Below are 288,358 nucleotides of genomic sequence, written 5' to 3'. Positions count from 1 at the left end.
ATTTGCTGGTTGTGGTTAAACATATCCAGATGCCCCACAGTCATACACTCCCGAGATGATTTCTTGTTGGTCAAAGGGAACGCCTTTCCCTCTAGAAGCTTCAAGGAAGCCATTAGTATGTCTGAACACTTGGGGGTCCCAGTATTCCCTAAGGTCACAGAAGACCCAGACACTATCGTTACATTCCTGGGCATACAACTTGACTTGGCATCCTTGCCAACAAGTTACCACGTGAGAAACAGTCGCAACAACACCAATTACCAACTCCTGCTTGGTACTCGCAACCGCATGGAACTACAATCCCTGCCAGGTTCCTTAAAAATTGCCATGCGCATCATACCACAGGCTGCGCTTTCATCTCAGACCACTTTGCTTTTTCCACACTCCCGCATGATGATCAGGGGCTGTCCCTAGACAACCAAGCCACGGCAGACCTAACCACACATAATGGTAAACTACTGTGGCAGCTGACATGACAGCCGCCATGGCAGGGGGTCATTTATGGTCAAGGTCATGGATTACATGAACCTTGCCAACATAGCCGGGCTCTGACTAAACTGGCCTTGTCCACCAGCACTCAACATGCTTGCTACAGGGTTTCCACTTATACAATACGTTTCATGTCGGACCATGACAGATAGCTGGTTTGAGGTTTTACCATTTATGGCATTCACTTCTTTTTGCCACCTTAAGTTAAAAATTCTCGCACAACACGGTTAAACTTTATCTCACGGACATTCAACACTATACGTATTTCTCCTTCCCAAACAACAAAGGTTCCTATCCTCCTACCCCATCCATACCTTACTTAGAGACATAGCCAAGCGGACGTTCCCGCTACAACTAAATACTGGCCATAGACATACAATGTTCAAACCATATCAGAACCGCTCGACCATGCACCTTCCGAACCATGCACCAATGCAGTCATCAAAACTGCTACCTATCTAGCCTTTAACTGCTTTCTCAAGGTATAACTCACTATCAGCTGCAAACATCATAAACAAGAGTGCCTGTTGACCTCTTATTGTTCTAAGACGAGTCAGATGTGCGAACCAGTGCATATAACCTACTATCTTACAAGCAATGCTGGGTGCCCGGTTAAGGTACTGGTTACATTCTTGGGCACGCCACCATACGCACCACTGAACCATTACTGTCACTGTACAATACTGTCCTTACCACAGGTAAGTTCATGCACTATATAGCCAAGATATCCCCACACACGTTAAAGACACGGGGCTGCTCGGAATCATAGGCTTATGCGACTTACATACCACAGCTGATTCAGGAATTAGGAAGCTTTCATTAAAATGTCTACCTGATGGTTAACAAATGCACTATGATCCTGTATAATGTTTTGCATTAATATTTCTCTTTTTGCCCACTTTTTACCGGCCTACAGCATACGTCGGTTTCGGCACACCTCAACCGATTATTCCTAAAGCTACATCGCTACAACCATCTTATTCTATATCATATGAGAATGCCCCGAACACAAATTGGAAGGCATGGCCTGAAGTTGTGGGAGGGGCTATAGACCTACAAAAGGGACTCCCCCCTTTCCCTACTTACCTTTGTGGGTCAGACGAATAGCCCCACCCTCCACTCCCATTGTTCATATTTCCTCTATGTAAGCCCACTTTTTACCGGCCTACAGCATACGTCGGTTTCGGCACACCTCAACCGATTATTCCTAAAGCTACATCGCTACAACCATCTTATTCTATATCATATGAGAATGCCCCGAACACAAATATATAATATATATGTCCATATAAGTAAAGACTTTGCCTGGAGTTGTGGTAGGGGCATGTGGGACCTATATAAGGGACCCTTACCTGCTCTACCGTAATTGGCCTAGCGATCTGGATACCACCCATCCACTCCCTTTAATTTAAATTTTTATATATATATATATATATATTTTTTTATTATTCTACTTGAGTGGGACCACTTTATTTACTGGCCTACCGCACACGTCGGTTCCGGAACACATCAACCAACGTTTTCCTCTATACAGGTTACGTCACTACAAAGTATACATTTATCTTAACGATGGTTGCCCGAGCACAAATATATTTGTATGTCTGGGCTGTTTCAACTAATAAGAGAGTCTTATCTCTGGTCCATATTTACGCTAGCCGCATTCCTTTGCTCAGGGTTTGAATGAATAGAGTTACAGAGAAATAAAAATGTGTCTGTCTTTGCATTTTTGTTACAAAATGGAGTCACATCTGATAGCGGTGACTTACAGGATACATTTTCTATTTGTATCTTACCAAAAAATGTCTGCCAGTGGAAATACCCTGACAATTCTGGAGCTAGTTATATTTGTGACAGTTTATAAAAGTGCTCATTTCCAATAGAAATTTGGCATTTTTATAACTGAGGGCAGAAACACCTCCCTCGATGACACTCATACAACCAGGGCCATTTTTTCCGCTTCAGTTAGCTCCATGGAGGGCACCTGCATTCCCTGTGTTACAGGTCAATGATGAGCATAGGAAAGCCGTGATCACAGTTAGGGCTCTAACACAGTGGCTTTTTAATGAGAAGCCAAACCCTTTATATACCTTTATATTTATAAAGATCTTGCAGGACTTGCCCGTCGCTTATTTCCCGCCCCTCTTGTTACTGCGAGACGCTCTTTGCCTGACCAGGTAGAGGATAAATTAAATCCTGTACCTCATTCCGCAATGCCATGCTAGATCTGACCATATCTGTCTATCTATCTATCTATCTATCTATCTATATATCTCTATCTATCAGTATCTATCTATCTATCTATCTTGCTGTATCTATCTATCTATCTATCTATCTATATTTCTATCTATTCATCCATATCTTTCTAACAAGTGTGAAGAGTGAATGGTGTGATAATTTTTTCTTGACTAACACAGTTGCATTAGCCAAATTTGCAGAGAACAAAACTGTGAATAGTTTTCTGATATTCTATTAATTTAAAGCCTAACCTTCTACGTATTTCAATGGCATCATAGTCTGTTTCAGTGATAAGTAATCTTATTCCTAGTGGTACAGGATTGTACAGATTTCCTCATCCCAATGTAACTGTTCCATTTCTGCTTAATTGTGCAATTGTTATAGAAAATTTTGTGCGGTTCCTCCCTGCTCAGCATTTCTTAAAAATCCTCCCTCATTTCACACAAAACAGTTTGTTTCCATCCCAGGTTATTTACAAATGGTGAAATTTCCATTTGAAAACTCAGTTTGATTTCACAATATCATAATATTAAAGAAACACTCTATGCACCAAAACAACATCAGTTTAATGAGGTGATTTTGGTGTATAGATCAATCACATGTACAATTTACAAAGGATAGAACAGATTAGACAGCTCCCCCCACTCTCACTTGCAGAGCCAAGCAAAGGGAGAGAAAGAGCTATCAATCAACCTGGTATGTTGGAGAAAAAATAGAGCAATGTATAATATAGAGATATGCCTATAGTTGAGTCTAAGTGACTAGGTATCTAAAAGTTAAACCCAAAAATATTAGAAACACTAGCAAGATATGTATCCTGGCATAAACAGTAAAAACTGTAACTTTATTTGAGCAGACTAGAGAAAGGATACATTGGGCAGTGTCTAATAAATGTTGGTGAAAACAATTGCGAAATTCCCAGTGGATATGTTTGAACACCAGAGGGTAGGAATTAGAGCATAAAAAATGCTATACTGTGTAAATATCCCTGTTCGGTGTCCACATAGGAGAAACGAAGGGAAAAACGTAGTAGATTAGATACCTTTGAATCTTACAGAGGTTGGACGGTTAGGTAAAGAGGGACAGAGTTGCACAGTGATAAAAAGGACATCAAGTGTCCATTGTACAACGGCTTAACAGGATAGCTGTGGGGTGTAAGAGGTTAATCGGATGTATGATGGTTTGTATGGTAGAGTTAGGTTACAATACCCAGTAATCCTCTAAATCTCATCTCCTATACACTCCCCCCAACACCTTCGTGGGTGTTCTATCGCTAGTAAGCCCTATGGACTGTCCCCTTGAGCTGCCGTTACACTAGTCCAGCTTGTAAGTTCAAATGAACAGACATCAAATTAACGAGAAAAGGAAAAATAATAAAAGTGGTCAAAAGGGGATTCCCACGTGCATAGTGCTCAGTGAGTGCTCAGTGAGTGAGGAATCCACCTGCAACGAAACCCGACGCGCGTTTCGGAGTATGATACTCCTTCGTCAGGGGCTAGAATTTGCCGCCCGGTCTCCCCTCGGTATTTAAATGTAGGCTGGCCAATCCCTGGAGTGAACGTCAATGACGTCATTGATGACGTGTCGCTAGTGCGATCACGTGTAAGAAGGGTGGGCGGAGTGAGCCGCTACGTCAGAATGATTGGCAGCCAAATGTCCCATTGAATTACTTAACTCTCCTGTTAACGAAGAACGTTTGAGAGTTAGGTATAAGCTCCAGGGTAGACAGTGGAGCATAATCAGGCTGGTTGGCAGCTAAATGTGCCATTCAATTACCTGACTCTTCTGTTAACAAGGGACATTGGAGAGTTAGGTCTAAGTTCCATAGTGGGCAGTGGGACATAGAGAATCTCTCTTAACTATCAGGACAGTGTGAATTATCTGTCTTACTACTGATTTCAATTTTGTGTAGATATATGCTACAAATCTGCACACAATTTAAAGTATACTTGGTTAGTAGTTGTAGATATATACAAGATGAGAGTTTTGATTGGGTTTTTTATTCGCCACTATGTTGTCTTAATTATTTAAAGGGGTATATATCCTATTATTTGGTATCTTTTAAGGGGTGCAGAAACCTTTTATCCTTTTCAAGGTATGGGCTCACCTTTTGTGAGGACGAGTACTTATTGCCTTTTACTTTTTGTAGAGACAAAAACAGAGTATTTACTCTTATGTCTCAACATAAGGAAAAGAATGTGGGGTTAAGTACACCAATGTATATTCTTATTGATATTTAGTCCTTCATCTAGCGGTGAGCAAGGTTCATAGGAGATAGAATCGGCCCAAATGGTGACTCTGTCTGTCAAGGTGAAGACAGGGGGGGTAGTAAAGAGAGAGGGGGGGGGGAGGGGGGAGGGGACAGAAAATCCTTTTAGATTAGTGCTTGTGGTGATTAAAAAATTGTATACCTATACGTTAAAGAGTATACATGTTCATAAGTAATTGGACTCGCTAAGATCTGGCAATAACTATATTGCTCTAGATTCAGAGAGATGTTATTTGTAGAGACTTATTAAATAAAGGGGGTATATGAAAACCCTTCGTTGAGTCCTCTAGGGGACAATGTTTTTAGGCGGTATATCCAATAGCATTCGCGTCTTCTCAGACGTTGATCCCAGTTGCCTTTTCTCTGGTCTGGTTTGATCAATTCAATGCCCAGAAATTTGAGGACATTGGAGTCCCCATTGTGGGCTGTTTTGACGTGTCTGGAGACAGGAGTTTCGATATTCCTCGTGGTCTTTACTGAATTAATATGTTCGAGGATCCTCTTCTTGAGGGGTCTAAAAGTCTTCCCTACATACATGAGTTGACATTGGCATGTAATGAGGTAGATCACTCCTTTAGAGTTACAATTGAAGAAGGATGAGGATTCAAAATTTTCTGTACGGGTGCTGTCACTGAAAGTTTTAGAGTTTGTATTTATATGGTTACAGGCTTTACACCTTCCACATTTCCACATCATGCTGTTCTATCCTTTGTAAATTGTATATCCATATCTGGGTTCAAGCCCAATCTAGGTGGAACTGGTACCACCATCCTGGCCCGTCACCCCAGTCTCAGATTCAACAGTTTGCTGGTCAGAGACAGGGGTACTTCGTATCTAATCCTCTCATTTAAGTTCACAAGGGTTCAAGACCCAATTTTGGTCAGAAGAGAGACTTATTATTATATTTTTTCTAAACAAAAGACTAATGGCAGGTTTCCTAGCAGATAAACCCAATGCCACAAAATGGTGTAAAGATGCCGAATTAATTTTTTCTGAATCAGATTTCCAACCGGACGATTTAAATTACTCCTTGACAGCAGGTTTCAATTCCCTCACACATCTATATAAGCAACAAATTAGGATAAGTTGGGAAATAGCCTCATTGGAGAATTATTTGAAAAAAAGTCTAATACCCAGGGGACTAAGAATCCCAACGACTCCTAGCTCACATATAGAGGAGGAGGAATTTACCAAGGAGTGGGAGGAGGCAGCTAGTCAATGTTCCGCACGCTTCATGCAAATAATATGTAAATTCGAGAACAAGAAATTGTCAGAACTTGAAAAAAAGATTGAAAGTGAGGTTGAAAAAATTCAACAACTAAAAACAGACCCAGCCTTTGGCCCTAGTGAAAGCAAACTACAAGCCAACTTAGAGAAATACCAATCTATAATAAAACAAAGAAAACACCAAAAGTTTCTAAGAGATCATAGAGACTTTAAAACGGGTAACGTGTATAAAAGGTTCAATAACAACAAAAAAAGAAGGGTTGACAGTGATCAAATCTCAACCTCTGAGTACGAGTCCAGTGAATCTGAGACAGACCTAACAGCGACCCCCTCCACTTCCAGTGACAGGGGGATTCTCAAAAAAGGGGTTACTTTTTTAGACCATACGCAGGGGGGGGAAAATCGCCCTTTCCTGCGACCAAGGCCCAGAAGACAGTTCAACAGAAGGAACCGGTACTAAATGATAGACAAATAGTCAATTTGTCCGGTTATACTCCAACTCAGTCTGAACTGGACTTATTGGCTAAAGGCCTATCATATATCCCCGTACCACGCTTCGACAAATTCACCTGGGTCAAAGATATCCACCTCTTTGCCCGCAAACTTATTCTGCACAAGAATTATCTCTTGAACGAAGAGAAAAAAGCAAAAAATCTAGGCTTAGAACTTAGGGACTACCGGCTAACCATGATGCTGGCGGAATTACTAGAAGAAAATGACATAACTGATGTAGCCAAATACCCTCAAACAACTCTGAGGAACAAAAGTCGTTATTGCCCGAGATTGGGAGATTCAAAATATGTTGAAACTTTTGTAGAACTCGTATGTGAAGAAATTGAAAAGATCCCACCGAGTGAAATAAGTTACAAACCAAATTCCAACCTAACGACAACAGAGTATAGGGCTTTAAAGGGTTTACAAGATAACCAAGTCATAACAATTAAACCCTCTGATAAAGGGGGCAATATTGTCATCATGGACACCCAAAATTATGTGGAAATGAATAAACGGATCCTGGAAGATCACACCACCTATAAAATCTTAAAACAAGATCCCACACAAATATTCCTAGAAAAATTAAAAAACATTCTAATACAGGGCTTTGAGGACAATATCATTTCAAAAGATGAATTTAATTACATGGCTGTGGGCAGTCCCCGTATCTCAACTTTTTACAGTTTACCCAAAATCCACAAACTGTATAAAGTATTAACAGGTAGACCCATCGTTTCAGGAAATGATAATATGACCCAAAATGTGAGTGTATACCTGGATTATGTTCTGAAACCACTGGTAACGAAACTCCCGTCATACTTGCGGGATACCAAGCAGACTTTATCAGTATTAACCCAGGTCCAGCTACCAACAAATTCCCTAATCTGTAGTCTAGACGTTGAGTCTCTGTACAGCTCAATTCCACACCTACTGGGCATAAAACATACAGAATTTTTCCTGCGAAAGAGAGGAACATACTTGGATAAACACACAGACTTCACATTAAAACTCCTCAATTTTGTGCTAACACACAACTTCTTTTTATTCGATGGAGTGTTCTACCACCAGGTGCAGGGGACTGCTATGGGGACGTCTTGTGCGCCCTCATATGCCAACCTGCACCTGGGTTGGTGGGAGGAACAAATCGTTTTTTCACCTTCCTCCAGAAATCCCCTGACCCAGTACATTCACCTTTGGAAAAGGTATATTGACGATATCATAATTGTCTGGACTGGGTCAGGGGAACAATTCCTCCATTTCGTGCAAGACCTAAACATCAACAACCTAAACCTTAGACTCACTGCTGAGATTGGTACTCCCTCACTGAGCTTTCTGGACCTTTTGGTCTCCCCAGACCAAAAAGGTGGAATCCAAACGAATTTGTTTAGGAAGAGCACAGCAACCAATAGCTTGCTAAATTGGGAAAGTCACCACCCTACTCAACAAAAAAAGGGGATCCCAATTGGCCAATACCTGCGCCTGAGACGCAATTGCTCGAATATAGATGACTTCAAGATAAAAGCAAAAGAATTGCGTCAGATGTTCAGGTCAAAGGGATACCCCAACAAATGCCTAAAGAAGGCTTACCACAGGGCATTAATCACAGAACAGGAAAGTCTCCTTAGGGAACAAACAATCTCACCCTTGAGGTCTAAGGAAACAGAGCAAAAACAATTAAGATGTATAGGCACTTTTGATGCCGGTTGGGATCAGGTCAAGACAATTATGAACCGCTTTTGGCCTCTGTTGAAACAGGATGCACAGTTGAAAGATGTCCTCCCGATATATGCCTCTTTAACAGCTAGAAGAGGCAGGAACTTAAAAGACATGTTGGTACATAGCCATTTTCAAGCAAAAAAAGTTCCAACACATTGGCTGTCGAATAAGATCAAGGGCACTTATAAATGTGGAAGGTGTAAAGCCTGTAACCATATAAATACAAACTCTAAAACTTTCAGTGACAGCACCCGTACAGAAAATTTTGAATCCTCATCCTTCTTCAATTGTAACTCTAAAGGAGTGATCTACCTCATTACATGCCAATGTCAACTCATGTATGTAGGGAAGACTTTTAGACCCCTCAAGAAGAGGATCCTCGAACATATTAATTCAGTAAAGACCACGAGGAATATCGAAACTCCTGTCTCCAGACACGTCAAAACAGCCCACAATGGGGACTCCAATGTCCTCAAATTTCTGGGCATTGAATTGATCAAACCAGACCAGAGAAAAGGCAACTGGGATCAACGTCTGAGAAGACGCGAATGCTATTGGATATACCGCCTAAAAACATTGTCCCCTAGAGGACTCAACGAAGGGTTTTCATATACCCCCTTTATTTAATAAGTCTCTACAAATAACATCTCTCTGAATCTAGAGCAATATAGTTATTGCCAGATCTTAGCGAGTCCAATTACTTATGAACATGTATACTCTTTAACGTATAGGTATACAATTTTTTAATCACCACAAGCACTAATCTAAAAGGATTTTCTGTCCCCTCCCCCCTCCCCCCCCCCTCTCTCTTTACTACCCCCCCTGTCTTCACCTTGACAGACAGAGTCACCATTTGGGCCGATTCTATCTCCTATGAACCTTGCTCACCGCTAGATGAAGGACTAAATATCAATAAGAATATACATTGGTGTACTTAACCCCACATTCTTTTCCTTATGTTGAGACATAAGAGTAAATACTCTGTTTTTGTCTCTACAAAAAGTAAAAGGCAATAAGTACTCGTCCTCACAAAAGGTGAGCCCATACCTTGAAAAGGATAAAAGGTTTCTGCACCCCTTAAAAGATACCAAATAATAGGATATATACCCCTTTAAATAATTAAGACAACATAGTGGCGAATAAAAAACCCAATCAAAACTCTCATCTTGTATATATCTACAACTACTAACCAAGTATACTTTAAATTGTGTGCAGATTTGTAGCATATATCTACACAAAATTGAAATCAGTAGTAAGACAGATAATTCACACTGTCCTGATAGTTAAGAGAGATTCTCTATGTCCCACTGCCCACTATGGAACTTAGACCTAACTCTCCAATGTCCCTTGTTAACAGAAGAGTCAGGTAATTGAATGGCACATTTAGCTGCCAACCAGCCTGATTATGCTCCACTGTCTACCCTGGAGCTTATACCTAACTCTCAAACGTTCTTCGTTAACAGGAGAGTTAAGTAATTCAATGGGACATTTGGCTGCCAATCATTCTGACGTAGCGGCTCACTCCGCCCACCCTTCTTACACGTGATCGCACTAGCGACACGTCATCAATGACGTCATTGACGTTCACTCCAGGGATTGGCCAGCCTACATTTAAATACCGAGGGGAGACCGGGCGGCAAATTCTATCCCCTGACGAAGGAGTATCATACTCCGAAACGCGCGTCGGGTTTCGTTGCAGGTGGATTCCTCACTCACTGAGCACTCACTGAGCACTATGCACGTGGGAATCCCCTTTTGACCACTTTTATTATTTTTCCTTTTCTCGTTAATTTGATGTCTGTTCATTTGAACTTACAAGCTGGACTAGTGTAACGGCAGCTCAAGGGGACAGTCCATAGGGCTTACTAGCGATAGAACACCCACGAAGGTGTTGGGGGGAGTGTATAGGAGATGAGATTTAGAGGATTACTGGGTATTGTAACCTAACTCTACCATACAAACCATCATACATCCGATTAACCTCTTACACCCCACAGCTATCCTGTTAAGCCGTTGTACAATGGACACTTGATGTCCTTTTTATCACTGTGCAACTCTGTCCCTCTTTACCTAACCGTCCAACCTCTGTAAGATTCAAAGGTATCTAATCTACTACGTTTTTCCCTTCGTTTCTCCTATGTGGACACCGAACAGGGATATTTACACAGTATAGCATTTTTTATGCTCTAATTCCTACCCTCTGGTGTTCAAACATATCCACTGGGAATTTCGCAATTGTTTTCACCAACATTTATTAGACACTGCCCAATGTATCCTTTCTCTAGTCTGCTCAAATAAAGTTACAGTTTTTACTGTTTATGCCAGGATACATATCTTGCTAGTGTTTCTAATATTTTTGGGTTTAACTTTTAGATACCTAGTCACTTAGACTCAACTATAGGCATATCTCTATATTATACATTGCTCTATTTTTTCTCCAACATACCAGGTTGATTGATAGCTCTTTCTCTCCCTTTGCTTGGCTCTGCAAGTGAGAGTGGGGGGAGCTGTCTAATCTGTTCTATCCTTTGTAAATTGTATATCCATATCTGGGTTCAAGCCCAATCTAGGTGGAACTGGTACCACCATCCTGGCCCGTCACCCCAGTCTCAGATTCAACAGTTTGCTGGTCAGAGACAGGGGTACTTCGTATCTAATCCTCTCATTTAAGTTCACAAGGGTTCAAGACCCAATTTTGGTCAGAAGAGAGACTTATTATTATATTTTTTCTAAACAAAAGACTAATGGCAGGTTTCCTAGCAGATAAACCCAATGCCACAAAATGGTGTAAAGATGCCGAATTAATTTTTTCTGAATCAGATTTCCAACCGGACGATTTAAATTACTCCTTGACAGCAGGTTTCAATTCCCTCACACATCTATATAAGCAACAAATTAGGATAAGTTGGGAAATAGCCTCATTGGAGAATTATTTGAAAAAAAGTCTAATACCCAGGGGACTAAGAATCCCAACGACTCCTAGCTCACATATAGAGGAGGAGGAATTTACCAAGGAGTGGGAGGAGGCAGCTAGTCAATGTTCCGCACGCTTCATGCAAATAATATGTAAATTCGAGAACAAGAAATTGTCAGAACTTGAAAAAAAGATTGAAAGTGAGGTTGAAAAAATTCAACAACTAAAAACAGACCCAGCCTTTGGCCCTAGTGAAAGCAAACTACAAGCCAACTTAGAGAAATACCAATCTATAATAAAACAAAGAAAACACCAAAAGTTTCTAAGAGATCATAGAGACTTTAAAACGGGTAACGTGTATAAAAGGTTCAATAACAACAAAAAAAGAAGGGTTGACAGTGATCAAATCTCAACCTCTGAGTACGAGTCCAGTGAATCTGAGACAGACCTAACAGCGACCCCCTCCACTTCCAGTGACAGGGGGATTCTCAAAAAAGGGGTTACTTTTTTAGACCATACGCAGGGGGGGGGAAATCGCCCTTTCCTGCGACCAAGGCCCAGAAGACAGTTCAACAGAAGGAACCGGTACTAAATGATAGACAAATAGTCAATTTGTCCGGTTATACTCCAACTCAGTCTGAACTGGACTTATTGGCTAAAGGCCTATCATATATCCCCGTACCACGCTTCGACAAATTCACCTGGGTCAAAGATATCCACCTCTTTGCCCGCAAACTTATTCTGCACAAGAATTATCTCTTGAACGAAGAGAAAAAAGCAAAAAATCTAGGCTTAGAACTTAGGGACTACCGGCTAACCATGATGCTGGCGGAATTACTAGAAGAAAATGACATAACTGATGTAGCCAAATACCCTCAAACAACTCTGAGGAACAAAAGTCGTTATTGCCCGAGATTGGGAGATTCAAAATATGTTGAAACTTTTGTAGAACTCGTATGTGAAGAAATTGAAAAGATCCCACCGAGTGAAATAAGTTACAAACCAAATTCCAACCTAACGACAACAGAGTATAGGGCTTTAAAGGGTTTACAAGATAACCAAGTCATAACAATTAAACCCTCTGATAAAGGGGGCAATATTGTCATCATGGACACCCAAAATTATGTGGAAATGAATAAACGGATCCTGGAAGATCACACCACCTATAAAATCTTAAAACAAGATCCCACACAAATATTCCTAGAAAAATTAAAAAACATTCTAATACAGGGCTTTGAGGACAATATCATTTCAAAAGATGAATTTAATTACATGGCTGTGGGCAGTCCCCGTATCTCAACTTTTTACAGTTTACCCAAAATCCACAAACTGTATAAAGTATTAACAGGTAGACCCATCGTTTCAGGAAATGATAATATGACCCAAAATGTGAGTGTATACCTGGATTATGTTCTGAAACCACTGGTAACGAAACTCCCGTCATACTTGCGGGATACCAAGCAGACTTTATCAGTATTAACCCAGGTCCAGCTACCAACAAATTCCCTAATCTGTAGTCTAGACGTTGAGTCTCTGTACAGCTCAATTCCACACCTACTGGGCATAAAACATACAGAATTTTTCCTGCGAAAGAGAGGAACATACTTGGATAAACACACAGACTTCACATTAAAACTCCTCAATTTTGTGCTAACACACAACTTCTTTTTATTCGATGGAGTGTTCTACCACCAGGTGCAGGGGACTGCTATGGGGACGTCTTGTGCGCCCTCATATGCCAACCTGCACCTGGGTTGGTGGGAGGAACAAATCGTTTTTTCACCTTCCTCCAGAAATCCCCTGACCCAGTACATTCACCTTTGGAAAAGGTATATTGACGATATCATAATTGTCTGGACTGGGTCAGGGGAACAATTCCTCCATTTCGTGCAAGACCTAAACATCAACAACCTAAACCTTAGACTCACTGCTGAGATTGGTACTCCCTCACTGAGCTTTCTGGACCTTTTGGTCTCCCCAGACCAAAAAGGTGGAATCCAAACGAATTTGTTTAGGAAGAGCACAGCAACCAATAGCTTGCTAAATTGGGAAAGTCACCACCCTACTCAACAAAAAAAGGGGATCCCAATTGGCCAATACCTGCGCCTGAGACGCAATTGCTCGAATATAGATGACTTCAAGATAAAAGCAAAAGAATTGCGTCAGATGTTCAGGTCAAAGGGATACCCCAACAAATGCCTAAAGAAGGCTTACCACAGGGCATTAATCACAGAACAGGAAAGTCTCCTTAGGGAACAAACAATCTCACCCTTGAGGTCTAAGGAAACAGAGCAAAAACAATTAAGATGTATAGGCACTTTTGATGCCGGTTGGGATCAGGTCAAGACAATTATGAACCGCTTTTGGCCTCTGTTGAAACAGGATGCACAGTTGAAAGATGTCCTCCCGATATATGCCTCTTTAACAGCTAGAAGAGGCAGGAACTTAAAAGACATGTTGGTACATAGCCATTTTCAAGCAAAAAAAGTTCCAACACATTGGCTGTCGAATAAGATCAAGGGCACTTATAAATGTGGAAGGTGTAAAGCCTGTAACCATATAAATACAAACTCTAAAACTTTCAGTGACAGCACCCGTACAGAAAATTTTGAATCCTCATCCTTCTTCAATTGTAACTCTAAAGGAGTGATCTACCTCATTACATGCCAATGTCAACTCATGTATGTAGGGAAGACTTTTAGACCCCTCAAGAAGAGGATCCTCGAACATATTAATTCAGTAAAGACCACGAGGAATATCGAAACTCCTGTCTCCAGACACGTCAAAACAGCCCACAATGGGGACTCCAATGTCCTCAAATTTCTGGGCATTGAATTGATCAAACCAGACCAGAGAAAAGGCAACTGGGATCAACGTCTGAGAAGACGCGAATGCTATTGGATATACCGCCTAAAAACATTGTCCCCTAGAGGACTCAACGAAGGGTTTTCATATACCCCCTTTATTTAATAAGTCTCTACAAATAACATCTCTCTGAATCTAGAGCAATATAGTTATTGCCAGATCTTAGCGAGTCCAATTACTTATGAACATGTATACTCTTTAACGTATAGGTATACAATTTTTTAATCACCACAAGCACTAATCTAAAAGGATTTTCTGTCCCCTCCCCCCTCCCCCCCTCCTCTCTCTTTACTACCCCCCCTGTCTTCACCTTGACAGACAGAGTCACCATTTGGGCCGATTCTATCTCCTATGAACCTTGCTCACCGCTAGATGAAGGACTAAATATCAATAAGAATATACATTGGTGTACTTAACCCCACATTCTTTTCCTTATGTTGAGACATAAGAGTAAATACTCTGTTTTTGTCTCTACAAAAAGTAAAAGGCAATAAGTACTCGTCCTCACAAAAGGTGAGCCCATACCTTGAAAAGGATAAAAGGTTTCTGCACCCCTTAAAAGATACCAAATAATAGGATATATACCCCTTTAAATAATTAAGACAACATAGTGGCGAATAAAAAACCCAATCAAAACTCTCATCTTGTATATATCTACAACTACTAACCAAGTATACTTTAAATTGTGTGCAGATTTGTAGCATATATCTACACAAAATTGAAATCAGTAGTAAGACAGATAATTCACACTGTCCTGATAGTTAAGAGAGATTCTCTATGTCCCACTGCCCACTATGGAACTTAGACCTAACTCTCCAATGTCCCTTGTTAACAGAAGAGTCAGGTAATTGAATGGCACATTTAGCTGCCAACCAGCCTGATTATGCTCCACTGTCTACCCTGGAGCTCATACCTAACTCTCAAACGTTCTTCGTTAACAGGAGAGTTAAGTAATTCAATGGGACATTTGGCTGCCAATCATTCTGACGTAGCGGCTCACTCCGCCCACCCTTCTTACACGTGATCGCACTAGCGACACGTCATCAATGACGTCATTGACGTTCACTCCAGGGATTGGCCAGCCTACATTTAAATACCGAGGGGAGACCGGGCGGCAAATTCTAGCCCCTGACGAAGGAGTATCATACTCCGAAACGCGCGTCGGGTTTCGTTGCAGGTGGATTCCTCACTCACTGAGCACTCACTGAGCACTATGCACGTGGGAATCCCCTTTTGACCACTTTTATTATTTTTCCTTTTCTCGTTAATTTGATGTCTGTTCATTTGAACTTACAAGCTGGACTAGTGTAACGGCAGCTCAAGGGGACAGTCCATAGGGCTTACTAGCGATAGAACACCCACGAAGGTGTTGGGGGGAGTGTATAGGAGATGAGATTTAGAGGATTACTGGGTATTGTAACCTAACTCTACCATACAAACCATCATACATCCGATTAACCTCTTACACCCCACAGCTATCCTGTTAAGCCGTTGTACAATGGACACTTGATGTCCTTTTTATCACTGTGCAACTCTGTCCCTCTTTACCTAACCGTCCAACCTCTGTAAGATTCAAAGGTATCTAATCTACTACGTTTTTCCCTTCGTTTCTCCTATGTGGACACCGAACAGGGATATTTACACAGTATAGCATTTTTTATGCTCTAATTCCTACCCTCTGGTGTTCAAACATATCCACTGGGAATTTCGCAATTGTTTTCACCAACATTTATTAGACACTGCCCAATGTATCCTTTCTCTAGTCTGCTCAAATAAAGTTACAGTTTTTACTGTTTATGCCAGGATACATATCTTGCTAGTGTTTCTAATATTTTTGGGTTTAACTTTTAGATACCTAGTCACTTAGACTCAACTATAGGCATATCTCTATATTATACATTGCTCTATTTTTTCTCCAACATACCAGGTTGATTGATAGCTCTTTCTCTCCCTTTGCTTGGCTCTGCAAGTGAGAGTGGGGGGAGCTGTCTAATCTGTTCTATCCTTTGTAAATTGTATATCCATATCTGGGTTCAAGCCCAATCTAGGTGGAACTGGTACCACCATCCTGGCCCGTCACCCCAGTCTCAGATTCAACAGTTTGCTGGTCAGAGACAGGGGTACTTCGTATCTAATCCTCTCATCAATCACATGTAGTCTCACGTCTCAATTCTCTACTGTTTAGGTGTTAAATCTTTTTGTTTATGTAGATTTAGTCACACCTCCCCTGGCTTTTTGACACTGGCAGTGAATTTAAACCATACAATCTCTACTCCCATCATGCCTTTCCAATACGTAATACATTGTATTATTTGATATATTATACTGTATGCATACTGATATATTGGTTTTATATGATGTGATTCTTTAGAAAAAAAACTTATTGTAACAACTATAATTCTCATTTTATTTGTATAGAATATTATTTATATAGGTTGGTGATGTATATTCCTGTAATATGTAATGTAATTTATATCAGTGTTAACCATTGATGAGTGGAGTTTATTCACTAAACTCAGATTTGAAGGGAGAGTGGCGGCCATCTTGTCTCCTGAACATGGGCAGCGGTACTTGGTCGTCGAGTGCCTGGTAACTCCTTCCGGCTAGTCACTCGCGTGAACGCCGTTCGGTATATATGAACTATCAAACAGGGGAAGCATTCGTATCCTTAAATGATGAAATTCCCTTGCATGGAACCTCACGAACGGAGACCGGCCAGGGCATCTATTTCCCTGGAACTGTTTTGGGCTAGCGCCTTTTGCCTGGACAGTCAAAACTTTACCTCGATGGCATTTCCTTCCGTTTCACCAAACCAAGTGATTCTTGGATATGTTATACACTCAGATCGGGGCTATCAGAGAATGTACTTTTTGTGGGGTTCCTATGTACGATGGGGGTACTTTTTGGGGTACAGTATATTTTGCAGGATTTTCTGTACCTAAGAGATAATTAAATTAGATGATTTTTCTCACGCAATTATCGCTCAGGCACAGAGGATCTTGGGATTGAAACCCTTGCATTGTTGTGTGGAAAACCCCTTGCATGGGACCGGGCATAAAAGCCATGTGAGTGACAATAAACTTCAGTTGTACTTCCAAAACTGTGTGTCGTCCAGTTGCTGGGGAGGAGGTGGGATATTTCTTTGGTGTTTCTCTTGTTCCTGATTGTACTTTGGTGGATCCAGTGGAGATGAGGCCCTGCTAGGAATTAATGTCATTTACCCGTCAAACTCTGGATTTTAACCCACCCTGTACATATATATATGTATGTAAAATAACAGATGAAATTTGTATTTGGCTGGGGGAGAGGGAATGAGATACATAGAAGGGCTGGGGGAATGATACACATGGAGGGCCTGGGGGAAGGGATTGAGACACATGAAGGAGCTTGGAGGGAAATGAGACACATGAAGGGGCTGTATGAAAGGAATGAGACACATAGAGGGGCTTGGGGGGGGAATGCTACACATGGATGGGCTGTGGGGAGGGAATAAGACACATGGATGGCCTGTGGGGAATGAGACACAAAGAGGGAATTAGGGGTGAGACACTTGGAGGGGCAGGGTGGAAGAGAATGATACACCGGGGGGGGGGGGGGGCCCAGGGCAATTTTCACACCAGTAAGTCCCATAGTTCCACTGTATTTTCCATTCACCTTTTTCAAATCAGACACCAGAACAGAGATTTTGGTTAAATTTAGCAATACCCTCTTTCACAGGAGTTGTGGTTTCTTCAAAATTCTTCCCCTCCCAGTATAGTCTTCAATTAGCCAATGTAAATTACATGTATAATTTAGTAGAATATAAAATTAAATGTTACCATATATACTTGAAACTTAAATAGCATGCATTATAAATATACTTGAAACTTAAAAAGCATGCATTATAAATACTCTTTTTTAATGTGTTTTATTTTTTTTAAGGTCACCTGAACTTTCTGAAAGAACAATGTTCATCAGTTCACTAAGAATTAATCATTGAAAAATTAGACACACTGTTAATTCTTTATTTCTAAAAGAAGATAAAAACTTGTAACAAGTAAATTTATCAAAGTTAAAGGAATACTATAGGCATCAAAACAACTTTAGCTTAATTAAGCATTTTGGGTGTATAGGTAATTCCCCTGCAGTCTCACTTCTTAATTCTGACCGTTTAGGAGTATACCTCTGTCCTACATGATAGGGTTGTACAAACAGTGGCCCATTATTTGAAACAATATTCTCTGAAATGGAAGCACTGCACGTATTTCCTGTGAAGCTTACATGAAAACTATGTCCTATACAAAAAGTATTTTTATAAACAACCGTGTGACACTGCGATAGGATCTAATATAGCCCCATCGTGTCGCAATTTATTTAGATCTAATTTTGAAGAATAATTTGTATATGGACATCCATATTTTGCTGATGTTTTAATTTGTCTGCATTTTATAGATGATATATATTTTTTTTTTTTCGGCAAGGCTACCTAGACTCTCGCTTACCTGTAACGATGATCTTGACCAATGTCTGCTGGCTATTAATGTTACTTTGTAGTACAATCTCACATTGATACGTTTGTTAAAGGACAACGAGAAACTTAATTTTATTGTGTATTTTAAATCAACAGAAATCCATACCTGCATTATACATCTTTTCAACCAACTAAATTAAAAGAGGTGTTGCCGTATTCACATCTACTCTGGGTCCGGAGGATTTTGTCTGAAAAAAAAAAGACTTTTAAAAATTGGGCTGATGAGATGATTAATGCTTGTTGATAGAGATGAAGAATATGATTATGTCCATGGAAGTGGAACATATTAAGACAATGAAAAATAGGCTGACATCTATCAGTGCTTCTTGTGTCAACAACTATTCCACTAAGTTACCACAGATGACACATACTTCATAAGCATTGGTGCATTTTAAGTAAAGATCTTAATATAGGGAACGCTTTTAGGGATTCCCCCTTAAGGCTTTTAAAATATGTACAAATATAAGGAATATGTTTCCATGCTGTAGCACAAGCACTCCTTACTTAGGATACAATTAACAAGTTGCTTACACCTCTAAGAGATATACAAATGTGGTCAGTATATACGTTGTAGCAGTATACACTGGGTATATTTTTTTTTTACACAACTACATTTGGGATATAAATTTAAAGTAAATCCATAAAATGTCAGACCAACTTTAAATCTATCTCCTTAAATATCCCTTCAGGAAAGGTTATGTGGGACAAACGAGTCGTCCATTAACAATAAGAATAAGAGAACACAAAAGTGCCATTTGCAATAGATCCCTGACCTCTTCTGTGCCTGACATTTTAATGAACAAGGGCACAGTTTATCCCTGCTGAGATTTATGGTGACTGCACAGGTAAAGAACCTTAGTAAGGGTGGGGGCAGAGCCAGCTTGTTGAAGAAATGAGAATGAGGGTATACATGTTACTTGTTTCAGTAAATAGTATTATTCCATTTATACAGGGTGCCAACTTGGAATGTTGGTCTATTGTCTCACTCCGTTTTGTTTTTAACATGTTCTGCGTTTATTTTATTTCTTGATACCGGTAATTCCTTTCCAGGTTCAATTTTGATACACATACTATTGCTTCTTTGAGCAATGTGCTTTCCTGTTCGAAGGTCCAAATAATGGCTATAGGAGAATGATTGCATTGTGATATACATGGTTTAAAATTCATTATAACTACCTTTATTGATGATTGTTTACATAGTCGTTTCTGAAGAATTTTTCCATCATAATGATACGTAACTTTCTCTTTCTCATCCTGTCTTGTGTGACTTAATTCTGTGTGTTGGGTGACTACCTATCCTCACAGTTTTTACACTTGTTGTGTCTGTGTTGGAGTGGGAGAAAGCTAGTTATTGATTCTTGTGTGAGACTAGCTTTAACCTTATGCTGTGTCTAGAAGCTGGTGTTGACAGAAGAGAAAACTTTGAGTGAGAGATAAGTGATTGCAATTGGCAGACATTTTGTCATTCAGCCTAGTATGAGTGACAAATAATTTTCCAAAATACAAAACAATCATTTAGCCTAGCCTTGTCGTTGATTCTAGTGTGAGACTTGCTTTAGCTTTATTTTTATGTATCTGTAACTGCCAGGAGCACCAGAGAAATCTTTGAGTGGGAATAAGGTATTGGCACTTGGCTGACATTTTGTCCTTCGTCCTAGTGTGAGACGATTTTACCAATATACTGTTGTTAAATGTTTTTTGTTGTTGTTTAAATGCTGTAGTGTCAGGAATAAAATCCTCCTGCCTATCTTGGGTCATTGATTGTCGCATTAGATTAACTTACCAATATACAGCTGTTGAAAGTGATTTATTCTTTTTTGCTAACTGTTTGGAGGAAATAAAATCCTTATTTTGGGGATTGTGGTGTCAAGAAAAATTTTTTCAATAAACTTGGTTTTTGATCCTAGAGTGAGACTAGCTTAGCAATATACAGGTTATTTTTGTTGTTTCTCACTGTTTGGAGAAATTAAATCCAATTGTATTTATTTATTTTCCTAGCTGTGTTCAGGCCAGCGTGTGTTGTGAAAGTGTACTAGAACAGCTACACAAGTTTAGTTCACATCACAAACTGCATGCCTTCATTCACATCATCGTTTGCTTTCATTCACATCACCCACTAAATACCTGCATTCACCATAACTCACTACATGCCAGCATTCATGTTACACACTATCTTCCAGCTCTCACTTGCTACATGCCAGTTTCCACATGACATACTACATGCTTGTATCAAAGCCACTGCTTTATACCTGCATTCACATCACAAACTGCATACTTGCATTCACATAACACACTACCTCTGTGACCGCTATAATCTTGCATTCACATGGAAAATAGCCATTTCTAACTAGTAGTGCTGTTTTGCAGTGTTGGATATGTACTGTACTTTGTGTATCATTTGGATGATCTCATTTTAAGTGGGTTGTACTGTTTAATTTAATATTTAAGCTTGGGCCTCTAAATCTGAACACATTTTTATAAACTAATGGCACCTACCCAGATTGTTGTTTTGACAGTATTTCCAGACTGTCTAATAATTTCCTCCTTGTTCATTAGGGTTTAACTTCTAGCACTCGTTCATATTAACCACTTAACCAAGCTCCATCACATTCCGCCACACACTATCTTGGTCTAAGAAGCTAAGAAGCTAATCTATATAATTTTTCTTTTAATTTTAAATCGATATATTTTTTGTACTACCTGTATAGATAAGAGGCTATTTCATCCATATCGCAAACACTCTTCTTCTGACATAATTGATTTTGCTGTTACCCTTTTTGATTGTGTATCGAAAGTGTACATGTATGTTCATCGTGAATCTTCCTTTAACTGGAACACAGATAATTCTATCGTATTGAAAAATGCATTCAGAATGGCTATTTCCCAGCAGCTGAAACCACATTTACTATAAACATTACATTTCCATTGCTATACAAGCATAGACCAGTTTCACAGTGATAGATTAATTGGTGGAGTTCAAACATTTAGCACAAATCTTTTGGCAGTATTTTGCATTTCCAGTATATTGATCAATATATGTAATGCAAGCTCCTTATCACACAATGTGAAACACACATTAACATTCGCATTGTCATTTAGTTGTGATGCAGTGCAATGTAAAATCGAGGGAGATAATACATAAGAGGTTAATGCTCTCTAGTCTGCATATTGAAAGGGTTAATAAATTTGAAAAGTTTTGTCAAGCTCATAAAACCCAAAAGCTATTAGCTGTTGAGCCAAGGGAGATTTATTTTTAAGATAAGTTCTTGGAAATAGTGCTGTGTGATGAGAAATCATTTTTTGTGTGATCCCCCAAGGACATCCACACCTAACCCCCACCTCTTGTTTTACTAGTAACTGTAAAAGATAGAAAGTCATTATCCATAATGTGTGTATCAGGTTACATATAGTGGAAACATATTTAAGGAGACAGGATTTACAGCTTGATATATATTTAATTTTGAATGTGTTTTTGTATGCCTTGCTGCACTCATCTTTAGTGGTTTCCTTATTCCTGCTTAAGGGTGTTGCTTAGTGAGTATGTCGATGAGTGAGTATGATGAGTGAGTACGACCAAAGACATCCTTGACATTCCAGGACCATGGTTGAGCTAATTTTGCAGCCCCCCTTGTCCACACAATCACATATTAGATTGATTTATCCATTCACAGAAATCTCAATAGCCACGAGCACATACATACATACATACATACATACATACATAACAAGCCACTCAAACGACAACCTAAGCAACACAATCAAACACATACATAAACAGCACACAAATTAATGAATACACATACTCTCCAACATTGGCATCATATAAAACGGGACAACAGTGGTTGTGGTAAAAGTGTAATGAACTGCATCAGTGATTCCACACAAAGGAATTGACCCACCCACAAAGGGGGCAAGTCCACCTGAAAAATAGGTTTGTAAACCTATTATGAATTTCAGGTTGACTGCCAATATTTCTGGCCAGCCCCATGAAGGGTGCACCTTGCAGAGAGCACTGTTATAGTCACTCACTCACTGCATGATCCTAGTGCCTTAGCGTAGTGCAAATGCATCTAATAATGCTCTTATGTTACACTTTCTAGGGACAGTTACTTGGAGTCCCCACAAACCCAGGGTGGTGGGACAGTATCCTGAAATACGGTTTGTCCTGCCGAGATTAAGACTCTTGCGAAGCCTGTATACATGTAAAAACACTAGGACACATACATAAACACATTAGAATGCATACATTTACACATTAGAACATATTCATAGACACACAGTAGCACAGAGCTTGACAAATTTGTTTGGAATCTAGGAGGTCTTTTTTAAACTAACAAAGTTTCATTTTGAACAAGAAAAATGCAATTCTTAAAGGGACACTATATGTAACGGATCACCTGGCACCCCGACTGGGTACCTCCGTTAAAGGATGCTCCTAGCATTTCCTGAGGACTCCAAGCACTCTGGCAGACACCACAATCACCGAACCGGAGAAACATGCAAGATAGCCCAGTACCGTGATTCTGCTGGACTGCCAAAGTCGACATCTTCCGGCCTTCCACAACAGGCCAGGGCTAGTGTAGTTCTCCCCTTCTGGCTGGATGCCCTCTGCCCTCCACGTCTCTGGCTGGACAGTGCACCACCACAGTGCCCGGTATGAGGCGTCCAGGCTCAGTTCCCTTTCCACGAGGTATTCAAGTTGTCTTACCCGCTCTCCTCCGGGTTGGTCTCCCAGAAGCGGCATCCGCCAGGCCATTTGTTCCTCCAACTGGTATGTGACACCCGGAAGGTGCTGCTGCCGTTGATACTGGTCTTCCTCCAGGGCATCGTACCATAGTTCTTTCTGGGCAATATATCTCCATTCTAATTCACTCTCTTCCTCAGGTGTGTGTGTGTTGCCCAGGGGTCCACGAACCCCATTTTCCCAAATCTTTATGTAGACAGGGACGCTGTATGAACACTAGCGTCGCCCTCACTTTGTAACTCCAAATGAACTGTGTCTCCGAGCTGCTTTACCTCGCACTAGGACGCCATCCCACCGCTGCCACCAATGTAACGGATCACCTGGCACCCCGACTGGGTACCTCCGTTAAAGGATGCTCCTAGCATTTCCTGAGGACTCCAAGCACTCTGGCAGACACCACAATCACCGAACCGGAGAAACATATAAATTCTCTCAAGCATATGAATGCTGTATACAGCCGAATAGGAAAAAACATGCAAATAGGTTTACACTCCTAGCAGTCAAACTGGAACAGCATACAATAAATCTTCCCCCAATAATGAGATGACACTTCACTTTGAGGGTTAAGCAGGAACTCCCTGTACTGGCACATAGAAACCTCTTTTATTCACAATCCACAAAACATACCGCCCACAGGGTTTTGCAGAACAACCAATAAACACATTACAACACATACAATGCAAGTACAGCAGCCAATCAGACACAATGGGACAATAGAAACACACCCAGCATAATCCTCCCCTCTGCTTAGGAGATAATTGAGTCAATTACTGTATCTACTCAATTATCTCCAAGCTGAAAAGTTACACTTTTTATAAATTTTTATAACTTTGTGAGTTAACATCGTACATACATAAAACGTATATTATTTTAACCAGTATAACTTGGGGACAAACATATCCAAAATTCACTTGAATAGGTTAAGGGGTTTAACGGTTAGGTCGAAGTCCTTTGTTTTCACTTGCAAGCATGGCTTTTCCTGCCCAAACCAGTTCCCACTGGTTTGGCAGTGTCCCTGGGACAACACCCTGCTGGAGAACAATGGATCCGGGGGAGGGGAAGAGGAAGTGTCCAAAAAGTTTCAGTATGTCCATACACTGTTTTTAAAAGGCCAGCACAGTACAATAAAAGTCCATTGACTGTGCTTAAAGGGCCAGTAGCCGCACAATAAAATACAATATGCCCAAATATTGCATTCAAAAGTACAACTTTACCAGGGGCCATAGTCAGCAGGTAGGAGGCGGGCAGCCAGGCCTCTCCAATGCCCAGTGGCGAGGCGGGTTCCGCCACACTATAGTCACCAGAACCACTGCAGCTTAATGTAGTTGTTCTGGTGTCTGTAGCATGTTAGGCTTTTTAATGTAAACACTACCTTTTCAGAGAGAAGACAGTGTTTACATTGCTGCCTTGGGACACCTCTAGTGGCAGTCACTCGGACTGCATGGAGGCACTAAATGTTCCCCATAGAGAAGCATTGCTTTAATGTATCTCTATGAGGAGATGCTGATTGGCTCAGCACAGCCTTTTGCTGCACATGCACAAACTCCTCCTAAAGCTTTCCTATGAGAAAGCATTTACTTAGCTCAGATCATAAATATTGATGATCTCAGCCATTAAGGAGGGACCAGCTGTGGCAAAACAGTTGCAGCATGGGAAAAAAGGTAAGTTAAAACACCATTCAATAGGAGGGGGGCAGGTACCTAAACAGACACAGTGACTGACAGACAGACAAACTTACTGACTGACATACAGACACTCTCACAGACTGACAGACAGACAGACAGACAGACACACGCACAAACAGACAGACACACTGACTGACATATACGCTCACTGACTGACACATAGACACACAGAGACAGACAGACACACAGGCAGACACTCATTCACAGTGACACACACACTGGCAGACACGCACACATTCACAATGACACACACACATTTTCACATGAACTCACAAATTCAATTTTTTATTTTCATTTATGTCCACCCAGCCTCCCTACCCTTGGGAGAGCTGAGTGGATCTTTCCCTGTGGTCCAGTGGGGCTGCTCACTAATCTTCCTGCAGTTTGTTCCTCTCTGCTCCCTCACGCTCTCTGTAGTGATGGCGGGGCCAGAGTGATGTCATATTGTGACTCCTTGCATCACTAAACAGCGCAAGGGAGCAGAGAGGAGCTGCAGAAGAACAACTGCTCCCTCGCGCACCGCCTCCCACGCTACTCACGGCTCCCTTGCTGCCCTGTGTGGGTGGCTGGCTGGCTGGCCAGCTCCCATGCTGCCCCGTGCGGGTGGCCAGGACAAAATCCCAGGCGCCAGGACAAAATCTTCTATTCATTATAACCATGGCAGATGAAAAGTAAAAAAAAAAAAGAATGTTTCCCTCGTGGGACCAGATGACCAGGTCTTTTTGACAGCACTCTAAACCACAGGGCTTAAGTTCCTATAGCACACCTGCACTCCAAGAAAAAGGCTTGCTTGTCACAGCCCCTAAACCTTCCTATTAAAAAGGTTTTGCCCCCCCAAAAATAACCAAATAAAACTTGGGGCCACAGTAGAGTACAAGAGTACTTCCTTCATTTAAACTGACATTCGTGAAAGCCGCTTTGCATTAAGAACGTGTTTCATCAGGTCAAGGCTAGTTACAGTTCTCCATGTAACCTTGCCTTCTTTTAAATTGAGCAGTTGTTTCAACAGAAGCCAAACCAGATAGTTATTGACATTTTTAGAATGAAATCAAGATTAATGGGTGCATCGTGTTCTGGTCAAACAAGAAACCCAACCAAATTCCAAGAAACCCTGTCATAACTTCAAGAGCAGAATTGGTTTCAGGAGCAGGTAGGAACTGTGTCTCTCAAAGTAAAAGTAAAGTAAAATGAAGAAGCTCTAAAGTAAGAAACACACAGAAACCAAGAAAAGGTGAAGAGTTTTAGTAGCTGGTTTCACGGGCACAAATCTATTCCAAACACTGGCTGATAAATAGTTATTTGGAGCTAACAATGACCATAATCTGTTGGTAACCACAATTGGCAGCTTACTATGGAGAAGTAAAGGATGTCCATTACTGTGATGGGTTCGCTGGTGGTAGAGCAAGATAACACAGTTAGCTAATAACCTCAGCTTCAACATATCAGGGTCTAATAAAACAGGAGATAAAAACCAAAGAAATAGGTCAAGCGGGCTGCTATATGGGCACTCTGAAGAGTATTTTCTGGATTGTAAACAGATTAGAGGTCTTCTGCACCTCTTATGTCTGTAAACATTATTTTTGTCTGTCAATTACTTGTATAAAGCACTGCAGAAAATGTCTGTACTATTTAAATACTACTAATAATAATAATAATAATAATATTATTAATAACAATAACAAATTCAGTAGTTATAGAAAATTACACCACCGTGTGTTAAGATATTCAATATAAATGTGCCAGCATAACAAGATACCATCTGGACTTAAAATAGCTTGAGGGAATCATGAGAAAAAGTAAGTTGAGCAGATGAACGTGAATATTTGAACATATATTATGCCACAAGGAGCGTGAAAAAATTGTTAATTCTATAAAAACACTTCATTTTGTTCATAAAATGCATATCGAGATTACTGGGAATAAAATATAGATAGTGTCCCGAACGCACCCTACTTCAAGAGTGTGCGTGACGTAGTTGTGGTGGTGAAAGGGTTAAAGTTCACTATTTGTCTGCACTACTGGAAATAATGATAAAATCCCACTTAACACCACCCATACTTAACCATAATAATATAAATATTACTATTTTAACGCTGCCACCACCAAGACAAGATTTAAATGTGGTGCATTGGTCCCCCATATAACTTAATAATAAAAATCCACCAAATACACCTAATCACAATATCTAAGCAATAGCAAAACACTAATTAGTCTCTTCAGGTAACATAATTCTTTACCAGACAAAGGCAGAACTTAATAAAGGAATATTTATTGTGAGGAAAACTAATAGTCACAGTGCATACAAAAATATAGATGATAATCAAATTAGTTACACCAACAACAGATAAAAACAAAAGGAATAAAATAACAGAAGTCCTAATCACTTACTCAGGTTTTCAAAACTTCTGTAAAACTTCTGCCCAAGAGATCTCTGACAAGGAAGATGGTGACTCACTCAAAATTAGATTTTGGCCCTAAGCAAGTACAATACACACTGCAGTATCATTAGCTATGTACCATGTGGATTATCAAGCCCTGCCAAGAAGTGAAGATAAGGCATACCTATAGTAACTATAAGTGACCACCCCATTGTGTTCCAGACCAACATCAATCCAAATGGAAACATTTGGTTCTATCTCCTCTTTTGTTCTTGCCACAGAAATAATAATTGCATCTATTCATTTGTTGCCATTTTTCCATTCCGTAGATATGTCATTCTCCTTACTTGTGACCGAATATAACGAGCATCACAATCCCTCCCCTATGGTTAAGTTATGCAAATCGTATTTAGGCTTGATTAGAAGATTGTGCTTGTCCCATTCTAAATATAATAAAAATAAGGCATAATTAGTAATCTGTGGGTAAGTATTAATGTTTATTTTGGATATGATACTGGAACATAAGGCTACTGGCCATTAATATATCAAATGACCCCCTATCTAAGAGGGAATCTAGACATATGGCAAATTAGAGAGTTAGTTTTTATTCAAACCAGACTTCCACGCCACTTATGTGTGACTTCTTACACCTTACAGAGTAACTCTGTTGGGGTCCCAGCTTCAAAGAGGAGTTTAGGCTGTAAACCTTCTGCCCTCCAGTACAATCAAATTAACCCCTTTTGGAATTGACAATACCACCTCTACCAAGCAGCCAGTTCATCTATGCACTACACAAATTACAATAAATGACAATATTCCATTCCAATGAATTATGCACCCTTGCCGTGACAGATAGCATATACTATTCAAAGTGAAATCCAAAGCTAAAACCCCATGAATTGTCTTAAATTTACAAGTGAATTCCAAATTCTAAGTCTAAATGTCTTAGCTGAAAGAATACCTGTGTTTGAGAATGTGGGCTATTTAAGCCTAAAATAAGAAATGTATGTTTAGTTTAGTGAATAATCCAGAAAATTACCAAATGCTAGATTAAAAACATGTTTAAAGAAATATGTTTTAAATTATTGGTTGTTCATAGTGATTAACCGTGGGTCAAACTATTTTTTTTTTACATTTTCATTATCTTTTATGTTGTCATTTTTTATTATTACTATTATTATTTTTGTATATCTAGCAAAAGTGATGATAATGGCAATTGGATGGTGTGAAAAACACACTGCGTCTGCCACTTCCAGTAGTTATCATGTTAAAAGTACACTCTAGTCACCAAAACAACTTTGTTAGCTTAATGAAGCAGTGTTGGTGTTTAGATCAATGCCCCATTGTCACACTGCTCAATTCTCTGCCATTTAGGAGTTAAATCACTTTGTTTATGCAGCCCTATACACACTGCATGTGACTTAAACAGCCTTCCTAAACACACTTCCAATAAAGAGTCATCTAAAGTTTAATTTAGAATTTCTTATCTCCTGCTCTGTTAATAACTTGCTAGATCCTGCAGGACTCTCCTGTATGTAATTAAAAATTTAATTTACAAAGCAGGAAATAAAAACTTTTAATGTAGGTTACATCTTATTGAAAGTGAAAGCATTTTGTTTTCATGCAGGCTATCAGTCACAGCCAGGGGAGGTGTGGCTAGGGCTGCATAAACTGAAACAAAAGGTATTTAATCCTAAATGGCAGAGAATTGAGCAGTGAAGATTCAGAGGCATGATCTATACACCAAAACTGCTTTCCCTTTAAGCTGACCACTACGCTATAGTACCCCAATATCATTTGAATAGTAGGCATTTAAAACGTTAATGAATTAAGAATATATTAACAATATTAAAAATCACAATGATGGAAAATTAAACATTCGTAAATAGCATGTATTTATTAAATGTATAATCTAAATGCAAGACATTCCACCATTGTAAAAGTTTGGTATTGAATAAAGAAAAGTGGCTTGATCAATTAGAAAACAACAACAAAAAAGTCCCTCCAGTAGAGTAAGATGCACGTATCAATAAAATGTATAATTGAGACAGTGTGGATCCTTGTTTAAGAAAGTGAAATGTATTCTTGAAATGCAGAGGGTAGAGATTTGTATATTAGCTTTTAAATTAAATCTTGCATTTTAGTGCTGATGTTCTGCCTCCTTTTAAAGGCAAGACATTCTACCACTGTAAAAATGTGGTACTGTTTGAAAATGAGGCTTGTTCAGTAATAAAAAGATCTTTGTAAATCTTTGTAAACCTTTGTGGAAAGTTCCTTAGTTTTAGAATAATAAGTACAGAATACTTTTCATAACATTATCTAATGGAACTAACTGGAAGTCCATTCACCTCATTAACCATTTCGTTTATGTACAGTGACATGTTTATGTATTCTGACATTTAAGACATAAATTAACTTCAGAGACATTTTCCTCATCATATTTGTCCTTTGCCATTTGAGATAAAGAATGATTTCAGTTAACTGCTATGTTCTTTACTGTAAATGTTGCCTCTCTGTCTATCAGTCTACAGATTAATGCAGAGTATTAACATGGATAAAAAATGATACACAGTAGACAAAATTTTGAACAACACAAAAGAAAATAGTGTACCGTCGCCTGAACATTGTGTATAGAATTTCAAATCAATAGTGATAGTTAAAATAAAAAATGTTTCCCGACTACTTGTGACAAATAACAAACAAAAGCACTCCTTAACTCCTCAAAATAACAGAAAAATATTATACAATACAACCACTTTTGATAATTGGCTCAATGCATGCATTGCAATAGACTGTATTAATTTATCTTACAGAAAGCAAAAAACAAACAAGAAAACACATATAGTGTAATACTAGTGAATATAATGAGGTTTTAAGGTAGATTAGACCTTACTCAGATGATGTAGAGCCATGACCAGGCGTTATATAAAGTCCCAGGGTTTCTGTGCAGGATCAGATAACTACTTGCAATTCATTCGTAAAAAATCAAAGTTCCAGGATTCCAGAAATGAAAGCTCTTATTTCTAGTTCAAATTGTTGATATTTAAAATCAATTTTGGGATGAACAAAAATATACAAATAATAGTTACCGCTAGTACCAACACAAATAACGGCAGACGCGTTTTGACCCAACCTTATTATTAGGTTGCATGCATTTTGAAAAAGGCCATATGTGCTTTCTTGTGTTTTGTTTTTTCTTTTATTTATCAGAGCTAAATTAATACAGCCTTTTGCAATAAATGCATGGTGTTGATCATAAAAGTAATTGTGTACTATTGTTTGTTTATTTTGGGCATTTAGGAGCAATTTTTGCTTTTAGTTGCGCTATTATATTTTTAACCCCTTAAGGACCAAACTTCTGGAATAAAGGGGAATCATGACATGTCACACATGTCGTGTGTCCTTAAGGGGTTAAATGCTAAACTAGGCAAAAAGTGTTCATCTAAGGAAAACGTAGTTTCAAAAATGCATAAGTCCTGCAACAAACAAATGAGTTAGCTCTAAGCTCTGAATCAATTATACACATAGAAGCCACACGGGAGCTATTTTTTTTAAATGTGTTACCATTTTTAGTATTTGAGTGTTCACCTTTCTAATGTTTATTTAGTAATTTTTTTATAATGTTTAATATTGCAAGGAGCAATCTATAGAAACAAACTACTGCTTGGCATGCTATAGCAGTGTTTACAGTGCCATTATGCTGCAGGGACCTTGCTGTGGGTCACTTTATCAAGTGACCAACTCAGTCCACATATGGCTTTATAAAACATTCCACAGGAGTACCACACCACTTTGTTGTTTTTGGACAATGACCATTCCATCAGCATTTGGTGTTTATGGTGCTAATGTTGTTCCATTTAGAGACAGATACTTACTCTGTTGATATATACCACACATATATTAGTCATCTGGAATTATTTATTCAATATGTGATTAACCATTAACATCACCCTGTCAAAATAACATCACATGGAGCCTTTACAATGTTATATTTGCTTTAGATTTTTACCATTAAACAATTAGAATTTGCAGGAACAAAGTGAGTTCATGTCCTTTGGTTAATACAATGAGATTTTAATGGGGCTTTACAGGTTAAAAGGAGTGCAATCACAGGGTAGATTTGTAGATATAGTTTAATTGTGTGTTTTGTTTTCACACAAACACTGCAACCCGTCATGCACACTGTACCACTACACACACTGCACCCCCACACACAATGCACCCTTACACAAACTACATCATTTATACAAACACCTCTCACACACTGCACCACATAAACACACTAGGCTCGCACTTACGACCAGCTCTCTAGCATAGGGAATGGGATTCAAAACCACGCTGGTCTGTGTTCTGGGAATTTTAAACAAACATAGATTAGAGGGATTACCTGCCTGGTCTATGTTCGTGGAAATTTCCCCAAACATAGATAGGGATTCCCTGCTCTGGTTCGTATGTCTATGTTCGGGGAAACATATGCACCAGAGCAGGGAGTCGCTCTAATTTATGTTCGGGGAAATTTCCCTGAACATAGACCTGCACTGGTGCGCATGCATCGACATGCACAGACCAATTAATTTTACGACCGGGTCATAAGAACAGAACCCAGTCGTTAAGTGAGGATCATCTGTACATCAATGAGTTACTTAACAGGCTTTGATGAAAGTTTGTGGTAAACCAGCAAGTATACATTAAACAGAGAAATTGTAGACAATACTGTAAAACCTTATTATATATTTTAAGGTGCAAAATCTTATCTGGAACACTCACATGGTCCAGAGCTAATCCACCTAGCTCTGGTGTGTATAGCTTTTAAGTCAGTTTGGGCGACCTCTCCGCTGTCCTATATTAGTTCTTTTAATGGATCCCTTTATCCAGCGATGTATCTCAGAGTTAAAGGAAATTTTGTAAATAGTGTAATATTGCTTTAAGAAACTTTTGAGCAATAATAGTTATACAAATGTGGAGCCTAAATCCTGGCTCAGTATTGTAGCTTTGTATGGTTGAGGACTACACCGCCTTCATTTATAAGTGCAGGAACTTAGTCAATGGTATTAAAAAACTATTACTTTATTTTATGTATAAAAACAACAAAGATAGTGCAATCTGAAAAAAAATATACCAATATTATAAATTCTTTTATCCTCCAGATTCACCATTTGTTGGCTTCCTCAGTCTGGTACAATCGATTGTCTTCAAACCCATGCGCATTACACGTTCCTGGCCATTTTCTCCTTGGTATTTCACATATGGATACAACAGAGACAAGTCCCAAACAAACAAGCGCAAGTGTGTCATTACATTTGCGTTTGCTGCGCGAAACAAATACAGGGCCTTTTTCTCATACGAGAGCTCTTCAGCAAGGAGCTGCACATTGGCATGTCCCAGGAGAGCATTAAACCGACATGCTCAGTTTGAGAGGGACGTGCTTATCATTGGTGATCTGGCCCAACCCCATTGTCACTGGGTCCACTGTGATTAAAAAATTACCAGCCAAATTTGTTTCCCAGTCTGGCCCTGGTTATATATCAGATATTTTTATGTTAATTAATTATATTTTCATGATCACCCATTGCAGAAAGGATGTATTGCAGTATTGTTACAGTGGGAAGAAATTCAGAACATATTCTTAGAAAATTCTCTACTGGACTGAACTATGGGAACATTCTTAAACAATGTGTGATTTTTTTTATTGTGGTTACTATAGTGTAACTAATGTTTGTATAAGACCTTAAAAGTAGGTAAAAATACTCTGCTGATAGTATTTGCAACGAGCTTGATGGCATTTCTAGGAAAGTGGTTTCCTTTGTTCAATGTCCAACTGATCTTTCAGAAAACCATATAGACCAAAGTCCTAACTACAAAACAAAGACAGAAGCCTGTTACAGATACTTAAAGTAGATTGGTTTAGATAAGCCTAGTGGAAGGCGAAAAAATTACTGAACATTGAAGAAAATTATATTATCAACATCAAACGTTGAACATCACAGTCAGCAAGAACCACAGAAGGGCTTTCTCTGAGTGATACTGAGTTTGTATATCCGAACATTAATGACCTCCCCAATCAGAGTCAATATCTATGTAACGGATCACCTGGCACCCCGACTGGGTACCTCCGTTAATGGATGCTCCTAGCGCTTCCTGAGGACTCCAAGCACTCTGGCAGACACCACAATCACCGAATCCGAGAAACCTTTAAATTCTCCCAAGCATATGAATGCTGTAGACCATTGAATAGGAACCATACGAATAGGCTTGTACTCCTAGCAGTCAACTGGAACAGCATGCAATAAATCCTTCCCCCCAATAATGAGACGACACATCACTTTAAGGGTAAAACAGGAACTCTGGACTGGCTCATCCAGCCTGGCTTTTATTACACTAATCCACATACAGGCCACACCCAGGGGGAGGCATAAAATAACCAATCACATACATGGTTCAGCCCACACATCCCCTCCCCTCAGATAACATTAAACTCAATTATCCGGTACACTTTTTCAGCCAAGTTCTGGATGTACCCCAAAACCCGGGGGTACACCTTTAAATCCAGCATCGCTGGATAGTCCTTATTCAGGGGGACAACATATCCAAAATTCAAGTAATTCGGATGAATGGTTCGTGAGATATGGGGTTACAAAGATTTGACCGACCGCATGGGTAAAGTATCCGAAAACAGTTCCATGCATTTTGGCCCTGCGGTCGGTCACAAACAAGGGAATGAAAACAGGCGAATTGCCTGTGTTATAGAGCCTGGAGAGGGTTTGAATGAATTCCCTTGTTTATGGGGCTCTTTCTACCGAACGGCAGGTCATTCGGTAGTTTCCATACGAATTTCTGGAAGTATGGAGGTCTCAGCGGTGTTTGCCTAGTCAAGTGTCCGATTTTAGTTCCAGACACTCGACGGCAAAACACAGCTGTTCGGTAGTTTAAGATGGCCGCCGCCACGTGTTTGTTTCCCGAATGGCGGCCACCCAGAGGACAAAGAATACATTACACTGATTGCCAATTACCCGTTTGCAACATTGTTGCAAACTGTAATTGGAGGCACACTTATTCCTGGGTGGTCTGGTTGTTCGGTAGTTTCACTCAATATAATAAATGGAGGGATTCTACCGAACAATCAGATGAATGCTGCATACATATCCCAGGTTAAACTTAATACACATATAATATTACAGGCAGTACACTAGAATATGTATCACAGTCTTAAAGGGACAGTAGTCCCAAAAGTCCCAATATGTCCATAGATGCTGTTAAAAGGGCCAGTAGCAGCAATATACAGTACAATATGCCCCAAATAACCCAGGGGCCATAGTCAGCAGGTAGGAGGCTAGCAAACAGGCTTCTCCAGGGCCCAGTGGCGAGGTTGGTTTCGCCACATTTCTCCCCTTTTCCAAACAGACTAACAGGGTACCTGACCTCTTGCCGGTCAGTGCCCTTGTTAGTCCAGCAGCCCACCCACAAAACAGAAACAGCAGTACAGCCCACCCACAATAAATGGTTACTACACCTGAGTAATGGAAAAACTTGTCCAGGTCCAGGTGCCTCACCCCGGCTGTGTGGGGGACTGGTAGGCTGTTTTGGTGGGTTGCTGAGTGGGCAAAGACCAGCGGTACTCTGCCCTGGTGCCAGCACTACTACAGGAGTAGTCTGGTTGGAGCCTGGTTGCTGGAGATCGACTGTCTCCCCTTTAGCTGCGCAGCTCTGCTGCTGGAGACCGACTGTCTCCCCTTTAGTTACACAGCTCTGCTGCTGGAGACAGACTGTCTCCCCTTTGGCTAAACAGCCCTGTTGTGGGGGGGCAGGACCGACCGTCCCTACCCCCTGTGCTGGAAGTGCAGAGACCACGGTCCCATCTGCACAGGTGTGGGGCTTACAGTCTCCCCCTGGTACATTAAGCTGCCGCTGGGGAGAGGTGGTAACCAGCTCCTCTCCCATTAGAACACTCTGCCCATTGATGATCCGCCGCTGGGGAGAGGTGGTAACAATCCCCTCTCCCATGCCTACTTTCAGTCTTTGTGGAGGGAGACCGACTGTCTCTCCTCCCAATTCAGTGTCCTGCTGCTGGGGAATAGAGACTGGGCTCTCTATTCCCAAAAAATCACGCTGCTGCTGGGGGGTAGGACCAACTACCTCTGCCCCCTGTAACTCAGCCTTCCGCTGGGGAGGGAGGACGCTGCTCTCCTCTCCCTGCACTTCACACTGCCTTCCCGGCATATCACTCTGCTGCTGGGGGGTAGGACCAACTACCTCTGCCCCCTGTAACTCAGCCTGCCGCTGGGGAATGGAGACTGGGCTCCCAATTCCCTGCAATTCACACTGCCGCTGGGGAATGGAGACTGGGCTCCCAATTCCCAACAAATCACACTGCCGCTGGGGAGGGAGGACGGCCCCTTCAGCTCCCTGTAACTTGGGCGCAGAGACCACGGTCCCATCTGCGCTGGTGTGGGGCTTACTGTCTCCCCTTGGTGTGCTAAGCTGCCGCTGGGGAGATGGGGTAACAAACTCCTCTCCCTTACACACTTTCAGCCGCTGGGGAGCAGGGCTGACCCTCTGTACTCCCTGTAGGCAGGGCGCAGAGACCACGGTCCCATCTGCGCTGGTGAGGGGCTTACTGTCTCCCCTTGGTGAGCTGCGCTGCCGCTGGGGAGAGGGAATAACAAACTCCTCTCCCTTACACACCTTCAGCCGCTGGGGAGAGGGGATAACAGGCTCCTCTCCCTGCACCGTAGACTGCCGCTGGGGAGCAAGAACGGCACCTTCAGCTCCCTGTAACGCACACTGCCGCTGGGGATCTGGGCCGACTGCCAGCATCCCTGTAGGGCCGGTAGAGAGACCGCAGTCCCATCTCCACCTGCCATCTGTGGGTCTTCCCAGGACCAATCCGTGAGGCCCCGCAACATTTGTGAGTAAGGGCCCGGTGGAGAGACCTTGGTCCTATCTCTACCTGCCTGTTGTGGTTCCTCACAGGACCAGTCTATGAGGACCCCCACTTCGGGTTCCTCCTGCCGCCTCAGGGAAAGACGGCTAACCTCCTCGGATGCAGCCTCTACTCGGCTGCTGTACCGCTCCTGCTGCTGAGCATACTTCCTCTCTTTTGCCAACCGGAATTCTCGGTCCAGCCTTGTGTTTCGCTCAGCCATGACCTGGTTCCAGATCACCCGGCGTGTCTCCATGGGTATATCATCCCCATACTCGGCCACTCGCTGCCTCACCTCGGCCAGCCAATCATCTCCAGAGCCAGAACCTTCCATACTTGTCTGCTCCCAGGGGCGCTGCACGACTGCTAGCGTTGCCCTCAATTTGTAAATCCAAACAGTGTCTCTGAGCTGCTTTACCTCACACTAGGACGCCATCCCACCGCTGCCACCAATGTAACGGATCACCTGGCACCCCGACTGGGTACCTCCGTTAATGGATGCTCCTAGCGCTTCCTGAGGACTCCAAGCACTCTGGCAGACACCACAATCACCGAATTCGAGAAACCTTTAAATTCTCCCAAGCATATGAATGCTGTAGACCATTGAATAGGAACCATACGAATAGGCTTGTACTCCTAGCAGTCAACTGGAACAGCATGCAATAAATCCTTCCCCCCAATAATGAGACGACACATCACTTTGAGGGTAAAACAGGAACTCTGGACTGGCTCATCCAGCCTGGCTTTTATTACACTAATCCACATACAGGCCACACCCAGGGGGAGGCATAAAATAACCAATCACATACATGGTTCAGCCCACACATCCCCTCCCCTCAGATAACATTAAACTCAATTATCCGGTACACTTTTTCAGCCAAGTTCTGGATGTACCCCAAAACCCGGGGGTACACCTTTAAATCCAGCATCGCTGGATAGTCCTTATTCAGGGGGACAACATATCCAAAATTCAAGTAATTCGGATGAATGGTTCGTGAGATATGGGGTTACAAAGATTTGACCGACCGCATGGGTAAAGTATCCGAAAACAGTTCCATGCATTTTGGCCCTGCGGTCGGTCACAAACAAGGGAATGAAAACAGGCGAATTGCCTGTGTTATAGAGCCTGGAGAGGGTTTGAATGAATTCCCTTGTTTATGGGGCTCTTTCTACCGAACGGCGGGTCATTCGGTAGTTTCCATACGAATTTCTGGAAGTATGGAGGTCTCAGCGGTGTTTGCCTAGTCAAGTGTCCGATTTTAGTTCCAGACACTCGACGGCAAAACACCGCTGTTCGGTAGTTTAAGATGGCCGCCGCCACGTGTTTGTTTCCCGAATGGCGGCCACCCAGAGGACAAAGAATACATTACACTGATTGCCAATTACCCGTTTGCAACATTGTTGCAAACTGTAATTGGAGGCACACTTATTCCTGGGTGGTCTGGTTGTTCGGTAGTTTCACTCAATATAATAAATGGAGGGATTCTACCGAACAATCAGATGAATGCTGCATACATATCCCAGGTTAAACTTAATACACATATAATATTACAGGCAGTACACTAGAATATGTATCACAGTCTTAAAGGGACAGTAGTCCCAAAAGTCCCAATATGTCCATAGATGCTGTTAAAAGGGCCAGTAGCAGCAATATACAGTACAATATGCCCCAAATAACCCAGGGGCCATAGTCAGCAGGTAGGAGGCTAGCAAACAGGCTTCTCCAGGGCCCAGTGGCGAGGTTGGTTTCGCCACATTTCTCCCCTTTTCCAAACAGACTAACAGGGTACCTGACCTCTTGCCGGTCAGTGCCCTTGTTAGTCCAGCAGCCCACCCACAAAACAGAAACAGCAGTACAGCCCACCCACAATAAATGGTTACTACACCTGAGTAATGGAAAAACTTGTCCAGGTCCAGGTGCCTCACCCCGGCTGTGTGGGGGACTGGTAGGCTGTTTTGGTGGGTTGCTGAGTGGGCAAAGACCAGCGGTACTCTGCCCTGGTGCCAGCACTACTACAGGAGTAGTCTGGTTGGAGCCTGGTTGCTGGAGATCGACTGTCTCCCCTTTAGCTGCGCAGCTCTGCTGCTGGAGACCGACTGTCTCCCCTTTAGTTACACAGCTCTGCTGCTGGAGACAGACTGTCTCCCCTTTGGCTAAACAGCCCTGTTGTGGGGGGGCAGGACCGACCGTCCCTACCCCCTGTGCTGGAAGTGCAGAGACCACGGTCCCATCTGCACAGGTGTGGGGCTTACAGTCTCCCCCTGGTACATTAAGCTGCCGCTGGGGAGAGGTGGTAACCAGCTCCTCTCCCATTAGAACACTCTGCCCATTGATGATCCGCCGCTGGGGAGAGGTGGTAACAATCCCCTCTCCCATGCCTACTTTCAGTCTTTGTGGAGGGAGACCGACTGTCTCTCCTCCCAATTCAGTGTCCTGCTGCTGGGGAATAGAGACTGGGCTCTCTATTCCCAAAAAATCACGCTGCTGCTGGGGGGTAGGACCAACTACCTCTGCCCCCTGTAACTCAGCCTTCCGCTGGGGAGGGAGGACGCTGCTCTCCTCTCCCTGCACTTCACACTGCCTTCCCGGCATATCACTCTGCTGCTGGGGGGTAGGACCAACTACCTCTGCCCCCTGTAACTCAGCCTGCCGCTGGGGAATGGAGACTGGGCTCCCAATTCCCTGCAATTCACACTGCCGCTGGGGAATGGAGACTGGGCTCCCAATTCCCAACAAATCACACTGCCGCTGGGGAGGGAGGACGGCCCCTTCAGCTCCCTGTAACTTGGGCGCAGAGACCACGGTCCCATCTGCGCTGGTGTGGGGCTTACTGTCTCCCCTTGGTGTGCTAAGCTGCCGCTGGGGAGATGGGGTAACAAACTCCTCTCCCTTACACACTTTCAGCCGCTGGGGAGCAGGGCTGACCCTCTGTACTCCCTGTAGGCAGGGCGCAGAGACCACGGTCCCATCTGCGCTGGTGAGGGGCTTACTGTCTCCCCTTGGTGAGCTGCGCTGCCGCTGGGGAGAGGGAATAACAAACTCCTCTCCCTTACACACCTTCAGCCGCTGGGGAGAGGGGATAACAGGCTCCTCTCCCTGCACCGTAGACTGCCGCTGGGGAGCAAGAACGGCACCTTCAGCTCCCTGTAACGCACACTGCCGCTGGGGATCTGGGCCGACTGCCAGCATCCCTGTAGGGCCGGTAGAGAGACCGCAGTCCCATCTCCACCTGCCATCTGTGGGTCTTCCCAGGACCAATCCGTGAGGCCCCGCAACATTTGTGAGTAAGGGCCCGGTGGAGAGACCTTGGTCCTATCTCTACCTGCCTGTTGTGGTTCCTCACAGGACCAGTCTATGAGGACCCCCACTTCGGGTTCCTCCTGCCGCCTCAGGGAAAGACGGCTAACCTCCTCGGATGCAGCCTCTACTCGGCTGCTGTACCGCTCCTGCTGCTGAGCATACTTCCTCTCTTTTGCCAACCGGAATTCTCGGTCCAGCCTTGTGTTTCGCTCAGCCATGACCTGGTTCCAGATCACCCGGCGTGTCTCCATGGGTATATCATCCCCATACTCGGCCACTCGCTGCCTCACCTCGGCCAGCCAATCATCTCCAGAGCCAGAACCTTCCATACTTGTCTGCTCCCAGGGGCGCTGCACGACTGCTAGCGTTGCCCTCAATTTGTAAATCCAAACAGTGTCTCTGAGCTGCTTTACCTCACACTAGGACGCCATCCCACCGCTGCCACCAATGTAACGGATCACCTGGCACCCCGACTGGGTACCTCCGTTAATGGATGCTCCTAGCGCTTCCTGAGGACTCCAAGCACTCTGGCAGACACCACAATCACCGAATTCGAGAAACCTTTAAATTCTCCCAAGCATATGAATGCTGTAGACCATTGAATAGGAACCATACGAATAGGCTTGTACTCCTAGCAGTCAACTGGAACAGCATGCAATAAATCCTTCCCCCCAATAATGAGACGACACATCACTTTGAGGGTAAAACAGGAACTCTGGACTGGCTCATCCAGCCTGGCTTTTATTACACTAATCCACATACAGGCCACACCCAGGGGGAGGCATAAAATAACCAATCACATACATGGTTCAGCCCACACATCCCCTCCCCTCAGATAACATTAAACTCAATTATCCGGTACACTTTTTCAGCCAAGTTCTGGATGTACCCCAAAACCCGGGGGTACACCTTTAAATCCAGCATCGCTGGATAGTCCTTATTCAGGGGGACAACATATCCAAAATTCAAGTAATTCGGATGAATGGTTCGTGAGATATGGGGTTACAAAGATTTGACCGACCGCATGGGTAAAGTATCCGAAAACAGTTCCATGCATTTTGGCCCTGCGGTCGGTCACAAACAAGGGAATGAAAACAGGCGAATTGCCTGTGTTATAGAGCCTGGAGAGGGTTTGAATGAATTCCCTTGTTTATGGGGCTCTTTCTACCGAACGGCGGGTCATTCGGTAGTTTCCATACGAATTTCTGGAAGTATGGAGGTCTCAGCGGTGTTTGCCTAGTCAAGTGTCCGATTTTAGTTCCAGACACTCGACGGCAAAACACCGCTGTTCGGTAGTTTAAGATGGCCGCCGCCACGTGTTTGTTTCCCGAATGGCGGCCACCCAGAGGACAAAGAATACATTACACTGATTGCCAATTACCCGTTTGCAACATTGTTGCAAACTGTAATTGGAGGCACACTTATTCCTGGGTGGTCTGGTTGTTCGGTAGTTTCACTCAATATAATAAATGGAGGGATTCTACCGAACAATCAGATGAATGCTGCATACATATCCCAGGTTAAACTTAATACACATATAATATTACAGGCAGTACACTAGAATATGTATCACAGTCTTAAAGGGACAGTAGTCCCAAAAGTCCCAATATGTCCATAGATGCTGTTAAAAGGGCCAGTAGCAGCAATATACAGTACAATATGCCCCAAATAACCCAGGGGCCATAGTCAGCAGGTAGGAGGCTAGCAAACAGGCTTCTCCAGGGCCCAGTGGCGAGGTTGGTTTCGCCACATTTCTCCCCTTTTCCAAACAGACTAACAGGGTACCTGACCTCTTGCCGGTCAGTGCCCTTGTTAGTCCAGCAGCCCACCCACAAAACAGAAACAGCAGTACAGCCCACCCACAATAAATGGTTACTACACCTGAGTAATGGAAAAACTTGTCCAGGTCCAGGTGCCTCACCCCGGCTGTGTGGGGGACTGGTAGGCTGTTTTGGTGGGTTGCTGAGTGGGCAAAGACCAGCGGTACTCTGCCCTGGTGCCAGCACTACTACAGGAGTAGTCTGGTTGGAGCCTGGTTGCTGGAGATCGACTGTCTCCCCTTTAGCTGCGCAGCTCTGCTGCTGGAGACCGACTGTCTCCCCTTTAGTTACACAGCTCTGCTGCTGGAGACAGACTGTCTCCCCTTTGGCTAAACAGCCCTGTTGTGGGGGGGCAGGACCGACCGTCCCTACCCCCTGTGCTGGAAGTGCAGAGACCACGGTCCCATCTGCACAGGTGTGGGGCTTACAGTCTCCCCCTGGTACATTAAGCTGCCGCTGGGGAGAGGTGGTAACCAGCTCCTCTCCCATTAGAACACTCTGCCCATTGATGATCCGCCGCTGGGGAGAGGTGGTAACAATCCCCTCTCCCATGCCTACTTTCAGTCTTTGTGGAGGGAGACCGACTGTCTCTCCTCCCAATTCAGTGTCCTGCTGCTGGGGAATAGAGACTGGGCTCTCTATTCCCAAAAAATCACGCTGCTGCTGGGGGGTAGGACCAACTACCTCTGCCCCCTGTAACTCAGCCTTCCGCTGGGGAGGGAGGACGCTGCTCTCCTCTCCCTGCACTTCACACTGCCTTCCCGGCATATCACTCTGCTGCTGGGGGGTAGGACCAACTACCTCTGCCCCCTGTAACTCAGCCTGCCGCTGGGGAATGGAGACTGGGCTCCCAATTCCCTGCAATTCACACTGCCGCTGGGGAATGGAGACTGGGCTCCCAATTCCCAACAAATCACACTGCCGCTGGGGAGGGAGGACGGCCCCTTCAGCTCCCTGTAACTTGGGCGCAGAGACCACGGTCCCATCTGCGCTGGTGTGGGGCTTACTGTCTCCCCTTGGTGTGCTAAGCTGCCGCTGGGGAGATGGGGTAACAAACTCCTCTCCCTTACACACTTTCAGCCGCTGGGGAGCAGGGCTGACCCTCTGTACTCCCTGTAGGCAGGGCGCAGAGACCACGGTCCCATCTGCGCTGGTGAGGGGCTTACTGTCTCCCCTTGGTGAGCTGCGCTGCCGCTGGGGAGAGGGAATAACAAACTCCTCTCCCTTACACACCTTCAGCCGCTGGGGAGAGGGGATAACAGGCTCCTCTCCCTGCACCGTAGACTGCCGCTGGGGAGCAAGAACGGCACCTTCAGCTCCCTGTAACGCACACTGCCGCTGGGGATCTGGGCCGACTGCCAGCATCCCTGTAGGGCCGGTAGAGAGACCGCAGTCCCATCTCCACCTGCCATCTGTGGGTCTTCCCAGGACCAATCCGTGAGGCCCCGCAACATTTGTGAGTAAGGGCCCGGTGGAGAGACCTTGGTCCTATCTCTACCTGCCTGTTGTGGTTCCTCACAGGACCAGTCTATGAGGACCCCCACTTCGGGTTCCTCCTGCCGCCTCAGGGAAAGACGGCTAACCTCCTCGGATGCAGCCTCTACTCGGCTGCTGTACCGCTCCTGCTGCTGAGCATACTTCCTCTCTTTTGCCAACCGGAATTCTCGGTCCAGCCTTGTGTTTCGCTCAGCCATGACCTGGTTCCAGATCACCCGGCGTGTCTCCATGGGTATATCATCCCCATACTCGGCCACTCGCTGCCTCACCTCGGCCAGCCAATCATCTCCAGAGCCAGAACCTTCCATACTTGTCTGCTCCCAGGGGCGCTGCACGACTGCTAGCGTTGCCCTCAATTTGTAAATCCAAACAGTGTCTCTGAGCTGCTTTACCTCACACTAGGACGCCATCCCACCGCTGCCACCAATGTAACGGATCACCTGGCACCCCGACTGGGTACCTCCGTTAATGGATGCTCCTAGCGCTTCCTGAGGACTCCAAGCACTCTGGCAGACACCACAATCACCGAATCCGAGAAACCTTTAAATTCTCCCAAGCATATGAATGCTGTAGACCATTGAATAGGAACCATACGAATAGGCTTGTACTCCTAGCAGTCAACTGGAACAGCATGCAATAAATCCTTCCCCCCAATAATGAGACGACACATCACTTTGAGGGTAAAACAGGAACTCTGGACTGGCTCATCCAGCCTGGCTTTTATTACACTAATCCACATACAGGCCACACCCAGGGGGAGGCATAAAATAACCAATCACATACATGGTTCAGCCCACACATCCCCTCCCCTCAGATAACATTAAACTCAATTATCCGGTACACTTTTTCAGCCAAGTTCTGGATGTACCCCAAAACCCGGGGGTACACCTTTAAATCCAGCATCGCTGGATAGTCCTTATTCAGGGGGACAACATATCCAAAATTCAAGTAATTCGGATGAATGGTTCGTGAGATATGGGGTTACAAAGATTTGACCGACCGCATGGGTAAAGTATCCGAAAACAGTTCCATGCATTTTGGCCCTGCGGTCGGTCACAAACAAGGGAATGAAAACAGGCGAATTGCCTGTGTTATAGAGCCTGGAGAGGGTTTGAATGAATTCCCTTGTTTATGGGGCTCTTTCTACCGAACGGCGGGTCATTCGGTAGTTTCCATACGAATTTCTGGAAGTATGGAGGTCTCAGCGGTGTTTGCCTAGTCAAGTGTCCGATTTTAGTTCCAGACACTCGACGGCAAAACACCGCTGTTCGGTAGTTTAAGATGGCCGCCGCCACGTGTTTGTTTCCCGAATGGCGGCCACCCAGAGGACAAAGAATACATTACACTGATTGCCAATTACCCGTTTGCAACATTGTTGCAAACTGTAATTGGAGGCACACTTATTCCTGGGTGGTCTGGTTGTTCGGTAGTTTCACTCAATATAATAAATGGAGTGATTCTACCGAACAATCAGATGAATGCTGCATACATATCCCAGGTTAAACTTAATACACATATAATATTACAGGCAGTACACTAGAATATGTATCACAGTCTTAAAGGGACAGTAGTCCCAAAAGTCCCAATATGTCCATAGATGCTGTTAAAAGGGCCAGTAGCAGCAATATACAGTACAATATGCCCCAAATAACCCAGGGGCCATAGTCAGCAGGTAGGAGGCTAGCAAACAGGCTTCTCCAGGGCCCAGTGGCGAGGTTGGTTTCGCCACAATCTATATTTCTAGAATATGCATGTGTATGGCGGAACCTTGTTGTCAATATTGATACAAGGGGAGGGGGTGCTACGGTGAGACAACAAGAAGAATAAATGAGGTAATGTGATTTAACGTAGAGAAATGCAAAGTTATGCACTTTGGGGTTAAGAATGCACAAGCAATTTACACCCTAAATGGTAGTGAACTAGGGATAACCACACACGAGAAGGATTTGGAATTGTTATAGACAATAAATTAGGTAGCAATATGCAATGTCAATCTGCAGTTGCTAAGGCCAGTAAGATTTTGTCATGTATAAATAGGGGCATAAATTCTCTGGATGAAAATATAATTTTGCCTCTTTATAAATCGCTGGTAAGACCACACCTTGAATATGCTGTGCAATTTTGGGCACCTGTTCTAAAGAAAGATATCATGGCACTAGAAAAAGTGCAGAGACGAGCTACAAAATTGATAAAAGGAATGGAGCATTTTAGTTACGAAGAAAGGTTAAAAAATTGAAATCTGTTTAGTTTGGCACCTGAGAGGGGATATGATAGCATTATACAAATATATTCGGGGCCAGTACAAACCTTTATCTGGAAATCTATTCATAAACAGGGCTATACATAGGACACGAGGTCACACATTTAGGCTGGAAGAAAGGAGATTTCATCTAAGGCAAAGAAAAGGTTTTTTTTTACAGTAAGAGCAATAAGGATATGGAATTCTCTGCCTGAAGAGGTAGTTTTGTCAGAGTCTATACAGATGTTTAAACTGCAATTGGATATATACTTGCAAAAACATAACATACAGGGATATAATTTCTGACATCTGACTGCTATTTTGGGGTCAAGAAATAATTTTTTCCTAGTTTGTTGCAAAATTGGAAGTGCTTCAGACTAGGTTTTTTGCCTTCTTATGGATCAACAGCAAAAACATATGTGAGGAAGGCTGAACTTGATGGACGCAAGTCTCTTTTCAGCTATGTAACTATGTAACTATATGATGCATGGAATACCATCCAAATGTGTACTGAATGTCTGAATTGTGCACAGCATGATGTCTTTTTTAGAGATATGAATTTCTTTGTAGCATGAAATCCAGTGCTTTTAAGCCTAGCTTATATTTAGTTCTACAATACTTTGCAATATATGTAAAATGAAAGTTAGCACATATATTCAAGTTTTAGAAGGAGAAGGGGTAAATAGAATGTCATTGTTTCTTAAAGGTTTAATCTCTGGAGAAAAATGCAGGGACTTAATAGGGTGTGATAGTATACTCCATTTCATTTACAGTGGTTTAATGTGAATGTATCAGTTGAAAATAGACATGTTTAACACCTTAAGGACACATGACATGTGTGACATGTCATGATTCCCTTTTATTCCAGAAGTTTGGTCCTTAAAGGGTTAAATAGACAGATTTAAAGAAAGAGTGAAAAATGCAGAATATGTTAACATGTGTAGAAACTAAAAACATATGTTAGAAGAAATATGGTTTTGTTTGGAAGTATACTATCTACTTTATCTTTTACAGTTCTGTAGGAAACTGCTTATTATTTTATCTTAGCTATGATTAGATCATACAGAAACATGTTCTATGGAACACATAGTTCTTGTTTTAAAAGCGATTCCCATAATTAAAGGATTTTGCAATAATTCCCAAAAACTGTAATAAGACCCTTTATAAGACCTCTCATCTTACATTATTAAACAACTGTGCAGTGTGCTTGCTAAAGTTTCTACGGAGGTCAGGGCTTTTGGCATAAAACGAGCAGGGGATTTCCTTCCAGATTTTACAAAGTGGACATTTATTTGTCAGTAAGAATTGCCATATTATTTCAGCCTGTCTGTAAATCACTTCACATCACATGGCATATTTCGGAAATAGCTCACCCTGTACACAGCAGCTTGGAAAGATTGAGGTTGCGTACAAAAAAAAGTCACATTCACCTTCACTTTTGTGCACATAAGCATGGCCGAACTCCTTTCAGATAAAATGAGGCATATAGAGCCTAGAATTCAAAAAGGAACACATTAGGTTTATTTTAAAATCAGGGATATTGCTAGAAACACGCAGCGCTTGATGTGTCCACTAAAAGAGAGCTGGAGATATATCACCAATAAAACCATAACGTGAGGTATATCAAATTGCTTACTCTTGGTCTTCACAAACCAATCATAGCCACGTGGAGCACCACAAGAGTCAGTAGATGATAAAATGTAAAGTCTTCAATCACTCAAAATACATAAATATAAACATAATGTAAAATCATTAAATACAAATATACTGATAATGAATACTATACACTTACAAACATATAGCCAGTACAAGTGGCCAGAAAGGCATGTAAACTGGTCTGAAAGACCTCAAAAACAGCAAAGTATTGTCCCCAATATTCTGGGCACAATATTCATCTCCCGGACGGTGACATTAAAGTGGGCTGATCTAATAGGAATATCGCCTGTGGACAACAAGAATATGACACCAAAAACATTGCTGCCAGGGTCAGTAGCGGTGACTCGAATGTAAAAGCAAAAGCCAAGCCAAGTCCAGACAGAAATTCAGTCTACAATGCAATACAAACAAAATATAGCGATAGATATTCTTCAGAAGAATATGAGAAAAGGGAATATAATTCAGATATGCCAGCATTAAACCATGTGGATACACAAATTAAAAGCATATTGTAACATGGGTTTGAATATTGATCTTGATACTATGGCTTTTATGTAATCGTATTAGTTAAATTTTTTATATTTTCCTTTATCTCCTCTGTTGTCTCTTTGTACATGTTTGGAATGTTTTAACTGGAATATATTGTATGATCGTCTATCAGACAAGAGGATTTCATAACACTTTTTTAATCCCTTCCCAACCAGTGATGGAAATTTTCCGTCAAGCTTGTCATTGCGATAAGGACCCTTGACGGAAAATTTCCATAATTTACTAAAGTTAACCCTGACTGCAGTGATCAATGGGCAGGGACTACATTTTACTGTCTGATTTATTTATTTTTTAACCTCTCAGGGGTATATTTAATTTCAATATTTTAAAATGATATATTTAGCTAGCTGGGGTGGGTGGAAGTTAGTAAGGAATTGGGGAATCTGGTGTTAGGCTAGCTAGGGGTTAACGTTAAAAAAAGTTTAAAAAGTTACACAAAGTTTTAAAAAAGTTTTAATAATGTTTACAAAAATACAAAATCCCACTGTTACTGTTAGTGCTGCTTATTGCTAGTTAGGGGTTAACGGTAAAAAAAGTTTAAAACATTTAATACATTAAAAAAAGTTTAAAAACAAGTTTTAAAAAGTAAAAAAAGTTTAAAAGAGTAAAAAAATACATTAAAAAATGCTCATTACCACTACACCTGGACCCACTACACCTGGAACAAACTAGCGGAAAAATGATCCCACGCTAAGGTTAAAAAAATTATTTTTTAAAAAATGGTATGTTTTTGTGAAGTAGTTTGAATAACCAACCAGCTTAACTACTCCAAAATGGAACATGGACACAGCGTAAAAATTCTAAGTTAGAAAAAAACTGAATGGCTGCGTCTCAAATGTGCCCCTTCACCATCCACATATACTTAGCGAAGGCACATACAGGGATATTGTTGTATTTAGACGATATAGCTGAGCAACATATGAAATATTATACAGCCGTAGCACACATAAGATTTGCTAAATATAATATGCAAACTCACTCTGTGTGTCAAAAAGGCAGAAAAAATGCTTATTACCACTACACATGGTACAAGCTAGCAGAAAAACGATCCCATGCCAAGGTTCAAAATATGCCTTTTGAAATACCCTGGGATGTCTTCTTTAAGAAATGGTATGCCTTTATGGGGTAGTTGGAATATATAGGCTCCTAAAATACTCCTAAATGGCACATGACACAGCGTAAAAATTCAAAGTTTGAAAAAAACTCAAATGTGCCCCTTCAATGTCCACATATACCTAGCAAAGGTACATACTGGGGGTTTGCTGCACTCAGATGACATAGCTGAGCAACATATAAAGTATTATAGAGCTGTAGCACATATAAGGTTTGCAAAATATACTGTGCAAACTCACTTTGTGTGTCAAAAAGGCAGAAAAAATGCTTATTACCACTGCACTTGGTACAAGCTAATGGAAAAATGATCCCATGCTAAGGTTCGAAATATGCCTTTTGAAATACCCTGGGATGTCTTCTTTAAGAAATGGTATGTCTTTATGGTGTAGTTGTAATATGTAGCCTGCTAAAGTGCTTCAAAGTGGGACACGGACACATCAAAACCCTCCATGAAAATGTAAACTTAAAAACCTGAACCTGTCACGTTTCTTTTACAGCACTGTAACTTCACAAAATAGTCATACATTGGGCATATTGTTTTATTCAGAAGATGTAACTGAGCATATTTGGGGGGATTTTAAGACAATGGCACATATCAAGTGTAAGAAATACTCAGCAAAAATGCAACATGGGTGTAAAAATTAAATTCCCCCCCCCCCCCCTCACCACAAACGTTGGCATAAATTGGTGAACAAATTGTGACAAGTTAAGGCCCAATATATGCCATATAAGATACCCTGGGGTGTCTGCTTTATGAAAGCCCTTTGTGGGGTTATTTGAACAGTCAAACTGCTATAACACCCCAAAATGAGACATAGGTCCGTCAAATCCTTCGATAAAAATGCTAACTATAGAAACTAAAATAGCCTTGTCTCTTGTGGATATTTTAATATTTTATTCTGTATTCCAAGTAAAGGTATTTTGGCTTCTTTTAACATACCAGCATCACCATTTGCGGCCCCGGCCCATGTGGCAAACCGCCGGGGCCGCCGTCCAAGGGGTCCATCGGGTGGCCCATGCTGTCAGGGCCACCCAATGGATTTGGATTGTAAGGGGGCCCGGTCAGTGCTGGGCGCTTTAACAGCGCGACAGGGCCCCCTGTGATTACATCACAGAGCTGGGAGGAAGTGACTGCATGTCACTCCTCCCAGCTAACACACAGATCGCGCGGGAGAAAACAGAGGGAGTCAGAGTGCGAACTCTGACACCCATCCACCTGAGCCACCACTGGACCCCAGGGAAAGTCACCCTCCTGCACCTTAAAGGTAGGAAACAGTAGGGTGACTTAAATATAATGTGTGTGTTTGTTTGTGTGTATGTGTCTTTGTATGTATGTCTTGTGTGTGTCTGTCTGTCTGTAAGTATGTGTCTTTGTATGTATGTGTCTGTATGTGTGTGTATGTGTCTTTGTATGTATGTGTGTCTTATGAATGTGTCTTTGTATGTATGTCTTGTGTGTGTGTGTGTGTGTGTGTGTGTCTGTCTGTCTGTATATACGTGTGTATGTATATGTGTCTTGTCTTTGTATGTATGTGTTGTGTGTGTATGTGTCTTTGTATATATGTGTGTCTTATGTATGTGTACCCTCCATTCTAAAAAATATTCTGCACTTGTGCTAAAACTAGTGGGCGGTAAGGAAATTTTTCCATCAAGTTGCATTATTGGGCGGTAGGTAAACAAAGGTTGACTACCACTGATCTAGAGTGATCCGGGGCTCAAAAGCCTTACATCTGGGGATTGAACCCGTAAAGCCCCCTCCCAGCAACCCTACTGTATATAATTATTACAGACTTTTCACAATACCCAATACCAGCACCACATAACACTGAGTTACATACCTGAGTTTTGCTTTCTGAATAAAATGTAATGCATTATCTGCAATAGATAGTGAAAGACTAGCCGTTGTAGATAGAAACTGAAATAAGAAGTTTCCTTTCTCCTCAGCCACTATATATGGTTTTAGTTATTTGTGATAATTCTGGGAATACATTGTTTTTTTTCCCATCCTCCCATTTAAAAATCATATATTTTAATCAATATATGTGCAAACGCAGTACAAATGCAGATTAGAATGTTGACTGTAGATGTTTAACAACTGGTCTTATTGTAAACACTCTGTCAGATTAATTATGGAAAGTATCATCCGCAATCAATTGAACTGTCTGATAACGGATAATTTAAGCACCAAAACACCATTAGTTTAAAAGGATATTCTAAGCAAAAAACATCAACTTTAGTTTAAAGGAATACGCTAAGCAATATTACAACTTAAACGTAATAGAATATTGTAAGTAACACATTAAGCTTAATTAAGTCATATTGGTATATATTATGGGCAGAAATATATGTATACACACGACACACGTGCTCCCCAGTAGGTAAAAAATATATAAAATAAAATTACCAAATGTTAGATTGTAAGAAGAACCTTCAATCTTCTTAATACAAATATACAAAATACAATCTACAGGAAGGAATATAGAAAAATATAGTTTAGTAAAATTAAAACACCATAAATGCGCTTGATAAGATTGCACTCACAAGATAAAAACGAAATATGGGCGTATAAGTAATCTCTCAGGCTTGACGGATAACTGCAAACTTCTTTTGGACCTTATTAGAAAAGGAGAGACACACAGACCATAGTGCACCAATTAAATATAAAGTTAAGTGGTTTTATTAGATTGCACTCACACAAAATCGGTTGAAATCCAGCATATCAGTCACTTAGGGAGTCACAGTGTCGACATCTTTCTTCCCAAAGTATGATGAAAAACGAGAGCCGGATAAAAAACCATAAAAACAATAAAATTACATGAAATAAAAAATAAACAATAAAGTTCAATAAAGTGCTGTTGTGGTCCCTCCGCCCTACGCGTTTCGTCCGAAACCGAACTTCCTCAGGGGCAAAAAATGAAGGTCTATAATTGCAGTGTTCTTCGTCCGTCTTTTAAACCAAATTTTGTAGTTCCCGCTTTCTGGGTGGCCAATCACCTCCAATCACATTGCGTCATGTCGTTTGCGTTCCATTCGTGAGTTTCAAGCCTCTTTCTCATGTCCGTTATGTATGCAAGCATTTCCGGTATTGCGTGGAATGCCACTGCTTAATTCTCTGTCATTTAGGTGTTAAATTACATTGTTTATGCACCCCTAGCCACACAACCCCTGGCTGTGACTCACACAGTCTCTATTAAAATTTTGTCATTTTTATAGCATAGTGTATTTACTTTAGAAGTTGTCTCATAATCCCACATCCCCCATATCTTGTCACTCTGCTTCCATGTAGCCGCTTTTTCCGTATAAATAAACACGCCCCAGAGATGGGAAAGAATCCTCTTCTGGTGAAAATAAAATCTAAACTAAAGAAATTACTTTATCTGCTTACTCTACTAAATATTGCTCTGTAAGTGGTAAACAAGGCTATCAAAAATCTTTATCTTAAAAATAAAAAAACAGGGTAAAAACCTTGTATTAAGTAACAGGAGAAAATATATAGGTAGAATTCTAAAGTAAAAAGAACAAAAATAGCACTAAAGCTGATGGTGTAGTATTAGCAGGGCCGCCATCAGGGGGTGACAACCACTGTTGTCACGGGCCCGGCGGCCCTGGGGGGCCCGGACTGCTCTGGCAGTCCTGGCCCCACTTTCTTTCTCTGCACACATAGATAGCGAATATCGCGATCTATGTGTGCAGCCGCGGGCCCCCGGCTCCCTGTTACCGCAGAGGGGGCCCAGGCAGCACACAGCTTCTCCTCTTCTCCTCCCTGCTATAACTCTCGCGAGACCCGGTTGCCATGGCAACGCTCCGCGGGTCTTGCGAGAGTTATTGGAGGAGAGAAGAGAGGAGAAGCTGTGTGCTGCCTGGGCCCCCTCTGTGGTAGCAGGGAGCCAGGGGCCCCCCACCGGACCACCAGGGATGGAATCTCCCCCCTCCCTGGACAAAGGTAAGCAGGGAGGGGGGAGAAACAATGTAATTAAATTTAAATGTAAAAAAATTTTTTCTGTGAAAATGCCCATTCCTCCCCCTCCCCCTCCCCCTTGCCCCCAGATTTACACACACACACACACACACACACACACTACACACACTGACACAACACACACACACTACATACACTGACACACACACACACACACACACACTACATACACTAACACAACACACACACTACATACACTAACACAACACACACACTACATACACTGACACACTACATACACTAACACAACACACACACTACATACACCGACACAACACACACACTGCATACACCAACACAACACACACTGCATACACTAACACAACACACACTACACACACTAACACAACACACACTGCACACACTAACACAACACACACTGCACACACTAACACAACACACACTACATACACTAACACAACACACACTACATACACTAACACAACACACACACACTACATACACTAACACAATACACACACACACACACTACATACACTAACACAACACACACTGCATACACTAACATAACACACACTACATACACTAACACAACACACACACTACATACATTGACACACTACATACACTAACACAACACACACACTACATACACCGACACAACACACACACTGCATACACTAACACAGCACACACACACTACATACACTAACACAACACACACACACTGCATACACTTACACAACACACACACACACACACTGCATACACTAACACAACACACACACACACTGCATACACTAACACAACACACACACTACATACACTAACACAACACACACACTACATACACTGACACAACACACACACACACACACACTGCATTCACTAACACAACACACACTGCATACACTAACACAACACACACACACTGCATACACTAACACAACACACACACTACATACACTAACACAACACACACACTACATACACTGACACAACACACACACACACTGCATTCGCTAACACAACACACACACTGCATACACTAACACAACACACACTGCATGCACTAACAAACACTGCATACACTAATACAACACACCCACTGCATACACTAACACACACACGCTGCATACACTAATACAACACACACTGCATACACTAATACAACACACACTGCATACACTAATACAACACACACTGCATACACTAATACAATACACACACTGCATTCACTACACTAACATACACTCTGCATCAACTGTACACACAGCATCCACTACACAAACATCCTGTATTAACAGTACACACACATCCTGTATTAACAGTACACACACATCCTGTATTAACAGTACACACACTACATCCACCACAAATTGAAACACTCTGCATACACAGACACTGCGTATAATACACACACTACATCCACTACAGACACTGCATCCACTAAACACATTTCATCTAGTACATACAAACACTACATACACTACACAGACACACACTACATCACTGTACACACACTACATCCACTACTCAAACACTCTCTGCATTCACTACACATTAACACACTGCATTCACTACATTAACACACACTCTGCATCCGCTACACACTAACATACTCTCTGCATACACTGACACAACACACACTGCATACACTGACACAACACACACTGCATACACTGACACAACACACACTGCATACACTGCATTCACTAACACAACACACACACTGCATACACTAACACAACACACACACTGCATACTCTAACAAACACTGCATACACTAATACAACACACACACTGCATACACTAACACAACACACACACTGCATACACTAATACAACACACACACTGCATACACTAATACAACACACACTGCATACACTAATACAATACACACACTGCATTCACTAACACAACATGCACTCTGCATACACTACACACTAACATACTCACTGCATCAACTATACTGACACACACTCTGCATTCGCTACACACTAACACACTCTCTGCATCCGCTACACACTAACACACTCTCTGCATTCACTACAAATGTACACTGACACACTCTGCATTCTCTACACCCTAACACACACTCTGCATTTATTACACACTAACACACTCTGCATTCACTATACTGACACACACTCTGCATTCACTATACTGACACACACTCTGCATTCACTATACTGACACACACTCTGCATTCACTATACTGACACACACTCTGCATTCACTATACTGACACACACTCTGCATCAACTGTACACACAGCATCCACTACACAAACCTCCTGTATTCACAGTACACACACTACATCCACCACAAATTGAAACACTCTGCATTCACTATACACAGACACTGCGTCTAATACACACACTACATCCACTACAGACACTGCATCCACTAAACACATTTCATCTAGTACATACAAACACTACATCCACTACACAAACACACACCACATCCACTACTCAAACACACTCTGCTTTCACTATACACACTGCATCCGCTACACAAACACACACTCTGCATTCACTGCACAAACAGTATCTAATACACACAAACACTACATCCATTACACACATTCTAATTCACTTCCACTATACACACCACATTCAGTCCTGCATCATTGTCAGCGGACTAGGTAGGGCGTGGGCGGGCCCGGGAGGGAGGGGGTGGGGGGGGGCCCCAGACCTTGTGCTTTGTCAGGGGCCCCAAAATTTCTGATGGCAGCCCTGAGTATTAGGTACACAACCCCTTCCTTTCAGAAAACCAAGACCACAGAAAATGGTCAAAGTATGCTAGATGTGATGAAGATTATTTCAAGGTTAATGACAAGGACACACAAAAAGGTGTCCTCTGCATGAGCTGCACATGAATTCTGCTCACAGAATAGTAAGTGCTAGAGCACGGCACATCAGTGCAGCATCGGTTCAGCAATGCTAACGGTACTACTGGAGACTGACTGCAGCATCACTTTACTGCCTGGCAGAAAACTACTGAAATTCTGCAGCAGTGTCAGTACGTTCCTTCAAACAATGGATCTCACTACCATCCTGTAGCCGGCATCAGGAAGGGTCGTGAGCGATTTGTAACCACTAGGGGGGCAGTGCTTCTCGAAAGGTGAGATCTAGCACATACTATTCAGTGAGCAACTCTGATTTATTCTGTTATTCTGCTATGAATATGCAGCTCATGCAGATGATACTTTTCTTGGTGTCCTTGTGTAATAAGTGGGGGAAACGTGGGGGATTAACAGCCAAACTGTATGCCAATTAAGTGTTATTGCCTTCTAATACAGGGATTCAAGCCCTCGTTCTACCCTTAGGCAATAATGGAGTCCTCTGTGAAGCACATGGCTTTTCACCAGGCAAAACCAGTTGGGTTGTTGATAAACTCCTCCTCCATTCCCTCTAGTGCAATCCCCCTACCCCCAGGAGGCACTCTGGTTCTGTTACATCCTAAGGAATTGACTGAGGAGGTTTGTCCAGCAGAAGAAAGGGCTAACCTGTTAAAAGCCCTGTGACTAGCACATTCTCACTCTCTTTGAATTCACCCTCCTTACTCTCTCTCTCTCTCCCCTCTCCCCACTATACACACCCTCTCTCTCTAACTCTCAGCGGACGATCAATGGAGTGGTAACTGTATCACGTGTGTATGCCTGTTTTACCATGTTAGTTTAGTCTGCTTTCCATTCAATCAATGACTGGTTTTGGTAGCAACATACACTAGCCTATTTAAAATGCATATGTATTGTTTATTTGTTTAATTAGCCTCTATTAATAAATATTATTGCATTGCCAAAAGCAAGGAGTGTAGATTCTGACTTTACACTCGTTTTTTAAGTTATTATTTTAAGTTATTAATGTTATTATTAATTCCAAGTTTAAAGATTGGCGTTAGCCTTATTATTTATTTTTCTCACCTCACCACTTGTTTTGCACACTATGGGTATTTAGACCCTCACTGGTTAATGTAATTTCTTTCTACTTTCACAGTGTTGTCCTTACAGCGATTGTGATGGCACATTAGGCAGCATTTTGCTCTATTTTAGAGTCAGTAACAGATTAGAACACCCTCGAAGGTGTTGGGAGGTTATTAGGGACTGTTGTACAGGCTCTCGGTTAGATAAGATACCAGAAGAGTGGGTCACAAGTCGCTATACAAATATTATGGGAACTGGTCTCCAATCTATACCTCCCAAGCAGAATTAGGAAGGAAGGAATTACTTTTAGCTGATCACTTTTTGATCATTGCAACACTGTATTTAGCCAGTATTGTAACTCCTTATCCTATGATTTTTTATTGCTGCCAATGTACCTTTATGGGGATTTTTTTGTTAGCTTTTTGGTAACCAGACCTTAGCCACCGACATTATTGATTTATTGGTCAGGCTATAGCTACAACAAAGGGAGACTGTTTTATCGGCAAACTATTGCTATTAAGGATTTAATAAAGACAGCAGTCAGCTTTTTTGTGCATTAGTACCGATTTCTAGACAGAAAGGAGCTATTTATCTCCAATCTCCCAAGTTTACCCCTCACAATACATTACTGTAAGGCCTAGTAGGCACAGACCTCCAAGTTGTTTAGCATAACCATCTTGCCAGTTAATTGATATTTCTCAATCTTTACATTTAACCGGGTACATGCCCTTTGGTGGCACTGGCAACACCCACTGACCATTACCTTTTGCCTGTCAACACCCCAAATCCTCTTCCGTATGGCTTACTGCAGAGGACTGGGGATTACCAGGCAAACTATTTATGTTTTAATTCCAAGTTTACTCCAACTTGCGAGTTAAAATGTATTACACCTTGTAATGAACTTATTTTGCCAGTGCCCAGGAGGGGGGATTGGGTGGCCCATGCACTGAGGACAACCTGATGGGTATTTCTGAAGGGGCCCAATTAGGCACTTCAGCTCTTTAACAGCGAGATCAGGCCTCTATAATATCTGAATATATAGAGAGCCCATATGGGAGGTAGAAAAAGGTATGTTGGTTAAAAATTATGACATACATGTGTGTGTTAATGTGTGTATCTACATGTGTCAATGTAACAGTGTGTGTGTGTATCTGTGTATGAGTTTATGTGTGTGCGTGTGTCAGTGTGTCTATCTGTGTGTGTCAGTGTGTGTATCTCTATCAGTGTGTATGTGTGTATTACATAGTTACATAGCTGAAAAAGAGACTTGTGTCCATCAAGTTCAGCCTTCCTCACATATGTTTCTGCTGTTGATCCAAAAGAAGGCAAAAAACGCAGTCTGAAGAGCTTCCAATTTTGCAACAAACTAGGAAAAAAAAAATTCTTGACCCCAAAATAGCAGTCAGATGTCTCCTTGGATCAAGCAGCTATTACCCCACTTATTAGAAATTGTATCCCTGTATGTTATGTTTTAGCATGTATTTATCCAATTTCTGTTTAAACATCTGCATGAACTCTGATAAAACCACCTCTTCAGGCAGAGAATTCCATATCCTTAGTGCTCTTGCTGTAAAAAATACATTCTTTAGATGAAATCTCCTTTCTTCAAGCCTAAATGTGTGACCTTGTGCCCTATGTATAGCCCTGTTTATGAATAGATTTCCAGATAATGGTTTGTACTGGCCCTGAATATATTTGTATAATGTTATCATATCCCCTCTAAGGCGCCGTTTTTCCAAACTGAAGAGATTTAAATTTTTTAACCTTTCTTCGTAACCTTCATTCCTTTTATCAATTTTGTAGCTCGTCTCTGCACTTTTTCTATTGCCATGATATCCTTCTTTAGAACCAGTGCCCAAAATTGCACAGCATATTCAAGGTGTGGTCTTACCAGCGATTTATAAAGAGGCAAAATTATATTTTCATCTCGAGAATTTATGCCCCTATTTATACATGACTAGAGTTGAGCGAACCCAAACCGCAAAGTTCAGGTTCGTAACAAACATTAAGTTTTTTTCACCCCGGATCACCCCGGACCCGAACACGGACATTTCAGAATATGTTTGCATTTGACTCGTTTGCCCTTAGAAGCCATCACAGCCATGCCTACTAATGGCATGGCTGTGATTGGCCAGTGCAGCATGTGACCCAGCCTCTATATATAAGCTGGAGTCGCATAGCACCGCACGCACATGAGCTCTTATTAGTGTAGGGAGAGGATGCTGCAGCTGTTAGGGACAGATTAGGAAAGAATTCTGGTGTTGAATCTGTAAACTACAGCGATTATTCAAACTACAGCGATTATTCAAACTACAGCGATTATTCAAACTACAGTGATTATTCAAACTACAGCAATTATTTTAGTGGGTGCTATACTACATTTTTATACCCTGCCCTGAGCCCAGTGCTACAGAGAGTGCAGTGCACTTGCAACTGCATGTGTGCCAGGCACATGACTTTAATTCTGTTCTGGTAGCTCAGTGGGCAACATCTAGGCATGTTTAAATACTGCCATTTTTTGGTGCTAAATAGTACATTTGCGTACTGCATTTCTTGCAGTCTAATAAAGCCATTAACCCCTTAAGGACCAAACTTCTTAAATAAAAGGGAATCATGACATGTCACACATGTCATGTGTCCTTAAGGGGTTAAATACTACTGTTACATTGTTGGTTTAAAAACATCAGACTTTTTTGTGCTAAATAATACATTTGCGTCCTGGGGTGCACTTCATATCTAAGAGTTAAATAGAACTGTTAAATACTGTGCTTACAGCACACTTTGAAAAATTCTAATAGTGTTGGGTGCTAAATAGTACATTTTCGTCCTGCAGTGCACTTCATATTTAAGAGTCAAATAGAACCGTCAAATACTGTGCTTTCAGTGCACTTTGAAAAATTCGAATTGTTTTGGGTGATGAAAAGTAAATTTGGGGTGTGCACTTCATATCTGAGAGTCAAATAGAACCGTCAAATACTGTGCTTACAGCACACTTTTAAAAATTCTAATTGTTTTGGGTGCTAATGCTAAATAGTACATTTGCGTCCTGCGGTGCACTTCATATCTGACAGTCAAATAGAACCGTCAAACACTGTGCTTACAGCGCACTTTGAAAAATTCAAATTGTTTTGGGTGCTAAATAGTAAATTTGCGGCCTGCACTTCATATCTGACAGTCAAATAGAACCATCAAACACTGTGCTTACAGCGCACTTTGAAAAATTCAAATTGTTTTGGGTGATAAAAAGTTAATTTGGGGTGTGCACTTCATATCTGAGAGTCAAATAGAACCGTCAAATACTGTGGTTACATCACACTTTCAAAAATTCATATTTTTTTTATGCTAAATAGTACATTTGCGGCCTGCGGTGCATTTCTTGCAGTCCAATAAACTAAAAAAAAATATTAAAAAAAAAATACAAATAAAAATTGTTGACTATTGGTGGTTATATTGTCGCCTGACATAAACCATCTGTTACTTTAGTGGCTGAACGCAAAGAATGAGGAGAGCATCAAATAAGGAACGTGGCCCTGGTCGTGGTGCTGCTGGTGTTGGTGGAGCTCCTGTTGCAAGGAGAGGACGTGGTCGATCTGTGCCAGCTACACGCACAAGTGAAACACCTTCCTCAGGTGCGAGTACGCGACAGAACCTTCAGCGTTATTTGGCCCAAATGCCGCTCTACGAATGGTGAGGCCAGAACAAGTACAGGCTATAGTAGACAGTGCCTCCAGTTTCTTCACATTGTCTCCCACCCAGTCCCCTGCTAAAAGCTCAGAGTTGGCACCTACAGCCCATGGCCATCTGTCTTTCACCTAACCCCCTTGCAAATCAGTCAAGCAGTCTGAGCCACAAGTCATGCAGCAGTCTCTTATGCTTTTTGATTACTCTGCTGGTGGGGTTTCCATGGGCCATCCACCTAGCCCTGCCCCAGAAGTGGAAGAGATTGATGCACAACCACTTATGTGTCAGGATGTGGACATGCGAGGATCACCACAGCACGTCTCTGATGATGACGAAACACAGGTGCCAACTGCTGTGGCTTTCGGCAGTGTGCAGACCGGCAAGGAGGGCAGGGTTGAGGAGTGGCTGGAAGATGATGTGGAGGATGATGAGGTCCTAGACCCCACATGGAATGAAGGTCATGCTAGTGACGTGTCCAGTTTGGAGGAAGAGGCGGTGGTCGCACAGAGGCACCAGCACAGCATAAGAGGGAGTAGGGTGCAAAAGCGGAACAGCCGTCCCCTAGACAGTACGCCTGCTACTGCCCACCGCACCCAGGGACTGAGCATACCAAAGCCAGCTCCAAGGAGTTCCCTGGCGTGGCAGTTCTTCAGACAATGTGCTGACGACAAGACACAAGTGGCTTGCATGCTGTGCAATCAGAGCCTGAAGTGAGGCATAAACATTCTAAACCTGAGCACAACCTGCATGACCAAGCATCTCCACACTGTCCCATGGAAGCATTCAGCTGTCCATCTCCCAAACACTGGAGAGAAAGAGGATCTTCACTGAAACTGGCAAATCTGTTAGGCTACAAAAGATCAGGACTAGCTAAACCTTTCCTCTTCCCTTTCCCCCTGCTTCTTTGCCCCACTGTTACCCAGCTATGTGCCTGCTCTCCAACTGTCTCATCTCCTCCCACTCCACTACCTGCACCCACTAAACTTTGCCCAGTGAGCAGCAGACTCCTCTCAAGATTGTCAATCTCTCTCAGTGTTGCAATTTTTTTCTCCAGATCTCCAATCTGAGCTTCCGGGAAAAAAGCCACTCGCTTACACCCACCACAGAGTTATGGACCCTGGACAGATTCATCCAGGCATGCATACATGCAGCAGGATGTGCTCTGAGTAAAACTCGCAATCTTGATAGCACTCATATCCAGTTATCAAAAACACAAGTGAGCAAAACAATATTTACCCTCTTGGTTTAAACTCCCTTGTAGTTTAAACTCCTGTTGTTTCAACTCCTACTTAAAAGAGACTACTTTAAATAGCCTACTTTCAAGCAAACTCCAGTGAGTATGTGTCAGTGTGTTTGCATGTGTCGGTGTGTGTGTATGTCTGTGTGTATCTGAGTGTTTATGTGAGTAGGGTGATGATGGAGGAAAAAAGCTTATGAAGGTGACAGAATGATTGAGGCGAAATCAGATGGTGGAGCTTATGAATGAGTAGGATTTATCATTATCATTTATATATGTAATAAATTTATGCAAATTTCCTACAGTGCCTTTCTAAATAATTAAAATGTCATTGATATATCTTCTCCAGAGCACCAAGTCTGTGCCAAATGGAACATTGGACCAAATATTACTAGTTTCCCACTAGTCCATAAAAATATTCACTTAAATTGGCACGAACTTGGTGCCCATAGTTGTTCCTTTTAATTAAAGAAATACATTGTTATAAAAATAAAGATATTGCAAGTTAAGATAAATTCAATTCTTTCTTAAAAAACTGGCTAAAAAGGGTGGAGATATGTACATCCTGTTCTAAAACCTGTTTCACAGCAAAGAGGCTTTTATCATCATCTATTATTGTGTAAAGAGATGTGACGTCAAAGTTTGCCCAAATTACTCCTCCCTCAATTCGATACAATCTCTTGTATAGAATTCTTAGTATCTCTAAGGTAGGATTTTGTGCCTTGTGCATATTTTTGGAGGAAGAATTCTATTCTGGCAACCTTGATGTCAAAGAACCAACACCCCTTTATAATTGCCCTTCCGAGCGGCTGTGTGACTGACTAGTGCACCTTAGGTAAAAAAATAAAAGTGTGTGTGACAGTCTTAGGAAAATCAATAAATAAAAACAACAAAATAATATTTTTGTCATTAACCTCTTTCTCTCTGTATTTTAGCAATAACATTTCAATTCATCAAAATTGATTAAGTTTATCTCAAGCTTAACATAGGTGTAATTATTTCCTAAAAATGTGTTTGCTTCTTTTAGATAATATTGGGTAGACATGATCACTGTGCCTCCTCCCTTATCAGAACTTTAAAAAAATACTTTATCGTGATAAAGAATTGCGAATACAAAAAGAATGAAACATACATCTGTCTGTATACATTATCAAGTGTAAGTGTAAGTGTAACTCATCAAATCATAGGAAGATCAGTACAATCAGTAATCGGTGCTTGAAGATATAACACAGTGTGTTCTTTAAGAGACCTATGTCTTCATTGGTTAATAATGATTGACAGAGGATGTATAGTTATGTTATAGCAAAGACGAAGATGTATATAGCACTGGCCTGAGGGTGATACATGAAATAGTTGTCAGTTTGCTAGCGTAGTGAGGTAGTAAAGTAAGCTATCAGATAGATATATAAATATAAATATATATATATACATAGATCTCATTGATTTGAATATCCATCATATTTCAAACCTTAGAAGAAAGAAGGAATGAAGAGAGATGGGGAAGGGGGAGGAAGAAGGAGAGTGGACAACATAAAGACTCAGTCTGGAGGGAGTGTATTTAGAGTGGATTATGATAATTTAGGATCTGGGTTCGTTCTACATGCTTTCCATCCATGGGTCCCAGGTCTTTTTATAAAGGGAGTACCTGTGTGAAATGGAGAAGCTGAGCTATTCCATGACTCTGATGGAGTAAACTGTTTGGATCCATTCCTGAATTGTGGATGCATCAGGTTTCTTCCAATGCAAGGGAATTAGGAGGTTGGTGGCTGACAGTAGGTGCGTGAGCAACATTGATGTGTGTTTAGCAAGTGGCATTTGGAATAGAAAGAACAGCACAAGCCTTGGGTCAAGTGGGATATGGACCCCGGAAATGGTATCGAGAAGTTTAGTTATGCATTCCCAATATTTAGCAATATTTGGGCATGTCCATCAGATGTGGGTTGTAGTGCCATTATCCCGATAACACCGCCAGCATTTGTCGGACGTTGTCGGGAAGAGGGTGTGTAGACGAGCTGGCGAATAGTGCATGAGTTATTTGTAATTGCCTTTGTGGGCGTTGGAATTGTTAGATGATTTGTGTATTCAGATAAATATTTTCATCCATTCCTCTTGGGATATGTCCGTTGCTAGGTCTTTGGCCCATGATTGGATGTATGATGGAAATGTGTGGTAGAGGTCATGACAAATCAGCACATTGGATATGGAAAAATGTTTACCGGTGGTCTTGTGCGTTGTACAATATGTTTGAAACTTGGTGGCTTGGTGGTGATTAAGTCGGGCGTAGTCGTGAGGAAATGTGTCTGTTGAGTGTATCTAAACTGTTGCAGCACAATTGGTTTTCCATCTGGTAGTAAGGATTTGTAATATATATTAGTTGCTTTGTACAGTGTACATTCTTATCTTTGTGGATCCAAATACATTAATTAACATCCATGAAAAGGTTAAAAGGGTTCACTGAGGCACTCGGGGCATATTTCCACCCTTTTTTTTAATATGAGAGTGGTAAGTTCTATGCTTGATATATTAAAAATCTCTTTTTGTTTAGGTAATTTATTTATTCCACCTCCTCTTTCCCCATTTACTCTTCTCCGTTTCTCTGGGGCATACCAATTCCCTAGTTGGGCGATTCTGATCGTCGATTTTTATTTTTTATATTTTATTTTTAAAATTTCTAGTTTTTATATTTTCTTTGATTTTTTTTTTTTTTGAATTTTTCAAGTGTTTAATTTTCAATTTTGTATGTATGATTATTTTTTGGCCAAAAATTCATATAGATGCTTGGATGCCTCCGATGAAGTCCAGAGCATGAGGAAACGTGTAGGGCGAGAAACGTATATAGTGTTTGTATTTGTTCAATACTTTAAGTGCAACCCATCTCTGTTTATTCACTGTTTCTGTTTCCTGGTGATTTGAGCCAGCTTCCCGGGAGAGAGAATGATGGGCTTTTAACTGCTTTTGATTTTGTAAATGTAATCATTTAATAAAGTTGTAACTACTTTTTAATGGTGCTGCACTATGTGTGTGTTTCTCTTTTCCCTATTATGGATTAATCTGGCGTAAAGACGTAGAAAGGTCCTGCTTTTTCAATTTTATGTTCCACCTGCAATCAATTTTTTAATTTGTGAGTGCAATATATCTCTAGCCAATATATGGTGTCAATTTTTTTCTTCATTTTCTTGTGATTATATATCTGTATCATCATCTTTCCCAACAAGATCCTAACACGATGATGATATAAATCTTACAGAGGAAAAGGAATGATGCAGAATGAATAGCGTTGATATATACTTATGTGTGCATATTCACACTGAACATTGTTATCAATCAATATAGTTGTATATTAAAACTATTTTTCTATTCACACACAGACCTATTTTTATATGCACATTGGTGGTGGTATGACTGTCAATGAGTTTGCATTGTTTTACTGTGTGGCAGTATTTCTGTAATTAGGTGTGCCAATGTGAGTTACTCTGTGTAATGAACTCTGTGCACAAGGGCTGCACATGTGTGTCTTACAGTATGCCAGTATAACTACTACATATCAAAACGTCATTGTGCGTATACACTGATCAGCCACAGTATTAAAACCACTGACTGGTAAAGTGGATAACATTGATTATATTGTTACAATGGTACCTGTCAAGGGGTGGGGTATATTAGACAGCGATTGAATTTCATGTGTTGTAAGCAAGAAAAATGGGCAGTCAAAAAGATCTGACTAACTTTGATAAGGGTAAAATAGTGATGGCTAGATAACTGGGTCAGAGCATCTCCAAAACGGCAAGTCTTTTGAGGTGTTCCTTGCATGCAGTGGTAAGTTGCTACCAATAGTGGTACAAAGAAGGGCAACCAGTGAACTGGCATCAGAGTCATGGGCATGTAAGACTAACTGATACGCAAGGGGAACATAGGCTAGCCCATCTAGTCTAATCGCCCAGAAGAGCTACTGTAGCTGAAATTGCTGAAAAACGTTATGCTAACCATGCAAGAAAGGTGTCAGAACACACAGTGTATCACAGTGTGCTGTATTTCAGGCTGCACAGATTGTCCATGATGACCCTGTCCACCGCCAAAGGCACCTTAAATGGGGTTGTGAGAGTCAGAACTGGACCATGGAGAACTGGAAGAAGGTTACCTGGTCTGATGAGTCACATTTTTTTTAGATCAGGTGGATGGTCAAGTGCATGTGCATCGTTTACCTGGGGAAGAGATGGCAGCAGGAAGAAGGCAGACCAGTGAAGACAGTGTTATGCCCTGGGCAATGTTCTACTAGTAAACCTTGGGTCCTGGTATTCATGTGGATGTTACTTTGACACGTACCCCCTACCTAGCTATTGTTGCAGACCATATACAACCCTTCATGGCAATGGTGTTCCCTGATGGTAGTGGCTTCTTTCAACAGGATAATGGAAAGGTTTGAGGAACATGATAAAAAGTTAAAGGTGTTGCCTTGGTCTCCAAATTCCCCAGATCTCAATCTGATTGAGCATCTGTGGGATTTGACCTTAAACTTGAAATTCCCTTTGAGTGCACTTTTTGAAGTTTCACTTCAATGAATAACTCTGTAAATGTAAAGTTTTACATTTTTCAAAATCCCCTCTCCCCCCCAAAAAAAACACCACAGCAGAGTCTTCCTGTATATATTGATTAATTTAAATGACATGCAGTTTGCTCACATACTTTTTGGTAATCTTATTCCATGAATGATTGAAGGGTCAACCTCCACTAGTACAACCTTTGCAAATCTTTAGTTGTTCGCATGAAAGATCCCATCACACTTTAAGATACACACCCTCCGGTGTTATCTGAGATTAACCTACATTTATAGAAGGTGAATGAGCGTCTAACTGAGTAATATCTGGATTTTAGAGAATATCATTTGGTGGAAATCTAATAGTTTATGTTGGGTGGTATTCTGTATCGGGTTGTTCTCCAAAATAGGCGTTATCAAGTTCATTATATTACATTTCAGTTGTAGATATGCTGTCTTCCAGGAAAATATTTTGTAACACATTTCCCAAACTTGACTTGTGCAAGTAGCTCCATGCTCATTTGTCTTCCTGAAATACTGCACCTGGGGCTCTCCTTTCCTGATGCATGAGATAGAGATTTACTGGGTATTATTTTGCAATCATTATAAACTCACATTTTTATATATTTCATATGGCTTTGTAGCTAACAGTGAAACAAATAAGCAAGTATACGGTTAGATATTTTACTTTAAGTAAGCAAAAGACAGGCTCAGTAGCAAGGTATATAGAGTAGCAAATAAAAACACTAAAGATAAGGGTGTAAATGTCCCTTTTGCTACCAAATAGTAACGTATACACACACACACACACCAACCACACTATAAAAATATAACTTTTCTGCAAGCAAAATATCTCTTCTTTATGGCACTATACATTGAATAACAATATATATATATAAATATATATAAAACAACAAAGCACTCTCTGTTGCAATAATCAAGTATACAAAGAATAAAAAAAATTAATAAAAATAAAAACATTTTAAAAAACCTAAACAAACTGTTGGGCAGAGTTCCCAAATGGCGCTCTCCCAATTGTATTGCATTCACATAGTCGTGCAAATTCAATTGCTTTGGTATATGCTCAGGTTTAACCCCTTAAGGACCAAACTTCTGGAATAAAAGGGAATCATGACATGTCACACATGTCATGTGTCCTTAAGGGGTTAAATGGCCTCCAGTAACCTCTCCACTCCAAATGGTTCAATGACGATTGTTAATTTATTCAAACAGTATAAATAACAACAATAAGGCTTCTGAGACATCTGGTGAATAATAAATGTCAAGGCATGATTAATGGAAATCAACAGCTTACAAGTTAGGCAGATCTCCTGTAGTTCAAAATAACTTCTGTTAATACTCCATCCATTCTTCTCCATTTCTGACGCATTTCACACTCATTATTGGACTTTCCCAATCTCTTTTCCACTAGATATCATATTAATACAATGATTATGGTAGTCGTGTTTTCCAAAAACATTTTAGTTTGATGGTAACACACCAAACATTACTACTATTCAATTTTGGTGTGAGATAATAAATGTATTTTGTAAGGTGATTTATGAAAGTTCTTAATAAGTATCATGTACTTTTTTAAAACTATATTTATTTGATTATTGTTTAAAATAATAAGTGGATTTCCAATATTAATTTAAAACATTTCTATATGATTTAAAAAATAAATCTTCATTTTTGCCATGATGGTCATCAAAAAATATAGGAATAACTGTAAAATTGAGGTACACAGAGTAATTCACGGCATACAGGTCATAATACATGATACATCATACAATGGCTTAAGCAATAAAAAACACCCAATATAATAGACCAAGTTAAGGATCACTAGGACTATTTTGTCTCAGTATTTTTACTGCACTGCTTGACACTGGGAGGAGCTACTGTTGTCAACCAGTGTAATTTCCCGTAGGCCTCACTAGTAACTACTGCAATGAAATTAGATCTATATATGAAGGGTCTTGTTGGATCCTCCATAGACCTCAAGCAATACTCTCATCATGCCCCCCTGGCCACCAAACCCTCAGTGGCACCGTCACCAATGGAGATCTTTCGAAATCATGCAATGTCCCCAGACGGTGACTGTTTCACTTTGGGGTGAACCTGTTAGGACAGATATAAGTCTGCAGTTTTCGAACCATGTGGCTTGACTCATGTTCATACAAGTAAGTGTTTCATCCCTTAATACTGTTAAAAGTTCATATTTTAATTTGCTTCCATTACCCGTCTCCTGCTGAGAGAATCCATCATGTTTTCAGTTCCATTGGGTGTTACATTTCCTTTAAGACACAACTCTTCTGCTTACCCCTGTTTGGGAAGCACAGACATGCTTTCCATAACAGGTTAAAGTCCCCTACAATTTATGTTGGCTTTGTGAAAATAAAACTTATCTGTTCTCTATCTCCATTCTCAGATTTCCTGTTCAAAGCTGTTGCAATAAATCATTCTGGCTGTGTCTCTCCACTCTCTCTGCTGCTCTGACTCAAATCCTGACCCACCCTACTCCCTTGTAGGCAGGAGGCTCATCTAGAGGAGGGTTTCCTTTGTAATAGATATGCAAAACACAGCCTTCTTATCTCTGTGCCGATTGGCACAGACTGGACTGACTGAGAGGACAGGGAAAGGATGTTTTTTAACCTCTAATTTTAGAGAAATCAAGACATTTGCTAGCAATCCTGCTAGCACAATGTATAGATAAAATGTGATTCATTATCATTTAAAATGGAATTATATTGTCATGATATGTACCCTTTAAGCCCTAAAAAAAAATAAAAGGTGAACAGCACTAAAATGCCAAATTACATACGTGGAGGGGGAGAGCAACGTCTGATATATGTATCTTAGAAGGAAACAAAGGGGTCAAATAATAGTGCAGTACAGTAAACAAAAAGCGCAGTTCTTAATAAATAAATGGCAAGGAACACTCACATTCTTTAGAGTTATAAAAGCTCTAATATAACTTGGACGGTATAATCTCCATCTAAGGATAATGTAGTGGAGGTCAGCAAGGCTTGATTACAGGTTGATGGTGGTCACTATATACAAAGAAGATAAAAAGAGAAACATTCAATGGTAAGGTATGTAAAATAACAGTAACTGTAAAAGGATAGTATCCTACTTACATGACCTAGAGCATGGACCTGAATCAGAAGCAGGAATAGAATGTAAGGTAAGTAGTTAATAACCCTCTTAGTCTTGATGTAGTCTTTCAGCTCTTTGACATTTAACAATCTTCACTCAAAATACTTTTAAAGCTGTTGGACCTAATCAGTTAAGTCTTATTCTTGAGCCATGTTCCTACTGAAGCCTTGTGGAGATCAGCTTTTGAGAACTCTAGAACTGACACATGCTTGGAGCTGAAAAAACTGTGAAGTAACTCAGTGCATAAATTAAATTTTTATCAACGGTGCATCTGATTTCTAGAAAGCTTGCTCTTCTACATCTATTTGTGAGTGCCTTGTGGAGATCAGCTTTTGAGAACTCTAGAACTGACACATGCTTGGAGCTGAAAAAACTGTGAAGTAACTCAGTGCATAAATTAAATTTTTATCAACGGTGCATCTGATTTCTAGAAAGCTTGCTCTTCTACATCTATTTGTGAGTGACAGATATCGCCTGTAAACAAATGTTATTCTATATAACATATTTTATGCTTCTCGTAGTAGACACAGTGCCTCCTAGTGGTATAAAACATAATGCAGGTTAAAATGAGTTCTCACGTTTTGATTAATAGTATTATTTTTGCTAGTAACTGGGTGTGTATAATCATGTCATTACTGATACGGTGTAGCAGATGTATTAGATACAGTCTTTAGCAGTTCAGCAGGCAGCAGTTTGCATTATAACAAACCTAGCACACTTTATTAATCGTATTAGTACATAACATGTACAGGAAAAAATGCTGCTGCTGCTTCAGATTTGCACACATGGGGCTACCTACTAGTGTAAAAAGAAAAGCAAAATAAAGTGCTTTTCATATACGAGTTATACCTTCTATGTATTTCATAGTGATTATTAAAGTGTAATATGAAGATCATTTATTAAAAAAAGTAACATGAAAGGGTGAGGGGTTAATAAAGGTGGCTTCACATCAAACCCTCATGTATTTCTCTTTTGTTTAGTCTCTACATCAGGCTTCCCCAAACTCTGGCCCTCCAGATGTTGCTGAACTGAGACACTAGGGGACACTGGGACACATGGGGACGCTGAGACACATGGGGACGCTGAGACACATGGGGACGCTGAGACACATGGGGACGCTGAGACACATGGGGACGCTGAGACACATGGGGACGCTGAGACACATGGGGACGCTGAGACACATGGGGACGCTGAGACACATGGGGACGCTGAGACACATGGGGACGCTGTGAGACATGGGGACGCTGTGAGACATGGGGACGCTGTGAGACATAGGGACATTGAGAGACACTGAGACATTGAGAGACACTGAGACATTGGGACACGGAGACGCTATGTCCCCATTTCTCCCAGTGTCCCCCATCCAGTGTCGCTAGTGTCTCCGTGTCCCCAAGTCTCCAAGTGTCTGTGTCCCATGTCTCTCAGTGTGCGTAGTGTCCCCATGTGTCCCAGTGTCCCTATATGTCCCAGTGTCCCCATGTCTATGTCCACAACTGTCCCCATGTTTCCCAGTGTCCCCAAGTGTATGTCTCCCAGCCAGTGTCCCCCTAGTCTCCCAGTGTCCCCTAGTCTCCCAGTGTCTGTTCCCACGTCTCTGTGTCCCTAGTGTCTTAGTGTCCCCAAATGTTTCAGTGTCCCCATGTCTCCCAGTGTCTGTGTCCCTAGTGTCTCAGTGTCCCCATTTCTCCCAGTTTCCCTAAATGTCTCAGTGTCCCCATGTCTCCCACTGTCCCCATGTCTCTGTGTCCCCGGGTCTCTCACTGTCCCCATGTCTATCAGTGTCCCCATGTCTATCAGTGTCCCCAGTATCCTAGTGACATGGGGACACACTGAGACACTGGGAGAAATGGGGAGACTAGGGGATTGGGCGACATGGGGACACTGACACTGTGATACATAGGGACACTGAGACACTGGGTGACTTGCGAGACTAAGACACTGGGAGCAATCCATCTATACAGCAGAATCAAACTGTGAGTAGTTTGTTGGTGATTTTACAGAATTGTCTCTGATGTCACTCCTTGTGATTATACAAATGATTAAGGCTGGTATTTTTTTCCAAGAAAGGTGGCAACCCTAACTACTCTTCACATACTCTTGCTTAAAGGAGCACTATAGGGTCAGGAACACAATCATGTATTTCTGAACCTATTATGTTAAAACCACCACCCTGGCCCCGTATTGCCTCCCTAAGTATAGTAAAATATAACCAGAGGCGGCTCTCTAATTAGGCGATTTAGGCGGCCGCCTAAGGCCTCGCGCAGTCAGGGGCCTCGCGGCCGCCTAAATCGCCTGAGGGCAGACTGACATGTCGGGTTCTCGGTCTATGACCGAGGACCGACACAGGAGGGGGCCCGGCGCTTGCCCGGTATGCCGCCGGGTGCGAGGCCCCTCCTTTAAGGCCGCCCGGGGAGAGAGCCAGCCTCAGTCTGCAGCTCCGCCGGGTGTGAGCTGCAGACTGAGGTCTCGCGATCTCCAGCCAATCAGAGCGTTGCCGCGGGTTACCACGGCAACACTCTGAATGGAGATCGCGAGACTTTGCCCATGTGGTCTACAGCTCTGCATCCGGCGGAGCTGCAGACCGGAAAGCCCACTGGACCACCAGGGAGCCATCCAGGACAGATTGACCCCACCGGACCACCAGGGAAAAAGGTACATTTTGACCCCCCCTCACCCCGTCACCCCCCCCTCACCCCATCTCATCCCGGTCAACCCCCCTCACCCCATCTCACCCTGTCACCCCATCTCACCCCCCCTCACCCCATCTCACCCTGTCACCCCATCTCACCCCCCCTCACCCTGTCACCCCCCCACCCCATCTCACACCCCTTCACCCCATCTCACCCCCCTCACCCTGTCACCCCCCCCACCCCATCTCACCCCCCCTCACCCCATCTCACCCTGTCACCACCCCCTCACCCCATCTCACCCTGTCACCCCCCCCACCCCATCTCACCCTGTCATCACCCCATCTCACCCCATCTCACCCTGTCACCCCCCCTCACCCCATCTCGCCCTGTCACCCCCCTCACCCCATCTCACCCTGTCACCCCCTCACCCTGTCACCCCCCTCACCCCATCTCACCCTGTCACCCCATCTCACCCTGTCACCCCATCTCACCCTGTCACCCCATCTCACCCTGTCTCACCCTGTCACCCCCCCCTCACCCCATGTCACCCCCTCACCCCATCTCACCCCCTCACCCCATCTCACCCTGTCACCCCCTCTCACCCTGTCACCCCCCCACCCCATCTCACCCTGTCGCCCCCCATCTCACCCTGTCGCCCCCCCCTCAGCCCATCTCACCCTGTCGCCCCCCCCCTCAGCCCATCTCACCCTGTCACCCCATCTCACCCTGTCACCCCCACCCCATCTCACCCTGTCACCCCCCCCACCCCATCTCACCCTGTCACCCCCTCACGCTGTCACCCCCCCTCACCCTGCCACCCCACTTCTCACCACCTTCTCACCCTGCCACCCCACCTCTCACCCTGCCACCCCACCTCTCACCCTGCCACCCCACCTGTCACCCCCTCTCACCCTGTCACCCTGTCACCCCACCTCTTACTCTGTCACCCACCCTGTCACTCCCCACACACTGTCACCCCACCTCATACTGTCACCCCCACCCCATCTCACCCTGTCACCCCCCACCCCATCTCACCCTGTCACCCCCCTCACCCCATCTCACCCTGTCACCCCCCCTCACCCTGCCACCCCACCTGTCACCCCCTCACCCTGCATCCCCACCTGTCACCCCCTCACCCTGCCACTTCACCCTGTCACCCCCCTCACCCTGCCACTTCACCCTGTCACCCCTCTCACACTGCTACCCCACCTGTCACCCCATCTCACCCTGCCACCCCACCTGTCACCCCCTTTCACCCTGTCACCCCCTCTCACGCTGCCACCCCACCTGTCACCCTGCTACCCCACCTGTCACCCCATCTCACCCTGCCACCCCACCTGTCACCCCCTTTCACCATGTCACCCCCCTCTCACGCTGCCACCCCACCTGTCAGTCCCTGTCACCCTGCCACCCCACCTGTCATCCCCCTCTCACCCCATATCTCACCCTGCCACCCCACCTCTCACCCCCTCTCACCCTGTCACCCCACCTCTCACCCTGCCACCCCACCTGTCACCCCCTCTCACCCTGTCACCCTGTCACCCCACCTCTTACTCTGTCACCCAACCTGTGACCCCCACACTGTCACCCCACCTCACACTGTCACCCCCTCTCACCCTGTCACCCCCTCTCACCCTGCCACCCCACCTGTCACCCCCCTCACCCTTCCTCCCCTCTCACCCCACATCTGACCCTGTCACTCACCCTGCCACCCCACCTGTCACCCCCTAATACTGTCGCCCCCTCTCACCCTGTTACCCCCTCTCACCCTGCCACCCCACCTGTCACTCCCCTCACCCTGCCTCCCCTCTCACCCCACATCTGACCCTGTCACTCACCCTGCCACCTCACGTGTCACCCCCTCTCACCCTGCCACCTCACCTGTCACCCCCTCTCACTCTGCCACCTCACCTGTCACCCCCTCTCACTCTGCCACCTCACCTGTCACCCCATCTCTTACTCTGTGACCCACCCTGTGACCTCCCACACTATGTCACCCACCTTACTCTGTCACCTTACCCTGTCACTCCCCACACACAGTCACCCCACCTCACACTGTCACCCTCTCTCACCCCACATCTGACCCTGTCACTGACCCTGCCACCCCACCTGTCGCCCTGCCACCCCACCTGTCACCCCCTCTCACCCTGCCACCTCACCTGTCACCCCCTCTCACTCTGCCACCTCACCTGTCACCCCACCTCTTACTCTGTCACCCACCCTGTGACCCCCCACACTGTCACCCACCTTACTCTGTCACCTTACCCTGTCACTCCCCACACACCGTCACCCCACCTCACTCTGTCACCCTCTCTCACTCTGTCACCCCCTCTCACTCTGTCACCCCCTCTCACTCTGTCACCCCCTCTCACTCTGTCACCCCCTCTCACTCTGTCACCCCCTCTCACCCTGTCACCCCCTCTCACTCTGTCACCCCCTCTAACACTATGCCACCCCCTCTAACACTATGCCACCCCCTCTAACACTATGCCACCCCCTCTAACACTATGCCACCCCCTCTCACACTAGGTCTCCCCCCTCACACACTAGGTCTCCCCCCTCACACACTAGGTCTCCCCCCTCACACACTAGGTCTCCCCCCTCACACACTAGGTCTCCCCCCTCTTACCCTGTCGCCCCCTCTTACCCTGTCGCCCTCCCTCTTACCCTGTCGCCCTCCCTCTTACCCTGTCGCCCTCCCTCTTACCCTGTCGCCCTCCCTCTTACTCTGTCGCCCTCCCTCTTACTCTGTCGCCCTCCCTCTTACTCTGTCGCCCTCCCTCTTACTTTGTCGCCCTCCCTCTTACGCTGTCACCCTCCCTCTTACGCTGTCACCCCCCTCTTACGCTGTCACCCTCCCTCTTACGCTGTCACCCTCCCTCTTACGCTGTCACCCTCCCTCTTACGCTGTCACCCTCCCTCTTACGCTGTCACCCCCCTCTGTCTCTCCCCTCTTACTCTGTTACACCCCTTACACGAATGTAACCCCCTCTTACTCTGTCACACCCCTTACACGAATGTAACACTCACACTAATGCCACCCCCTTCTTACTCTGTCACCTCCTCACACTATGCCACCCCTCACACTATGCCACCCCTCACACTATGCCACCCCCTCACACTATGCCACCCCCTCACACTATGCCACCCCCTCACACTATGCCATCTCCCTACACTATGTCATTTTCCCCACACACTCTGTCACCTCTCTCCACACACACTGTCACCTCTCTCCACACACACTGTCACCTACCTCCATACACACTATCGCTCCCTCTAAACACACGGGCACCACTCTGCGCACTCTGGCACCCTCCTGCTCTTTTACACTTACCCTGCCACAGTTACTCCTTTACTCACCCTGTAACCCCTAAAGGCAATCATTCTACACACTGTCATAAAACATAGCGTCGCCATGAACTTAATGCCAAAGGCCACAGGCAGTACACAAACATACACATGCTCAGGGAAACATACATACATATACAAAGATACTCACTGCCAGACACACACTCTCAGGCACACACAGGTAGACAATGCAACGATGTATACAAAGACTAGTTCTCTATATCCAGTACTGCAAGCTTCCCCTTCAATATATCTACAGCTTCTTATACACACACAAGTCAACTGCAATTTTTTTCCAATAATGGTGTTAGTGGGGGCCTCATGTATGAATTTCGCCTAAGGCCTCGCCAAGTCTAGAGCCGCCACTGAATATAACTTGTATTCAAGTCTGAAGCTGCTGGCTCTGCCTCTGAACTGACTGTCTGCTGACATCATCAGAAGTGGTTGTCTGAGCAAATTATAATACTTCCCCATAGGATTGGCTGAGACTGTCAACTAGGCAGATCAGGGACAGAGCCAGCACAAGTCTAACATAGCCCTGGCCAATCAGCATCTCCTCATAAAGATAAATTGAATCAATGCATCTCTATGAGGAAAGTTCAGTGTCTGCATGCAGGGGGTGGAGACACTGAATGGCAGTGCTGCACACTAGGCAGTACAGCCCAAGGAAGCACCTCTAGCAGCCATCTAAGGAGTGGCCAGTGGAGTTATTTTCTCTGAAAATACAGTGTTTACTGCAAAAGGCCTGAATGGCCTTTTGTTACCAGAACAAATACAATAAGCTGTAGTTGTTCTGGTGACTATAGTGTCCCTTTAAGTTTGGAAGCTTAAGAGGGATGTATGGGAACAAAACTTGTGTGGACTGGCTGACAATAAAATTAGTTTAGGTAATGCAGAGGTTGGTCTCTCTAACACTGTGGCATGTCCCCTTTCTTTTACACTTACTACATACACCTTTTATCTTTCTCAGACTATATACCAGGAACCTCTGCCTGCTAGTAAGAAGGTAAGGAGACAAGTGGACCAGCGAGTGCTAGGGGACAGTCCTTAGAAAGCATGGAGTGAGCGCATCATTAGACGCATTTATGTCACGCTCAGGGTGCTGCCTGCATAGTATGCCCTTAGTTGGACAGCCTGCAGATTTGGCGGGCAGCCTGACATGCATTCATGCCAGGCTGTCCTTCAAATTCTTTGGACAGACATGCCCCCTTTTTGGGCATGTTCTCCCCTTTTGGCAGGTCTGGTCACGTGATTCGTACCAGTGGCCCACCCTTTTACCCCGCCCATTGACTTCCTGCTTCACTGGACACTGCTGTTAGGGGTTATGGATTTACTTGAAAGATGAAAGCAAAAATTAGAGAGAGATTAGCAGAGAGTATGTGTTTTCTTATAGCTGCATCCTATGAGTTTCCCTCCAGTACCATCTCCACCAGATACATGACGCTTGGGAGGTATGGCTGTTTTAGTGTTTTTGGTCGATAAGATTCAGTAATTAGGCCCATCATAATTGTCAGTACCTGGCCCAGTGTGCTCTTAATCCGGCCCTGATTATTAGATCAATTGTTACTGTCTGTAAGTGCATTATTGAGAGATGGGCCTATTTGTTCTAAACTATTTTTATTTTACAAATTGCACTGTGCTCTCCCTACTGACTACAGAAGTTATGGCCAATACATTATTTTACCTTCCCTTTCCCTTACCTTTCCTACCTTCCAATTCCTCCCTTCCTTTCCTCCCTACCTCCTTCCTTCCTTACGAATTTGGGAAATAGGGACTGTCCTTCTTAAATTGGGAACTTGGGAGCACAGGCGTAACTAGAAACCACTGGTTCCTGGTGCGAAAATTGCCCTGGGCTCCCCCATGTGCCTCATTCTCTCTCGCCCCCAAGCCCATCCATGTGTCTCATTCCCATGTTCCAGCCCCTCCATATGTCTCGTTCCCTCCCCCTCCAGCCCCTTCATGTGTGTCATTTCCCCCAGAGCCCCTCTATGTGTCTCTTTCCTCCCCCAGCCCTAGTATGTTTTGTTTCTAATAAATGCATATAAACCTGTTACATGTTATTGAGCTTGTCGTTCTTCCTCCCTTAAATGTGATCGCTTTTTGTGATCTTTGGTCAGAAGCACCTAATATGCGTATTTATAACTAGAGCTCTCTCTCATCAGTCACACTCATAATGTGAAAACTACACTTTTGCTTGAGTAAGAGAAATTCCTGCATATTAAGTTATTATTGTCCTTTTAAAAAGGCTCTGTGGTAATTTCACAGTGTATAATAGTGTCTGGCAAGCTCCCTGACCTCCCTGGCAACCATATCAGGCTTTCATGACCAATGACTAGCTTCCAGGCTTGTACAAGTGCTGCCTGCACTCTAGGGCTGATCTTCATTTTTTCCTCTCCCTCCCTTCCTCTCATTTTTATTATCACTTCACCCACTATCAATACTTGATTCTCTTTGATTTCTCAATTTGAGTTATCTCTACATTTCTCTTTTGTTTCTCTATTGTTTTCTTTATTTGCATGCTTGGCAGTTTTGCTCTTAACTTCTCTCTTCTTGCCTACCCCTTCTTTTATTAGTATACACAAAAAGATCCCACACTCTCGCATACAATCCAGACCCAGGGTTGGCAAATCCCAATTTAGCAGATATGAAGAAAGTTAGGGCAAGGCATTCAGGATATTGCAAAAAACAGATTTGTTGGAATAAAAGAGGAATGTTTCGGCCTGCACAGAGGCCTTTGTCATGCTTGGTGAAACGTTGCTCCTTTATTCCAATAAACCTGCTTTCTGCAATATGCTGAGTACCTGGGCCTGACTTTCTTCATACCCCTACTTTTATAACTTTTCTAGTGTTTTCTGATTCACTAAATGTTCCCTTTGTTTTCTTCATCTTTACATTTTTCTTAATTGGTCACCCATTCCACAAGATGCGGTACTGGTTCTTATTCATTAGAAAATGCTCCTATTCCTGCTAATCCTTAGGTAAAGGTAGGTACAGTTACTTTGATGGCTTTGCTTTGCTACCGTCCGGGTTTGTGTATATGTCAGTGTGTGTATCTATGCGTATGTCAGTGTGTGTGTATGTGTCTGCGTGTATCTGAATGTGTGTGTGTATTTGTCAGTGTGTTTATATGTGTGTATTTGTATGTGTTAATGTGTTTGTATATCTGTGTAAGTTTGTTTGTATGTATGTGGCAGTGTATATGTGTATGTGCATACATTCCAGCAATCAAACACCAACACAACATGCAAGAACACCACTGAAATCAAGCATAAACGTTAAATACAAACATACCCCTGCATTCAAACTCCAAATTTATATACAAACACACCTCTTCATTCAAACACCAATAGTGGACACAAATGCACACCGACATTTAAAAGCCAACTCTACATAAAAACACACCCCTGCAATCAAACGCAAACATTACATCCAAACATCCCTTCAACGCTACACACAAAAGCGCACTTGCATTTAAATGCCAACATTACATAGAAACACACCCCTGCAATCAAACGCAAACATTACATACAAACATCCCTTCAACGCTACACACAAAAGCGCACTTGCATTTAAATGCCAACATTACATAGAAACACACCCCTCCAGTCAAACTTAAATACTACACACAAGTACACCACTGCATTGCAATGGCAACAGTACATATAAATACAACCCTACATGCACACACATAGTCTATACAAAAACATGCTTACATTCAAACATAACACATAAATACTGCTCACAAATACAGCTCTGTAAGGATGGGCATATGGTAAATTCCCAGCTGGCAAAGCACTGTGGGAGTTTGACAAATGTGGATGTACCTTTTGGCCAACCTTGTGCTAGTGGAGGCCAAAAGAAAATCTTGCACCAGGGCCCTCTCTACATTAGTTCTGCCATTGAATGCTATTGCATAAGTACTGTTGAATTTTCAAAGCCTTCTTCTGAATACTATCAGTCATAAGAATGCTCAATAGATAAATCTAGATTGCAGACTCTTAGGTGGGCTTTAGTTATCTAGCTGAACTTAATTTGTTACTAATCCAGTAACTCTGAGAAAAGTGAAGAGAATTCATCCAAGAATTATACAATACACACTCTAACGTGGGCATAAACATAAATAGTTTTCAAACTGCAAATGAAAGTTGAACAGGTAATATATGATGAATGCAACTCAGACCTTAAAAGTCATGGTATAGCTGATAAAAATATTGAGGTCAAAATATTAATCAGGATATTTTTGGGGGGAGAGTTTACATGTTTATGCTAAAGTGCAATTTGCTAGCTCTCGTAGGTAAAAAGAATATAGGAAAACAAATAGCCACCACCTGGACAGGCAATAGAAAAGCAATGAAACTGCAACTCCAAAACCATACATTAGATGGCTCATTTTCTGGTATAAATTCTACAGCTCCAGGCATAATTCCAATCCCAAATGCAATTATTTATATAGTGCCAAAATATTCCACGGCTCTGTACAATAGGTAAACAACACACACAATTCTAACAAAGCATGGTGAAGAGGGACCTGCCCAAATGAGCTAACAACTCACACTAATAAACTGTCACCAGTCAGCCTACCTAGCATTACATTAATGGACAAACAAGCAGTCAAACTTAACCCCCTGGCTATTTTTAGACTTTACACTGACTTTTGTATATTTACCAGCTCCACAATGTACGTTCAGTAGATGGTAGAGTCTGGGATATTGTGAGTCTTATGCTTGCATCTTTTAATTCTCTTTTAATGTTTTGGAAGCAGTTATAGTTGAAAACAATTACAAAGTTTTACTGTATCTAGATTTAACTTCCCACTACTACAATGATTTATTTTCCCCAGTATTGGGCTAACTCAACATTTGCCCCAAGAAATACCATACTGGATGTGATCAGATACACACAAAAGTCACCAGGTAAGTTGTGCTTGCAAATATCAGAGACTTCTTTCTGACTTACTTATCATTAAGCCTCAATTATAAATTAGTCAATCACGTGTCCTTCAGCTCCTGATAAGCCAATGGTTTGGATCAAGTTATTTAATCAGTTATAGGTTTATCAGGAGCAGAAGAATATTGTTTTTAATTATAAATCCAAAGTCGCTTTGGTGATTCATTTCCATCTTACATGCGCATAGCACCCGTTAAATCGGCATATTGGATTCAACAGCTAAAATATTTTGATAAATTATGCAAATCGTTAAATACAAAGCCTATAAGGGTCAATATGACACCATCATTAGTACAAGTGAGGCACTATGCTGCAAGCTATTGCTGCCCAGTCACCAATAATGTACAAGGGGAACCTGGTGGAGGTCCTTCCAGTGCCCTACCTATGGGTATCGGGTTGGGTCTTCAATTTTAAAAATAGGTGTGGACAGTGATCTGCACCTGTAGTGGGGATACTTACTTAAATAATAATGTGGGGGGGATCATAATGTGCCCACTGTGCACCCCATTCATGCCCATGGGTGGGCGCTATAATAATAATAATAATAATAATAATAATAATAAAGGGATGGGTGTTTTATAGTTCTTTCTGGTACCGCCCATAGGTGGTAGTTTGGGGCTCTTAAATTAATACATGGGGGAACCTAATGTCCCTCCCGATGCCCCCATTCATGGGTGGTGGGTGAAACTCTAATAAATATACAAAGGGAAGGGGACATGCCATCATCTAATCCCTACAATTGGCCTCAAGCCCCTCTTGGGTATGGGCATATACCAGGTTTCCCCTGTATGTTACCAGTGACTGGGAAGCAGCTGCCAAGTCACTAGTCTTTAATGTCAGTAAACAGCCACTGGCTACTTATTGCTTAGCCTACATGTGACCACTCATGGTGCTGTATAACATCCCTTTACTAATATGGTGTCATTCTGACCACCTGGTCCTAGGCTGTGTTTTTAATATCTCACAGGCTTAGCCATTAAAAATACCTGATACATGTGCATCGGAAGCACATTTATCAGAATATGTTTTCTAGAGCAGCAGATCTGTTTTGGGGGTTTGTCTTTTAGAATTTCAGCTGGCTTTGAATCCAGTCACAATTTGTTAAAAATATTGAATGAAAAGGGTCGATAATGTTTGATTGTTTTTTTGCCAACAATCTAGAATAAAGACCATAATTCATGTTTTAAGTCCTACAGATTTATTTGCTAACTAGTAAATGTAGAACTTAGTGCAGTAGGAACTCCATTTGTGCGTAATCCAGGTGTTGTGGACTTCATCTCCCATAATGCTCTTACAAATCTAAGGTTAGCAAGGCATCAGAGGAGATGTAGTCCACAACAACTAGAGTATCGAATGTTGCCTTCCCCTGCTAGTTTGTATGCAGAGAATAGAAACTTCTATGACTCCAAACGCATTTTTTTCTGGGGATTATCTGGTATTTATTGAAAGAGGGTAAGCATAGGGGAAAATCACCTCTAGTTTGGGTACCACATGCTAGCCCTCCTGAGTCTAGTTCTTTTTAATGTTAAATGGAATTCAAACTGACAATCTATGGGATACTCAAATCTTTTGGCAAATTGTAAATTCCACAAGTCTCTACACCTGAGCAGGTGCTGTACTCTTGATGCACGGAGCTCAACTAGAATTTTAAAATAATACCTTAACTTGTGGTTTACATTATGAATTGACTTTTTCTTCAGAGATTTTTAGTTTGGCAACACAGCAACTTTATTAATGCAACACATTGTTAAGTCTCAGCACTAAATAGTGAATTACTGTAAGCTAACAAGCAAATTTAAAGGTATACCCCACTGCCCAAATACAAAATATTTTTTTTAATCACTGTTTGGCAGACATACTTCAAATAAAAACATGCATGCATTTAATTATGCATTTCTTTTAATTGGGTCATATCTAAAACAGCAAGCAGCTTGCAAAAGCTGCAGATCTCTTATCTGCAAGCCCTCCCCTTCCAACCCCGCCCAGACTTTCTGTGGCTGACCAATCACAGACTGCCCAATGCAGTTCAATGAGAAGTCTTTGCAAAGCAGGTGCTCTGAGCAATTGTGTGCCTATAGTGTTAAGCTCCACTGAGCAAAACAAACCAGGAAATAACCGGTTGTCTGAAAGCAGGTGGGATGTAACCAGGTTAATTTATAAAGGTGTCAAAATGAAAAATTTGAAGAGACACTCTTCACATAAAGCTTTTCAGCAAGCTAAAGTGCTTTAGGTGTCTGGAGTAGCTCTTCAATAAACTGTGTAAATGTTAAAGAATTAGAAAACCCAGATATTTTTCCAGTTGAGCTACAATTGACTGTCCATTCACTACGATTCACTGTTTAACCATTTGAGTAACACTAAAACCATTGTTTAACTTTAACTAAGCAATACATTTTATGTATAGATATACTCACATTTATTCCTGTTATATATGATATTCAGACAAAAATGTGTTATGAAATAAATACTTTAACGTCAAATTAAAATAACTTTCTGATTTGTTTTAGATTTATTAATTATTAATTTAATAATATAGCTCATATTAATTATAATTATTCACTTTTCACAGGTGAAATCCTTAATATATATATATATATATATATATATATATATATATATATATATATATATATATTCATATAAATCTATTTCTTGTTTCGGGAAATCATCTTTTTATAGTTGTATGAGCATTTACGGAATTTCTTTTAAAAATGAATGATTTTTTTTAAATTAGATGACTAGATCAAGACCTTTGATATTGTAATTTGAATGGATAATATTTTGCCATAACTGAGAGACTGTTAAAATGTATTCCAAGAAATAAATTGATTTAATGGTTGTTTCATGCAGTTCATATAAAGTCCTTCACTGCAGACAATTACGCTGTCTGTTTCTGAGCATTAAAAAAATAAATGACCCTAAGACACAGCAATCATTTGTATTCTTTCATTCTTTAACATTATTTACTTGTTCTCCTTACTTATTATGGGGAAAATTAAGATTATGCCAGTTTTAGTGTACTAATAATCTTTATTTTAGTAATGACAGGAGGCGAGTATTTTGCATAATCTCTCTTTACTAGCTCCACACAGCAGTAAAGAAACACAGAAAAATAGAAGCAATCACAAGAGAGTAGGCTGTACACGAGGAGTAATGATCTAATCACTTCCTCTTTCAGAAAGCGACATCAAGCAGAAGCAAACATGTAACAAGCAGTAACAATAACTCTTAAACCCAACATCCGATGGAGCAAACGTCCCTGTGAAGTCCACACAAACAACCAAAATGTTTTCAGGGACAAATCAAAATCTGTAGGGGCAAACTTCCAGAGAATTTCACATGAACAACACATAGTCATGAACATGGAAATCCAAGCAACGTACCGTATACATCATTCCATAGTAGTAAATTGTAAATTACAATCTGATAATTGAATAACTATGTAATTCCAATGACAATTCCTTACCAATGGAAATAAAATCATCAAAGTAAACACAAAACATTCAGAGCCCAACCTACCTTAGACCAGTGAAAACGAACAGAAGGGTGGGCTAGCGAAGCAAGGAGGGAAAATACTCGCCTCCTGTCATTACTAAAATTAAGATTATTAGTACACTAAAGCTAGCATAATCTTCAATTTTACAACATGACAGGAGGCTTCATATTTTGTATTTTTAATGCTGAGAAAAGAATAGAAAACTAAGGAAAATCCGAAAGTGCGACAAGAGACCAAGCACGTCGGGACTACGGGAGAAACCTCTCCATCGAACGCCTGAACATCCAGTACCTGACGGAAAGTCACCAGACCAAACATAAAAGTGTGTCAGCAGATGCCCTGCCCTAGACCATCGGGAGTCCCCAGACCAGGACAAGGGCCGTTGAGCTGTCCAAACCACCACATAATGGAGCAAGGTACAGTTCCAAACACCAATCAGACCGGGAACACCCAGATGGAGAAGTAGCATTGTCATTTCCCTGGGGCCTCCTAAGAGGTCCCCAGCAGCCTGCGATAGTCTGCCGATCTGCCAAAAACCCCAGAAAGAGTCCAGGCAACCAGGGCAGCCAAGCCTCCATGAAAAGAATATGTGGGTTCCCTTCCGGTCTGGAAATAGTAGGATTGTGAATGTAGGAGGAGGAGATCCTCACCAGTCAGTCCCGTAAGGTCTGGGAAACAAGGTTGACTCTGTCACAGCGGGATGGCAAAAGCGGTGTTATTCACTGAACAACTAGATGATGGAGAATTTTTGCAAACATTGCAAGGAGGGAAAAGCATATGTCCCCCGGGGAGGCCGAGTTGTCCGGAGTGCGATCACCATTGTGCACAGTCGTGCATTGTGGCAATTGAAGAACACCGTATTCTGGCGATCCCTCTCATATGTGTCTCCCCCAGGAGATAGTTCGACCTAGGGGTTCTGTTGCACAGGGTATGAAAACTTAAGTGCTGGCCACGGCCCTGATATAGAGCATAAATCAGTTCTCCACGATGACACACTGTTGAGGGAGATATTAATTTAAGCAGGAAGAGTTGAAAATCTTGTCCAGCGGACAACAGAGGTTTCCACAGCATGTCTTCCCTCAGCAGTACAGTGAGGTGCACACATAGTAGGAGCCTCACCCCGGGTGCACAGGGTATGAACCCTTAAGTGCTGGCCACAGCTCCGATAGGGACGATCAGTCCGTTTTCCAACAATTACATTCGCTGTCGAGGGAGACATTCCTTTAAGCAGGGGGTGCTGAAAATCTTGTCCAGCAGTTAATAGAGTCTGTAACAGCTTGTCTCCATTCAGCAGTGCAGATCTAGTAGGGGCCTCATCCTGGGTGCACTGGGTATGAACCCTTAAGTGCTGGCCATCACGCTGATAAAGAGCCTCCATCAGCTCTTCCAATAAGTAATGCACTGTCATGGGAGATATCCTGCTAAGCCGGAAGTGATGAAAATTCTGTCCAGTAGCTAACAGAGGATGTCATAGCCTGTCTCCATTCAGCAGTATAGAGTAGCGTATACATAGCGGGGTGTTACCACATGTGCACAGGGTATGAACCCTTAAAGTGTGGGACATGGCCGTATTGAGTGCACCAATCTGTGTTCAAACAGTTGTTTAATGGTCATGGTTATATCTCTTTAAGTCGTATTTACTGGAGAACCAGAAGGTATATCTCTTTAAGCCGTATGACCTGGCAATCCTGTTCAGCAGCTGCAATAGCCTGACTCCATACAGTAGGACAAAATAGAACGACCTAGCCAGGTGTTAACCCCAGGTGTACAGCAGTACAGGATGTGATAGAGAGCACTAATCCATACTAATCCAGTTAATCTGAGGTTAATGGGGGGTATCCCTTTAAACATCCCATAACTAAAGTAATTTCACATAACATAATCATACAGCACAGTCCTGATATAGAGCACTGAACCGTTAATCTGAGAGTAAGGGTGATATCCCTTTAAACCTCAAATACAACTGAAGTAATACAACATTAATATGTCATGATAGAACAGATTAGAATACTTACCTGTACCTGGATTTGAACTTGGAACCTTGGGATCCAATGCCTGTGTCAGAGCTGCCTTGTCGCAGAGATAGGCAACCTTCGGCACTACAGATGTTTAGACTACATCTCCCATGATGCTTTTCCAGCATTATGGCTGTAAGAGGATTGTGGGAGATGTAGTCCACAGCATCTGGAGTGCCAAAGGTTGCCTACCCCTGTGCCTAGTGTAATGTACTACTATAACAGCTCCATTGTTTAAAAGGACATACACTTTAGCTGTAGCTTTGAATGAGACAGTTGTCCAACTCTGCAGGATGAGAACAGCAGGTAAATGTGATTTTGTTTCATATTGAACTTATTTTTTATTCTTTCTACATTCACTCCAGGGGAGACACTGATCTAACCAATCAGTGTCCTATCCCTAGGAATGCTGGAAAATTGCATTGAGCATGTCTGACAGATTTACACATGTGCAGTTGGAAGATCTCTTCACCTTGCAACTTCCTGACAGGGGGAGAATAGATGGAGTCTGTTTAGTGTCATCGTACAGAGCAGGCTATGGTTTCTCTCTCCAGCTGATGAACATGGATGCCATGCGTCTATTATTAGTGGACTGGTCTGAAACTGGGTGTGTAAGGGAGGGTGGGGGGTTGCTGAAGAAATTCCCCTAGCTGAGAGGCATGCCGAATAATGCAATCTGGACGAATTTAGAGTAAATTATTAAAAATGTCTTATATTTTCTTGCTTTATTGTTGTTTCTATATTTGTCTAAAAGTGCTTCCTTGCTGGTTTAAAAAAACAAAACAAAACAATTGTCAAGTGATGCATGTCCCTTAAGCAAATAAACTACATATGAACCAGTTACAGCCAATTTCCCTTAACCCCTTAAGGACACATGACGTGTGACATATCATGATTCCTTTTAATTCCAGAAGTTTGGTCCTTAAGGGGTTAAGGTTATAGATATAGAGAACTGATTAGTTTTTCATCATGCAGGCAGTAGGGCTCACCTCTACTTCTTCTCTCTTCTAACAATTTTCCCAGGCTTGTCCATATCGCTACATCTCAATAACAAGTGAACCTTGACTCCAAATACACTCCCTTGAGACTAATTTAAAAAAAATATTTCACTAATGCCAGCACTGAAATACCCACAGATTTTGCAATCTAACAAACACATTTCTCCTGTGTTCACACAATACAACATTATTCTTGTATCTGACCTCAGAGAAAACCATTGTGCAGCTTAATTTATTATAAACAAAGAAGGAAAAAACATGATATCTTAAAGGTACGCTCAGAGCCAGAGGTGTATTGACTGCGAGGCTGACAAGGCATTTGCCTTGGGTGGCACTTTCAAGGGGGCGGCAAAAAAAAGACGCCCTCTCAAACGCCCCGGCAGATGCCATGTCAGCCTCTTGTCCTTGGGGGCACAGGAGCTGCCTGGCTGGCCACCTCGGGGACCCCCAGATGCTGGTATGCGCTGATGTGGGAGGCAGGCAGTGAGGGAGCACTCTCCCCTGAGCTCTTCCCTGCTCAGTTCCTCGCGCGCCCTGCAGTTATGCCAGAGCCGGAATATGACATCATTCCGGCTCCGGCATCACTAAGCGGTGCGCGAGGGAGCTGATCACTAAGATCAGAGCTCCCTCACCGTCGCCTGAACTGTGAGCCTGCCTGAAAAGACAGTGTTTACAGAAAAAAAACAGCAGGGACTGATTATACTCACCAGAACAAATACAATAAGCTGTAGTTGTTCTGGTGACTATAGTCTCCATTTAGCCTTCTTATCCCCACCTCCACCAGCTTTAAGACAACTGGTCCTGTTACTTCCTGGTTGTTTAGCTCAGTGAAGCCAAACACAAGAGGTAGCAATAGATCAGAGCACCTGTCTTCTTCTTCTCATTGAGAAGTCTGTTATTGGACAGCCATAGAAGGTCTGGGCAGGGTTAGAAGGGAAGGTTTGCAAAGGCAGCAGACAAGAAAGGACTACATCTTAAAATCCTCCAGAAGCAGAGTCTAGGCCAGGCATAGGCAACCTTCGGCACTCCAAATGTTTTGGACTACACCCCCCATGATGCTTTGCCAGCATTATGGGTGTAAGAGCATTATGGGGGATGTAGTCCACAACATCTGGAGTGCCGAAGGTTGCCTATGCCTGGTCTAGGCACTGAGAGGCTTCTTCTCAGGCACTATCACTGAAAAATATTGAGGCAAGGTCGTTTTAAAGTCAGCAGTGCGTTTACAGATCTGCTGGTTAGCACAATCTTTGCCTGGCACACGCATGGCAGGGAAACCTTTAAAGGTGCAGCTAGCATTGAGCGTGCCTGCTTGACAGGTTTGACATCTTAATAGGTGAGAGAGAGCAATTAAGTTCATCTCTCCTCCAACACATAGCTGTACAGAGAGTAATAAAAAAAGCAAGCATTCCCCTCCTCACCAAAGCCCCACATTCCTGGGTGACTAACAGCGAAATGTCAATCAGCATGGAGTTAGGGATTTAATAAAACGCTTTGGTCTTCAAGCTTTGCTGTGATTAACACTTAAGTCGTGTAAAGTCCTCACAACCTTTTAGTATCGTATATATTTTCCATCTGCCTGATCTCTTTATGTCATCATATTAACCTTTTTTTGGCACATTAACCCTGTTTTATAGAGAATACAAGCTAGTCTCTTTTTATTTATACATTGTGATAGAAATATTGCTTGCAAATATACATTTTAAAACGTATTCTTATTTTGTTTTTCTGACTTCCTTAGCAGGTGGAAAAAGGGGATTTTGGGGTAAACCTGGAAAATGCATTTCTTAGCAGTGGTGCTGATGTAGAGACCATGTGCATTGTATGCAAAATACCCATTAAGAAACTCAACAGTTTGAAATCTTTACAAGGCTACTTAAAATCACCTATCTCAGCAAACAAATATAGTGATTCAGTACCACTGTACGGCCATATTGTGTTAATCCCACTACGCTAAGTCCTTTATAGTGGTTAAAGGACCACTATAGGCACCCAGACCACTTCAGCTCAATGAAGGGGTCTGGGTGTCTGGTCCATCTAAGGTTAACCCTTTCTGCTGTAAACATAGCAATTTCAGAGAAACTGCTATGTTTACCTACGGGTTAATCCAGCCTCTAGTGGCTGTCTCATTGACAACCGCTAGAGGCGCTTCCGCGCTTCTCACTGTGATTTTCACAGTAACTTTAACCCTACATAATGTATGCTTTGAATAATAAAGACAGTCAAGAGCTTGAGAATGTCTTCAATATAAATAAAAGATACGTTTATAAGCAATCTATGCAAGATTATTTACTGTGGAAAGAGTGCATATTCAATACGGATGGTACATAAAGTATTTTCTTTTACTAAATGATAAAATGATAGTCTTAGTTTGCTAAGTTATAACTAAAATGTGCTTTGCTTGTGTACTTATAATGCTTGCGATTACAGTATCAAAAAAGGAAAAAAATACACAAACACACAGAACAAAAATTCAAATGGGTTGAAAGATGAAAATCTTTTTTAAAGTTTATTTGCCTTTCTAAATCCATTCTTTTGTCACAGACCAAGACAAGCCAAGACAAAGTTTTTGTAATGAAAATTTTTTTTAACTTCGCATATAAATTGAAACCTACAAAAAATGTTTAAGCTTCAGCAATAAACAGCGGATTTTACCAACTTTATTAGCAGTTATAAAGCAGTAGCTGGCGTAAATGTAATGGCTTTATTAGTGACATGGCTCAGGGACGTATTATGCAAAGTAACTAGCTGTAGACTATTGTGGTTTATTCAGTAAGCACTAAATTCTGGTAAAGTGAACGCCAAATTGGAAGGTTTTTGCTCAGCTTTGTGCTGATGTCTGACCATGGCTTCTGGTATCCAGTGCTCTTTTTACAATTCTTGTTTAGTTTTCCTTGTTTTTTCTGGTTTTCTATTCTATGTCTGGTTTTCTTTATGCTGGGTTCTGGGTTCATTCCTGTATTCCGTCCCTGGAATCCAGTCTCTTGGATTCATTTAAATGTTTGTTTTATGTTGCCACACCTGTTCTTTTTCCATGGTTCCTTTTGTTTCAGTCTGGACCTGCAGCAGTGGTTTTAAGTCCTCTGCCCTTTCTTGCAGGTAAGTGCTATATGTGTTTTATTATGGTTCTTTTAGCAAACATTAAGCATAGTAGGACCTGCCGAATATGGGGTACATTGGCGTTGTGGCAGGCTTATGCAATGAATGATCATATAGTAGCTAAATCCCCATAGTTTTCACATTTAGTACTTAGTTTTGTCTCCTTGTTTTGCCTATTATATCTTGTCTTGTTTTATTTTTATTCCCAGTCCATGTACAGTCCTGTCCTTGTCCTGCCCATGTTATTTTAATGTTTCCCTTATGTATTGTGTACATGTTCTGGGTTTAGCTTTCTATGCTTCTCTGGTTCTGGGTTCTCCTAGTTTTGTCTTGTTTTCATGTTTGGTGACTATCCTAACCTTGTTTCTAGTACTGGATACATCTATGCATTCTTCTGCTCTGGCTTCCACTAAGCTACAACAGGGTCTTGGTATGTGGCCGCACAAACGCTGTTGCTCAACACCAGGGGGTGTGCAGTTACCCTGCACCAGGCCCTACCTATCCACTACCACGCTGAAGACTCTGCTCATCACCACATCAGGCACAGGGGTCCCGGTCGGTCTCTGGACCGCCACCCTGACAGGCTGTAACTGGTGAAACAAAATCTGCACATATAGCCTAAGTGTTCAATTCATTAAACCTCTGATTAGTGGGGGGAAAAAACCCTATTTGAGTATTTGGTGTTTTAAAAAAGTAGGAAAAAGAAAAGGTGCTTACCTTGAACTATGCCGCATAAAGTATTTTTTTTTTTTCTGTTTGTTTCTCCTGGGAATTTTTGGGATTTTGTATGTGACCAATTTTTTTTTCATTTTTTTTTTTTTAAAACATGATGAAAACAATTAATTGAATAGACTTCATAATGCATATTTTAATTTCATTTTATTTTTTTAGATTATTTCCCAAACTGGGCACTAACGAGCATTGACAAGGTAAATGCAAATTTAAGGTCAAAAGAGACAATCTGAAAAATTCTTGAAATAATAATTTTTCCTTCTCGTGGATGATAATCCCAGGGCCTTCCTACTGCTTCTACTTTGCTGGGATCCGTAAACATGTCCTTGAAAATATTTGATTTAGAATGTTTTCTTCCTTGTCAAAATTGACTTGTTTTTCAATATACGATTTTGAAGACCTGCAGATGTTCAAGTTGTCACAGAAAATTTGTCTCTTTAGCTTCAGATTTCTCCAGCTTTTCCAATTGGTGAATATTTTGTCATTACATTCTGATGAACTTTCCATGTAATATCAATGGTGGTGTGCTTTTTAACCAGGGGTTAAAGCATTTTTATATTTTAGGCCAAAGATTCCAAATTGGAAACATTCTCAGAAAAAAATCTAAGAAAATTAGACATTTTAAAAATAAAACAATGAATATAAATAAACAAGGATAGATTTTTTTTTTTTTTACTTAAAGGGAAACTCCAGTGCCAGGAAAACGATCCGTTTTCCTGGCACTGGACGGTCCCTCTCCCTCCCACCCCCCAATCCCCAGTTACTGAAGGGGTGAAAACCCCTTCAGTCACTTACCTGAGGCAGCAGCGATGTCCCTCGCCGCTCCTCCTCTGTATTGCATCGGCCGGTGGGCGAGACTGATCCCGCCCACCGGCCGAGGAGACCTAATGCGCATGTGTGGCAATGCCGTGCATGCGCATTAAGTCTCCCCATAGGAAAGCATTGAAAAATAATTTCAATGCTTTCCTATGGGGAAATGAGCGACATTGGAGGTCCTCACACAGCGTGAGGACGTCCAGCGACGCTCTAGCACAGGTTTCCTGTGCTATGAAGGAGGAAGTTCCCTCTAGTGACTGTCTAGTAGACCGCCACTAGAGGTGGAGTTAACCCTGCAAGGTAATTATTGCAGTTTATAGAAAACTGCAATAATTACAGTTGCAGGGTTAGGAGTAGCGGGAGTTGGCACCCAGACCACTCCAATGGGCAGAAGTGGTCTGGGTGCCTGGAGTGTCCCTTTAATGGGGGCTCATTGTTAATTTTAAAATCCAAAATCTACAGCTATCTAAGATGTAATTCTGAGCCATGCGTTCTCATTCCTCAGAGTAGAGAAGGGTAGAAGTGTCTAATTTTACAGGTCTCGTGTTCATTTTTCTTGCAGTAATTGCATTGGTGAAAAAATAAATGCTTTATCTTTTCCTGTTTCAAAATATTAGCATGGTATGTAGAATATTAAAAGAGAAGCTGAATGAATGCGACTCTTTTGGTTATATTGAATCCCACTCTAACTACTTTACCAGTAAGTGTCTTTGAATAATATGCCCATCTCAAAATCCTCTTGTAAGATTGTTTACCTCAAAATATCCCCTTTCTATAATTGTAATGCTCTGCAGAATATGTTGGTGCCATATAAATGCTATGTTAGTCTCCATTACTCTTAATGCATTTCAACTATGGGAAATCAATGAAATTGCTACAATTTACAGCTAGTTGTTAAAGCATTCCTTGGAAAATGTTTTGCCACAGGGTGTTTCTGCCCAGTGAGGATGTGTGAGAGCCATTAGAAACTCAACACTAGGTGGCAGCCTTTCGCTACAATCATTACATGATGCATTCGGGCTACTGTTACCTTGAAAGAGGTTACAGGGTTGTCTACCAAAATGAGAATTGTGGGGAATTCAAGGTGAATTGAAAGTGAATCTCAGATTTAAGGCCAAGGAAGCTAAAGTAAAAAAACATATCTGACTCTTTCAATTTAGCTATTTTACCTAGCCATTATAAAAATTTATTTTTTGCTGTGCACAAGTCTAATAATAAGTTCTATGAAGGTACACAGGAACAATGCAAACGACCAGCAAGCACTGTGGGTGGTGAAAGAGCTATTAGAAAGGAATGTACAATGGCTAATAGGAATTTGCCCATTATGTATTGGAATTGTGTATTATTTTTTTTTTTTTTTTTATTAATTAATGCTTCCTAGTTATTGTATAGTACCCAACCAGTACTGTGCTTGGTCGATGTGTTTTCTGTTATATGCGCAACTTCAGTCAGATTTGTAATATTGCAGGTGCATAATAGAGACAATGCAGAGTTTTTAAGATCCCTTTAGGAAAATTTTCAGTCTAGTGAGATTTTAACTGATGTAGCTGGTGAGATTTCAAAGCTTCCTTTTCTTTGATCCTTCCTGGTTTTGTTTGTTTGTTTGTTTGTTTGTTTGTTTGTTTGTTTGTTTGTCTGTGTGTGTGTGTATATATCTGTATTTTTATATGCGATTTTTATACCTTGGACAGTGTGGCGCTAACAACCCATCTGTGGTCTGAATAAGTTTACCATATTTTAATTTTAACCCCTTCATACTGCCAAGTTGTGCAGGTCTGATGTAGGCTCTTTGCTTTTGCCAGTAACAACTGTAAGTTCTTTAACTCCTGTTTCATATTTTCATATTTTTTATTATTGCTTACATTGACTATGGGTACCGTGTTTTAGGCTTGTATGTAGTTTTGGCTTTTAAAAGCAGGTGTACATTTATGGGTAGTGTTGGTATGTGAATGAAGGGGTGTTTATACATAATTTTGGCATTTTAATACAGGGTGTGTTATGTTACATTTACGTTTGCATGTTGTGTGGGTGTTTGCTGTCATGTATGCATATATACATATACACTGCCATGTACAGACATAACAACACAAATATACATACAAATTTACAAACACACACCTTCAGATACGCACTGACGGATACACACACTGACACAAACACTTCTTGGTACACACCCTGACACGCACAAACACACTGACACATCCACACACCTTGGCACACTGATGCATACAAACACCCTGACACACAGATACACACATACACATTCACACACTGTTACATACACACACACACACACACACACACACGTGTAAATCATATAGTTACATAAGCTGAAAAGAGACATGTGTCTATCAAGTTCAGCCGTCCTCACATTTTTATTTTGCTGTCAAAATTTTTAACCTCACTCCTGTTAACATACACTTTTTATGTGCAGGAAGGTGGCTGCTGCTGGCTGAGTCTGATGGGAGTGTGGGTCTGGAGCTGGGTTGCTCCTTCCTCCTCCCCCTCCTTTTGTGCTACTGCCTCCTTCTGCTCCTGAGCCTCATCTCCTCTGTGCAGCTGTTTTTATAGCTGGGAAGAAGTGATTTGCTCTCACTTCTTCCCAGCCGGCTGATGTAAAAGGGGCCCCTGTTAAAGGGCTATGGCCCCTGGCAGTGCCCCCTTTTCAACAATACCCATCGGGTGGCCCTGTGTGCATGGGCCACCCAATAGGCCCCCTCAGCGTGCGGGACCCGATACAGACCCACCACAGTTCCACCACTGATGTATCAGAATTATTATGAAGAGAAAAATAAAAAATATCTGATTATAGATGTGTTGAGCTGGTTTATACCATAGCATGTCATTTACCAGACATTAGACATCTGATAACAGGGTAGAATAGACAGCCCATTGTGTTATTTTAAGAACTCAAATCCATGGGTAATAAAGGCCTACGTATCATTACAGTATTATGGTATAATGCTAAATGTATCTTGTAGCAGTCACAAACTTATTGTGTACAAGTATGCTTGTGAGACGTTGCCATCGTGATCAGTAATTCAATATAGGCACTTGTCGCCGTGAGAACTTGCAATTGGCATCACTTACTTTCTTACTGTTGTAAGACGATACTTTAAAGTCATTAACTGCAGTTCAGCTATTGCAAAGCCTTCCTGTTTCTATTGATATTGCTTAATTCTTGAGACATTATTTCAAAAATTCTCTACAGTTGTCAACATGCATTCATTTTAATAATATATTATCATGTAATATTATATATTCTATTCTCCCTCCCCCCCCCTTAACATTAGTAAATCTGTTTTATAACAGGGAGCCTCAATATAAGGTTGGTGGAGACTATTTGTCTTTTGGTGTGTGTAGTTATTTGTTACTGTGTGTGTGTGGTTTTGTTTTTTGTTTTGTGTTTATTTTTGTATTTGGTTGAAGTTTGTGACTATATTGTATACTGAGAAGTGAATGATTAGGGCTGTGATGTTGATGAGTGGAGTTTTTGTGCTGTTAGGATGCTAACGTATTAAGAGTTCTGGCGCCAGGCCAGAGAAGCACTTGTGATTTTAGAGCCTGATGAGGAATGTTGCTGCTATTTTTTTGAGATAATGTCGAGGAGGTGTGCAATAGCTGTGCAATTCTATATTTCTCAAAAAGCTTTACCTTAGGACTCATGTCAATATAATAATTAACTCCCAATTGGCTTGATTTGATTCATATTCTGCTTTGCACTACAAACAAATAATGGATACAAATTAGTGCTGTCGCGAACATAACATTTTCGGTCGGCGAATGCGAATTTCCGCAAATGTTCGAACGGGCGAACCGCCATAGACTTCAATAGGCAGGCGAATTTTAAAACCCACAGGGTCTCTTTCTGGCCACAATAGTGATGGAAAAGTTGTTTCAAGGGGACTAACACCTGGACTGTGGCATGCCGGAGGGGGATCCATGGCAAAACTCCCATGGAAAATTACATAGTTGATGCAGAGTCTGGTTTTAATCCATAAAGGGCATAAATCACCTAACATTCCTAAATTGTTTGGAATAATGTGCTTTAAAACATCAGGTATGATGTTGTATCGATCAGGTAGTGTAAGGGTTACACCCGCTTCACAGTGACAGACCAAACTCTCCGTTTAACGCACCGCAAACAGTCCATTTGCACAACCGCAAACTCCCCATTTGTACAAGGTTGGATACCAAGCTAGCCATGTCCCGTTCCTTGTCCTCACTGATGTAATTGAAGGTCTCTTCCTCCACCCAGCCACGTACAACACCAAGGGTCCCCGAAAGGTGACAAGCCCCCTGTATTTTTTTTTTTTTTAATGTACACTACTGTTACACCAGATATGAGTTGCACTGGTGTGACACTGTGCCCTGGCAGGCCCTGAAATGCACATGTGTGAAGGAAACTGACTGGTATTATTTCAGTCAAATTTCTATTTTTTTTTTTTTATTTTTTTTTTAAATGTACTCTACTGTTGCACCAGTGATTGGACCACGTCATGCCTACGCCCCCAAAACGTTCGTGTGTGGGGGTGCTGGAATGACGTGAGCCAATGGGAGCCTTGTAGCGGAGCAGCAGGAGTTAATCCAAGGGCTCTCCGCTGGTACTCAGGATTCATCATACAGAAGGCAGGACACACAGCATAATTCCCATTCCCAAGGACCACACGACACACAGCCTGGGAGTCGACTGTCGACTGTCGACTGTCGACTGTCGACTCCATCACAGTACATATTGGAGACACAAAATATAAAACCAAACCTCTGAATACTCAGGGGACATGGCACTTAGTGGCGATGTCCCGCCACATATCTCCCCCTTGTCCACTCCCGGCAGCCCCAGCCCGACTCACACGGGTCAGCTGGCTGCTGCCCGGAGTGGACACAGTCTTTTAGTGCCATGTCCCTCTCCATGTCTTCCTCCATTAATTCTATTATATTACATTTACTGCCCCTCTCCAATAGTCCCTGTATTACACTCAGTATCCCTGTATTACACTCAGTATCTCTATATCACACTCAGGTTACTGGCTATGGGAGGATAATGTGTAATAAACACAGGTTACTGGCTATGGGAGGATAATGTATAATAAACACAAACACACAAAAAAATGAATGCAGCTTCAGAATTAATCTAAATTGTATGCTGTCTAGGAGGTGGGAGGGAGGGTCTGCTGCTGATTGGCTGGAATGTGTCTGCTGACTGTGAGGTACAGGGTCAAAGTTTACTCAATGATGAATAGGGGGCGGACCGAACATCGCATATGTTCGCCATCCTTGGCGAATGCGAACCGTTCGGGACATCACTAATACAAATGTTTAGACTGAGTGTTATATATTGGACATTCTGGTCTGTTTTGGTGGGTTGCTTTTGTGGACCACGATGAGGATGGAATTTGATTGATGTGCATTATTTGGTGGGGAACCAGTGTAAGTCATTGAGTTCATCCAAGATGTGGTTATAGTTCCTCATTCCTTTTAATGATGCGTGACGAGGTGTTGGTATGGACTGTGGGGAAAAAAGTATACAAGCATGCTTGACTGCAAACAATACATGCCACAATATTACCAGCGATGTTGAGGTCCAGCAGATGTGCTGTGCACCACATCATACACAGGGTCTTCAGTCAATCCAGTGATCCATTCAGCATGCTAAACAAATGTTCTAACTAATATCAGTCATCAGTATTTATGATACCCCTGCATCTGTATTTATAACACTAAGGCTGACCACCCCGATCATAACAAGTCAGCATATCGATTATTAACGCTGGAGTCCATTGTCCGGAAGATGAGCAGACCAAAAAGGTTTAATCAAATTGTAATCCCAGGGATATTTTACAGCATGTGAGCTTTTAGATCGTCATTGTTTTCAACCAACTGAAGCTTGAATTGAAGAAAACCAAGATTAGAACTCAGCAAGATTTAACACAAGTCAGCATTAAGCATGTAACAAGTCTGATCTTGTGGCCCAAATGTTAAACTCATTTTTATTTTTTTTCCCCAGTGCAACAGCTGCAGGGATTTCTACATTCATGGGAAGATTGCAAAGTAAACCAGTAAATAGTTAGTTTGTACTTGATCAAATATTTTCCAGCAGAGCAAGACCAATGTATAAAGTATTATAAAGCTGATCTTAAAATTAACGCTTTAAGGGTGAAATCGGTATATCACACCTGGCATTTTTGTCATACTTGTTTTCAGGACAATTATTCAAAAAAAGTGATTTCGATCAGATTAATTACACTATTTGAATTTTACTCTGGCTTGCTTAATTGATCCTACTAAAATAGTAATATTTTGTTTAAATTTATAGCCGCTGTTTCATTGAGATTTAACCCCATTCCTCATCAGTAGTGTTGTCGCGAACCCGAAATTTTCGGTTCGCGAACGGCGAACGCGAACTTCCGCAAATGTTCGCGAACGGGCGAACCGTGCGAACCGCCATAGACTTCAATGGACAGGCGAATTTTAAAACACACAGGGACTCTTTCTGGCCACAATAGTGATGGAAAAGTTGTTTCAAGGGGACTAACACCTGGACTGTGGCATGCCGGAGGGGGATCCATGGCAAAACTCCCATGGAAAATTACATAGTTGATGCAGAGTCTGGTTTTAATCCATAAAGGGCATAAATCACCTAACATTCCTAACTTGTTTGGAATAACGTGCTTTAAAACATCAGGTATGATGTTGTATCGATCAGGTAGTGTAAGGGTTACGCCCGCTTCACAGTGACAGACCAAACTCCCCATTTAACGCACCGCAAACAGTCCTCTATATACAGAGTAAACATGGCTCCCTCTATATACAGTGTAACATGGCTCCCCTCTATATACAGAGTAACATGGCTCCCCTCTATATACAGAGTAACATGGCTCCCCTCTATATACAGAGTAACATGGCTCCCCTCTATATACAGAGTAACATGGCTCCCCTCTATATACAGAATAACATGGCTCCCCTCTATATACAGAGTAACATGGTTCCCTCTATATACAGTGTAAACATGGCTCCTCTCTATATACAGAGTAACATGGCTTCCCTCTATATACCGTGTAAACATGGCTCCCTCTATATACCGTGTAAACATGGCTCCCCTCTGTATATAGAGGGAGCCATGTTACTCTGTATATAGAGGGAGCCATGTTACTCTGTATATAGAGGGAGCCATGTTACTCTGTATATAGAGGGAGCCATGTTACTCTGTATATAGAGGGAGCCATGTTACTCTGTATATAGAGGGAGCCATGTTACTCTGTATATAGAGGGAGCCATGTTTCCACTGTATATAGTGTAACATGGCTCCCCTCTATATACAGTGTAAACATGGCTCCTCTCTATATACAGAGTAACATGGCTCCCCTCTATACAGGGGCGTACCTGGAGCATTTGGCACCCGGGGCGGATCCTTTATTTGGCACCCCCCTCCCCAACTTTGAAATGTAAAAAACAGCTGCAATTTTTTTTAAATGTATGTTTATGCAGTGTGTGTATAGTGAGTGTGTATAGTGAGTGTGTATAGTGAGTGTGTATAGTGAGTGTGTATAGTGAGTGTGTATAGTGAGTGTGTATAGTGAGTGTGTATAGTGAGTGTGTATAGTGAATGCAGTGTGTGTGCAGTGTGTGTAGTGTGTATAGAGTGTGCAGTGTGTGTGCAGTGTGTGTCCCCAAGCCCCTAGTCACACAACCAAATAAAAAAGCCCCTACCTACCCCCCTCACCCTAAAAAATAGTGAAGGGGGAATAAAATTACTACCCTGTAAAGTAAAATTCAACTTACTATTCAACGTCTTCTTCTTCTAAAATCTTCATTTTTTTTAGCCCCAAAAAAGGCCAAATAAAAAGCCATCATACCCGTCGAACTTAAAAATAAAATAAAAAACCCGAGCACAAAAAAAAAATTAATCCATCTTCACCCATGGAGGGCTCCGTGTCAGTGTTTATCAGGGATCCTTAGGATAGGTGTCAATCCATATCTGCCAAGTGACCCTATGTAGGGGGAACAGTCCCTATTCTGCTCTGTGTCAGTGTCTGGGGGGGAGTATCTGCAGTAACACAGGGTGTCTGGGGGGGAGTATCTGCAGTAACACAGGGTGTCTGGGGGGGAGTATCTGCAGTAACACAGGGTGTCTGGGGGGGAGTATCTGCAGTAACACAGGGTGTCTGGGGGGGAGTATCTGCAGTAACACAGGGTGTCTGGGGGGAGTATCTGCAGTAACACAGGGTGTCTGTGGGGAGTATCTGCAGTAACACAGGGTGTCTGGAGGGAGTATCTGCAGTAACACAGAGTGTCTGGGGGTAGTATCTACTTGTAACATTTATATGCACTAAAAAAAAAAAAATAATAAATTGAAAAAAAAATAAAAAATGGTTGCAGCTTCCGAATTAATCTAAAATGGATGCTGTCCAGTAGGTGGGAGGGTCTGCTAGGGAGGGTGTGCTGCTGATTGGCTGTAATGTGTCTGCTGACTGTGAGGTACAGGGTCAAAGTTTACTCAATGATGACGAATAGGGGGCGGACCGAACACCGCATGTGTTCGCCCGCGGTGGCGGACGCGAACATGCTATGTTCGCCGGGAACTATTCGCCGGCGAACAGTTCGGTACATCACTACTCATCAGTTTCTTCATTAATAATAATAATAATATAGCATTTGTAATGGGAGGTCCATATCAACTGTATACATGTAGGGGGGGAAAACTGCATAGATGTCTGCATAGATTATTGTTCAGGAACACCTACATAGAGATGGAGGGTCAGAATGGAACTTGGAAAATTAAATTAATACCTCAACAGGGTGAGAAACAGTACTGTTGCAATGGGGATTTACAGTCCAGGTTTCATTTGGCATTGCTTTCCGCAGGGCTGAATTAACATGGGGACTAATGGGCTGAAGCTCCAGGCACGTGCCAATGGTATAGGTCCGTGTATGTGTGTGTGTATATGTGTGTGTGTGTATATATATATATATATATCTCTATCTATATCTCTATCTCTCTCTCCTTTTAATTTTTCTTATTTTTAACATGGTTTAATTATTGGAACTTAGAAGGGATGCAGTGGGACAAAACTTGTGTGGATTGGCTGACTATAAATTAGTTAAGGTAAAGCTGACGTTGCTCACTGTGCTAATGCTCTTGCTGCTTCGGTCTCTACAGTGTGACATGTCCCCTTTCTTCTACATTCACCTTTTTCTCTGCTCGAGACTGGACACCAAGATCTTTTGACTCCTAGCAAGAAGGGAAGGAGACGAGTGGACAAGCGAGTTGCCAAGATGTACATGTTTAAATGACTTCATGTCTTCAAGTATTTTGTGTAACTGAAAATGTAATTTATAAGGAATTCTAAGTATCTTATATACACAGACTGATTTTCTAAACACATTTATTTTAGTTTAAAGACAAATTATTGTAAAAGCTTTCCTGCATGGAAATGGATAAAGAGAGAGTGGGTCCGTGAAAGGTTTCATCTATTGCAAATGATGTGATCAGTTCAAGAATATAAGGTAGTATGATATGATGATGGAATATACTGTATTAACTCAATAACTATGTTGAGATGAAAATAAACAATTATCTAAAAATAAATTTAAAAAAGGAAATATGTTTGTGGATTTTTAAATTGTAGCTGCCACTTAAAGGGATACTATAGGAATCAAAATAAGTCAGCTTAATAAAGCAGTTATTTGTCCTCTGCAGTCTTATTGTTCAATTCTGTAATTTAGGAGTTAAAATGTAGTTTCTCTTTTGGCAGTCCTAGCCCACCTCCCCCAGCTGACTGACACATAAAAGGGTTTCATATTCAATCAGATGTTAACATGCCTTAGATGTTTTTATCTCCTGCTCTGTAAATGTAACAATAATCACACACAGAAGGCTATTAACAGAGCAGGCAATAATCAATTCTAGATTAAACAGACTGTGCAATAAAGTAACCTAGAATATCTAGGTTACTGTTCAAGAAGGGTTTATGCAAGTCACATGCAGGTAGGTGCGATTAGGGCTGTATAATCAAAGTGATTTCACTCCTAAATGGCAGAAAATTGAGCGGTGAGACTTCAGGGGCAAGATCTATACACCAAAACTGCTTTATTTTGGTAGCAATAGTATAATGTGTGTTAACCTCTAATGATGCTTTGTTCTCGTTAAATATTTAATATAGTAAACATTATGTTACTTACCCACAATTAAAAATAACGTAAATTAGTGAAAAGTCAAAATGTAAAGTGGAACACAGTGAGTGAGGTGTACTGTATTGCACTCACCATTCCTTATATTGGGGTGTATATTTTCAATGTAGAATAAGACAAGGAAAGATTGTAATATAATGTGACACACTATCTTATGAGACAGCCTATATATTGCTGTGAGTTACTACAGTCCAGGGCCGGCGCTACCTGTGAGGCACCCTAGGTAGCCGCCTAGGGCGCCCCTTAGGAAGGGGCGCCACCAGGAGTGCTGGCCCTCCTCATGCTGCAGCCGCCCGAGCGCTCTGCAGAGAGCCTCAGGCGGCTGCAGCTTTGCCTGGGCGCACCATGAGGAGAGGGGCTGACAGGAGGGAAGCGCTCAGCGCTCCCTCCTGTCACTCCCTCACTGTAGCGTGGCCGAGCCCTGTATGGTCTGCGGGTACAGGGAGCATCTGTCTCCTGTACCCGGCCGGACTAACAGGAAGTGCACACTAAGTGTGCACTTCCTTTTAGTCTGGCCGGTACAGGTGTAATGCTTACATGTATTTAAATGGAGCACAACTGCAGATATCTTAGGACTCTGATGACTAGGATACTAGAGGACAGTACAGGAACTGTATCTTTAATTACGGATAATACAGGTACTGTATCTTTAATTACTTCGCTGTTTGTTTAAACGGAGTAAGCAGCTTCTGGCCTACATGCAGTATAGCACATTGGAGTTTGCAAGTTCATGGAAACGGAGCAAGATAGAAATGAAGCTGTAGCAGGAGTGATTCATTTTAGAGTTCGAGGTAAGCAGGCTGTAGCAGGAATGCTTAGCGGACTTGAGAGCAGGCTGTAGCAGGAAGGATTAGCAGGCTTGAGAGCAGGTAATCTCCTATTACGGATATAGCAATTGACTTGGCTTTCAATGGTGAAAGATCAGGTTTCCCGAAGTTCTCCTCCGGGGAGGGAAGTTGTCAAGCAGGATGAGGAAGGTCCAGTTACTAGCAGTGGTCGAGGAGAGGAGAAGGAGGGTCTGTAGATTTCCAGTCCGGTTCGGTGCACAAGTAAACGTTGGAGAAATCTTTTAGCCGGTTTGATATCGCGGTAACGCTGTTCAATAATCCAGCGTCTTGTATCTGGCGCGGTCGCATTATGTAGTGTGGGGAGACCGCGTCAGAGAAGGGTGTGTGGCTAAGCTCCGTCAACCTGGAAGAGACAAAGAAATACCGGTAGTTAAGGCATGATAACCGGAAACAAAAGTTCCCTGTACCCGCGGACCATACAGGGCTCGGCCATGTTACAATAGAGGTAGGGGAGGGTGGGGGATAAATGGAAAGGGAGGGGGGGGTAATAAATAGGAAGGGAGGGAGAAGTAATAAATGGACAGGGGGGTAATAAATGGACGGGGAGAGCCTGTTCTACACCAGACCAGTGGAGCCAGACTGCAGCTAGAGCCCATCATCATCCTCATTTGGTTGTAAGGCAATCTAGTATATTATTCGTGGCACTAATCTCTAATTTACCTCACATTAAAGAAACACTATAGTCCCCAGAACCACTTCAGCTTAATGCAGTGGTTCTGGTGTCTATAGCCTGTCCCTGCAGGCCTTTTAATGTAAACACGGCGGCACTGCAGCACTTGCATTAGTTAACATGGCAGATCATATGGGTGGGGCGTTGTGATGTCATATGGGGGGGGGCGGTGGCACACTTTACTTTTGCCTAGGGCGGCAAAAATCCTTGCACCGGCCCTGCTACAGTCTCGCATATAATGTAGACCCACACTATTCTGCCTTTCATCGATAGCACCCTCCACATAATGGGAAGTAAGGAAATAGATTTTAGAACCCATAGCTTGAGCTTACGTGGCTCTAAAGTACATAAATGTGTTGATTATTGGGGTGGGGATTAATCGGGTAAAGAAAACAGATCTGTCACAAACACAAAGGGGACAATAATGGGGAGGGTAGTAACAGTTGAGTTCATGAAAAAATTCTAAGGTTCATTTGCCAACTGTGTGAAATGTCAAGAACAAAAAATCCTCTCTCTCTCTCTCTCAGCAAATCCAGACACGCCTTCGCAATCTGCTCCATTCACCAATCTCACAAACAAAAACTACAAGTCAGTCATCCAGCATGTTACTAAAGAAATATGCTTCAACTAGCATCTGTGTACATAACAAATTATAAAATGATGTATCTGTCATGAGCTTAATCAAGGCCATTGTTACTTTTTTACATCATGGTAACTAAACTGCAAAGTAGACTCATACATGAAGAAAATTCGGTCCAGCCGTATCAATAGATATGAAAATAAAATTTTGTTTGGGACATTCAAATGTTTTCGGAGTGGTAGTTTGGCTCCATAGAATATCATCCATGGAAATATTTCATGAAAATTGTCACCCAAACAAAAGGGTGCAAAAATGGTCCAATCGGTGTTCTGCAAAATAGATATGAGAAGAATTGATTTTCTCACCCCTGCTGGGTGGTGTATATATTTTTTGTGTACTCCTCATTCTCGTGTCCTCTACCACAGGCCTGGGATTTTGAGGCTTCTGCGCAGTAGCTTAGCTGTTCCTAGAACTGCATTCTTCTGGAGAGCGGTCTAAGATGTCATACTCGGAATCTGTTGAAACAATTCCCCCCAACTTGGGGGTCATATATTTAGAGAGAGAGATCTATAGATCGATAGATCTACTGTATATCTATAGATCTCATGTATTTTGAAGTACACTGATAGGTAAAATAATCAGTAAAATAAATGATGTGTATAATATATATATACACACAGTAAGGAGTGTAATAGCACTCACCCTTGCTGGTAGTTTAAAGTTGGATATTATGCCCTGGTGCACTTCCACGCTGGTTGTATACAAAATAAATAGAAAAAAGGTAGCACTCTTGGGTCTTTCAAGTAATAAACAAAGTGTTTAATCCATCAAAGGGTATACAATAAGATGACCGACGTTTCGACCCGTTCGGGTCTTCCTCAAGGAAGACCCGAATGGGTTGAAAAGTCGGTCATCTTATTGTATACCCTTTGATGGATTAAACACTTTGTTTATTACTTGAAAGACCCAAGAGTGCTACCTTTTTTCTATTGTGTGTGTGTGTGTGTGTGTGTGTGTGTGTGTGTGTGTGTGTGTGTGTGTGTCGAACCAAAAGGGCTTCACTCACCTGAACATGCTTACATTAAAATGGTTCTGCTTGGGCCAATTCATAAAACACATACACGATCCATCGCACTCGCTCATTCACTAAACAGCAATTCAAAGCTCACATAATGTATGGGGGTTTTTTTTGGTTGGTTTTGGTTTGTCTGTTTTTTTTAACACCTAAAAATAGTTAGGGTTTAGTTACAGTATATTATAATACATTGCATAAGCCTCCCACAAAGCCAATGTACCCCATTCTTGGCCGGTCCTATCCTAGCAGCCTAATGCTAGATCCCTTTTTAGTTTTAATACATTTTAAAAATTGTGTTTATAATAATTTTGCTCTAATAATTTGTTCTATTTGGTTAATTAAATGCACTTTAGTTCATTTTTCAACAGCAACATTTAATTTGTCTACACGTTAGAAATTGGGGTAGAACCCACCAATATTGTGGCACTGTAGTGTAGTGGTGAGCTTATCACGATATGGCCATATTTGTAGACAGGTGATTTTAAATAGCCTTGTAAAACTATCACTTCCGGGAAGAGAGGTACCCAGTTGTGCTGATAAAGGACTGCAGGGCACGACTGGGCCCCTGATGCCACATGCTCACCAGGTGGCATTAAGTGCATGGACCCCCTTAGTATGCAGGCACCAGCTACACCGACGGTTAGTTCCACCACTGATGTGTATATACAGTATCTCACAAAAGTGAACACACTACTCACATTTTTGTAAATATTTTACTCTTTTCATGTGACAACACTGAAGAAATGACACTCTGCTACAATGTAAAGTAGTAAGTGTACTCACTTTTGTGAAATACTGTAATATATATACATAAACATGTTATAGGTATATAAAGTCTCAGAAATATAAAGCTACACAGGTATGCTGGTTAAAGATTTACAAATAAATACACACATGGTATCAGTTGTGTTATAAGCCATGCATGCAGAACAAAAACAGTTAATTGTAATTGTAAGTTGCATTCTTTAATACGGAAAATGTTGGAGAATTTTGAGATGTATTGTATACTCAGAACAAGAGATAAAGGTAGCATTTGTCTGTCCAATGGGAGAGATTAGAGACTGAAAAGTGATGACCTGACAGGACAGAATGGCTGTATTCAAGTCTCAAACAAAGTTATTCTCTAAACTAGTAAGAGCTGGACAAATAGCTAGGTTTGAGAGTTTTTTTGGTTTTTTTTAATATGCCTAATTTTACTTAAATTGTGCAATTCCCTGACCAGATCCAGACGATTTACTACTCAGGGAATAACTCATTGAATGTGTTTCCTTCACAAGAAGCATTCCTATCTTTTTACTATCCTGAGATACCTCCAGTCATGTCTTAATATCCCCTAGACCAGATCATTGATTGTGGCTTGCCTGGTTTTGCCCTTTGTTTACTTGGATATAAAATCCTTCATTAGCCTTGAAGCAGTCCTACTGTCTTTGGGGACATTTAAATAATGCCTAATTATTTAATTTAATATATGTAGAATGGAAAAGAAAAAACACAACAAAAATACAAATACAAATGCAACTAACCCACCAAATGGTAGAAATAGGCAAAAGTACTTAACTTAAGTATAGAATGGATACAGCTTCCCAAGAGGTTTCCCCCAGATGGACCTGAAGTACAAATATGCGAATAGACAAAAATGGGATACAGCTGAATAACTAAAAAGCAAAAAAATACATAACACATTGTGAAGTACAGTAATTGCAATTGGATTTAACCCCCAAATGATTCCCCCTACAAAATAGTGTAGAGTAAGGCGCCTTTAAGCCAACACTGGGGCTAGAGAAGCAATCACCTTCCACGGATGGGGACTTCTGTCTTCTAATGAAGTGGGAATACGCCAATTTAAATGTATAAAAATATTTTTATTGAGGCAATACAAAGCCTTAGTAAAAAAATAGATACAAGTAAATAGAAATTACTGCAATCTAACACGTTTCGTCCACATGTAGTGGACTTCCTCAGAGATAGTAACACAGTATAGGCAGTAATGCTATAAAAAAAACAAAGCATGCAAAACAATGTAATATATGCAAGGGAATATGGTGGTGGGTCAGCAGGTGAAGGGAGCGGAGCATGACGCGACGTAAGCGCACGCACCAGGAGGTGGAGCTCAAGGGGGGCAACGAAACGGCGAGGAAGATGCAGCCACGAGGGAACGGCGTCTAACCCAGCGGTAACATACTGTGTTCGGACACAAGGATCACGTCAACCGGCTGATAAACAGATGATAAATATATCTTGGATATTACTTTATCCTGGGATTAGCAGAATGAACTGCAAGTATAAAGATCTGTACTCAATATAACTGAACTGTATGTTTTCAACTGACCCCAATTGATCTTATATTCATATAAAGAAAAGAAAAAAAAAATAAGATGGGATATTAAGCTAAAAGGGGTAAAGAGAAAAAAAAAGGGAAAGTAAGGGATAGTAGAAAAAGGAGGAAAAATGAAGGGGAAAAGAAAAAAAAGAAAAAAGGTCTTTGATAAAAAGAAAATTGAATTGCTTAAAAGTTAAAAAAAAGAGAGAAGAGAAAGAAAAATCCTAAATCTTAAAGCTGTTCATTACCAGCACAAATGGCTATGCCAAAGATTCCTAAAAAAAAACAAGGAGGTCAAAAAAGATAATAAAAATGAAAAATATTCCTCTACCTTTTTTTCTCCACAAAATAAGCAGGGTAGAGAAACATCTTTTATAGATGAATCACTATCTGAGGAAAAAAGAAATTCTATAAATCTTCAAGACTTTATAAGGAACAGTTTGGATAGTCAAACTGAAACTTTCAAAAAAGAATTGGAAAATAGTACTGCCCAAATGACAAATCGAATGGAAGAAATAAATATGAAGATACTTAAAGTTGAAGAAAACCAAGAACAAATAACAAATAATTTTAAAATAATTACAGAAGAACAAAACAAGATGAAGACAGAAATAGGAAATCTAGAAGATCGATTAAATCAGATTGAAGAAAGAATGAGAGCGAGAAACCTAAGAATAAAAAACATTCCTGAATCAATTTCCTATGAGAAAATTAAAGAGTACTTAACAGATCTCTTTGCAGCTTTAGACTTACAATTACAAGTTCCGGCAGTATGTATGGAAAATATATATGGAATTAAAATACCTCAAGGTGTTCAAAATGCTTTCCCCAGAGACACGATTGTCACCCTACATTCCCTACTACTCAAGCAGCAAATATTATATGCTACAAGAAATAAGAAATTTTCAGAAAAAGACAAATTCAAAGATATTCTGATTTATCAAGACCTTTCTAGAGCAGTAAGAATGGAGAGAAAAAAATATTTTGATGCGCTGAAACCATTGAAGGAAAGAGACATTGGTTATCGATGGGGTCCAGGTAAAGCCATCACAATAAACTGGAATGACACGAGAAGAGTATTCATGAATCCCAAGGATTTAGAAGATTGGACAACTCAACAATTTAAAAAATCAGACTATAAAGAGAACAAAGAACAGTCAGAAGAAATTATTTTTTTTTTGGTTCATGGGGCTGGGGGTGGGAAGAGGGTGTGTTTATGTGTTTAATTGGATATAATGAGAGGAAAATTGTATATAGGGTGGGATTATGTGTTCACATAAGGTGTGTTTATACGGTTAATTGGATATAATTAGAGAAAAAAGGTATTTCATAATGCATAAGGGGAAGCTGGGTAAATATATATATAAATAATGGGATCTCTTTTGAGAAGTAGCATCTTTATAATAAGAGGGTTAATAGATAGTTGGAAAAGTATGTTCCCGATCATTATATTTTGACACAAAACATAGGTTTTTGGAAAAACACATATAAAAGGGTGCACTGTAGATAATAGAGTAATAGAAAATTCAATAGGGGTAAGAAAAAGACCTTATATCTGTACAGAATATTAATTTTAAGATGGTAGATACGCAAAATATTTATGTAACTAGTCACTATTAATGAGGGAAAAGGAAGGAGTAGGAAGTTATGAATAAGTAGATTTAATTGATTTATGATTGAAACGTATGATAAACCGCACATAAGTGGCACTCAAATTGGGAAATGAATGAAGGTAAAATAATATGAATAACTATTTAAAATGAGATAAGTACAATATACTTCACGAGATGGAAAGGAATAAATCATAAGCATATATGGTGGGAATTTGTAAGGGAAGTGGAATTCGCTATTTGGAGAAACAGAATGTATAACAGTACGTATAGAATGATATGATCACTATATTTTAATATAAAAGCTAGATTTTGAATTATTAATATATAAAAAGGTTTACACTAGATAAAAGATAAAATAGGTATAAGGAAATGGGAAGGAATGAGTACCCTTAGTAGAAATAATTATGCACATTGTTAAGATAAGGAGGGAATATATGTAAATACTTTTTTTTTTTAATATTTTGGCCCTGGGTTAATATGATGAATATAGGATTATACAAACCAGTTTTGATTGCCCTCTAATGAGCTTCGACTTTAATGTCCGGTATAGACCTTAGCCCTAGACAATATACAATATTGTCAAGGCTTACAGAATGAGGAGATATTTTGTCACCTCAATAGTAAGTATGAGTGAATATGAGTCTCTCTGTATTATGAGAGCTCAGATATGTGTGATTGATGTTGGAGGGAGTGCAGCAGAAGTAGGGGTAACATGACAAAGAATAAGATCTGAAGTGTATTTCACTAAATGTCCAGGGGTTAAATACCCCTTATAAAAGAATTATGTTGAAGGAACTACTAAAAAAAAAAAAAAAAAGGAATAGATATAGCGATGTTGCAAGAAACACATTGGAATAAAGAAGACAAGATTAGGTGGAAATATGAGGGATATGAAATAATTTCTCAAGCGTCTTTAAATAAGAAAAAAAAAGTGGAGTGGCTATAATTCTCTCGAAAAGAATAAATAAAGAAGTTTTATATATGAAGAAGTTGATACAGATGGTCGATATCAGATATTAATATGTAAGATGGTTAAGAAAGTCTATAATCTGGTAAATATATACCTCCCAAATGTATTACCAACTAAATATTTTAAAATGATTATGGAAAAAGTAGAAAAGGTTAAAATAGGTTTACTAGTAATCTCGGGAGATTTCAATTGTGTGTTAGACACAGACTTAGACAAAAAAAACAAAAAATAATAAACCAATAACTAAACATCTGATAAACCAAGCCAGGATACTGAGAAACACTCTTCAAGAAAACAACTTATTAGACATATGGAGGGTATATAACCCAGAAGAAAGAGAATATACGCATATTTCAAAAGTACATTCTTCTCTCTCTAGAACAGATTTTATACTGGGAGAAGCAAAGCTGGTAGATCAAATAAAAGATATACATATAGAAGAGAATATATGGTCAGACCATAGCTATATTATTTTTAATATAAAAGATGATAAAAAATTTACCGTATATACTCGAGTATAAGACGAGTTTTTCAGCACATTTTTTGTGCTGAAAAACACTCACTCGTCTTATACTCGAGTCAGTTGTCTGTATTATGGCAATTTTCATTGCCATAATACAGACATGGACCGGGGGCTGTCAGGAAGCTGTAACTTACCTTCACCGCAGCTCCTGTCAGCTCCCTTCTCTCTTCTCCGGTGCGTGCAGCTCCCTCTGCAACTCTCGCGAGAGCCGCGGGGTCAGAGTTACCGTGGCAACGCTCCGCGCTGCCGCGAGAGTTGCAGAGGGAGCTGACCTGGGAGCTGCACGCACCGGAGAAGAGAGAAGGGAGCTGACAGGAGCTGCGGTGAAGGTAAGTTACAGCTTCCTGACAGCCCCGCTCCTACAGCCCATCCACTGGACCACCAGGGAGTGAGAGCCCCCCTCCCTGGCCAGCTAACGGGCAGGGAGGGGGGACGAAAAAATAGAAATATTAATAATAAAACAAATAATAATAATAAAATAATAATAACATAAAAAAATAATACAATTAATAATAAAATAAAAAAAAATATTACCTAAAAAATATATAATAACATTAAAAAAAATATTAAAATAATAATTAAATAATAATTAATAAAATGCCCACCCCCCACCAATGCTCTGCACTCACACACACACACTGCACCCACACACACACACACACACTGCACTCACACACACACACACTGCACTGCATTCATTATATACACACTGCATTCATACACACTGCGCTCATATACACACACTGCACTCATTATACACACACTGCATACACACTGCACTCATACACACATTGCACTGCATTCATTATATACACACTGCATTCATACACACACTGCATTTATACACACACACACACACACTGCACTCATATACACACACTGCCCTCATACACACACTGCATACACACACTGCACTGCATTCATTATACACACACTGCACTCATACACACACACTGCACTCATACACACACACACTGCACTCATACACACACACACTGCACTCATACACACACACACACTGCACTCCATTCATTATATACACACTGCACTCATACACACACTGCATACACACTGCACTCATACACACTGCACTCATACACACATTGCACTGCATTCATTATATACACACTGCATACACACACACTGCATTCATATACACACTGCATTCCTTATATACACACTCAGTAAATAAATATTCAGTTAATATAATTTTTTTAGGATCTAATTTTATTTAGAAATTTACCAGTAGCTGCTGCATTTCCCACCTTAGTCTTATACTCGAGTCAATAAGTTTTCCCAGTTTTTGGGGGTAAAATTAGGGGCCTCGGCTTATATTCGGGTCGGCTTATACTCGAGTATATACGGTAGATCTAATACGACCTGGCGTTTGGATGATAGTATTTTGAACAATGAGATTGATCAAATACAAATCGGGAAATTGATTCAATGGTATTTTAAAGAGCACAACTCGGAAGAACTTTCAGCAGCAACAATATGGTGCGCATTTAAAGCGGTTGTACGGGGGTATTTGATTAAACTCAAAAAAAAGATTCAGCAAGAAAGAGGTCAGACCAGAGAAAAATGACCGTATATACTCGAGTATAAGCCGACCCAAATATAAGCCGAGGCCCCTAATTTTACCCAAAAAAACTGGGAAAACTTATTGACTCGAGTATAAGACTAGGGTGGGAAATGCAGCAGCTACTGGTAAATTTCTAAATAAAATTAGATCCTAAAAAAAATATATTTTTGAATATTTATTTACAGTGTGTGTATAATGAATGCAGTGTGTGTGTATGAGTGCAGTGTGTGTGTATGTGTGCAGTGTGTGTGTATGTGTGCAGTGTGTGTGTTGCAGAGCCTTGGTGGGGGGTGGGCAATTTTTTTTATTATTTTAATTTTTTATTATTATTTTTATTTAATTTCATTATTATTAATTTTTTATTATTATTTAATTTCATTATTATTATTATTAATATATATATTTTTTCGTCCCCCCTCCCTGCTTGATATATGGCAGGGAGGGGGGCTCACCTTCCCTGGTGGTCCAGCATTGGCAGTTCAGTGGGGGCTGTGGGGGCTGTGAGAGAGCGTTACTTACCTCTCCTGCAGCTCCTGTCAGCTCCCTCCTCCTCCGCGCCGTCCGGTCAGCTCTTCTGTCAGCTTACACTGTAAGTCTCGCGAGAGCCAGGGCTCTCGCGAGATTTACACTGGGAGCTGACCGAGGTGCTGAACGGACGGCGCGGAGGAGGAGAGAGCTGACAGGAGCTGCAGGAGAGGTAAGTAACGCTCTCTCACAGCCCCCACAGCCCCAGTCTGTATTATGGCAATGTAAATTGCCATAATACAGACTATTGACTCGAGTATAAGCCGAGTTGCGGTTTTTCAGCACAAAAAATGTGCTGAAAAACTCTGCTTATACTCGAGTATATACGGTATATATAGATTACTACTTGCTGGCTAGAAGAAAAAAAGGTTACTTACTAATGATTCACTTAAACAACTATCAGAAATTCAATCGAAAATAGAAAGAGAATGAATAGAAAAAAATATGGAGAGGATGAAAATAAATTTCTATAATGACAACAATAAAATTAATAAATGGTTAACTAAAAAACTTAAGAAAATAAACGGCAAGAATAGGATTAGCAGTATCAGAAAGGATTTAATACTATACAAAAAGCTTTTCAAATATATTATGAAGAACTGTATAATATACCAAATCACCCAAGAGAGGAGATTATAAATGATTATATGAGGGAAATAAAATTTCCAAAGCTTTTGGAGGAACAAAAAACAATATTAAATGCTCCCCTCCAAAAGATGGAATTTATAGCTGCTATTAAGAAACTGGTGAGATATAAAACTACTGGCCCCGATGGTCTGACGAATAGATTTTTATAAAATATACGAAGATATTCTGGCTGAACATTTAACTAATACATATAATGAAATCTCATTGAAAGGTATAGGCCCAATACACAAAAAAAGATAAGGATCCTCAAGAACTAAAGAATTACCGTCCAATTTCACTTATTAATGTGGACTCCAAATTATTTTCATCGATACTGGTAGACAGGCTAAAAAGAATAGTTATGGATTTGGTAGATAGAGATCAGATAGGGTTCGTCCCCACTAGACAAGCGAGTACTAATATAAGAAGATTGATTAATGTTCTAGATTGGGGTGAAAGAACTCGGATTCCCCTCCTGACCCTGATGCAGAAAAGGCCTTTGACAGGGTCGGGTGGGGATTTATGTTGGGGGTTTTGAAGGCAACGGGCATAAATGGCTGGATGTTGACAGCGATAGGATCTATTTATCAAAACCCGATGGCGAGAGTGGTAGGAATAGATTTATACTCAGATTGGTTTCCATTAAAAAATAGCACCCATCAAGGGTGCCCGTTGTCACCAATATTATATATCCTATCCATGGAGGCTCTTGCAATTAGAATTAGAGAAAACCCTGATATTAAGGGGGTACCAACCCCTGAAAGAGATTTAAAAATTAGCATGTATGCTGATGACACTATCCTAACTCTCACAGATCCAATTAAATCAGTGAAAAAATGTAATGAAGGAAATAGAATTATATAGTAATATTTCAAATTATAAGATAAACATAAAAAAACTATAGTGATGTTTAAAAATTGTAAAAAAGAGTGGAAGGATGAAGTTATAAAGCATTATGGTTTTGTGGATGCTAATGGTAGCTTTGAATATCTGGGAGTATTAATATTGGATAATATAGAAAAAATGGTAGAGATTAATTTTACTAGGCTATTGAAATCCTCTGGGATATCGTTAAAAAATGGAATAATTTGTTTTTTAGTTGGATGGGAAGGATAAACATAATAAATGCGTATATAGTTCCAAGATGGACCTACTTTTTTAGAATGGTCCCGTTGGAAGTTCCTGTACCATGGCTAGAGATAATACAAAGGCTAGTTAAGAATTTTATTTGGAAGGAGAAAAAGCCCCGGATTAGCTTAGACCAACTAACGAACACCATAGGGCAAGGAGGGGTTAACTTCCCAAATATTATAAGTCATTATGAAGCCACTATTATATATCATACCCAGTTATTGGGCAAAAAAGATTCTGAAAAAACTGGCTGGTTTGGACTTGAGACCCAATCATTAAAAAGGAAGGAACTACTTAAATATCTTTGGCAACCTAAGAATACTGGAAAGGAAGTTAAAATGCAATACTAAACCATTTATTTAATAATTGGTTCAAGTTAAGGAAAAAATGCAAAATTTTGGGAAATATTTTTGGCTTTATGGAGATAGAATTACTGGAAGCCCTAATGCCTGACTTAAAAATAGATTCTTGGAAAGATCGGAATATTCAAATCCTGGATGATATAATAATTAGGGACAAAATGAAAGATTTTTTAACTTTGTCTAAAGAATTTGGCCTTTCTCAAGTAGAGACCTATCGGTATTTAAGAATAAAGTCTTTTGTAGGGAAATCTCTTGCCAAGGGTAATACAACTATTAGTGGCCTTATAAAGCAAATTTTTGGAAGCGAAAGTCCCAGTAAAAATATGGCTAATTGTTATGCTTTGATGAGATCGACTCCAAAAGATATAATGTCTAAGCAAATAAAAAGATGGAAAAAATAATGTAATTTAAAAATTGATCTCAAGATATGGGGCAATATGATGTTAAAGCTAAAAAAAAATATCCATAATACGATATTGTTTGAGATGCACTATAAAATATGCTATCGTTGGTATCTAGTGCCAAGTAGATTAAACAGAATTGACCATAATGAGTCTGACATTTGTTGGAGATGCGGGAGTGAAATTGGAAGCTTTATCCATATATGGTGGAGCTGCAAATTAATTAAGAAACTATGGGATAAAAGTCTCAGATTAAGAATGAGATAGGTATTCACAGGAGGAAAGATAATGTACAAAAATACCAGATGGGAAAAAAGTGTCTACAAATCATAGAAATTCAAGAGTAGTTTCATTAATTCACTTCGGATTTATGGAAAGTTTATAGAGTAAGAAATATATAATATTCCCTACGTATGCTGTATCCTAAACCCACTCTGTTTGTCCTAAGAATGATGTATGGTAGAAGTAAGTGTAGAGATTGAATGTATGGTATTTATTGTCGTTTTTGTATTCTTGTATGAGATGTGTGTAATTTATTTTTTGTCGAAAAATCAAATAAAAATGTATTGAAAAAAAACAAACAAAAAAAAACAATGTAATATATGTTTTAACGCCTAATTATTTAATCTAATATATGGACTTGTCTAACCAGCGCTACCTTGTCCATCCATCTACCCTGATCCATTATCATTGTTGAGCTCTCTCTTCAACACATTGTTCTTTTAGTGCTGAACTTATCACCTAGTAACAAATTGACCATGGACTATGACAATGTCTCAAGTATTCCATCTTCAGGACACAGCATGTGCAAATTTTGTAGAGCTGTACAATGGGTGGACTAACAGACACATAATTGTAACCAGACAAATGGACGCACAGGAACAGAGGGGTTGAGGGCCCTGCTCAATGAGCTTACATGCTAGAGGGAGTGGGGTGTAGTAACACAAAGGGTATAAGTAGGGGTAATGAAATAGGTTGCTAGAAAAGTAATAAGAGAACTTAGTAGTTTATATTTGACAGTTGCAGGAGAGAAGGCATGGTGGGGGGTGAAAAATACAAAAACAAATATGAACACTGACTTTTGCCAGTATTTGTGACTAAATGGATACTACAAAAAAAACTGGACATACCCCTGTTTCAATACCTTGGGGTGTCTACTTTTGCAAATTATATGCCATGATGGGGGCAATTCTCATTTTTGAGCTACCATATGGACTCAAGTTCAACATAACCAATCTGGCAAATTTTAGTGTGTAAAAACTGAAATGGTCAAGCCTTTGACCCTTTAACTATGCAAAACACCTTAAAACCTGGACATGGGAGGTGCTGTTGTACTCATGAGACAACACTGAACACAAACATGAGTGTTTTAGAGCAGTAAAATGTATAATGCTAATGATAACCTCGGTGAAAAGGCATTTTTTTGTGAAAAATGCAAAAAACAAATATAAATACTAAATCTGGCCAGTGTTTGTAACTAAGTAGTTACTAAAAAAGACTGAACCTACCCCATTTTCAATAAACTGGGTTGTCTACTTTTGCAAATGGTATGCCATGATGGGGGTAATTTTCATTTCTGCGTTGCCATGCTGTCTGAAAGGCAATATAGGCCTAGCAAACCAAACTTGCTAATTTCAATGTGTAAAAACTGAAATAGGAAAGCCCCATATTTAACCCTGTAACTTTTCAAAACACCATAAGACCTGTATATGGGGATATTGTTGTACTCAAGAGACATCGCTGAACACAAATATGTGTATTTTATTGCAGTAAAAGCAAACGCTATTATGACATTCACAGTTAAAATGCCATGCAGAAATTAGAAAATAACAAAATGTCTTAATATCTCAATGTTTTTTTTTTTAGATTTTATTCATAATAAATTATGTTTTATATAAAAATATTTTATGAAAAGCCCTGTTTCTCCTGAACAAAATTATATATATATTAAGTGTGGGAGTACATAATATGAAAGAGGTAAATTACGGATGAACAAACATAGAGCTCAAATTCTAGGGTTTGTTTACAATTTATTTTGATCAGAACATGTACAATTGGCGCTCGTCCTTAACCCCTTAATGACACAACTTCTGGTATAAAAGGGAATCATGACGGAATATATCCGTCGTCTGTCCTTAAGGGGTTAAGGGGTTTACATATGACCTTTTTAATCCAATGTTTAGAAAAACTTTGTTCAACCGTCTAATGAACTTCTTAATTTGCCATTAGATGATATGCAGACATTTTGCTGAATAACCTGACCGTGGGATTAGAGTGAATCTATAACTTGACATCAATCTAATAACAAATGAAGCAACAATGTCAGTAGAGCTGGGGATGGTCGTTGTTTCTTTTGTGATTTTGTTTTTCTACACTGAGTATAGGGGACTACTTAAAGGGAAACTGCAGGCATAGTAATGGCTTCATTACATTGAAGTGGCTACAGAGTAAGGAATCCCCTTGCGTCATGCTTCCATTCGGTGTTAAACCGTTATTAATGTTTTAATGCTCCATAAGCATTTACAACAGCTCATCTCATTGCACGAGCTAATGAAGAAGCAGTCTAAGCAGCAATGGGCAGCTGTTATTGGCTGAGAGGGTCAGCTGCCCACTGTCAGCCTTTCACAGTGTCCATTTAGATAGAAATTGGTATGGCTTGAAGGAAGTGTGTAATATCTGCCTTAGAACCTCTAACGGTGGGGGTAGACTAAGGGATGTCAGTGACCCATACTAAGTGTTAAACTGCTTGAAAATGGTTTAGCACTGAATGGAGGGACAGTGCCAGGGGAATCTAGGCAATATAACCAATTCAATGAGATGAAATAGTTATAGTGCCTCTTGTGTCCATTAACCCCTTAAGGACCAAACTTCTGGAATAAAATGGAATCATGACGTGTCACACACGTCAAATGCTGCCAGGGTTTCAGAAATTGTGTTTTTACTCTGCAAAATTGAGTCACGTCAAGTCAAGAAGTAGATTTCTCATTCTATTAGGACTTAATAAATAAATGATAATTTTTTTTAGTTAACATAATGTCCATTGCCCCAAATTTTTTTTTTGGTGTGGATAATTGCTTCGTTTTTATGAATGATAATTTAACTTTTAGACCTTAAAGGACCACTCTAGTGCCAGGAAAACATACTCGTTTTCCTGGCACTAGAGTACCCTGAGGGTGCCCCCACCCTCAGGGACCCCCTCCCGCCGGGCTCTGGAGAGAGGAAGGGGTTAAACTTACCTCTTTTTCCAGCGCCGGGCGGGGAGCTTTCCTCCTCCTCTCCATCTTGATCGCGACGTCATCGGCTGAATGCGCATGCGCGGCAGGAGCCGCGCTCGCATTCAGCCGGTGGCATAGGAAAGCATTTACAATGCTTTCCTATGGACGCTTGCGTGCTCTCACTGTGATTTTCACAGTGAGAAGCACGCAAGCGCCTCTAGCGGCTGTCAATGAGACAGCCACTAGAGGATTTGGAGGCTGGATTAACCCTCATTATAAACATAGCAGTTTCTCTGAAACTGCTATGTTTATAAAAAAAAAGGGTTAATCCTAGAGGTACCTGGCACCCAGACCACTTCATTAAGCTGAAGTCGTCTGGGTGCCTAGAGTGGTCCTTTAATAAGATGAAAACAAGTAAGAAAACAAATTTCTTTTTTTTTTTTTTTAAATGCATTTTTATTTATTTAGAAAGTGCTGTTATCAAAAAAACATATGTTATTCCTCTAATTCCTCTAACTTCCAAAAATGTCCGGAATGGCAGAAGATCACTTCAGGCAGCAGCAAGCCAATTGTTCTGAAACTTCCTCCGTATTCTGGGACCAAAGCATTCGATATAGTAGGAACCTAAGTTTATTGTGTTAAATAATTGGTCTCCTGCGGTGCCCTGTGGTATTTATTTATTTATTTTTCTCTATAACGGCAGTAATATTTCCTGGTGTTTGGGTACTTTCCTATCCAAGTCATTTGAAGAGAAGCCATGTTCTAAAAATATGAGGGAAATGCAAAATATCAGAAATGATACCTAAGACCGGCTTGCAAAATTCCCAAGCTATACCAAAGGGACTATTATTTTTATTACATTGAACATTATTAACTGTATCATGTGTATAACCTATAAACCTAATTCTCAATCCCATATCCTGTAGCCTAACAAACATTTCTAGCCCTAACATCCATAAATCCTAATCAATCATAATATTATTGTTAGACTTGAAGATTTGTTTCACTGCAAACTGCAATTCATCCAAATTTGGGTCAATCCGTTGGTCGCGCAAATTCTCAATCTCCAAACAACCTTATAGGCTAATCGTGAAACGAACGACTCACGCGTTGGATGGGCACGTTCTTTTTAATTTGTGATTCAGAATTCCTTCCATTGTGCCAAAAAAAGAGATGATTAATTGGTGTTACAAATGGCTATTTGTAACTGGCCCTTTAAATGAAAAATTGCCCTGCTTCCCTGGATTGTGGAGAAGCCTATTTGCCAGCCTCCTGCCTCATGACTATGGCCCCTGGAAGATTGTGCCCCTGAAAATGTATTAACTTTTATTGGTGTGTATGGCCCTTTAAGCACCGTCTGGGGACATATTGTGACTTTGCTGAACAATGCCCCTTTAAGACTATGTCCCCAGACCTGTAAAATAACTTGCCCCTGGCTCTCTCCCACTTGGTTCAGTAAATAGGGCTTACTGAACCAAGTACCACACAGGCGGACCACCCAGAAGTTAAAGTGTGCAGGCAATTTACCTCCCAGGCTGGGAGGTTACTGCAGGTTAATTGCCGAGCGTGGGTGGCCGCCATTCGGCAGCCGAACACGTGGCGGCGGCCATTTTGGTCAGCGGTGTATGTTAAAGATTCTGTGGAACTAAAATCGGCTACACATTCTGCCGAACACCGCTGACCCTTACCTTCTCCCATACGGAACTTGCAGCTCCAGAGACTAAGTCCCGTTTGAAATGGGACTTAGTCGTTTTTTCGCATGAAATTGACCGACCGCACAGCCCAAATCTATGGAACTGTTTTGGGCAGGAAATTGTGCTTGCGGTCGGTCATAAAGGACTTCCAGCTAACTTTTGATCCACTGGAGGGATTTGGCTGATTTTTGGAAGGGTTTATGTTTGATGTATGCTGATTCTGAATATGCAACATTTATTGAAATTGTATGTATGGTTTTAAAGTTACAGTGTGTGTGTAAAAACTGTATTTTTATTGTATGTAATAATTGGTTTAACTGTTTATCTGAGGGGAGGGAATGTGTGGGTTGCACCAGATGTGTGATTGGTGATTTTATGCCTCCCCCTGGGAGTGTCCTATTTGCATGTAACCTCAATAAAAGCCAGGCTGGGTGTTCCAGCATCTCAGACCTCTTCTGACCCTCTAACTTGTAGCCGTGACTCATGTTTGTAGGGGACAGCTATAATCACTACAGGGATTGCTATGCTCTTCATACTCCCTTAGCTACGGAGCTCTTGTAAGAGCTCTGGTTCCTGGCTCTGGTTCCTGATCCTGCTTCGCTCGAAGGAAGGAAGAGGTTCGCCTATTGGAACCTGGAGCCTGGTCGTAGGTCCAGGGCGCAGAGCAGACGGCGAGATACCAGCCCAGCAGCGGTGGTTCGTGGAGTTCGCAGTGCTTATGGTGGCTACGGTGCTGATGGTCCTTTGGTAAGCGCTAGGAGCATCCATTTCGACGGTCCAACTTCCAGCCAGCCTGGAGGCAACCGTAACAATTGGAAAAAAGCTGATTGATGGCTAATGGACAAGCAGTAACTATTGATATTATTCATAGATCCAGTGAGTAATAGAAGAGAAAAGAGAGGAGCAGTAATATAAATGCATACATTTTTAATGATACATTTAAGAAACATATCATTTTTATATATTTTATTATACTGTTCATCCTATTTACCCCTCTATTGATTACTTTTTTCACTTGGTCGTGTTCTTGTGGGGTGCTCCCAGTATGCAGTTGTTAGTACCGAACAAAAGTGATGCAAAGAAGGAAAACCAGTGCACCAGCAACAGGGTCATGGGTGCCCAAAGCTCATTGATGCACGTGAGGAACAAAGGCTAGCCCACTTGAATCAATCACAAAGAAGAGCTAATATAGCTTAAATTGCTGAAAAGTTTAATGTTGGCCATGCTAGAAATGTGTCAGAACACAGTGTATCGTAGTTTGCTGAGGAGCCACAGACCAGTCAGAGTGCTCATGATGCCCCCTTTCCACTGCTGAAAGTGTCTTCAATGGAGACGTGAGTGCCAGAACTGAACCAGGGAGCAATTGAAAAAGATTACCTGGTCTGATGAATCATGTTTTCTTTTAGATCAGGTGGATGGACCAGGTGCATGTGTGTCGTTTACTTGGCAGCAGGATTCACTATGGGAAGAAGGAAGGGCCGACAGAGGCAGTGTTATGCTCTGGGTAATGTTCTGCTTGGAAACCTTGGGTTCTGGCATTCATGTGGATGTTATTTTGACACGTACCATCTGCCTAGAGATTATTGCATACCACGTACACCCCTTCATGGCAATGTTATTCCCTGATGGCAGTGGATTCTTTCAGCAGGATGTGCCATGCCACACTGCAACAATTGTTCAGAAATGGTTTGAGGAACATGACAAAGTTTGGCCTCCAAATTCCCCAGATCTTTATCCGATTGAGTATCTGTTGGATGCGCTGGAGCAACAAATCCGATCAATGATGGCCTTACGTCGCAACTTGCAGGACTTAAAGCCAGGGTGCCCAAAAGGTAGATCCCCAGATGTTGTAGAACTACAACTCCCATGATGCTTTACATAGAAAGCTTTTAGAATCAGAAAACATCATGGAAGTTGTAATTTTAAACCATCTGGGGACCGACCTACTAGGTGACCTTGATTTAAAGTGGTTTGTCCACAAATCTAATTATTGTCATTATTAGCATTTATGTGATGCCAACAGTTTCCACAGCATGTTACAGTTACACATTGTAGACGTTTAATTATAAGTAAAAGACAAACAATAACAACATTGATAGCAGGTGAATAGGCCTTGAAGTCTAAATTCCATTACTTTTGACTAAATTGTAGTCCCTAACCATAGCTATTTAATATCTATGCCAGAATTATATACATCCTAGTCTAGCAACTATGCCATGTACTTTTATGGACACTACACACTTATCCAAACCCTAGTCTTTGATATGCGAATCCCATAAATCCTGCCAAACTCTTATCTCTAAACCTATCATAGCCCCTAGTCCAACCCTACCTGGTAAATGATTGAAAACCAAGCACACTCCACATGCAAAAAATTACCTAAATTAATATAATGGTTCAATATCCATGAATTTGCTGATGTAAGATAGAGAATAACATATGATAAAGGCACCATCAGCACAACTCACAAACTCATGGGATCGGCGTTGCCGTCAAGGCTTTTTTATTCACATGTTGAAGTTTTCCCTAGGTTGGTGTGAAGGGTTGAGATGGTCTTTATCAATGAGAACCTCCGTTAGATGTTTATGGAATATTGATTTTTCAGATTTTTTTTGATTGGAGGCTGAAAATCTTATCTCTCTGCGTCTGAATAATTGTAAGAGAGAACCTTCAATCTAAAAATACAAAACTATTTTTTTTTACTTTAAAATAAAGTGTTTTTTTTTTTCTGCTTCACCATTAACTAATTTTCTATAAAAACATATAAACGTCTAGATGTTTGTACAGAGCCCGTGTCACAAGCAGGTTAACTTTCATTTAAAAAAAAAAAGTAAATTTTAAAATGAACAGACGGAAAAGTAACATATTTTAATACATGCTGCAGCGTGTAAATATAATTTGCTCATCGGCCCATTTTAACTTTCATAGAAAATTGATGTAAAACAAAATTCTACATAGAGGCTTCACTTTAATGTTTGTAATTCCATAAAATCATATCTATTAATGATAAAACAAATACTATTTTGAGGCCCAAGGGCTAAGTTAGCATTGATCTCCATTGAAACAAACAGAACACTTGGAACATTTAACATTCTTATCCATCATTGATAGTCTTTTGCCTTTATAAAGCTGGCCCTTGCTTCTGTTTTGCCATCTTATGAAAGACTATATAATTTTTGTTTCACAATTTCACAAATTGATAAAAAAAAATTTTTTTTAGCAACGACATAAATGTCTCAGCTGCAAGACATAAACTTAATTACGTATGGTCTCCTAACATAGCATGCTGGGAAATGCACGGCGGTTAAAAATGAGCACTCTTCTACGATGAAGCGTTGGTGATCTCAGTTCTTTTGTGCAGAAATTTGGCTTAATGCCATCGATTTAAACATTAATCTAAAAATAATAATGTCATAGTTGTTATATATGTGCCCTGCGAAAAGGCGTCCACGAGGAAGAGACCCAGTTTACAGGAATGTCATTGATTAGTCTGGTAGACTAGGGGATTATGGAATTAAGATGTCAGTTTCCCGAAATTGCAGATCTATATTTCCTGCTGATTTGCTATTGTTCTACCATTTCCCCTGATATGAATGTGCTTTGAAATTGTTCTTATGACCTTAGTGAGTTGATCTCTCTTCCTAAATATATTAGTAGTTTGATTATTTTTTGCATTATTTACCTTGAGAATTCAAAGACTTGTGCTTACCAGCATAGAATTACAAAATAAACGCTTGAGTTTTTTTTTTGTTTATTATTATTATTAGTAGTAGTATACGGATTGTTAATCCATTGAATTTTATGCCAATGATTCCTAAATTATCTTATCTTTATTACATGTTATGAAGTTTATTGTCACCTTAAGTGACCAAATCAATTTAAATCATTAGATTAATTAGTTAAAGCATCCGTCAGGATACATAGGTTTACCTAATTTATAAATCCATTACATTTTATCTATAAACTTTACTGGCAGAAATGCTAGCAAATGTTTAGATAGTGAAAACTATTTAGAATTAGGTCCCTCCCCCTCCTATCAATCAATGCTTCAGTAAAGCTGATTGACAGGAACTAGTAGCAGAGTTGGTTCTCCTGCTCTCTGGCACAGCAAGTACAGCACCGTGGTTGCTTTGGTTACTTCTCTAGCATGCACTCCTTAAACTGTCTGCAGAAGTACAGGAATGATGTCACTCTGCTCATTTGTCAAACTGATGGAGAGGTTTACCCAAGCTGTGCCAATCAAATCAGAATGCCTGGGGTCAAAGGCAGGAACAGAGGCGAGGGGTCTTTAAAGGTGCCGAGACCATGGAGCTTTGAACATGGCAGTGAGGGAGCAAAGACAAAAGGTTCTAGATCTCAAAGCTTTTAACTATTTACCTATTTATTGTCTACGAGTGAGTTTTAGTTAAAGTGAACTAGTCATGACAAAACCACTTTAAGAACAAGAGGGATAATTTTATTTACTGAATGTTTTTAATACAAGAGATTTAACACTATGGAATACATCTATTCTAGTTTTATATTGGGGAGAGGGGGGTGTAACAATTATGCTACCTCTGGTCCTAAAATTCCATAAACACTCCTAACATTGCTCTTTTAACCATTAACCTGTCACTAGTAGTGTTTATATAAAATGTCCATTATGTTTGGAGATGTAATGTATTGATACATCAATTTCACTAGCCAATTCAACTATGACATAAGAAGGCTGTATTGAGTATCTGGAACCAAGATAGTGTATTATTTGTGTATTATTTTTTTTTTTTATTTTGAGTCCACACAATTAGCTACGGAATAACATAGGGATGATAGAGCTGAAGCTATAGACCCATGCCCATAGAATAGGCTCATTGATTTAATTTAATTTTTTCTTTTTTTACTACTTTTCACTTGCCCTTGCATTGTACAGAGGGAATTAAACATGGAAACCTACGAGGGGTCTAGGGGAACAAAACCTGTGTGGACTGGCTGACTATAAATTAGTCAAGGTAAAGCTGACTTTGCACACTGTATAAATACTCTTGCTGCTTTGGACTCTAACAGTGTGACATGTCCCCTTAATTAACTCTCACATCTGCCTTTTTATCTGTCCCAGACTGCATACCAAGAGCCAGGGCTGCCATCAGAAATTTTAGGGCCCCTGACACAGCTCAAGATCTGGGCCCCCGGGGCCAGCCCCGAGTCAGCCCACAAGGATGAAGTGTGTGTGTGTATAGTGGATGCGGTATGTGTGTCATGGATGCAGTGTGTATAGTGGATGTAGAATGTGTATAGTGGATGCGGTATGTGTGTCATGGATGCAGTGTGTATAGTGGATGCAGATTGTACGTTTGTGTAATGTATGTAATGTTTGTATGCATGCATTAGATGCAGAGTGTGTGTGTAGTGAATGCAGGTGTGTGTATAGTGAATGCAGAGTGTGTGTTTTTGTAGTGGATGTAGTGTGTTTGTAGTGAATGTAGTGTGTTTGTAGTGAGTGAAACGTGTGTATAGTGAATGTAGTGTGTGTGTAGTACAAAGTGTGTTTAGTGAATGTAGTGCATGTGTAGTGCAGAGTGTGTTTAGTGAATGTAGTGTTTGTAGTGAGTGCAGTGTGTATAGTGAATGTAGTGCAGAGTGTATAGTGAATGTAGTGCAGAGTGTATGGTGAATGTAGTGTGTGTGTGTAGTGCAAAATGTGTATAGTGAATGTAGTGTGTGTGAGTGTGTGTCTGTAGCGCAAAGTGTGTGTTTAGTGAATGTAGTGTGTGTGTCTGTAGCGCAAAGTGTGTGTTTAGTGAATGTGGTGTGTGTGTGTGTGTGTAGTGCAGAGTGTGTTTAGTAAATGTAGTGTTTGTAGTGAGTGCTTTAGTGAATGTAGTGTATGTGTAGTGCAGAGTGTGTTGAGTGAATGTAGTGTGTGTGTGTAGTGCAGAGTGTGCTTGTAAGGATTCAGTGTGTGTGTAAAATAGGGGGGAGGGGAGTATTATTTTATTTATTTATTTGTGTATATTTCAATTTTATTCCCCCCTCCCTGGTTCTTACCGTGCCAGGGAGGGGGGAGATCGCATTTCCTGTTGATCCAGTGGCATGGTGGAGGGAGCCAGCCGCGGTACATTGAAGAGGGGGCCCAGCAGCACACATTGTCTTCCTTTCCAGCTCTTCTCTGACTAAATCTCACAAGACAGTAACCCGTGGCAACGCTCTGGCAGCCGCAGGGTGCAGGAAAGTTAGACAGAGAGCAGCTGGAAAGGAGGACAGAGTTTGCTGCTGGGCCCCCACTTCGTCGTACAGGTAGCAGAGGGCCCTCTGCGCACATATATTTATGTGCTTCTCTATGACAAGCGTTCAGCGTCGACATGCAGAGCATGGAGATGTTGAATGTCAGTGCTGCACATTTTGCAACACTGACACAGGAAGCGCCTAGGTGTTCCTAGGCAGCAATGTAAACACAGCAAAAACCCTGCAGTGGTAGACTATACTCACCAGAACAACTACATTAAGCTGTATAATATAAATTAAGCTGTAGTTGTTCTGGTAACTATAGTGTCCCTTTATGTTTGTGCGTGCAAAGGGGTAGGGACTGCAGAGGGTGCCGAAAGGAAGGGGCTGTAAAGGGCGTGAGTGGAAGGGGCTGCAGAGTGTACAGGGGGGAATAGAGGCTGTAGTGGGTGCAAAGGGTAATAGGAGCTGCAGTGGGAGCAGTTGGGTAGCCCACTAGCCACTACCAAAAGCGAAACCCTACCATTGCGCACAGTGCAGGGGGTAGGGGATGCAGTGGGAGCAGGGGGGTAGGGGATGCAGTGGGAGCAGGGGGGTAGGGGATGCAGTGGGAGCAGGGGGGTAGGGGATGCAGTGGGAGCAGGGGGGTAGGGGATGCAGTGGGAGCAGGGGGGTAGGGGATGCAGTGGGAGCAGGGGGGTAGGGGATGCAGTGGGAGCAGGGGGGTAGGGGATGCAGTGGGAGCGGGGGGTAGGGGATGCAGTGGGAGCATGGGGGTAGGGGATGCAGTGGGAGCATGGGGGTAGGGGATGCAGTGGGAGCAGGGGATGCAGTGGGAGCAGGGGGTAGGGGGTGCAGTGGGAGCAGGGGGGTAGGGGGTGCAGTGGGAGCAGGGCAGTAGGGGGTGCAGTGGGAGCAGGGGGGTAGGGGGTGCAGTGGGGGTAGGGGGTGCAGTGGGAGCAGGGGGGTAGGGGGTGCAGTGGGAGCAGGGGGGTAGGGGATGCAGTGGGAGAAGGGGGGGTAGGGGATGCAGTGGGAGAAGGGGGGGTAGGGGATGCAGTGGGAGAAGTGGGGGTAGGGGATGCAGTGGGAGCAAGGGGGGGGTAAGGGAAGCAGTGGGAGCAAGGGGGGGTAGGGGATGCAGTGGGAGCAAGGGGGGTAGGGGATGCAGTGGGAGCAAGGGGGGTAGGGGATGCAGTGGGAGCAAGGGGGTAGGGGGATGCAGTGGGAGCAAGGGGGTAGGGGGATGCAGTGGGAGCAAGGGGGTAGGGGGATGCAGTGGGAGCAAGGGGGGTAGGGGATGCAGTGGGAGCAAGGGGGGTAGGGGATGCAGTGGGAGCAAGGGGGGTAGGGGATGCAGTGGGAGCAAGGGGGGGTAGGGGATGCAGTGGGAGCAGGGGGGTAGGGGATGCAGTGGGATAGGGGGTGCAGTGGGAGCAAGGGGGGTAGGGGGTGCAGTGGGAGCAAGGGGGGTAGGGGATGCAGTGGGAGCAAGGGGGTAAGGGGGGTAGGGGATGCAGTGGGAGCAAGGGGGGGTAGGGGATGCAGTGGGAGCAAGGGGGGGTAGGGGATGCAGTGGGAGCAAGGGGGGGTAGGGGATGCAGTGGGAGCAAGGGGGGGTAGGGGATGCAGTGGGAGCAAGGGGGTAGGGGGATGCAGTGGGAGCATGGGGTAGGGGGATGCAGTGGGAGCATGGGGTAGGGGATGCAGTGGGAGCATGGGGTAGGGGATGCAGTGGGAGCAAGGGGGGGTAGGGGATGCAGTGGGAGCAAGGGGGGGTAGGGGATGCAGTGGGAGCAAGGGGGGGTAGGGGATGCAGTGGGAGCAGGGGGGTAGGGGATGCAGTGGGAGCAGGGGTCATAGGGGATGCAGTGGGAGCAGGGGGATAGGGGGTGCAGTGGGAGCAAGGGGGGGTAGGGGGTGCAGTGGGAGCAAGGGGGGGTAGGGGATGCAGTGGGAGCAAGGGGGGGTAGGGGATGCAGTGGGAGCAAGGGGGGGGTAGGGGATGCAGTGGGAGCAGGGGGGGTAGGGGATGCAGTGGGAGCAAGGGGGGTAGGGGATGCAGTGGGAGCAAGGGGGGTAGGGGATGCAGTGGGAGCAAGGGGGGTAGGGGATGCAGTGGGAGCAAGGGGGGGTAGGGGCTCCCAAAACCCTCCCAAACCTTACCTCTCTGGTGGTCCTCTTCTGAAGGAACCTCTCAATGCTGACACGCTGCCTGTAAGTCTGCTCAGGGCAGCTCCGCACAGCTCACTCTGCACTGTGACTGATGATGTCACTTCCTGCAGAACAAGCTGCACAGAGCTGCCCTGAGCAATGTTACAGGCAGCTCAGTGAGGCTGTGTTTGGAGACAGGCACACTGAGGGGCAGCCTAGTGGGGTCTTTGGAAGGCCTCTATAGCTGTCCCTCAGTGTGCCCTGCACGGAGGAGATGATTAGTAGCAGCAGGGGCCCGCGGACGGCTGGGCGGGCCCCTTGCTGAGTGCAGGCTGGCTGGGGAGATTGTTTAACTCCCCAGCTCAGCCATTACTTACTGAAGCAGTATGTGGGGCTCGGGGCCCCCCAGGACCGCCGGGCCCATGACAACTGTTATGGTTGTCATGCCCTGATGGCGGCCCTGCCAAGAGCTTCTGGCCAACACTAGCAAGAAGGGAAGGAGAGTAGTGGACAAGTAAGTGCTCAGAGACACCAGGGAACTGACCAAAGAAAGCGTAGAGCGAGCGCATTATTAGATGCGTTTCTGACACTCCCAGGGTGCTGAAAGAGCGCGGTCTGCCTAGTGCGCCCCTAGTTGGCCAGCCTGCTGAATGGCAAGTTCCCTGGCATTTATTCACTCCAGACTGACCTTCCAATTCTACGGGTAGACTTGCATCCTTTCCAGGCAGGTCTGCAGTAACAGTGATGTGATTGACGTCACTAGCCCACCTCTTTATACCCGCCCACTGACATCATGCTTCATAGAATGTAGATGTTGGGGGGATGTTTGGTTGAGAGATGAAACTGAGAGATTAGCATAGGGTATGTGTATTCTTACGAATGTATCCTGTGAGTTTCCCTCTGGCATCACCTCCAACAGATACATGACACTTGGGAGGCCCTCTACACTTTCTTGGAGCATGTATTAAAACTCAGTCTTTATTAAACTATTATTTGTTATGTAAGAGTCATGTCAGTCAAATAAAAAGAGAAAATACAAATGCAAACTAGTTATTATTGCATAAAGGTATATCGTATTTCAGAAACCTACATAATAAAGATATTTATGATTGTAGCAATTATAAAAATATTATGGTGATTGTGAAAAATAAGCAAATATAAGCAGTTCAATAGGTAGAGATGCACTGAAAAACACCATATCTGCTAAACAAGTGATGTGCCAGTAATCCTTTAACTGTTTGAATATAAAAATAATTGACCTTGAAGTATGCTGTATGCTTGTTTTCCTTTAATTGTTAGTAAAGCCCTAATGGGTTCTCTCATCTATGCTTCAATCATTTACAATTCTCATTAGCCATATGGTGTACAACTTCTCCAAGTGGAGTCATGCAGCATTTGTTTAATTTAACATACGTAGAATGGGTTTAATCTGGGACTGTCCATTCTTGGCAAAACTTTTAAGGCATTGTCTTCCTAGAATTATAATGTAACCACAGCTGGTGGTCCGTGGTTGGACACACCTGGGTTACATCCTTTAATAATATATCAGAATGCAAAATTCCATTAACCTCTGTATAGGGAAGGGGGTGAGCAACCTTAAGCACTCCAGATGTTATGGACTACATCTCCCATAATGCTTGTACAGCCATGATGCTGGCATGGAGAGATAAGGATAACATATGTAAATATAGGGTAGATGGCATAGCCTTAAATGGAGATTTCCATTTTTTTATAGATTCCTATCTTAACTTTAGACTCCTTTAATGCCCTAAACATACCTAATGGAGTTCATCTTTTAACATGTGAGTGAATTCGGAAAAAGTTTTTTAAAGGAACACTCCAACCACCATAACAACTACATCAAGCTGTGCCCATGTACAACCAATGTAAGTAGTCAGAATGTTTAGGAATGGTTTGACTTCTTTCCAGGATTCCACCAGGCTCTGTGATAAGCCCCGCAGTGCAGGGCTTAGGCCATTAGCTGCGCGTCATAGCTCAGAAGAGCAGAGGCTTCCATCATAGCAGGAGTTTCTGGGTCTCCCTGAGGTTGAGAGGGAGTGGTGCCCAAGGTTAGACATACAACTTTTTCTTACTATACTTTCCTTCTACAGTAATGCAAGGTAAATAATATTAAGTATATCTGTCAGTACAAAATGCACATAGACATATATAACCTGTATATCTATTCACCCTTACTGTATAGTTACATTAATGCTTTTTTCCCTGTATAGCGAAGTACACTTGTTAGCTCAGCAGTTTTAGACTTGTGCATTTGGTTTCAAACTAATCACGATTCGTCCAAATTTTGGAAAATCAATGATTCATCCAAATTCCGCAAATCCAACGAAATGGGCAATGATTTGGAGTTCTGTCCATGGCACCAGAATGAGGGGGAGAAAATGGAGAAGAAGCTGATTTCTTATGGTGGGGAGGGGAGGGTGGCAAATAAGCAGCTTAGTTTGCCATGATGGACAAGACATCTGCCAAACTTTGTGGGCTGTATGTCCTTTCCAATCAACAGGTAGAAAACAGAGACGATTGATGGCAGGAATAAAGATGGTTGATTATGGTACAGTCACTAAATGTTGATTTTTATTCACAGATCAAGTGAGAAGTGACTAATAGAGAGAAAACAAGGAGGTGCAGTAAAGAAAAAAGAAATCTGTTTTCAAGCAGGATTCTTTCAGACACTTTGACAGACCAGCAGTGATTGTGTCTTTTTTACCATTGCTGTGCTTATATGTGGGGTGTGTGATAGCCTGTGTTATTGTTCCTTTTCTGAGGATATAACTACACTGAGTGTGGCAGGACTATTTTGCTCTCTGTGTGGAACATTTTTTCTAACGTTTATTTGACATTTTTTTTTTAAATCCCTTTTTAAAATTAAATTTACTGCTTCTCAAGGCACCATAACACACTGTTCAGTGGATCATGCCATTACAGTGGCGGAACTACTGCCGGTACAGCTGGTGCGGCACTCTCAGGGGGCCCATCGGGTGGCCTATGTACCTTTGCACACACTCATCCATGGCAGCACTAAAAAATTATATCACTTTCTCCATGCGCTCTCTGGAAGGAGGGAGCCCAGTACTGTGTAGAGCCTGGGGCCAGTTTCTGCAGAACCACAATCAACAGAAAGGAGCAGGAAGCAGCAGCATGCCTTTGTGGGTCACTGAGCGTATGTATGGGTCACTGTGTGTGTGTGCGGGTCACAGAATGTATGTATGGGTCACTGTGTGTGTGTGCGGGTCACAGAATGTATGTATGGGTCACTATGTGTGTGTGGGGGGTAACTGAATGTATGTATGGGTCACTGTGTGTGTGTGCGGGTCACAGAATGTATGTATGGGTCACTGTGTGTGTGTGTGGGTCACAGAATGTATGTATTGGTCACTATGTGTGTGTGGGGGGTAACTGAATGTATGTATGGGTCACTGTGTGTGGGGAGGGTCACTGAATGTATGTATGGGTCACTGTGTGGGGGGGAGTCACTGTGTGAGTGTGTATGGGTCACTCTGTGTGTGTATCTGTCAGTGCGTACATATATGTGTGTATGGGTCACTGTGTGGGGGGGAGTCACTGTGTGAGTGTGTATGGGTCACTCTGTGTGTGTATCTGTCATTGAGTATGTATATGTGTATCTGTGTCAGTATGTGTGTCAGTATGGGAGTGTATCTATGGTTTCAGTGTGTGTGTATCTGTGTCAGTATGTGTGTGTATCAGTGTGTTTATGTATCTTTGTCAGTATGCGAGTGTATCTGTGTGTCAGTATGTGTGTGTGTGTGTGTGTGTGTGTGTGTCTGTGTGTATGTGTATCTATGTATGTATATGTCTGTATGCATATCTATGTCAGTATGTGTGTGTGTGTGTGTGTGGCAGTGTTTATGTGTACTTATGTCAATATATTTGTATATCTGTGTGTGGCAGTGTATGTGCATATGGCAATACATCCAGGCATTCAAACACCAGCACAATACACAAATACACCCCTGCATTCAAATGCCAACACAACCCACAAATGCACAACTGCATGTAAATGCCAAAGCTACATACACACACCACTACATTCAAATGGCAACAGTACATACAAATACACTACTACATTCAAAAACACACATATTTAATGTAGAAACATGCTTACATTCAAACACACATACATTGCTCACAAATACAACCCTGCAAGGATTTGAAAATGTTAGATCTAGAAAATGTTAGATCTATGAGTTGTACGATAGTTAATGATCTACCATTTAGCCATTCTTGCGCTAGAGGGGTCCAAAAAATACCTCTTGCACCAGGGCACCATTTACATCAGTTCTGCCGCTGTGCCCTTAGTAATGCAAATAAACACTGCTGATTACTTAGTTTTAGAGAAGTCTTTTACTGTGTTCGCCTTTAACATGGGTAATTCCCAGAAGAGCAGCTGGAATATATCTTAGTTTCATGTCAGCAAAGATCCTTTTCGCATATATTTGGTAATAAGTTCAAAAGGGTCTAAACATTTTCTTTACTAATAAATAATTGCTAAATGTGTTCCAAGAGTCTGTTTTATTTCATAGTTTATAGTTTACTCAAGAATGCACTCTGCATCCTGACCCAGACCAATCTGGTTCTACAGAAGTGCTTTCAATGAATTATCAGTAGAATCAGCACTATTTATAGAAGGCCAAATTACTTTAAATAATTCAGTTTAAAAAAATCTGGGTCTGTTTGGTTGAAATTTCTGACATTTATTATCAGCCAAAATTATGAAATAAAATTATAAAAAAAATGTAACTTAAGCTTATTTTATCTGCAGTTTGGAAATGAACGAAGAATGTGGCAGGAATTCATCAATGTCTTTCTCCATATATGTGCTCTTCCTTATAAATAAAAAGCCCCCTAGGTAGGGGATGAGCAGATGCTACGTATCTTAACATCATATATAACAGGCCTCCCAACTGCCTTGATTCTGGCAGGACAGTCCTGATTTCCGGGTCCTGTTCTGCCATCTTGACTGTCCCCAACAAGCATTGCGTGAGTGCCTCATTAGTAAATAGACAATAAGAATTAGACAATGTGAGTTCAGGGCTCTAGGACCCTTAAGTGAGCAGTGAAACCGTGCTCCCTGCAGGATCTGTCCTCAGTGGGCTGACCTCTGATGGTTGGTAGGCATGCCAGGCTGACTTGCCAGTAATTTGGACAGACCCACCCTCTTTCTAGACAGGTTAGCCCCTTTGGGTGTTGCCAGTGACACAATTGCATCACTGGACCACTCCCTTTACACCTTTTCAACTCTCGGGAAGCAGAATTAGGGACATAATGATTGTGTTTGGCAGGCTCCAAAGGTAAGTGGAACCGCAGCAAATCTTCAAATGTGTGCAAATGTCTTAGATACTAAACACGGTTACCGCTACTGCACACTGCACTGGTTAATGGTAACCTTGTGTGTCTGGTTCTGATCTGAACTGGTATGGTTATCTGGAAGTTCACATTTCTGTCACGATCATGCCAACTTATACCAAGCTGAGACAATACTGATTGGCTGAGCTTGTTGGCCAACACTACAATGCAGCCAATGAATAATGTCCCAACTTAATATTATAAAGCAAAAGAATGAACTTCTATTTCTTACTGTACCAGCACAGACCAGAAGCATTGTGGATGGCCAACAGAGCCAAATAACTGTCACACTGTTCTTCAATGGTTTGGCAGTTTACCGTCGTCGGGCCCGGGTTGTAGCTAGGAAGAGGCTGACCCAGCCTTGAGCTGCAAGTACTATCCTGAGAAGCAGGGGTCGATTGTAGCACATTTTCATTGTTAACGCAGAATCTCTTGAAGATCTGGAATTCGAAATGGTCTTTATGTCTCAGTATTACAGTGCCTCCAATGGCAGATTTTCCAATAATCCATCCTACATCATCCTAGTTCAGATCATTGCCAGTAGGACCAATAGGTAGCATGTCCAGAGATATCATCTTAGTGATACAATGCACATCACTGCTGCAGGACTCTGCCCCCATGCTGCCAATTGCCTTGTTTTAGTAATACAATTATACTTATAGTATGTGGGCATTAAGCCCACATGCAGATATTACTGGCATGTCAAATCTGCAAAATTGTCATAATCTTTAGTTACTTTTTTTTTTCTTATTTTGTCACACTTATAGGATGTGATACAGATGGTATTTTGCTGGTATTCAAATGGTATTTGTGTAAGAAATACTACAAGATAAGAGATACCCCCAGTAAATAAATACAAAAAATCATTTGGGAAAATTTTTTTATAATTTCATTGTCCCTTTTTTGTTTTGTTTTGCTTGTTTTTTAACTCTCTCAGCATTAGTGCTCAAGGTTTATTAAAACTATAAGTTTGATATCAACAGAGACAAATAATCCTTTTTTTCTTTTCTCACTGAGAACCAAGAGAAATAAGTGTCAATATGACTTCAAATAAATCTTCAGAGAATGAATCCCAAATAAAGAGAGAAAAAAGATTTTAAAAAATGTGAGAAAGGCGTATCTACATTCTTCCACATATTCTTACCACAAAGTATGAAAGTCAAAAAATCTAAGGGATAATTCAGTTTTAAAAATGCTAGATCTCTCAGAGAAATATCTCAGGACAAATTCCATCAGATAAGCTGCACGATTTATCAAATACAAAAGATGCCATAGATTAATGAAACCCAAGACTCTTCCAAACCATATCCCAAGATAAGTGACTGTCTGCTTCCACACAAATGAGTTAATTTTAAAAGCAAAAAGAAATACAAAACTAACAGAAGGAAGGTTTCAAGACATAGGAATATTAACTGATGTTTCTTATTTTACAAGATCTAAAAGAACTGTGGCTTCTTCTATCAGCATTCAGAGACAATTGTCTCATATTACGATCGATTTGAATCTTTTAGCTCTTTGTAAGAAGCTAATGAGTTGCTGAGACAAAAATAAGTTATTTTATTAGTTCCTTTATATATTTATTCAATTTTTTGAATTTTTTTTACTGTAGTACTTATATTGTAAACAACGCTGCAGATATCTTTGTATATTATCATAACTTTAGAGGTATTTTTCTGAGACTTTAACTTTTGTATATATCACTAACATTTGTATATATCACATTATGAAAGCACTTGTTAAAAAACACAATTTATATATATATATATATTCCACAGTGCATAAACACAAATTTTTTTTGTATTTTTATGAGACTTTTTCATAGTCTTCTTAATTTGTATTTATTTATTTTAAATACTTATATCGAAATTAACGCTAAAGATTTCTAAGTAGATATTATTTTTATGACTTTGGATGTATTTTTAAGACCACAATTATTAATCTTCTCAAATAGCTTAAACACAGTTCTTAACACTTATCTGAGACTCTTATTACACATGTTTAAAATTGCATTCTCACTGCTGTACTAATATGGTAAGTAATGTTAAACATATTTTTGTATAGATTATTAGCACAATTTTTTATGTACTCTTTGTAGTTATAGATATTTAGTCATTGATTTTAATCCATGGACATCACCCCACCATATGCACAAGTTCATAAATAAGACTATACAAAGACACAAGGTCACGCATTTAGATTGGAAGAAAGGAGATTCAGTACAAGGCAAAGTAAATGGTTCTTTACAGGGGAATTATCTGCCTGAAGAGGTGGTTTTATCAGAGTCTATACAGATGTTTAAACAGCAATTGGATACATACTTGCAAAAACATAATATTCAGGGATATAATTTTTAATTAGGTAGGTAATAGCTGCTTGATCCAAAGACTGCCATTCTGGGGTCAAGAAGGAATTTTTTCCTAGTTTGTTGCAAAACTAGTCTATATTTGGATCAACAGCAAAAACAAATGTGAGAAAGGTGTGAACTTGATGGTTGCCTGTCTCTTTTTGGCTATGCAGCTATGTAAATATTTACTTAGTGAACACTCAGTACTTTTGTTTTGATTAGAGTTTTTTTTTTTATCAGAGTTCATACAGATGTTTAAACAGCAATTGGATAAATACTTGCAAAAACAGAATATTCAGGGATATCATTTTTAATTAGCGGGGTAATATCTGCTGGATCCAAGGAGACATCTGACTGCCATTTTGGGGTCAAGAATGATTTTTTTTTTTTTATTGTTTGTTGCAAAATTGGAAGTGCTTTAAACTGGGTTTTTTGCCTTCTTTTGGATCCACAGCAAACACAAATGTGAGAAAGGCTGAACTTGATAGATGCATGTCTCTTTTTGGCTATGTAACTATGTAAATATTTACTTAGTGAACACCAGATCTCAGTATTTTTGTTATGATTAGTGCTTTTCAGAGGTTATACTCCTTTTTTTAGTAGTGTATATAGTGTGTATAGTTTATAGTGTCGATTTTTTTTATGGGTACTAATTATAGAAGATATTGCATTACATTATGATTACGTTTTTAGCTACAATTGTGCAGAGACTAAATCCTATTAACAAAATAAATTTATTGTATAATATCTTAAAGAAAAATACCAATGTGTTTTCTATAAGAAACTCATTGGACAAAAACAAGAAATGAAGAATGGGGAGTAAAGAAATTTCCTGTAGTTTTCCAAGCTTCTTTGGAATACAAAAAGAAACGTGGGGTGGCTATTGTAATTCCCCATTCAGTAAATTTTAAGATGATCTATCAAAATCAGAATATTGCGGCCCATTATCTGATTATTGTATGAAAAATTAATAATCAAGTCTACACACTGATTACTGTTTATTTACCTAATATCAAGCCAATTATTGTCTGCGTAAAATTCTTGCCAAATTGGATCAATTCAAAAAGTGAAACTACTGATTGAGAGCGATTTTAATTGTTTCATGGATCCATTTCTTAATAAAAGATTACCAGAGGGAGGAAATGTAGATATTAGAATAATAAAACAAGCAAATCATTTCCCCACTTTGTGCAAAAAAAAAAAAAAAAAAAAAAAAAAAAACAGACTGTGTGATATTTGGAAAGTTTAAAACACCGCAAGATAGCAAACTATATATTTGTCAAGAGTCTATGGGTCTTACTCAAGGTTAAATATGATTCTTAGCAATTCTGCATTACTACATAGTACAGATAAGATAATGCTTGGTCAGACCATGACATGGTCATTGTAGATGGAAAATCAATTGCATAATTTAAATAGATCTACTTGGAGATTAAATGAAAATCTCATTTATAAAAAAGGTAATGTAGAATACATAAAATAAATTGCTGTTTCTTTAGAGAAAACATTCAGATAATATCGCAAATGCTACTGTATTGTGTACATATAAAGCCATTATTAGAGGTTACATTATAATGGATAAAAAAGAGAGTACAACAACTAAGAGACCTTTTACATCCAACTATATGGTATATCTGCTGTAAATAAAATTAATCCAAACAGAGGCGTAACTAGAAACCCCGGGGCGAAAATTGCCCTGATGTGTCTCATTTCCCCATGTGTCTCATTCCCTCCCTCCAGGCCCCCCATGTGTCTCATCCCCCTGCAAGTGTCTAATTTCCTACCCCCAAGTGTAACATTCCCTCCCCCCAAGCCCCTCCACATGTCTCATCCCCCCTTAGCCCCTTTAATGTGTCTCACCCACCCAGTGGCGGATCCAGAGCCTGATCTCGGGAGGGGCACTTGTAGATTATTTAACCCCTTAAGGACCAAACTTCTGGAATAAAAGGGAATCATGACATGTCACACATGTCATGTGTCCATAAGGGGTTAGATAAATAATCCAGGCACAATAACCACTACAGCTCAGTGTAGTAGTTATGGCACCAGTAGTGCCAGGATCCCATCCCAGAGTAAGTAGTCAAACCATTTAAGAACAGTTTGACAACTTACCTGGGGTCTGCTTTGATATAGGGCATAGGAGCAGTGGTATGTGTTAGGGGTGAAGTGTGTATTAAAGGTGCAGTGTGAGTGGTGAATTGTGTGTGTTAGGGGGCAGTGTATGTGTGGGGCAGTGTGTGTGTGTTTGGGGCAGTGTGTGTATGGGGGGCAGTGTTTGTGGGACAGTGTGTGTATTGGGAGCAGTGTGTGTAGTGTGTGTATGGGGGCAGTGTGTGTATGGGGGGCAGTGTTTGTGGGGCAGTGTGTGTGTGGAGCAGAGTGTGTAGTATGTGTATGGGGGCAATGTTTGTGGGGCAGTGTGTGTATGGGGGCAATGTTTGTGGGACAGTGTTTGTGGGGCAGTGTGTGTAGTGTGTGTATGGGGGCAGTGTATGGGGGGCAGTGTGTGTATGAGGGCAGTGTTTGTGGGACAGTGTGTGTAGTGTGTGTATAGTGTATGTATGGGGGGCAGTGTTTGTGGGGCAGTGTGTGTAGTGTGTGTATGGGGCAATGTATGGGGGGCAGTGTGTATAGTGTGTGTATGAGGGGCAGTGTGTGTAGTGTGTGTATGGGGGCAGTGTGTTTAGTGTGTGTATGGAGGTAGTGTATGGGGGCTGTGTGTGTAGTGTATGTAGGGGGGCAGTGTGTGTAGTGTGTGTATGGGGGGCAGTGTGTGAAGTGTGTGTATGGGGGCAGTGTTTGTGGGGCAGTGTGTCTAGTGTATGTATGGGGCAATGTATGGGGGGCAGTGTGTATAGTGTGTGTATGAGGGGCAGTGTGTGTAGTGTGTGTATGGGGGCAGTGTGTTTAGTGTGTGTATGGAGGTAGTGTATGGGGGCTGTGTGTGTAGTGTATGTAGGGGGGCAGTGTGTGTAGTGTGTGTATGGGGGGCAGTGTGTGAAGTGTGTGTATGGGGGCAGTGTTTGTGGGGCAGTGTGTCTAGTGTATGTATGGGGGGGCAGGGTTTGTGGGGCAGTGTGTGTATGGGGGCAGTGTATGGGGGGCAGTGTGTGTATGAGGGCAGTGTTTGTGGGGCAGTGTGTGTAGTGTGTGTATAGTGTATGTATGGGGGGCAGTGTTTGTGGGGCAGTGTGTGTAGTGTGTGTATGGGGCAATGTATGGGGGGCAGTGTGTATAGTGTGTGTATGAGGGGCAGTGTGTGTAGTGTGTGTATGGGGGCAGTGTGTTTAGTGTGTGTATGGAGGTAGTGTATGGGGGCTGTGTGTGTAGTGTATGTAGGGGGGCAGTGTGTGTAGTGTGTGTATGGGGGGCAGTGTGTGAAGTGTGTGTATGGGGGCAGTGTTTGTGGGGCAGTGTGTCTAGTGTATGTATGGGGGGGCAGGGTTTGTGGGGCAGTGTGTGTATGGGGCAGTGTGTCTAGTGTATGTATGGGGGGCAGTGTGTGTAGTGTGTGTATGGGGGGCAGTGTGTGTAGTGTGTGTATGGGGGGCAGTGTGTGTAGTGTGTGTATGGGGGGCAGTGTGTGTAGTGTGTGTATGGGGGGCAGTGTGTGTATGGGGCAGTGTATGGGGGGCAGTGTGTGTAGTGTGTGTATGGGGGGCAGTGTGTGTAGTGTGTGTATGGGGCAGTGTATGGGGGGCAGTGTGTGTAGTGTGTGTATGGGGGCAGTGTGTGTAGTGTGTGTATGGGGGGCAGTGTGTGTAGTGTGTGTATGGGGGGCAGTGTATGGGGGCAGTGTGTGTAGTGTGTGTATGGGGGGCAGTGTATGGGGGCAGTGTGTGTAGTGTGTGTATGGGGGCAGTGTTTGTGGGGGGCAGTGTTTGTGTGTAGTGTGTGTATGGGGCAGTGTGTGTATGGGGCAGTGTGTGTAGTGTGTGTATGGGGGCAGTGTGTGTAGTGTGTGTATGGGGGCAGTGTGTGTAGTGTGTGTATGGGGGGCAGTGTGTGTATGGGGCAGTATATGGGGGCAGTGTGTGTAGTGTGTGTATGGGGGGCAGTGTGTGTATGGGGCAGTGTATGGGGGGCAGTGTGTGTATGGGGCAGTGTATGGGGGGCAGTGTGTGTAGTGTGTGTATGGGGGGCCGTGTGTGTATGGGGCAGTGTATGGGGGGGCAGTGTGTGTAGTGTGTGTATGGGGGGGCAGTGTGTGTAGTGTGTGTATGGGGGGCAGTGTGTGTAGTGTGTGTATGGGGGGCAGTGTGTGTAGTGTGTGTATGGGGGGGCAGTGTGTGAAGTGTGTGTATGGGGTGTAGTGTGTGTATGGGGGCAGTGTGTGTAGTGTGTGTATGGGGGCAGTGTATGGGGGGCAGTGTGTAATGTGTGTATGGGGGGCAGTGTGTGTAGTGTGTGTATGGGGGGCAGTGTGTGTAGTGTGTGTATGGGGGGCAGTGTATGGGGGCAGTGTGTGTAGGGGGGGGCAGTGTGTGTAGGGGGGGCAGTGTGTGTAGGGGGGGCAGTGTGTGAAGTGTGTGTATGGGGGGCAGTGTGTGTATGGGGGCAGTGTGTGTATGGGGGGCAGTGTGTGTATTGGGGGGGAGGAGGGGAGGGAGGTTTATTTTATTTTTAATTTAATTAAAATAAATATGTACTTTATGTCCCCCCTCCCTTCTTACCTTTATTGAGGAGGAGGGGGGACATCTTTCGTTCCCTGGTGGTCCCAGTGGGGATTCATTGGTGGTTCCAGTGTGGAGTGAACTCTAGCCCGAGCTCCAGGGCTAGAGTTCACTCTCGCGAGATTTGGAGCGTTGCCGTGGTAACCGCGGCAACGCTCCAAATCTCGCGAGAGGAGGACCCGGAGGAGCTGCTGGTAAGAGCTCCCGGGTCCTCACTCCCTCCCCTGCCGGCTGCGATCACAGTTCCTGCGGACCGGGGAGGGAGATCACTGATCTCCCTCCCTGGTCCGCAGGCACATTGCAGGGCTGGCACTTGGGCAATGCCAGCCCTGCATTAGCCGGCAGGGGAGAATCTCGGGTGGGGGGCAATTGCCCCGTTGCCCCCCCCCCCCCCTGGATCCGCCACTGCACCCACCCCCCTGGAGTGACGGGCCCGGTCGCAGCTGAGTCCCCTGCGACCGTGGTAGTTACGCCACTGAACCCAACACAAGAAAACATCAAACATTAAAATAAGTAATATAGAAGTAACAGAAAAAATATATCAGTGCTTACAAAGATTAAGATTAAATATTCTAACGAATAACTTAAAAATGAACAAATTAAATAATAATAGGATAGGAAAATTGATAGTGGGAAATAACATATGTCTATCTCAGAAACAATAAGTCAGGTGCCTATTTGTGATATTGGAATGATATGTTTCTTGTCTTATGTTTTTTTCTTTTTGTATGTTGATCTTGAACTAAATAATTTTGAATGAAGAGAAATATTAAAACAAGTACCCTGAACAGAAATCTATGCACCAAATCTATATTTTAACCCTGGTATGCTAGATCCAGTCATGTGAGCACTGATTTTTTTTTTTTCTGTAAATCATCTCTATTAAAAAGCCTGTATAGATACAGAATGAAAACACATCATAAAAGTGGAATAAAAATATTTTCTTCTTTCGATAAATATGACCTTATAGTGACAGGGTTAAGTTGCTTGTATTGCTCTATAAGAAACCATGTATCACGCAGTGTATCATGGTAAACTGCTGCTTTGACAAATTGGGAATACTATTTCCTACATTCATCAGAGAAGCACAATCCGTCATTGATATATGTACATTTATGAATAGCTGTTTGTGTCTACAAATGACCAGCCATACTTTACACCAAGAAATGGTTTAAAAAATCCCAGAACAATGTCTCTCAATAGAGTTCCCAAGTATGGGGGCATGGCAAGTCTGGATAAAACTATACTTGGCAGTCCATGGCAGATTGTCTGGTGATTATCTAGGAGTATGTATCAATAATTATTATTATTTATTTATTAATAATTTAAATAGCTTCATGTAATTATTACAGCAGCCTAAAATTTGTCAAAACTCAAATTATACAGCCTCTCAATACAAACCACTTCAAATGTTTTAATAATTAAATCTACTTTTAGCACTTTTTTTTCTACTCCAATTGAGCTATACAGACTAACCTCACTAATACAGCATGTTCGGTTCCGGCCCACCACTGTAATGCAAATATCACTGTAAAGTGAATAACAGGCTTGTTTCACTTGTTAGTGCATATAAAAGCCTTAAACATTTTACTCTATCATACATTATATGTATACTAAGTGTGCAATAGCAATAGAACAAAGAAACATGTTAAAGTAAAAATAATAAATAGTCACCACTATTTGCATTGGTAACCTTAAAATAGGGGCGATACTGGAATGTCATAATTTGAATATTATTGAGAAACACTGTATTCATAAAACACTGTAAAACGCTATAAAGTGAGTTATTGCTGCATCTTATATACATGGCTATAGTTACTGAATGTAAAGGAATTCATTATCTCAGTGCGGTGTCTTCCTACAGAAATAAAGCGGATGAACAGTGGCACCAATTGTTTATGAATTAAAAAAGGACGATACAGCCCATGACAATGCTCCTTCACCACACATCCGTCCCCACACAGAAATACAAACACTCACTGACTATCCATTTGCTGAACGCCGCAAAGGCGCTGATACCCCTGTACTGGAAAAGTGCATCGACACCCACCTTTAGACAATGGGTGGATAAGGTAGAAACAATATATGATATGGAGATACTGACTGCCTCCCTGCATGGACGCTCGGACAAATGCGCTCTACAGTGGTACCCGTGGAGGCTCTACATATCTACGGGAAGGGCTTAGGAGCGGAGTAGGGCACCGGGCTCGGGTGGCTGGGACCGGAGCGAGCAGGAGTGCTGCCGCAAACCGTGTGCTGCTGGATCACGAGACTAGCATACGCCCGGGGGGACCTCACCCGGGCAGCAGACACATGCCCGTACCGATACCTACCCTGCCCTACCCCCCCCGTCCTCACCCCCTTTCCTGTCACCTCCTACTGGACACCCCCTTCACCCCCCAATATACTGGAGGGAAGACCGGAACAACCCAGCCCCAACAGGACACCACCCAGGGAGACTAACGCGACCGCAATTGGATACAGGAGAGATCCAACCTCCCACCGACAGGACTGGTCCCGGTACCTGAAGTACGGACAGGTTCACAACATTGGAGCAGACAAAAGACAACACAAAGGGGCACGGTGACCGTTAACCACCCAGAAATAGAAGCCCCGGAAAACCCGGGCCTTAACACAACATACACTGCCCCAACAAATAGTTTCAATACCACCAGACATGACGAGGAAGCCCGACACCCCCCCCCCCCCCCCCCACACTGATGTACGCTCCACTTCGCACGCTCTGCAGGGTGTAAAGTCAGGACATGGCCCTGATAGAAATCAGGCAACCCTACATGAACAGAACTTTCCTAAAGACAGCCTAGAAGCCAGATACAGGTAAACCAAGAGATAAACTACCCAAGCAGGGGCGGGAGCTAAATCAAAGACTAAGGGGAGGGAGGCAGAGTAGAACACATGATACCAATCTCAGGTGACTGTCTCCATGACCGAGAAAGACATTACCAGTATTGAGTTTATCCCCAGACACAACTAACTAAGCGAGCCTAATCGTCACTAGACGTATTCCCCCAATGTGTAATGTTTGCCAATTTAATGTTCAATTGTTCACTTGTGCTAACCACTGTACTAAATATGCAATGTACTCACTGCATTTCTGTTGTTACCCCTGAAAACTCAATAAATACTGATTGACACAAAAAACAACGATGTCCCAATCTCGTGCTAAGCAGCGTCTCCGATTTCACATAGTGAAAACAAACTGTTTTTGAATAGTTTGTAAAAGTGATGCAACATATTGTTTTAAATGAATACACGAGAGAGCTCTGTCCTAGCTATTGAATTATCGAACTGAGATTTCGTTTTTTGGTTACACTGACGACTAATGTGCTTCCTGTCCCATCTGGCTTCTTCAGGCAAACAACACCACGCATGAACTCTAGGGAGGCATTGCTTTACATCCCATACACATGGGAAAGGAACAGCTGCAGCATAATTGTATTGCAGATTCTAAGAAATATGGTGACATTTTAAGGTTAATTTTTTGTTTTTAGATTTTTCACCCCCCTGTGCAAATATTATTGCTCGTTGGATGATCAGGAAATAAAAAGAAAAAAAAATGAAATATACTTTATAACATCACCTGCATTCTGCTATTCAATGTTGCCCATGATGTATGATACAGCGTTGGTGTTAAATGTGCCACTGAGAGAAATCATTGAAATATTTCATCCGCACAGCACAGCTACGCAGGTGGGAATTCCCTTTACGCTCCAGCTGTTGTATGCTCAAGATGTTCCCCCAGCTGCTGGCTGCAGTCCACAAAAGCAGGAGAGCTGACATTTAACCATCACTGACCTATACAATGGAATATAAACCGTGCTCCTTAAAACCATCTTAACGCATTTTATAAAAATAACAGTAATTTCGTTATAAACACACCTATCCATCGAATTCTGGAAGTGATGTATATATTGTGTCCTGCATTGATTAATTTGTCCAAAAATAATTAAAGCAGAAAAACCCCACAAATGTCCTGCAGTGGGTGTAAGCCACAAATCGCAAATATACACTAAAGAAAATTGAATTTCTGGACAGGGTACACAGTGGACTTTAATTGTTGTAAGCTACCCATCTATGGCCATATACCCTTAACCCAAAAAATAACAAAACGCTCACATATGTTGAGAGTGAGAAGATATTATTATATATTGAATATGCTAGTGTCTGGGTCTCCCATTCACTGCACACCAAAGAGGCATAATAGCAGGATGTAGAGGAGATCAACACTAGTTACTATAAAACTGTCTCACTGTTCCCTCAAACTGTAAGATGGCAGTAAGGAAATATGGTAGATAAGTATCAAAACATTCTACGCGCACATGGTTACCATGGACGACATTCCTGGCTCATAGTGGCACCACTTCAACTTTGCCTCTACCCGAGGCAAACACAGATGACTGACGTAGTCACTAACTCGCTGACCATGCCTTAATACCGGACAGTGGACCGTCCCGGAACATAGTTTGACACTCGATAAGGGAAACCCGATTCTTAGGCGTTACACATCTATCTCTTATACACTAATGGAGTAGGGGAGGCTCTCTACCTATACATGTTTACTATGAAGAACAATTCATTCTACCGAGATAGGATCTCCCACTCGATAATGTATCATTGTTATCAACATTAATGTTTTTATTATAAGTATTACTGCTGCTTTTTATTATGCCCTTTTGTTATTCTTTGTTACTCTCATGAACATCAGTCAATATCATATGATCTTTAACTACTACTTTTTGAAATTACTTTGGCACCCTGTAACACGCTGTTACCATACTTAATTCTCCTCGACTGTCATTCGTGGTGTAGTCATTTGCTTGATTTATGTATCGCATTTGTACCAATAAAGAAAAACTTTGAAACCCCCCCCCCAAAAAATTATCAAAACATTCTAAAATGGTAATAGATGGCAAGAATTACCCAAAAAGAAGATGTCAGAGCAGCCAGTGCATAAGTCGGTTCCAATACGTCATGGGTAGCAATGAGGGCACAATGCTCAAAAAGCTATATCTGCGCTAAAGTGGCTACCACATGGAATATAGTGTATACATGAGGATAATAGATGCTGCCTACATATAACATGGCTTGCATGCCTACCAGTTACCAAAGTACATAAGCTGTAACAGCCCACAAATACCATGACTTACAAGCCTAAATATTGCACACTTGTCCCAGAAGACTCAACCAGAGATAGAATGTAAATATATATTTTTCTTACTTTAAAGGAACCTAAACATGTATTCCTGACCCCATCGTATTAAAACCACAATTAAAGTGACTATCCCTCCCTTATCCCCTCTATAAAATAATAAAACTTACCTTATTTCCAGCGGCGCATGGGTGCGCAGGCTCTGGCCCCGCCCCTATTCCTTCTCCTTGCTGACATCATCAGAATTTATCATTTCAGCCAATCCGAAAAAGCATTGGATAGGCTGAAATTGACAAGGAGGCTGGATGGGGGCGGGTCCAAATGCCGGCTTGGCCAATCAGAACCTCCTCATAGAGATGTATTGAATCAGTGCATCTCTATAAGGAAAGTTCGGAGTCTCCATACAGAGCATAAATACACTGAATGTCAGTGTTGCATAATGTGCAGCTCTGCTCATGAAGCACATCCAGTTGCCATCTGAGGAGTGGCCACTGATGATGTCCATAGGGAGTAATGCAAACACTACCTTTTTTTCTGAAAAGGCAGTGTTTGCATGAAAATGCCTGCAGGGAATGGTTATACTAACCAGAACAAACACATTAAGCTGTAGTTGTTCGGGTGAATATAGTGTCCCTTTAATATATTTTTCTCTTTTTAACAAAAGAGAAGCTTAATAAACATGCAACTACACAAATGCGCTTTGGCTTCAAAAAGAAAAAATAATAATCTATAATTCCAGTTTATTAAGCAACCCAAATGGTATTCCATTGCATCTAGGGTGTCCAATTATTTCCTATTCTTCTAGTTGTCCTCTGAAATAATTTGATTGACAGACCTGACAACAGCACAATACTAAACAATGACAGCCTAATGCATTGTTAATGTAATCTACATTGCCTTGTGCATTAAGCATTAATTGACACTTTCAAGCAATACAGCTTTTGGTACTCTAGCAAATACATTTTCTACATCACATACCAAAACATCGACAGCAATCACAATTGATAGGTATGTATGTGCACTTTTTAGAAACATTAGAACATTACATGTGATCGTGCAAGTACCCATTACTGAAAAGGCTAAAAGAAATGTGTGGTTTAAAGAAAAATGCTTTTCTTGACGAAAAGCAAGTATCTAATTGGGGGTAAGTGAACTCAGAAGGGCCTGGGTTAATTGGTGTATATTGCATTATGAATCCTTTAGGGAACGCACTGGAGATATGTAGACGGGAACTGGGTCTAGCAAAAATCATAATAGATATGAGAACGTGTTTATTTATTCAGTTATTTATTGTGTATTAAGTAAAAGAGGAATTGTGTCTGAGATACCAGTATTTTTGGAATCTATCAGTTTAAAGTAGCTACCAATAATGCTATTTATTATGGTTATTTTTTTTAATAATTAAAATTGCTCACTGGATGCATCATGCAATTTAACGTATGCCAAAATACAATCTCACAAAGACCACCCTTGCGGTACAGTCCTACTTAAAAGAAACACTTTTATAAGAACTGAGTCAGATACCTAGTACAAATTGAGCAAGGCAATCAGAAACTGATAAATTGATGAATTAACTGTTCACGTTACACAAAGATTTTACAATTGTTCCTGTTATGACTTATCTTGCATTTCTGGGATTTTTCTTTTTACTTTGGGCTTAGTTAATAAGAAATAATAAAGTTGAACTTTTGTAGGATCAAACTGCCAACCTATGCTCAAGACTGATGAAACAGATCATTGAATTTCTAAAGGTATAGTTGTATTTAGTGTCAAGTTCACATTAATTAAGTGGTTTTGGTATATAGATCATGCACCTGCAATCTAACTGTTCCCTTCTCTGCCAGTTAGGAGGTAAATCACTTTGTTTTTTGGAGCCCAAATCCCACCTCTGCCGCATGTGACCTATGCAGCTCCCCTACACATTTACTGTATAGCAAGATCGAAGGTTTAAACTTCCTTTATTGCACAGTGTGTTTAACCCCTTAACCCCTTAAGGACACATGACATGTGTGACATGTCATGATTCCCTTTTATTCCAGAAGTTTGGTCCTTAAGGGGTTAAGGACACATGACGTGTGTGACACGTCATGATTCCCTTTTATTCCAGAAGTTTGGTCCTTAAGGGGTTAATTTAGAATTTATTATCTCCTGCTTTGTTAGTAGCCTGCCAGACCTAGCTATAGCATCCTGTGCATGATTTAAGTTCAATGTATAGAGCAGGAGTTTAACATATCTAAAGTAAATACACTGCCCTGTCAAGTCTGATTTAATAATAAAACATTTTTAAGTAGAGGTATGGGTAGGGTTGCATAAACAGAAGCAAAAGTGATTTAACTCCTAGATGGCAGATATTTGAACAGTGAGTCTGCAGGGGTTTATACAACAAGACTGTTTCAGTAAGCTAAAGTTGTCGTGGTGCTTAGAGTATCTTTTCAACTATTTGCAACTCTATGATGCCCATCTCCATTGTCCACAGGAGGACATACCTTTAAAAGATAAGGGCAGACCCTTACAAAGAATGCGGCCACCTCCCATTATAGCAAATCACCTCAATGGGTATTCTCCTGCCCTATTTCATAAAGAGGGTGGCATTTCCCCTAAAAATAGGTCAGGGTAAGATTAAGGGTAGGATTCGTAAAGAGGGTGACATTTTCCCCTAAAAATAGGTCAGGGTAGGATTAAGAAGAAGGGCATTAGGAGTTATGATGGGCGAAAGCACTATAACTTACATTATTAGACATATTCTGGTGCAGTTGAAATAACATCAGTTAGATGACTTTGGATGTTGGATTTTTAATTAACTATATTGTAAATGTTTAGGTCAGAACTAGCTGTAGGGAATTATTTCATTAATAGACTTCTTGCTGTGGCTAAATATTAGAGCAGCTGTTAAAACATTATTAGTGTTTGCTCAAGACACTGATCGTAAATCAGTTCATTTAAAAATATATTTATAGAGTCAAAGTTTTTCACAGTAAATCCATATGGGGGATGCTTTGGCAAATATTTATACAGATCTTTAAATATAATAATAATAATCGTGCAGTGGCAGGAGACATTCCCAGTACATGGGTCTAAAGTCGGGTACACTAAACAAAATAGAATATCCCTTGTGGTTAAAGGTTAGTGTATGAAGAGCAAGAAAGTAAACTGAAAATTAAAAAAAAAAAAAAAAAAGTAAAATGCTTGACCCACGAAACATCCGGCACCCCCGTTCAGAAGAATGGTCACCACCTGAGCATCTGGCAAGGTTTATGCACTTCTGGCTCAGAAAATCGCTGGACAAGGAAGTTAGAAACCGGATGAGATCCGAATGCCCTCGGCCTAGTCTCCCAGACAAAATAACACACACCCCCGAATTTGACCCGCTCATGACTACATTCATGTCCCGAGGGGGTCGAGATCCGCGCAAGGGCATAGAGCGCGGTTTCAAAGGAGCGCAAGACAAACTGCTAGATGCCATTGGGCCACTAGCCAGAATAATGGATATGGCGGATGAAGCCTACGAGAGGGCGGATACTTTTACCCCAGATACGGTGCGTGAATGGGCACGAGATACCCGGGAATGGGCACAACGGTGTTTCTGTTTCCTAGGGAACACCAACGTAGCGCTCTCTTCGGAGAGGCGCCGAGCAGCACTTTACCGTATCGACTGGTCGAACTGGGGGACAAGGAATTAGGACCCTTAGCACAGGCTAAATTATTTGGAGAGGCCTTCCTTAAGGAATTAAATAAAAGGGTCAACATATTCACGTCCCTTAACAAGGCACAATCTTCGATGCGGAAAGTCTTCCGCGGCTCTCATACCCGTGGTGTTTTTGGAAGGGCTGGACGGCAGAGGGGCCGTGCCGCCAGCCGTTTTTGGCCATCTGGCCCCAGTACAACAAGGACTCAGCAAATGTACTACCCGGATTCATCTACCCGACATAGATTCCACCAATTCAGGGGGATCTGATCGTGGCCGAGGCAGCCGAGGACGCTCACGGGCAAGATTCTCCAACGGTAAGTCGGAATCTTACTCTGTCTCTAACCTCCTGTCATATCGCAGGTCGTGTTTCTCTTTATTTTCCAGAACTGGAAAGAACTATCTTCAGACGCGTGGATACTCCAGACGGTGCAGGGCTATCGAATAGAGTTCGACTTGACCCCGCTCCAGCTGGCCCCTCCACGTCCGATCCAGACTACACGGGCAGATGCCCGCCTCATAGACGCGGAACTCCGAGAACTTCGCTCCAAGGGTGCCATCCAACCGGCTCCGGATGCCACCGGTTTCTACAGCAATATCTTCCTGGTCAGGAAGAAAACCGGCGAATTTCGCCCTGTTATCAATCTCAGGGAGCTCAATTCTCACGTGGTATACCGTCATTTCAAAATGGAAGGTATACATCTTCTCCGGGACTTGCCTCGACGCGACGACTGGTTCACTCGTCTGGACCTCAAAGACGCGTACCTTACCATTCCGGTACACCGAAGCAGCCATCCCTACCTCCGCTTCTTCTGGCACGGGATTCCCTGGCAGTTCACCTGTCTCCCGTTTGGCCTCAGTTCGGCCCCGTGGTGCTTTACCAAGATTATGAAGCCAGTAGTGGCGAAGCTCAGATCCCAAGGCATAAGATGTATCATCTATCTCGACGACATCCTGATCTTCGACGAGGATGCAGAGACTCTGCGGAGACACACGGAAAACACACTACACCTTTTGGACTCTCTGGGCTTTGTCGTCAACCGTCCCAAGTCCGCATTGACCCCGGCTCAATCAGTCCAATTCCTTGTATTCGTAATAGACTCCACATCATGCACCCTCCATCTCCCGGCTACCAAAATTACGGCAATCCGCAGGGAGATCCGAAAAGTTCTTTGTCGGACTACCATACCTCTACGATTACTGGCACGGATTGTGGGCCTTCTCTCCGCATCCATCCAGGCCATTTTTCCCGGACCCCTGCACTACAGGGCCATGCAGCGCCTCAAGGCAAGTTTCCTTCGCAGGCAACCAACATACGACCAACCGGTTCCAATGTCGGCCGAGGTTCGGGAAGAACTACACTGGTGGCTGAACTGCATGCAGGCTTGGAATGGCAGGGCCATATTCGGGAACCAGCCAGACTTCGTGCTGGAATCGGATGCCAGTCGTTCAGGCTGGGGAGCAACAGACGGAACCACCTCCACAGGAGGAGTCTGGACTTCAGAAGAGCTCTCGATGCACATAAATTGCCTGGAACTCTTGGCCGGGTCCTTCGCCATTCGCAGCCTGGCAAAGGATCGATCCAACTGCTGCATCCTACTCAGCATGGACAACGTCTCAGCGGTCAGAAACATCAACCGCCTTGGAGGCACTCGTTCTCGAGCACTGGCGGATCTCACGAAAGAGATCTTCGACTACTGCCTTCCACGCAACATCACCTTGCTGGCAGAGCACTTACCAGGAGACTCCAATACGACGGCAGACTGGTACTCATGCCACTGGCGGGACGCCAGCGATTGGCAGCTAGACTCTCATATTTTCGCGCTACTGGATGCACAGAGGGGCCCTCTCTCCATAGACCTATTTGCGTCCCGCAACAATCGACAGACAGAGGTTTTCTTCAGCTGGCTCCCAGACCCTGAGAGCCTCGCAACGGACGCGTTTCTCCAACAGTGGCCAAGGGACAGTGCCTACGCATTCCCTCCTTTCGCAATGATAACGAGGGTCCTTCACCGGATCCGTCTACAGGGAGTGAGAATAATTCTCATCACGCCGCTCTGGCAGAGCCAGCCATGGTACCGGGAGCTTCTGGAATTTTCAATCGAAGATCCCCTCCTCCTACCAGATGCCCCAACCATCCTCAGGAGCCCATTGGGCCTACCTCACCCACTAGTCCAGCAGGAACGCTTGCCCCTTGTGGCCTGGACTCTTTCCGGGGCTCCTGGAGAACCAAGGAATTATCGCAGGAAACTAAGGACCTGCTATGGGATTCATGGGCACCAGCAACAAGGAGGTGCTACTTATCAGCATGGCATTCCTGGACAAGTTGGTGTGAGGGACGGGACCTCAATCCCTTTACTGCACCTACTCACTCCATCATGAATTTCCTGACCTCACTCTTCACTGACGGAAAATCATACCGTTCCATCAATGTGGTACGGTCGGCCATCTCAGCGGCTCATACTCCGACTCAGGGGACTCCTGTTGGTAAGGACCCGCTCATCTGCAGACTGCTCCGTGGCATGTGCCTACGGCGCCCCCGGAACCCAAATACTCTAGACTTTGGGACGTTGGTGTGGTCCTCCAATTCTTACGAAATTGGCCTCCCAACGAAGAACTGTCACTCCGCCAGCTTACCGCAAAATTCACCCTCCTGCTCTGTCTGGTTTCTTTTCGACGGGTATCGGACGTACGCGCCTTTGACGCCAACGCGTTTACCTTCTGTCCGGCGGGTGTCACCTTTCGGATCTCACGTCGCACTAAGTCCAACTCTCACTCGGTTTTCTACCCTTTCTTCCCTTCTGACCCTCAACTCTGCGTGGTCTCAACCCTCCGTCAATACATGGAAGCCACCGCGACGTTGCGGCAGCCTTCCACTCATCAGCTTCTCATCTCTTACGTCCGCCCTTATGGTCCGGTTTCGGTCACTACACTGGCCAGATGGGTTAGATGGCTATTATCCCTTGCCGGTATTGACCAAGCTTTCGGAGCACACTCCGTGCGTGGGGCAGCGGCCTCTTCCGCTTATGCGGCAGGCGCGTCCCTTTCGGACATCTTACGAGCAGCGGACCGGTACCAGAGAATCTACCTTTAGGACATTCTACTTTCGTCCTCTTGATAACCCAGCCTTTTCTTTTCTTTCACAGAGTTGAAATTGCAAAATACGAAGCCTTCTGTCATGTGATAAAATTGAAGATTATGCTAGCTTTAATGTACAGATAATCTTAATTTTAATAATGACAGGAGGCGAGTATTTTCCCTCCCTGTTCTCTTTCGTTCTTCCCTCCCTTTCATCTTCACCTCTACTTATGACACTTGGCTCTCTCATATGGGGGTATAATGCCTAACTCGGTAACACTTGTTTTAATGCCTTATTTTCATTCACTTATGGTTCTATATATATACTGTTTGGGGTGGGATACTTATTTAACACCATTAGGGGAGGACGTTTAGTTTATTCACATTTTATTAGTCAATATTGAGTTGAATTACGGGACAGACACTCATTGTTTTTAGACAATCATTTCTGGACTCTAACGCACCTTATACTCTCGTTTCAGCTTAAACAGAAGTTACACGGAATCATTAAAGTCTCCATACAAGATGTCGTCATCATCGCATCAGGAGATTTATCATCAGGTCTAGGGAGACCATCGTTTGAAAATGGGATGCCTTCATCTGCATTCTACCTGTTCCGGTTCAATTTATTCTGATTGAGTTTCCAGTTTCTTATTTGATGGACTTTTCTAATGTTCTGTTATTTCTACATTATTACCTTGTGATGTCGCAAGTTTAAAGAGGAAATGATGTCATAGGTCACACCTCTTATACCCTATTCTATATTGTGATTGGTTAAAAGTTATGTCACTCTTTTCTTTGCTGCTATGGAGTTAGTAAAGAAAGATTATGCAAAATACTCGCCTCCTGTCATTATTAAAATTAAGATTATCTGTACACTAAAGCTAGCATAATCTTCAATTTTTAATGCTGAAAATTGCCCTTGACATTATTTGTGGAAAGCATACACATTCATGGCAAGACACAGAAGACATGCCATCTGTAGTTATTATGCCACATTGTTCATGTGCGTTTTTTCAAAAATAAGTGATTTTGACCCAGGCTCAATGTTGTCACTTCTTTTTCTGTTCTCAGAGAATGTAATCAATCAGTGTGTTCCACATAGGAGACTTAGTTTATTTCTAATAAGAATAGATACAAAGTTAGGATCCTGATAAACAATGGTGGTAGAGACATTCTCAAAACATAAAACCTTCACACACAGCAAACTGAATTCATTCACACTCTTTGAAATGTCCTCCTTTTAGTTTGATTTAATTGGAATTTATAATTTTTGTGACATACCCCTTTCTTCGAAAGCGCAGACCATTTCACATTGGACACAAAATGTAATTAAATTAAAAAAGCAATATTTGCTGGATGCATTAACATTTACCCAATAAATCATTAATCAACCCGAGTCAGCTATTTACTTTTTAAATGACTTTTAGTAAATGCCACTTCAAGAAAAACAGAGAATATGGCAACTTTGAAACCGGGCAAAAGCTTAGAAAAATAGTGTAATGGTGGAGCGCTTTCTATCACTTACTCTAACTTGTAGGGCTTTCAAACTGTTTGTGCCAGTATACAACAAAACAAGAAATAAAGCAAGATAGTGTAATACAGTATTTAAAACACAAGATGGTCCTCTCACATATATTAGAGCCTAATTTAAAGGTTCAAATCCTTTGCCTCTATGTGCCTTTATGGTGGCACATTAAATAAACAATGACTTAGGTTTTGATTACTCCAAAGAGAAAACAGAGAGATACCCATGATGTAGTGCATTATCCATTGAATAGTAAATAAGTATAAGGCACTATAAGTTGTACGCACCTTATGAAGAGCCTCAATGAACACTGGCTCTAAATATACTAGATTTAATGCCAAATATAGATAGCACTCCTTTCCCCAACTTCAGGAGCTCTTAACCAATAAGGGTATAATGAATCCAAATGGAGAGAATAAAGGATTTATCTCATTCTGTATTACACTATATTACTTTAGTTCTTGTTTTGCTATATAATGGCACAAACTGTTTAAAAATTCGACATTTTCGGGTAAGTAATAGAAAGCACTACAACATTCCACATTGTTTATGACTATTTTTGGTGACTATTTTATGTGTAGAAGTTGGAGGAAAAAATATACAAACCAGTGCACTCGCTTATTAACTAAACAGAGATTTTAAATCCTAAATAGTACTATTTAAACACCTCACCTGAAAAATAATGGGAGGATGGTTACATTACATGATCACACATGGCATAAGCCTGTCAACTGCATCAACTAAACAGTGATTTCACATTCTAAATAGTACTACTTAAAAACACCTCACCTAGATAAAAAATAATGGGGGTTTGGTTACATTATATGATCATACATTGCATAAGCCTGCCAACTGCATCAAAGTACCCCATTCTTGGCAGATCCTACACTACCACCTAATGCTTGCCCTTATGAGATTAATCCACTTACTTGGGAAATACTTCCTTCCTGGGACTCTCTGCAAGTCAAGGTTAAATAGGATCCTGGAACGAGACACCTGTGACAGGGAGGGGTGCAAAACCCAGGGGCTGGCCTAGACCCCTATAATTATAGTGCAGCCCTTCTTACCTTGTCTAGAAGTTGGAGGAAAACCACACGTGTTGAAGCTGCTACACACAAATTGTTCTAAAATTGTTGCATAAAAAAAACTTACAGAATAGCCTGACCCTGCTTAGGTCTCAAAAATGATTTTGAGACCTAAGCCATTATAGATAGAACCTATTTGCATATCAGACTGACCCCACCCATAGGGGCATTACTGGTCCAAAATGTTGACTAGTTCTACTGATATTATGGGAAACCCAGCTTTTTATATATTTATTTAATTGTTTAAGCGTATGTTTATAGCCATATGCCAGCTGACTAAATAGTTTGCTTTGTTAAAGGGATTTGTAGTAGTTTGGTAAAGGGATTCTATAGTGTAAGGAATACAAAGTTCCTTCTGGTGGTCTGGGTGTCTGTACTGTCCATTTAAAGGAAACATGCTTCACTGCTGTCCTATGGATGTCCTGGGATCCAGTACCTATTGCTGTTATGTCATAAAACTGGATTACTGGACATTAAATACATTCTTCACTGAGTTACATATTTCTATACATCTATATAAATACATTTTCATTTTTTATTTTCTCATTTTGAACTCTCAAGTTTAAGAAAACAGATTACATCATCTATGGCCAATGTCTCAAGGCACTTGTAAATTGTTTCATATTACTAAAATGTTTTTGAATACCCAGCTGCAAAATAGAATCCATATTTGTGTTCACTGAATCAGTCAATGCTACGATATCTATACATGTTATAGTTATATATTTTTCTATAATATTTATTTTTATTTGAGAGGATTTCACTTGTTTTTCTGGTTGTCACTGTAATGTTTCGCTACCATGATATATGAACTGTCCATGTTCACTCTGGATTTAGAGCTTAGACTTTCTATCCAGAAAATAATCGGTGAACTAGAGTTTATGGGTATATTGGTATACATTGGCAAATCAGTATAAAACAATCCAGATGAAAGTGTACTGGGCTGCTGAATTGACAGCACTGGGCACAGAAACGAGAGTAGCCTCAGGCTGCTCTAAATACCATAGCCTCGGTTTAATAATTTTGCATAAGCTTTTCAATTGACCACAATCTGTTAGAAAAAAACTTCTCAAATATTATACCTGCAATAATTCCCATGGACATTAATGATGACTTAGGTAAATAAATGTTTTTTCAAAAAGATTGTGATCATTTGTAACTTATCCAAAATAATTAAATGGAAGCCTGTATACTTTACAGTAATGCAAAGGGGTATGGATGGATAATAATGGATTGGACTGGATATGGATGGAACTTAGAACACAATGGATATAAATAAGGGAGAATAGTGGAACATGGACCAATAGAATGAGGAAGTGGGCAGATCAGATAATCAATAACTCTCTGTGGCCCCAAGATGACTGTACTATCACTAGAATCCTGACACTATGTTGTGAACGTTGGAGTATTTAGGACAAACAAATAAGTTCTTGGGTACACAATACAAAATGAACTAGTTCAGCTGTCTTCAACATTCCAACGTGACTTGACAGCTCCATACGTGAACTCTGGCTTTTGAACATTCCAGAGGTTTTTACATTGAGTGGGTAACCATGCAAGTAATAAAATATTAAATCTCTGTGCTCATTTGAATAATCTTGACTTACAAATAAAACCTTTGGCTTGGCATCAAGATTATTTATTTTGATTTAAACAAAGTGAATATAAAAAACACTAAAAACCCTTTAAGCTGCTTGCAAATAAGTTGCATTTATTTTCAAGAAATCATACACAGAAAAAAATATGTAAAGCCTTTCAGGTTGCTACCTTCATTAGCCAAACTGATTCCCCCTCCTCCCCTCCCCCCCTTAAAACATACTCTCCATTGTATCAACATAACATTAAAACAACCTGCCTAATATTGTGTCGACCCATACATACACACGCACTGACTCAAAGACACACACTGACCCATAAAGACACACACTGACAAATAAAGACACATACACTGACCCATGCAGATACACATACAGATCCATACATACACACACAGATTGATACACACACACACACACACACACACAAACAGTGACTCATAAAGATTCATGCACTGACCCATGCAGACACACGCTGAACCCTACACACACGCAGAGACCCATACACACACACACACATACACACACACACACACTGACCCATGCAGACACACAGAGACACATACACACACACAGACCCATACATACACACACAGAGACAGACCCATACCTACACACACACACACAGACTCAAGCAGACTGACATACACAAACATACTGATTGAAACAGACTGAAACACATTTAATGAAGCACACACTGCAAGTTCTCTCTTACCTTCATTGCACTTTGCTCTTTGTTCCTGTCATCTTTATAGCGCCCGGTGGCTGATAGCAGCCCCATTTCCTATTATTCTCCTGCTCACTTGTCCCAACGTAGAGGGCAAGGGGCGGGAGCGAGTGAATGATGCCCCCTTGCTCTGCCACGGTGCTTGGCTGGAGAAGGGTCCTTACTTTTTAGGCTGAGGTGAATGCCGGACCAATGTTCTACTGGGTGCTAGTCTACAGGCAAGTGCTCTCTAGCACATGGTAATGCAGCCGGCAGCAGCCACAGACCGCTCTATGTGAGTAATCCAAGTTGATAGGGGGGCGGCCAGATGAGCAGTAAAGCTACTGCCGACGCCCCTCTTAAGAAGCACCCTTGGTAGCCACCTACTTAGCCTATTGGAAGTTCCAGCTCTGCCCCCACCCTCCCCCATGCTGCCTACACACACACAATCAAAGACACACACAATTACAGGTCTACACACACATAATAAGAGACACATATAAACAAACATAACCAGATATACACAAATAATCATGCAGACACATAATCGCACAGACACACACACTCAATCACAGGCAAACATGTACACAATCACAAACATGCACACAATCACATACATACATACACAATCATAGACCTACACAATCACAGACACAAACACCTAATTGCTGACATACACACACTAAATCACATTCTTACACACACAATCACAGTCAAACACACATACACATTTTTTTAATACTTGTTAAGAGGTCAACCAAGCCTCTCTACCTTTCTCTTTTTTTTTTTTTTTAAATGTTTCATTTTTATTAAGATGAAAAGTGGTGGATTGACACAAATCAGGCTTATCACAATCGACAGTTGGTACATAATGACTTCGATATACAAGGTAAGGACAACTTTCAGCGGTATTAAACATCATACTCATGCTGTAACGGTACGTATTAACTGAGGTTAACATTCATGACTACGTTATGAGTGGTGAATAGTGCCCCGCTCATGGAAGCTGGAATCTTTGGGGTGTGTCGGACAAGTATCATGCGTGCATGCAGTACCGCTGTCATTTTACTGTAGCATATTTGTGTGTCCTGTAGGCTGGATGAGTATTTGCCTTACGCTTCATCTCATGTTTTGGGGCTCGCCATGGCTATGAAAGCCCTTTTTGTGTGTGTGGGGGGGGGGGGGGTTGGAGGAGTTTAACTGGGAGGAGGGTAAGATGTGGGAGGGGGAGGGGGGAGATTGAGATGCTCTCACTCTATATAGCTTGATAAGGTATATCGAGACAAGTTGGTGCCACTACCTATATCACCATTTCGACCAGGTCCTGTTATAGTGGACTAGTGTTCCACTTATTGTATGTGCCATCTTCTCGTACTGTTTCGTAACGTCCACTCTAGCCAGTACTGTCTGTACCTCAGGGACCGACTGGGTTTTCCACAGAGCTGCTATGCACGATTTGGCAGCTAGAGTTATGTGGGTAACCAGCTCCGCCTCGGAGGCTTTGAGGTCTTGGGGCAACATGTGGAGCAGGTAGTGTTCTGGCTTAAGTGGTATGCGTTTACCTATTTTAGAGTGGATTATGTCTTGGATTTTTTCCCAGTATTGGTCAAGTGCCTGGCAGTACCAGAATATGTGACTCGTGTTTCCCACTTGGTGGTTGCAGCGCCAACAGTTGCCCTGCACCCCAGGGTAAATTTGGGCCAACCTAAATGGCGTGTAATACCACTGCATCCATATCTTGTAGGCTGATTCTACGTGGTCCAAGCACCGTGTCGCCCGCTTAACCACAGTCATGGCCCTTGTCCATTTCGCAGTCTCTAGGTCACAGTTCAGCTCCCTCTCCCATCTGAGCATGTATGATTGTTTTGTAGGTCTGTCTATGTCTAATAATCTCTGGTAACACAGAGAGAGTGGCTTCTTAGGAGTTTTTTGGCCTTGGCATAGTAAGTCAAAGAGGTTTTGAGATTGGAAAGGTGATGTTGTCTTGCTGGGAACTCCTACAATATGTTTTATACGCAGGTACGTAAATATTTCACTGTTTGGTAAGTGGTACCGGCTCTGGAGATCCGGGAACGGCAGCAGCCCTCCCGCCCCGTATAGGTGTGCTATTCTCCATATCCCTCTTTTTACCCACCCGCTGAGGGCCAGGTCATGTGTGTGGTGCTGAAGACTCGTAAGCGGGGCTAGGTATTCTATCGGCTCACTGAGCATTTTTGGGGCCCACCGCAGCCAGAGTTGTAGGGATACTTTGGTTGTTGTAAGAAGGCTGGTGGGACGAGGTTGGGCTTTGGCTGGGATCCAAATCAGGTCCCTGAGGGAGTTGGGTGCATAGGCCGCGCTCTCCAGGTGGTGCCACAGTGGGCAATCCGGGGAGGAGAGGAGGCGCGCCGTCTGAGATAAATTCGTTGCTAAATAATATTTGGTTATGTGTGGCACACCCACCCCGCCTGTCCCCATAGCCATACTGATGTTCGCCAACGAGACCCTAGGTGGTTTTTTCCTCCAGATGTGTGCGTTAAGGAGGCGTTGGAACGCTTTGAGAGTATATTTTGGTAAACTGACAGGCAGGGCCCTGAAGAGGAACAGTATTTGCGGTAGTATAATCATTTTTATGGCATTTATGCGCCCTAACCACGATGCGTATTTTGTACTGTTTTCCCATCCTTCCAGCACTTGCTTTGTTTTCGCTAGGAGCTTCCCATGATTATATTGGATGAGGAGCCGTCTAGAAGGTGCCAGTTGTGTGCCTAGGTACGAAATGGAGTCCTTCCTCCATTCAAAGGGATAAAGTGTGCGGAGGGTCGCGAGTTGGGATCTGGGCATATTCAACGGGAGCACTTGCGTCTTTGCTACATTGTTCTTGTAGTAAGAAACTCGGCCGTACTCCCGCAATAGGTCCAGGAGAGCAGGTAGGGAGTCCAGTGGGTTCGCTAGGAAGAGGAGTATGTCATCAGCGAATACCGCTATTTTCTGTGGGCCTATCGGGGAGGGTGTACCGGTAATGCTGGGGTCAGTTTTGATTTTGAGAAGCAAGGGTTCCAACGCTAGGATAAAAATAAGAGGGGATAAGGGGCAGCCCTGCCTCGTGCCATTCGACAGGGCGAATCGTCTGGAGACGAAACCGGAGTTCATAACTGTGGCTCGGGGGGAAGTGTATAGGGATAAGAGCCCGGTCAAGAATTGTTTTGGGAAGTTGAACCTGCGGAGGACCTCCGACATATACCCCCAGTGGAGTCTGTCGAAGGCCTTTTCCGCATCTAAGGCCATCATTAAGCCCTGTGACCCATCCCTGTTCATTATTTCCATTATGTCTAGGGCCCGTCTGGTGTTGTCCTCCACCTGTCGCCCAGGGACAAACCCCGACTGTTCTGGAGAGACTAATTGGGCTAACATGGGGCGGAGTCTGTTCGCAAGTACCTTAGCGAACAACTTAGTGTCAGCGTTAAGGAGAGATATTGGGCGGTAGTTCGCGCATGAGTCAGTGGATTTGCCCGGTTTGGGGAGTGTAATGATAGTGGCCTCTAACATTTCCGGGGGTATGCTGCCTGATTTCAGAATGTAATTAAATAAGGCCGTGAGGTGGGGAAGTGTAGCGGTACTTACCTTATCCGGGGGCCGGACGCGGTCCTCTCTTCAAGCCGCGCGCGGTCCTGCGGCTGCACGAGCCGCGCGCGGCTCGTCCGACTGTTCTGACAGGAAGGCGGGCAGTGACCGCGAGAAGCGGTCACGTGTCCCGTCTGCAGCTAAGAGCGCGCCGCGAATCTCGGGCGCGCTCTTAAAGAGACAGTGGGAGCCTAAATTGCAAAAAGGCTCCCATTGGCTCCTGTCATGCCAATCACCCCATACACTTACCTGTTGGGGGAGTGGAAGTGACAGGAGCCAATCACATTAGTTTGAAGGCTACTTATACTTACCCTTTTCCCTTAGTTCCTTGCCCTATCGTGGTTTCTGCTACAGTTCCCTTTAGTGCTTGTTGTGTTCAGTTGTGTTTCTCCGTATTTGACCTTGGCTTTGTATTCTGACTTCGTTTTCGCTTTATCCTATTCTGTACTGTTTGCCGGCTTGCTGATTCCTGTGTACCAGTCCCCGGCTAGTTTTCGTTTACGCTGTCTCTTTGTGCCCTTGACCTCGGATCGTTCCTGACTCTGTCTTATCCTATTACGTCGAGTCCGGCCACTCTAAGGTGCGGTAGACGTATCTCTCCTCTGTACTGTCATCTGTTAGGGCTGGATCCTGCGTGTAGGGGTATATACTCGTTACATTACGATAGGGCCATGGACCCCGCAGATTTAGCTCAACAGATGGCGACCCATGAGGCTAGATTTGTAGAGCAGGATCACCGTATGGATCAAATAGCTCAGGCTCTCCAGACGCTCTTAGCTAGAACCATTCCAGCAACCGCACCTAACCCTCCTGCACCCCTGCTTCCTGAAGTATCGACTATGCCTAACGCTACAGCACATTTAACGCCTCCTCCTAGGTATGGAGGGGATTCTAAGACATGCAGAGGGTTCATTAACCAAATAGAGTTTCATTTTGAAATGTATCCACGTTCATTTCCCACAGAGAGGTCTAAAGTTGGGTTCTTTATGCACCAACTTACCGACAAAGCACTTGAATGGGCAAACCCTATTTGGGAGGCTAATGGACCTATGGTGCATAACTTTCACAGTTTCCTAACAGCTTTTCGCAGAACTTTTGATACTATGAAAAGGTCTAAGAATGCCGCTAGAGCATTAATGAGGGTTAAACAGGGTTCTAGGTCTGTGGCTGATTACGCTATACAGTTTCGTACCCTTGCCTCACAGGTCGATTGGACCAATAATGGGTTAACTACGGCCTTCATGGAAGGTTTATCAGACTCTATATTGGATGAGGTAGCAGCTAAGGAGCTTCCTATTGCCTTAGAGGACCTTATTGACTACCTCATCGATATAGATAATAGGATTCGTGACAGGCTCTATACTAAGAACAGGAATAGACGTTTTGTTACACCTATTCAACCCAGAGTTAATATACCGGAGAGTGTTAAAGTACCTGAAGAGGAACCTATGCAATTAGGGGTTGCCAAACTCTCAGATACTGAGAAATTACATAGGAGAAGGGAGGGACTCTGCCTATATTGTGGTAAGAGAGACCATATGGTAAAGGAGTGTCCTCTGCTCCCGGAAAACTCTCGCACCTAAGACCTTATAGGGGACTGGCCTTGGGTGTGATTTCTAAGTCTCCTACTTTGCCTCCTAACCGACTGCTTCTCCCTGTTTCTTTACATATGGGAGAGAGTTGTATAGTTGAAAACATAGACGCCCTGGTTGATTCTGGGGCAGCCAAGAACTTTATAGACTCTGGTTTTGTAAAGAGAAACAATATTCCCATCAGAGAGAAGGAGATACCCTTGGCCGTTGAGGCCATAGATGGTAGACCATTGATATCTCCTGTTGTTACTCACGAGACTGCACCGCTACACATGTACACAGGGGTTCTACACTATGAAACCATTCGGTTCCAGGTCATCACCTCTCCCTCTTCACAGTTGGTGTTAGGGTATCCATGGTTACGTGCCCACAATCCCATTTTTGACTGGGAGACAGGGCAGATAAAATCATGGAGTGAAGCCTGCCATGAGTCATGTACTATTGAAGTCACGCCTGTGAATTCTATTAACGTTCCTACTGTTCCTCCTTTATCTACGACTATACCCTCTCAGTATTTAACTTTAAAGACTGTCTTTGATAAAAGAGAGGCTGACAAATTACCGCCTCACAGACCCTACGATTGTGCTATTGATTTGTTGCCTGGTACTATACCTCCTAAGGGCAGGGTGTACCCCCTATCGGTTCAAGAAAACCGTGTCATGGAGGAGTACATTAAAGAGTCATTAGACAAGGGATTTATTAGAAGATCCTCTTCTCCGGCTGGAGCGGGGTTCTTCTTTGTATCAAAGAAAGAAGGTGATTTAAGACCTTGCATTGATTATAGAGGTCTTAACAAGATCACCATCAAAAATGCTTACCCTATACCTCTAATAACAGAATTGTTTGACAGGCTCAAACATGCTACGGTATTCACCAAATTAGATCTTAGAGGAGCATACAATTTGATACGTATTAAAAAGGACCACGAATGGAAGACAGCCTTTAACACTCGGTCAGGTCATTATGAGTATACCGTCATGCCATTTGGGCTTTGCAATGCCCCAGCAGTGTTCCAAGAATTTATTAATGATGTCTTAAGGGATTTTATTCACTCATTTGTTATTGTGTACTTGGATGACATTTTAATATATTCTACAGACATTCACGCTCATCACAGACATGTTACAACAGTTCTGAAGACCCTTCTTGCTAATGGTCTTTATTGCAAATTAGAAAAATGTCTATTCGACCAGTCCGAGGTCCAGTTTTTAGGGTATTTGATTTCCGCCGAGGGTTTTCGGATGGATCCCCAGAAGCTCGCTGCAGTCATAGAATGGCCTCTGCCGCAAGGTCTGAAAGCCATTCAGCGTTTTCTGGGGTTCTCTAATTATTATAGACGTTTTATCAAAGGTTTTTCGTCTATAGTAGCGCCTATAACTCGTATGACTAAAAAGGATGGCAATACACGTGTCTGGTCTACTGAGGCACTTCAGGCTTTTGACTTTCTTAAAACTACGTTCGCCTCTGCCCCTATTTTACAGCATCCTGTCCCCTCATTGCCATATATACTTGAGGTTGATGCTTCCGATATAGGGGTAGGTGCTGTCTTATCCCAAAGAGAGTCTCCTGACAAGCCATTGCATCCTTGTGGCTTCTTTTCTAAACAAATGTCCAAGGCAGAGAGGAATTATGATGTGGGTAATCGCGAACTCCTTGCTATCATTTTAGCACTCAAAGAATGGAGACATTTGCTAGAAGGAACTAAGGATCCTATTCTCATATTTACAGATCATAAGAACCTATCCTACCTTAGCGAAGCTAAAAGATTGTCTTCAAGGCAGGCTAGGTGGTCACTGTTCTTGTCTCATTTTAATTATATAATCACCTATAGGCCAGGTGACCAGAACACTAAAGCGGACGCTCTGTCCAGACAATTCGAGACTATTGACAAACAGGAGATTGATGTCACTCCTGTCATTCCCCCAGACAGGATAATAGCAACTACTATATTGTCTATTTCCTCGTCCCTCTTGCAGGCCATACAAGCGAAACAAGGCATGGCACCCAGCGAGAGGCCTAATGATAAATTGTTCGTTGACATTCCCGAGAGACGGGATATTCTGTCACTTTATCACGATACTAAGACTGCTGGACATCCTGGTATTTCCAAAACAGTGTCAGCCGTTTCTCGGTATTTCTGGTGGGATACCTTACGTAAGGATGTTACTGACTATATAAGTGCTTGTACTACTTGTGCATGTATGAAAACCTCTCGTAGAGTTCCTTGTGGGCTGTTGCATCCGTTGCCCGTTCCCGAGAGACCTTGGTCTAATCTATCAATGGATTTTATTGTTGAATTACCCCCTTCGAATGGTAACACAGTCATCCTAATGATAGTAGATCGGTTTTCCAAAATGGCTCACTTTGTGTCTCTTCGCAAGTTGCCCACTTCCAAGGAATTGGCTCTTATCTTCGCTAGAGAAGTGTTTCGATTACATGGTATTCCCTTATCTATTGTATCCGATAGGGGTAGCCAATTTATTTCCAGGTTCTGGAAAGCCTTTTGTTCGGAGATGGGTATTTCCCTCTCGTTTTCTTCCGCTTACCATCCCCAGTCTAATGGAGCTGCTGAACGTGCCAACCAGTCTCTAGAGCAGTACCTCCGTTGTTTTGTGTCTCACCATCAGGACAATTGGTCTGACCTGCTTCCTTGGGCTGAATTTGCTCGGAATAATGCCACTCATGATTCTTCCGGCAAAAGCCCTTTTTACGTTGTCTATGGCCAGCATCCCGTTGTTCTTCCGGCTGCATTCTCCTCTCAGGGCATGCCAGTTCTGGATGAGCATTTGGCTGGTTTGCGTAATACTTGGGAGCAGGTTCAGCGTTCTTTGGTGGACTCTGCTGCCCGCCAGAAGGCTCAGGCTGACAAGCATCGCAGAGCGGCTCCTTCCTATGTTGTGGGGGACAGGGTTTTGCTTTCCACACGGAATATTCGCCTCCGGGTGCCTTCTATGAAATTGGCTCCCCGCTTCATTGGTCCTTATCGCATTATACATAAGGTTAATCCCGTTTCTTATGCCTTGGGTCTGCCTAAGAATCTGCGTATACCCAATGTATTTCACACCTCTTTGTTGAAGCCTTACGTACACAACCGCTATACCCGGCATACTCCCCCTCCCCCTCCTGTCTCTGTGGAGGGTCATGAGGAGTTCGAAGTATCTGCTGTTATTGACTCTCGTTTTCTTAGGGGTCGGCTTCAGTACTTGGTACATTGGAAGGGTTATGGGCCTGAGGAGCGCAGTTGGATTTCTGCGGACGCTGTTCATGCTCCCCGCCTTGTACGTTCTTTCCATTCGCGTTTTCCTGCCAGGCCTGGTCCTGCCCGCCCGGAGGGCGTGTCCTCAGGGGGGGGTACTGTAGCGGTACTTACCTTATCCAGGGGCCGGACGCGGTCCTCTCTTCAAGCCGCGCGCGGTCCTGCGGCTGCACGAGCCGCGCGCGGCTCGTCCGACTGTTCTGACAGGAAGGCGGGCAGTGACCGCGAGAAGCGGTCACGTGTCCCGTCTGCAGCTAAGAGCGCGCCGCGAATCTCGGGCGCGCTCTTAAAGAGACAGTGGGAGCCTAAATTGCACAAAGGCTCCCATTGGCTCCTGTCATGCCAATCACCCCATACACTTACCTGTTGGGGGAGTGGAAGTGACAGGAGCCAATCACATTAGTTTGAAGGCTACTTATACTTACCCTTTTCCCTTAGTTCCTTGCCCTATCGTGGTTTCTGCTACAGTTCCCTTTAGTGCTTGTTGTGTTCAGTTGTGTTTCTCCGTATTTGACCTTGGCTTTGTATTCTGACTTCGTTTTCGCTTTATCCTATTCTGTACTGTTTGCCGGCTTGCTGATTCCTGTGTACCAGTCCCCGGCTAGTTTTCGTTTACGCTGTCTCTTTGTGCCCTTGACCTCGGATCGTTCCTGACTCTGTCTTATCCTATTACGTCGAGTCCGGCCACTCTAAGGTCCGGTAGACGTATCTCTCCTCTGTACTGTCATCTGTTAGGGCTGGATCCTGCGTGTAGGGGTATATACTCGTTACAGGAAGCAACTGGTCCTCAAAAACCCTGTAGTAGTGAGTGGAGAAACCGTCCGGGCCTGGGGCTTTGTGTCTAGGTGTTGCGTGCAGAGCTTTGGATATCTCTGAGGCCTCAATTGGGTTGGTCAATGCGTTGGCCTGCTCGCTGGAGAGCCTGGGGAGGGACACTCCGTCCAGGAAGGTAGCAATGTCTTGGGGGCTTGGTTGGTGCTGGGTTGCCTCTCCAGAAAGATTATATAATCTTTCGTAAAAGTGGGCAAATTCATCTACTATTGCCTTGGGGTTTCTGATTTTAGCGCCCGTGCTGTCCTTTACGTACGGGATTTTCACCTGAGATTCCCGTTTTTTGAGTTGGGAGGCCAATAACTTGCCTGCTCTGTTTCCCTGCCTATAGTAAGTGGTTTTCAGTTTTCGGATTGCACGTTCCACTTGTTGCATCTGTAGTGCTTCTATGGTGGCCCTGATTTTTTGCACCTCTTGCCTGTCAGAGTGTGTAGAAGAGGCCTTATGGCGTGTTTCCGCCTGTTTTAGATCTGCCATTAGGGTCTTGCTCTTTTCTGTAATTTGGCGTTTTAATTTTGCCCCCTGTCGTATGAGCAGACCGCGTGTAACCGCCTTATGGGCAAGCCACGTCATGGCGACGTTCGTGTCAGTGTAGTGGTTATCCACAAAGTAGTGTGCCAGAGCGCTACGTATCTCAGCCGCTCCCTCTACCCTGTCTATCAGAGACTCATTCAGTCTCCACTGTCCCCGACCCCGGACTGGGTGGAGCGTAGTGAAGACCGATGTGAGGGGGGCATGGTCCGACCAAGTTATTGGGGCCATAGAAACCTCCTCCAGAGTATCTAACCCCTTAGCGTCCACCAAACACATATCTATCCGGGAATATTGATCGTGTACTTTGGAGTAAAATGTGTAATCTCTGGAGGCTGGATACATTGCGCGCCATGTGTCGTGTAGGCCGTGTGAGTGGATGAGTGTAGTTACCTTTGCCCCCAGTTGCGTGGATCTCAGATGAGATGCGGGTTTGCCGGTCCTATCCAGTCCGGGGTCTAGGACACAGTTGAAGTCCCCACATATAAGCGTCTGCCCTCTCTTTTTCTGGTCTATGAGTCGTAAGGCCTTCTTAATGAAGTCATATTGGTTGGTGTTGGGGGCATACAGGTTGGCTACTGTCACTTGGACATCGTTGAGCAGTCCCACAAGTATTAGGAGCCTACCATCGGGGCTCTTGTGTTCTACCTCGCATGTAAATTGCCAGTCTGAGTGAAAGAGGATGCTGACCCCACGAGTCTTATTAGGTGCTGTGGCATGGTAAGCTTGTGGGTAGGACGTGGATGAGAATTTCGGTGGGTTGTTAACCGAAAAGTGGGTTTCCTGTATGCAGGCAACCGAGGCGCGCAGGGAGCGTATTTGGATGAGCGCTAGTCTGCGTTTTTGGGGGGTGTTCAGCCCGTGGGCATTGAGGGACACTAAACGGAATTTATGGTCAGGCATCAGGGTAGATAATGGGGGAGGCCGTGAGGCCTAGTGGTTTGGGTGAAGCATTGCCCCGTGTCAACACGTGAGTGATCAGGTGGGACGGGTCACTTGTTTTACCCGTTGTCTTGTCTAGTAGTGGGGGGGGAGCATCTCGGGGATAGGGGGTCGGGACAAGGGGAACAACCTGGTGTATAACCATAATAACAAAACCATACAATAAAACAAAGTATATACAGTTCAAACAGCTAATAAGCATCATGTGGAGGACCCCACCGCCGCGCTCACACCCTCTACTGCACTGAGAGGGGGTCACAGCGGCGGGTGGTGTCCGGTAAAGGTATTGGGGGGGTATTCGATAATAGGAGAGGCCTGTACGTCTTCCAGAGCCCAGACCCTTCTGAGCTGGGTATAGGGAAACGGGTGACTGGTACGTGTCACTACAAAGTCCCGTGTGAAGGTCACGAAGATGAGCCTCCCCCGTGGAACTGGGAGGCAGTGAGAGAAGGGGGGGGGGGAGGGGGTGTGTTCAACTTGCCCATGCTGGGTTAAGTAGAGCCTGCGCCCGCTGTTATTAGTAACAGTTCGGGGCTCCTGAGCGGTAAGTCTCAAGGCCTAGTGTCTATATGTCGAGGCCCAGGTTGGGCAACCATTTCAGTGGTGAGGCTGAGGCCAGTTTCTGTGTGCTAGGCTTGGGGGGGGAGGGAAAAAGGGGGGGGGAGGCTGAGTGACCGTACTCACGTGGGTGCCAAAAGTCCTTCGTGCTCAGCAAGTCCCGAATGGGGATAACCATCATAGGGAGTCCCTTGGAGTGTGAGAAAAAGTAGGAAACAGGCTGGATCCGGCATCGCCGTTCTGGTAGCTGTATAATCTCTTAGGCCTTGGTCCAGTCCGCCGGCACCTTCCGTGGGGAGACTTGTGCAGTGGTCATTTTATGGTCCGGAAACAGGCCCCATATCTTGAGCTTGTCCATTCCCAGAGTCGGATCTTCAATCTTCGTTAGGGAGCCGTTCCGCCAGACGAGGAGTTTAGTGGGGAATCCCCACCTGTAGGGTATTTTGTTGTTTCTCAGACATTTCGTGACGTTCACAAAGTCCCGTCTCCTGGCCATTGTCATCGGTGAGAGGTCAGCGAAAAGTGAGATTCCTTCGTAGGTGGCCGGCATCGCTGAGGCCTTCCTTTGTGCCACCAGCACAGCTTCTTTGGCACTATAGTAATGCAGTCTTGTCACTATGTCCCTTGGGACGTCGTGTGCAAGGTTTTGAGGTTTTGGCACTCGATGTGCCCGATCTAGGCGGAGGTCCGCCGGTTCTAGGTTTGGCTGGATTGCCTGGAAAAGTCGCTGGAGGTAAGCTGGCAACTCCTCTTGTGTTACTGTCTCAGGCACCCCCCGCACGCGGATATTGTTGCGGCGGGAGCGGTCCTCCAGATCTGCCAGTTTTTCCATAAGGCGCTTGTTGTCGGCTTCCATTTTTTGTATTTTCTCCACAATGGAATCATTTGCATGGCAGAGCTCGTCCGTTTTTTCTTCCAGTGCATTGACTCGCGACCCCACTTCATGGATGTCTTTTCTCATGTCAGAGACTGCAGCTTGGAAGTCAGCTTTCATAGAGGTGCGCAAGTCTTGCAGCATGGACGCCAGGCATTTTTCCGACACAGAGAGGCCCTCAGCGGTTGCTGGCCTCGAGTCTGTGTCTGATCCTGCCTCTGAGGTATGAGATGGTGAGTGGGAGCCGCCGCCATCTTGCTCCATGCGTTGTTTGCCGCCTTTACCCTGTCGGAAGAAATCCGAGGCCCTCTGTGATTTCGGGGGTGCCATCCTGTGTGCTGCCGGGTGTCCTGCCGTTGGGTACCTTTGCAGGTCGTTTCGGGCTCTTTTGCCGGTGTTTTGCCGCTTAACAGGCCGTTCCGATCACGGAGCACTTACAACATGCGACCGCTCCGTCCGACCGGAAGTTCCGCCCCCTCTACCTTTCTCTTGAAGTGCTGGAGTAGATCTTCTCCCTGGTGCCCATGGGCTGGCAGGATCACTGTGCTGTCCCTGCACTGCAGGAAGCGGGAGGAAGCTGTGCAGGGAGAGAAAAGTAAGTACATATGCCTCCCTTGCCACCCATTCACCACCGGGCCCTGCCAGAAATTGTTATATTGAGAAGAGTAGGCACCTGCCATGTGAGTAAGCTAAGCTTAGTTAGCGGTGTGCGTCCCAACCACAAGCATTGGCGCTGTAGGCAGGAGCGGACACGGCAGGCAATGAGCAGTCTGGGAGAGACAACATAGTGGAGAGAAAAGGGAAGATAATATAAAGAGGTGAAGATAGGTCATGACATATCCCCAGCTTTCTATTTGCTTTCTGCTAAAACTGGAACTTAGAAACTCCTCTGATCTGAACTCATTGAGCTCTTTTCTGTGAAAAAGCCAAAACCTTCAACATTCAAAGCGGACAGTATGGAATGTGTGACCACAATGAGAAAATGTGGTTTATTGTAATTCAAAACCTCTAAGCTTTAAACCGCTTATTAAATTAGTTAAAAAATAAGGTAATTGCTTTACAGATTCAAGACAACTGAAAAAAGTTTCATTTTAAGACTATTTGAACAAAAAATATTTAATTTACTAACTGTACACTTGCCAATCATAGTGTACACAGGGCCAATTTTATTATTAAAAAATGTGTTTTTTTTTAAACATTCAGTAAATTATGATTCTCTATACTATACACCACTGATTCTGACAAATCTAAGTAGGTATCTCTGGATTGATTTAAACATATTGACAGAAACTTACAGTAAATATTTCATGTGCGTAGGCAGTGGTGTATCCTGGTTTTGTGCTGCCCTAGGCAGGACAAAACTCAGGCGCCCCTACCTTCCCCCCCCCGCTTGCCACCCCCACCCAACCCTTCCCCCCTGCCCCGCATTCTAAATACACACACATATTCACTGACAGAAACACATACTCACTAACAGACACACACACTCACACTCACTAACAGACACTCACTCACTAACAGACACACACACACACTCACTAACAGACACACACACACACTCACTAACAGACACACACACTCACTAACAGACACTCACTAACAGGCAAACACACTTACACACACTAACAGACACACACTAACACACACATACACACTAACAGACACACACACACACACACACACACACACACACACTAGCAGACACACACTAACAGACACACACACACACACACACACTAAGAGACACACACTAACCAACACACACACTAACAGATACACACTAACAGACAAACACACACTAACAAACACACACCAACAGACACACTAATAGACACACACACACTAACAGACACACACACACTAACAGACACACACTAGCAGACAAACACACTCACTCACATTAACACTCATTTTTGGGGTTTTTTTTAACCCCCCCAGCCTCCTTACCTTTAGGAATGCTGGGGGGGGGGTTCTCCCTCTCCCTGGGGCTGCCGGTCGGGCTGCTGGGCTGGTTGCTGGGCGGGCGGGCGGAGCGCGAGGGAGCTGAGCAGACAGCTCAGGGGAAAGTGCTCCCTCGCCAGCGCCGCCCGCCAGTAACCAGCCCAGCATGTCAGTTAGCCGCAATACTATGTATTGGGGCTGATGTGTACTGTAGTCATTGCAGCCGCCCAGTAGTGATGGGAGTAGAGCGCAGGACTTTTCTTTCTGCATTTGTATCCAATTTTTGTATTACTCAGCCTTGTTACAATGCAGCCGCCCATCCCATGTGTTCCCTATTAAGGGTTAATAATGTATAGGGGTGTATATAAAAAATACCCCTTTCTGTCTCATTAGAGATTTTTGCCAGAGGCTCAAGGAAGCAAGGTGAATGGTTAGAGTTAGGACCCACCTAGGGGGGTCTGCCTTGATGTGGCAGGTGGGCTCAATCCTCTCATGGCCATTGGAGGTAACTAAAAGACCTCCATTTGTTTTAAAAATACATAGGGATAAAGGATAGAGCGCAAGTAACATGTTTTTCTTTGGTCTTTACTATGTATTGGGGCTGATGTGTACTGTAGTCATTGCCGCCGCCCAGTAGTGATGGGAGTTGAGCGCAGGACTTTTCTTTCTGCATTTGTATCCAATTTTTGTATTACTCAGCCTTGTTACAATGCAGCCGCCCATCCCATGTGTTCCCTATTAAGGGTTAATAATGTATAGGGGTGTATATAAAAAATACCCCTTTCTGTCTCATTAGAGATTTTTGCCAGAGGCTCAAGGAAGCAAGGTGAATGGTTAGAGTTAGGACCCACCTAGGGGGGTCTGCCTTGATGTGGCAGGTGGGCTCAATCCTCTCATGGCCATTGGAGGTAACTAAAAGACCTCCATTTGTTTTAAAAATACATAGGGATAAAGGATAGAGCGCAAGTAACATGTTTTTCTTTGGTCTTTAATATATATATATATATAAATGATTTAATTCTACATATTTATTTATGTAATATTTTTACATAATTATGTCATTTTATTAATTACAATTTGTGGGACCTGCCTGACAACCCAGGCCGAAAGTATAGGGAATTTAATTTGCTAGCACTATATTTAACCCTATAACTTTCCAAGACATCATAAAACATGTACATGGGGGTTACTGTTTTACTCGGGAGACTTCGCTGAACACAAATATTATTGTTTTAAAACAGTAAAATGTATTGCAACGATCATATCTTCAGTGAAAGTGAAGTTTTTTGCATTTTTCACACACAAACGGCATTTACACTGATGATATTATTGCTGTGATACTTTTTACTGTTTTGAAACACAAAGATTTGTGTTCAGCGAAGTCTCCCGAGTATAACAGTACCCCTCATGTACAGGTTTTAAGGTGGTTTCAAAAGTTACAAAGTCAAATATAAGGCTTGCGTTTTAGTTTTTTCACAGTGAAATTCGCCAGATTGGTTACGTTGCCTTTGAGACCGTATGGTAGCCCAGGAATGAAAATTACCCCCATGATGGCATAACATTTGCAATAGTAGACAACCCAAGGTATTGCAAATGGGGTATGTCCAGTCTTTTTTTAGTAGCCACTTAGTCACAAACAGTGGCCAAAATTGGCGTTCAAATTAGTTTTTTTGTATTTTTCACACACAAACAAATATTAACGCTAACTTTGGCTAGTGTTTGTGACTAGTGGCTACTAAAAAGACTGGACATACCCCATTTGCAATACCTTGGGTTGTCTACTATTGCACAATGGCAAATTTCAATGTGAAAAAACTGAAAAATGCAACCTGCTATATTTGACCCTGTCATTTCCCAAAACACCATAAAACCTGTACATAGGGGGTACTGTTTTACACGCGAGACATCGCTGAATACAAATATGTGTATTTTATTGCACTAAAAGCAAACAGTATTATGACATTCACAGTTAAAACGTCACATAGAACTAAAACATTTTTTTTTAAATCGTATTTTCTCAATTTTTTTTTAACATTTTATTCATATTAAATTATGTTGAATAATAAGTGTGGGTACATTTAATATGAAAGATGTGTATTACGGTTGGACAGACATATAGCGCAAATTCAAGGTTTTGTTTACGTTTTGTTTTGATCACAACTTGTACATTTGGCTCAGTCCTTAAGGGGTTAAGGTGCCAAAGAGGGGTGACAGGTTTTGTTTACTGTTTTGTGTCCACGGATTTTCAGTGTTCATGTGTATTACTAGGCAGACGTAATCCAGTCAACAGAGGCTTAAAAGCTAATGCAGAACCTGCTAATCATATGGCTTAACAGCAATGAGGCGCGGTCGATCAGGTAAATAGTTTTATTTGGCTTACTTAGGTCTCAGGAACATAATTATGGGCTGGATAACCATTTATTTTCTGTGTTCCGTGGATAAAGGTGGGGATATGCAGGTTCATTTAGATGATATGGTTGAATAACATTGTATTGTGGATTATATTTTTGTTTTCAGGATTTTTTGTATTAACCTTACTTGTAAAGACCTGTCTGGAATATTGTGGTAGATTTCATGCTAAAAGTCAGAATTGCTTTTTTTGTTTGCTGCTGCACAATATTTTTCATTTTTCATAAAATAAAAATTGAATAATCAGGCAGTTGAAGAATGTTTCCAATGTGCTTGAGTACTCAAAGGCACAAACTATATATATATATATATATATATATATATATATATATATACACACACACACACACACTGCCTGGCCAAAAAAAAAGGTCACACACAGTAATATTTTGTTGGACTGCCTTTAGCTTTGATTACGGTACGCATTCGCCGTGGCATTGTTTTGATAAGCTCCTGCAATGTCACAAGATTTATTCCCGTCCAGTGTTGCATAAAATTTTCACCAAGATCTTGTATTGATGATGGGCGAGTCGGACCACTGCACTAAGCCTTCTCCAGCACATCCCAACGATTCTCAATAGGGTTAAGGTCTGGACTCTGTGGTGGCCAATCCATGTGTGAAAATTATGTCTCATGCTCCCTGAACCACTCTTTCACAATTTGAGCCCAATGAATCCTGTCATTGTCATCTTAGAATATGCCCGTGCCATCAGGGAAGGAAAAATCCATTGATGCAATAACCTGGTCATTCAGTTTATTCAGTTGACCTCATTCTTTGGGCACATAATGTTGCTGAACCTAGACCTGACCAACTGCAGCAACCACAGATCATAGCACTGCCCCCACAGGCTTGTACAGGAGGCACTAGGCATGATGGGTGCATAACTTCATCTGCCTCACTTCTTACTCTGATGCACCCATCACTCTGGAACAGAGTAAATCTGGACTCCTCAGACCACTCAACCTTCTTCCATTGCTCCCATGTCCAATCTTTATGCTCCCTAGCAAACTGAAGCCTTTTTTTCCGATTAGCCTCACTGATTAGTGGTTTTCTTAAGGCTACACAGCTGTTCAGTCCAAATCCCTTGAGTTCCCTTCACATTGTGCATGTGGAAATGCTCTTACTTTCACTATTAACCATAGCCCTGAGTTCTCATGTTTTTCTACGATTTGATTTCGCCAAACGTGATCGCCGATCAATCAGGATTTTTTTCTGACTACATTTCTTCCTCGACCACATCCCTTGCCTGATACAAAAGACCATGGCAAAGGGAAATTCCTCACTATCAGTTCCCCACTATCCTTCCAGTTTTTAATTATGCGTTGGACAGTGTTTAACCCAATTTTATAATATACGTCATAAATAATCTGCAATATAAAATATAAAAAAAACACTATAGTGAAGTAAGTGGGGACACTAAGTAAATTGGAACCATACGTTGCACTCACAAAGGTAGATGAAAAATAAGCAAAATATCATAAAAGAGCAAAGTCCACATATTTCTGAATTATGTTATTTATTTATATTTATAAATATTAATTGATAATACACACACTGCCTATTTATCATCTACCTTTGTGAGTGCAACTTATGGTTCCACTTTACTTGGTGTCCCCACTTACTTCACTAATGTAGTTTTTTGTATTTTATATTGCAGATTATTTATTATGTATTTTATGGTTTGAGAAGTCTTTGAGGATTCTTCTTTATATTTCTGCATATTATTGGGTAGCTCATACCTTTACCACTGGTGTTGTTTTTACTGGGTTTTATAGATATTTTTAACCCAATTTTAGTAGTTTCTGCAATCTCCTTAGATGTTTTCTCTGCTTGATGCATGCCAATGATTTGACCCTTCTCAAACAGACTAACATCTTTTCCATGACCACAGGATGTGTCTTTCGACATGGTTGTTAAAGACATGCGAAGCTACTCATGGCATCAGTTAGGGTTAAATAACTTGTAGCCAGCTGAAAGATAATCACCCATGCCATCAGTAGCGTACACACAATCCATGCCCCCCCCCTCCGACAGACACACACATACATACATAAAGATACACATACATACAGAGTCACATACATAGAGACACACACACACACACACACACAGACATACACACACATATACAAAGACACAGACATACATACACACAGGCACATACATACAGACAGACATACACACAGACACACAAGACACACATACAGAGAGACAAACACACAGACACAAACACACATACAGACATACACACACACAGACACACATACATACAAACAAACACACACATATACAAAATATTTTAGTCACCCTCCTGTAGGAACCTTTTAGGTGCAGGAGGGTGACTTCTCCTGGGGTCCAGTGGTGGCTCAGGCTGGTGGGAGTCAGAGTTCTCACTCTGACTCCCTGTCCTTCTTCCCATGCGGGCTCTGTGTGATTGCTGGGAGGAGTGACTGGGGCATTCACTTCCTCCCAGCAGTGCTCTCATCACAGGGGGCCCGGTCGCGGTGTTAAAGCGCCCAGCGCTGACCAGGCCCCCTGAAAATCCATCTCCATTGGTTGGCCCTAAAAGCATGGGCCACCCGATGGACCCCTTGAACGGCGGCCCCAGCGGTTTGATGCAAAATATGGCGGCTGGTACCCGGTTGCAGGAGTCCGCAGGGCACCCAGGCCCCCTGGAGTTATGGGCCCGGTCGCAGCTGGGACCCATGCGACCCCTATATATACGCCAGTGCATGTAGTAACTATCCAATAGGAGGCTCTTACCTATTTCCTTAGTTAAATCCAGGTGGCGACTTTCTTTTGGCCCAGGCAATGTGTGTGTGTATGTATGTATGTATGTATGTATGTATGTATGTATGTATGTATGTATATATATAGTGATGCCCCTATCAAAGTACAATTACCGTCAACTTAAATATATAATAACAGATCACAAAAACAGCCCTAATCCAAACATGCATAAATCAAAAAGTTGCTTTTGGAGCCAACTGATACATTAAAAATAGAGTGCACTTCTCAAACAAACTAAAAATCTGGTTTTACTTATAAAATGTTGTCATACATTGGATAAGTCTGCCAAACCACCAAAGTATCCCAGTTTGGACAAGTCATATTCTATCCTAAACTAATGACTGCTCTTAGGAGGTTAACCAATTCCACTGGAATTTATAAACTATATATATTAATTATTTATTTTACAAAAATAGTTGTAGATGCATGACATAGCATTCCAGAAATGTTTTCAATCTATGTAAACATACTAACTGACTTTCACAACTTGGCTTAGTTAAAGCTGGGTTAAAACAAAAGAACAGCTTCCTTCTGTTACAGTACAAGAAATTGTCTATTCACCAAAACTGGCGGCACACCTGGAACATGCATTTTACAGGAATGGTGCTGCCGTATTTGTCTCCCACATTGAAGTTAGTGTAGGACCCACCAATATTGGGGTACTGTGAAGTAGTGGTATTTGTTTGCTGAGATAGGGGATTTATAAGCAGTCTTATAAAATTTATAAGCAGTCTTATAAAATGTAAAGCTGTATTTTCATGTGTGTGCTATTTATTAAACTGTATAATGCAACAATCGACTTGTAGCTGATTTGTAAAACAGAGTAGATTTCATTGTACAGAGAGTACTGTCAGGAATAACAGGAGATCCTACACGCAGAGTGTAACAGAATTGTAACGTATACCAGACCTTAGAATGGGCGGTCTAACGTCACAAGAACAGAGAGTAATGAAAAAACGAACCGAGGTCAGGGATGCCAGAAATCAGGAACAGCGAGAGTACAAGAGCCAAGGTCAAAGGAGTACAGAAGGTAGAATCGTCAAACACAGCCAGAAGTCAAAATCCGAGATAACTATACAAAGAAGCGCGCTATTGGGACTAAGAAGACCCACAACAGAGTCTTTCCCTGAGCTTCCCTTAAGTACTATGTTCCTTGATCTGTAGTCATACCCCCAAAACATTCGAATTTGAATGCTTTGGCAAGCCATGACGTCATTATCAGAGTGCTCTGTGTCATTTTACAGAGCGTGGGAAAGTTCTTTGGAATTTCCCCATGCTGTGTAATTTGACTCTTAACACTGATTGGTTTGTTTGTTTTTGAAAGCAACCAATCACAGTGTTAGGAGTCAAATTACATAACATGGGAAATTCCAAAGAACTTTCCCACGCTGTGTAAAATGACACAGAGCACTCTGATTGGTTGGATTTCAAGAGACTACCCTTTCAGTCTCTTCATTTACCTGTTAGAGCACTCTGATTGGTTGGTTTAAATCAACCAATCAGAGCGCTCTGAGCCTAATTGCTTGGCTTGGGAAGACTTTATAAGCCTTTCCCCGCCCTGCAGAGCTCATTCTTCACCGTGCCCTCCATGGGTGAAGAAGGATTATTTTTTTACCGTCACGCATTTTCTTTTTTTTCGGCATATTTGTATTTATTTTTTGCGTTTGTTTTTTCATTTATTATTTTAACAGTTGCGACGGGTATTATGGATTTTTATATGGCTTTTTTGGGGCTGAAGAAAGAAAAGAAAAGAAGAAAGAAAGGGTTAGTTTATTGTCAGGGTTAGTTTATTATTAGGGTGAGGGGGTAGGTAGGGTATTTTTATTGGAAGGAAGTGACTAGGGGCCTAGGGAGCCCTAGTTACTTTATTGTTTGTGGTCCCCACCTGCCAGTCCTAGGTGGGGACATTAGTTCACCCGCATTATTTATTTATTTTTGCTCCCCACCCGCCGCTTATGGGTGGGGACCAGGGGGGACATTAGGCCCACCCGTTTTTATTAATACCCCTACCCGCAGGTCATGGGTGGGAGTGCGGGGGGCGCTATGTCCCCCCCACTTTAGTTATTTGTGTTCCCCATCAAGGGGGAGTGGGGGGACCAGGGGGGACATTAGTTCCCTCCATTAATCATACTCCCCACCCGCTGCACATGGGTGGGGACATTAGTTCCCCTACATTATTTATTTATTTAGGTTCCCCACCCACCGCTCATTGGTGGGGACCAGGGGGGACATTAGGTCCCCCCCGTTTATATTAATAACCCCTACCTTATTGCACTAGCGACTGGGCAGCAATAGCCACTGGCTGCTCGCCATCATTTAAAACTGTATATAAATGAGGAGACGTGGCTACTGGTCTAACCTAGCAGACGAGTGTGCAGAGCTCCGCCTCCACAAGCTAAAACAAACCCTAAAAAAAACATGAATATATCGGGAATCCAAGCACTAAAGATACCCTCACACTCCCCACAGCGAGATGGGTCATAAACATAAGAAGCTAACCCGTGCAGAGTGCACCAATCTCCCTGACAGTCCTCTGTGGGGCTGCTGACACAGGCCAGAGCTAAAATGGCGCCGGAACAGTAGCAATTCTCTAGCGAATGGCGCCGGAACAGCAGAAATTCTCAAGCGACAACACAGGCAACTGGCGGTGTGTACCAGAGGAATACCTGCGACCCAGGCACGTCCTCGGACTTAAGAGAGGTCTGGAAAGCAGACTTAGCAGGAGTACAAGGAGAAGTGGGCTGCAGCAGCGGATTGGGCACATAGAATCCAGAGAGGACAACCCGGAGCAGCGAAACTCCCAAGTGACATCCCTTCTTTTTCTTATTTGCTTTTTTGTTTTTCACTAAGTTATACTCACCATATGCAGATAAAGGTATTATATAAGGGGAGTAGGGGGTGAGAAGACGGTGCACACTGAGGCAAAGATGGGCCTCTCAATGCGAGACTCTTCAAAAAAGACATATCTAATGGAGGCTAACACTCCTTATTATGCTCAAGACAGCGTGCTTTTAATATGCCGTTTTTACTTTCTTAATTATTTCTATGCTATACTCTGTTGCTTTAATTTAAGCTAGGATGTAGGTGTGGTGAAACCAACCTTGCCACTGGGCATTGGAGAAGCCTCTTTGCCCGCCTCCTGCCTGCTGACTATGGCCCCTGGGAGATTTGGCCCTTTAAATACAGTATTTGGGCATATTGTATTTTATTATGCTGCTGGCCCTTTAAGAACCATCTGGGGACATACTGTGACTTTTGGGAACAATGCCCCTTTAAGGTGGTGTCCCCAGTGTCCCCAGACTTATCTGGGACAATGCCCCTTTAAGACTTTGTCCCCAGTGTCCCCAGAATGTTAATATACTATATTCCTGGCTTTCTTCCACTTGGTTCAGTAAATGGGGCTTACTGAACCAAGTACCACACAGGCGGACCACCCAGAACTGGAAGCGTGCAGGCAATTTACCTCCCAGGCTGGGAGCCTACTGTAGGTAAATTGCCGACCCCTGGGGGGCGCCGTTTGTACAAACGAACATGTGGCGGCAGCCATCTTTAATTCAGCTGAAGTTTTACCTTCTCCAGACTTCAATGCATTCGACAGTTCGAATGACATTCGACAGTTCATTCGACAGTTCGACAATTGGAATGGTTGTCGTTTGTGTGTTTGAGCTGACTTTAACATGGGAAATAGACCGACCGCACAGTCTGATTCTCTGGAACTGTTTTATGTAAGAAAATGTGCTTCCAGTCGGTCAAAGGTGACTTATATCTATCTCCCGAACGGCTGAACGGATTCAAATGTTTTTTGGGTATGTTTGTATTTGAAATATGCTGAATGATAATATGTGACTTTTATTAATATTGGATGTATAGTTTTAGAGTTATGAAAGTTGGGTAAAAAGTATGTTTTAAACTGTACGGCTAATTGTGTTACCTCTCAGGCTAAGGGGAGGAGATGTGTGGGATGTAACCAGTGTGTGATTGGGTAATTTATAATTGTCTGTGGGCGTCTCCCTTGCACGGGAGAATTGCATAAAAGCAGAGTGTGTGGAGCATCCTTCAAAGGAGGTGTCCAGTCGGGGTCCCGTCGATCCGTTACAGTAGCTAATAATGCAACCGCACCTCGAGAAATGTCTCCGCAAGCATTCACATGTTAATGACCCAACCCTACATTTTAGAGCACCAGGCTTTCAGGCCTTATAGGGCGATCATTCACCTTAGCGAATTTGGAGGCCTTCGACCTAGATTATAAGTTTCCAGTTTAGCTGACCGTACTTGCCTTTACAATACACTAGGTCTAACATGCATATGATCCATGCTTATATTGATAGAAGTGAATCTTAACGTGCTTAATTTTTTCCTTTTTAATTGTAGCATAACATAAGGCGAATATTTACCATGTCAATATACCATGTGAAAAGTAGCATTTAGATCAAAATAGCTACTTTTTCATATTGCAACATTGTTATAGTTTTTGCTATAACTTTTGGTTATACGTACTCTTACTGTAGCTCTTTATCATTTCTATGTAAGATACTGATTTTTATATCCAGTTTTAAACGAGAGCTGGCAGCCACTGCCCCTACTACACGGGGGGGACCTTGCACAGGTAGGGGAATGCGGGAGTATTTAACCTGTGCCAGGTCCCCGCTTATTGTACTAGTGTAGCTGCCCAGTCTTTAACAGTTTTAAATTTGTTTAGACGACATGCACCTACTTGTGGCATGCCGCGAGTAGGGGCATGTGGGAGGATTTCACTTGTGCTAGGTCCCTATTTATTGCAATAGCTGCCCAGTAACTAGTAGTTTTAAATATGTTTAGGCGATTTAACCTCCCTGTTACGACACTCACCGCCTGGGGAATGAAGCCGCCGTTTAGTCGATAATCCCCTTTCTCCAGAAATGCAATTTCAGTCTAACCGATCATAAAACTCCCGAACGGAGCATACGAATGCGGTAACTCCCGATCAGCAATCCATCCGAAATCCTTCCACAGCTAGAAATAAACGAAAGCGCTGTCCCAATAGTCAATCCCTCCACAAACGAGACAAAGCTCCGTTTTGAAGGTCAAGCAGTAATGTGTTTAATGGGGGCTACCTGCCCAGTATTTATGCAGGTCTCCGCCAGGTAGACACTCCCCTAGGGGACCTGGTGGAAGACTGTAAAACATTTTAGACAGTAGCCAATCACAGTGGCTATAACACAAGCCCTTCCCATTTTACCCATAATACATCTTTTCCTATCCCGGAGATAATTAGGGAGAAACCTAATTAACTCCGAGGATAGGAACCATCGCCATTTTAAAATCAAATACAAAAAAATGCAATAAAATACATAATATCAGAAGTACCGAATATATAGTGTTCGTGCAACGTATCCCCAGATAGCCTGGATCTGAGGGCATATTCCTACCGAATAGCGCTCAGGTCCGATGTACACAGTCCAATCGCCATGGAGTCAAAGTCTCTCATAAGTCCTTCGGTATACGAATGACTCCATGGGACGGCTATCTGGGTAAGTTCATACGAATGAAAGAAACTCCCGAACGGACCAGTGTTCGTATGCCTACAAGAGAATAGAAGGGGACGGCCGTCTCCAGCGGTGTTCGGTAGATAAAGAGTCCGTTTTTAGATCCATAGGTTTTGCACCGAACACCGCTGATTCGCCTCGTGTCCAAAATGGCCGCCGCCTCGTGTTCGGCATACGAACGACGACCACCCATACGAATGGAATGGAGAGGGGTTTGCGGTTAACCACAACGTTCTAATTTGTGGTCAAGGTGTTAATGAGCCGCACACTCCTCTCCTGGGTGGCCGATGTTCGGTAGTTTCAATCGGTACTTTAGGGAAACGTACGAACAAAAGCATACGGACAGGAAATCCATGAATCTAATGCAAACAGATGAACCAGCAATACAGGTTTATGCAGCAGGGTTCGTCACACTCCCTTTTATTAATATGGGGATCAAAGTGACACCCACAGGATTTAATGCAGGGGCGGAGTAAGAATGTTTTTTTATTACAACGATGGAGCTAGTAGCGCTGCCGGTTCCCTCCTTGCTTTTTTTTTTCTTTTTGCGCATGCACAGTACTGTTCTCGTCCTAATGGACAAAAACTAATTATTTTTTAACAAATTTTGGTCGAAAACAAATGGTTTGTGGACGAAATTCGGTATTGCCGAATTAAATTTTTATTTAGCACGAAATCGTTAGAACGAAATGAAAATTTCACTGGTGAACATGTCTATTCATTGTCTACTGTTGAACAAGGAAAATACTTTGCACATTCAACTTGCTAGTTAGGCATGTGCATGGGGAAAATTTTCAGTTCGGTTTGGCATTCCAAAATTCGGGACTTCGGCAATTCGGGACTTCGGTTCGGCACTTCGGCAACTTCGGACCTTCGGAATTTCGGAATTTCGGAATTTAGGGACTTTGCACATTGGGACTTCACTTGCAGCAGCTTAGTAGATAACTCCCTAATTCCCACAATATTAGGGAGTTATCTACCAAAAGGCTGAAAGACCTAAATTGGTCGTTCAGCCAAATTTACTAATACGAAGTAAAAATTACTTAGTATTAGTAAATTTTGCCCCTACTCGCTATACCGCCTGTGGCTGCTCACTGTTAAAACAAAAAACAAAAATAAACACCCCCCCGGGACCTATTGCCCCCCCCCCTGGCCCCCACCCCTGAGTGGTGGGTGGGGGCCCTAAAGTAAAATAATGGATGGGGGGCCTATTGTCCTCCCCTCCGGCCCCCACCCCTGAACGGTGGGTGGGGGCGCTAAATCAGAATAAGCGGGGGCCTATTGTCCTCCCCCCTGGCCCCCACCCATGAGCGGTGGGTGGGGGCCCTAAATTATAATAAGGGAGGGGACCTAATGTTCTCCCCCTGGCCCCCACCTCTGAGTGGTGGGTGGGGGCCCTAAATTATAATAAGGGGGACCTAATGTTCTCCCCCTGGCGCCCACCCCTGAGCCCTAAATTATAATAAGGGGGGACCTAATGTCCTCCCCCCGGGTCCCCACCCCTGAGCGGTGGGTGGGGACCCAAAATACTAATAAGGGGAGGGACCTAATGTCCTCCCCCTGGTCCCCACCCCTGAGCGGTGGGTGGGGGCCCTAAATACCAATAAGGGGGCGACCTATTGTCCTTCCCCCTGGCCCCCAACCCTGAGCGGCAGGTGGGGGCCCTAAAGAAAAATGTAACCCCCCATGTGACTAGGGGTCCCCAAACCGCTAGTCACCCCCCTCCCAAAAAAAACTAACCCCTACCTATCCCCTCACCCTAAAAATAATGAGGGGGGGGGACCATTAACTAAGTACCACCTGCCATTCAGGGGTGGGGGTGGGCAGTAAGTCCCCCCTTCAGGTTAGAAGCCCCCACTAGCGCAGCATGGACGTTTTTGTTTGTTTGTTTTTGTTTTTTTAAAGCCACAGGCTGCTCACTGTTTACTAAACATGCCCCTACTCGCAGTATATTGAGTAGGGGCATAATTTACTAATACTAAGTAATCTTTACTTAGTATTAGTAAATTTGTCTGAAAGACCAATTTAGGTCTTTCAGCCTTTTAGTAGAAAGCTCCCTAATACCGTGGAAATTAGGGACTTATCTACTTATTCATTCCTGTCATTACATTGACTGGCTAAGTGACTTACATTTTGTATGAATGTATGTTACTTGATTGTTGTAAGTGTTGCAAATGCTTACAGCTGAATCCTGGCTATGTTTGTATACTTTTTATTTAAAATTGTACACAGTGTAACATTCTTCATTCTTCCACTGGGTAAGTATATTAGTTCTTAGGCAATACTGTGCTTCGGAACTTCGGCACTTCGACACTTTGGAAATTCTGTAATTTCGGAACTTTGGGACTTCGACAATTCGGCAATTCATCTATTTGGACATTCGGAAGTACCCGAATGTCCGAATTGCCCGAAATGCGTCCGAATTCACATTCGGACCGAAACGAATTGCACATGTGTAGTGCTCGTTATGTTGTGTAAAAGAAATTGTAAAAATAATTGTGACATCGACTGTGACATGGATGCAGGGGTTTCGGTGGCCAAGGAGGGCAGTGGAACCTATACCGCTCCTGGTGTTTCAGCTGTCATGAGCCAAGATCAGCTCTGTACTCTCAAGCAAGTGCAAGAGTACATCATTGAGGTCTATGGAGGATCCTGCAAGATCGCAGGATCCTTCATAGAAAGTTTTTTATCCCTATTCTACCAACCTACTTTTCTACTCCTACCCTTACCTTGTATCACTCTACCCCACTCATTCTAGCATGTAAGCTCATTGAGCAGGGCCTCAACCACTCTGTTACTGTGCGCCCAACTTGTCTGGCCACAATTGTGTTTGTTAGTCCACCCATTGTACATCGTAAGGGATACCATATATTCTCTAAATCAAAACACAATTAACATTGGCCAGTGCCCTAGGCAAGATGCCAGCTGTGGGCTCCCTATTGTTTCTGTTAGTGTTATGTGTGGGATGGGTAAGTGTTCTATATGTGTGTGACAAACAGTGATGTGTGTAGTTACTGTGTGTTAAGCTGAGAGCAGTGGCGTACACATGACCCATGGGGCTTACTCTGCACTGGCCGGGGTCGCAACACATGGCGGCTGCGACCCCTGCGACCAGTGTGTACGCCAGTGCATGCAGATGCACACACACACTTAAAGGCCCACTACAGACACCCAGATCACATCAGCTCAATGACGTGGTCTGGGTGTCAGGTCCCTCTAGTTTTAACCCTGCAGCTGAAAACATAGCAGTTTCAGAAAAACTGCTATGTTTCACTGAGGGTTAATCCAGCCTCTAGCGGCTGTCGCACTGACAGCCGCTAGAGGCGCTTCCGCGATTTTAAGACACTGAACGTCCATAGGAAAGCATTGAGTAATGCTTTCCTATGGGCGGTTTGAATGCATGCGTGGCTCTTGCCGCGCATGCGCATTCGGAGCTGAGAGGCGGAGGGATCCCCAGCGCCATGGGAGTCCGGCGCTGGAGAAAGGTAAGTGCTGAAGACACACACACACTCTCACGAACAGACGCATACACACTAGCTAACAGACACACACATTTACTGACAGAGACACACTCAGCGACAGACATACATACTCACTTAAAAAAAAATACACTCACTGACAAACACACACTTACTAACAGACATCAAACAGACTCACTAACACACACACAAACACACTCAGTAACAGACATACACAGTAACACACTCACTGACACTCACTAGCAGACACACACTCAACAGACACACTCACTGACACTCACTTGCAGACACACACTCACACTAACACACACACACTTTTTTTTAAAATTTAATCCCCCCAGTACCCCAGCCTCCTTACCTTCTGGAGTGCTGGGGGGATTCCCTGGGGTCCAGTGGTGCTGCTGGGCTCCTGGGCGGCTGGTCCTGCGGGCGCGTGAGGGACCACTCTCCCCTGAGTGCTTCCTCTTCGGCTCCCTCACGCGCCGCGTAGGGATGCCGGCACCGGAAAATGCCGTCATCTTCCGGCTCCGGTATCAGTACGTGACGCGCGAGGGAGCTGAAGAGGAAGCACTCAGGGGAGAGTGCTAACTCGCACGCCCGCAGGACTGGCCGTGGGGTGACACGAGGGCCAGCCTCGGGGGTCCGGAGGTGGCTGGCTCCTGGGCCCCCCAGGAGAAGAAGCTGGCCAAATGGGTACATACCGGGTCGCAGGGGCGGCTGGGCCCCAAGGTGGGGCGGGCCCGGTCGCAGCCGCGACCCCTTCGACCCTGGTATGTACGCCACTGGCTGAGAGCTGTATGGGAGTGACTGAGTGCTTTTGTATACTGAATGAGTGTTGTGTGTCTAATGGCTGAATTGTGTGTGTGTGTAGGGGATTCTGAGTGTGAGAGTTCTGTGTGTAAGTTGTTTCACTCCTCCTGCTTGCCTTTTGGGGTATTATCCCTTGTGGTCAAATGGAGCATGAGCTGGATCCCTGGTGGCCCAGTGGAGAGTGAGATAAATCCCTAATCATCTAGGGAGGGAGCTTTTTGGTTTGCACCAATATTGGCTGTAGATCAGTTTAAGAGCTCTTTCGTGGTCGGCACTCTGTCAATGACTCAGAGTGCTGGCAGTGGTGCTCTGAATCATCAAGAAACACAGGGGGATCACAAGGGAGATCTTAAAGTTTCTGCACCTGATATTGGTGCAGACCACAACTCTGCCTCAACAAATTGAGGGGGCTGAGGGCTGAGCAGTAAGAGCTTTTTCTCAAACCTGCAGACTCAAGGAGAGCCCTTCACAGCCAGAGCCAAAGCTCCAGACTAAGAGAGAGGCCCACTGTGTTCCTGTCTGAGCCTAGGACCTAAGCAACCGCCTAATGGTTTATGCGACTTTGCCCTAAATGCATTAATCCCGCCCAATATTTCTGTAAGTCATAAACAAAATAATACAGAAACCAATATTCAACCTATTAGAAACAAGAAGGTTTCACAACAATATCTCGGTTTAGACCAAATTGGGATATTAGAAGGATCTGTAAAACATAAACAAAATCAAACACAAACCAAAATCAGCATTTATATCACATTTTTGTAAATCATGAAGAAATAAAAGAAAGATTACAGTTGTCTAAAATTATACTTTTGATTAATACAATTACAGTTTTTTTTCTATAGTTATGTGCTAGCTAAGTACCTTATATTTCAGTTAAATAACTCTGCTGTGAGGGGGTTGATAGTTGGATAATCATAATTTAAACTAAATATTCTTATTTAAATAACTCGGCTGTGAGGGGGTCGATGGTTGGATAATAATAAACTAAGCTAAATATTCTTTAATGACTTGAATAATGACTTAGAGATATTTGGTTTCTAGAGAGCAGAGGACAAACATATCTATTTTCTATCCTTGTGGGATCACTCCAGATGTTTTTAAACCAACACAGCTAAGATGTAACTCTTTATAACCAAAACCTTCATATTTTGTATAATAAGCAAAAAATAACTTCTGATAGGACTGGCAAGGTCACATATGTTAACTATGTTGTAACCATAGAAATATTCTGGTATACTTTAGCTTTGTAAGTAAATACTCAAATAAATTATTTTAAGTGTAACAACTACCCTCCAAAAGATGAGAACATCATTAATAAATCATATCCGTAAATTCATGTGCTTTGCATACTGATTTTCTCTACAGCGCAAACAGAATATTTTCCTACTTCCTGAAAAAAATAGTTATAAATAGTAGCTGGTCACTTAAAATATACACAGATGTCCTTGTTTAAAATAAAACTTAAAATTCAGTTATTATCCCAAGAAATAATTCTCCCAAAGAATGTAGAGAAAAATAGAGATACTGTGTAATATAGTCTTTGTACCTGCTTGTATCCTAGTATTAGTTCATTAGTAATTTATGAATACTACAAATTAAAATACATAGTATTTGCATATTTCTTTTTTACTCTATACTAGTAAAAATGTATTTATAGCAATGTTAATGCGTTTAGAATATAGGATAAGAAAGTGTAGATGATATTTAGGGTAAAAAAGGGGCGATGCCTGTGATCCATGGAAGTTGGACGTGCATCGAGTGAGCTCCCAGCCTGATGTTGATTATTAGCTGATTTTATCGATACCTAGCTCACAAAAGTTAAATGATTTAAAGTATACCTACCTCTGGAGTCTGCTGGGGGCACCCAGGAACACTTGTGCTGAGTACCAACTGCTCATTCCCCAGTGGCCCCAACGAGGCCTAGTGCAACAGCCAGGTGGGTGAAACAGCCGATCACCTGTTCTGCACATCACTGCACTTTCCTATAGCGCTCTTGCAGCCCTGTTTCCCCTCCCCTCCCCCACCCTCCCTCTGGACCGGTGGAAACTGAATGTTACAGATTAAAGATCTGGTTTTTCTGCATGGTCCCCAGCATCCACGGAGGCGACACTTTGAGTTCTTATGAAAAGTTGTTTCCATTTTTACAATTAGCATGCTGTGCATATACCAACACCCACGCACAGACGTTTAGGATTATGTAGTTTAGCTGTCACAAGTATTTTCATGAAAAATACTATTTTGCAAGAAAAGCATACACCACTGTGCTTGCTCCAATTTAAAACGTCATGGCTCGTTGACTTGCTTGTATTTTCATGTAAATTATACATGCTCTTACATATGGCATTATTCCTTGCTTTGCTCAATTATTTATGAAATTTGTCCCTTTCTACTCATTTAAAAAAAATATCCCCCAGTATAAATATGAAACCTACTATAATACATCCAAAGTTATATAGTTGATCTACACACCTGACTTCTTTCACTTTAATGACAACATGCCAAAATATAAAAGATGCAATAAAATCATTAAGACATACGATAACTAGTGCCTCTTCACCCTTTATATTTGCCCATGAATAATTGGTGTGCAGATTAGTATATATGGTTTCATGTGGAAATTCGCAAAAATTTTTGCAAAATTGATATATATATATTTATCTTACTCATTTCTCTTTCCATAAATGAAGAAGCCAATGATCCTTATGGACATCCTTATGTACTCCTCTGCTTCCACCCATGCTCAGAACTATTTTTATCCAGTGTTTAGTGAATAACCCCCTGAATGTTGCATGCGTGAAAGAGGCTGAGAGATTTACGCTGAGTGTGTCTGTGATGGCTGAATTTTGTTTGTGGAGGAGGAGGCTGAGCGATGAGTGTCTGAGTGTGGAGGAGAGTCTAAATGTGTGGCTGGATGTGGTGTCTGCGTATAACATATTCATTTTTTCCTTTCCTCTTGTTACCTGAAAAAGGTTGCTCTGCAGTGTGTAGAATTCCGAAGAAGGTGCGTAAGATTAAGTAATTAGGCCATGAAGAATCCTGGAGAGTATGCATTATACATACTGCAGGGTAACCATTTTCATGCGTTGTCATAAATATGACAACATGATATGTGTCCCTGTAAATATAGTGGATATGGTAACCCTAGCTATGAGGTACATTTCACTTTTACAGCTCCCTTGCCGTTTAGACTACATTATTTGGGGTAGTATGCCGTCCTGAAGCTCAGTGCGTGAATCAGGGCACTAGTTGATGTGCTCTGAGTCACTGAGAAGCCAGGACAGGGAGGCAGCTCTTAAAGTTATTTGCCCCAGATAGAGGTGAAGACAACAATGCTCCCTCAATGAAGTGAGCATGGGGATCTCCTTCATCGCCCTATTAGCTCTGGGAGGGCTGCTTTCATAGTCAGAGCTGGCACTTCAGGTCCAGACAAGGATCACTGGGACCCTGTCTGAGTCCAGATGTTAGGCAGTTGTCTGGTGATACTAAGTGAGATGTTTTAGTTACGTATTGTGGCAACTTAACTTACCTGATATGGTACTCTTAGCTAATTCTGGTAACTCCTAACTTTATCCCTTAAATTTATAACTGCTAAACCTGGATATTCTATTACCCGGAGATTAATTTGCCTATTAGATCCATTTCGCCACCAATAATGAGGCACATATGGCAGGGAAGGGTGCCAAGGTTGGAATTTGGTCTACAATTTGGTATACACACACACAACAATAAATGATGTCAGAAGATTACTATCATTAATTAGAATAACAGATGTGAGGTCCTTCATTTTAATAGTAGCCACGGCCAATCAGGTTGTTCACTAGTTCTTTGTGAGAAAAAGCATTCATTTCCTTTCCCTTACAAGCAGTTCACTCATTCATCTTCGGAAAGTACTTTCTCATATTAGATATAATTAACTTCAATTCCTGCTTTTTAAGCGGTAGCTGAAATCTTGATTATGTTACAGGAGGGTTTGAATTCAAAGAAAATGTCAGGTGATTGATCAATCCTGAGTGCGTGTTTTGAAAGTGGTTAGCCTGGGAATCCCCTGGATTGAGCCAACAAGGTTTTCAACTTCACTTTGCGTGGAATAGTGCCAACTGTTTTATTTCGTTTAGATCTGCTCTTTTGATCTTTTATGAAGCAACCAAACTGAGTTGCATACTCCTCAATCTACACAAAGTCACAAAACATCAAATTAAAACTTTATATAGACATATTAATAAATTATAAACATCACTATCCTACATACCAACCAAGCTTCCAAAAGTTTAGCACATTGGGAGGCCTACGCCAAGGTTCTGATACCTAGTCCCCCAACAACTCTCTTGCATCTATGCTAATGTAATCCCGACGTGCTGGAGATGCGGAGCCGAGTCAGGCACGATAAAACACATGTTTTGGGACTGCATGCTCGTGCTGCGATTCTGGGGACTGATTAGAAATATTATAAGGGATGTAAGCCTGTAATCATTTTCAACATATGTAGCCTATCAATGTGTCAATGTATCCTACATGTTATTCATATGCCATGGCTTATGTTAATCTGGCACTCATGATGTTCAGTAAGCCGCAACGAACAAACTGTCGCTTTGTACTGTATTGGATCCTTGTATAAACTTCAATAAACATCAAATATTGGGGGGAAAAAAATTTATTTTTAAAATTAAAATTAATATAAAAATTTCCATTAAATAGTTAAATATTTCTAGATACTTATACGGTACTTGTGCCGTAGCAGTAAGAGAGGGAGTCTACTGCTTTATAACAACTTAAATGTTTTGGGCCCAATGCCACTGCTCTCTAAAACTGTCTTTTACATTTTTATTATGTCCCCCAAATGCTTCTTCTATTTATGATCTTCCTTAATAAAATTTGCTGATGTCTGCAAACCCTGTGAACCACTGTTTTCTTATCTCCAGTTATCTTTGTGTACAAGTACAATTCAGTACATAGCGGAGAAAATATCCCAGCTTTGCAACCAAGTCTAACACCTGAACCCGTTATTACATCATCTTGGCACTGGTACTAATGAGTTGAAAGTCAGACTCACAAACAAAGTAATTATAGTTTAGTAAAACAGTCCATTTACTTAATCCTGCATTATAATATCACAGCATTTCAATAATCTGAAAACCCTGGTTGATATTGGTCTATTCACTTAATTGCAATATCCAGAGTGAATAGATCCGATTGTGATTTAAGAACTGTTTTACAAATTTATATATATATATATATATATATATATATATATATATATATGTGTGTGTGTGTGCATTCTTCCACCCAAACAGATTTGAAGAATGGCTAAGAAGGAGGCAACTACGTCAGCAATATTAGACAGTGAATGGCACAAATCAAGTGTTAAATTCTGCTGAACCTTTAAGAAAAGAACATTGCAATGCATCTCATTAATGAAACAAAGATGTATTGCACACTTCAGTTCAGTAGCAGGCAGTGTCCGGTATGTCAGATGACAACATAAGTCATTTTCTGCTGGACGTCAGGCTTTTTTATTGCTTTTTTTTATTAAAAAAAAATGGGTGGTGGAATATACTTGTTTGCTATAATACTGTTTTTAACACATTTAGCATCTCATTTTCAAGGTCAGGTAGTAATTTTCATTTAAAGGACTAAATTAAGACTAAACAAGAATTTTTCAAACCCACCTCATCGGAATGAGATCTAGTTTTGAGCCAAATCAAAAATAATCCAAAATGTCCTTGAACAGCCCCAACATACTACCCCAAATAATGTAGAATAAATGAGAAAACAATGATATTATATAATTAGACATGTGCACAGAGTAAATATTTGATTCACCCAAATCAATTTGTACAAAAAAAAAATTGTTCATGTAATCCAAAGTTTTTCCATGGGGAGGTTAGGCGCATACGATTTTCATTCAAGTAAATCATTCAGGTGAACAAAAGGGCACAAAAATGGTCCAATCGGTGTACTGCAAAATATATCCATAATGTAAGTACATTTTTAAAAGATGTGCCCCCCAGCACAAAGGTGGCCAAAAGGTAAATGCCCATCTGTCTGACAGCTACAATAATGCTTTGCCAGCTGGGGATCTACCATTTGCTCATCCTTGCAGGGTTGTAGTTGTGTATAGTGTGTGTGTGTTTGCATATAAGCATGTTTTGTGTGTGTGTATGTGAGGGTGTGTTTGGATGTACTTTTGCCATTGAAGTGCCGTGGTGTACTTGTGTGTAGTGTTTGTGTTTGAATGCAGGGGTGAGTTTGTTTGTAGTGTTGGCTTTTAAATGTAAGTATAATATTGTGTGCAGTGTTGGTGCTGAATGAACGGGTGCTTGTATATAATTTTGGTGTTTAAGATAGAGGTGTGTTTGTGTGTAGTTTTTGCATTTTATTGCAGGGATGTAGGCACATATACTAGCAAATACATATTTACACAGGTACACACTGATACGCACATATACACACACTGACAGACACACATGGATACATACACTGACACTAAGGGAGATATATGGAACAACAGAGGTAAGGAGTGTTGTGGGAGTCGATTATGATTGTTGAGTGTATCATTGAGACCATATTCTCACAGTTATAAATATTAACAGTAATTTGCTGAATTTTGGTGTGTGAGCTATGGAAACCATGACTTTTTTCCCTCTCTCTCACTTGTCACAAAAAAACTGTCAGTTCCACTATTGTGTTCGTGCTTTGAATCAAAACATTGAAATCAAGAAGTATTGTATATTGACAGGAAAACAAACCCATCAAGTGTGCACACTATGTTGTATTTTGTGACAAAGAAAAGGACTCCCACCCTCCGTGAACAATGAGAACAATTAAAGCAGGCAAAATATTGTGTGTTCAATGTCACCTTGATGTATGTTACATACATTACAGAGTATTACATACAACACTTAATAAACACAGATTTTATAGCCATATTTTAATGAAAAACTCATTTTGGAACACTCATCAAAATTTAAAGAAAAAAATGGTAGTACACTTAAAAACACACAATATAATAAGTGATCTTTTATGAAACAATCAAACTGAGCTACATACTCCACAATGTTAGAAAACATCAAATTAAAACTTCATACAGAAATATTGATAATAAATAATAAACATCTTAAACTATACACTGGGGAAATAATATATTTCAAAAGCATCACATTATGTTTTTTTATACATTTTCCTTCACATAATAAACATTTAATGACATTTCCATTAAATAGTTAAATATTTCCAGATACTTGTGTATCATTTAATGACTTATTTTAGAAGAAAACTATTGTTATATTGAGTTTCCAAGTTATATTTAGGGTACCAAATCCCTAGGCTATTGTGTTATTCCCCTTCTGGAATGAATTACTTGACTTGGCCTCTAAATGGCCTTGTGTCAGAGGGTCTTGAGTGCTTCGATGATGCCAAGAGCTATGCTGGCGGTAACATCGCTGCCAGAAGGGCCACCCAAGTCAGACAGGTATTAACTGAGAAGTCAGACAAACTATTGTCCAACACCTTAGTCATGCATGATGACTCCAAATGGGTCAAGCTTGGGCAAATGAAGGTCACAGCCCTGTCAGGCCATTCATCTAGGAGAAGGACACTCTGATATAAAACCTACAACCAGTGGACCTTGCTGTCACTGTCCCAGCTTGCTAGGTCATGACCACCTCCCCCCCCCCCCCCCCACCCCCGTCTCCCTCCTCACCTTCGAGCTCAGGCTCAAAGGTGATAGACTCAATGTCTTTAAAACCACTGCGAGAAAAATGTGAGATGGCAAACCAATTTGTAAAATTCTGTCAAAAACAGCCAAACTGTGACTAAAGCCAAGTTGGACATTTTTTCCAGACCAGCTGTTTTTGTTCACTTTTACAATTCAAATGTAATTTGTCTAGTGCATTCATCTGTATAGAATTTATGACCACAATTTAACCATGAAGTGCAGAAAGAGTTGACTTGCAAAAACCAGACAAAGAGGATGGAAATCCGTTTAAATTAACCACAGATTCAGCAACCATGGTATCTAAACTCAGACATTTACATAGAAACAAAAGAAATTAAGGCAGATGGGGTAGGTAATAGAATTGATTCAGTTCTTATATGAAAATACTTTGTCTTTAATTATGAAGGAATTAGCTGATGAGAAAATAAAATAACTTTGAATACTCAGAGATTATTATGCAGGCAAGGAATAATTAGCTTGTACACTGAGCGAACATCTCTTCAGAAGCCTGCAAATGATGATAGTGTGATGGACTAGATTAGCCCCTTAAAGACACAGCTACAGAAGCATAAGTCCAGCATGACAGAAAATTTCCGTCCTTAAACATGCAAACAACCATTAAATCAGAATTGCAGGAGATATGCTGAGTGACGGGTGGCTGATTGCAGTAAATTTGAAAGGTTTGGCCGAGTCATATAAATCACCTGCATCCATATTACACAGGATGATTGAAAAATAACCTTCGTAGAGTTCAGAACACAGTTGAGAAGTTTAGAAGATACTGTGCTAGCTCCAATGACAATAGAGTGTTGAAAGTGAGTAGTATGACTCCTAAATTTAAAATGAGAGACGACTTTAATGATGACTCTAATATTGTTTGTTACAATTGCAGACATAGGGGCAGAGCATGTTGAAACAGTCAAAGAGAAGTCCGGTCACTGTGGTGTAATTAGTGTAGTAGCCTGACACACAAAGATGCAAACTGTAGGCACAAGAGGAAAGACAATATTAAACAAGCGTCAGATAACGATGACAGCAAACATCCATATGTTTTTAGAATCAGCGATAACAAGCTAGTTGGGTTAATAGCCAAAAGGGTAACGGTCTAAACAGGGTCAACATCCTATGAAATTACTAACATCGAAAAGTTTAAAAGGTTAAGACATTTTTAATCCGGAGAAACACTTCATCAAGCTTGATTTACAGATTTACAGAAACCGTGTGTTAACAACCCTAAAGAAAATCATTGTATATACCTTCATACTCTCAAGACATCTTTTCTATAGAGGCAACAACAAATAATGTGGCGTCAGTCAACTTTAAACATGGTAGGAATTTATTTGAAAGGGCTTCAAGTTTATAATTTCGAAATATGATAGATTTTACTATTTGAATACTTTTGTTGAGAATTACAAAAACTGTATTAGTTGTTACGATAATCAAACCTGGCGTGAAATTCTAGGTCACTGTAATTACATTGACATTGTAAAGATACAGCACATTTTAAGACGAATGAAGATAAAGGGTGAAATTGATAGATCTCACCTAACTTTTCCAGAGTAGAGACAACGAGCCCAATGCCACAGCCACAGCAGCATTAGAACTGGTGCACACTGATTTAGCAGGTCCCAAAGAACCACAAGCTAGAGAAGGTTTCAAATACGCTATGACATTCACTGATTATTACTCAGGAGCAGTGTGTGTATGTTTTTTGAAAAATAAGAGTGATGCTAGCCGCTAAATCTTTTTTGCAGACACAGCCCCATATGGGACAAAGTATGGGAACAAAGATCTGACAATGTTCATAATTGACAGTTTTTTCTTGGTCACTACTAAACAAACAAGTTATAAGACATGAAACATCAGCATCTGTTCCCTTTTTTGGAAGACAGATAATAAATATAAATACCGACAGAGATCCACTTCTAATAGTTTGATCCTAAATAATATTATACCTATATGGAATAAACTAAGGACAGATTTGGACTTACAAGATAAACTTATTACTAGTCTTGATATTAGACATATGCAAAGTAATATGACAGATTTAAACATACAGAGTTGGATTAAACTGGGGATTAAAATAATTAATAATATTTTAGAGAATGGTAAAGTAAAAGATTTTAATTGTCTAGTAGAGGTTTATAAGTTGGAGAGTAAAGAGATATTTACTTACATGAGAGTAAAGGGTTATCTTAAAGAGCACTTACCCAAAGACTATTCTTGTACACAATTAATATTTGAACAAATATTTTTTTTAAAAAAAAGTACTATACTAAAATTGGTTTAAAAATGCTTTAATTTAATTGAAAAAGATCCGGAAAATATTATCTGTCTTGTAATAAATAAATGGGAAAAGGATCTCTGTAATAACATAAGCTGTGAAGAACGGAAAAAGGAGTTAAATCTGCTCACAAAGAACATACATTGCCTTAACCTAGTGGAACTCCAGTACAAAATTATGAATAGGTGGTATTTAACACCAAATAGGTTAGCTAAAATGTATATAGATGCTTGAGATAAATGTTGGCGCTGTGGGGCTCAAAAAGCAGGAATGATGCACACATGGTGGGAGTGTGGATCAATTCATTTGTATTGGATAATGATAGCATTAAAGATTAAAGCACTGACTAATATTAAGTTTGATATAAAGCCAGATATTTTTTTTGGTTGCAACTATATATAATCTAGAATTTTGGCCAATATGCTACATTGGTAATACATATATTGTCAGCAGCTAAAGTACTAGTGGCAGAAACTGGAAATCTATTGAAGTTCCAGTCTGGGAGGAAATTAAAGTACAAATGATTTATCAGATAAAAATGGAGATAGGTATAGTTAAGGAAACAAATAAGATGAAAGAATGGCTCGGTATGATACAGCAACTTTAAAGCTCGTATCAAATATATTTTGTAAAATAGGGGTGAAGTAACCCTGCTTACATTAATTTAAAGGTATATCATTGTCTAAACGAATTTAAAGGATATTAGAAATTTACCCGGTTCGCCTATCCTCATCGCTGGAAATATTGTTAGGTGTCTTTTGGTGTGTTATATTATGAATAGAAAAATAAATTGTTTTCTCCCTATATGAATCAGAATTAGACATTGTACTAATTCATACAATTAGAGATCCATGTTAGGGATGTTAATATAACCTGAATAATGTAATATTTTATGTGTTTATGTCCAATGTAATGTATCATGTTTTGTTTTTATAATAATACAAGTAAAATATTAAACATGAAAAAAAAAAAAAAAAAACCTCAGTATCTTACTCACATCATCAAGGTGGGACTGCTGAAAGAAACTGGAGAACAATAGTTGAAGAGAAATTATATCTGTTAATCAAAAGTAAATTATCAAAGGAATTATGGACATATGGACTAATTGCTACCCAGATCAAAAGAAATGTTCTCTCCACTTGCAAATATTGCATCAATGCAAATTTTAATGCAACTAGCAGCACAATATCACTTACTTCATCACAAAGTTATGAAATCAGATATTTACATGATACACTTGATTGTGAGTTATATGTTATGAAGTTGAATCACTTTGTTTATGAACCCTAGTCACACCTCCCTGCCTGTGAGTTGCACAGCCTTCCTAAACATTTCCTGTAAAGAGTCATCTAATGTTTACACTTCCTTTATTGCAAGTTCTGTTTAATTTAGATTGTCTTATCCCCTGCTATGTTAATAGCTTGCTAGACCATGCAAGAGCCTCCCGTATTTGATTAAAGTTCACAGAGAAAGAGATACAATTCTTTAACCTCCCTGGCGGTATGATTATGTCAGGAATTTTGTACCAAAAGCGGTACCATTTTTTTGCATTTGAATTACCCGCCCAGTTCCGCCCCCATGTCAGGCATGTCAATCAAATTACGTTAAAAGATTATTTAAATATACATGTAGAATTTTAATATATATGCATTTATAGGTATTTAAATTCTACGTGTATACTAATGTAATCTTTTATGTAATTATATGTATTTATCTATATATATATATATTTGCGCTTATTTGTATTATATATATATATATATATAGATATATATAGAATGTAATTCTAAGTGTATTTTGTTACCGATATATATATATATTAATAACAAAATACAGTTAGAATGAAATTACATATGCATATATAATTTATATTAAATTTTGTTTCAATATTTTATTTATTTATTTTATTATTTTATTAATTTATTATTTTAATTATACGTATTTATATATAATATATATATATGTACATCTATTATATATATAATATATATACATATTATATATATATATATATATATATATATATATATAAAAATATATTTAATTTGTTTTTACACTTGTCTTTTTTTTATTTTTTTTATACTTCCCACCAGCAGGGGGACTGTCTGATATTTCAAACAGTCCCCCTGCTGGCAGATCCACAGCCAGCTATAGAGGGCCATGTGATCGCTCTTTGAGAGCGATCACATGGCCCCCGGGGGCCTGATTTGCCGTGGGAGGGCTGCCTGGGCTGTGAGGCAGTCCTCCCGAAGCGGATCGCGGCGGAGGTAAGTAAATCTTATCTACCCCGAGCGTGACTCGGGGTTACCGCTTCTGGCAGCGAAAATTAACCCCGAGTCACGCTCGGGAATACCGCCAGGCAGGTTAAGGTCAATTACATCTGATTGAAAGTGAAACCAGTTGTTTTTTTCATGCAGACTGTGTCAGACAGAGTCAGGGGAGGTGTGACAAGGGCTGCATAAACAGAAACAAAGTGATTTAACTCCTAAATGGCAGTGAATTGAGCAGTGAAACCTGGGAAGCATGGTCTATACACTAAAACTGCTTCATTAAGCTAAAGTTGTTTAGGTGACTATAGTGTTCCTGTTCCTTTAAGGTTAAGTCCAAACAGAATCATGTTATTTTCCAGAAGAAGAAGACGTTATTTCAGCTCTCAACTTTAACCCTTCTACATTTCTGAACTAGTTCATAGGTACACCCCTACCTGCCAGTAACTTTCCACTGTCTGTTGCCTGTACACATATTGCTAACTCACGGTTGCAGGACTTCTTGCAGGTGTCTTCAATTATCTGAAACAGTCTACCTCCCCCATCAGACTTTCCCCTATTATTCAATCCTTTAGGAAGTCACTAAAAATGTGTCTCTTCAGGAGGGCATGTGTACTCCAAGGGTAGATGTCATTACTCACTCATTTAATTTATTGTGCCCATTCTTCACCTCATTCTCTTCTTCTACTTCTGCTACTTTTCGACCCTACCAATTGGTTGCTATCCCACCCTATTGTGTTTTTATACCCCCACCTCTTCTAGATTGTGAGCTCTTTCAAAGAAGGTCCTGGTTCACCTATTGTTCCTATCAAAATCTGTAAAAGTTTGTCTCATTTGTTGTTTAAATCCCCTTAATAATATTGTAAAGCAGTGCCGAATTTGTTGGCTCTAAATAGGTACCAGTAATAATATTTGTATGTTCTAAAACAAGTAGAAATTGGAATAAAATGCTACATGACCATTTTAGAAAACATTGGTTTGAGCAAAATTCAGCAGACCACTGCATATACATTTAATAGTATGAAGATGAAAAAGTGATACTAATAATATGGGTAGATGATCTCATTATCGGTGCTAACGATGAAACATTACTCAATGATTACTCAACGGTACAAAAGGAATGTTTATAACTAAATTTAAGACTTTGTAAGAATCAAACATTTCCTAGTTATCGACTTTGAACAAAGATGAATCGAAAGAGATAAATATGAAAGATTCTGGAGATGTTTGGTATGACAAATCAACACCATGTAAACAAAAACAAGATCAAAATGATCACAATGATAATGTAGATGAAAAAAAAAGTAACGAGAGATGATAGGTACTGTACACAAAGACATGTACAAGGCCAGACTCAAGCTGGAAAACGAGTAAACTATCACAATGCTTGTCAAAACCAACACAACAACGGGGGCGGGGTTTGACTGCCGACTTGAATGGCCACCTAATCTAAGAGCTCCCATTTAATCCACTTACAATCGAGTACTTGCCTTCAGCATCAAACCTCACAAACAATCCTACACAAGAATGTCGCAAGATGGCCGCCGGGCGAGCACACGCATCTTTCTCTCGTCGGCCTCGACCGCAGATGGCAAAACCCCAGAGAGCCAACAGGATGACACTAACCAAATACCGTCAAATCTTGCGGAGGTCCGCAGCTTCCTGGCCGGATAAATAAACCGAAGCTCCAAGGAGGTGAAGGCTGAAATACAAGCTCTTGGAGTCCGTACATCTGACCTGGAGACCAAGGTCAAGTGGATAGCACGGGCCCACAATGCAGTAGCTACACACTCAAGCACGATGGAACAACACGTGAATAATCTCGAGATGCTGGTGGAGGACTTGGCAAACAGATCCAGGAACAACAACCTTCGGGTCCACAGCCTACCAGAAAAACAAAACGAAGGCTCTCTGATAGCCATGATGGAGCACTACTTCAAACACCTCCTGCCTGACATCCCAGATGATAAATGGGTAATAGATAGAGCCCACATAGCACTACATTCCCAGAGAGCAGGAGGCTCAGTGCCCAGGGACATAATTATATGCTTTCCCTTCTACTCGATCAAAGAGGCAATCTTAAAATACAGCAGAGAGCATGAACTCAACTATAAAGATGCCACCATAACATTGTACCAAGACCTCTCACCAGCAACACTACAGAGACGACGAGAGTGGAAACCAATGGCTGACCTCTTAAGGAGACACAAAGTGCACTATACCTGGAGACACTTGTTCAAACTTATGACATTCAGGGTGGGAAGAGCCCACGCGCTGCTCCCGGGGATCGGCCCGGCACCCATCCTCCAGGGTCTAGGCATATACCCTGTCTTTGCGTTCCCTCAGCGGAGTCGCCCTGGGCTGACAGTCCTACCTAAGGACTGATGCGCGGCAGATGAGCATCCCGGATCTACTTGGGAACAGTAACAAGACAGGTGCCAGCTTATCGGCACAGATAAGTGACACTCTGACACGCGAACTGTCACCCCATTATAGTTACCCCTCGGAGGCACTCAGGGCCTAAGACATCTAGACACGAAAGGGGTTAATTAACAAGGCTTTCTCAGTGTTCTCTGTTTATATTTACGCAACACAATACAGTACATATTTTTCAAAAACGCTCTCACTCTGTAACATGTATGCAGGGCTAATCGAAGATCACATAAGGGGGGAGCTGGAAAGAGACCAAGAGGGAGCCCACAGAGGCATCCCCTGTTAGTGGCCTAAAAAGGGCTCAGCCCAACAGGGAACCAACTAGAAGGGACCGAGACCTCTATACACCCTCCCTGAGACCTAATGGCCCACCCGAGAGAGGGGAACCCAGATAGAAGTGCCAAAGGGATGGGGGGCAGTGGACCCACCAGCTCTGGGCCAGAGGCTGTGCCCTCGGGGGCCCTGGGGACAGGGGTCGGAAGCAAATGTCCCGGGCCAAAACGACCCTTCTATGTTGCCATGAATGAGTCGGCAACACCAATAGCAAACGATAGAGCTTCACATCACCGTACATTGTGGAGGGGTGCTGGGCACCTGTGGCCCCTGCCTCCCACCACAGCAGGTTGGCAAATGGCCTCAGGGCCTGGCCCACGGGAGAGGGGGCTGGGGCCTCGGGCGGCCAGTGTCGTACTCATATCTATGGAGATGGGGGGGAGGGACGGGGAGGGGAGGCGGGGGACATTGTGATCTGGGTGACTAACATATCCAAAATTCACCCAGAGCGGTCCAGGGGTTCGGGAGTTAGGTGGAGGGTGTAATTTGACCGACCGCACACGAGGTGGTATCCGAAAAGGGTTCCATGTGTTTTGGCACTGCGGTCGGTCTTCGTTCGGGAGGTAAAACACACATAAAATACTGCCATCCACGATTAACCTTGCATTCGTATGAATCCCCTTGTTCTGTACCTTGCTGATTAGCCTTCCCGTTCGAGAGTTACGGAGCCCTGGAGGGTAATCGAGTGTCCGATTTGAGTTCCAGACACTCGACGACCAAACACCGTTGAAATTTTTGTGCGTAAGATGGCCACTGCCACGTGTTCGTATACCGAACGGCGGCCACCCAGATACATCAATAAAGTACCGATTAACTTGCAGTTAGAGAAGTGTGAAAGCTTAATAAGGTGCACACTTCTCTCTGGGGTGGTCTATTGGTTCGGTAGTTTCCATTCGTATGGAGTACGGATGGAAACTACCGAACAAGCATACGAATTCTACATACAGGTTACCCATACAAATAGAAAACAACACACAAATTGCAATTTTACCACAGTCTTTTAGGACAGCCCTAGTACCATCCGCTACACATACAAAGAAAATTCCAAGTGATCCTAATGACCATCACAGAAGTAATAGACATTTCCATACACGTACGGGCTTAATAAAAGGCTGCGAATGGATCAGAAAGAGATAGGATTGGAACAATAAAACACCACCGATTGTTTCCAGCAACGATCACTTATGGTACTTAGTGATACCACTAAAAACAATCAAACAAACCACATTAAGTAATAAAGTAAAATATCTCAACCCTAGGCAGAATATATTGCACTCACAATGCAGAAATTATATTCAGGCCTGTCTCTTCACTAGGGGTAAATTCACTCGATAGTGAGTTTTTTTTATCCACAGCATATTCTTCTATATTAGATATAAAACAAGTTGGTAGATTAAGTCACCAGGAGATGAAGAAGTATGGCTGCAAGAAGAAGATGGTGACACCAAGGAGGGACAGATTAGGTAAGTATATCTCAATAACTGCTTGCCCTTTAACGTCATCACTCAAATGGACATTTCATCTTATGGAGTCTTTGCAAAAACTGCCTTTACAGAGACCCCAAAAATGACAGTGCCACTAATTTTAGAATTGTATGATCCTAACGGTTTCATGGGTAGGACACCGCTCTAGTATAATTACTATATTGAATGAAGAAAGTTGCATGCAGTATAAAGAGAACTTTAAAATATTGATGCACAAACAACAAATGAATCATTAATGAGTAAGTTGGTAAAACAATAAGACTATAATACAATATACAAACAGAGATAACATAGAAACTACTACCTTCCAGAATGTGGGTTAGCCATCACTGCACTCAGTTGTAATCAGAGAAGAAAACCTGAAACTGGCCCCAGCAATACAATGGTCGTATGTCAAATGGACCAGAAAACTGAAATGTTTTTATCATAGAACAAAGCACACAATTTATCAGCATCTCACTATAATGTAAAGGCAGTATGCTCATTGCTCACATACATGACATGAAGCATTAGTAGAAAATTGTTACAATGTTGTAAACTGTTATCTTGTACCTGTATTGGAGATAATATACTTCAATGTTAAAAATGTCAAGTCCTGGGGGGCGGAGCCAAGCAGGCAACCTGACTAGACGCACATTACACGAGCTCCTACCGTGATGGCCCAAACTCGACAGATAACCCGAGGAAAATCGCAGGGATGCCGCCACAAATCAGCCTATCAGCTAGAGGAGGCACCCCGGAACGTGCCGATACCAGACTCGGCACTAATCCTGACCGGGAACCGCGGCAAAAGAATGAGGCCTAGCGGAGGCATGGGGGAAGGACGGCCGCCTTCCCGCCTGATGCTGAACGCAACAAGCGAGTGCAAATCATGCACCCCCCCCCCCCCGTGGACCGGTGGGGGATATCCCGGTCCCCGCCGGACGGAGTGTCCCGAAACCAGCACCAAGCGACAGGCACAAAGACCTCCAGAAGACACGAGGTGACGGGAACACCTAAGATGGCGGTACACCATCATTCAACAACATCCGACAAGCACCGAAAGCACCCAGGTGCAATGCACACCAGGGAACAAGCAAGTGACTCCATTACTCTTATTTTTGACCGCTTCTGGGCCATGCTAGAAGCACGCTTATGGGCTGAAGTGCCATGCCGAACCTCCTATACCACGCCCAGAGCCGACGGCAGACGGGTGAGTGAGGGTCCGCTTCAGGGCAACACCACAACCCAAGCGTCCGACTCCCACGTTTTAAGCCCTCCCGGGCTGAGAGCAACAAGGGGCAAGCCCCCGAGGTGCCGGCCACACAAGCGGGGAACAGCCAAGCGTACTCCCAAGCGACCTGCCAAGATCCCTCGCACCATCCCGCAAGGGTCGAACCTGGACCACAATGGTCACCAGGCTCGTGGCCTACAAGCACCAGCCCTCATGCAACCCCGGGGCAGAAGGGGACTCCCGCCTCTGAAACGTCGCGGCTCCGCGCAGACGAAACAGCACTTAGGCATGCGACCCACATCAGAGAGACAACGGACGACCGGCACTCACAGGGCCCGCGGCAGTGGAGTCCACATCCCAGCTCACGCTACGAAAGAGAAGTCCCCAGCACACCATGTCGGTACAGGCAACTGCCAGCAAAGACCTAATCAGCAGGGGTGTCCAGATCTCTCCACACTGAATCTGACAGCAATGGCCCCGATCAAGGACCGACGCCTGACATGGACCAGCGACAGAGTGAGAGGTGACACTAGGTTGACAAATGCAAAGGACTACCTATTGAAACATAACAGTGGCATCGGATGACGGTTTGCAGATCCAACGCTACGGCCACTAGCCGTGCAGTGCAGGACTAAATGCCCAGTGCACCACCCATCCCCTTATAAATAATTTGATACACTCGTTCAATTTAGCTGTTTTAAAAATATATGTCTGTATCTCTTTACCTTTACTTTCACATTGCTGCTCTAACCACGTAATCAAGCTTTTCTTTTTCGCAATGTACTATTAAGCCAGAATGTATGCCTAAAATAGTTAACTCATGTATTTACTTGCAATGTTGAGACCCAGGGGTCACTTCACCTTCACCTTACCATGTATGTATCTGACTAAGCTTGCTTTAATTATTGATGGCAATCAGTATCAGTGCTTGCGATATGTACTCACTATAACGAAAATAGTTTTATTATCACTCATAAGCATATATCACTGTTCTTTCATGTTATAAAAAAAAAAAATAAAGGAAATGGTGGAAACGCAAAAAAAAAAAAAAATGTCAAGTCCTACCCTACTAGCCAGGCATAAAAATTACTCTTCACTGTAGGCCCGAAAGGATCGTGACACACTAACCTAGCCTGAACTGAATTTATACTCAGCAAAGCTAAATTTTCACTTCTGAAAATGTCAGACCTGATGTAATGGATAACATCTATACGGTACATTTTGTTTTGTCTATATAGAATGTTAAATTCGATGGAGTGAGATGTGGTAATCCACCCAGAGATTCAGTAACCCACCGAGGTTTGTAGTCTTTGAATTAATAAATATATTGTGCATTATCTAAAAAGAATGATATTACATTTTAATATATGGAGGTAGCAAATGTCATACCAAATCACCATTGACCATACCAAGTCAATGTTTAAAAGGACATAATAGTCACCAGAACCACTACAGCTCAATGTAGTAGATCCCGGGCAAATACCCTGTCCCCTCAACATCAGCGTTGTAAGTGCTGCATCTCAGAGTAAAAGCAGTGTTTACACTGTTGCCTAACTCCACCAGAGTGGAAGACACTGTGGACTTTCTTAGATGACGACCTATGTTCAGTGTTCCATGCTCTGCTGAATGCTCCTTATAGAGAGGCATTTATTCAATACATTTCTATGAAGATGATGATGATTGGTGCAGTGTCCAATGGGGAAGCATTGGATTGCCTGAAATCACCAGGATTGATGATCTTAATCCAAGGAGGTGGGACCAGCAGCACTGACACCAGCGGGTTTGGTGTGTCAATGCTTAACTCAGTGTAACACAACCTTAACTCTCCATATTTGATCCTATTCTCTGTTTTTTTATTTTATTTTTTTTATTCTTTATTTTTGTTGTGCGGGTGGGTACATGGTATCAACAGACGCCACAGCAGCGAAATGCAAGGTTTATACATTTTAGACAGTGGCATAGAGATTCGCACATTTTTTGTGTTTTTATCCAGCGTAACTAAACGATTGTATTGCCATAGTAAAAGTAAATAAAGAAAATGAAAACGAAAACAATTTGTGCTTGACCATGCTAGAGTAGCTGTACTAGTGTAGTTAGATCTATATGCTGAGTTACATGTTAGTTGAGTCATCATAGTGGTCGCTTATGTAGATGCTATGTGTTTGCACTTTTAGCTTATCCCAGCTATACTTGTTGAAGTGTAAATATTGGTTATTCGGTTACCAGCTATTCGGACAGGCATACTTATGAATACCCTACATTTACATAGAACATTGGCTTATCACAGTTGCAGAAAACATTTGTTTAGAACGTTTGCATATAATATTTGCATAGAACGTTTGCATATAATATTTGCGTATATCGGTTGCATAGGGCATTTGCATAAAATATTTGCATATAATAATTGCCATGGTGGTCTAACGTCGCTAGGGTAGGCTGTGTTACAGGCAATTAAATGAATTTAAGTACATTTAATTAAGGGTAGGCTGACAGTGGTTAACCAAACATAAATAGAAATTATAGATATAAAGACAACAGTTATTAGCATCTTGTTTAGTCCTTGTTTAGTCCTATAGTGTGTATAGGCTGCAAATGAGAAGAACGCTTTGCGGTATACCCAGCGTTGTCATTTAGAGACCGTGATGGAATAGAGGCATAGTCCGCATTTGACCTGCGTGGGATGTCTGAGACCGGGTATTTCACTTTAGCGAGAGTTCGTTACAGTCCAGGTCAGAAATATCTTTGGGGCAGCGTGGTGGGCCAATGCCCAGCGTTGGTAAGTCCCGTGCGGTAAGACAGCTAGTCCCGTCAGTGTGGCTATAGGGCCCGGTGTCTCCTTCTCGGGGGTCTGATCTGGCAGTGCCCCCCATGTTGTGGGTCCATGTGGCTTTGTGCATTGTGGCTTTGAATGGGGAGATGTGCTCCATGTTGCACTGGTCGCCGGGGTTCCGGTCAGGCGGGAGACGTGTGTGCGTCGCTTGGTTCACATTCCTGGCTTTATTTGTGTGTTGGTAGGGGCTGAAGGGTTTGGTGCCTTGCCCCGTTTCAGAGCCCAGCGATGTCTGTATTTTCGAGCAGCCATCTTGGAGGCTCATGGTACCTGATTGTAGTGGCTGCGCTTCGCTGCTGGACGTATTCACGAGGCCACCAGTAAGTGAGCTTGTCGATGGGTTGCTCCCCTGCTGTATAGTGCCTCTTTGAGGCTTGTGCAGAGCCAGTTGAAGTGTTCCATAGGGGACACGTGTGCCTTAGTATGGGTGCTCCGCTCTCCATGTGTATGCTGGTCGGCCATTTTGGCCAGTCTTTGTGGGTCTGTTACCCTGTTGTGCTCTGTTGCCAATCTGCTTTTTTTCCCCATCAGCTCTGTGTGTCCTGTGGGGACTGGGATATCCCCCGCCGGTCCATAGGTGGGGGGGGGGGGGGTAGGTTGCGGTGTGGTCACATGTAGGCTTTTGTGCCAAGGAGAGCTGCCGCCTCCCCTCTGCTGCATCCCTAGTAGGTCACATTTGGATCTCCGCGATCCCTGCTCGGATCGGTCTCGGGGTGGTGTCGGTGGGTTCGGTGGGGCACCCCCGGTGTGGGTGGTGCACCCTTGGGTGAGTGTTGGTTTGGCAGCCGTCGATTTGACCCCCGATTCCGCCCGCCGGTCCGGAGCTCGTGCCAGTTGCGACTGCACAGCTCGGCGGTCAGACTCCGCCCCCCCCCTCCCTTTTCTCTGTGTTTGATCACTAAAGTGTGAATTTTAAGAAATTCAAAGTGAATTAATAGTGAATTTTACATTTTAGGCCAAACTCGCAGATATGTTTTCAGTCTGGTTATTTTGACTTACAATTTCACGTTCACATTGAAATCCTGACAATTCAGTAAATATGTTATGTGTTAAGATTTAGACACAATTTACACAGTTTATCTGGCATTGTAAAACCTCCCTAAAGAGACTAATATTGGATTCTGATATACTGTATTACTTATGTCTAACCGGATGATGCTGTATTTGAAAGATTAGAATTACATTTTGAAAGAGTTTGGAATAAAAGCAGACATTGTGACTGTGTACAGTGTTTATTTGCGTTCAAGGAGGTTCTTTCAATAGGTCGCAGTATTACATTCCATATTTACTTTGGGTATTGTATTCTTGAGCTGAATTGTTCTAACAGGTTTGTGTTTGAGATTAATAAAAAAAAAAAAAAACGTAGACACATTTTTTATTGTTTCATGTCATGCTTTCTAGACATTGACATTAATCAATAAAAATTAGTTTCTCTTATACATTGGGCCATATAATGTTTGGCACAATGTATTTGCTCTCACATACCCCCTCACCCAACAACCTCAGCCTAACCCCCCTCAACTCTGGAGGGACCTTAATTCTCTTGATCTCCAGCAGTTGTCAGCTGACATTGATTCACGACTGCTGTCCATCCCTTCCCTCTCCTGTCCTTCACTGGCCATCTCCACATATAACTCTACTCTTACATCTGCCTTGAACGCTGCAGCGCCACTGCAAACAAGCACCTGGTGGAGGACCCGCCCCCAACCATGGCATACTAATTCAACACGCTACCTACAAAGATGCTCCCGTTGTGCTGAACACTCCTGGAGGAAGTCTCGCACCCAGTCAGACTTTCTCCATTATAGATTCATATTGTGTTCATACAGTGCAGCCCTTGCCCTTGCCAAACAGTCCTATTTTTCCTCTCTCATTACTTCATGCTCCCGCAACCCCAGGCGTCTCTTTGACACCTTTAATTCTCTTCTTTGCCCTGCTGTGGCCACCCCCCAAACTAACCTTACTGCTGATAACTTTGCATGTTACTTCACTGACAAGATTGAACAGCTAAGGAAATAATTCTCCCCTCCTTGCCTTTCTGTTTCTCAATCACACATAGATCATGCCTTTCCTACCCTTCAGACATTCTTCCCAGCTACTGACTAAGAGGTGGCTGCTCTTCTTTGCTCCTCTCGCCCCACCACTTGCCCACTCGATCCTGTCCCATCTAACCTTATCAGATCTCTCTCCACTTGTCTCGTGCCTTCTTTAACACACATCTTCAACTGCTCTCTCTCTTCTGGCATCATCCCTGCTGACCTTAAACATGCCACTGTAGTACCTATACTAAAAAAAACATCCCTCGACCCGTCCACCCCCTCTAACTACCGTCCCATATCCCTGCTCCCTTTTTTCTCAAAGCTTCTGGAAAGACTTGTCTTTACCCGTGTGTCTCATTTCCTCAATTCCAACTCTCTCTTTGACCCCCTTCAATCTGGCTTCCGCCCTCTCCACTCTACAGAGACTGCGTTTATCAAAGTTACTAACGACCTAATCGCAGCTAAATCCAAAGGCCACAACGCCATACTAATTCTTCTTGACCTCTCAGCGGCCTTTGACACCGTTGATCATGCTCTCCTTCTTCAAACTCTTCAATCACTTGGTCTCTGCCACTCTGTCCTCTCGTGGTTTTCCTCTTATCTCTCCCAACGCTCATTCAGTGTCTCTTTTTCTAATGATACCTCCTCCCCTCATCCTGTCTTGGTTGGGGTCCCCCAAGGCTCTGTCCTTGGTCCCCTTCTATTTTATCTTTATACTGCCTCTCTTGGCAAACCTATTACCTCTTTTGGATTCCACTACCACCTGTACGCTGATGACACCCAGCTATATCTCTCCTCCCCGGACCTCTCCCCTGCCGTCCTGCAACGTGTCACTGCTTGCCTTTCTTCCATCTCTGACTGGATGTCCTCCCGCTTTCTGAAACTCAATCTCTCTAAAACTGAGCTCCTTGTCTTTCCTCCTCCTAATACTGATCCTCCTCTTTCGCTCTCCCTTCATGTTTGTGCTACCCACATCAGTCTATCCTTGCAAGCGCGCTGTCTTGGCGTCATACTTGACTCTGGTCTCACCTTTGAGCCTCACATCCAGCATGTTGCCAAATCCTGTAGATTCCATCTTAAAAACATAGCCCGCATCTGCCCCTTTCCTGCACCAGATACTACCAAGGAGCTTGTCCATGCTCTAGTAATTTCCCGCATGGATTATTGTAACCCTCTCCTGATTGGTCTTCCCAAAAGCCGTACTGCACCCCTACAGTCCATAATGAATGCTGCTGCTAGACTGATTTTCCTCTCCGGTCATTTCTCTCACACCTCACCCCTCTGCCAGTCCTTACATTGGCTTCCTGTATGCTATAGGAGTCAATTCAAGGTACTAACTCACACCTATAAAGCACTGAACAACTCTAGCCCCTCTTATATCTCCTCACAGATCCATAGGTATGTCCCTTCTTGGTCTCTCCGCTCTGCCCATGACCACCTCTTGTCCGTTGTCCACACCCGTACGGCCAACTCACGCTTGCAAGACTTCTTGCGGGCGGCTCCCTTCCTATGGAATAGCCTGCCTACCGCCATCAGACTCTCCCCTAGTCTTGCATCTTTTAAGAAGTGCCTTAAAACCCATCTCTTTAGGAAAGCTTATGGCCTCCAAGACTAACCCCTATCTCACATACCTGTCTCTTGCCCTCTCCTAAAGGGCAGCCCACCATATTTGACTGCAAATTCCTGTCCTAATGTGTTTTACACCCCACCTCCTATAGAATGTAAGCTCGATTGAGCAGGGTACTCTTCAACCTATTGTTCCCGTAAGTTTATTTGTAATTGTCCTATTAATAGTTAAATCCCCTCTCATAATATTGTAAAGCGCTACGGAATCTGTTGGCGCTATATAAATGGCAAAAATAAATAAATAAATATAATAGAGTACTAAGACCTTTGAAATGTATAGCCTTTATAAGATATACAATATCCAGTTTCCCTCACCTTATGATGCTTAGAATATAGCCCAAGCAATTCCTTTCCTTTTCCAATACTCTTCCAGTGGAAGTTTGCTGTCTATTAATTGAACAGTTATTTAAAGGAACACATTTTTAATTAAAGGGACACTATAGTCACCAAGACCACTTCAGCTCAATGAATTGGACTGGGTGCCAGGTCCCTCAGGTTCTAACTAGAGGCGCATGTGCGACGCTCGATGCGAAATTCGCATCCAACGTGCAGAACGTCCATAGGAAAGCATTAAGAAATGCTTTCCTATAGACTGTTTGAATGCACACGTGGCACTTGCCGCGCATGCGCATTCCGCTCCACTCAGGAGCTGACATCGGTGGGGGAGGAGAGGTCACCGGCGCTGGATTAAGGTAAGCTGCTGAAGGGGTTTTAACCCCTTCAGCGCCAAGGGAGGGGGGCCCTGAGGGTGGGGGCACCCTTAGGGCACTAGAGTGTCAAGAAAACCGCTTTGTTTTCCTGACACTATAGTGATCCTTTAAGTGTTTTTGGCATATAGGTAATCTCTCTGCAACCTCACTGCTAATTTTGTGTATGTAACCCTAACCACACCTCCCTTGGCTGTGACTCACACAACCTCCTTACACACTTGCTGAAAAGAGAGATATAATTTTTTTACTTCCTTTGTTGCACAGTGTGTCTACTTTCAAATTTAATATCTCCTGTTCTGTTGATTGTCTGTTAGAGCATTCTGCAACCTCATGTTTGTGATTAAAATGTGAGTTAACAAACAGGAGAAATGTACTTCTAAACACACTGTGCTGTAAGATTTTTTTTGAAAATGAAAGCTTTTTTCTCATGGAGTATGTGTGAGTTACTGATTGCCTCACTGGTAAATGGCAGGTAGTTGAGCTGTGATACTGCATGGGGTATTAGCTATACACCAAAACTACTTCATTAAGCTGAGCTTAAATTGCTTAGCATACAGTATGCTGCCTTGCTCTCCTGATGGGTAATCCGGCTTTGCAATGAGTATTATTGACTCAGTGAAAGGGCCTACTTGATACTGTTTCATATTTTTCAGGTCCACTTCAAGTTGGAAACTTGGAAACTAATGGAGAAAATGATTTTAGCAGTTTCACTATGAATTTATTTGCAGAAGGTAAACTTTAATATTGTGTTAAGCCCACCACTACGGCACAATACCCCAATGTCGGTGGGTCATAACCTAACATTTTAGCATTAGAGGTTAACATACTAAATCCAGAAAATCCCCTCAATGTATGCTTTCCTGTGGTCACCTCCAAAAAAGCACCTATAATGGAAGGGCAGGGTGTTCAACTCAAAAGGAGTCTTGTCTGGGTTGCAAATATACACAGAAAAAAAGGGAATTGGGGGGGCACACCCAGAAAATGCATTTCTCAGTATTGGTGCTGCCGTAAAGACCAAAATACATACAAAATACAGATTAAGGAACAATTTTACAAGTAGCCTCGGAAAATGTAAAACTGTATTTTTTAATTTATGTGCTTTTCCCTCATCCGTATTTTGTATATATTTTTGTCCTGAAGCATTGCCATGTTAATAAGTAAGACTTCACATAGTATGTTTCCTGGATGAAGAGCCAGAAATAGGAATACAATTGAATAAAGTGCTGTAAATAGAGGTTATTTACCCTTTGAGGAAATATCCTATCTCCTGACCTAGCTGTTCAGATCGATAGTCCATGTTTACATATATAGTAATCAAATTCCTTTGAAGAAATATCGTATATCTTGACCTGGCTATTCAGATAGATACTTCAGCTCTATATGTAGTGAGTAATGAAACAGATACTATCTTTTTCTACATAAACATAATTAAATAGATAATGCCTTTTCCAAATATAATTTTGGAACCGATTATTTCACTTATGTTTACATATCACTTGTTTGTGGTTTATGCAATGGTATGTGTGCATGCTGTCATACAAACTACAAACAAGTGAATTAGGAGAGGGGAGAAAGGGGAAAGGGGCAAAAAGGTTTGTTTGCTTGTCCTTATCCAGTTAACTCAAAAATGTTTTAGAAGCAAGAAAATAAAAGTGTCTCTGTGTTTTCTGAACATTAATAATACTCATGCTAATTGTATTGGAATTTCATTGAAATTCTAACTCAATCAAAAATACCATAAAACAAAGTAGGTACTGCTTTGTCTTATGAGCAAGCCTAAGATTGACAAAAGTTGACAAAGGGTGGAGCTCTAATGTAAACCAGTTGCAAACAATGTGACAAAAGGTGATGCTCTAACGTAAACTTTTTGCAACAGTCATAAATAATGTCTGCATCGTCTAGGGCATCGTGAGATGTGATCTATGAAGACTCCAACGAACTCACAGGATCTTCCACAGACTTCAGTGTTGTATTGTCACTTATGTGCACGGATGATGATGCGCCACATGCCAACAAAGTTCTCCAGGTAGTATATGGCAAGTCCACGAGGGATAGCTTCAGGTAAGTAATCCTACGCTTCACTGGCCCTTCTGTCACCTTGAGGGGTCCTTGAAAAAAAACATGGGTAGATCTGTTTTAAGTGAAATTGTAAATGGGGGTGTCCTCCCTTCTTTGTAGTGTTACTAATAAACTTAATTATAAAGGTAATGCCCTAATTTGGAAGGAATTCAAGAGCACTACCTTGACACAATGTATTTCTACTCTGAATTCTGTCTTATCGTTGTTTTGTTTTTGTTAAAATATAGATCTCTTGCAACTTTATAGAAGAGGGTATCTGTTCTATATGAACTTCTCCTGACTGCAATGAAATGTACATCCCCTGGTTTCGTCCAGATGGAATATGGTGCTGGGTAGATCCTTCACAGTTCAGTCATGGTCCAAAACATATGACTTGGCTCATCAGAGCTCAATTAGTATGCAAACTTAACAGATGAGCTTTACATTACACTCACAATATTACAGACTTATGTGGTATCTGCACAGATAGAGAGATATCTGCACAGAGAGAGAGAAGAGCCCAGAGAAAAATAGTATGGAGTTGGCTGGAAGGGGTTTGAGACATTCTTTTACATATGCTGGAGGTGACTGCAGATTGTTTCTTTTTTAATGATCGTTCACATGCATTCCATCTGGTACCCATTCTGTTATACAGGATGTGGCGAAACCGACCTCGCCACATGTCCTTGGAGGGGGCTGCTTGCCCGCCTCTTGCCTTTGGACTATGGACCAGACTTTATGTGAATGTGTTAACCCAGATAGCTATGCCATGGAGCCAATTCGTGTAGTTAAAGACTTCGGCTCCATGGCAATTGAACTGTGTGAATAGGATCTGCGCGCTATTCGGTAGTTTTGTGCGCTCAGATCCCAGCTATCTGGGGATATGTGAAATGTCTGTGTGTTATGTGTAAAAGAGGACTTTATGTATTTTAAAGTGTGTTATGTCTTTTTGCAACCATGTGCTCAATGGAGTCTGCCTCTAGCCCTGGATAATTGGATTACTTTCCCCTTTGTCTCCAGGATAGAGGCCTCTGTAAAACCTGTTTGAGCCAGATTGAAATGCTGCCAGTCAGGGGAACAAAAGATACTTTTGAACCCCTGGTCTGATTCATGCCAATTTCGAATATGTTGTTCCCCTGAATGGATTGATTATAAAAATTTAAGTTTTATTCATGTACTATGTAAAATCATAAAGTTATAAAAATGTATAAAAATGTGTAAGTTTTAGCTTGGAGATAATTGAGTAGATATAGTAGGAAACTCAATTATCTCCCAAGCAGAGGGGAGGGAAACTGTGGGCTGTACTATTATGTTATTGGTTGTTTTATACCTCCCCCTGGGTGTGTTCTGTTTGTACCGGACTGTAATAAAAACCAGGCTGGGATTGTGTCAGGGTACCTGAGGCCTCTACCTCTAAGGGAGGTAGAGACTTGGTGGTGTATCCGTCCAGGCGAGCTGTTTCCTCCGTTCCTCGCGGTTCATCCAGTCACTTAAACACCGGCCGCGAGGAATCCACGTCCTTTTCTAGCAGGACGCTCAATACGTGACGTCATGACGCTATCACGAGCAATCTGTCACTCAAGTGTCCGATATCCAATCGGTACTTGTCAGAGGCGTGATTTCCATCCAGAGCCAGGGTATTTAAGCTTACTCCTTACTTCAGCTCATTGCCCTGTCGTGGTTCTAGCTTGTCTAGTCACTCAGTGCTCTGGTATTCTAGTTTGCTCTATTGGTTTTGACTCGGCTCGTTGTACTACCCTGCTTCTCTGTTATCCCTTGACCCGGCTTGTCTCTCGCTTATCTGTCTTCTCGTTCCCTCGACCTCGGCTTGTCTCTGACTATTCTTTACTCTCGGTACGTTAGTCCGGCCATTCTAAGGCCCGGTATACGTACCTTTCCACTCTTTGTACTCTGCGTGTTGGATCCCTGTCCCGATCCTGACATTACGACAGGGCCAATGGATCCTGCAGGTACAAACAGTCAGCTTGGTTCTTCGGATCCCAGGTTTGACGCCATGGAACATAGGATGGATCAGATGGCTTTGGCACTACAGGCACTTTTGTCTCGTGCTAGTAATCCACCTGAGGAGACACGTACTCCTTCTATCTCTCCTGCAGTCTCAGGTCTAGAGGTAGCCACTGTAGGTGCTTCTTCCCGTATTACCCCACCAGTACGTTATGGCGGGTCACCGGAGAAGTGTCGTGGCTTTCTAAACCAGATTAGCATCCATTTCGAATTACAACCCCGCTCTTATCCTACAGATAGAGCAAAGGTTGGATTTATTATTACTCTGCTCATTGAAAAAGCTTTGAGATGGGCCAATCCTTTATGGGAGAATGATAATCCACTAGTCTATAATTATAATGCCTTTGTAGCTGCGTTTAGAAGAACTTTTGACCCTCCTGGCAGAAAGGTCAATGCAGCTAGATTAATGTTGCGCCTTAAACAGGACAATCGAACACTTGTGGATTATGCACTAGAGTTCAGATCCTTGGCGGCAGAAGTTAAGTGGAACGAACAGGCTTATATAGATGTGTTTCTGAATGGGTTATCAGATGTAATTCTTGACGAGGTCGCTACTAGAGAACTCCCTGAAAATTTGGAGGATTTAATTTCTTTTATATCTCGTATTGATGAACGCTTAAGAGAGAGGCAGAACACTCGAGATAGGACCCGTAGACCCTCCTTTAAACTAGCGCCTACCTTTCAAATCTCTGAGTTCGAAGACTTACGTATTCCTGAACCTATGCAGATAGGCAGTACTCATCTCACTGAAAGGGAGAGACAGTACAGGAGAAGGGAGGGTTTATGTATGTATTGTGGAGTCAGGGGTCATTTACGCCTAAATTGTCCCAATCGTTCGGGAAACGCTCGCACCTAAGTTCCTCTAGAGGACAGGCCTTGGGTGTTTCTACTTTGTCCTCTATTCACAACTACAAGGAGCTCAGGCTTGTGTTACCCGTTTCTTTAAAGTGGGAGAAGGGAGTAGTTAAGACTATGGCACTAATCGATTCTGGAGCTGCTGAGAGCTTTATAGATCAGGGTTTTGCTGCCAAGCATGCTATTCCATCCCAGTTAAAAGAGACACCTCTGGCTGTCGAGGCCATCGATGGTAGACCGTTACTTGAGCCTGTTATTTTCCATGAGACCATACCGATTAACTTGACTGTTGGCATCCTGCATAAAGAGGATATATCCTTAATGCTCATTTCTTCTCCGTCTATTCCCATAGTCCTGGGGTACTCCTGGCTGAGGAGACACAACCCTATTATTAATTGGGAATCAGGGGAGATAGTTTCGTGGGGAGAGAATTGTCAAGAAAAATGCTTGCGGAAGGTCTTACCTCTTGGATTAACTAATACATCGAATACCTCTGACAATCCTACAGAGACACAAATTCCGCCTCAGTATCTAGATTTAAAGGCAGTATTTGACAAAAAGAAAGCCGATACCTTACCCCCACACAGGTCCTTTGATTGCAAAATTAACCTACTCCCTGGTACCATGCCTCCCAGAGGTCATGTATACCCATTATCTATAAAGGAGAACTCAGTCCTAGAGGAATATATTCACGAGAATTTAGACAAGGGATTCATCAGGAGGTCCTCCTCCCCTGCCGGGGCTGGATTTTTTTTTGTTAAAAAGAAAGATGGTTCTTTGAGACCTTGTATTGATTATCGAGGCTTGAATAAGATAACCATTAAAAATGCCTACCCGATTCCCTTGATCACCGAACTCTTCGATCGTTTGAAGGGCTCTACAATTTTCACCAAGTTAGACCTCAGAGGGGCATATAACTTGGTGAGAATCCAGCAGGGACATGAGTGGATGACGGCATTCAATACTCGATATGGTCACTATGAATATACTGTTATGCCTTTTGGGTTATGCAATGCGCCAGCGGTATTCCAAGATCTGATAAACGAGGTTCTTAGGGAATTTCAGCAAGAGTGCGTCATTGTATACCTAGATGATATACTCATTCATTCTAGTGAGATTGAGATTCATCACAAGCAAGTCAGGAGGGTTTTGCACAAGCTTCTCCAGCATGGCTTGTACTGCAAGTTGGAGAAATGTAGCTTTGATCAAACCCAGGTAACCTTTCTCGGCTATGTGATCTCTGGGGAGGGATTTAAGATGGATCCGGATAAGCTCCAATCCATTCTAGAGTGGCCTTTACCCACAGGTCTTAAAGCCATACAGAGATTTATTGGTTTTTCCAATTATTATAGGCGCTTTATTAAGGGCTATTCTTCCATTATTGCACCTATCACTAACATGACCAAACAGGGGGCTGATACTAAGAATTGGACTACTGAAGCTCTCCTTGCGTTCAAGACTCTCAAGGAGCTTTTCGCTTCCGCTCCAATTTTAGTTCACCCTGACACTTCTCTGCCTTTTTTGCTCGAGGTAGACGCATCAGAGACTGGTTTAGGTGCTGTTCTATCTCAAAGGTTGGGTGTTGATAAACCATTACATCCATGTGGATTTTTCTCTAAAAAATTGACCGGTACTGAAAGCAGGTATGACATTGGTGACAGAGAATTACTAGCGGTTATCAAGGCTTTGAAAGAATGGAGACATTTATTGGAAGGTACATTACATCCTGTTACCATTCTGACAGACCACAAAAACTTGTCCTATATCGGAGAGGCCAAGCGTCTGTCCTCCAGGCAGGCTCGTTGGTCGTTGTTTCTTACCCATTTCAATTACGTTCTGACTTACAGACCTGGGTCAAAGAATTCTAAAGCCGATGCGCTATCTCGCCAATATGAACCCTCTGCTTCAGTTGAACCACTTTTGTCTTCCATTGTACCCAAATGCAATATTATTGCTAATACCAGTCTCAAAATTCATTCTCCGCTACTTGACCAGATCTTGAAGTCACAACATCTAGCTCCCGGAAACACTCCTGAGGGAAGAAACTTTGTTCCTCCTGAACTTCAACTGGAGCTCTTACAATGTTTTCATGAAAGTAAAATAGCTGGTCATCCTGGTATTCGCAAGACATACTCTCTGATATCCAAGGATTTCTGGTGGCCTTCACTTCGAAAAGATATTGAGGAGTTCGTCGCAGCTTGTGAGACTTGTGCCAAGACTAAACTACCTCATGCATCCCCATGTGGCCTGTTACACCCCTTGGACATTCCTGAGAAACCTTGGTCCTGTTTGTCCATAGACTTTATCGTTGATTTGCCTGCTTCCAAAAGACAGACTGTTATTCTCACGGTGGTGGATAGATTTACTAAGATGGCCCATTTCGTGCCATTACCTAAACTTCCGACTTCTCCTGAATTGGCGGAGATTTTTGCGAGAGAAGTTTTTCGCCTACATGGGATTCCTTCAGAGATTGTTTCTGATAGAGGTTCTCAATTTGTCTCACGTTTCTGGAGATCCTTTTGTTCTCAAATGGGCATCAAATTGAACTTCTCCTCTGCCTATCACCCTCAGTCTAACGGAGCTGCTGAACGTACTAATCAAAAGATCGAACAGTATCTGCGTTGCTTTGTTTCCGAACACCAGGACGATTGGGTCGGTCTGATTCCTTGGGCGGAGTTCGCACACAATAACCTTGTTTGCGATTCAACTCGCTCTAGCCCTTTCTTCATGAACTATGGCTTTCATCCTTCGATTTTTCCTTCGGTTTCCTCTTCTCAGGGGATACCGTCGGTTGATGATCATGTCGCCAACCTGAAGAAATTATGGGATCAGACTCGGCAAATTCTATTACATAGTTCCTCGCTGTTCAAGAAACACGCTGACAAACATAGAAGAGCGGCTCCTGTTTTTGTTCCTGGGGATAGGGTATGGTTGAGTACTAAGAATATTCGCCTAAAAGTTCCATCCATGAAATTTGCTCCTCGCTACATAGGCCCTTACAGGGTTCTCACTCGTATCAATCCGGTTGCGTATCGCCTTGCTCTGCCACCTGCCTTACGCATTCCTAACTCTTTTCATGTCTCCTTGTTGAAACCCCTCATTTGCAACAAATTCTCCTCTAAGGTCCCCTCGCCTCGTCCTGTTCAGGTGGAGGGTCGGGAGGAGTACGAGGTCAGCTCCATCATTGACTCCAGAATTTCAAGGGGAAAATTGCAATATCTGGTCAACTGGAGGGGATATGGTCCTGAGGAGAGGAGTTGGGTACCTCAGGAGGACGTCCATGCTTCTCGCCTTCGCAGAGCATTTCACCTCCGCTTCCCATCTCGCCCCGGTTCATTCCGCCCGGTGGGCGTATCTGAGAGGGGGGGTACTGTCAGGGTACCTGAGGCCTCTACCTCTAAGGGAGGTAGAGACTTGGTGGTGTATCCGTCCAGGCGAGCTGTTTCCTCCGTTCCTCGCGGTTCATCCAGTCACTTAAACACCGGCCGCGAGGAATCCACGTCCTTTTCTAGCAGGACGCTCAATACGTGACGTCATGACGCTATCACGAGCAATCTGTCACTCAAGTGTCCGATATCCAATCGGTACTTGTCAGAGGCGTGATTTCCATCCAGAGCCAGGGTATTTAAGCTTACTCCTTACTTCAGCTCATTGCCCTGTCGTGGTTCTAGCTTGTCTAGTCACTCAGTGCTCTGGTATTCTAGTTTGCTCTATTGGTTTTGACTCGGCTCGTTGTACTACCCTGCTTCTCTGTTATCCCTTGACCCGGCTTGTCTCTCGCTTATCTGTCTTCTCGTTCCCTCGACCTCGGCTTGTCTCTGACTATTCTTTACTCTCGGTACGTTAGTCCGGCCATTCTAAGGCCCGGTATACGTACCTTTCCACTCTTTGTACTCTGCGTGTTGGATCCCTGTCCCGATCCTGACAGATTGCCAGCCTCAGTTCCTGCTTAACCCTCAAAGTGAAGTGTCGTCTCATTATTGGGGGAGGATTTATTGTATGCTGTTCCAGTTTGACTGCTAGGAGAGTAAACCTATTCGTATGGTTTCCTATTCAACTGTCTACAGCATTCATATGCTTGAGAGGATTTATACACTTCTCTGATTCGGTGGTTGTGGTGTCTGCTGCAGTGCTTGAAGTCCTCAGGAAACGCTAGGAGCATCCTTTAACGGAGGTACCCAGTCGGGGTGCCAGGTGATCCGTTACACAGGATTTTATTTATTTATTTATTTATTTGTATTCTTTATTTTATTCTTTATTTTAGCCACAGAATGACATGATGTATACATAGCAAAATGCTGTAAGTTAGTGGTAGAGATGTGGCATTTATATAAAGGGTGACAGTGCCAGTGTTTACAATAGATGTGTGAGAGTAAGATGGGCCATAACTAGAAATCAGAGCTTATTGGTGGAACATGTGTGTGTTCTTGTCTAGCAGGTTCAGGTGTGTACCTTACACATTCCAAGCCTAATTAACCCATAGGCAAAAAGGGGGGGGGGAGGTGGGGACAATGGAGAAAATAGCTATTCGGTGTGAGAAGGGTTTAGGTAATTATCTTGCTCTTCGTATGAGTAAGGATGTGGGCTTTCACCCACTGAGGAGAAGAGGCTCCCTAATTACATGAGTACCGAACTGGGCCTGTTTGAGGCCAGGTTGTGGCTGTGACATGAGGGCCCAATGTGGCCGACTTGGGCACAAATTCCGCCGAAGTCCCTGGGTTCCATCTGTGGGTCGGTTGAGGCGCTGCACTCAGGGCGTCGATGCTGAGAAATTTTTGGGGGATTCCCAAGCACTGCAGGATCGTTGCGGTTTCCTGGAGGTCTCGAATTATGTGGGTTGAATCCCCATGTAGAATTGACAGTGATCGAGAGGGGCACCAGTGGTAGCGTATTTTGTGCTGTTGTAGAAGTTAGGTGATTGGTCGTAGTTCTTGGCGCTATGCCAGAGTGCTGCCGCATAGGTCTGCATAGAATGTCAGTGACATGTCTTCGAAAGTGTAACGTGACTTGCCCCTTAGAGCATTCAGGACTGCTGCCTTGTCTTTTCTGTTTTGGAATTGGATTATCAGGTTCCTTGGTGTTGTAGGTGGCGCTTTTGCCAGTTTGGGCACCTGGAATATGCCTTCGGTCACTGTTGCTTTGGCCTGTCTGGGCATCAGTAAGACTGTCAGAAACTGTCTCACCACATGTGGGAGCTCTACTTCAGGTATATTTTCAGGGATCCCCCTGACTTTTAGATTATTCCGGTGGCGGGAGTCGTCTTGTGCAGCAAAGTGGCATTCATATGAATAATTTTGCTCTTGCAAGTCGCGGACCTCTTGTTGAAGAGTTGTGATCTGCTGTGTGCAGGAGTGCGAGTTAGTTTCCAGTGCTCCGATTTGACCTGTCAGGCCCTGCAGGTCCTGGCGTAGTGTGGCCATGTCTGCCTGATGTTTTTTTTGCAGATCTGCCAGTAGCTCTTTCAATATTAGTAGTATAGTAGTCACCGGAGCGGAGTCTGGCTTCGTTAGAGGGGTCGGCAGTGGAAGTGCCTGAGCAGGTATGTAGCCCTCACTTATTCCACAGGAGAAATCGTCTGAGAGGTCTGAGCAGGCCTCAGTGATGGACGCCATTTTGGGCCTGTGAGCGCCATGAGCCTGCCTTCACAAATCCCCAATATTCATGCCCACTGAGGTGCATCCTGTCGTATTTTTTTCATTTTTTTCCCCACGGAGCTTAAGCACACTGGGGAGTTCTTCAGAACACAATAAGGCTAGTCTGGATGTCGCAATTGGGTAATTATAACCCTTGTGGTCTGATGCTCCACAAACATGCGACCATCTGCTTTGGCTGTCAAACTCTGCCCCCTCCCAGGATTTTTTCTTTTTATGGATTGATTCTGCTACTTCCATTCTGTTGTTTGTTTGATATTATTATATTTACTTTTTCACTAAATACAGACTGTCAAACATTTTATTTTTCCTATGAATAATCTACAATATGCAATAATCTACATCTAAAATGAAAATTCAAATAAACAGTATTGATTTATTTTTTTCACAAATGAAAATAGAATTGTATATTAAGACAATAAAATTCAAGGAAATGTAAAACAATAAATAGAATCAGCTTTGGGAGGTATATAAAAATAAACTTTAATTGAGATATAAACATTCATAGGAAAATAAAGTCTATACATTTATGGATGGCTAAAAAAAACCACACATCACAGTAAAGAAGCAATGGTCCAATCAGCATTTTTCATATATTTTAACGTGTTGTGCATTGGAATCTCCCCCTTTGTTACTATTATTTAAAATAATTAATTGAATCCTACTGGATAATGTTTTTTATATGAATAAGAAGTCTGTAGCAGGACAGAGAATTGGGTGTTATAAATAGAACAGCCTCTGACGTTGATAAAGGTCATGGTAGGTTTAGAAGTCACTTCATGGCACTTGATATATCTAAACGTAATACAAGGACACAATGTCCACGAGTCATGTAGCAGTAGATACAAAATATGAACAAAATAATGTTGATACAATAATACTGAGCATACAGAGCCATTTGTGTCTATACTGGATGTTTTGGCACTAAGTCATAGAACAAATATGGCACTAAGTCATAGAACAAAAATTTTAGGACATATACAAACAAGTTGAGTTTTATAAAGCTGGATAAGAAAGGTGGTATCTTAAGATGACAACCTTCTAAGAACACCGACACCAGCATAGGCTGCTTTTAAACAGGGTTAGCAGAAGTTTTATTTATTTTTGAAAACACTTGTCAACCAATACATAGAAATGTTTAGCACTGAAAAACATAAAATAAAATCCATTCAATGCATTATGTGGAAGGTTAGTGTGAAATTCCCCATACACTTTCCACCTAACCAGATAACATTTTCTAAATCTAGCAAAAACAACTAATTTTCTTAAAGAAGAATTTTCAGGATTTAGTGTTCAAAAATAAATATATATGTATTATAGCTTCTGTGTGCATAGTTTAAACCATATTAATTTACTAATCTTTCCAGTGCTTGTCCTGACTTATATGTTTACTCCATTATAGTGACAGCTCTCCTACAAGACCATAGACAATTTCAACAGCTGAATCTAACCCAGAAAGCATTTTCAAAATGCTCAGTATCTGCATGTGATGCTAGGATTAATGAATGCACACTATAACCAACACAAGTCAGATAAGTTATGATTCAGATCAAAAGATGATATTCCCTATGAAGCGATGGTAAACCAGGAGATTACAGGGACACTGTAGGCACCCAGACCACTTCAGCCCATTGAAGGGGTCTGGGTGCCAACTCCCATCACCCTTAATCTGGCAAGTGTAATTATTGCAGTTTTTATAAACTGCAATAGTTAGCTTGCAGGGTTGAGTCCTCCTCTAGTGGCTGTCTACCTGACAGCCACTAGAGGGACTTCCGGGTTCTTAGAGGACTTTTGGTCATCTAGACAACGCTGAACGTTCTCACACTATGCATGAGGACCTCCAGCAGCGCCGGAATCCCCATAGAAATGAGCGTCTGTCAGTCAAAGTGCAGCCTTGACGGGAAGAGGTGGGCAAAAATTAAAATTAGGGGGAGCTGTCGGAGCACCGTCCTGCCTAGGGCAGCACAAATCCTTAATACACCACTGAGTGCCAGGAAAACTGGTTTGTTTTCCTGGCACTGGAGAATCCCTTTAAAGGACCACCATAGGCACCCAGACCATTTCAGCTCAATGAAGTGGTCTGGGTGCCAGGTCCCTCTAGTTTGAACCCTGCAGTTGAAAACATAGCAGTTTCAGAGAGACTGCTATGTTTACACTGCAGGTTTAATCCAGCCTCTAGTGGCTGTCTCCCTGACAGCCACTAGAGGCGCTTCCGCGATTTACACTGAGGCGCTTCCGCGATTTACACTGAGTAAACCGACGCTATGACTCTTGATTGATTCTACCCTTTATTTCATTTTATTTTGCTTAACTTGGGCGGCTATGACGCTATTCATGCGTCTTATTATTTAACATGGAGGGATTTTGTTAGGCTGCCTCGAAGCAGCAGTCAGTTGGGGCTTCTCTAGACAGTTAGTTTAGGCCTGTACCAGGTCCTGGTTCTGGAGGTGTATTCTCCTTACTATTTACACATACTTCTATTTTGACTTTAGTTTTCTACTCTAAAGTGATTTTTCTATCCTCATTTGCAGGGTCTCTTTATTACTATTACTACTTATTACTATTTTGTATTTTGAGGTCTGTTACACCATAGGCTACCTTTTTTCTTGCCTGTTTAGACTTACCAGGACCCAGTGTACCTATTTATCCCTTATCTTTCTTACAACTGTCTCCTTTTTCTATTTACCTATGGTACCATAACAACTGCTAGACACTCATTATCCTACCCATATTTTTCTTTTTGAGATGTTACTATTTGGTTACCTCCATACTAATGCTGTCTCTTTAAGGGCTCAGTGACTTTTTTCAAGTCGTATACTTTATATTATATACCTTACATTAGCACTTGCTCCTACCTTGTACCAAGTTCAAGGTAACCCGTAGGTCTCGGCCAAGTTTTTTATTGGGTGTTGGTTTTCACTTTTTTTACACAATATTTGGTGTATATATTTCCCTATTATATTTATAATAAAGGTTCATTTACCCTATTTATGTTACGTTTACTTTAGGAGGTATAGCTCAGTGGATTGGAGTTCCCACTTGCTTTTTGCTAGTGGATCCTCTACTCTACTTTCTCTTTCTCTGATTATTATATTTGGGGTCAAGCCCCTTATACCTGCTGTAACCCCTTCTTTGGGTATTGGCGGTGGTTTTTTCCACTACCTATTCCCTTTCTTTTTCTAATTGTTGTGATACGTTTTACTGTTTTAAAATGGGGGCAGTGTGTGTGGGAGGGGTGAATGTGTGCGTGAGGGGTGCAATGTGTGTGAGTGGGGCAGATTGCCCCATTGCAACCCCCCTAATCTGCCACTGCTCTGCATTAACCTTTAAGCTCCTACAGGAATATGTCATCTCCCAGGGCAATAGGGCTCTCAAAACCTCCTATATTTGTTTGTCAAATTTTGTTTCCAACAAATTTACCCACCTTGAGGGCTGTTGAGTTTGTGGGCACTTTATTATTAAACTATAATAATAACAACAATAATAAATCCTTAGGTGTTGAAAGTTATACAAAGCCTTATTTATTGGAGCCAGGAGACTTTCCCAGTAGGAGGGAGTCCATCAACTCTCTTTAATTGCATGTTTTGCATGTAACGTTCAGTGCCACAAGGCAGAGCAGTCCACTGCTCACTGCTGAGGAACCAAAATGGTTAATCCTACTGGTGACACTCGGCATTCATAGTGTGACCTTGATCCTTGGCATATCATTATTTTTCCAGAAAAAGGGCCTCTTTTTTGAGTCTCTAAAACTGCAACAACATAGTTTTGACTTGAAATGTATATAATTTACATGAAAAAAAGATTGCAACATAACGAGAATAAACGTAAGGTTCCCAAAGTTATGATTAGCGTAGGTATGGAACCTTTATGTATTTTTTACATTAAACAGTAATATTATATCATCAATATACTTATGACAACCCTGTATAACCAAAACAGACTTTTAGAATTGATAAATTATCTTTCACATGTTGGTGCCCACAGTGTGAACAGCAAAAACCAGTCCACCAATTCTGCCAAAAAAATAATCGCAATATGAAAAAAGCTTGTTTTTTAACATATGCCACACTGGGTATTGTAGAAGGGGACAGAGGGGCTGTTATGGAATGGATTTCAGGACTGGTTTCTGTTCCCCGTCTGGCCCTGAAGATCACATTCAGTTTTAATGGCATAGTATCATCACATTACCTGCAATGCTTCTTAGGTTCTTTTTCCATTCATGTGCCACCATTTCATTATACATCATTTCAGAAACTGGACCCTGTTGTTTTAAGTGCATTGGCCTGTCCTGATCTCAAATGATGCACAGATGCTAGCACAGAACCAACATCAATGCACATTAATGTTCTAGAGGTGCAGGAGTGTCCCCATTCAGGGCTGATCCTAAGGTCAGTGATGCCTGGGTGCAAGAATATTTTTGGTGCCCCCGGTGGGCCAGGTTATATTGTTAACCCCTCCCCTTCACAAACATAACACTTCCAACCACACCCATTTTCTATGGAAACCACTCTACCTCTTTGTGCTCCCCCAACTTCACCGGGCAACATGTCACCCAGCTTTGTCCCCAAAAAGCTTCCCAGTGCTATCTTTGTCCCCATACAGTTTCCCAGTGCCATCTTTGTCCCATAGTCGCTATTCAGTGCCAGTTCTGTCACAAAATATATACTCAGTGCCAATTTGTTACCAAATAGCTTAATAGTGCCATCTTTGTCCATACATGGCTAATTAGTGCCATTTCTTTTTCTAAGCAACTTACTAGTGTCATGTTGTCCTCAAATAGCTTGTCAGCACCATCCTAATGCCAGGAGGTATCAAAATCATTGCCACACAGCTCTGCTGTTCGATGCCTGGCACGAAGCGGCAGAGCCTAACACAAGGGTCGACCTAGGGCTGCACTTCCCACCAATGTGCCTCCATCTACAGAGTACCTGGGCTCTCTTGATGACATTATCTGCCCAGATAAACCATCACCTGGACTAGTGCTGTGACCTTTTGTGGTTCTAGCTTGACCCAAAAACACATTGTATTAGTGTTTGACTTTTCTTGGTTTTGACCTGGCTTTGTCCTTATTGTTGCAGTCTTCTGGCCACCCTTAATCCATCATGACTTTCTGTCTCCCACTGACTTAGGCATTTCCTTGACAACAATTTATTTTTCATGTTCACCAAGGTTCTGTGACTTAAGTCCAAGATCAATAACATACTACTGTACATTGTTCTCTCTGCCCTTGTACAGTTCTGTAGAGTTTCTTGAGACTCCTGACACATATTCCCTGTAGTTCTAAATAATTTTCAGAGAGGATAAAATGTAGCTGATGATTAAAAATTCTCCACAGTTACACATTTAGTGAGTACTCCTTTAGTTTTTTACAAAAGTAATTATGGAATTTCCTGATATTAAAGCTACAGGTACTAATAGCTTTCTACTTAAATTCCCCTTTTCAAATTGCGTGTCTCAAAGTCACGCTGTGATTCCATGGTTTCCTGAAAGTTAATTGCTCTTTCTGATAATTGTTGATCTGGAAACCAAGCTTGAAAACAATGGCAATAATGGTCCATGACCTCGTAATCATTCATATTTCTAAGATGCTATTGAACTGAAACTGGACACTCAAGCAAATTTAAGAGGAATGAAATGTAAAGGCCTGAAAAACCACATAGATAAACAATGTACTTTCCCTTTTATCTTTCTCTCAACTCCATGAAGAGTTTCATAGCTCACTCACTTAAATTATGTGTAAAAATGCGTTCTAATTAGGAAAACAGCTGCCAGGGAGATACTTCACTTGTTTAAACTAACAATTGTAAGATATGCTCAAACCTCAGAATGTCTGGGTCTGTTGGACTTCTGTACTTCCAAGGTCAATAAAAAAAACACAATTATGTCAACTGATAATATCTAAGAGCTGTTAGTTTAAATAAAAATGTTTTGTTACTCCTTGTGAAGAAAAATGTTAAATAAACATTAAACAACTTCTGTTATTATTTTTAATATGAATGTATTGAATGATAATAGACAAAATATGAATTTTGTATGGAAGCTGTTCTCAAGGACAGCCATGATGGTTATATGAGATCACCATTTTCATGATGTGCAGCTAGCACAACAATACTGAGTGACTACAATGGCTGACCCAAATATGTGTCTCTTTGTAAGATTGCAAACATGCCTCAATTAGTACCATTATGAAGTATGGAATCTATAGTGCCGATTACATCTAAACAAGAAAATAGTACGATGGCAGGAAAAAAGACTTGAGTGACTTGAGAATAGTCTTTATCTACAGAAGACAATGCTTTCTAACACAGTCATTGAAACGTAGCTGTTTGTAGCACGGTTGGAGAACAGTAAAAAAAATGGTTTAAACAGTACTGAGATTTACACAATTTTTTTAGTAACTATTAACTGTCTTATCCAATAGAATATGTTGAGAGCAATCTATAGGGTTCCGTGCCATCCTGTAGCTGTTTTGCTAATGACTCATTATAATGTGCACAATAAACAAAGATCACATTCTACACTTAATTTCAAAGGTTGCTGGTATAGTAATTAATAATTTCTTAATATTTTTGGATATTTCCACTCACATCTATCTCCAAAAATTAAAAGAAGAAAAAAAATTAGAAAAAAAAATTATAAGGGATGTCAAACAGATTTTATTTTTCTTTATCTGCTGTGTATTTAAATGGTATGAACTCAGGTCAATGTTCTAAATTATTTTTATTATTATTTTGCACGCACGTACCATGCAAATATCTTACCATTGGAATGAATAGTGTATTTAATAAAGAGGACAAGAGATAATTAACCATTTCAGTAATGTAAGATATCATTGCTACATAACCCTGAGGAAGTCCCACTACATGGATGAAAAAGGTAGGGTAATGTGAAAGAAAGCTAATAAGTTGTATTAAAGCTGGAGAAAACAAACAATGAATCACTCCATTTAACAGATGCCAATGACATAAAAGCTATATTGTTGCAGTGGGTTTCCCACACTGCTGCAACTTTTTCCATTATTACTGGACACTAAATTCTCTGAACAAGGCTAGCATGCAAAATGTTATCTGACAAATGATCTCTACTCTTTCCCTCCACCTCCCCTCCTCTCCGACATGGGCTAACGCAATCAATTCTATAGAGAACAGTACCCATTTAGGCCATATATTTCCCGGTATTTACTATTTATCTTACAGGCCGAATGATTATTATTTGTATTACCATTTTATTTCAAATACATCTAATAATTGTGAGAACACAGCTAGTAAAGGGGAGCTCTGAGAGAATAGAGTGAAGAAACGTGGATAGCAAACAACCTTATGGGTGAGGGTCCACTATGAAACTACACTATAGCATGTGAATACAAAGATAGGTATACAATGCTGTCATTATATTTTGTATAGTATAGAAACTTGACAGAGACCTGAGTGGGTCGGAACGTAGCTGTTTTGCGCTAACTTTTGTTAAAAAAAAAATGTTTTAATTGTCTGGTTGAGCTTTTGAGTACCTGGACCTTTCTTCTTTCTTTGAAATAACACTTTTCAGTCATGACCATATTGTCTATTAAGATTGTGATATTATGCCTGACTTTAATAAAAATGCGTTAAAAAAAACCCACTTTTTTTTCAATAGTTCAGTTCAATACGTTTTTTTCTCTTCATTTTTAGAGTTTACGTTTTTTAAAGGATGCTTTTTTGGTACACAGGAAATAAGGATACAGTACCTAAATGTAATGAGAATCATTTTGATAAGGTTAATAAATCTACCTAAATGTAAAGTAATGACCTTGCGTAGGTGTGAAAATTATTTTGAACTTATTTTAAATTGTCTACCTTTTCTGTAGTTCTTCTCTGGGGATGCTAAGACAATGAAATGCAACAAATCAATCTTTAGAGGTTCTCAAGGCTATGGAATGCAAGGACAAAATGCACACTGTCACATAAAACTCTTCCAATTTATAATCTTATTGTAACAAGGTTCACCGTTCCTGCCCCACACAATGTCTTGGAGAGAAATATTTTTACTAACAGACTCATGCTGGTGTTTAACCTCCAATGTTTTGTGTGCAGGAAATCATCTCATTCTCCTCTAAAAGAATAGGAAACTACATTACAAAATTGTCAGAAAAAGGGCAGTAAGAAAGTTCACAAATATACATTTTAATATATTAAAAAATTAGACAAAAGAGTGCGGTTAGGTCTCCACCTAAAGTAAGATGGAAACCACCCCACTCAAATTACCTCAACAGTTCCAATATCATTTTATGGAAATAGACTTTATTAGAAGCCCAATACACAAAATGCAAAAACAAAATTGGGCTCTAACACAGTTTTTTTCTCTATAAAATGATATTTTAACTGTTAATGTTAAATTAATGTTAAATTAACTGGTAATTTGAGTGGTATGGGTCCCATTTACCTTTAGGTGGAGACCTAATCGCACTCTCTTGTCTAATTTCTAAGTGTTGATGTGAATTGGGTTCATGCCCTTCATTACCTCTGTGACCTATCCCCTGGCAACAGTGTAGGTCTTTTCTAGACTTTTATTTCTACATTTTAATATATTTATTAAAATAATAAGCAAAAATTACAAAATCAAAAAGCAGAGTAATTATAAAAGTACAAATGCTTATCAAACAACGTAAATTGAAGAATAACATACCAATACCAATCGTAGCTTCAGTATCTATCCATAGAGATCAAGAAGAAGATCTGACCCAAATGTTTACAGATAAGATCCCTTTTATAGACTAGTAATTCAGAAATGCTAATACATTTCAATACGTAATATAATTATGGTAATCAACTTGGGTTAAATCAGTTATTGAGTGCTAGGTAACCACGTGATGATAGTAGTGATTGTACTAAAGTAGAATTTAAAGTTATAGTCACCAGAACAACTACAGCTTATTGAATTTGTTCTGGTGAGTAGAATCATTCCCTTCAGGCCTTTTGCTGTAAACACTGTCTTCACAGCGAAAATGCAGTGTTTAAATTAAAGCCTAGTGATAACTCCATTGGCCACTCCTCAGATGGCTACAATAGGTGCTTCCTGGGACAGTGCTATACACTGTGCAGAACTGCCATTCAGTGTCTCCACCCTCTGCATTGAAACACTGAACTTTCCTCATAGAGAGGAAAGCTGATTGGCCAGGAGATGCTGATTGGCCAGGGTTGTGTTTTGCTTGTGCTGTCTCTGCCCCGACCTGCCTCCTAGACAGTCTCAGCCAAAGTATTGTAATTGGCTCACAGAATCACTTCTGATGATGTCAGACAAGCAGGCAGGTCAGGGGCAGAGCCAGCAGCAGACTTGAATACAAGTAAGATTTTACTATATTTATGGGGGCAATGGAGGGCCAGGGGCAGCTAGATTTTTATTTTAGCACTATAGGGTCAGGAATACATGTTTGTGTTCCTGGTCCAAAAGTGTTTATTTAGCCTTCATATGTAAGCTTGATTTCAAAATTCTAAGCTAGTAAGAAAGCAAACCATGCTCCGTAAGATAAGAAAATATTTTGGCTTCTTACAAGATAATTATTGGAGCTGATGTTTATATATGTCATTAGACAAAGTGTGTGAAAGTGTTTGGATAAGAAAGAAAAATTATAGAAAATACAATTCTAGCTCAAAATTAACCTGTTTATACCCAAATTAACAATTTTACACCCAAATGCGCATAACATTATTAAAATGTATCTAGAATTTTAGCATTACAGTATAACACTTCAGATTAGAATTGGATTAGAAATAATGATTTTATGAAGTTGATATCTGTATCTTTATTTCAAACATTTTCCTTTTTAATTTGTACCACATGGCAAACTCATTCACAATTTGAACATTGAGTCTCCCAGCCAAATCCAGAGCCATGCTTTGCTTTGCCTTATTGAACTGCATGGAATGTAAACTGTTTTGAACAGAAATTCTTTAAGTGGAATGTAAAGTGTGACAATTCCTCTGTTTATCTTATTTGTAATTTATTTGTTGGGTCGGGATATCGTTCTGGATGGAGTTTTCTCTGGATTATAAGAAGTGTTAGGACAGTTTGCCTAAAAGTGAGTATTTCCATTGCCATCACTTTTCCTGGAAAAAAAGAAAGAATTCTAATTGTTTCATCCAAGCAAACTATATTTGTCCAAGAAACATGAAAAAAGAAATGTTATAGCAGCTGTACAAAACTCCTAATTTTTTTTCAAAATCTTTTTATCAAAGAGTTTTCAAGTATAGAGTTTAACTTTTAGTATTGTTATAAAATTAAAGAATTTAAAACAACAATGCTCACACAGCTTATATGTAAACAGTGCCAACACATTTTCAAATTTTTATATTGACATTTATCAGAAATAAATGAAGTTAGATGTGGTAGGAGTTTGGTAACATGCATGGTATTATTATGGTAAATGTATATAAATTGCATGTAAAAATATATATATATATATATATATATTTTAATGAACTACACCCCCCAATTTTACTAATCTACATGATTCTTCCCATTCTTCATTTTTCATTTATCATTAAGAGACAAACCTCTATGTTCCCCCAAAGTTAAACATTCTCTTCAGAATCGGGAACTAGTCTTTATGGAACATGAATAAACAATTCACATCCATAGAGAGTGGGTCAGGTATAGTTTAGTTTTTTTACCTACTAAGACAATTGTCAAAGATCCACTGTGTTAAATAATCTGACACTGTGGCAGAATCTTAATTAATACATATTTAGATGAGGTTAAAGGAGAACTATAGGGTCAGGAACACAAACAGGTATTCCTGACCCTATAGTGTTAAAACCACCATCTAGCCCCCCTGGACCCCTCATGCCTCCATAAATATAGCAAAATCTTACTGTATTCAAGCCTGAAGCTGAAACTCTGCATGCTGTTTGTCTCAGAAAAACAAGCAGTCTGCTGACATCATCAGAAGTGATAGCCTGATCCAGTCACAGTGCTTCTCCATAGGATTGGCTGAGACTGACAAGGAGGCAGATCAGGGGCAGAGCCAGCACAATTCAAACACAGCCCTGGCCAATCAGCATCTCCTCATAGAGATGAATTGTATCAATTAATTTCTATGAGGAAAGTTCAGTGTCTGCATGCAGAGGGAGGAGACACTGAATGTTTGGATGCATTTTAGGCAGCCATGACCCAGGAAGGATCTCTAACAGCCATCTGAGGAGTGGCCAGTGAAGTTATCACTAGGCTGTAATATAAACACTAAATTTTCTCTGAAAAGACAGTGTTTACAGCAAAAGGTCTGAAGGTAATGATTCTATTCACCAGAACAAATTCAATAAGATGTAGTTGTTCTGGTGACTATAGTGTCCCTTTAAAGGACCACTATAATATAATTTATCACAGTAGACATCTGGGTGTGGTGTCATTTTCCTCTTAAGAAACTGCAATGTTTGCATAGCAGGGATAAGCCCACCTCTAGTGGCTGTCATACTGTCATACTGTCCTACTAAAGCTTGGTCCGTTGATGTGGAAGTCCCATAAGAAGGCAAGGAATCAGTGGGTTTCCTATCAGGAATTTTGACTGGGCGAGCGGCACTTGCTGTGCATGCACATTTGGTCCCCAATGCTCCTCTATAAGGAGCATTGGATGGACATTGATGGAAGTGGCCATGTGACATCATGGGAGACGAGAAGGTGAATAGCATGAGGAGAGCCTCGATGTGGACAAAGATAAATAAAACTTTTTATTGCACTGGGACGGTTGGGGACCTGAAAAAGAGTAAGAATAATGACACAATAGTGTTAAGAATACAGATTTGTATTCCTATTGCTATAGTGTTATTTAAAGCTGGGAGTGAAATTATAAGGGGCCAAGATTAAAAACTCTTCCCTCAGCATCCATATTTTTCTTTACAGATGCTGTCTTGAAATTGATTGGTGTATCTAAACACCATAATGATGATGTGTAGTGTAAGGTGTTGACTATGTGTAAGTTTAGAAAGAAAACAAGTATAAAATATAGAATGCTCTAAATACAGTGAGTTGTAAGAGATTAAAATGCAATAGGCACTAATTATTCCCAAAATGACCCAATACCAAATCAAAACAAACATATATGAGTACCAACTGATAATAGGTACTTGTTTTGTGCTTATTTAAGGGTTGTAGCAGTGATACGGATTTTACTGCTGCCTTCTGTAGCACGGAAATGGTTAAGGCAAAAAAGAGGTGAGTATTTACTCACCTCACTAACTGTGTTTGTATCCTGAAAATTTCACTGTAATTATGACTGCTATTTTTAAGAGGTAATTTCCGACATATTCCGTATGTGTAACCAACACACAATACTTTTCAATAATGAAAATGCAGAAGAAGTGGACCAGGGATGAAGGAAGGAAGCAGGAAACATCTGGAACGTTCCTTACACATCTACTTAGTGAACAAAGAATGTTTCTTGATATCAAGTAAGGCATGGGCCCATTAAAGAACTAAAAGGAATTCAACTGTTAGATTTCTGTCACTGTGCCGAAACTCAGATTAAATGTTTTACAGAGAATTAGAAAATCCATCAATATGTAGTCATTTTTGGAAAATTAGATTTTTATGATATTTGGTTTAAAGGGATGTATTAATAGGGAAGTCATCGTGCAACCAACCTGTGTGTATAATGTTTATAAAACAAACTGACGAGAATTTTATTTGATACTACAAACAGAAGTAGAGTAGCACATATAGAGGAACACAAAATAACTATGTATAGTGAAAAACATTGCTAAAATAATAATAAAACAATAAAAGTGGAAACATATACTGGGGCAAATTTCAATCTAACATAAATTACAGCGATTATGATTTTTCCTGGAAACAAATGAGATGAACAAATATGGTAAGAGCAAGGGAACACTTCAATAAAGATTTGATTCCATTGCTGGGTTTTCTCACTTCAGCTCTGATCCTTCTATCATGAAGCCATCAATACTGATGTGTCCAGTCATGTTCTTTGGGAGAAGCATATTTGGAAAAAATGATTCTCTATAAATAAAGTAGGATACCCTCCCAGGTGACTGTTTGACATCCAGAAGATGTTAATAAAGTAAAAAACAGATAATATGATTTTCAATCTCTCCCTTTCCTTTGGCACATTTCCTTCACCGTTCAAGCATGCAACCATAATGCCGATTCTGAAAAAGCCCAACCGTGACCCCAACTCCCTATATCGCTACTGCCATTTGCCTCCAAGATCATTGAGAGAGTTGTGTATGCAAGATTCACTGACTTCCTCGAATCCAACTCTCTGATTGACCTGCTTCAGTCTGGATTCCACGCTCGTCACTCTGTTGAAACAGCTGTGACCAACGTTTCCAATGATTTAATCATTGCTAAACCTCGCAGCCATTATTCTATCCTAATTCTCCTTGATCTTTCTGCTGCCTTTGACACTGTTGATCATCAACAGTTTCTTGTCATTCTCCATAATCTTACCTGAGATCGGAGTCTTTAGCGCAGATATGTATGCTCACCCTTGCAGATAAACACAGTCTAAGGTGACCAGATAAGAAGTCACCTGGACTGTGAATATGTGCAGGAAAGGATTCCAATACAGTACTGAAATGGACATAAACGGCAGGATAGTCAAGGGATAGCCGAAGTCAAAGGATGCCAGAGGTCAGGATTACCGAAGTTTAGCCGTAGTCAAGGGACAGGATTAACAAAGTCAGAAGCAGGGGTCAATATGGAGTTGAAGATCAAGAGACACAAGCACTAAACACACACAACAGGATCAACGACTTGATAAAGTTTCAAGGGTGAGGCTATGTTTATATACCCATCTGATGACTGATAAGAGTCAGGTGAAGCACAGCAATAGACAAAGTCTAGTCCCCAGTGCTGCAGACAAGCCAGGATGAACAGGACTAGAAATATTTCCAGGGAATAGGAACTGCTGTGGCTCAAATGTAGATAGCAGGCCCAGAACCGCAAAGTACCCAGGTTCAAATCCCCTGTTGGGCACTTCTGGTGCAACCACCCCTGGATGAACGAGATACTGCTCTTTCATTGTCCTCTCCCAGCACTTTTTCAGTGTTTTTTCTCTGGCTCTGCCTCTTCTCCCCAACCTCTCTGCTGGTGTTGGTTCCCTACTCTTCTCCATCTATACTGCCTCATCCGCTCCTTTGGCTTCCATTATCATTTATATGACACACAAATCTACCTGTCCTCTCCTGATCTCTCTCTCTTGAGTGTAAGGAAGTGAGAAGCCATCCAGTTGCCTCTTTGCGATTTCCAACTGGATGGCTCCTCACTTCCTTGCACTCAACCTGTCTTTCCTCCCTCAAGTGTTGCTACTCCTGTGTCTGTCTCCCTCCAAGTCAACGGCGCCACCATCACCACTACCTCACACGCTCTCTGCCTATGTGTTCTCTTTGACTCTGACCTTTTCTTAACCCCTCATGTCCAGTCCAAAAACATATCTCACATCCACCCCTATTTAACACAAGACGCAGCTAAGGTGCTGGTCCATGTCGTTGTTCTTTCTTGCCTTGACTACTGCAATCCCCTTCTCAGTGGTCTTACGTGTTCCCAGATTGCACCACTGCAATCTATAATGAATGTGGCGGCAAGGCTCATTTTCCTGTCGCCAGCTCCCCTGTCAGTCCCTACATTGGCTTCCAGTTAGATATAGGGCTCAATATTGGCTCCAACCTACCTATCCTCCCTAATACACAATTATGTCGCAACGAGGCCCCTGCGCTCTGCTGAAGACATTCTCTGTCCGTACTCCCATATCTGATGCTCTCCTCCAAGACTTCTCCAGGGCTGTATCTTTTCTGTGGAACTCCAAAAAGTGGAGGTGAGGGAAGGAAAATATGAACTAGTGTCCAAACTAGTGTAACCTAGTGTCCAAACACAATCCTACATCTTAGTAGAACGTTTGCACTATATCAGTAACTTTTGGCACTCCAGGTGTTGTGGACTACACCTCAACTTAAAATCATCACACAATACCATTAAATTACATCTCAGGTGTACAATATAATTTATTGAGTGCATTTCCAAGCCACAACACATTTATGTCCTCTTACCCTATGAAAATATCCTCAGGATTATACAACATTTACATTGTCCTAAAGCCACCAAATGCCAGCATATCAATGAGCCCAATTTAGGGCACTATCAGATCTATTGGATACAAGCAGGGCCGGCCTTAGGGGTGTGCGAGCTGTGCGGCCGCACAGGGCGCCATGGAGCAGGGGGCGCCGTGGATTTAAAAAAAAATAAAAAAAAAATTATTTTTTTTTTTAAATTTGCAGCGGGGGCGGAGCTTACCGTGCGGCGGGGGCGGAGCTAAAAGCGCCGGAAAACTGCTGCTGGGGAAGCAGGAAGGAGTCCCTGCTTCCCCACCAAACAGTCACCAGGAGCTGCACTGCCTCCACAATGAACTCCACAGGTAACTGTGGGATTGTCAGGTGAGTGTGACTCTCTGCCTGTGTTTATTACTGTCTGTGTGTGTATGACTGTCTGCCTGTGTGTGTCTGTGTGTATGACTGTCTGCCTGTGTGTGTGTGTCTGTGTATGACTGTCTGCCTGTGTGTGTGTATCTGTGTATGACTGTCTGCCTGTGTGTGTGTGTCTGTGTATGACTGTCTGCCTGTGTGTGTGTGTCTGTGTATGACTGTCTGCCTGTGTGTGTCTGTGTGTGTGTGTATGACTGTCTGCCTCTGTGTGTGTCTGTGTGTATGACTGTCTGCCTCTGTGTGTGTCTGTGTGTATTACTGTCTGCCTCTGTGTGTGTCTGTGTCTGTGTGAATGACTGACTGTCTGCCTGTGTGTGTCTGTGTGTGTGAGACTGTCTGCCTGTGTGTGTCTGTGTGTGTGAGACTGTCTGCCTGTGTGTGTGTGTGTGTGTGTGTGTGTATATGACTGTCTGCCACTGTGTGTCTGTGTGTATTACTGTCTGCCTCTGTGTGTGTGTCTGTGTGTATGACTGTCTGCCTCTGTGTGTATGACTGTCTGCCTCTGTGTGTATGACTGTCTACCTCTGTGTGTGTGATTGTGTGTATGACTGCCTCTGTGTGTATGGCTGTCTGCCTCTGTGTGTCTGTGTGTATGGCTGTCTGCCTGTGTGTGTCTGTGTGTATGACTGTCTGCGTGTTTGTGTGTATTACTGTCTGTGTCTGTGTGTATGACTGACTGTCTGCCTGTGTGTGTCTGTGTGTGTGTGTGTGAGACTGTCTGCCTTTGTGTGTCTGTGTGTGTGTTTGGATGTCTTCCTGTGTGTGTGTGTATGGCCGTCTGACTCTGTGTGTGTGTGTGTGTCACATACAACCAATACACGCATATCACACACTGTTAATACACCCATTACAAATATCACACATAGCATACATATCACACACAGTCATCACACCTACTATCACATACACAGACAACACAAACATTACAGCATACATGGATGATGGGGGGGGGGGGGGGGGCGCTGTGAAGATTTTTCGCACAGGGCGTCAAAATGCCTAAGGCCGGCCCTGGATACAAGTCTGTTCAAAACACAGACAATCTAGATAATTAAAACAGCTATACATATATCTTTCTATGGTTTCTTAAGGCCACATGGATTTACCACAGAAAAATCTGCTGTAGCATCACAATGTTTTAAAATCAAAGAATTAACCCTTTAAGGACACATGACATGTGTGACATGTCATGATTCCCTTTTATTCCAGAAGTTTGGTCCTTAGGGGGTTAATAAAATCAGAGGACCATTATATACCACATTCTAAAATTAATCAAACTGGACCAAATGAGAACAATTGGTGCCCAGTGATAATACTAGATCAATCTGGCCTCTCACTCATTAGCCAAGTAGGGACACCCTTCTTCATGCTAACCTGCTCGCTATGTCAAAATTCATATTGTACGTGAAGACACTGTTTGTAAAACTTGGGTATGACCCACTATTGTTTTTAAGACATTCATTTAGAATTGGAGCTGCTTCAACAACATCCTAAATTGGTCTTTCAGCCAAATTTACTAATACTAAGTAAAGATTACTAAGTATTAGTACATTATGCCCCTACTCGCTATACTGCGAGTAGGGGCATGTCTATTAAACAGTGAGCAGCCTGTGGCTGCTCACTGTTAAAAAAAAAAAAAAAGGTTCCCCTTCCCAAGCCCCCATCTGCGCTTTTAAACAAAATCGGGGACCAATTGCCCCCCCGGCCCCCACCCCTGAGCGGCGGGTGGGGGCCCTAAATCAGAACAGCGGGGGACCTAATGTCCTCCCCCTTGGCCCCCACCCGTGAGCGGTGGGTGAGGGCCCTAAATACTAATAAGGGGGTGGAACCTAATGTCCTTCCCCCTGGCCCCCACCCCTGAGCGGTGGGTGGGGGCCCTATAGTAAAATAAGGGGGCCTAATGTCCCCTTCTGGCCCACACCTCTGAGTGGTGGGTGGGGGTCCTACAGTAAAATAAGGGGGAGGGCCTAATGTACTCCCCCCTGGCCCCCACCCCTGAGCGGTGGGTGGGGGCCCTAAATACTAAAAAGGGGGGGACCTAATGTCCTCCCCCCTAGCCCCCACCCCTGAGTGGTGGGTGGGGGCCTTACAGTAAAATAAGGGGGGAGGACCTAATGTTCTCCCCTCTGGCCCCCACCCCTGAGCGGTGGGTGGGGGCCCTAAATACCAATGGGGGACCTATTGTCCTTCCCCCCGGCCCCCACACCTGAGCGGCGGGTGGGGGCCCTAAATAAATGTTAACCCCCCCCAGGTGACATGGGGTCCCCAAACCCCTAGTCACCCCTCCCCCCCAAAAAAATGAACCCCCTACCTACCCCCGTTACCCTAAAAATAATGAGGGGGGACCTTTAACTAAGTACCTGTAAAAAATTAAATGTTTTCTTTCTTCTAAAATCTTCTTTTTTCAGCCTCAAAAAAGGCCAAATAAAAAGCCATAATAACCGACGCACTTAAAAAAAAAAAAAAAAGCGCCCCCCAAAAAAATCCTTCCCCCGCCCTGCAATTAGGCTCAGAGCACTCTGATTGGTGGGGTTAAGCCATCCAATCAGAGTGCTCTGACAGGTAAATGAAGAGACTGACAGGTAAGTCTCTACATTTACCTGTCACAGCACTCTGATTGGTTGGTTTGAAATCCACCAATCAGAGTGCTCTGTGTCATTTTACACAGCGTGGGAAAGTTCTTTGGAATTTTCCCATGCTGTGTAATTTGACTCATAACTCTCTGATTGGTTACGGGGGCCAGGGGGCAGGACATTAGGTCCCCCCCTTATTAGTATTTAGTGCCCCCAACCACCGCTCAAGGGTGGGGGTCGGAGGAGGAACTTAGATCCCCCCCCTTTTTAGTATTTAGGGACCCCATCCGCCGTTCAGGTGTGGGGGCCAGGGTGGAGGACATTAGGTCCCCCCCTTATTAGTATTTAGGGCCCCCACCCACCGCTCAGGGGTGGGGGCCAGGGGGGAGGACCTTAGGTCCCCCCCTTTTTATTATTTAGGGCCCACACCCTCCGCTCAGGGGTGGGGGCCAGGGGGGAGGGCATTAAGTCCCCCCTTTATTAGTATTTTAGGGCCCCCACCCACTGCTCAGGGGTGGGGGCCAGGGGGGAGGACATTAGGTCCCCCCCTTATTCCAATTTAGGGCTCCCACCCGCCGCTCAGGGGTGGAGGCCAGGGGGGAGGACATTAGGTCCCCCCCTAATTCCAATTTAGGGCCCCCACCCGCCGCTCAGGGGTGGGGGCCAGAGAGGACATTAGGTCCCCCCCACTTATTAGTATTTAGGGCCCCCACCCGCTGCTCAGGGGTGGGGGCCATGGGGAGGACATTAGGTCCCCCCTTTATACCAATTTAGGGCCCCAACACGCCGCTCAGGGGTGGGGGCCAGGGGGAGGACATTAGGTCCCCCCCTTATTAGTATTTAGGGCCCCCACCCATCGCTCAGTGGTGGGGGCTGGGGGGGACAATAGGTCCCCCCTATCATTTTACTTTAGGGCCCCCAACCGCCGCTCAGGGGTGGGGGCTGGGGGGGCAATAGGTCCCCACTTTAGTTTAAAAGCGGTGGGGGCTCGGGAGGGGGGAGCCTATTTTTTTATTTTAAAAACAGTGAGCAGCCACAGGCTGCTCACTGTTTACTAGACATGCCCCTACTCGCGGTATAGCGAGTAGGGGCAAAATTTACTAATACTAAGTCATTTTTACTTAGTATTAGTAAATTTGTCTGAAAGACCAATTTAGGTCTTTCAGCCTTTTGGTAGATAATTCCCTGATACCGTGGGAATTAGGGAGTTATCTACTAAGCGGCTGCAACAGAAGTCCCAAAGTTCCGAAGTCCCGAAATTCCGAAGTTCTGAAATTCCGAAGTTCCAAAGTTCCGAAGTGCCAAAGTTGCCGAAGTGCTGAAGTTGCCGAAGTTTCGAAGCGCCGAAGGTTCCGAAGTGCTGAAGTGCCGAAGTTCCAAAGTTGCCGAATTTCTGAAGTGTCGAACTGCCGAAGTGCCGAAGTTCTGAAGTGCTGAAGTGCCGAAGTTCCGAAGTTGCCGAAGTTCCGAAGTGTTGAAGTGCCGAATTGCCAAAGTCCCGAATTGCGAAAATCCCGAATTTCGGAATGCCGAACCGAACCGAAAAATGTCCCCATGTACATGCCTATAAATTACTGTGTTAATTTGTTAGTAATATATAAATCACAGATTTAGACAAGAATATATAATCTCCAGTATTAAAGCAACTTCCTCATGGTACTTCCTCTGATTTTCACCACAAAACGATTTAAAACCAAGAGAAGCTGCACTTATTTAACCCCTTAAGGACACATGACATGTGTGACATGTCATGATTCCCTTTTATTCCAGAAGTTTGGTCCTTAAGGGGTTAAATGAGTTTTGGAGGAAAGGAAACATGTTCTTGTGGTCATATGATTTGCAATTACCCTTTTCCTTTTTCTGTTTGCCTTTTAGCACTGCATTGTTAAACAGGATTGCTTACTTCTCATTCCAGACGAAATTAATATCAGGCAATATCTTTTTTTATTGAACTAACATAAATCCGGTATGGCAAGCTTTAGAGAGACTCCCCTCCCCCTTTCTTAAGTCTAAAGCAGTTCTTTAGATTTGAGAAAAGGAGCATTTCCAAAAGGTTATTATTCTAAAGTTATGTTAGTCCTATTAAAAAGTTATTACACACTTTTAATTTCCTCTGTTATTTTACATCTGGATTACTGGACTAACACAGGTACAATCTCTACTCCAGGGATAGGTTAGCTTCGGCACTACAGATGGTGTGAACTGCATCCCCCATAATGCTCTTACAGCCATTATGATAGCAAAGCATCAGGGAAGATGTAGTCCACAACATCTGGAGTGCCGAAGGTTAGCCCTGTTCTTCTCCAACACTAATATATATATTTTAGACTGAGACAGCACTGTGGGAGAGGTTCAGAGGTGCCACCTGTTGAGCATTCACCTGGAATATAGAGACAACAGATCTGATAAACCAGTAACTGGACACTTTCTGGAGAAGAATCATCCTCTGACATCACTCAGATGTACAGCGATTGACCACGTACCCATTCCAAGAAGAGGAGGTGACATACAAGGAATACTCGTACAAAGAGAAACTTGGTGGATACAAAAATTGGGCACATTCACCCCACAAATGGTTTAAATGAACAACTGTCATTTACAGCCTTAAACTGAAGCGAAAAGTCCACATAGCCTTGGGTACTGTCTCCATATCTTATGAATGAATATGAAATTCCCCAAGGGAGGAAAGGCAGATATATGTCAGACACAAATGGATCTTATTGTTAAACTTTTGTGATTACAGTATAGGATTATTATCCTAAGTAATATTAACAGTGTTTTCCCGTTTTTAATTTTGATATTACATTTTATATTTTTTCGCGTATGTGCACAGTTTCCATATTAGATACTCCCCTGTGGCAACTGTCGTCCACTTTGTGTCCAATGACTAAGGCTCTTTCTAAACAACGCTACAACCCCAGTAGACACTTTGACATCTTTCAGATGAAAAATCTTTTCAAATCTTCCTTTTTTTTATAAAAACTATCAATTATTAATCTTTTTGTCAGGCACTAGCACTTTATAATATCAATTGTATAGTAAATGTATAAATACACATCACTTAGTCTCTAAGTATCTTAATAAAGATACATTGAAGTGGACAATTTCCTCTGCACAGTTTTAGCACTTTATAATCACATTCATCGCACTTTTATTTGCACCCATAGCACTTTTCCAGTCTTATTCTGCACTAAGGCTACACTCCTTAATGGCTAATAGGTTTTTTTCCCAAACAGGATACATTACTTAATCACTTTATACTAATGTTCTGGAATTAATATTCACTTGGCATTGCATGAGTTAACATGTGATAAATTACATATTATATTGTTAGGTTATGTGAACATTATGCACTACCAGACACCCTATAGTGTTTGCTCAAATACTTTTACATTTATATATATTTTAATATGGCTATAGTTAAAGGGACACGAAACAATTTTAGCTTAATAAAGCCGTTTTGGCCCTGCAGTGTCACTGTTCAATGCTCTGCCAATTAGGAATTAAATCACAGTGTTTATGCAGCCCAAGTCACACCTCCCTGCATGTGACTTACACAGCCTTCCTAAACACTTCCTGTAAATAGTCATCTAATGTTTACACTTCCTTTATTGCTAATTCTGTTTCATTTAGAATTTCTTATCTCCTGCTCTGTTAATAGTTTGCTAGACCCTGCAGGAGCAGGGGATAAAACCTTTTAGAGTAAGTAACATCTGATTGAAAATTAAACAATTTTGTTTTGATGTAGGCTGTGTCAGTCACAATGAGGGAGTTGTGACTAGGACTGCATAACCAGTAACAAAAGTAACCTAACTCCTAAATAGCAGTAAATTGAGCAGTGAGACTTCAGAGACATAATCTACACACCCAAACTGCTTCATTAAGCTACATTAGTTTTGGTGACTATAGTGTCCCTTTAAATCCCCTATGTATCATGATAATGCTGCAATCATTTGCTTATGCCTAAGCAATGGATTTGGTGTTCCTGTGTGTGGGGTTGGCGTTGTCCGGTTTCCAGGGAGACCAATGCCGATACTTTGGAAAACCTCACGCATGTGGATTAAGCCAATCGTATCCTAGTTTCCTTGGGGATGTGATTCAGCCGATCAGGCTAATCAAAGGATAGATTATTTGCATACTATACATGTGCTCCCGGCTCCGGTGGACGCCAGCCCCTCACACAGATATTTGGTCAGTAACTAATTGGGGGCCTATATGTAGGGAGTGGATTGTAATTGTACTTGTGTTTGTCCTGAGGAAAGTTTGTGTCTGAACTGAAACATCGATGTTACTCTTTTTAATTAAAGAAGCTTATTTTTAGAAGCCCTTACAGTGCTGATATCCTTTTTACCTGTTTATATTTTCTCATCTTTCCACACTTTTATGTCCATCTTTCATGTAATCTTTCAATAGATTATGAAACAAAATAGCTCAGTAGTTAATATGTCCGTTGCAGTATATCTGTAAATTCTCAACTTCAAAATCACAGGTCAATTTAGCATTTTATCTGTAAAAATATCACCATTGATTGAGTAATAATGGCATCTATACCTCTGGAATTAATTAAATAACTAACAAGCGCTTTACGTAATTCATGGTGAAATAACTTTATGTTATAGAGTTAGTGCTTAGAATGTATCCTAAATTACTAGGACAATAACATTACTGATCATGCAGAAAATTCCCTTCCTTATCACATGGCAATTTAAAATGTCTGTCTTTTGCTTATTTTTATTTACTATGTTGAAGTAGTGGTGGTGAAAAAAAAAGATACTACCTTTTTATATATTATATGCTTACTAATACAATTTATTTTGAGACAATCAGCACTATTTTAGGAGGGGTAAAGGGAGTTGATTGTATTTTGGCTGAATGCATTTCCTATTGAGAGGCTTAATGATCGTTCTTTTTTTGTAAGCATCCTAACAGGAAATTGTGAATAACAAAATGTTCTGTCGCCACCAATTGACTTAAAAATATTGTGTGGCTTATGACAGCTGAACAGAGCTTTTCATTTTCTATTTTTTTTTCTGATCACGCGCCACCATTATCTTTTTCTAAACAATCTCCAGTGACATTATGTATCTATGTATAGATAACTATGTATAGATATGAAGACGATTAAGCACAGAAGTGAATAATAAATATGTTTGATTATACTGTTTGATTATAAGAAAGAAAATAGGTTATATGGTCTAAAAAGCATTATTAAGAATACAGCATAAAACGCAATACATTTTCCCATTAAGCAGATATAGAAAGAACAACGTTCTTTTTTCTTCTGGTTTTTTTTTATGTGTGCTCTTGGTGGAGAGGTGTGTCTCTGTTCTTGTTTGTTTGTATTTTGTTGCTGTCTCACTTATATCTACATAACAGGAATAATGTATTACTTTTTATGCTGTATTTTTTACATGATATATGTTTAAGCATGAATATTTTTGGGGGGTATATGAAAATAATTATAAAGATAAAAAAAAAAAAAAAAATGTGTACAACATGATCCAATGCTTCAATACCATTGTATGACTTTTATTAAGACACACTTTAATATGGTTCTATCATAGAGATCCTTAAAGGGGCACTTTCACTTGTGGGGTCTTCTTTGCAAAGACCCTACAAGGTGATGCTGCCCTAGTGATCCCTGTCCCTCCTCAGCACCACCATCTCTTGCCAACTTAATCTGCCAAGAGCTGTCATCACTATGTACTCTTGCATGCGTGTCAGTACAAACTGGAATCTATAGCATCGCATGAGATGATTTTTGTTGCTATCTTTTGTGTTCTAATTTAAAGAAAAACTTTCTGCTGAGTCAAAAAGAGCTACTCATAAATAGTCTCATTATGGAAAGCTTGAAAGTGAGGGCATAGTTTACAGACGGTCCATAAATTTCAATGAGGAGACACGGCATTCTTTTTCATTTTCCCCGACCTCTTGCTGAAATTTAGGTTTTCCTTCAATTGTGACTAGTGGCAACAAATCATTGTAGTGTTAGTAAAACATAGAAACATAGAATGTGACGGCAGATAAGAACCATTCGGCCCATCTAGTCTGCCCAATTTTCTAATTACTTTCATTAGTCCCTGGCCTTATCTTATAGTTAGGATAGCCTTATGCCTATCCCACGCATGCTTAAACTCCTTTACTGTGTTAACCTCTACCACTTCAGCTGGAAGGCTATTCCATGCATCCACTACCCTCTCAGTAAAGATATTATTTTTAAACTTTTGTCCCTCTAATTTAAGACTATGTCCTCTTGTTGTGGTAGTTTTTCCTCTTTTAAATATAGTCTCCTCCTTTACTGTGTTGATTCCCTTTATGTATTGAAATGTTTCTATCATATCCCCCCTGTCTCGTCTTTCCTCCAAGCTATACATGTTAAGATCTTTTAACCTTTCCTGGTAAGTTTTATCCTGCAATCCATGAACCAGTTTAGTAGCCCTTCTCTGAACTCTCTCTTAGGTATCAATATCCTTCTGGAGATATGTTCTCCAGTACTGTGTACAATACTCCAAGTGAGGTCTCACCAGTGTTCTGTACAATGGCATGAGCACTTCCCTCTTTCTACTGCTAATACCTCTCCCTATAAAACCAAGCATTCTGCTAGCATTTCCTGCTGCTCTATTACATTGTCTGCCTACTTTTAAGTCATCAGAAATAATCACCCCTATATCCCTTTCCTCAGATGTTGAGGTTAGGACTCTATCAAATATTCTGTACTCTGCCCTTGGGTTTTTACGTCCAAGATGCGTTATCTTGCACTTATCCACATTAAATGTCAGTTGCCACAACTCTGACAATTTTTCTAGTTTACCTAAATCATTTGCCATTTGGCTTATCCCTCCTGGAACATCAACCCTGTTACATATCTTAGTATCATCAGCAAAAAGACATACCTTACCATCAAGACCTTCTGCAATATCACTAATAAAAATATTATAGTACCCGCCTATGACTTTCCCACCAATAGAAAATATGTATCATAACATAGCTGAAGATATATTGATTCTTTACTGCTGTGAAAATGTCTGAAGAGGTCCACAAGCTTCACCAAAGTCCCAAATCGGTCCATGACACATATATTGTTGGTCATGCTACTGCTTAATTTAAATCTCAATAGAATTCCAATCCATGAACATTCTATTTTTAAATGATTTATTTCTTTATGCAAACCACTTACAACCTTGAACCCTCCTAACTCACTTCTGTTTCATTCCTGACTGTTCTCTCTGTTCCGCCACCTTCACAATCCTCACCTCATGCCCTGCACTTTATTCTGCTAATTTTTCCACTAAGGGCTTGTTAACAACCTTGTTGGTAAATAACCGCCGTAAATGGTCACTATTAGCAACAGCGGGTAACTTATAGCAGATACAAATTACCACCAGGTTTCCAACTTCCTTGCTAATTTCCTTGCTTTTTGTAGCATATTGCTATAATAGATGCCACTACAGATACCAACCAATTGCACATTAGCGGCTTGCTTGTACAAAAACACACAGCTGAGCATACGCACTTCACCCTGGGTGACCAGTAGCAGCTGACTGATAAAATTTAGCAACACGGTTGAAACAAGTCTTTTTTTTTTCTATTAGGATGTATAGAGATGTAACTTTTGTTAAACTCTATACACCAGGCCTTAGGCTGGAGCGAAGATTTGAGGTTAGTGGCAACTGGTAATGAGCAGCGACGTGGTTGGAAGTCAGTCACTAAACGAAAATGTGAAATATTGCAGTTGAGAAACAGCTACTAAAACCAGCAACAGGCATTTTAGAACATACTGACCCTTAGTCCTCTAGTAGTGTAGTAAACATACTGTTTGCAAATTCTGGCATGGATCCTGCTTTCTCTATTTACAAAAAAACTTTTAACATTTCATAGTTCTATCTCCTTTCCACCCAAATCACCTCCTAATCACCAGTCCCTCTCAATCTAACTCATCTAAGTCCCTTGTTGCTTCCAAGTTAATAATAATCTACTTGTTCTTCCCATAGTTGCCAAGTTTTAGCTAGCCAATCCACACCTGATTCTAATGTGCTCACAGATGGCTGCAGAATTATTAATCTAAGCAGAGTACTCGTTCTCGTGACACTGTATAGAAAAAGTGGAGTACAAATAAATTCTAAAGGGCTACAGTGAATAAACATATGGTGTTTGAAAGCATCTATTGTATGAGCCATCTGCCAGAATAAATATTATCTCATATTACCTATCCCTTAAAATTCCTTTATTTTATTCTTCTACATAGACCAGGATCTACCTAGAAAGACAATTTTTTTTGCTACACTTGTGACTTAAAATCTTTTTCTGTATGCTTGCATATTTATCTTAAATGTAACAAGGTAAATGAAGAGACAAACTCCGACGAGCAGATTAGGTGAAATAAGCATCCATATTTTACTAATTTTGAGAGGAGGCTTAAAAATTTTGATTTAAAGGGACATTATTGTCACCAAAAAACTTTAGCTTAATGAAGCAGTTTTGGTTTATAGATCATACCCCTGCAGTCTCACTGCTTAATTCGCTGCCATTTATTTAAATCACTTTGCTTATTGTGCCGTAATCACACCTCCCTGCATATGATTTACACAGCCTTTCTAAACACTTCCTGTAAATAGTCATCTAATGTTTAGGCTTCCTTTTCGCAAATTCTGTTTAATTTAGAATGTAATATCTCCTGCACTGCTTGTAGCTTACTAGACCCTCAAGGAGCCTTCTGTGTGTAATTAAAGTTCAATTTACATAGCAGGAGATAAAAGCTTTTAAAGTTAAGATCTGATTGAAAATGTGACTATTTTGTTTTTATGCAGGATGTGTTAGTCACAGCTTGGGGAGGTGTGGCTATGGCTGCATAAGCAGAAACAAAAGTGACTCCTAAAAGGCAGTGAATTGAGCAGTGAAACTCCAGATGCATGATCTATACCAAAAAACTGCTTTATTAAGGTAAAGTTGTTTAGTTGACTATAGAATCCCTTTAACTTAATAGCAGCAATGACAAGTATGGAACAACCAATCAAAAACAATGAGAAGTTATATAAGACCTCCCCACAGGAATAATCTCCTCTTTCTTTCTTGAAACAAAGCACAAACACAGCAGAAAACACAACACTCAATTCATTGGTAGAAAGAAGGAAAACCCAACAATGCACAAGGCCACATGTCCTGAATACGAAGAAGATCCATGAGTCCTTATACTGAAAAGAGAAGAGAAATACATGAAAGGAGGTGTACTCATACCATAAAAAGCGTGTGTAAAGTAGAGCAATGATTGCAATAAGTTACATATACATATACAATTACATACATAAATATATAAACCGAAAGACATAGTAAAGAAAACCATGATGAAAAATATCAAATGCAAAAATTATTAAATAAACTAGACATGTACAATTCGTTTCGGGACGAATATTTATTCGGACGAATTTCGGGAAATTCGGACATTCGGTTACTTCCGAATGTCCGAATAGCCGAAGTGCCGAATTGCCGAAGTGCCACAGGCTGCTCACTGTTTAATAAACATGCCCCTACTCACGGTATTGCGAGTAGGGGCAAAATTTACTAATACTAAGTAATTTTTACTTAGTATTAGTAAATGTGTCTGAAAGACCAATTTAGGTCTTTCATCCTTTTGGTAAATAACTCCCTAATACCGTGGGAATTAGGGAGTTATCTATCAAGCGGCTGCAAGACAAGTTCCGAAATTCCGAAGTTCCGAAGTGCCGAAGTTGCAGAAGTTCCGAAGTGTCGAAGTGCCGAAGTTACCAAAATTCCGAAGTGTCGAAGTGCCGAAGTTCCGAAGTGTCAAAGTGCCGAAGTTGCCAAAGTTCAAAAGTGCCGAATTGCCGAAGTCCCGAATTTCGGAATGCCGAACCGAAACGAAAAATTTTCCCATGCACATGCCTAAAATAAACTATCTGAAACATAACACACAATGAAAGAAAAACAAGGAACAGGATACAAGAGTGGGAAAATATCCACCTTCTGTCATTAGTAAAATTAGCATTATCTCCTCACTTGAGCTCTGATAATCTTCAATTTTACTATATGACAGAGGAAGGAGGCTACACAGAGCCAGTAAGGGAGATGCTCTTCTCTCCCATTTCTCCCTTCCACCCACACTGAGGAAAGCCCTCTCGCCTCCCAATCCCCTGCACAGATATTTTTTATCCAGCAAATGTGCTCTGAGCCCTTTGAATCCTCCAATCAAAGGCTTTTCAGCGGGGCCCCATGACATCGGACAGAGGTGAGTTGAGCTACGCCGGAATCTTTGCTAGGTGCTGGATTAAGGTGAGTGAGATGCTAATTTTAAACGCTCTTTGAGCATTTCATTTGGGGGCACCTACAGGATAATGTCAATAGGACATTATTCTGATAACATAGAAACATAGAATGTGATGGCAGATAAGAACCATCTAGTCTGCCCAACATTTCAATAAAACTGAAACCCTCTAACAGGAGTAGCGCTGAACATACATGCAAGTGAAATCAAATCATGTGATCATAAATTGCAGCATTTCACCCAGTAAAAACACATGGAAGCCCTAATGGTAAGCAAAGCCGGTTATTGGAGCTTCCACTGAATTTGATCTGTCCTGTGCATGTGTCTGCAGCTCCTAGACCATAGTACAATTACGGCCTCTGGACTCTTATGAAAAGTGTACAATGAAATTGTTTTGAGAAAAATAGGAGACACAACTTTTTCAGCTGCCCAAATATAGCTACTTAGTTACATAGTAATCTAGGTTGAAAAAAATACTAAAATCCATCAAGTTCAACCTATAAAACCTATTTATTTTTGCTGTTAATCCAAAGAAGGTTAAAAAAACCAAGAAAAAAAAACCAATTGTAGCGATTTCTAATATTGTCACAAAAAGGGGAACAAAATCTTCCTTGACTCCATAATGGCAATCAGGTTTCTCCGGGGATCAACAACCTATTTACATATTAATTATATAATTGAATGTTCTGTTCCTGAAAAACACATCCAAGCCTTTTTAAAAATATCTGTAGCATCTGATAAGACAACTCTTTAGGTAGATAATTCCACATCTTTATTGTTCTTGCTGGAAACAACCCTTTCCTCTGCTGTAAGTGAAAACGCGTTTCTTCCAGTCTCAATGGGGGACCTCTTGCCTGTTGTATATTCCTGCTAATGAAAATATTAGCTCATAGCAGTTTGTACTGACCCTGTATATATTTGTATAGTACTATCATATCCCATCTGAGGTACTTTTTTTTCTAAAGAAAACAAATGAAGTTTTTCTAGCCTTTTTTCAAAGGAACACAGTAGCATAATACAAACCAGTATTTCTGAAGCTACAGTGTCCCTTTCCCTAACTTATTAGGTCCCCTCTACAATCCAGCGTGCAAAGGGGTAAAAACACTTTTATACTTTCCTTAATTCCAGTGCCGAGGCTCCCTTGTCTCTGGTTAGGTCTCCTCCTCTTAAGACGTCATGGAGCTAGTCTTGGCTAATGCAAAGAAGGAAGTCATCCAATGTCATTTCATGGAGTAAAACTCCATTAGAGAGCACAAACCACCTCTAGAGATTGTCTGGAAGACAGCCACTAGAGGTGGACTTAACCCTGTAAACATTGCAGCTTCTCTAAGACTTTAATGTTTTGCATTGCAGGGTTAAACAGACAGGAACACTACACCCACACGATTGCCAATAAGATGAACTTGTATGGGTGTCTAAAGTGTCTCTTTAACTAATGTTTTCCATTCCCCTTATTGTTTTGTAGCTCGCCTCAGCACATTTCATACCTTTGCAATATCCCTCTTTAAAACTGGGGCCCAAAATGCGGTCTTACCATTGATTTACATTAGATCTACAATAGATCTTACAAGCTTTTGTAATTGCAGACCCGCATTACAAACTGTTGCCTAGTTTGTTATCTATTATTGTTCCCAAGTCCTTTTCATTTCATGTTATCCATAACCCAAGCAAGCTGAAGTGCTTTAGGGGTCTCGAGTGTGCCTTTAATTTTAACATGCTAGTTAGTGGCAATAAAAAGTCCTGATTTGCTCATTTCATCCTATGTAAAATCAATATTTCTTAGAAGAGAAAAAAACTATGTGTACATATAAAAAGATAAATATATCACACAGTAACAGTGAGCATCTACAAGTACCATGTCCTTAGCAGAAGTGAAGACTCTGCTAAAAGTGCCCTTGTTTGAGTTTTTTGGTTTAGTGACTAAGATCGCAAATTAGCCAAAAGCAGACCATTTTAACAGCCTTGGTCCTTAAGTGAAGAACTGATTGTACATTAAATTATTCTATTGCTTCAGCTTTACTTGAATTCCAAGAATGGAGATATTTGAGAAACAAAGGAAGGAGGATTTGTTTTGTCCTGGTATGCAGAAAACCTTGTATACTCATTTCGAGGCTGCATATATTTTGCGTGTTAAGGAACAGTGAGAAAATACTTTGCAGATCTGCAATATATTCAAATATTAATTAGCTGCCCCTGTGTCACTTGTTTAAGGTCAACCCGGAATCAACTAAAATCCATGTAATATGCAGTGAGTTGAGGGGGGGAAAAGGAGGAAGGTTACTTACTCTAGCAGCACTGTAGTAATTATGGTGCCAGATGGCACACTGTTGAATGGTTTCACACCTGCCTGGGTCCAAAAGGCACAGGCAATCTAGTCATTCTTTACATGTATTTCTATTGTGGAAGTTCCTTCAACAGTAGCAATGTTGGACTAGAGTTCACTCACCAGTAGCACCACCAGGGATGGCAGCAATGTCCCCTCTCCCAGGCTAAAGGTAAGAAAGGAGGGGGGATACAGTCAATGCTTTTTTTTTTAATTATTACATATTCTGCTAATAATCTGCCCCCCCCCCCCCCCAACACACCAGCCCTCCAATCTCCAAACATATTCACACACCAGCACCCTCACTCACACACACACTGCATCACTGACACTCACAGCCCCCTCACTCACACACACACACACACACACACTGCACCCCTGACACTCACAGCACCCTCACTCAAACACACAAACACACACACACTTCACCCCTGACACTCACAGCCCCCTCACTCACACACACACACTGCACCCCTGACACTCACAGCACCCTCACTCCCACACACACACACACACTTAACCCCTGACACTCACAGCCCCCTCACTCTCACACACACACACACACACACACACACTTCACCCCTGACACTCACAGCACCTTCACACACACATACACACTGCACCCCTGACATTCACAGGGCCCTCACTCACACACATGCACTGCACCCTCACACACACAGCTTCCTCACACGCACATAGCATCCTCACTGAAACACAGCACACTCACACACTGCCCCATCACTCACACTCAGCACACACACAATGCACCACTCACACACACAGAACCCTTACCAACACAGCACCCTCATACACACACTGCACCCTTCTTGCACACATACTACACCCCTCACACACCCACACCCACACATCACTCTCAAACACACACTGCACCCTCACACATACACACTACACAATACTCTTTCCTGGCATTTTTGTCTCCTGGTATCCCATCTATGGAGACACCAGAGACAAATTTCAAGCATACACAGTGCAAGCACGTTATTAAATTTGCTTGCGCTGCGCAGAACAAATACATGGCCTTTTTCTCATGCTAGAGTTCTTCAGCACAGCTCTCCGCATGGTCTGCCCTGGAAGAGCATTGAACCAACATGCTCACTTTGTGGTAGGGCGTGATTGTTATTGGTGATGACAAAACACACCCTATCAGGCCCTGCCCTACTTTCAGTGGGCCGCTGTAACTAAAAAATGCCGGGCCGGGGCCGGACCGCGAGGCCGATAAGCCGCATGTCTGATGGGCTCCTGAAGCCTATGGCTTTATAAATCGATTAAAACCGGCTTCTACACATTCTTGACGCCAAAAGCTGTGCCATAAAGTAGATAAGACCGGGGACAACACTGAATAACCCAACTACAGAAGTTTTGAAGCTCCGATCAAACTCTGAGACGACCGGAGGTCTGCGGCCTAGCCGAGTGAGAGGTGAGGTGGACGGCCGCCTCCTTACCTTTCTACCGCTTACTGATGTCTAGCATGTCGGAGGCGAAGGCTGCGAGTCCCCCCCCCCCCCCTGGACCGGTGGGGGTTATCCTGGTCCCCGCTGGAACGGTATTTCCACATCAGAACTAAAGGCTACTATCTGCGACATGGAGATGACTGCGGTTCCCAAGATGGCGCGGAGCCTGAATCAAATCAATTGCGACATGCAAGATCACATAGACAAAACCCTGCTACACCTTGAAGAGATTTTGATCGCTTCTGGGCAGCACTAGAAGAACGCGCAGCAGCAGTACCACCCCTGCCCCATAAGAGAGGCCAGAGAGGTAATAAGAGAGGGATCCCTCCAGGCAGAGCACCTAAACCAGCACCTGTCAGTACCATCAGAGGCCCCCAGGGGCCGAGGGCAACTCAGGAGTCAGCCCCGCCACACAAACAGAAGCCTACAGCTCTCCACTGAAGTGGGGCCAGGACTTAGCATGCTTCCGAGTCCATGTCTTGGTGATAACGGCCCCAGAAAGACTCGAGGTTAGAGAGGCGCCTTCCCTCAGTGACTCTCCTGTAAGTGCCCGGCCCTTACCGACTGTGGGAGTCGGGTGACTTTCGCTGCCTCATAGAATGATGGACTGCTATTTTCCCACTACGTCCATGCAAATCTAGTAGATCCTATCTTGTTTTGTTATGCTTTGACCGGTTTGATTTCAGGTTAGAGTGCTAGCTTACTAAGGTACATCGTTTCAGTGGTCGCTACATGGTATAATAGCCTGATTTTGACACTAGAACATATTCAACACTCACCATGTCTATAATTTCTTTAACTACTTACTTACACCAGCCTTGTTCAGCATTAAGACATGAATATCGTTATCCGGGCTTCCACTCTAGCTTCAGCCCGGTATAAGCAACATGAGCAGAGAACCCAGGCTAATTAAAAACTATGAGAATGCCCCTACTTGTTTAAATGTTATAAGCCTGACACCCACGACGCGAACCACTATAACAAGACTTAAATAATCAGCGTGTATTTTGCTTGTTTTATAAACTTTAAAAAATTGTGCTTTCTTTGCATGCCATGTAACTGTCGACTTGTTTCCAAATTGCCTGTGATTGCTGTTGTGGCATTAGACATGCGTATGTTATTTTATGCACAGCAAGAATAAAGAATATAAAAAAAAATAAAAAAATGCCGGGCCGAAATTTTTTTCCCAGTCCGGCCCTGTTTGCTGGTGATATATTAAATAACACAACTTTCTGAAGCATAACACTTCATCCACCCATTTGTTCTTGACAGGTCCCAAAACTTAAACTAAAAATCGGAGTAACACGAATACTTTATGCAAATTGATATTGATAAAATGTGAAATGATCAGATGTTACTCATATGAGACCTGTAATCAAAAGATAACTACCCTGACCTCCATGGGTTTTATAATTATGTTTATTAATGGTTGTCTGTGAATGTTTTAGAGATTTAATATGCAGCAGTCTGAAGTGTACTATCCTAAAGGGTAAAATGAAGTATTTTGACAAGTTTAATAATTTATCACTGTGAGCTTACTGCTTATCAAGACATTGAAGCTCAGGGCTCTGGGATGCATGAAGTGGTTTGTTTTAGTGAGGATTTTTTGGAATGACTTTGACATGCAAAAGTGATGCACATTAAACTGACCTATTATGGAGGCAACAACCACTGTCATTGTGGGTGTTTATGGTAGAGGAAGCAAGACAAATGGACAATTTGTGAGCTGGTGACTACAAAGAACAGAAGCCCTGCACGAGGTGGTTGTTTCTCTTGGATGGGCATTCTGGGGCTCCTAATTATGAACAGATTGTTACTAATGGGCAGTACGCTGTGGCTACGTATACTGTCAATGCAGGTTCCGTGGGGGTTGTGGGTAGCCAGTGACCTCAGGGCAGGGGAGAGCAGGTGTGTTATTCTCTCCATACTTTCGTCCCATCTTACCTTTCTCCCCCCCCCCCCCCCATTATCCTCCTTTTTTCTTTCTATCTCTCTCCCCATCTTTTTCTTTCCTGATCCTTCTCTCTCCTTCCTCTTCCTTTCTCTAACTCTTGACCTTATCTACTCATTCTCATTAGTTATGCCAAACCTATGGCAAAATATCTGTCTCCCCATGGAGGTGCATTTCAGATTTTATGGGCGCCTCCGACTATCACCAAAGCCTTTCACCAACCTTTACTGCAACAATACCATAGTTGACATGGGGAAAGTTGAGAAAGGTTTTAATTAAGATTGAGATGTTGCATTGTTTATAAGATTGGTTGGATTTATTAACAACTACTTTCTGTACCTATTATGGTCTATTTCTTTACCCTAATATTATACTTGTTTGTACTTGTTTTTTTTTTGTTTGTTTTTTTCTTTGACTCAATAAAAATGTATTAAATCTAAACTAACCTTTCAAAGAAATGTAGTTCACGGCCTTCTGTACACAAAGGAGAGTCATTATTGTTTCAGAAGAATGTATTCAGACCACACATAAAATATTTGTATGTTTCTTGAGAGAAAACAAAATCTAAGAAGAATCTCCAGTGGAATGTTCTATCTTCAAACCACCTTTGCCAACTGTCCACAAGCTTGTTAGCGGGACATTCCAAGCAAAATATAAACTCTTGGTTATGAAACGAAGACCTCACCTGTAGAGTTGTTTTAACAATAGTGATCTGCAGAGTTAATTGCAATTGCATGTACATCCCACAGTCAGATATATCACATGGACAATCTATGCTACTACCTGAATTATAGTTACTTACATGTTGCGCTCTCTCCTCCCAATTCTTCTCACAGACTCTCTTATATAATGTAAAGCTAGATCAATGCTTTATATTTTTATACCATATTCAGGGGTTCAAATGATATTCCCAAGATTCCCATGGTAAAATAGGGGCACTGGGATTGGCTGAGATGTGACAAGTATTCTAGTGTATGGAGGGCTTACTGCTGCCAGTGAAACAGAATTTTCTGTGAACACTTCAAATGTGAGTATCTTTTTATTATTATTTCAAAACTAAGCATCAGAAATGTGATGCTTTAAATCAGTTGGTATAAAGGTAATTGTATTTCTCTCTAAAAGCACTGTAATATGAAAGTACATATCCAAATGTACAAGCCTGAGCAGATATGACTATACACATTAGCAAAAGAAACACATTACAGTCTGAATAATTTATCACAATTGGAATACTGTCAACAAGTGTTTTTTTTTTACAGAGTAAAGCTTCACAGAACAGATCAAAGATGTTCTATCTGTCACAACAGTGACCCCTTCACACAGCGTGAAACCCACAGGAAGACGGTTACCGGACCTTAGAATGGCCGCACTAGCGTCTGAGAATAGTTAAAGGAATAGCCAGAGGTCAAGGGATTACGGAAGACGGGCACACGATTATCCAAGCCAAGTAACGGGAAACCAGAAAACAGAATAGTCGGAGAGATAGCCAAGGGTAAAATACCAAGAAGGACAAGCAGAAATAAATAGCACTAGGGGACTTTAAACAAGAACCACACTAGCGCATCTGACAAATGTCACGATAGCCCTTTTATAGTGTGGGTTCTTTGACTTTAATTTTGAAGCCACGCCCCCAACAAGTCCGGGAGCGTGGCCACGTTTGAATTTTGGCGGCACTTTCATTCTGAGCCGCCTCCCGGAAGTATGGGAGGAGGACGCCGCGCTGCGCGGGACCGGTGGGGAAAGGTAAGCGCTCGTTACACTATCAATATCATCACAAATTATGAGTTATCTAAAATTAAATAAAAGAATCAATTTTCTCACTACCACATACTTTAGAGAAAAAAAAAAGTATTAACAGTATAATATTGGCATCAAAACAGCTGTAGTTTAAAGAAGCAGTTTTACTGTAGAGATCATGCCATTGCGCTGTCAGTGCTCACGTATCTGCCATTTAGGAGTTAAATCACTTTTGTTTCTGTTTATGCAACCCTAGCCTCACACAGCCTCCATGAGAAAAATGGTTTCATTTTCAATCAATTGTTAACTTACTTTCTAGGTTTTTATCTCCTGCTATGTAAATTGAACTTTAATCACACACAGGAAGTTTCTGTATGGTCTAGTAGGCTAATAATGAGCAGGAGATAGGACATTCTAAATTAAACAGACTGTGCAATAAAGGCTAAACATTAGATGTCTCTTTACAGGAAGTGTTTAGGAAGGCTGTGCAAAGCACATGCAAGGAGGTGTGCAAAGGGCTGCATGAACAAAGTAATTTAACTCCTAAATGGAGATAATTGAGCAGTGAGACTACATGGGTATGGTCTATACACCAAAACTGCTTTATTAAGCTAAAGATATTAAGTGCCTATGGTATCCCTTTAACATACAATTAATTTGAAACAAGGGATGTATTGCTAGTACATACATGTGTCTTATATTGTGGCTCCCAAGATGACATTACAAACAAATGTTCTATATTGATCAAAACTTCATCAAAACGTCCTTCCTTGCTCACCAACCACCCTGATGGTTAGAATGAACAAATAATGTTTCTAATTAAAGCTTGCTTACTGTTTGGGAGAAGGGCAGAGGGGTCTGCTAGTGACAGTTTCCTTGTACATTTGTATTGAGACAGAATGAAGCTTTTCTAGGGAAATTATTTTCTCTAAAGTCTGTACTGCAATTATTAACCAGAAAGATATGCATGTGAGTTCTATGGTTAATGTTCTCTGGAATGCAATAGCTATGTATTTTCAAATAGGTCTTGACAAACTCCACCTCCAGCTGCCAGTTAATTATGCATAGCATTCTCTCTTCTGTCTCTTCTGTCTCAGTCAATAAATGAGAGATTTATGCATTAAACAGTGAACTGCAGCAACTAATGAACAGAATTGTAAAATACTGTGGCTGAAATTAAAGGGACACTATAGTCACCCAGACCACTTCAGCTCAATGAAGTGGTCTTGCTTGCCAGCTCCCTCAGGTTTTAACCCTTCACATGTAAACATAGCAGTTTCAGAGAAATTAGGTGCGAAGCCCCTCCAGGCTGCCCGAGAGCGCCCGTGGCCGCTGGACTGCAGCTCCGCAGTGTGCAGAGCTGCAGACAATGTGTGTGGCGAGATCTGGCCAATCAGAGTGTTGACGCACCAACAAACACCCCCTCCCTCTCCCCATCACCACCCTCACACACAACAACAAACACTCCCCCTCTCACCATCACCCCCCTCCTTCGCACCATCACCTCCCCTCCCTCTCACCATCACCCCATCCCTCCCACCGTCACCACCCTCCTTCACACCATCACCCCCTCCCTCTCATCATCACCCCTCCCTCACACTAACTCCCCTTCCCTCACACCATCACACCCTCCCTCACACCATCACTCCCTCCCTCACACCATCACCCCTCCCTCACACCATTCCCCCCTCACACCATCACCCCCCTTCATCTCACCATCACCCCCTCCCTCACACCATTACCACTCCCCTCCCTCACACCATTACCACCCCTCCTTCACACCATCACCCCCTGTTCTCTCACCATCACCCCCCTCCCTCATACCATTACCCCCTCATACCACTACCCCCTCCCTCATATCATCACCCCCTCCTCTCACTATCAACCCCCCTCCCTCTCACCATCACCCCCCCCCCCCGCCACACACACACACACACCATCAACCCCACATAAACCACATTGTATCATTTTTGCCTTGCTTCATAACATCAATATCCATTATAAAACCAGGAAAAGGTGGGCATGGATGGTGAGCTGATTTGGTGGTGCAATGGGCCACTTGACTGGGTTTGCCCACCAGGCCTAAGGTGTAAACACCTTAGACAAACCTGGGTAATCCCTAAATCTGGACTGCTAGGTGTGCCTCGAGGACAGGGTTGAGGAGCACTGACATTTCATGCTAACATTACAATCTGTAATTTAAATACTCAGTCACATTGATTTAGCACCAGTAGCTCTACATAGCCTTGCTGGCCCTAAATAAACAAGACATTTCTAATAGACTTAGCATCTTTTAAAGTGGAACAGTCTCGCACAATAGTAAGCACTACTGAAATGATAAATATGGTAAATTATGTAACAAAAGTACAAAAATACTACACTTGCCTCAGCAACATAACCTGGCTGCTGTTCAACCAGACTTACAAGGCAAATTAAACAATTTAAAAGAAAGTTCTGAAAAATACCTCCGATATGACTGTTTTTCTTTAATATATTATTCTGAGTCTATCACTATTCCTTCTGCAGGTTAATCCTCGGGCTGGGTTTAAAAGTACCACAACTGAATAAAGTTCCTCTGTAGAAATAAACACAAGTCAACTCAGAGTGAATCATTATATAATTTTGTTAGCAAAGCCAAAGTTTTGCTTGGGAAGGGAACTGTTTGTTAATATTTTGACATAGTTTTCCTGTGTGGCCATATAAATTCCTTTGTCCGTGCTTCATTTTCTGAGCAATATAACACATGTAAATTTGTGGTCAGAATTTTCCTCATGAAATGGATTAAATGTTCTTATTCTTCTGTATAAGTAGCATGATTTATACTAACAAATGTATTTAGTGTATTACCTGGCTGTTTAGTTTTTACATTTTTGCCCTTTTTTTGTTTTTTTGCATCAATACAGACCAACCATTGCGTTTACACATTGTGTTTATTTTCAACTCTTGCTACACACATTGCTTGCCCATTGGGCAGTGCTGTAGTACAATGGTGATATATAAAAAGAATAGTAATATTAACTAAAGAGGGACAAAGTTATGCAATAAAGTTAATACGTGAATTCAAAGTAAATATCACATTTTAGACCATGACCACCAAACTGGAAAGATCTCCCAATTCAGTTTTATTTGACTGTTTCAGTTGGAAAGTTAAGACGATTGTCAAATGTTTAGCAAATTGATCAACTTGAGGGATCTATCTATAACACACGTACACAAACTAATGTATTGTAACATTGTAAAATGGCACCCAACATTGGGTGGGATTAAATCAGTATGCCACTATTGATGTCCAAAGGGGTAAAGTACACCCGAGAAGAAGGCGATCTCATCTGGAAAATTATGAATGTACACCAGACAGCGTGACATTATCCTGTCTTACCAGCACTGGTTTAACAACCCAATTGTTAAAGCGAATCTGTCACCAAAAGTAAACTTTATCTAACTCCTTCTATATATTGCCCTGTGTCTGAATTTTATTTTTATTCTTAAACAGTTTTCATATTACACATAAAGAAAAGAAGGAAAAAAAGTTTTCCTTATGTAGAGCAGTCAAGTTGACAAAAGTTGACACTGGGTAGAGCTTTAAGCAAGGTTCTATTTCAGTTTCCAATCAAATTTACCCACAATGCTCAGTAAATCAACTCCACACAAGGACAAACAGCCGACATCCTGGACAGAGAACAAAATGTCTGCACCCAAGTATTTAGATCTTATCCACGAAGAAAACATTATAAATATAAATAAAGGTAAGTGTAGGTAAGCAAGAAAGGATGAGGAAGTAAAGCAAAATGAAAAGAAAAAAGGAGAGGGCCACTTTAACTACTTCACTAACTAGATTGAGTATAAATGTTTTTATTTTCATGTATTTTGCAAAATGAAATCTAGCCCATAAAGCCTCACTCAACTTCACTTATATTCTAGTTATGATTACTAGCATGTAGCAGAACTAATTTATTTGTCAGAAGCCACTATGCCTGCAGATTTGCTGAAAATGTCTGCTCACGCCCTGCTTTCAAACAGTACAGGATGTTTCAATGGATCAAATCATTCCAACAGTCAGGGAGTGGGAGAAGTTTATGGAATCTACCATTTCACTGTAAGCATTGCATTACCATTCCAGGGATTAATAAAAAAATTATTTCGCTTTTTTTAAATACCTTTATTTTACAAACAGGGCTGCCATCAGAGCATGACAACCATGTTCGCTATATTTATGTGTACCCGCGGGCCTCCGGCTACCTGTTTGTTGCAAAGGGGGCCCTGTCTAAATATTGCGAGTCCCGCGGCAGTCAGGCATGCATGCCGTGAGAGTCAGAAACAGGGGAGCTGCAGGGAAGGGAAGTGAGGGTGTGCTGCGGGCCTCCTCTGCAGAGACCAGCGGCTCGCTCCAAACACCATGCCACCGAACCACCAGGGAATGAGATCTCCCCCCTCCCTGGCCAGGTAAGAAGCAAGGAGGGGGAAGTAAAATAAAATGTTATAAAATATTTTTAGAAAAATAATTAAAAAAATTAAAATGCATCCCCCTCCCTATTTTACACACATTACATGCCTACACAAACACACACTGCATTCACTAAACACACACTACATAAACACACACTTTGCATTCATTATATACACACTACATCAACTACACAAACACACACTCAGTCTTCACTATACACACTCTGCTTTTACTACACAAACACACTGCTAGCGCTTTCTTTACACAAACACACACTACATCCACTACACAAACACACGTTCTGCGTTCACTACACACACACTACATCTACTACACAAACACACACTCTGCATTCACTATACATACCGCATCTAATACACACAAACACTACATCCACTACACAAACACACACACTCTGTATTCACTATACACACAAACTACATCCACTACACACACACACACACACACACTGCCTTCACTATACACACCGGACCTGCCTTCACTACACAAACACAAACTCTGCATTCACTACACACACACTACATCCACTACACAACCACACACTCTGCATCTAATATACACCTCATACATTACACAAATGTACAATCTGCATCCACTATACACACTGCACCCATTACACACACCGCATCCACTTTACACATGCACTCTGCATCCACTACACAAATTCCACATCCACTATACACACTGCACCCATTACACACACACCGCATCCTACACATGCACTCTGCATCCACTACACACATTTCACATCCACTATACACACACCACAATCAGTACACACACTGATCTGTGTACCAAGCTATTTTACAATTTGTATTAATCTATTTTTGTCTACTGTATATGAGAAAAATTGCATTCTTTCATACTAACATTTCAGGCTCTGTGTAAAATTTTGCAAGATAATGTACATTAGTCATAGAACTACCAGCGGTGCAGATAGTGCAACCACACCAGGGCTCAGCAGGTCAGGGGGGCACTTGTCATGCTTACAGGCACCATGGGGTAATTCTAGGCCACACTGGAACTGTTGGTATTTCCTGCTATGAGATAGAATGAAGTAGGGCTGCAGAGAGGGTCACTGGAGACTGATGGAGAAATTTACAGTGGGTTTAAGAGGGTTCACTGGTGAGTGGGGGAGGCATATAAAGAGGGAGAGCTGGACTGAGGATGAGTGTATCTATGTGTCTATGTCAGTGTCTCTATCTTTGCATGTGTGTCAGTGTGTGCGAATCTGTGTGTATGTATATGTGTGTCAGTGTTTGTGGATCTGTGTGTATGTGTATGTGCACGTGTGTCAGTGTTTGTGGATCTGGGTGTGAGTGTGTGTGTGTGTGTATGTGCATGTGTGTCAGTGTTTGTGGATTTGTCTGTGTGTATCTGCCCATGTGTGTCCCTATTTGTGGGTTGGTGCATATTTGTCTGCCAGTGTGTTGGTCTTTGTGGATCAGTGCATGTGTGTGTCAATATAAATGTGCATATGTGACAGTTTGTGGGTGTGTCTCTTCATGTTTAAATGTATGTATGTGTCTCTGTGCATCTGTGTGTGTCAGTTACATAGTTACATAGGCTGAAAAAAGACATGCACCCATTAAGTTCAGCCTTTCTAGTGGCAGTGTGAAGTTCTTTTGTAATATTTTTGTGAATCTGAATTAGCTCAGCTGAGTAATTTAGGAAAACCTACCTAGGTAATCTAAAACAGGACACAAGTCTTAGAATGCTGCTACACCATTGTCAATTTGTTTCCATGGATAATGATAACATGACAGTTAGTACAATTAAGTTTCCTGTTGATTAGTTTTGCCTTCCGGGTAAATGTGCAACATGATTGCTTCAACACGAATTAAACAATGTTTTATACAGCCTGATATTTGATAATTTTTCATATTTATCTTTTCAGGTTAGAACAACTCTTAATTTTAAACAAAATACCACAACCGCAAAGACTTGAAGTTTTAGCTGTGTATTACATTTATTCATTGACTTTAGGTTAAGCGTGTGTCCCTATAATATATCCAAAGAGGACCATAAATTACTGCAAAGCTTCAGTGCCTAGTTAATCTACATATGGAAAGTCTGCAGTAATTTATGGTCTCCTTTATCTACTGAAAGAAATATACATTTTCAATTTTACATAGATTAAACTTTTATGTGAACAATTAAATTAGATTAGGATTAGATTCAGACCTTTGATATTTTGACAAAGTAGCAGGATAAGCATATTAAGAACATAAAATGTAATTGAATCCCCATTTTACATCTGAGATCGGTATTTTTTTTTTTTTAGCTTTGCGAGAACTATAGTTGATTTTGTAGAGAAGTGTGCCGATACCCTTATGTATGATGTATTATGTTTATGTCATTTCGACAGCACATTATGATAGAGTGTAATATATTAGAGTGGGTGGGAAGGTTTAAAGCTGAATTAATTATTACTGGGTCCAGCAAAAGACCACTCCACACCCATAAATTACTTTATCTTGCTGCACTGATTAATGGGTGAGGAGTATCCCATTAGAAAGGCATTCTTTAAAAATGTTGATTTTTATGAGAAGTAAGCACTTTTATTATTAATTAATGAAACACCCCTTGGTTGTCAATCAAAAAGTCAAGGAGGTTTCTTCCTGCTTCTTTTAGCTCCTCTGAGTTAATGGAAGTGGTAGGAGCACTCTACATAAGCCTGCCTCCAACAGCATACCTCCTTATCAGACCTCGAATCAGAGCAGATTTCTTTCAGAATGCTGTGCATTGTGTCCGTGCGCCCAGAACAGGTGTATGGGTCATAGATTTAGAGGCTTGCAAATGAGAAGCCTCTGGTAGGCTATTTTCCTATGAAGAGACTTTTACTCTCTTCCAGGGAGTAAGGGGAGGGCTTGCAAAGGTTGCATTCATAAGAATTGCAGCTTTTGGAAGTTCTTTTAACCCCTTAAGGACTGGACTTTTTTTGCGATGTTGTACATTTGCGACCAGGCATCTTTTTGACACTTTTGTGGTGTTTGTGTTTAGCTGTAATTTTCCGCTCTCTCATTTACTGTTCCCATACAAATTATATATTGTTTTTTTCAGGACAAAAGGGGCTTTCTTTACATACCATTATTTATATAATCTCATGTAATTTAATTTTATATACACGTTTTTTGAATTTTATGTGAAAAATCTTTTACTCATCTACAAAAGTGAACGAAAAAAACTGCTAAATAGATTCAAAATGTTGTCCTGAGTTCAAAAATACCCAGTGTTTACATGCTTTTTGCTATTTTTTTGCATGTTATAGGGCTATAAGTACAAGTAGGATATTGCGGTTTCAAAACATACATTTTTAAAATGTATCAATAGTGACATTGTAACACTATTATCTGTCATAAATTGCTAAATAACACCCCACATGTACATATTTTTTTAAAAGTAGACAACCCTGGGTATTCAATATGGGGTATGTCCAGACTTTTTTAGTAGCCACTTAGTCGCAAACACTGGCCAAAGTTAGCGTTCATATTTGTTTGTGTGTGAAAAATGTAAAAAACTAAATTGAACGCTAATTTTGGCCAGTGTTTGTGACTAAGTGGTTACTAAAAAAGACTGGACATACCCCATTTGCAATACCTTGGGTTGTCTTCTTTTGCAAATGGTATACCATCATGGGGGTAATTCTCATTCCTGGGCTACCATACGCTCTCAAAGGCAACGTAACCAACCTGGCCATTTTCAATGTAAAAATATTTGACCCATATATTTGACCCTGTAACTTTCAAAAACGCTATAAAACCTGTACACGGGGGGTCCTGTTCTACTCAGGAGACTTTGCTGAACACAAATATTAGTGTTTCAAAACTGGAAAATGTATCACAACAATTATATCATCAGTAAAAGTGCTGTTTGTGTGTGAAAAATGCAAAAAAGTCACTTTCACTGACAATATCATCGCTGTGATATGTTTTACTGTTTTGAATCACTAATATTTGTGTTCAGCGAAGTCTCCCGAGTAAAACAGTACCCCCCATGTACAGGTTTTAGGGTGTCGTAGAACGTTACAGGGTAAAATACAGTGATAGCAAATTAAATTCTCTGGACTTTCGGCCTGGGTTGGCAGGCAGGTCCCTTAAATTGCAATCAATAAAATAACTTAATTATGTAAAAATATTACATAAATACGCACGTAGAATTTAAATATATATGCATATTTATATATTTGAAGTCTACGTGTATATTTATATAATTATTTATGTAATTTTGTATATGGACATATGAATAGTTCGCATTATTTTTATTTATTTATATATACATAGATATATATACAATTTCATTCTAAGTGTATTTTTATTTTTTTTTTAATTCTTTATTTTATTTGTGCATGAAATAACATTCGTATGTCAATAATGCCACAACAGCATTTGCAAACACTTGAAAAAAACACATATTGGTTAACTGTTGTACAGCATTCAGATTAAACGCACATTTTTTTTTTTGGTTTATAAGACAAGCTAAGTACAGGCTGGGTATCTATATTTGACTGAATGAATTACTTCGTCGATTGGTAACCATAGCATAACAGTAGTATTTATGTTGAGTGTCATAGCTTTATTACCTAAAATTTCCTGTGTCGCTGTGAAGTGTTAAACTAAGGCATGTGTGCAGTCGCTTGTATGAGATTAGTAGCTTGATGCATGTTATTATATATAAACAAGTTTAATCTGAGCATAAGCCTAGTTATTAGTAACATGAGTAACACAGGTCTGGGTTGTAGGTTAAGCTAAAACGGTAGTTAACATATCAGAAGTACTTATGCCACTGTTGCTAATGATCCCTGAGACCCTCCACTTCTTGCTAGCCAGCAGAGTGTTTTAAGAAAGAAAATTTAAATGAAATTGCTAAACAAGGCTATGTTAAGCCGAGTTGCTGCAAGTTAAGCATGAAGAGGTGCCCTCAGTCCCCACATAGAGATCACTCAGTCCTCTCCACTATTAGGATTCCGTCCCTGCATGTGGCTGCACACATCCAGACTGCCACTCCGGCTGTGTCCTGTCTTTGAGCGTCGTCTCGCTGCAGGGTCTCCATTTTCACCCTGATTATGTAGTGGCAGGGCCTCCAGCATTCTCTGTTGTGGGGCCTCGGTGTCGATTGTTAGCACCCGGTTTGAGCCCTGAAAGCCGCAATTCTTCCAGTTGCCATATTTGCCCGCATCGGGCACCAAGAGCCCCGAGAGAGGTCGCCATCTTTGCAGAGTGCTCGAGGTTTGGAGCAGTCTCCGCCGCCTTCCTGCGAGGTGAGTATGTCCTCCGTCTAGTGCTGGTATGCTTAGGGCCCCAGGGTGGACCGAGATAACCCCCCCGGTCCAGTGGGGGGGGGGGATTAGGGGCCAGGGCCCCCGAGGCTGTCTCCTTACTGCCCCTAGGCAGGATAGCGGAATGGCGGCCGTCCACTCCACTCACCGCCCAGGTAGGCCGCAGTTGCTGGATGTCTTGCCACGGGGGAGCGGTTTTGTTTTTTCCAGGCTTTAAGGTCGTGGTAGTACCCCAAGTTGGTGTGGGGATCGCTCTGTGGCCTCGGGTGCGTGGCTGAACCCGCCAAGTGAGACAAAAAGCTGGACCATAGCGGGAGCTGGTCTTACACGCGTCCAGCCGGCATGGCGGCCCGGCCCCGCCCCCCATTCTAAGTGTATTTTGATATAAATATATATATATTAATATGAAAATACAGTTAGAATAAAATTTCGTATAGATATATAATTTTTTTTAATTTTTATTATTATTTTTAATTTTTGTAATTTAGTTATTATATATATTATATATATATACGTGTGTAAATTAATTATAAGTGTATTTTTATATTAATATATGTACATATTAATATAAAAATACACTTAGCATGACATTATATATATGATATATAGACATATATTATATATATGCATGTAAGCTCATTGAGCAGGGCCCTCAACCCCCTCTGTTCCTGTACGTCCAGTGGTCTGATCTCAATTATGTGTCTGTTAGTCCACCCATTGTACAGCGCTACGGAATTTGTTGGCGCTATATAAATAATAAAATAATAATAATAATAATAATAATATGTATAATATATGTCTATATATCATATATATACACATATATAATAATATTTTTTTTTTATTAACTATAACTTTAATTTTTTTTTTGATTTTACAGTTGCAGGGAGACTAGGACACCTATTGTGACCATGTGGTCGCCCTGTTGGGCGATCACATGGTCACAGGGGTCCTAAACCGCCATGGGGAGACTGTCTGGGCTGCAGGCAGTCTCCCCACACCGGGAGCACCGCCGATCGCCGCCGGGGGAACGACGGCGATCAGGTAAGTACATTGGACGGTTAGGACGGATCAGGACCGTCAACGGTCGGCAACGCAAAAATGCCGATGACGGTCCTGAACCGTCCTCCGTCCTTAAGGGGTTAAGATATACCTCCAATGAAAACAAGTATGAAAAACCCATGCATGTATTAACTGGGGGGCTATATCTACTGAGCAGGGATTTTTATTTTATTTTTGAATTTATTTTTAAATTCAAGAACTAGCCAAGGTCTGGTACACAGGAATCAGGAAGCCGGCAAACAAGACAAAGCAGGGATAAAGAGAAAAACGGAGTCAAATACAAAGCCAAGGTCAAGCACGAAAAAAACACAACTGAACGATACAAGCGCTAAAAGGGAACTGAATCAGAAACCACGATAGGGCAGGTGGTTAAGGGAAAGGTAAGTATAAATACCCTAGTATCCAATTTGATTGGCCCCTGTCATATCCACGCCCCCAAAACATGAGTGTATGGGGAATGAGGAATGACAGGGGCCAATGGGAGACCGTTTCACATTTCGGCTCCCACTGTCCCTTTAAGAGCGCTACAGAGACAAAGTGACTTTGAATATTGAGGACAATTGAATATATTAATGCCCTCTGTGCCTTCAAATAGGAAGTCTATGCTTTAATATTTAGCCTAAATTTGTATATATTTTAATAGAATTTTTAAATTTCTTGCTTCATATTCTGTTTGGCCTTGTTCACTAAACTGGCAGGTGTGGAGAATTAAAAAGAAAAAAAAACAATTTCTAGGTCAAAATAAGTATACAGGCAGGGGCGTATTAGCCGCGAGGCAAACAAGGCATTTGCCTTGGGCGGCATTTTCCAGGGGGCGGCAAAAAAAGCCGCCCCCAAATGCCCAAGGCAAATGTCTTGTTAGCCTTGCGGCTAACAGACATGCCGGCGGGCTGCTGGGCGATCGGGCGGCGCTGGCGGGCGGCCGGCGAGGGAGCACTTCCCCTGAGCTGTCTGCTCAGCTCCCTCGCCAGCCGCAGAGTGAGGCTGGGAGGCGGAGCCGGAATATGACATCATATTCCAGCTCCCAGCCTCACTCTGAGGCGCGCGAGGGAGCTGAGCAGACAGCTCAGGGGAAGTGCTCCCTCGCCGGCCGCCCGCCCGCCAGGCAGTGCCGCCCGATCGCCCAGCAGCCACTGGACCACCAGGGAGGAAGAGACACCCCCCTCCCCAGCATTCCCAAAGGTAAGGAGGCTGGGGGGGGTGTTAAATAAAAAAAAAAAATGTGTTACAAATAAATTAAAAAAAAAAATGTGTTAAAAAAAATAAAAAAAATGTGTTAAAAATAAAAAAAAATGTGTTAAAAATAAATTTAAAAAAAATGTGTTAATGTGGGTGGGTGAGTGTGTGTCTGTGTCTGTTAGTGTGTGTCTGTGTCTGTTAGTGTGTGTCTGTGTCTGTTAGTGTGTGTGTCTGTTAGTGTGTGTCTGTGTCTGTTAGTGTGTGTGTGTCAGTGTTTGTGTCTGTTAGTGTGTGTGTGTCTGTTAGTGTGTGTGTCAGTGTGTGTGTCAGTGTGTGTGTCTGTTAGTGTGTGTGTCTGTTAGTGTTTGTGTCTGTTAGTGTGTGTCAGTGTGTGTGTGTGTGTGTGTGTCTGTTAGTGTGTGTGTGTCTGTTAGTGTGTGTGTGTGTGTGTTAGTGTGTGTGTGTGTGTGTCTGTTAGTGTGTGTGTGTCTGTTAGTGTGTGTCAGTGTGTGTGTCTGTTAGTGTTTGTGTCTGTGTCTGTTAGTGTGTGTGTCTGTCTGTTAGTGTGTGTGTCTGTTAGTGTGTGTGTCTGTGTCTGTTAGTGTGTGTGTCTGTGTCTGTTAGTGTGTGTGTCTGTGTCTGTTAGTGTGTGTGTCTGTGTCCGTTAGTGTGTGTGTGTTTCTGTTAGCGAGTGTGTGTGTGTATTTAGAATGCGGGGCGGGGGGAAAGGTTTGGTGGGGGTGGCGCGGGGGGAGGGGGGGCGCCTGAGTTTTGTCCTGCCTAGGGCAGCACAAAACCAGGATACACCACTGTATACAGGCAAGTATACCCCGCTTTACATACACTCACTTTAAGTACACTCGCGAGTACAGACATACCCGCGAGTGTACTTAAAGGTGCCTCGTGAGTACAGACATTCCCACGCCTCTTCTGTCCGTGAGTGAACAGGAAATGGAAGGTTCTATTCTCGCCCGGAGCATCTCAGTTCAGTGTCATTGGGGCAAGAACTTTTCACACCTTCTGACATGGCACAGGTTAATCATCTCAAATTTATAATGCCTTCTCCTAGCTGAATATTTTTTCTGCCTCTACATTGTCCATATTCTGCAATCGGCGCCTCCAGAATATGGATGCAGCTTAGCTTCATTAGCCACAATTCTGAGGATTCAAAGTTAAACCATAAATGCATAAAGTGATGAAGAGGTGTTTCTAAACAAAGTGTGCAAATGAGCTGCTAACAAATACACTTTGGCACTGCAGTGACAGAAACATTTTACTTTTCCTCCCAGTTTAAGGTTGTCAGATGAGTAAAACATTAAAGATACATGGCACAATCTGGAATGAGATTTTTATTTTTACTGTTTGTTTTAACTGAATAAAAGCCCACTGGAAATCACTAAATAAATCACTGGAAATAAAATCACTGGAAATCTGCAGTTGCAGTATCAGTTATGCCTGTAAATGACTATTGCAATGCAGTACATGCATTGGGAAGTGAAAAAAGGTATTGCTTCACTTTAAGTACATTTTCTGTTTTACATTAATGCTCTGGTCCCATTGTGTACTTAAAAGTGGGGTATGCCTGTATTTGGAAAAAAAAAAAGTCTTGGCTAGTTTTTCTAGCTTAACCGATTTGACATAAAATTTGCAATTGATTTTTAATTTTTCCTAAATCTCCAGTTTAATAATTAAACCCCTTATCTGATAATTTGAAAATAATTGTGATTTGTGGGTCTAATGATCGCAAAATGACAGCTGTTAAAACCATTAAAGATGCGTAACTAGGAACCATAGAGATCAAATATTAATCACATAACCATTCATATCTAACATTTATGGCATAATATCCCAGAGTATGTCAATATTGCTGTTGGTACAGATATCTTTTAAAATATATATTGTGTCATTATTATATAGTTTAATCCTCTATTATTTTCCGAATATTTACATATGTGCTTTTTTCCTTTTATTATGCTATTTTGAGTAGATGGGATTTCAGTACCTGTTTGATAGATTTGTTCTATTTTTTTTTTTTATCTCCATTTTTGTATGCCTCTCCATAGGATTGGCTGAGACTTACTCTGCAGCACTGCCCAAAGAAGCAGCTTTAGCAGCCATGCCGTTTTCAGATACAAGTGAAGCGGTTGATGATGACGATACGTCCATGGATGTGACGTGGGTGCCCGCTCGGCAAGAAGAAGAACAGGGCGAAAGTTCAGATGGGGAGACAGAGAGGAGGAGAAGGAGACGAGTTGGAAGCAGGGGGAGGTCGTCGCAAGGAGCTAGTGGTACAGTCAGACAGCATGCATCGGCACCCGGGGTCAGCCCGACAGCACGCCAATCAACGCATGCTGTGTCCACCACCAGAATGCCGTCATTGCAGAGCTCAGCAGTGTGGCATTTTGATTGTGTGTCTGGCTCTGACAACAGCGATGCCATTTGCAACCTGTGCCAAAAGAAACTGAGTCGTGGGAAGTCCAACACCCACCTAGGTACAACTGCTTTGCGTAGGCACATGATCGCACATCCATAGGCGTGCGCAGCCTATTGCATTAGGGTGTGCACCCTAAAGCACAAACACACGCCGCATGTATATGTATATATATATATATATATACATTTATATATATATATACACACACACACACACATATATACATACACTGCTGTGTGTGTGTGTGTGTGTGCTGTTAGTGTGCTGTGTGAGGGAGGTGTGTGTAAGGGTGCTGCTGTGTGTGTGTATGTGTGAGGGTGCTGGTAGTGTGCTATGTGGGTGAGGGTGTTTGTGTGTGTGTGTGTGTGTGAGGGTGCTGTTTGTGTGTGAGGGTGTTTGTGTGTGTGTGTTAGGGTCTTGTTAGTGTGCTGTGTGAGGGTGCTGTGTGTGTGAGGGTGCTGTTTGTGTGATGTGTGTGGGTGTCATGTATTTCTGAGGGTGCTGTTTGTGTGTGTGTGTTTGCGAGGGTGTTGTTAGTGTGCTGTGTGTGAGGGTGTTGTGTGTTTGTAAAAGTGCTGTGTGTGTTTGTGAGGGTGCGGTTAGTGTACTGTGTGTGTGAGGGTGCTGTATGTGTACTGTATGTGTGTGGGTGCTGTTTGGGTGCTGTGTGTGTGAGGGTGCTGTATGTGTGCTGTTTGTGTGAGAGTGCTGTATGTCTGTAGGTGCTTTTTGTGTGTGGGTGCTGTATGTGTGTGTGTGTGCTGTATGTTTGGACAGATTGTGGAGGTGGGGGCAGATTAGTAAATATCCCCCCTCCCATCTTACCTTATGTAGGGAGGGGGGATCCTTGCTGCCATGTGCCATCCCTGGTGGTCCAGTGGAGAGTGAACTCTAGCCTGCGGGGCTAGAGTTAACTCTCGTGAGATCTGAGCGTTGCCGCGGCAACGCTCAGATCTCGCCAGAGGAACCTGGCGGAGCTGCTGTCTAGAGCTCCCCGGGTCCTCTCCTGCCTCCCTTCATGCTGCTGTGGGCCGGTGAGGTAGATCTTTGATCTCCCCGCCGGCCCATGGAGGCTTAGAGCAGAGCCGACACTCAGCGCCGGTTCTGCGTGAGCCGACAGGGGAGAATAAAGTCCTGGGGAATAAAGTGTGGGAACCAAGATTCCCACCCCCCCAAAAAAAAATAATATACACTCCAGTGTGTGTATGTATATGTGTGTGTGTGTGTGTGTGTATATATATATATATATATATATATATATATATATATACACACACTGACACGCATACTCAAACACACACACATACACTCACAGACACACACACACTCATACATTCATAGACACACACATTCACAGACACACATATTCACATACACTGACACACATTCACAGATACACATACACACATACACTCACACACACACATTCACAGACACACACACACATTCACAGACACACACACACACACATTCACAGACACACACATATTCACATACACACATTCACACACACACACACATTCACATACACACACACAAACAGACACACACACACACGCACACACAAACAGACACACACACACAAACAGACACACACACAAACACAGTCACAGACACACACACACAGTCACAGACACACACACACACACACACACACAAATTATTATTTTTTTAATTAAAAAAATGTCCACCCAGCCTCCCTACCTGGAGTGCTGGCGTGGACTTGTCCCTGGGGTCCAGTGGGTCGGGCGGCTCTCTCAATATCAGCCGCGGCGAGGGAGCTGTGTGCTCTCTGCTTCCTCTCGCCGCGCGGGCTGTCTGCTGTAGCTGGGAGCCGGAATATGACGTCATTTTCCGGCTCCCAGCATCAGCAAGCAGCGCGCGGCGAGAGGGAGCAGAAAGCTCACAGCTCCCTCGCCGTGGCTGATATTGAGAGAGCCGACCGGGGGGGGGGGGTTCCATAACCTCTTGCCCCCCCCCTCCCATCCATGACAGGGGGGACATGGGGGGAGGAAGGGGGGCGCTGAGTGCCTGCAGGAACGGCGTTCCTGCACAAAAAAAGTGCAGGAACTCCGTTCCTGCAGGACTCAATCCATAGGCGTGCCGCGGGGATTAGGGTGTGCCCAGGCACACCCGGCACACCCCGTGCGCACGCCTATGCGCACATCACAAACGCCTATGGGATCAACACATTACAGTACAAGCAGCACACAAACTCAAAGCCGCCATCCTCCTCCTGGTCCAGCATCTTCAGCCACGTCAACCACTGCTGTCCTCCTTGCCCCCTCTCAACCATCCGCCACTCCGTCTCTCGCCTTGAGCAGTTCCCGCTCATCTGCCCACAGTCAGGTGTCTGTCAAGGACATGTTTGAGCGTAAGAAGCCAATGTCAGAAAGTCACCCCCTTGCCCAGCGTCTGACAGCTGGCTTGTCTGAACTATTAGCCCGCCAGCTTTTACCATACAAGCTGGTGGAGTCTGAGGCGTTCAAAAAAATTGTGGCTATTGGGATACCGCAGTGGAAGGTACCCGGCAGAAATTTCTTTGCACAAAAGGCAATCCCCAACCTGTACTCGATTGTGCAAAAGGAAGTAATAGCATTTCTAGCACACAGTGTTGGGGCAAGGGTCCATCTGACCACTGATACCTGATACCACTGATACCTGGTCTGCAAAGCATGGTCAGGGCAGGTATATCACCTACACTGCGCATTGGGTAAACCTGCTGACGGCTGCCAAGCATGGAATGCGTGGCTCTGCAGAGGAGTTGGTGACACCGCCACGACTTGCAGGCAGGCCTGCTGCCACCTCCTCTACTCCTCCTACTCCATCCTCTTCCATAACCTCCTCGGCTGAGTCCTCTTCTGCTGCTGCGTCTTGCTGCACATCAACGGCACCCCCCCAGCTCCCCAGGTACTATTCCACATCCCGGATATGGCAGTGTCACGCCGTCTTGGGTTTGACTTGCTTGAAAGCAGAGAGTCACACCGGACAAGCACTCCTGTCGCCCTGAACACACAGGTGGAAAAGTGGCTGACTCCGCAGCAACTGGATATCGGCAAAGTGGTTTGTGACAACGGAACAAATTTGTTGGAACAAATTTGTTGGCGGCATTGAAGTTGGGCAAATTGACACATGTGCCGTGCATGGCACATGTGTGTAATCTGATCGTACAACGCTTTGTGCATAAGTACACAGGCTTACAGGATGTCCTGAAGCAGGCCAGGAAGGTGTGTGGCCATTTCAGGCATTCCTACACGGCCATGGCGCACTTTGCAGATATCCAGCGGCGAAACAACATGCCAGTGAGGCGCTTGATTTGCGACAGCCCGACACTCCTAATGTTCGACCGCCTGCTCCAACAAGAAAAAGCCGTTAATGAATATTTGTATGACCGGGGTGCTAGGACAGCCTCTGGGGAGCTGGGAATTTTTTTGCCACGTTACTGGACGCTCATGCCTGTAGGCTCATGCGTCCTTTTGAGGAGGTGACAAACCTAGTCAGTCGCACCGAAGGCACCATCAGCGACATCATACCATTTGTTTTCTTCCTGGAGCGTGCCCTGCGAAGAGTGCTGGATCAGGCCGTAGATGAGCGTGAAGAGGAAGAGTTGTGGTCACCATCAGGGATCATTAGGATAGGTGTCAATCCATATCTGCCAAGTGACCCTATGTAGGGGGAACAGTCCCTATTCTGCTCTGTGTCAGTGTGTATCAGGGATCCTTAGGATAGGTTTCAATCCATATCTGCCAAGTGACCCTATGTAGGGGGAACAGTCCCTATTCTGCTCTGTGTCAGTGTGTATCAGGGATCATTAGGATAGGTGTCAATTCATATCTGCCAAGTGACCCTCTGTAGGGGGAACAGTCCCTATTCTGCTCTGTGTCAGTGTGTATCAGGGATCATTAGTATAGGTGTCAATCCATATCTGCCAAGTGACCCTATGTAGGGGGAACAGTCCCTATTCTGCTCTGTGTCAGTGTGTATCAGGGATCATTAGGATAGATGTCAATCCATATCTGCCAAGTGACCCTATGTAGGGGGAACAGTCCCTATTCTGCTCTGTGTCAGTGTGTATCAGGGATCATTAGGATAGGTGTTCATCCATATCTGCCAAGTGACCCTATGTAGGGGGAACAGTCCCTATTCTGCTCTGTGTCAGTGTGTATCAGGGTCTCTGAGGACAGGTGTCAATCCATATCTGCCAAGTGACCCTATGTAGGGGGAACAGTCCCTATTCTGCTCTGTGTCAGTGTGTATCAGAGATCATTAGGATAGGTGTCAATCCATATGTCAAGGTGTCAATATGTCATATGTCAGGTGTCAATCCATATCCATTGTGATTTAGGAATGTTAGGAGATTTATGCCCTTTATGGATTAAAACCATCAACTGTGTAATTTTCCATGGGAGTTTTGCCATGGATCCCCCTCCGGCATGCCACAGTCCAGGTGTTAGTCCCCTTGAGACAACTTTTCCATCACTATTGTGGCCAGAAAGAGTCCCTGTGTGCAAAAACTAGGACCCGCCCAGGGTGCCATTTGCTCTAGGTACGCCCCTGATCTCATTCTCCCTGCCAAGTTAAACAGTTTATAAAAGATTAAGCCCCGCTTACATTAAATTCCCTGTATTTGCCTCTTAATGCCTTAATTTCCATATTAGAGACTGAAATATTATATTACTATATTAATACCATCAGTCTCTGTTTAATCTGCTTTAAATATCTGCCTGTGTGTCTATCTGTCTGTGTCTATCAATCTGCCTATATGTCTATCATTCTCTCTGCAAAGTTAAACAGTTTATAAAAGATTCTATTGAATTCCCTGTATTTGCCTCTTAATGCCTAGAGGGAAAGGCAATCCTTCAAGCCATGGTTTCCCAAAGGTTTCCTCCACAGGAGGTTTCCCCTTTAATGAGTGCTGAAGGATGACTCTTTGTGAGTCCAGAGATACCGCATATATTGGCCAAATTTGTATTAATATCTAAGATTTTTCGTAGTCCCTAAGTTCTCAATTTCCCTATTAGAGATTGCAATATTATATTAATATTTGAATACTATTTATCAGTCTCTGTTTAAACTGCTTTATCAATCTATCTATCTGTCTATCTTTCTGTCTGTCCGTCTATCTGCCTGTCTGTCTGTCTATCCATCCATCCATCTGTCTGTCTAACTATCTACCTGTCTATCTAACTATCCGTCTATCAGTCTGTCCGTCTGTGTCTGTCAATCTGCCGATATATCCTCCCTGCCAAGTTAAACAGTTTATAAAAGATTAAGCCCGCTTCCATTAAATTCTCTGTATTTGCCTCTTAATGCCTAGAGGGAAAGGCAATCCTTAAAGCCATGGTTTCCCAGAGGTTTCCTCCACAGGAGGTTTTTCCTTTCCTGAGTGCTGAAGGATGACTCTCCGTGAGTCCAGAGGTACGTCATATCTTGGCACTTTCCTGGCCAAATTTGTATTAATATCCAAAATTCAAAGGTATATCTTGGCCCCTAAATGCTCAATTTCCATATTAGAGATGGCAACATTACATTAATATATTATTACTATAAAATATTCCTAATAAATGTTAAATTAATTCACATTTATGTCTCATGTTGATTTTTATAAGTTAGCAATTGGTAAATAAATTGGTTTGATCTGGAGGAATAAAATTACTTCTGATATAGTATAGATGAACCATCCTGAATTGTTGGCATGGTGCTTTAATTAAAGTGGAAGAGTATATGTAGTTATATGCTAATTCTGTACAAAAATGAGAAATTTACAGTCTGAATGATCAAACAATCATTGTCCTATTCTGATTTAACTCATATAAGCAAGTTCTTGAAAAATGAGGAAGGTATATGATGAAGGTAGATCCAATTTAAGGAGTTGTGATTAACATTTAAAACATATTAAAGAAGATGGAAAATTGTTAAGATATACGGCTTAAGGGAAGTGCTGGTGATGGAGGAACAGGAGAACTAAAGAGGGGGGTGGGGGTGGGGGGGGAGTTAAAACTTTAAGAATGGTATTATAGGCACTCCTGGAAGAACATAGTGTGTATCAACATTTAGCTAAATAAAAAAGTGTCTCTCTACAAATGTCTGAATATAGTGTTTTGCGATACAGTAATGGGGATAATATAAATGTTCAGAATGACTATATGGGGTGTGGTGGAAAAGACAAGAGACAGGATTTTGAATGACAAGTGATATGGGACAATGCCAGGTTGGAAAGAGATAAAAGTAGATATACGAATAAGAAGAAAAGAAGGATAGATCCTGAGAGAGGAAGAGAAGAGGAATCAATAGGAGAAAGGTGAGTTCGGCACGACAGTGACGCTTTCAGTTTAGTTTAAAAACAAACTATAGGAATAAACTGTAAACTAATTGATTTTTCATAGATACCAATATCTAAATATAGAGCGTAATATTTTGCAGTGTGATAAGGTTGCAGTGATAAATTAATAAACATATAAGAGTTAATTTGGTGATCAGCAATTAAGGGGTTAAGCATAAATGACATAATATATGGTAGAAGTTGAAAGATAACTTACTAATGGATTTTGTTTTCTTATTTTGATCCTGTGCCACTCATAGAGATCTACTAAAACTATAGCTTTATAAACCCTGTGTTTAAAACCATAGACTGACGAAATGTCAAATTGCAACAGAAACTCCGTTTGTCAGTTTGGTTATTCTTACCAACCAGTTGAATCGACAAGGGTCTGTCCATAAATTGTTCAATTCTTCAGGTAAACAGATGGTTGGCCAACCGTAAGAGTACCCCGGTCAGGAAAGAACTCTTACAGAGGAAAAAGAGCTAAAAACTAAAACTATAAAAAGGGTACAGTGGGCCCTCCTGGAAGAATATAGTGTGTACGTACCACTGTGCTCTAAAGCTTACATAAACGTGCTCCAATAGAAAGTGACCTGATTCACATTTTAAGGACTCAAAGGACCTAGCAGAAAGGAAGATAAACAGCAATTAATGGACTGTGCTGTCCATAAACGCAAACATCCATATTTCTCCATGCACCCCACTCCTTTTAACTCTGTGGAAGCATCGACTACTGTAATAAAATACAAATTATATCAGACAGCTGGTATGTTCTGATTGGTGAATAAGGCACTTTTTGTGTGACAGTATAAGGATGAATTCCTTTTGCGTTTATGTTATATTAAATTTCCCAAAAGTACATGCTCTGGGTGCTTTAAAATTGTATATTGACGTATACAGTGATGGGGGTGTCAGGAATCAGAGCCCCAACACGCAGAACCTAGATCAGAAACCTGGGGCTACAATTCCCAAAAAGGGGTTAAAAATACCCCAAAACAGGTAATATACACAAAATGAACAAAGGATTGAGAAAGAGGGGCAAAAGTTGGGTTAAGCGGTACATAGGCAATTACTCATTTTGGGGGTGGAAAAATATCTAGCCAAAAATGCATGCACATCCCCTGAGGTGACCTTTCATTGCCTTCCTTCCTGCAGCATATGAAGTCTGCATACACTAAGGAAGCATTTTTCATGAGTTGGGAATAGCATGTAGGGATTTCATACATAGAATAAAACATGGTGAATCTGGCAAAGCATTTTTATTTTTTCATCCACAGCTTCACAGCATAGGAGTGGTGCTAAAGCACAGTGCTATATCCACTAGGAGATGATTGTGGTAATTTGGTAAAATATTGCAGAATTAAATATCACTTGTAGGAAAATAGCCTGAGCTCACACATACTGCTTCTCAACTTTTGGTGTTTTTTGGTCAGAATTTTGCAATTTGTGGTCAGTCCACCACAGGTCCCTGGTTAGTAAATGGGTGTTTACTGTGGTCAGGCTGTAACATACCACAATAGTGTGAGCACAGCACACAGACACATGGTGGGTATGGTTACAGGGACACAGGTTGCACTGATTGGCCTGGGAGTAACAAGACATCCATTGTCCCCAGTCAGTGCAGTTTCCTGGAGTCCATGCAGGGGCTGCACTCCTCACTCTGTAAGGAATCCCTCCTCCCCCTCCCCCCGGAGTGACGTCACGGAGCCTCCCGCGAGCTGGGAGCTGGGAGCTGGGAGCCGGGATGTTGTGAGTGTGAGGCGGACAGGCGGACGGTGACTCACACTCAGTGCGGACAGCGAGCAGCCAATGTGAGTGATTGGTGCGGGTACCGGGATAGCGGGAGGGGGGGATCACCGTGTAAGAGCGGCTGGGGATTGGGAGGCCTGGGCGGTGCTGCACTCTGTGAGAGGGATTACTGTGTGATTATCGGAGACCGGGTGGGGGGACATGGTATGGGACCCGGCGGAGGGGGGGACATGGTATGGGACCGGGGGTGGGGGGGACATGGTATGGGACCGGGGGTGGGGGGGGACATGGTATGGGACCGGGGGTGGGGGGGGACATGGTATGGGACCGGGGGTGGGGGGTACATGGTATGGGACCGGGGGTGGGGGGGGACATGGTATGGGACCGGGGGTGGGGGGGGACATGGTATGGGACCGGGGGTGGGGGGGGACATGGTATGGGACCGGGGGTGGGGGGGGACATGGTATGGGACCGGGGGTGGGGGGGGACATGGTATGGGACCGGGGGTGGGGGGGGACATGGTATGGGACCGGGGGTGGGGGGGGGACATGGTATGGGACCGGGGGTGGGGGGGGACATGGTATGGGACCGGGGGTGGGGGGGGGACATGGTATGGGACCGGGGGTGGGGGGGGGACATGGTATGGGACCGGGGGTGGGGGGGGGACATGGTATGGGACCGGGGGTGGGGGGGGGACATGGTATGGGACCGGGGGTGGGGGGGGGACATGGTATGGGACCGGGGGTGGGGGGGGGACATGGTATGGGACCGGGGGTGGGGGGGGACATGGTATGGGACCGGGGGTGGGGGGGGACATGGTATGGGACCGGGGGTGGGGGGGGACATGGTATGGGACCGGGGGTGGGGGGGACATGGCATGGGACCGGGGGTGGGGGGTACATGGTATGGGACCGGGGGTGGGGGGGACGGTATGGGGAGCAATGTATTATAGGGGAGGGGGGAGGTGGAGCGTTGTAAAGGGGGGCAGCATTATGTGAGCATTTTATGTGGGGGGGTGGGGGCCTCCTGGGATATTTGCTCCATGTTATATCAAAAGCCCCCCCCGTGTGTGGGAGCTCAATAAACAGCTGGTTACTATGGGTGAGTGGGTGAACCCGCAACATTTACTAATAATCTGTGTAATAACACTAGTATTGTCTGCATAGCAATATATTTATTAATAGTCTGTGTAATAACACTGGGACTGTCTGTATAGCAATATATTTACTAATATTCTGTGTAATAGCAATATATTTACTAATATTCTGTGTAATAGCAATATATTTACTAATATTCTGTGTAATAGCAATATATTTACTAATATTCTGTGTAATAGCAATATATTTACTAATATTCTGTGTAATAGCAATATATTTACTAATATTCTGTGTAATAGCAATATATTTACTAATATTCTGTGTAATAGCAGTATATTTACTAATAATCTGTGTAATAGCAGTATATTTACTAATAATCTGTGTAATAACACTGGGACTCTCTGTATAGCAGTATATTTGCTAATATTCTGTGTAATAACACTACTGTATAGCAGCTCTGAAACTGTCTGTATAGCATTATATTTACTAATAATCTGTGTAAGTATACATATTATTGGTAAATATACTATAATTATAATATAGCAGTATATTTTCTAATAATCTGTGTAATAACACTGGGACTGTCTGTAGAACAGTATATTTACTAATAATCTGTGTAATAACACTGGGACTGTCTGTATAGCAATATATTTACTAATATTATGTGTAATAGCAGTATATTTACTAATATTATGTGTAATAACACTGGGACTGTCTATATAACAGTATATTTACTAATATTCTGTGTAATAACACTGGGACTGTCTGTATAGCAGTATATTTGCTAATATTCTGTGTAATAACAGTACTGTATAGCAGTATAGCATCTCTGAAACTGTCTGTATAGCATTATATTTACTAATAATCTGTGTAAGTATACAGATTATTGGTAAATATACTATAATTATAATATAGCAGTATATTTACTAATAATCTGTGTAATAACACTGGGACTGTCTGTAGAACAGTATATTTAATAATAATCTGTGTAATAGCACTGGGACTGTCTGTATAGCAGTATATTTACTAATATTATGTGTAATAGCAGTATATTTACTAATATTATGTGTAATAGCAGTATATTTACTAATATTATGTGTAATAACACTGGGACTGTATATATAACAGTATATTTACTAATATTCTGTGTAATAACACTGGGACTGTCTATATAACAGTATATTTACTAATATTCTGTGTAATAACACTGGGACTGTCTATATAACAGTATATTTACTAATATTATGTGTAATAACACTGGGACTGTCTGTATAGCAGTATATTTGCTAATAATCTGTGTAATAACACTGGGACTGTCTGTATAGCAGTATATTTACTAATAATTTGTGTGTAAAATACTAGGACTCTCCATGGAGCAGCATATTTACTAGTAATATGTGTATGATAATACTGGGACAGGACTTTCCAAGGAGCAGTATATTTACTAATAATCTGCGTGATAACACAAGGATTCTCCATGAATCAGGATATTAACTCATAACATAATAATTCTGGGACTGTCCATATAGAATTATATTCACTAGGAATATGTGTAGTAATACTGGGACAGGACTGTCCATGGGTCAGTATCGTTAATAATATTCTGCGTGTAATAACCCTGGGACTATACACAGATCATTATATTTATTAATAATCTGCATGTCATAGCATTGGGATGGTCCATATAACCGTATATTTACTAATAATCTGTGTGTAACTACACTGGGACTGTCCATAGAGCAGTATATATACTAATAATCTGTGTAATAACACTAAGACTATATGAAAAGCCGTAAATCTAGTAATTAGTTGTACCACATTGGGCCTGTCCAAGGAGCTGCATGGATAATAACTCTGTCTGTACAAGGGGCAGTATAGTAAGGACTCTATCATTACTGTCTATAATGTGGGAAGTATCTAATGATCAGTGTAATAACACTCAAGCTACAATATGGACAGTATGTATTGATAAGGGTAGGACTATGCTATAAGCAATATTTATTGGGAATATACCGCGAGAAGTATTTAATAATATGTATAAATACTTAGGAACAATTTATAGTTTGCATTATGTATTCATGTAAGTAATAACATTGAGAGTGTATAAGGATCTGTATTCAGTGATCAACATGATACAATGATTCGATTTTAGTGCCATCTACAATAACACTTGGCCTATGCAAGGGTACAGTTCATGTAGTTATCTATGCAATAAAACTAGTACTTGTGCTGGGACTGTACAGGGAGGAATATTTAGCTTGTATATATCCCCCCCAGGAAATCAGTGCGTGGGAAATAAAACCGCTTATTCACTAGAGGGAGTATTGTCAGAATCCAAAATCAATTAAAGGTGAATTTCAAATGTATGGACAAAATAGCTAAATTTGAAAATTTCTCTATATCTGCTATGTTTTCAATTGGGCTACTTTGGACTTAAATTTGAAATTCACTTTGCATTCCTGACTATTCTCACTTTAGTGAAAAATCCTGATTTTATACTTCTATACCCTGCATTACATATTACTTAAAGGCAGCGTTAATGCGAAGTCCAGCAATATTTAATCATGCTTAGAAAAAATAACGTTATACTTCTATTTTGTTAGTATTAAAGCTTATTTACTTTATTTTCTGCAAGAGCTTCAACATTTTTTATAGTATGGTAAATTTGCATTTCTTTGTGTTCATTTTTAGTTTAATTATGCTATATTTTTTTTAATTTTTTTTTTATAGAACTGGAAAATGTTAAAAACTATTTTTGTAATGGTAATTGGGGAAGAAAATGCTATCTTGCAAACCCAAGGAATAATACACTACAGTTAATTTGATTATGTTCAAATGCAGCATATCCCAGCACTGCAGAATGTGTTCTGCTCATGCCTTAGGGCACACATTTCAACTTGGTAACACATGGTTAAGGTTTTGTGAACTTTTAAGCCACAAATGACCTTGATTAAGACACCCTTATGAAGTGCAAGTATGATCACATTTAGTTCTCAGGAATTGTTTATGGGTGGTTTTCTTTGTTTTTAAATACCTAAAATGCTACATTCATATATATTTTTTTGAGCGTATTCTCAAATGTTTATAATCTGATTGTAATTAATTTTAATTACCTGATATAACCTGGTTGTAATTCCTTTCTTGCATTTTATAGCAAAGCATAATAGAAGTGCCAGTTTTCTAACTACTGTTGGTATTTCAGATTATTTATTTGTATGTTGGCATCATGTTAATTTGGATGGACTAGAAAATTCTCATTCACTATCATATACTAAAATTGATTCGATCTTTAATAAGCATCGTTTTATTATACATATGTGGCTTTAAATTTGCCATCAACATTTTCATTTTTGCCCTTTAACACTCATTGGTTCTCATCTTTGTCTTTATCTATATGTGAAATCATAAACGAGAGTTGTTTGCCAAAGGGTTTAATTACTAAAAAGTGAAATTACATTTATTTGCAAAATGGAGCATCCGGGAAAGCTGAGCTGGAGGTTATTTTCCCAATTCCACAATTTTGGTTGTTGCCTTGTAACTTCGCTGTGAAGTAACCTTGTCTAAAGCGTAGACCCCACAATCAAGGTCTGGCATTAAGCTTTCATTAGTTCCGTTTATTTCATTGTGGTTAATTTATAGTTTCCTTAAGCAAATATGGGAAGATATTGCAGCGTCTCAGGCAGTTTATCAAACCTTATCATTAAACCAAAATATATATATTTTTTTAATATTAACAATTCAAATTTTACTTGCTAAACATTTGTTGATCTCTAGTTACTAGTCAAGTGTCTTTCAGCAACATTTTCTTCGTATGATAACATGTTTCATGTTTGTTTGACACCTTTGTGCACAATTCTTTGTGTAAGAGGATTTAGTGTCTTTTTTATTTTTTAACATAGTTTGTATAAATCACTAAAGTGCGAATTGTCTCCTAGTGAATTTCAAATTTCAGGCCACACAGCTATTCTGGAAACATAGCTAATTTATAGATTTTTGGTAAATTCAGTTATTTTGGCCTTAAATTCCAAGTTCTCAGTTATAGTGAGATCATTGCCATTGGTCTGCTTTAAAAACCAATGTATTAATCCTGATTTACAAATAATCAGTTTCAAATCATTGTTTTAAAGGGAAAATAAAGCCAAAATTAAGGTTATCTTAAAGGTGCCTGTAGCCTGTCCTTGCAGGCCTTTTGCTGTCAACACGAAAAGGCAGCGTTTACTTTAGAGTTTAGGAACACCTCTAGTGGCTGTCTGTGGAGTGACCACTAGATGTGCTTCCTGGGTCAGTGCTGCACTGGCGTTCAGCATCTCCATGCTCTGTTGAACTTTCCCAATAGAGATGTATTAAATCAATGCATCTCTATGAGGAGATGCAAATTGGCCAGGGTGGTGTTTGGATCTGCCCCTGCCTTGCCTCCTTGGCTAAGATCCTCAGAATTAATGGTTTGAGCCAATCCTAAGGGAAAGCATTGTGATTGGCTCTTTAGGAAAGCTTATGGCCTCCAAGACTAACCCCTACCTCACATACCTGTCTCTTGCCCTCTCCTAAAGGGCAGCCCACCTTATTTGATTGCAAATTCCTGTCCGAATGTGTTTTACACCCTACCTCCTATAGAATGTAAGCTCGATTGAGCAGGGTCCTCTTCAACCTATTGTTCCTGTAAGTTTATTTGTAATTGTCCTATTTATAGTTAAATCCCCTCTCATAATATTGTAAAGCGCTACGGAGTCTGTTGGCGCTATATAAATGGCAATAATAATAAAAAAGTCTGTTGATGTCAACCAAGGAGGCGGATCGAGGGCAGAGCCAGCGGACTGAGGTTTGTTGGTAGTAAGATGAATTTTCTAAATATTTAAGGAGGGCTAGCATGTTTTTGTTGACACTATAGGGCCATGAATACACCTTTGTGTTCCTGACCCTATAGTGTTCCTTTAAATACATTTTTAATATATATAGCTAGCTCTGCTTACTCTTACTACTCTGATTTTAAATCCTATTTGCAAAATGTCAAGGTTTACATTAGTACTTAGAAGTATATACATTGGTTATTTATAGGTATATGTATGAGAATACACTTATGGTATGCAGCCATTGAAATGAGTATCGTTGTCTTACAAATTGTCTCTGCAATAATTTAAAATATTTAACTATGATTTGTTTCTGCATACCTGTTGATGGTAGGAGGTTAGCAGAGTTTTATAGTGCAGGAGGGAGATTTTTTGTTTCTCGTCAAATCTCTTTTTTTATTTTGATGTAATATTCTACTCATTAGCAAAAATAGTTTATTTTCTACAACAGGATGCTGTTTTTTTTTGTTTTTTTTTTAATTCTTTATTTTTGTGTGCTAACATAAACATAGCAACTCACCATGCCACAATAGCATTTGCAAGTCGTAAAGTATTACAGCAAATCACAGGTATGGCAATTAAATACTAGCACTTTTTTTTTTGTAAATTGAGAGGTAAACAGGCAATACATAAACGTTGAATGGTCATACACAGAAGTTAAAGAAAAGCATATATACAAATCGTAATGGGTAAGAAAATTAGTAAAATAATAGTAGTAAGGGCAGCTATCACAATGCTCAAGTACAGTGTAGGTGGATGGAAACATCTGAACCCGGGTAGTAAGTCGTGCTGTTTAACGCTAGTGGTGCTGTGCCCTGTCTGGGAGAGTGAGGAAGAGGGTAGATGGCATGTCTTAATAAGTCCCTCTCTCTCGCCCGGACGGGCGCTGGTACAATAAGAAAAATAACAATAAAAATAAAAGGAGCTGCAAGCCGTCTCCTGACGTCATCCGCTCGCTTAGGTAGATAGGTCAGTCCGTGGCTCAGCGTGGTGGGTGTCGTGTTTGGGAGCACCGGGTGCTGATAGCCAACTGTCCTGAGGTGCTAAGTATATGATAGGGCAGTAATTGCCCTGGTAGTGGTCGTCCATAGGCAGTCACATAAACCTTCGGGACCGGGAACATAAGAGTCTCGGAAATGCAGGTAGTTGTTCGGGTTAAAGTTCCTGTGGGTACAGGCCGGAGCCCTGGGTTATGGGACCTTCAGTCATCATTGAAGTTCAGGTTGTGGCCGCATCTGCCGGTAAGTCCGATGGCCGCCTGGGGACAAATTCCGGGGCGGTAGCAGTTGCCCAGCGTGGAGGTTGTTGGAGACTCGTCGGAGGCTTAGACAAGTTAGGCATGTCCAGGGGTAAGCCTAGGTGCCTCAGGGCCATCGTTGCTTCCTGCAGGGACCTAATGGTGTGCGTGGATTCGCCTTTGTTAACCTGCAGGGTGTGCGCAGGGCCCCAGCGGTACTTCACGTGGTGTGGGCAGTAAATGGCCGCAGGGCTCTCCTCCAAGCCAGGGTGGCCCCAGAGAGATCCGCATAGAACTCAAGGTTCATGTCCTCAAAAAGGTAAGTTGGGTGTTCTCTGGCAGCTGTCTGGACTGCGGTCCTGTCCCTCTGGGTTTGGAATTGAAGGATCACATCTTTAGTAGCTGTGGCCGGGGCTGTTGCAGGCTTTGGGATGCGGAATAGGCCTTCCAGCGTCACTGCCTTAGCAGACTTCGGGGTCAGCAGTGCTGAGAGGAGCCTGCGTGCGAAGTGGGGCAGTTCAGCATCAGGTATATCATCTTTAACGCCTCTGATCTTCAAATGTTTCAGGCGGCGGTTGTTTTCCATCGTGGCGAGTTTCAGCTCGGTCTTTTCGTTTTGCTGTCTAAGCTCTGCAACAGCCTGCTGCAGTTCCTTAATTTGGCCGCCGTGGGTTTCTAAGGTTGTGTCCACCACCCTTAGCCTGCCGTCTAGGCCCTGCAAGGCCTCCCTGAGTGATGCCACATCGGGCGAGATTTTTTGGTGGTGTTCCGCCATCAGATCTCTGATTGCCTCCATGCTTACCGGCGTGGGTTTTACCGCGGGTGGCTGGGGCTGTCTCCGATCCGGTGGCTGATGTGGCCGGGCCGGAGGGGTCATCTCCTCTGCTTCATCGGAAGTTTCCTCGTAAAAATCCGAGCATCCTCCATGCATGGACGCCATTCTGGAGCTAGTTGCGCCCTGGGCCTTCCGCCAGAGTTCGTCGATCTGTAAGTCCAGTCTGGGTTTGTCCGGTTTAAGTTTTTTTGTTTTCCGACCCATTTAGGTGCCGGTATGCTTTGGGGTCCCTACGGGGATAGATTAACCCGATAATAAGGGTTAAAAACGCCGTTT

General features: G+C 42.0%; 1 long non-coding RNA gene across 1 annotated transcript; it reads right to left on the bottom strand.

Annotated features, from left to right (window-relative positions):
* Positions 1 to 118,293: 118,293 nt before the first annotated feature.
* LOC134610778 (uncharacterized) lies at positions 118,294 to 258,471 on the bottom strand. The gene is made up of 3 exons (XR_010090875.1): positions 258,409 to 258,471; positions 143,863 to 144,077; positions 118,294 to 118,575 (listed from the first exon to the last, which is right to left on the bottom strand). It is a non-coding gene; the product is annotated as an uncharacterized LOC134610778 (long non-coding RNA).
* Positions 258,472 to 288,358: the final 29,887 nt, after the last annotated feature.

The sequence above is a fragment of the Pelobates fuscus genome, chromosome 5 (genome assembly GCF_036172605.1).
Source record: "Pelobates fuscus isolate aPelFus1 chromosome 5, aPelFus1.pri, whole genome shotgun sequence".
NCBI classification, from domain to species: domain Eukaryota; kingdom Metazoa; phylum Chordata; class Amphibia; order Anura; family Pelobatidae; genus Pelobates; species Pelobates fuscus.
The sequence above is the reverse complement of the archived record's forward strand: the minus strand, read 5'-3'. Positions and strand labels throughout refer to the sequence as shown.